The sequence below is a fragment of the Ahaetulla prasina genome, chromosome 4 (genome assembly GCF_028640845.1).
Source record: "Ahaetulla prasina isolate Xishuangbanna chromosome 4, ASM2864084v1, whole genome shotgun sequence".
Classification (NCBI taxonomy): domain Eukaryota; kingdom Metazoa; phylum Chordata; class Lepidosauria; order Squamata; family Colubridae; genus Ahaetulla; species Ahaetulla prasina.
Genome location: NC_080542.1, coordinates 107,521,605 through 107,809,962, shown reverse-complemented (window position 1 = coordinate 107,809,962; position 288,358 = coordinate 107,521,605). Strand labels below are relative to the sequence as shown.

Sequence of the window (288,358 nt, the reverse complement as noted above, 5' to 3'; positions counted from 1 at the left end):
GAAAAAAGAAAAACAGAAAATAAGAATTTTTTTCTTATTCTGAATTTTTAAAAAAATTGGACTCAAAAAGATGTAGTTATATATTTTAAAAGCCAACAATATATATTTTAATATAGTTTATATACCGCTCAAATTAAAAGATTATTATATCAATTGTTACATAGCTCAAATTCTAAAGGTGTAGAAAGGAATTGCAACAAATTTGAAACTAAATTCTAAATTGAGAAGGAAAAATGTTCATAAAGCAGACTTAAAAGTGATTTGTTATATTTTGGATTCATCTAAGAACAGTGAGGAATTTTTGCTTTGTTCTTTAGATGATGATATTTGCTAATGTCATAGGAAATGGGTTTGTCTTCATAGAGTTACATATAGGTTTTATTTTTTACTTATTGCAAAAGCTTTATGTTTTAAAAAAGAGAGCAAGGATTAGAATAAATTTAAATGAGAGACTAGAGTTAAAACATTTGAGGAGCATCAATTTAAAAATAATTGAGAATGTCAATTTTATTCTGCCACCATAGGCATGTTTATCACAGGAAAATGGGGGCAAGTGTATTTAAAATAAATTGCTACAGGAAATGAAATGAAACATTCTCCAGAAAGGCGGGACCTTTCTGGAGAATATCAGGAATGGGTTAATTCCTTCTGATCTGATAGGATTGAGTCTGCCAGATGATAAGCTCCTCCTCTTCCTCTTGCCTCTCAGCTTTCAGACTCAGTCTGATTGGACAGATGTATTTTCTCTGAGCTGTCCCATTGTGACTGCTTTTAGCTGATTGTTAATCTTGCCTGGCTCTCACTTTGCTTGTTGAGCATTAAATTTCCCAGCATGAAAGGCGAGCCAGCCTGATATCACTGAAGGCTGCTTGGCAGCAGGAACATCGGGGAGAGCTCCTGCTTTGCAGATTGAGCTTCTCCCTTTCCAGCGTGGGGGACGAACAGACCCAATTTCGCTGAAGGCCCCAGGTGGGCAGCTTCACAGAAGGCAACTGGGCTCTGGTCCGTCCCTCTCAGCTCCCAAGGTGTATGGCGTGATCCCAGAAACTGATGAAGGTCGCCATGCACCAATGTCTCTGCTGGCCAGCAGAGCTTCAGGGCAGCGCTCTCAAATTTGCTTGATTGCCTAGCCCTTTGATCAGAGGGTCTGGAAGCTTCCACCCCTACACCAAAGGACAAACGGTAGGCAGCGCTGCTCATGAGCAAGCCTCTGTGGTGCCAGATAGCCAGGAGTGGAACTAGAAGGCCTTTCTCGAAGAAGCAGCTGCATCAAACCATAAGACCAGTCCTCGCAGACATGACCAGGCCGTTTGGCCTAAGATTCCCTTTTGCCCCAGCTGGACAGGGCCCAATCCAAATAATATTGATAGATGTCTCTACAACCTGAGTGCAGATTTTACCAAATTGCTGCAAGTACTTACCGTTGACTTACTGGTGGTGGCTTGTTCACTCTTCTGATTTTAACAGGGCCTCTGGAGGAGATACCACACCAGGAAGATAAGAGGGCTGAACAATCACTGGTCAAAGCATACCAGTCAGCTGCCTGGGCCATTAAGGCCTCCACAGCAGCTTCATTCTTTAATAGGGTGCCCCTGCTTTGGCTTAAACAGCTACAGGACCGCTTGCCCCCATCTGACACCAGATCACAGCAGGACTTAAATAAAATCATGGCTGCCTTAGGATTTTCGGTGGACACCACCCTAAACACCTCCAGATTCGCTGCCAAGGCTATAGGAGCCACAGTCTCCTCCTGATGATTACTCTGGCTCTGCCATTGGCAAACAGATGCCTGCAACAAATGGAGGCTGGCCTCAGGTCCCTATTCAGGTGGCAATCTGTTCGGCCAGTCTCTGGAACCCCTTCTAAGTGGAAACCAGGGACAAACGGAAAGTCCTCCCAGGCCTATTCCATAGAACAAAAGCTAGGCCCCAGCCTTATTTTCATTCCTTTCGGGGGTCAGACAACGCCTTCATGGCACAGAGACCACAAAGGGCATTCCCCTTCCAGGCAAAGTAGGGCCCTGTACAGACAGGATGGCGCTTTTTGCCAGCCAGTGTGAGACTACTACCTCGGACGCCTAGGTCAGGGAGATGGTCAAGTTGAGCCTCTCTCTGGAGTTCCTCTCTACCCCCCCTGGATTTCTTTGCTCCTTGCCTCTTATCATTGGACAGGACAAAATGACTCCTGATGGAATTGGCCATAAAACACCTTTTAGATATTCAGGCTATTCAGCCAGTTCCTCAGGACCAATCTGGACGGGTTTTTTACTCCCGCTTGTTTGTGATTCAAAAATCCTTGGGAGAGTGGAAAGCAATTCTCAACCTCAAATCTTTGAACCACCACATCATTTACAGGTGGTTCAAGATGCAGTCTCTGCAGACCATTTTGGAGAGTGTCAGGGAAGGCAACCTCCTAACACGGAGGCATACCTCCATGTCCCCATCCTTCCAGCCCACAGGAAATACCTTTGTTGTTTTCACAGGGGGCAGCACTACCAATATTGCGCTCTTCCATTTGGCCTCTCGTCTACCTCCAGACTATTTACCAAAATTATGATAGCTATATCGGGCCACCTCCGGACCCTGCCGGTAAGGATACAGTTCTACCAGGATGATCCAGTCCAGTTTGGAACTCCTGACAAGGCAAGACTTAAATTCCACCCTTCAGGTTTTAAGAGACCATGGTTTCTCAGTCAACCTGTCCAAGATTCATCTTACTTCTATGACTCGCATTCAACATTTAGGGCCATCATAGATACAGTCAAGAGCAGAGTATACCTTTCCCAGGAGTGTCTTGTCAGCCTGAGGGATCTGGTGCAGCGGGTCAGGGTTCAGAGCCTGGTTTCTCTGCTCCTGCTCTCCCAGCTTCTGGGAAAGATGGTCTCCTACATAGACATTGTGATTGGGCATGCCTCCACTGCAGGGCTCTGCAGTGGTTCCTTATCTCATACCAATGAAAGCGCCAGAGCACCTCATACCTGAGGGTCCAGGTTTCTTTGGAAATCCTTCAATCCCTCACGTGATGCGTCTCTAGCCCTCTCCAGGAGCTGGGAGTTCAGAGAGCCCAACTGACTAATCCTGACAACAAATGCCAGTTTCACAGTTGGGAAGCCCACCTACAGTCTCAGATGGTCCAGGGCCAGTGGACCCAGGAGGACCTGAACCACAACATCAATTGGTTGGTGCTCCAGGCTATCCATCTAGCCCTCCAGGTATTTCAGGACACAAACATAGATTGAGACATTCTGATTCTGATGGACAATGTGGCTGCAAAGGCCCATGTAAACCCACTCCTGGCACTCATGGAGGGACCCACTGCCGGCACTCATGGAGGAAGCAGAACAGTTGAGCCTCTGGGCGGAGACACATCTGCGGTCCATTCGGGCTGCAAACATTTCAGGGGTGGCAAATGTGCAGGCGGACTGGCTCAGCCGGACTTCAGTCGACCACGGGGAGTGGTGCCTGCACCCGGTCATGTTTCAGGAACTGTCAGCTTGCTTTGGCACTCTGACAGTAGACCTGTTTGCTACCCAGACAAATCACCAGACAGCCACCATACAGGCATCATGCCGGCCTTCACAAAGTTTTACTATAGTCCAGGTGTTACTCTGCTTAGTAGTGCAATTTTATACTATTTCATATGGTTGTGTAATAATCCAGATTCAGAAGGGGGACTATACTTTGGGTTGAAGGATCAATTTGTATTTGACAGCAAATGGCCTTTGATTCAATTTCCTTCTCTATATATTTACTACTACTGAACATCCAAAATGGCCCGAAAATGGCTGAAAAATGACCCAAAAAATGAGCGGGGCCAGCCGATGTTGAGATTAGCCAGTTGGCAGAACAGGGAATAATTTTAACAACCAGTTTGCCTGAGCTGGTCTGAACCAGCTGAATCCCACCTCTGCTATCACCCTAGTATTTCTCTTATTTAAATATTAACAGGCTCTGTCTCCACTTAGCTTCCAAAATCAGATATTGGAACATTTAGTCGGCCTTCAGTCTATGTCTGATAAGTTAACACTTGTCCAATTGAAATGTTATAGTCCATCTGACATGTGGATAAATGCTAGAATAGCAAAAATGTTTTGTTGTACCTTCCATTTCAACTGTCCTTGCTAAGCATAATATATAACTGTAATATATACAACTGCTTATGTCTACTATTGGAATGAATAAGAAAGTCCATGCAGACAGGAAAATTATTAGACTTTAGAAGTAGAAATGGGTTGAACTGAGTGAGTTTTAGAAAAAACATAAGTATTACCTTATCTGGAAGTAATAAGTCAAGGTTTCTACTGTAAGTATTTAGAAATAGAAGTTTGGGATTGAAGAAGACACATTGCTGTGTGGTTCTTCAGGGAATATAGAGGTGGTGCTGCAGTCCCAGCTGGAAGTGCAGCATCTAATACAATGGGAACACGAAAGTCCATTGTTGTATTAACTGGGTGTTATGCTGTGATGCTATTTATAGTTTTCTATCAGTTTTTGTCAATGCCTGTCTTCAAAGCTGGTGGATAGCATAAGGCTCCCTAGTAGATTCTGTCAACTGCTGCAGATTCTAGTTTTCTTGGCTAGATGTCACAATGATGTAGGTTTTCTTAGAACATCTATGTAGCACTTGAGTAGTTGACCTCAAGATCTCTTCCCAAATTCTGGTACACTATAGAGCAACTGGAGAAGCACAAGGCGGTCTTTTCTGATGATATGTCCCATACATTTCATCTGGGCTCTAATGATCAGGGACACAATGCTGGTGGACTATGTATGATCCAAGATCAGATTGGAGACACATTCTTGTCAACAAATGCCAAGGATGTGGCATGTGATATCTCTTGTATTTTTGACATATCTGGATGTACAGAGTCCAGACCATACATCCATATAAGAGAGAATGGATAGCTACAGCTCTGTAGACTTTCAGTTTTGTATAGATATGAATTTGTGTTGATTGAGTAGTTTGCTACACAATCAAGGAGTAACTGAATCACTTCATGAATTTCTTTGGGCATCCATATCTTTAGATGATCCAGAGAGTGTTCTTTTTACAGTGTCAAATGCCTTTGTCAGGGCAATAAAGAAAGTGTAAAGAGACTTGTTCTATTCTATGGATGTCTGCTGTAGTCTGTTCTGACCAAAAACCACACTGTACCCTTGGGAGGTTTCTTTCGGAGACAATGATAAGTTAGTTCAGGAGAATGCAGGCAATTGTCTGGAATGGACAGCAGCAAGACACCTTTATACTTTTTGCTGTCTGAGTTGTTTTTCTTGTTTTTATAGACAGCCACAATGAGGGCCTCATGGAAGTAATCAAGCATCTCCTCTGTGGACCAAATGTCTTCTAAGATAACTTGAAACACTTGCAAGACATTTGAGTCTAATGCCTAGTAGATCTCAACTGGAATGCCATTCTATCCTATTACTTTATTTGAGCTCATCTACAATCTTTATTGTAGATCTAATATATCTTTATTGATCTCCTCAGTGGAGGGAGGGAGATCTAGGACATCTAAGAAGGGTAGCTGAGAAATCTGCTTTAAGTCATTATGATCAACTGGATGATCTATTAAGTTGAAAAAGTGTTTAGGCAGTGATTTTTCAGTGCTCCTCTCATTAGATGACAGTAAGGAGAAGCATCCTGATCTGGAAGGACCATGAATAGGCTTTATAGCACTGAAGAACTTTCTGATGGCATGCATGTCCGCATAGCATTTCACCTTCTCAGTCTTCCTCTACTACCATTAGTCTTATATTTTTCTGTCTGTTGTCTCTCTGTCTGTTCAGGTGTTTAAACTTGTCTTTCTTTGAAATGGATGATGGATCATTTTGCCAATGTGCATAGACCTTGTTCTTGGCTTAGAGGGCTACTGAAATTGTATTGTGGCTTTCATCAAACCAGTCTTGATGCACCCAAGTTTTCAATCCAAGTGCAATATTGTTGTAGTTTGTCTGATAACATCTTTAAGCAGCAACCACTTTTCAAAACAGGGTCCTACTAGAAATAAATTATCAAAGAATTTTTTTATCCACACAAATAAAAGAGCGTCAAGAACAGAATAAATTAGCTTGGGGTATTCAGTCAGGGTTCCCAAGTATTTGGAAATAGAAATAGTAAATGAATAAAGACATAATTACAATTTAGTTGACTACTAAAAACTGAATTGTAAATGACAGTGAAAGTACAGCCTTAGGCATGTGACTGTGCATTTTAAAGCGCTACATTTAACAGTAGTGCAAAAAGGTTTTTTTCCAGGATTTAAAAAGTTATTATCACCTTGGCTGTATATCTACCAGGATTTTTTTTCTTCTGTAACACTGCATACATTTTGAGATGTTGTTTCAAGATCTGACCTACTTAGAAAATAAACTTCTGTTAAAGCTAATATTTCTATTTTCAAATACCCTGAAAGTGTGTCATAGAAGAAACTATTTTGTTCATAAAATTTAAATGCACCTCACATTTAAAAAATATTTTTCAACTTCGTAATACAATATGCTTAATTTAAATTCCATATACATCTGTGTGTTCAACTCTACCATGATAGTCTTATCAACTGTAGCATTAATCAATGTAGACACATTAATTTTGTCATAACAAAAAAATGATAATGATTGAAGACTAATAAAATGATTATATCTGTCATTAATGAGAAACAATTTATTTTCTCCCCCACAACCCTCAGGAACAGAGTAGCTTGGTTAAGTTGTTAAAGCAAGTGTATCCAACCAGCAACCCACAGGCTGCATGTAGCCCTGGACAGTAATACAGTCCTACAAGATTTTAAATTTCCAATATTATTACATCATTTATATCATTAATTACATACATTTTTAAAATAAAATAGTGCTTTATATTATGTAATTTACTATGTAATCATAGTGGACTTGCATTCTACTTTAAAGTTAACAACGTCATAATAATATATTGCCTTGAACATGTACAATTTCAATATAAACATTTAATTAAGAATTGCCAGATATTGTTTTTTATTGTTGAATTTAGCCACAATAATGGTTTACATGTTTTAGTCATAAAACACCTTTACTCTGTTTATTATAAGCTTTTGGGAGACCGTTAGATGTAAATAAATAATGATTTAAAATTTAGTTAATTTTGTCTTCTCAAAATTCTCACCAGCAGAAACTCATTGAATTAGAATTGATCAATTTTAAAAATGTCTACTTTTCACTTTGTTAAAGCTGATATAAATATTCATGCTTTGTTTATGGTTTCCTCCTAAACTGATGTATCTCTCAACCTCAAGGAAAAACCAGCGTATACTTAGAAAGACTGGCTCATCTGGTCTATTTATAGAGTTCATTTTGTTTTGACAGTGTATTTACTTCAAAGTTTGAGGAAGTTTTTTGTGTGTGACTTAAAATCAGTGTTGACTTCTGATGAAAACTTCCTGCAGTTTTCTTGGCAAAATTTTCAGGAGTGTTTGCAATTGATTTTTTTCCCGCTAGGGCAGAGGAAAGAATGACTACCTAAGGTCACCCAGTTAGTTTTATACAGGATGAAACTCACAGTCTCCCAGTTTCTAGCCTGATGCTTTTAACCACCATACAACTGGATTTTTGTGGAAACTATTTTTTTTAATATTATGTATTTTTGCAATTTGACCACACTTAATATTGAAGAAAATATTTAAAAGAATATATAAAAATATCCAAAGATCATGGTAGTGGAGAATGAACCACTATTATTGGTAACATTAAATCTGGTTAATAATTATAAAATTCAATATATTTTTAGTATGGAATGTTTCAAAATCCTTTAAAATGCATTATTGGATCACCAATGTGCATACATGATGCTAATCTGGAAGTACATGTAAACAGCTGTCCTTCAACTATCTTTTTCAAATTTGTTGCTTCAAAACTCATATAAGGGCACTTTAACTTTAGTAGTCTGAATTTTTGAGGTTTTCATATAAACTTGGAAATATGTAGCTGCTTTAATTGTTATAATAATGATATTTTATATATTTTGTCATATTATAAGCTGTATTATTATAGTGATTCAAGTATTTCTCAGTATTGTATGCTCACAAGTCCATTGGATTGTTCTTTATTTCTAGAAAAAATGAAATTTTATGACGTTTTGGAAGCTAATCTTCCCCCATTCACTGTTTTTAAGAATATTGATCATTAGCTACAAGTATAGTTTCCCACAATTTATATTACTTTTCTTCAGTAAGTGGTAAGTGATAGGAAATCTCTAGATCGGGGTTCGCCAACCCAAAGCTGTGGAGCCACATGCAGGTCTTTGTGGCTCCCTGTCCCATCACTGGTTGGCCCCGCCCCTCATCACTTTTATTTTTTTGGATATTTTTGGAAATCTGGGCTGGTTAAGGAACAGTCACCAGCCGCGGCAGAAGCTTCCCTTCAGGCGACCCTCCTCCCTCCTCTTGTGATCCCCTAGTGCAGCGGTTCTCAACCTGTGGGTCGCGACCCCATTGGGGGTCGAATGACAATTTGCCAGGGGTAGCCTAAGACCATCAGAAATATGGGAAGTATACTTGCAAGTCGAAGAATCGCGCTCCAATGGTTGATTCCACAAGCCAGGATCTTCAAATCGCTAGCCGAATTCGGCTTCAGGCGTGATGAATTAAAAAAGAGAGAAATCTTTGCTCTGATGTCTCCCTCTCAAGCCAGCTGCAATCACTCCCAATCGCTAGCCTAATCTGGCTTCAGGCACGATAAACTTAATAGGGGAGGAGTCTCTGCTTTAATGCCTCCATCCTCAAGGCAATCGCAAGCAGTTCAGATCACTAGCCAATACGGCTTCAGGCGCGATAAATTCAAAACGAAAATAATTTTATGGTTGGAGTCGCCACATCGTGGGGAATTGTATTAAAGGGCTCGCAGCACTATAAAGGTTGAGAATCACTGCCCTAGTGGGCTGTGGCTGAGCTGGGAGTGTGCACACATGTGGGGGACCCTCAAGCGACTGCCAAAGCGCAGGAAAGGCGCGTGCAGGTCGGCCAGCCACTTGCTTAAAGAGGGTCTCCCCGTGCATGTGTACGCTCCTGGCTCAGCCACAGCCCACCAGAGGATCACAGGAGAAGGAGGGGGAGGAGGGTCACCGGAGAGTGCAGGAATGAAGCAGCCCTGTATCTGCCTTTGCACCACATATGTGCATAAGGCAGCCTTTGCTTCCTGCTGCTTCGGGCTGGAGTTCACTCCCTCCACACTCAGTCAAAGAGCTGCTAGGGGTGTGGGATGACACGGCAAGTTGATGGCCGGAGCCTCAGTGCAGGAGAAAAGCTGCATCCTGTTAAGATCCTCCTTAAGCGCACACGCCTTTGCTGTGCTTTGGTGCTCAGTTGCGGAGGGTCTCCCCATAAGTGTGCTTGCTCCTAGCTCAGCCACAGCTGGCCAAGGGATCATGAGAGGAGAAGAAGGGAGAAGGTGGAGGAGGGTCGCCCAAAGGAAAGCCTCCACCACTGCTGCCGATCTTTCCTCAGCCATCCCAGATTTCCAAAAAGAAGAAATAAAAAGAGTAGCGATGCAACCCAAGCTTGCTAGCTTGGCCCAGCCATGGCTTTCAGAGAGAGAGAGAGAGAGAGAGAGAGAGAGAGAGAGAGAGAGAGAGAACACATACATAATGATACACAGAGAGATGGGGAGATAGTGAGAGGGGGAGAGAGATACAGAGGGAAAGAAAGAGACATGGGGAGAGAGGAGAGGGGGAGAGATAGGGGAAGAGATGGGAAGATAGGAAGACGTACAGAGATACAGAAGGGGAGGGGGGAAAGAGAGGAGAAGATAGGGAGAGGGAGACATAGAGAATGGTTTCATGGCTGGGTAGGTGTGGCTAGGGGGGATCATGTGACTGGGTGGGAGTGAGTGACATCGAGTTGGCCACGTTTTGTGTCTCCCCATGTGGTTTTTTCCTGTGGGAAACAGGTCCAAATGGCTCTTTGAGTGTTTAAGGTTGCAGACCCCTGCTCTAGATAAAAGTCTTCGAAAGTAATAGAGGCTATTTTACTGTATTTCTTAAGTATTTTGGATTGTCTGTTTTTTGGAGTACCAAAATAAAATTTGAAATTTGAAATACAAATGTGAAGGGTTTGCATTTTTATCACTCTTGAAAATGTATCCCTTTCTGGCAAATTGGGACCCTGTTTATATTTTATCTTGACCCATCTAGTTTAAAAACTCTATTTTTTGCAATAAATCTAAATAAGTTTTATATGTATAGTCCATTGCTAGCTGCTATAAACATTTTATGTTATATTAGACAAAGCTGTAACAAATTGTGCACTAAAAATGCTTAGAAGAAGCAAGAATCCTGTTTCTGTATGGAAAATTGGTGATAAAGAGAGAATGACCTTATTTTTTGGAAGAAAATAGATTTAAGACCTTGCTTGCAGGGTTTTAAATTTTCTAAGGATTGAGTTACTATGTGTAATGCGTCTGTGTAAAGATTTTTTTTAAGAATTCATATTTGTTATAGAAGTATAATAATTATGTTATTGTATCTTTAAAAATAGAAGTATGTCTTTTAAAAACTGTTTAAAAATTTTCTGAAATCAAAACTGTTTCGTACCAGAAACTGGTAGTCTGATGCTTGTTCTATCTTCAAAATCATATATGTTTTTTGTAAATACGATTTACAACATTTAAAATCAGTACACAATTTAAAATGCACAATTCACCTTTTCCAAAGCTTAGAATCAAAGATAGTGCTAAAAGCGCATACAATAAAAATTATAAAATAGTAGCAAAAGTTATTATTTTCTAAAAATTATTTCACTCCAGAAGACAATGCATTCCTTAAAGGGAAGATTTTAAGCATGACTTGGAAGATAGGAAATTTCTGAAGTTAGGTCCAGCTCTTCCATATACAGTTAGTTCTTACTTACTACCATAGTTGAGCCCAAATTTTATGCGAGTAATTTGTTAAGTGAATTTTGCCCCGTTTTATTATTTTTCTTGCCACATTTGTTAAGTGAATCATTGCAGTTGTTAAATTAATAACATGGTTGGTAAATGAATCTGGGTTTTCTATTGACTTTTTTCACAAGACCCTGAAACACTGCAATCGTCATAAATATGAACCAATTGTCAACTATCCAAATGTAAATCGCATGACCATGAGAATGCTGCAACAGCCATATGTGTAAAAAGTTGTCATAAGTCACTATTTTCAGTGCCATTGTCACTTTGAACAGTGACTAAATGAACTGTTTTAAGTCGAGGACTATCTGTACTATCAAATTTCTCTGTGCCACTGTTGGGAGTTAGTCAAAGATATCTCTCTCATTTTCAGGAACAGATAAGTTCACATGGAATGATGTATTATTAGATCAAAGAAATAGAACTAGCTATTGGTGAATAAAAATATTTGACTATGAATGGTAGGGCTGTGTAGATCTCTTTGAATTTGAAGGGGGAAAACATCCACAGTTTTTCAAAGGGTTGATGCAATCCCCAAGGGGTTTAGGTCCTCTATATCTGTTAGTAGAATAGTTGATGAAAGATTTTCATAGATTTATTAAATAGTTTTTCTAGAAACAGGACAGAAAAATAGAAATTCACAAACCATATAGGCTAATTCACTAATAAAATATGTTCCAGACATTCAAACAAATGGTTCATTTTGAAAAACAACCTTTTCTTTAACGAAGAAAATAAAATATCAGCTTTCATTATATGATTTCTGTCAGAGTATAAATCACTCTCTTAGTCTAAGTTAATACCATTTTTAAATGAAAATAAACATGAAGAAGTCAGAACTAGGTTATTTTTGTCATTATCTCTGGCTTATGTAGATGATGTATGAAGAAAGATAAACACAGCTGGGGTTTGTTAATCTACATTAAGTCTGAATTGCTGAGAATAGCGAAAATATTTTTCAGAGCTTGAATGTGCTATAAATTTACAGTAGAACTTAGATGTCATCAAAATAATAAATTTCAGTGTACCTGATTGGCTTGTCCTATTAAAGACCAGTGGGAGGTTATTAGTTTAGTGCTTTGCTGTGTATCCTTTAAGAGCATACACATTGATCAAATATGTAAAATGTGTTGGAGTGCTCTTTATCATTTACATTGATGTGTGTGTGTTTGTGTAAATATGTGTGTAAATATATTTACAAAAAATATATCATTGCTATGACTGACTCCCCATATCTACATAATGATATGTATTTTGAGGTGAATTAAATATTTACCTCATCATTTACCAATGATATATGTAAGTGATCTGATAACGGCCACTTATAATTCTGACTATTTTCATGTGTGTTAATCTATTTTGTACAAATCTGTTAATGATGCTATGATCTCATCTTGGACAGCCATCTGTTCTAATTAGAACAAAAAAGGCTCAACAGCACAAATTTAGCATGAATTTAGGCATAAGAATAGCGCTCATGTTGATGGAGTGGAGTCTATTTTATAAAAGTTTATTTTTAATAAAATTGCTAAATTTTTAAAGCAACATATTGCTTTTGGTCTAATTAGAAATAACTAAGAGATCACTTTGGGATGTTTCAGTGGTGAGATTGGTGAACAGTGTGTGTCCTGTCTGCTGGGTGTGGGACTGGGAGAGATCTGAGGATATCTGAGATTGTATGAATTTGGTTGCAGGAATGTGTTGATTGTTATCTGGAATTTGAGTCCCTGAGTGTGGCTGCAGAAGTGGTCCCGTAATCAGGATATTGGTAAGGGTGTCATCAAAATTATTAAAATGGGGCTGTTGATTTTGATATTTTTTGGAGTAGAGCTACATAGAGCACACTACAACAAACTTCAGTTAATCAAACTATGTAGGAGTATAAAGATAAATACCAACAATTTTAAAAAATCAAGATTTGTATAATATATCCCATATTATGACATGGTAGTAACCTATCACACCTCAAATATACAGTATAAGCAGATTAAAATAGTAAAATTAGGATGTAATCATAACATACTCAGAAATATAACTGGTACTATGAATATAAATGTACAAAACACTATAATATTTGCCATCAACACTATCTGGGAACTGGGACATAGAAACAAGTTGCCCTTTTAGGATTTCATTTTTCTTCCAAAACAGGTTAAAACTCAATGTCACCAGTAAAATAAATCCAGATTTAGATTAAGTTAATCTTTCTAACCTGGAGTAAATATCTTCTTCCATGCAAGAAATTTTCTCTCTTCGTCTTCAGAGAGATGATTTTTCAAAAGGCAACTGGACTTTCTTTGGAAGCATTTATATTCCCCTGTAATCATCTGATTGCTAGTACTCTCTCCCAGAGTTGAGTCATGTGTGTCCTGATTCAGTGTCACCCATGCCCTACTGTGTTATCATTTCAGAGGTATTTCCTCTCTTAAACAAAGAAACAGAGTGACCATGGATGGGCAAAAAAGCAGTGAGAGTAGGAGTGATTCCTAACTTCTTGCCGGCTTCCCCATTGAATTTCTTTGTGGGAACCAAGGAGGAACTATCAGAAATCAAAATAGACTAGACTAGACTAGACTAGACTAGACTAGACTAGACTAGACTAGACTAGACTAGAATCTTTATTGTCACTTTAAATGTACAGTAATCAGCATACATTAAAATGAAATTTTGTTGCATTCAGCTGTCAATATACACATGTATATAACACAGGGAAACATCATCGTCTAGTTTAGATGTGTACATATACATGGTGAAAAAAAAGGATCCTGTAAATTTACAAGATGGATGGCATAAGGAACAAAACTGTCACAGAATCTAGTAGTCCTGCTATAGAGACTTTGAAACCTCATCCGAGACAGGAGCAACAGAAACAGACTGTGAAGTTGAGTGTGTGGGATCTCTAACAATGCTTTGAGCTCTAAGCACATAGTTCTTATAAGCAGTATCCTCAACAATGGGAAGCGAGCTTCCTATAATCTTCTCAGCTGTCCTTACCACTCTCTATATGGACCTTCTATCTGAGGCACTGCTACCACCAAACCAAACAGTAATGCAGTTTGTTAAAACATTTTCAATTGTGACTGTAAAAAGTAGTTAGAACAGAAAGAAAAAGATGTGCTGTCCTTATCCCACGCAGTAAATGCAAATGCTAACTTGTACGCTTTACAAAAGATAACGTATGAAGAGACTAAGACAGATCGTTAGTTATCTGCACCTCCAGATACTTAATACTATTGATGACCTCCACAGCTGCAGCCTTGATACAAAGTGTCTAAAATCAACAATGACCTCCTTTATTTTCTTAACATTCAAAACCAGGTTATTTTTATTGCACCACTCCACCAAAGCCTTCATCTCCTCCCTATAAGAATCTTCATTATCATGCTGGATAAGCCCCACCACTGCCATGTCACCTGTATCAATATGATTTGGCACAACAGTCATGGGTTATCAAAGTGAACAATAAGGGACTCAAGACAAAGCCTGTGGGGAACCCATACTCAAGGAGTTGGAATTGGAAACTTTTCTTACAACTCATATAAACAGGCCTATCAATAAGGAAATCAAATATCCAGTTACATAAAGAAGTATTAAAACTTTATAGGGTCAGTTTGTAAATATTAATGATAAGCACTGGGGATTCGTTGGAAACACTTGTCTAATCCACCATAGCTATCTTATATAGCAAATGTGGCAAACCCATTGCACTGCTTATTCCTTTCCCTTTTAGTGTTAAGCTGACTATGGGCCACACGGTTTATGGATTGTAATTTTAGTATAGTTAGATCATGTATCATTGGCAGACTGGATTTTATTATAAATTTTAGTTGTTATTTATTATTTTATACTATAATTTTTAACTATATTTACTGAGTGTTTTTATTTGTTCTGGTCTCTGGTCTGTTGTGTCTTGTCTGCTCTCACCGCAGCCGGGGTCTGCTTATCTGCTCCCGAACACGGAGGAATGTATGCCTCCCGGCCCCAGTCCTGGCTCCATGCCCAGACAAGCTGCAGAGGAGGGGGCACCTCCCGGTCCCAGCCCTGGCTAAATGCCCAAGCAGGCTGCAGAGGAGGGAGAATCTCCCGGCCCCAGCCCTGGCTCCATGCCCAGGCAAACGGAGCAGCTAGACCCCTCCCCCTCCTCCACAGCATGTGAGCCTGAGGAAAGTTTACTTCCAACAGCTGATTGGAGTGACCCTCGCATCAGAAGATTGGATAGGCGGAGGCAACAGAAGGAAGGAGGCAGGCCTTAATGAGTGCTGAGTCATGGAGCCACACCCCATGGCCTATATAAAGGATCTGCTTTCTGGCAGTCTCTGAGTCAGGCAAAGTTGAACTTATCTTGCTCAAGTCACTTACTGGTCTCCTGCCTGCTCTGAGGACTTTGCTAGGACTTTGGGCAGAGCTGCAGAGGCAAGCCTGATTCGGATTTCCTGACCCAGCCGTCAGCGGAGGAGTGGGACACGACATGGTCTATGACTGTAATAAACTGAATTGACTTGAATTGATAAGATTTAAAAAAAAGAATTATACAAATTATGCACTGGGGATTTTTTAATTCAGTTTCAGCTGGAATAGTATATGACTGATTGCTTTGTGATTGCTGTGTGAGAAATCTACTTCAGAAGTTGAATTTTATTTCTCACTGCAAAGTGAATTATTGTCTGTCTGTCACTATCTGTCTGTCTAATCTATCTCAGATTAAATGTTAAATAAAATAATTCATAAAGATTAAATGAAATAAAAAATGATAGTTACATATCGCCATCCCCTACCTTAAATTGCAGTCTGGAAAAGCTGTTTATTACCATGATGTGTATGTAAATATTTTTATGCAGTCATTAAAAAGTCTTGCTTTTTAATGCACAATTATAACAACTGGAAACAACTGGAATGGAACATTATCCATTCTGAACTAAGGCAAAAAAGAAAAAGAAAGAAAACATTTTACATTGTAAGTCCAGTTTCCTGAAGCTGAAAGATGCCAATACACATAAAGCACACCCTCTTTATTCAGTTACTCCAGTAAAGTTCATGGAGAACTAAATTTTCTGAATATCCTGTCCCATGCTTATCTAAGCCAAAGTCAGTTATTTTAACCTACTTTATTAATGACTTTACTCTTTTTTATGGGTAAAATATGCACTGAAAATATTCTTGGGTAGTGCTGTGAATGTTGAAGCAACATTTTAGATGGTTTATAGCTGTTTAATATTATTTTTTACGAAAGACTTCAATTTGTATATTTGTTTTTGAATCCTAGTACTGCCAAATGAATCTAATTTGGCATGATTAGTTGCTTAATTTTTCATTCGTTTTTGCTTTCTAGAAAAAATCATTTTATTATATATTATGTAAATGTAATTAATTATATATACATTATATTTCCCAATGTGGGTACTATGGATATATCTATAATTACAATGTATTTATAGTGATGAATAAAAATCAATATTTAAATTATCTACATGCTGATATAAGTAGTTTTTTAATATTGGTCCTACTGTGAAGTCTAAAACTTTACTTCATGTTTGCCTAGATTGAATAAAGAATTGATGATGTGATATCAGGTTACTCTTATCCTGAATCCTCAATAGTTAACTCCCAATTCTGGAAAAATTATTCTAGTTCAAGATCAGCCCTTGAATAAAGTCTTCTTCAAATGCCGTTATGGATCCATCTTCATACATGCTTAAATAGTACCTTTGAAGCACAAGAAAATCTTAGTTTTTAGAGGAAAAACCTATCTTTATATATTGTTTCATATACGGTAATGCTCCTCCTTCTCTCCTTCCGTCTCTCGCTCAGATTTGAACTATTCCATCTAGTGATAAGGTTGATATAGAGACTAAGTAGACAATTAATCTGAGTTATTCTTTGATTAATATTTAAAATTAACTAGAAACTGCCGTTTGAAATTTTGTGTAGCATGTGCTCTCAAGTTCTTGGTTCATTGGTTGACTATTATAATCACTGATTGGTCTCTGAGTCTGAGAAACTCATGCATCAGAAAGCTTGAAGCCAAGATCATATCATCTGTGGAATCAAGCTTTGGATTTAATATTTTTAATGTTAAAATAATGAATGTTTATTATAAATTGTTATATAAACAGATCTCCTAATGAAGATTTGATCTAATGGACTTTATTATATAGAGATTTTTCCTACATTTATGTGATAGATTTTTTCCTAGATTGATATTAGATGTGTACACAACTATCCTGGTATTAAGTTCCTGTTCCTATTGAATTTTCTTTCTTTTATATTTGCCCTGGAACATAAGAAGCAGGTGTGATAAAGAAGGAATAAGGTGAAGAATGGACAAATGATTTAAAATGTACATTCCATTTTTCCTGTCAAATTCAGTATGTATATATCCCTGACTAGTATCATCAAAAATATCCCTGATACATTTATCTATAAATATAGCCAAAAGGACCTTGAATGCCCCATATTACATCCAGCTCATTGAACTTTCAATAAAGTTTTTATTTATTCTCATACAAAGTTGCTTTCATGATGTGCCACTCTTACCACATTCAGTAACAAGCTTTAATTATTTGTGTTAAATCAATGGTTAATCTATTCGTTCAAAAATTCTATAATACACGTCTCTTCATTTGTCTGTAAATCAACATATGTCAATGAACTATCTGTTTCATATTCATACACATCTCAAAGATTTGGTGAAAAGCAAAAGTCTTGCCCAACAACAAGTGAACTGCGCTACCCATATTTTTCCTATTGCCATCTTTTGTATTTTCACTATTGGAATTATATTAAAAATTTTCCCAGGCATACTCAGTAAGCTAATTTCTTATATGCATATTCCTTCCCTCCTTCCCTCCCTCCCTGTTTACTATTGTTTACTATTTATTTGTCAGATTAAGTCCAAGAATAATGTGGAACAATTCAGCCAGAGGTCAGTTCTTTTTTTTCTTACATACAATAGGCAGAATCTTGCAGGAGGCCTGAACAGAGCTTCTGATGGGTGGATCTGTCCCTTCATTTTGAAGCTCCGTTTCAAAATGATTATTCAGCGAGGCCTCTGAAGGCCCGAATGGAGTGTCAGAGGGGTGGATCTGCCCCTCAGAAGCTTCATTTGTTGTTTGTAAGGGCAAACAACTTCTGTGGTGCTGCAAAATTTGTAGTTTCAGGATTTGTTCACAAACACTAAGGGGTGCTTATCACGTAACTTCAAATGTTCCTAAGGGAATGCTCGTAACCCAGGATTTACCTGTATATTAATGAGTTAACTGTAATATAGTTTATATAGCACAAATTCACTCATGTACAATTGATAAATGGGGGAACAATATATATATATATACAATGAAGCTTATTTGTTTGTGCTCAGTTTTCTCAAGTTTCAAGTTTTCACTAACAAAAAATTACAGCAAACATGATCACCAGCATTAGCAATAGTAATAGCACTTAGTTTTATATAAGTTTCATAGTGCTTTACAGCACTCTCTAAGTGGTTTCCAGGGTCAGCATATTGCCCCAACAATCTGGGTCCTCATTTTGCTGACCATGAAAGGATGGAGGGCTGAGTCAATTTCGAACCCACAAATTCCAGGCAGCGGGCAGAGTTAGCCTACATTCTCCATTGTAGTGGAGACAGCATTCAGGAATTCACTCCACATTTTTAGTGTTGATTGAGCTGCTAGAGGAAGATTGGTGCCATTGTTTGTTATTTATTATTTTTATTATACCATTTGTGAATGTTTGATTTGAGTTTGTGTGTCATCTGGAGTTGGTTAGTAAATATGTTGATTGTGGGGCTCATGTTGTGAGCTGAGCTTCATCTTATGATTTAGAGGCAACTACTGGCCCAAAGTCATCCAGTCAACTTTCATGCATAACCCAGGATTAGAATTCAGTCTCCTTATTTAGAATAGAATATAGAATAGAATATTTTTATTTATAGACCGCCCTTCTCCCGAAGGACTCAGGGCGGTGTACAGCCAAGAATAAAATACAGGAAAAAACAACAATACAAAACTAAGAACAACGTTGGCAGTAGACGGTCCCGTAGGTATCCCGGCCCTAAGCCATGAAGCGCTTTAAAGGTAGTAACTAACACCTTGAAGCGCACCCGGAAGGCAACAGGCAGCCAGTGCAGTCTGCGCAGGATAGGTGTTACATGGGAGCTCCGAACCGCTCCCTCAATAACCCGTGCAGCCGCATTCTGGACTAACTGGAGTCTCCGGGTGCTCTTCAAGGGGAGCCCCATGTAGAGAGCATTGCAATAGTCCAGGCGAGAGGTAACGAGAGTATGAGTGACCGTGAATAGGGCATCCGGTCCAGGAAGGGCCGCAACTGGTGGATCAGGCGAACCTGATAAAAAGCTCTCCTGGAGACGGCCATCAAATGGTCTTCGAAAGACAACCGCCCATCCAGGAGCACGCCCAAGTTGCGCACCCTTTCCATCGGGGCCAATGACTCGCCCCCAACAGACAGCCGCGGCTGCAGCTGACTGTACCGGGGTGCTGGCATCCACAGCCACTTCGTCTTGGAGGGATTAAGTTTGAGCCTGTTCCTCCCCATCCAGACCTGTACGGCTTCCAGACACCGGGACAGTACTTCAATAGTTTCGTTGGGGTGGCCTGGGGTGGAAAAGTACAGCTGCGTGTCATCAGCGTACAGTTGGTATCTCACCCCAAAACCACTGATGATCTCACCCAGTGGCTTCATGTAGATGTTGAGCAGGAGAGGCGAGAGAATCGATCCCTGCGACACCCCACACATGAGGTGCCTCGGAGTCAATGTCTGACCCCCTGTCAACACCGTCTTCGTCTGGTCAGAGAGGTAGGAGGAGAACCACCGATAAACGGTGCTTCCCACTCCCAACCCCTCTAACCGGCACAGCAAGATACCATGGTCGATGGTATTGAAAGCTGCTGAGAGGTCTAATAGGACCAGGGCAGAGGAGTAACCCTTATCCCTGGCCCTCCAGAGATCATCCACCAACGTGACCAAAGCCATCTCCGTACTGTACCCGGGCCGAAAGCCGGACTGGAATGGGTCCAGATAGACAGTTTCATCCAGGTACTGAGGTAGCTGACATGCCACCACACTCTCTACAACCTTCGCTGTAAAGCGAAGGTTGAAGACCGGACGATAATTTCCTAAAACAGCCGGGTCCAGGGAAGGCTTCTTGAGGAGAGGTCTCACCACCACCTCTTTCAAGGCAGCGGGAAAGACCCCCTCCTGCAAAGAAGCATTTATAATCCTCTGGAGCCAGCCTCGTGTCACCTCCTGCGTGGCCAGCACCAACCAGGAGGGGCACGGGTCCAGTAAACATGTGGTGGCATTCAGTCTTCCCAGCAACCTGTCCATGTCCTCGGGAGTCACAGGGTCAAAACCATCCCAAACACTTTCAACAAGACGGGTCTCAAAACTCTCGTCTGGATCTACCCAATTTTGATCCAATCCGTCCCGAAGCTGAACGATTTTATCATATAGATAACCGTTAAACTCCTCGGCACACCCTTGTAATGGGTCCCCCCGCCCCTCCTGTTGAAGGAGAGAGCGGGTCACCCAAAATAGGGCGGCCGGGCGGTTATCTGCCGACACAATGAAGGAGGAAACGTAAGAACGTTTCGCATCCCTCAATGCCACTAGGTAGGTCCTGATAAAGGACCTAACTAGTGTCCGGTCAGACTCAGAACGGCTGGATCTCCAGGCACTCTCTAGGTGTCTTCTCCGGCGTTTCATCTCCCTCAGCTCCTCAGAAAACCAAGGAGCTGATTGAGACCGACGCCGGGTCAGAGGCCGCAAACGCACGACATGGTCCAAAGCTCCAGCCGCGGCCTGTTCCCAGGCCGTGACTAGTTCTTCAGTCATGCCGTGGGCCAGGTTCTCGGGAAACGGCCCAAGTTCCGTCAGGAACCTCTCAGGGTCCAGCAAGCACCTGGGACGGAACCAACGTATTGGTTCCATCTCCCTGCGGCGGTGGGTAGTGGTTTGAAAGTCCAGACGAAGGAGAAAATGATCTGACCATGACAAAGTTTCAATAACTAAATCATTTAAAGTTAGATCATTCAGCCACTGGCCAGAGATAAAAACCAAGTCTAGGGTGCCACCCCCAATGTGAGTAGGGCCATCAATTAATTGAGTCAGGTCCATGGCTGTCATGGAAGCCATGAACTCCCGAGCGATCGAGGATGCTGCGCCAGTTGATGGCAAGTTGAAATCCCCCATGACCAACAGTCTAGGAGTTTCAACTGCCAACCCAGCCAGCAACTCCAACAGCTCGGGCAGGGCTGTTGTCACGCAGCAAGGAGCCAGGTACGTGATCAACAAGCCCACCTGAGTCCTACGACCCCACTTTCTAGCATGGAGCCTTAACCATTAAACCAAACTGGTTGTCATTTGTTTTTTTATATTGTTTCATTTACATATCTTCTTCACTTTTCCTTTCAAAAGAAAATCTAAGGTAGCTATCTGTAATCTCTGTGTATCAGGGCTACTACTATGTTCAAATAATAACACTGAGTTTAATTCTTATATTAATGTAATTAGTGTTACCTATTCTTTTTGACCAGATCAGATTTGAACATTGTACAATTTGTGTTTTGCAACATGTTCAGAGGTCTGACCCTTAATATTTATATTACAAAATTTACTAGCAAGATATCTCACATATTTAAGAGCATGTAGTATCTCTTTATGTTTCAGTGGTTTTGTTTCTAAATGCATAAATGTTCAAGCAGAAATTGCTTTATTTCTATTCAAATTTATTGTATGTAATCAGATAGGTCTACACAATGGTTAAATCTGAACCAGTTTACTACCAGTACGCTGGTTGCACATGGGCACTGTGTGCTGCGCATACACATGCACAGTGTGCACCACACACCAAATATGAGGTATGCATGCATGCAGTGCACAGCAAAAGGAGGTATGAGGTAAGTAGAACAGCAAGCACGGGGTGTATGTGTGTGATTAGCTGTGGCACACGATCTTTAAAAGCATTTTTTACAACCTATTCACCTGAATAGGTTGTAAAAAAAAGGCTTTAACAATCGTGCAGCTCAGCTGTGATCATCAGAACCTTTTTTTTACCTTTTAAAAGGATTTTTTAACAACCTATTTGCCTGAATAAGTTGTAAAAAATGCTTTTAAAAGATTAAGAAAAAGGCTCTGACGATCACAACTGAGCTGCGTGAGCATTTTTTTGCAACCTATTTGCCCGAATAGGTTGTTAAAAATGCTTTTAAAAGTAAAAAAAGGATCTGACAAATGGCAGCTCAGCTATGATCAGAGCCTTTTTTTACCTTTTAAAAGCATTTTTACAACTTATTCGCCCAAATAGGTTGTAAAAAAATGATTTTAAAAGTAAAAAGTAGGCTCTGACAATCGCGCACCACAGCTGTGATCATCAGAGCCTTTTTTTTTTTACTTTTTTAAAGCCTTTTTTACTACCAGTTCCGAAGATCTGGTAGTACAAAAATGCCTAAAAAGTTCTGATGATCAGGTGAGAACTGGTAATAAAAATGGTAAAAAAGTTTTTAAAAATGTTCTGACGATCGTGTGTTGCTCACCTGATCATCAGAACTTTTTTTTTTACATTTTTTACTACTGGTTCTGCGAACCAGTAGCCTTTTTTACAACTGGTTTGGGCGAACCAGACCGAAATGGGAGCATTTCACCCCTGGGTCTACATACACACAAAATTAGAACTACTTCATATGTTCAGTTCAGGGGTAAAATTCACTTACCTTCCCTACCAGTTTGCAAATGTGCACATGCCGCACATTTAACTTGCATCCATTCAATTGTTAATTATCCTGTAAAATTTTAGATGCATTTCCACAGTCTACTTATTAATGCTAACCCATCAGTTTAACCTTATAATAAAAATATAATATAACCAGATACTTTATTTATATATGGTTCAATCAAGTTTTTTTTCCTCTGGGAAATTTCATGTTAATTCTTCCTTTTAAAATAGTTTATTGCATTTTTAAAATTCTGATGTTATTTAAACTGAAAATTGTGGAGGTAAATGCTCCTATATTCAACACTGCCTTATCCAAATTGTTTTAATATATTCAAAAAACAAAGAGTAAAATTCTTTCTAGATTTCCTGGAAAGTTTGTTTAACATTGTGAAATCTCTCTATGAAACCAAAAGTATAATATGTGATAATGAAAAATGGAATGCCTTTATTCATGCACTGAATTTATTCAAGCATATTTACATACAGTATGAAACTGTTTGCTGCATTTACTTAGTGTAGAAGGTTAAAATTAATGAGCAAGCCTTATCTAATCAGCTTACTGAAATTCCAATAGCTGTTTCTTGCAGTTAATATGAATTAAAATAGATTTGTCTGTATTTTAGTGTTTCCATGTAATTGACAAGATAATCATATCTTTCAAGCTGCCTCCAGAATTTTGTCCCTCATTTAGACACAGGCATACATGTATGCATATTCATACAAAGAAACTATATATATCAAACTCTTTTTACAAATTAAAAATAATATTTCCAAACATATAGTGATTTCTTTTCAATAATAGATAATGGCTGCTTAACAAGGACCCATTTAATTTGTTTGACAGATTGGAAATCTGTCAGTTTGTATGAATGTATATGAGTAATCATGTACAGTTTTTCTCTCTCTACATAATCACAATGTTCAGGATTTCTTTATAGAATCATATTATCTCCTACATTAAAAAATATGGGATTATAAAAACAATGCAAGCTATTTCTGTTGCAGAAATTATTACTGCTTGTTATTGATATGTGCATGCATGTATACCATGTATAGATATGTGTATTCTAAAACTGTGTGATAGGACAAAATAACCTAATATTTATTCTTGGCAGAACTGCAGGGGTTCTTTTTGGGTAGAAGGAATGATTTATACCTGTTCTTTGTGATGAGACTACTGAATCTTAGTTTCATACTGTTTGCTTCTGAACTTTCTGAATTAGCTCTCGTATCCTGAAACAACCTAGCTTTGATTATACAGATGGTCTTTGACTTACAACCATTTGTTTAGTGACCATTTGAAATTACAACAGCATTTGCCAGTGATGAATCAAATAATTCATAATGATCAGTCAGGATTTATTAAGGGTAGGCAGATGAGATATAATGTGAGGCAAATCGTAAATTTACTTGAATATTTGGAACGAAACAACCAAGTCTCAGTGGCATTCCTTTTTTTGGATGCTGAAAAAGCTGTTGATAGATTGGATTGGCAGTTTTTGTTTAAAGTAATAGAAAAAATGCAATTTGGGGATTATTTTATCCATGCAATTAAAGCAATATATCAGAAGCAAACAGCACAAATAATAGTAAATGGTGGGTTAACAGAAACTTTTAAAATTGGGAAAGGGACAAGACAGGGATGTCCCTTGTCCCCATTACTTTTTATTTTAACTTTAGAAATTCTTCTGAATAAAATACGTGGTTCCGATCGAATAAAGGGAATTAGAGTTAAACATCAAGATTACAGATCAAGAGCTTTTGCAGAAGACTTGGTTGTTACTGTATCTCAACCAATATACTCAGCTACTGGTTTAAAAGATATAATTGGTCAGTATGGCAAAGTATCTGGATTTAAGGTGAATCAGCAAAAGACAAAGATGATAACTAAAAATATGAATATACAACAAAAAGAAGAGTTAGAAAGAACTACAGGTTTTGAAATTGTTAAAAAGGTTAAATATTTAGGAATATATATTACAGCTTCAAATGTTAAATTATACAAAAATAATTATGAGGTATTCTGGCAGAAGGTATGGAAAGAAATGGAGAGTTGGAAGAAGTTACAACTATCTTTGTTGGGAAGAATAGCGGCTATAAAAATGAATGTTTTGCCCAGGTTTTTTTTTTTTTATTGAAAGAGTTTTAAAAAACAAAAACATTTTTCCCCCTTTTTTCCCCCTCCCTTCCCCCCAAAAAACCAAAACCCTTCCCCCCTCCCCCGGCTTCCGGGTCAATCACAAGGTATTGTTATACATAAACCAAACATAGAATAAAATTTTCCTTCCAATCCAAATAACCACATCCAAAGCTTTTCATCTCCCAACCCCTCCCATTACATAAAATAACTTTCTAATTATTCAAAGGCAATCTGATATTTCTTAATCTGATATCTGTTTTGTAGATAATCAATCCATTTTTTCCATTCAATTAAATATCTTTCCTGTATTGTCTTTTAAAACGCTGAGATTTTAGCCATCTCAGCCAAATTAATAACTTTCAATATCCATTCTTCTATTGTAGGTATCTCTTCTTTCTTCCAGTATTGTCCAATCAACAGTCTTGCTGCTATTATTAAATTCAGAATCAATTTAGTCTCAATCCCTGTACAATCCGTTATAATTCCCAAAAGGAAAAATTGTGGCAGGAACTTTATCTTCTTCTTCAGTACATTTTGAATAATCCACCAAATTCTTATCCAAAAGACCTTAATTTTCTTGCAAGTCCACCAAATATGAAAATATGTAGCGTCATCACAATCACACCTCCAACATTTCGCTTGGATATTAGGATACATACATGATAATTTTTTGGGATCTAAGTGCCATCTATAAAACATCTTATAAAAAATTTCCCTTAAATTCTGTGCTTGTGTAAACTTAACATTTCTAACCCAAATTTTCTTCCATGTTTCCAACATTATTGGTTCCTGAATATTCTGTGCCCATTTTATCATACAATCCTTTACCAAATCCTTTTCCGAATCTATTTCAAGCAACACATTATACAATCTCTTTATATGCTCCTTGGCCTGATTTCTAATTTGTTTCATTAAATTTTCCTCCCTTTGCATTATACCAATTTTTTGATCTTCTTTCCATCTAGCACTTATTTGCCCATATTGAAACCAAGTATAATTCCTCCCTTCTTCATTTAATACCTGTAATGATTTTAATTGCAATCTACCTCCTTCAGCATACAAAAGTTCTTTATAAGTAATCATTTCCTGTTTCTGTTCTATATTTATATTCTCTATTGCATGCCTAGGGCTCGCCCATATAGGAATCTTGTATTCTAATTTATAGGAATATTTTTCCAGACCATAAAGAGCACTTCTCAACACATGATTCTTAAAAGCCCTATCCACTTTTTCATAAAATAAGTACGCATGCCATCCATATAACAAGTCATAACCTTCTATATTCAAAATTCTTTCCTCTGTTAAGTTAAACCAGTCACTTATTACTGAAAGGGCTACTGCTTCATAATATAATTTAAAGTTAGGCATTCTTAAACCACCTCTTTCCCGTGAGTCCTGTATTATTTTCATTTTAACTCGCCTTTTTACCCTGCCATATAAATTTATTAATCCCAATCTGCCAATCTTCCAAATTTTTATCCTTTTAATTATTGGTATCATCTGGAACAGAAACAAAAATCTAGGTAACACATTCATTTTAATAGCATAATCCTTCGCAATAGGGATAACTGCAATTTCTTCCAGCCACTCATATCATTCTGAACTTTTTGCCATAGCAAGTCATAATTATTCTTATAAAGTTTCTTGTTCGATGAGCTAATATAGACCCCTAAATATTTAACCTTTTTTACTACCTCAAATCCTGTCATTTCCTCTAGTTTTTGTTTCTGTTGTATAGACATATTTTTAATTATCACTTTTGTTTTATTCTGATTTATTTTAAATCCTGATACCTTTCCATATTTATCAATTACTTCCAACAAAAATCTACTTGAATTTATAGGATTTGTTAACGTAACCACTACATCATTCTGCAAAAGCTCTAACTTTATACTCATATTGTCTAATCTTAATTCCCTCTATTTTCATTAATTCTCGTATTTTATCTAATAATGGTTCCAGAGTCAAGACAAACAATAATGGTGATAAGGGACATCCCTGTCTCGTTCCTTTCGCAATCTTAATAACTTCTGTCAAGCTACCATTTACTATAATCTGTGCTGTTTGCTCTCCATAAATCGCTTTAATTATTCTAATAAAACAGTCTCCAAATTGCATTTTCTCTATTAATTTAAATAAAAAATCCCAATGCAATCGATCAAAGGCTTTCTCTGCATCCAAAAAAATAAGTGCCGCTGAAGTATTCTTCTTTTCCAAATATTCCAATATATTAATAATCTGTCTAACATTATTCCTCATCTGCCTCCCTTTTATAAAACCAGATTGATCAGTATGAATTCTTTGTTGTAAAACTAACATTAATCTATTTGCTATTATTTTACAAAATCTTATAATCATTATTTAAAAGTGAAATCAGCCTGTAGTTACCAGGTTTAGAGCAGTCTTGCTCCTCTTTTGGTATCAGTGAAATAAAAGATGTTTTCCATGACGGGGTATTCCACCCTAATTGTATCTGATTAAATAATTCTTTAAGTGGGCCTAATATTTCATCCTGTGTTTTTATAATAAGTTGCTGTAAGACCATCTGTACCAGGGTTTTCCCATTTTAATTGTTTAATTGCCTCCACTATTTCTCCAGTAGCTATCGGCCGATTCAGCTCCTCCTCTGTTCTAATGTTAGAATATTAACCTTATAATCTTTCAAATAATCATAAATGTCCCTATTCAATATTTTGTCTTTTGCATATAGTGCAGTATAAAATTCTGAGAATGCCTTTTTAATTTTATCCTGTTGGTATATCTCTTTACCTTTATATTCTATTTTTTGTATGACACGTGCTTTCTGTTTCTTCCTTAAATTATATGCCAACCATCTCCCAGGTTTATTTGCATTACAAAAGGTATTATGTTTAGCATATTGTATATTCGTTGCCACCTGGTCTGCCATTAACATATTAAATTGACTCTGTAATATTTTTATAGCCTCTTTAAGTTTGTGATCTTGTGGGTTTTGAATTAATAACTGTTGCTTCCTTTGAATTTCTTCTTCCAAATACCTATGCTGCCTTTGTTTATTATTCCTTTGCCTATTGTCCAAGTAAATCAATATCCCTCTAATAAACGCTTTGCTCGCCTCCCACACAGTTCCTATAGGTGTCCCTTTGTACATATTAAAATCAAAAAATTCTTTCAACTGTTTCTTACAATAAGTTACATTATCCTCATATCTAAACAGATTTTCATTCAACCTCCATGTTCTACCACCTTTTTTCCCTTGTAATAATTCCATCCATACTGGGCTATGGTCAGTTAAACACCTCGGAAATATCTTCATTTTCTTCACCCTAGAAAGCAAGTCATTAGAAATTAAAATAAAATCAATACGTGAAAAAGATTGATGCCTATCAGAAAAAAAAGTAAAATCTCTCTCATCTGGATTCCGTAACCTCCATATATCTCTAAACTCAAAGTCTTCCATCATTTCAAAAAAGGATTTTGGTAATTTTGCATGTATAGGTATCTTCTTGGAGGAGGTTCTCTTATCCTTCTTGTATCAATTACTCCATTCCAGTCTCCTAATAAAATAAACGAACTATAATCCCAGAGGGTCAACCTCTCATGTAACATTTTGTAAAACTTTTCTTGTTGCTGATTAGGTGCATAAATACCTATCAGCAAAGTCTTTTTTGCATCTATCACCAGTTCAATAGCAATAAATCTTCCTTGAATATCTGCCTCAATTAACTTAGCTGGTATATCCTTCCTGATATATACAACAATTCCATGCTTCTTTTCCAAAGCTGATGCAACAAAATGGTTACCCAATTTTGAATTAATTAAATATTTTTGGTCTGATAATTTTATATGTGTCTCTTGCAAACAAATCACATCATTTTAAATTGTTTCAAGTAGTGAAATATTTTCCTTCTTTTCTGAGCTGAATTCAAGCCATTAACATTCCATGACAAGATTCTATTTGCCATTATTGGCCTCCTGAAGCTTTGAAGCAGACAACGAAGCTCCTCCTCCGGTATCTTCCGTCTAGCTCCTCCCACAGCTTCTATACTGGGATCCTGACTTTACTTTGAGACTGTTGCTCTTCTTTACGCTTAAGGGTTCCTCTTGTCACCCTTTGCTCTTGTGGTTCCTCTAATACTGGCAGCAATAAAGGCTCTTGGATCACCACGCCTTCTTGAGTCTCTTGAAGTTTTTCTATCACTTCTATTTCGACTTTCAAAACTGTAGAAAGAAAATCCTTTGCCTTTAAAACAGTGTCAATTCTATATCTCCTTCCTTGATAGAATACTGTCAGTCCAACTGGCACCTCCCATCTGAATTGAATCTGATGTTTTTTAAGTTCTTGTGTAAAAAAAGCAAATTCCTTCCTGTCTCTTAACATATTTGAAGGAATCTCTTTCAACACCTTCAACTCCTGTTCTCCAATTTTTAAAGTTGTCTGATATGAAACTTGCAGAATCTGATTTCTCATAGTCCTTTTCACAAAATAAACCACAATGTCCCAAGGAAGCTTTCTCTGTCTTGCGATCCAGGAATTAACTCTATATATTTTATCAATTTGGTAAGCTACCTCTTGGGGGTCCACTTCAATAAATTCAGCCAATGCTTCTGATATAATTTTTCTTAAGTCTTCTCCTCGCTCTTCTTGCATACCACGAATTCTAAGAGCTCCTTCCATAAGTTTATATTGTAATATCACAACCTGATCTTCATTTTGATCCACTTTTTTCTGAACACCTTTCATTTTGTCTTCTAAATGCTTATTTGACTGAGAGATCTGTTGCATTTCCACTTCCAATCCTTCAATTTTTTTACTCAGTCCTTGAACTGCCATAAGAATATCTTCTCTTATTTTTGCATTAAAATTCTCCATCATCTCTTGTTTTGCCCAGGTTTTTATTTTTGTTTCAAATTATACTGGTGCTTAAGAATGATATTAAATTACAGGAATGGCAAAAGGGGATTAATAAATTTGTATGGATGGGCAAAAAACCAAGAATAAAATTAAAAATAATGCAGGATACAAGGGAAAGAGGGGGTCTTAAAATGCCTAACTTAAAATTGTATTATGAAGCAGTTGTCTTATCATTAATTACTGATTGGATTAATTTAACTGAGGAAAGAGTTTTGAATATAGAAGGTTGGCATGCCTATTTATTATATGATAAGAAAGTAGATAAAATATTTAAAAATAATATAATTAGAAATGCATTATTGAGGGTTTGGAGGAAATATCAATATAAATTAGATGGAAAGATTCCAATATGGGCAATCCCGAGACACATGATAGAAAATATTAATATATATCAAAAGATGGAGGTAGTTACCTATAAAGAACTTCTTTGTATGGAAAAGGGGGAATTACAATTAAAATCTAGAGAAAAGATGGGGGAAGAAGGGAAAAATTATACATGGTTCCAATATAGACAATTACAAGCTAGATGGAAATTAGATCAAAAAATAGGTGTTAGGCAAATTGAGGATAATTTGTTAAAACAAATGAGAGATCAAGGCCAACAGCATATTAAGAGGTTGTATAATGTATTAGTAGAAATAGACTCAGAGACTGAATTGGTTAAGGATTGTATGATTAAGTGGGCACAAAATTTTCAGCAACCAATAATGTTGGAAACTTGGGAAAGAATTTGGGTGAGGAATGTTAAATTTACACAAGCGCAAAATATGAGAGAAAATTTTTATAAGATGTTTTATAGATGGCATTTAGACCCCAAAAAATTGTCATGTATGTATCCTAATGTACAGGCTAAATGTTGGAGATGTGATTGTGAAGATGCCACTTATTACCATATATGGTGGACTTGTAAAAAAGTTAAAGCATTTTGGATTAAAGTATGGTGGATCATGTAGAATATTTTGAAAAAGATTAAGTTTACCCGCAGTTCTTTTACTAGGAATAATTATGGATTGTACAGCTATAGAGACTAAATTGATTTTGAACTTAATAACAGCCGCAAGACTTTTGATTGCTCAATATTGGAAGAAAAGAAGAATTACCTACAATTGAAGAATGGACACTAAAGTAACAAATCTGGCAGAAATGGCAAAAATCTCTGCTTACTTGAAAGACTATACACAAGAAAAATATATTTTAGAATGGAAAATGTGGATTGATTATATTCAAAATAAGTATCAGATAAAAAAATATCGAATAGCATATGAGTAAATTTAGGAAATATTTTGTATTAGATATATTTCTGAAGGAGAGGGGAATTGAGAGTGTGATTAAGTGTGGAGAGACTAGAGATTATAATTTAGGAATTATTTTAGATTATGATTGTTAATTTTGATACCCTGCATTTTGTTCTGGGAAGTCGGGGTGGGGTGGGGGTAAGGGGAGGGAATTGGGGGGTTGAGGCTAGAGATGGAGTGATGGTTAATGTACAGGGATTATTGAAGATGTATAAATATAATTAATGTAGGGTCGGGTCTGCCCAGTTATCATTTTAGAACGGTGGGGAGGGAGAAAAGAGAGAGTAGGAGGTAGGAAAGAGGAGAAGAGGAAGGAAGAGGGGTAGAAGAGGGAGAAGGAAGGTGTAGGGTGAGGGAGGAGAGGATGTAGATAAGAGAAGGAGAGGAAGGTCTGGAAAGTAAAAGAAGGTAGAAGAGGGAAGAGTGTTAAAAAGCGGGGTGGTGACTGGGCAAGCCCGACTAATTGTATATAACTGTACATTGAATGAGTTGTTTGACATGATTGTAAAAATAAAACTTTTTTATGAAAAAAAAAAGAAATTACAACAGCATTAAAAAGTGAATTATTATACTGTTTTTCACATAAGTTAAACAAAAACAGTCATATAAATAAAATTAAAAACAAATTAACCCCAAACCTAAAAACATGAAAAGTGCCAATCAGCAGCTCACAAACAAAACAGCCATCCTGAGACTCTCTGGCTTCACAGGTGACAGTAAATATTCTTGTATTTCTAAATAAAGAGTTGTATCCAATTCCTATCCCATAGTAGAATGGATCAGGGGTGTCAAACTGGCAGCCCGTGGCCCGGATGTGTCATGCACTGGCCAAGCTCACCCCACTCCGCAAATGGGAAAAAGATCACAAAGGTCATGTGATGGCAATGTGATGCTATGAATTTTATACCCGTGCATTAGATGGATACTGTCCATTTGTCTGTTTTAACAGTATGTGGAAAAAAATATTGAGAGGCTGGACAAAGACACATGTAAGAGACAGCCTAGCCCACAATTGGATAAAGGATAGAGCAAGTGGCTCAGAAGAGACCCTCAGTAGTTTACGTACTGGATTCTGTGTTTGGAGGGGGGGATTAGCAATGCTTGTAAGTGATACTGCTGACATTTAAGGGAAGTGAATGAAAGCGCTCCTTGTGCCCAGCTTACATCTTTGTTGCGCAACAGAAGCCCCTCTATTCTGGCTTTTCAAGATGGATTTGAAACCAACTGGTGTTTGTTGCCCAAGATATTACTGATTTCTGTAAAGCACTCCTGCAAGCAGTTGCTAAAAATAATTACAAATAATAAAATATTTGGAAAGTGGCACTAAATATTGTCTGAGGAAGAAAAGAAAAGGGTGTGTAATTAAAAAAAAAAAAAGTCAAAATCCTACAAACCAATAAAAGGTTTAATAACTACATCTAATTGAGGAGTTTAATTTCTACTGGTAATGCTTATAGCCCAAGCAAGTAATTTTGATGTGTAGGCAATTGAATTTACCAAGGTATATGCACCAAAATTCATAAAGATAAATTTTTATTGCTAGAAATTAATTTGAAGAAAGAAAGAATAAGAATATAAATTGAGGCTAAAAAATTGTATTAACATTTGGGGGGGGGGGTTATGGAAACAATTTATAATTGGACATAAATCTCAGTATAATTTGAAATGGCCAGTTTTATTAAATTGTTTTAATTTTAGCTTTGTGGTGCTTATATATGTATTGCTGTGCAAGTTTTTATGAATTACAGGTCATCAAATGAAGAATATTATCCGTTGAAAAAGCATTCTATGTACAGAATTAATATTATGGGGGTTCTTAACGGAAGGCAGAGGTGACAGAGGCAAAAATTCCAAAGAGTAAAAAGTCTACATATATAGATGGCATATTTTGAGCAATATCTAAGTGGTGCACCACCATTAGAGCAGTCAGTTTAAGACATTTTCTAAGACATTTAGACATTAGTTTCTGCTTTTTATATATTTTTACCAGCATCATCCAGAGCACATTTAATTCAGATACAGAACAGAATAGATTTTGTGCTGATTAAGATAATAGTCATTAACTTAATTTGTAGAGCAAGCACCACATTTTTTAAAAAAGTTTTGTACAGTATATTGATTTCTCACAAACTTCCTTTGCTATATGTTTATTTTTGTATTATACTCTATTGGAATTACATCGCCATCTACTGGCCACTGAATATTAGAAGCAACATTTTCTTTATGACATAGTCATAAAGTACGTAAGTAAAACAAATAATTTGCATTACAAATGCAATAAAGTAGAACATTTAATGACACTTCATACATATATACACTTTATATATTCAAATTAATTCAAAACTTGGCACTGTTGTAAGAATTCCCTGGATTATTTAAAAAGAAATACTAAATGATCATACTAGCAATAATGGTTGCTGTAGAAAAAAATTAAATCTTTAATTTAATTTATTTAGGGTTTATGAAAGACCTTAAAGAAAGCTTATGTTATCTTTCGCTTACTTTGTGGTTGATACCACATAATACTTTTTAAAAATATACGGAATAAATTTTCAAGCAAGAATGCACAACTTTTGATAAATTAAAAAGTTGCCTTAAGTGTCATTTTACACAGTGAAAGGAATCAGAATCAATCAGAATAGAGCAGGGAGGGACTTTGGATGTCTTCTAGTCCAGCGGTCATCAACTGGTGGTCCGTGGACCACAGGTGGTCCATGAGAAAATTTTGGTGGTTCGCAGAAAAATTATTTGCATTTTTTATATTGCACTAAATCAGGGGTCCTCAAACTACGGCCCCTGGGACACAATGAATGTGCAATGAATGTTTTTGTTGCAGAGAGTCTTTCCCTTCGGCCTCTGTTTGTGTGGGTTGGAGGGGGGCAGAAATTCCAACTTGGTTTCTGCTTCGGCTCCTGGTATGGATAAAGACTGGAAGGAAGTGCCTCTGGTGGCGAAGAGCCAGAGGACCTTGTTCCAATGGGGCTGCATCATGACCTGGAACTGGCTGACCATCTCAGTTCGCTGAGCCTCCAGGCGCCGGTACTTGGCCTTCGCACTCCCACAGGTTTTCCCTCTGCTTGGAAAGCCTATGCTAGTGGTCCTCAGTGAGGTACTTCTACTGAGCCTCCTTCTCAGTCAGATCCAATTTGAACAGAGCTGTTTTGCCAACTCTTTTTCGTGGTGGCTGCTTAGCTCCAACAACTGCTTACTGTTGGGGCACTAAGGAGCCCGGGGGTGGGGAGGGGAGAAGTGTCTGGGAGAGGAGGGGCAAGTAGAGGCTGGCAAGGCATCCTTAGATGTGAGTGACATCAAGTTGGCCACGCCCATCCAGTCACATGACCACCTAGCTGGTTATTAGGCAGATCATATTAGTGGTCCGCAGGATTTACAATTATGAATTTAGTGGTCCCTGAGGTCTGAAAGGTTGGTGACCCCTGTTCTAGTCCAACATCCTGTTCAAACAGGAGACCCTATACCATTTCAGACAGGTGGCAGTTCAGTTTCTTCTTAAAAGCTTGAGAAGCTTTTTTGGGGATGAAGCACCCACTACTTCTGACAGCAAGCTATTCCAGTGGTTAATTGTCCTCACTGTTAGGAAGTTTCTCTTTAATTCCAGGTTCCTTCTCTCCTTGATTAGTTTCCACCCATTTTTTCTTGTCCTTTATTTAATTTATATATAAATTTAATATAATTAAAAGTTAAAAGTAGTTCATAAGCAAGAAAGGCTGAATCCATTAATTTTAAACTTCTGTGTGTTTTTGAGAAGATAGATTTTGAAAAGATAATCTCAGCACGTTCATTTAAATCTTTGAATTTGCTGAGATTTGCTCTCAATTATGTAACAAGGATGGGGCTCTTCAGGAATGGTACATAGCCCAACACCTGCATGCAAACACTGTATACCCAGGAATCCAATCTTAAGCATCATCAGTATCAATTCATACATACCATGTAATTGGATTGAAAAGGATCCAAATAACCTACTTCTTCCAGCACTTTCTAAAAAGAGAAAGCTGGAAACAGGTTGAAAACTGTCTAATACCACTGAGTCCAGCAATGGCTTTTTTGAGAAGAGATGGATCATAGCCTCCTTAAACCCAAATGGGATTACACTCTCCTTCAAGGATGAATTCATTATTACTTGGACCAAAATTCATTATTTCTCTAACTAATATTAGAATATAGAATCCAGAAATTAAATATGTTACAAGACTCAAAGGAAATTGGAAGATTGGATCTCAAAATTATGGTCATTACAATTACAAAATAACAGAGTTGTAAGGGAACTCGGAAGTCTTCTAGTTGCCTGATATACTTTTAAAAAGTAAACAGAATAAATTTCAAGCAAGAATCCACAACTTTTGATAAACTAAAAAGATCCCTTAAGTGTCATTTTACATAGTGAAAATAATCAGAATCAATCAGAATAGAGCTGGAATGGACCTTGGAGGTCTTCTAGTCCAACCACCTGCTGAAACAGGAGCCCTATACCAGACAAGTGGCTATTCATCTCTTCTTAAAAGCCTCTAGTGACAGTTGAAGTTGAGGCAAGCATAGAAGTGCAGGAGGTATATGAAGTCCTTGCCTAATGATCACAACCAGGACTACCATAAAAGCTAAGACTAAGTGGTTCACTAACAACTGTTTCACTTAGGGCAGAACTTCCAGATCCAATTAGAATTGTTAAGTGATGACTACCTGTACTACTACTCAGAAATTCAAATGAATAAAGTAATGATATGTAAAGAATGTTTGGTTTATACTATGCCCATCCTATCAAAGAAAGAGTTGTGTAGTACATTCAAAAACAAATTGCAATTTTTTATAAGAGATATAGTTGAGGAGAGGGGGGTTAATTTCTCTGTTATTTTTTGGGGATACTGACTTTTGCTAAGTTTAGCCATTCGATGAAACATCTCTCTTGTTTTGCTTCCAGCTCTCAGTTTCAGATTTTGGAAACTGCATATATTATTACATTATGCAAAGCACTTTGGCAAAGATGTAAATTCAAGATTATGGAGGCGATACAGGTAGCCCTTGATTTACAACAGTTCATTTAGTGACTGTTCAAAATTATAAAGGCACTGAAAAAAGTTCTCTATGACTGTTTTTCACACTTACAACCATTGTAGTATCACCATGGTTACGTGATCAAAATTCAAATGCTTGGCAACTGATTCATATTTATGACAGTTGCAGTGTCCTGAGATCATGTGATCACCTTTTGTGACCTTCTGACAAGCTAAGTCAATGTGTAAGCCAAATTTACTTAACACTTAAGTGTTACTAACTTAGCAACTGAACTCATTCACTTAACAACTGTGGTAAGAAATGTCATAAAATGAGGCAAAACTCAATAACTGTCTCACTTAACAACAAAAATGTTAGGTTCAATTGTGGTCATAAGTCAAATTCTACCGGTATTTATATAATGCTAATGCAGAACAGACCGTCTATACAATGACCCTGAATTTGAGAAGTATATATATTGCTACTTGTAGATTGGATTCCAGAACCTTAAGTTTTGCTTAATATCAAATAGCCAGGGTACAGCTAGACCTTTCCTTTGCCATTTGAGTTAATTGTGAGAAGAGCATAGATCGTATATGCTGGCTCATTTGCATCTATATTTTATTTTTTGTAAATAGTAAATATGTAATGACTTCAAGATTATAATCAATGATTTAGATGGGAAAGATGGGCAATTCATCAACTTTGCAGACGACACCAAGCTGGCAGGAATAGCCAACACTCCAGAAAATAAGAAGAATTTTGATAGACTTGAATGTTGGGCCCTATCTAACAAAATGAAATTCAGTGGTGAAAAAAGTAAGGTTCTACATTTAGGCAAGAAAAAAAAAGGTATAGTATAAGTGATACCTGACTTAATAGTAGTAATTATGAGACTGCTCTTGTAGTCCTAGTGGACAATCATTTAAATATGAGCCAGCAGTGTGCTGCAGTTGCCAAAAACCCAATACAGTCAGGCTATATTAACAGGGATAGAATCAAGATCATGTGAAGTGTTAATACTACTTTATAATGCCACACTTGGAATAATGGATGTTGAGACTCTAGAAATGATTAGGGGACTGGATTCTAAAATATATAAAGAACGGTTGCTGGAATTGGATATGGGCATGTCTAGTTTAATGAAAAGAAGGACAAGGGTGACATGATAGCAGTATTCCAATATCTTAGTGGTTGTCACAAAAAAAGGAGTCAAGCTATTCTCCAAAGCACATGAAGGCAGGACAAGAAGTAATGGGTGGAAACTAATCAAGGAGATAAGAAACCTAAAACTAAGGAGAAATTTCCTGACAGTTTAACAATTAATCAGTGGAACAATTTACTTCCAAAAATTGTGAATGCTGGAAGTTTTTAAGAAGAGATTGGACAACCATTTGTCTGAAATGGTATAAGGTTTCCTGCCTGAGCAGGGGGTTAGACTAAAAGATCTCTAAGGTCCCTTCCAATTCTGTTATTCTTCACCATTTTTTGTAATTGTTTCTGTATTATTAACTTTTGAAGATAGTGTAAGAAACTCTATCTTTGATGAAATATAGTTTTCGGGGAACAGTCAGAGAAATATTTTGATCTCAACTGCAGGAGGTCTCTTATTACCACTCTTCATAGGCAATGGTTTTACATGCTGAGTAAAGGATTTTGAAAATTTCCAAATTAGAATATCTATTCTTATTTCCAGCAGTCTTTGATCTTACAGATATCAAATACTTCTTTTATCTTACTCTGTGATAAGTAATAAGAAGATTGTATGGTTAATACTAAAAAAGTTTATATATTTCTTTATTAATTTAATATATGAAATACCTCTAGAGGGAGATAAAGAATCATTGTTTAGTAATAATGTGTATATCTATATCAGTGTGTGAATAATACTTTAGAATGGTGAATGTCATTATGAAATACTTATATAAAAAGGTTGATTTAGCTGAAAGAACAAATTAATAATAGATGTGAGGTGCTCAGAAATCTGAATATATCTACACAGTATTACCTAACTTACGTTTTAATATAATTAATGAAAAATTAATTTTCTTTCAGATAGCTTTATTGCAGGAAATGTGGTTGTTTCAGGATACTTTGATTATCCAAGGCAGATGGACAGTTAAGAAATACAATAAACAAACAAACATATTTTTTAATTAATTGCAAGACAGTTCACAGAAATTAATACCTTATAATAAGAACCAGGAGTAGAAATTAATATATTCTTACAAGCCTTCATAAATAGAGAGTTCAGTTTTTGTCATATAGGCAAAATATTCCATCTATACATTCTGTCTGCTATGTAAACAGTATGTTTCCAGGCCCTTCTTCCCCTAAGAGACAATATTAACTGTGTATATAGTATATTTCCAGTAGTGGGATTCAAATAATTGAACAACCAGTTTTCTGCCCTAATAACCAGCTGGGTAGGCATGGCTGGATGGTCATGTGGCTGGGTGGGTGTGGGCAATTTGCTGTCACTCACATCGAGGGGTGCTTTTCCTTGCCTGGCCTCTTGTGACTGTGGAGATGCTGCAAAGGTTGTGTGAAAAACAGTAATAAATCACTTTTTTCAATGCCATTGTAACTTTGAACGGTCACTAAATGAACTGTTGTAAATTAAGGATTTCCTATACAAAAATACAAAAAGCTTCTTTGCTTGCAAAAAGCTGCTCTAAATATCAATCATTAGATTAAAAAGACCTGCAAGCCGGAGTTACAAATCAGTCAGGATGCTAGAGCACCTTGAGGAATTAAAATAATTAAAATGCAATGATAACTATCAGCAGCCAACTTTTGCTCATAAAGTGAAATCCTTTAGCAGAGAGGTCATTTAAGCTCTCCAGAAAGAGCACATCCAGGACAAACAATCCTTAGATCCATTTGCACTACTTAAAGATACCATCTGGTCTCATTCACCTCACAAGATATCCTAAGGAAATCATCCAGATTTAAGGAAAGATCACAAAGGCAGTAAAAAAAATCAGTGCCAAGCTTGCATCCTGCCTCTTGGAAGTACACCCCAAAAACACAAGCCTTGTCTGGGCCATTGCCAGAGCTCACACTCCAGGCAAGCTCAAGTATAAATACTTGAGATAAGCCTAACTACAAAGAAAGCAATTAGCGATAGAATGTAGCAAAAGAGCAAACACAGTTGCTTGTTAAACAAATTACAGAACAAATAGACACAGGAACTAGCCAGATTTCTCAACAGATTTTTCTATTTCTTTTTAGTAACAGAGATTAACCTTTTTCCTTCCAAACAAAGCTGAATAGGGAAAATTATCCCATCAATAAACACAGCATTAAACATCACCAAGCACATAATTAAACTTCACCAAAAACCAGTTTTAGACCAAAACTCAGAAAGGGTATATCACATTTGAATGTCAATCTTTCTAGCTGCCAAGAAACCTTGCTGAATGTCACTCATCTTGGTTCCTTGTCATTAAAAGCTTCTTTCCGGCAGCTCTGCTTCATTATTCAATTTTTTTCTCAAAGTGTTGATCCTTGCATCCTGGCTGGAAGAACTCCAACAGGGGAGTATTTCCTTCCAATAGCAGTGTAAAAAGCTTAAAACAACTCTTTCCCTTTAAGAAAGTCAAGCAAAGTACCAGCAAAAAAAAAAAAAAAATCCGGAGAAGCTTAGGCAACAACAGTAAGTCTAGGCGTACTGCCAAGAATGTAATAAGGGTTAACAGGCAGTTTCTGTAAGCAGGATAATAAATATTAGGCTAGAAACAGAACCAGAATGTTTCCTTCCTGACTTCCTTACAGGAGTAACCCTGTAAAGTGGGAAAAAACAAAAAGAGATTTCTTCCAACAACTGATTCTCCGAACTGCTTAGAAAGTTAAGAACAGGTTCTAGCAAATAGGTGTGAACTGGTAGAATCCCACCACTATATTTCTATAGCTTGGTGGTGTAGCTATAGTATAGTGGATTACCCTATACTATATGTCTAGGGTATACCGTTTTTGTCTGAAATGGTATAGGGTTTCCTGCTAGAGCAGGGGGTTGGACTAGAGGACCTCCAAGGTCCCTTCCAACTCTATTATTCTGAATGCAATATTGCAAACTAACTTGGCTCACTACCAGGAGTTCCATCCTGACTGGCTTAAGGTTGATCAGCCTCCCATCTTCGTAAGATTGGTAAAATGATGACCCAGATTGTTGGGAGCAGTATGCTGACTATAAACCACTTAGAGAGCCTGTAAAGCACTATGAAGCAGTATATAGGTCTAAGTGCTATTGCTGTTTCTCTCAATATAATGCATATTTGATGAAGTGAACTGTAATTCATAAATACTTGTGATGCATTTGTTACTATTAAGGGGCAGAAATTTAAAATAAAAATTACAGTGCCAGAGAAGCCAAGAATTTTAAATGCCAAAGTATACCTCCAAAGACAAAACTTGATTTGGTTTATCTGTGGATGGGCTTATTCATTAGTATATATGGTAAGTTTTTTTCTCAGTTTTTTTAAAAATACCACTATATCCTGTATATATTTGTGTACCATCCAAGACCATCCACAGCCTCAAATCTTTCACCAAAATAGCATGGAAAAGGTACTACCCGTAGATAAGACAATTATGAAAATTAAAACATAAACATTTTGAGGATTGACTTACTCAAAGGTGCATATTTTAATGTCATTACAAATTCAAGACTTCACTTATCTGAAGATAAGCTTATATACCAGTATACAGTATATGATAAATGAGCCAGTGACCTAACAGGACTTTAGGCAAGTATCTAAATGATTTTCTTAATGTGTGGCTTTAATATGCTGGCATTTGTATCAAATTTTATCTGCTTTGGTTCAGTAGAGAACAGAACGGATAATGCAGAATAGTGAAGCTGCATTATGTGCATAGAAAGTTTTTATTTTATATTTTTGTATTATAAATTATGTTAAGCCTATTTAAAATCACTGCATTTTTCCTGACATAAAATATAACCAATACTTTTCTTTATGTCCTAAATTTCATCAATAGATGTTCATAGAGAAAGGTGATCTCATAGACAAACTAGCTCTTTGCCATACAGGATGTTAGAAGTGATGCTCTTAAATTGCACCAAGGAAGAACTGGAACCCAGTGAAGCTCAACAATTTACTGTTGTAGCTCATGTAAGAAAGGTGTTACATGGACAAACCAAGGGGGACTATTATTTTACATGCTGCTGGATTCTGGATGGCTGAAGTTTCCAGGTGGCCTTCAAGGAAGGCTCCATGTGGAGTACATTGTAATAATTTAAATAATAAAAAGGTTACTTCAAAGTAATTTAAAATCTATTAAAATTATTACAATGCCCTCCACATAGGGCTTCCCTTGAAGACCACCTGAAAACTTCAACCACCCAGAATTCAGCAGCATGTAAAATAATAAGCCCCTAGATTTGCCCATGTAACACCTTTCTTATATGAGCTGCAACAGTGGGTTGTTGAGCTCCACTGGGTTCCAGTTCTTTCTTGGTGCAATTTTATGAGCATCACTTTTAATGTCCTATATGGCAAAAGGCTACCTTGTCTATGAGACCACTTTCTCTATGAAATCTATCTAGAATCTATTAATTCTACTATGTCAGACATTCTTTCCCCTAAATATTGTCATTGATGGGAGCCAGGAAGCATCCTTTTCCATAGCATAGCTGCCCTATGGAACACTCTGCTTCCTGAAAGTTCAGCAGAACTCAACCCTTTTAGCCTACCAAAAAGCTCTGAAAACCTGTGGTGGGATAAGACTGAATAACTGCACATTAAAAGTTTGATTTGATACCTGGTCTTTGTTATTTTTAATGTTTAAGCTGTTTAGTTTTAATATGTTTTGACTTTTGATTGGGATCTTCCAGAATTGGTGAGAGGATGGGTGGCTATACAAATGTTTTAAATATTTTTTAATAAATCACTAGAATTATTATCACTAGGCACAAATTTAATTAACAGTCCAAAAGTTTATTTAACCAAAGGCTTTCTTAAGTTTGTTTGAATTAAATATTTTAAAAAAGTATTGGAATATGATGGAGCGAATTTGGTATGCCCATCAAAATCATACCGTATTTCCCTGAAAATAAGACCTTGCCTTATATTATTTGGAACCCCAAAATAAGGGCTTGGGGATGCAGGAGGCAGCGAGCGTGGCCACCTCATGGCTGCTGTTGTGTTGCGCTACTATGGCAGCAGAACACAACCACTCATCAGCTGTTTGCTGGGGCAACCAAAGGTGGGAATCTCCCTGGTGTTCTTGGCACCTTCCTGCCTCCCATCCATCCATCCATCCATCCATCCATCCATCCATCCATCCATCCCCCTTGCCTGCAAATTCACACCCTGCTCCTGCCTCTCCACCAGCTGACTCCTGGCAGCCTCAGACACTCAAAGCCTGCACCTGCCCGGCTCCCTTTTCCACAGCACCCAGCTCTTTATCGAGGGGGGTAGCATGTGAGGCAGGGGAGAAGCGAGACGCATGGAGCATGACAGGACTCCTCTTGCTGTCTCTTCTCCCTCTCTTGCAGGCATGACAAGGCTTCCTGCCCCTTCCCAAATTGGATGCAATTTGGAGGTGGCAGGTGAGGAGGGGTGGGCCCACGGAGGCATGAGACATGTGCCTTATTGCCTTGCAGCTCTGTTGCGTGTCTTGCTATTGTCTGCAGGCAAACATTGTAGGGTAAAAACAAATTTCTCGCAAGTTTGAGAAATTTGATTGAACTTGCAAGTTTTTTTATCCTATAATGTGTTTGCTTGCAGAGAATGGCAAGACACACAATGGAGCTGCAAGGCAGGTAAGACAAATCTCACGTCTCCCCAGCTCCAACCCTCCACACCTGCCACTCCCAAATTACATCCAATTTGGGCAGGGGCAGGAAGCCCTGCCATGCCCAGCGAGAAGAGGAGATGGCAAGTGGAGCGAGTACTATCTCGCTCCATGCGTCTCACTTCTCCCCCACCCCCCCTCGATAAAGAGCCAGGCAGTGTGGAAAAGGGAGCTGGGCAGGTATGGACTTTGGCCACTGCCAGGAGTTGCCCAGTGGAGAGGCAGTAGCGGGGCGGGAGTTTTCAAGTGATTGCTTCCCTTTTGCCTTCTCTCCCAAAAGCTCTCCTCACATGCAGTCACTTCTGCAGCAGGAGATTCACGCCTTGCACCCTCCTTACCTCATGGTGATAGTCACAGCTGGCAATTCCGTCCACGGAACAGCTGCCTCATAGGTGCCACTCCGTCTGGTACCTCCAGCAAGCATGGCCATTTTTGCCATCGATTGTGGCCACTTCTGTAGCAGGAGGCCAAGCGATGCACCCTATGTGCTTCGCACTGGCCTTCCAAAGAGTACTGTAGTAGCAGCTATCCACAATTTTTTTACCCTTTTTTCATCCCCACCATACTGGGCCATGTGGTTCAGGACGAAATAAGGGTTAAAAAATTGTGAATAGCTGCTGCTATAGTACCCTTTGAAAGGCTGGTGCCAGGCACATGGGGCACATCGCTTGGCCTCTTGCTGCAGAAATGGCCAAAATCATTGGCAAAAATGGCTGCGCTTGCTGGAGGCACCAGCTGGAGCAGCATCCATGAGGCAGCTGTTCTGCAGACAGAATTGCCAGCTGTAACTGTCACCATTAGGTAAGGAGGGTGCAAAGTGTGTGGGGTGTGTTGCTTGGTTTCTAGCTTCTTTTGCTTCCACAATTGTCTGCAAAAGTGGCCATGCTTGCTGGAGGTGGCGGCCTGAGTGTCACCCACAAATCAGCTGTGAATGGTGACCTGAGCGGCTCAGCTGATCCAACTAAGGGGCCAAGAAGCCCTGAGGTGACCAGGGAAGGAAAGGGCTGCCTCCTTTGCTGGCCACGCCCACCCCATCACTAGGGCTTATTTTGGGGGGAGGGCATATATTTACACCCATCCCAAAAATCAGTCTTGGCCTTATTTTCGGGACCTGTCCTATTTTGGGGAAAACACGGTACTACTGATACTACTGAAAAATAATACTTTGTATTTTTCAAGATCCTAAAAGACATTTGTACCTGTTCTATTCAAATTAGATTATGATTACCTTTGGACATGAATGTTTGAATGAAAATTGTAGGCGGACTAAAAACTTCTTTTGTAAATTTACAGGCTTGAAGGAAATCTGTGTTTGTATTGAATAACTGAATTTTGAAAATTTTGTTATTTAATAAAATAAAATTCCGAAGTAAGAAAGCTGCCTGGCAGTTTTTCAGCATGACCATATATTTATGAAGACTCTAGTGTTATAATTTAAGAAGTACATCTGAAATGAGTAAGTTATGAAAGGTTCATCTCATGACCAAAATAAATGCACTATTCAATTACACATATTGGTAGGCTCTTCCTATGTCATATAAAGCTAAATAATTTTAAATGACTGATTTCTCCCCTCACTACTTGATTCTGAGATGTTTTATAAATTCTAGAATCTGTGCTGACTGATTCAAAAGCTACTGCTGTGAACTTTTATTCCCTGAATGCTTATGAATGCTTTATGAGGTTATGAAAGAAATTGATGACCTGTTTAGATATATTCCTGTGCAAGAAAAGGCAAAGAAAAATCTGAGCATAGCAGCAGCCCATTTTCCAAACTGCTTTTCCATGCAAGCATTATTAATAGAAGCATTATTATTGAGAAAGGAAATTATGCATAAACCAGTATTCTGATGTCGTACAGTTTGTAAATTCTGGACATTGTTGTTAATAAATATTAATTTCCATTAAAAAAATTAGGAATTACAAAAACTAGAAAGATTATTGTAATTTAATCCTTGGGAAAGAATAAAAATAGATTCCTATAAGCTACCATATCCTGAATAATAAAAGCAATCTTTTAATCATTAAATAGAATAGAATAGAATAGAATAGAATAGAATAGAATAGAATAGAATAGAATAGAATAGAATAGGTTTTTTATTGGCCAAGTGTGATTGGACACACAAGGAATTTGTCTTGGTGCATATGCTCTCAGTGTACATAAAAGAAAAGATACCTTCATCAAGGTACAACACTTCCAATTGCAAAATTTGCTATTAAAAATAAAGGTTATAGTTAATGCAGAAATATTTGTTATGATTTTATATACAGTAGTCCTCAACCTACCATAACAGTTAGGACCATAATTTTCTTCATAAATTGATGTGGCCATAAACAGAGTCATCATGTGACCAGACATGTTTTTACAACCAATTTTGTTTGGTTTGGGATAAAATCATAATCTTAAAATGATAAGCATATATTATAAAGTCAATGTTTACTGAATTAGTTACAGTAAAATGCTTTCTTTCCATAGAAAAGGATTTTCTTCTCTGTTCTTCTCAATTAAGTTATGAATCTCTAAGCAAATAATTCCTTCAACACTGTCAAACTATTGACTAAATCTGCACTTCTATTAATCTTCTCATCGTTCCCAGTACCCATTTCCTTCCACTTATGACTGTGTGACCGTAACTTTGTTGCATGTATACTGTAAAACATTCAGCAGATTATTGCCGCAGCTATTCAACAATCTTTGTCGGCAGGATTCTTGCCTCCCAGCAGGGAACCTTCTGTGCGGTCCTTCATAGCTGCCTCTTCTGATAGAGATTACCAAGATGACTCCTGGTCTACAGGGGCTCCAGATTCCCTGGTTCCCTCCCAAGGAAGTCGGCCATTACTCCTTGATGAAGTTGAGCCCCGGGGACCAGACCTTTCTGAGGTTGAAGGACTTCTCCCAGAGCAACCCGCTTTTACTGGCCTTTACTGAGCATAGGTCAGATCAGGTCCTTCAAAGGGTACATCAGGGGGCAGCCCAGGCGATTTGCTCAGCAACCACAGCATCATTTTTCAACAGGACTACATTATTGTGGTTGCGCCACTTGCAGGATAAATTGTCTCCTGAAAACACGAGGCTGCAGCAAGACTTGAGTAAGATCATCACTGCAGTCCAGTTTTCAGCAGATGCCACCCTCAACTCTGCCTGCTTTGCTTCTAAATCCCTAGCTTCTTTAGTGGCAGCTCGCCATTTGGTCTGGCTCAGACATTGGCAGGCAGATGCTAGGCACAAGTGGCATTTGGCGTCCGTTCCTTTATGGGCACTAAATTGTTTGAGGAATAGTTGGAGCCATTCCTGGTTGAAACCAAAGACAAATGGAGGGTTTTATCTACTGCATACCATAGGGGGGAGTCCTGTTTTCTACCGTATCCCCATTGTCCCCAGTTTCGGGGATCTGAAGGGAGTATTGGCTCTTCTTGCTTTCAGGGGACTTTCACTCTGAGACATAGGGGACTCCAAGATAGGTCTTCAAGAGGTAGACCTTTTTGAGTAAATGGCCCTTTCAAGGGGGAGGAGGCTGTTCAATCTGGCGCCGTCATTAGCTGCATTTCCGGTCCTCCCATTGGCAGCAGATTTAGTCCATATGTTTTTGCAGTGAAGAAGTTGTAAATTACAGGATAATTTTTTTTCTGAAACCAAATTGTTTGTTTGAAGGTAGGTTGTTTGTTTCTAGATGGAGGGTGATGGATTGGTTGATGATTGATTCCATTACTTTGCAGGTGACGCAGCATAAAGAAATTGGTCTGTAATTTTCAACTAGGCTGGGGTCTTCTTTTTTGAAGACAGGGATAACCATGGCTAGTGACCATAGTTTGGGAAGGGAGTTGGTCCTGAAAGATTTTTCAAAGATTATACTTAGGGGTTCTGCTATAATAGTGGAAGGCTTTTTTAAGAAGTATGCACATAGACCATCAGGTCCAATAGATAGAGATGGTTTCAGTTTGCAAAGGGCTTTTTCAACATTATCTTCTGTGAAATCTATTTGTGTTAGGTCGTTGTAATCATTGTTGGTACAACTGGGGAATGTTGGGTATGAGCCATTGCTGTTAACAAAGACTGAGCCGAAGAATGTGTTAAAGAGGTTTGCTTTAACTGTTTCATCGTTACATTCTTTACCGTTAGATCCTTTTAGGGGTGGGGTGGATCTCAAGTCTTTAAGTTTGTTATTCACAAAATTATAGAAAGCCCGATTGGATTTTGTGCGCAGAAGGTCTTCTTCTTGTTTGATGTGGTAATTGGTGCATTCCATCTTTATTTGGTTGTATATACTTTTGTAGTGGTTTCTGAAGTTGGTTACATAGCTAGTTTTGTTTTTTTGCCAAAGGGTTTTTTTTTTTGATTGGAGCTTTTTTATTGATATGGTTAATTTGTTTTTCCTGATTTTGTTGTATGTATACTGTAAAACATTCAGCAGATTATTGCCGCAGCTATTCAACAATCTTTGTCGGCAGGATTCTTGCCTCCCAGCAGGGAACCTTCTGTGCGGTCCTTCATAGCTGCCTCTTCTGATAGAGATTACCAAGATGACTCCTGGTCTACAGGGGCTCCAGATTCCCTGGTTCCCTCCCAAGGAAGTCGCCCATTACGCCTTGATGAAGTTGAGCCCCGGGGACCAGACCTTTCTGAGGTTGAAGGACTTCTCCCAGAGCAACCCGCTTTTACTGGCCTTTACTGAGCATAGGTCAGATCAGGTCCTTCAAAGGGTACATCAGGGGGCAGCCCAGGCGATTTGCTCAGCAACCACAGCATCGTTTTTCAACAGGACTACATTATTGTGGTTGCGCCACTTGCAGGATAAATTGTCTCCTGAAAACACGAGGCTGCAGCAAGACTTGAGTAAGATCATCACTGCAGTCCAGTTTTCAGCAGATGCCACCCTCAACTCTGCCTGCTTTGCTTCTAAATCCCTAGCTTCTTTAGTGGCAGCTCGCCATTTGGTCTGGCTCAGACATTGGCAGGCAGATGCTAGGCACAAGTGGCATTTGGCGTCCGTTCCTTTATGGGCACTAAATTGTTTGAGGAATAGTTGGAGCCATTCCTGGTTGAAACCAAAGACAAATGGAGGGTTTTATCTACTGCATACCATAGGGGGGAGTCCTGTTTTCTACCGTATCCCCATTGTCCCCAGTTTCGGGGATCTGAAGGGAGTATTGGCTCTTCTTGCTTTCAGGGGACTTTCACTCTGAGACATAGGGGACTGCAAGATAGGTCTTCAAGAGGTAGACCTTTTTGAGTAAATGGCCCTTTCAAGGGGGAGGAGGCTGTTCAATCTGGCGCCGTCATTAGCTGCATTTCCGGTCCTCCCATTGGCGGCAGATTTAGTCCATATGTTTTTGCAGTGAAGAAGTTGTAAATTACAGGATAAATTTTTTTTCTGAAACCAAATTGTTTATTAGAGAGTAGGTTGTTTGTTTCTAGGTGGAGGGTGATGTATTGGTTGATGATTGATTCCATTACTTTGCAGGTGATGCAGCATAAAGAAATTGGTCTGTAATTTTCAACTAGGCTGGGATCTCCTTTTTTGAAGACAGGGATGACTGTGGCTAGTGACCATAGTTTGGGAAGGGACCTGCTCCTGAAAGATTTTTCAAAGATTATGCTTAGGGTACTGCTATAATAATGGAAAGCTTTTTTAAGAAGTATGCACATAGATCATCAGGTCCAATAGATACAGATGGTTTCAATTTGCGAAGGGTCTTTTAAACATTATCTTCTGTGAAATCTATTTGTGTTAGGTCGTTGTAATCATGGTTGGTACGACTGGGGAATGTTGGGTATGAGCCATTGCTGTTAACAAAAACTGAGCTGAAGAATGTGTTAAAGAGGTTTGCTTTAACTGTTTCATCATTACATTCTTTACCGTTAGATCCTTTTAGGGGTGGGGTGGATCTCAAGTCTTTAAGTTTGTTATTCACAAAATTATAGAAAGCCCGATTGGATTTTGTGCGCAGAAGGTCTTCTTCTTGTTTGATGTGGTAATTGGTGCATTCCATCTTTATTTGGTTGTATATACTTTTGTAGTGGTTTCTGAAGTTGGTTACATAGCTAGTTTTGTTTTTTTGCCAGAGGGTTTTTTTTTTTTGATTGGAGCTTTTTTATTGATATGGTTAATTTGTTTTTCCTGATTTTGGTGGTGGTTTGCGGTACGTATAGTTTAATGACTCTATTGACTTCAAGTAGGAAAACTCTATAGTGGTCTTCAGCAGTGATACAGTTAGAGAATAGATTTTGCCAGTCAAGAGATGAGAGGTCGGTGTTTATAAGGTCATAGTTGGCTTTTTTGAAATTGTAGTTTGGAATACCATTATTATGGAGATTATTGTAAGGGCGTATATTGAGACAAAGGTCTATCAAGATGTGGTCACTGTTGGAAAAGAGTTCTTTTATTTGTAGTCCATAAACTGAGTTTGTGTTGTTGCAGAAGATGAGGTCAAGAAAGTTGTTGAGTCTTGTATTGTTAGTTACTAGTTGATCAAGACCTGTATTTGTAACAGCATTGTACAAGGTAGTATGGATGGGTTCAGTTGTATATTCGTTTGTTATCCAGTTAATAAGAGGTAGGTTGAGGTCACCCAGGAAGATGAGAGGATATGGGCAAGAGGCAGCCCATTTAGTAATGTGGTTAACTTGTTCGCATGTGCGATGTCATAGTCAGGGGCTCTGTAGCATAGCAAGAAGCGAAGTATGATGTTAAGGGACAGTTCGCGTACAATAGTTTCAGGAAGAACGAGTTTATGTGCAGCTTGAATATTTTTTAGATTCAGTGACTTTAAATTGTATTTATATTTATATTTATATTTATATTTACATTCAGTGACTTTATATTGCCGTGATAATGAGAGCATGTTAAGTTTTGAATTTGCTCAAACCAGGAAGCAGATAGTTTAAAATATAAGCTTCTGTCTGTCCCGGTACAGTCAGCTGAGTCCGCGGCTGACTGTCGGGAGCGAGTCATTGGCCCCGATGGAGAGGGTGCGCAACTTGGGCGTTCTCCTGGATGAACGGCTGTCTTTTGAAGACCACTTGACGGCCGTCTCCAGGAGAGCTTTCCACCAGGTTCGCCTGGTGCGCCAGTTGCGCCCCTTTCTAGACCGGGATGCCTTGTGCACAGTCACTCACGCCCTTGTGACGTCTCGTCTGGACTACTGCAATGCTCTCTACATGGGGCTCCCCTTGAGGGGCATCCAGAGGCTACAGTTAGTCCAGAATGCAGCTGCGCAGGTGATAGAGGGAGCCCCTCATGGCTCCCGAGTGACACCTATCCTGCGCAGGCTGCACTGGCTACCTGTGGCCTTCCGGGTGCGCTTCAAGGTGTTGGTGAACGTTTTTAAAGCGCTCCATGGCATAGGGCCGGGTTATTTACGGGACCGCCTGCTGCTACCGAATACCTCTCACCGACCCGTGCGCTCTCACAGAGAGGGACTCCTAAGGGTGCCGTCGGCGCAACAGTGTCGTCTGGCGACGCCCAGGGGAAGGGCCTTCTCTGTGGGGGCTCCCGCCCTCTGGAACGAACTCCCCCCAGGACTCCGTCAACTTCCGGACCTCCGAACCTTTCACCGCGAGCTTAAAATTCACTTATTCATCTGCGCTGGACTGGGTTAGTTTTTTAAGTCTATGGGTTTTTAATGGGTTTTTATCTTAAATTTTTAATTGTGGCCAATTTAATAAGTTTTTTAATTGTATTTTAATCGTATTTATAGTGTATTGTGTATTTTTTACCTGGCTGTGAACCGCCCTGAGTCCTTCGGGAGAAGGGCGGTATACAAATTTAAATAATAAATAAATAAATAAATAAATAACGAAAATGTCAATACTAGATCAAATTGTCATTTGACATAATAATATAAAATTGTTATAATTTAACACACAACAGTCTCTTTATATTTTTTCCTCCTTCATTTTATTATGGCCTTTTATGTGTTACAGAATCATTAAATAATAACATTCACAGACTTCAAAAGTTGGCAGACTGTCCTTACTTTGCCAGATTGTCTGGAAATGAACACATTGATTTTTATTTTATCAAAAAGATAAATCCAACTGGGCTTCAACGCTCCAATAATTTCAGGGTTAAGACTGGTGGATAGGAAATTGGGTTGATCAAGATATTATTTACTGGGGAAAATGCAGATTTATTCAAAAAAGAAGGTGGGGGTAATCTGTCTCAAGCAAAAGATTACAGTAATTTGCTTTATAATGAGACAAGGAATTGGCAGTCATGAAGATATCCTTATTACAAGGATCCCATTAAAGTGATTTGCTAAAAATTACACTCCCTAACATAAAACTGGACATGAAGGAGTCAGGCCAGCTATCTGAGTTTTAATTTTTAGATGATATTAAGGTTGCAAAAAAATTGATTAAAACTTTTGATCAAAAAGTTTTTTTGATTAAAAAACTTTTAATCAAAATATGGCACTGTTATTTAAATTATATCAATACAGTATAATTGCAGTTGTTTGTAAGACTAGCTGTCAGTCTTTACTAAATAATTCCCGTTAAAGCAGAATAGGAGACCTGGTGTTTTCTTTCTAATTTCTTTACCAACAGTGATCACAGGATTCAGTCATATGTTTTTTAGATGCACATTTGTGTATGTGGGGTGGGTGGGGTTTGTAGGTGTGTATTGAGAAGGACAACTAAAATGCAGCAATCAGCAGGATCCTGAGCTGCTATACAACTACCTTCCTAATAAAGATATACAGATAATCCTCTACTTACAACATTACATTTAGTGACTGTTCAAAGTTATAATGAAACTGAGAGACCGGAAGTGTCACAGGAGAAATCAGAAGCATCTTGGGAGAGACCGGAAGTGTCATGGTGTGACCAGCTTGAAAAATAGCAGGCTCCGATGAGCTCCATGAAAATACAGCCGGACAAACCGCTGTTGTGGGGGTGGGTCTTTGGACCGGAACCATCCTGTAGGGACAGTGAAGAATGAGAGGCGTCTTGGAAGATCAAGAGGAACAGGCAAGTTCCTTGAAAGGTCGGAGGTAGCTCTTTGGACTGGCAGTGGGGGTGGTGGCCATTGTAAAATGACCGCTCTGAAGCTGGGACAACCGGACTAAGTTGTTGTGTAGGAGCAGTGTTTGAACGGAGATGTTTAAATACATGCGTGAATCTCTGAAAGGTAATAAAAAGTCAGAAACGTAGTTGGAATACGCAGAGATATAGGAGAAGAGCATAAATGAGGAGTAAGTAAATAATATTGAAGGAAAAAGAATTGTAAGCAAAAAGTAGCTAGATGATTCATTGAGATTTACAGTGGCAAAAAAAGAGTCGACGGGGGGGAGGGGAATATCCCCCAAAAAAGAATCAATCAAAGGGTAAAGAGGGAAATAGTGGGAAGAGATTAGGAGAAAGCTTGGGGAGAATTACTTGAATAATATATTTAAAAATGTGAAGAAGGATTCAGAAGAAAAGATATAATAAATATAAAAAGAAAAGAAAAAGAAGAAGTTAAGAGAATGGGATAAAAAGAGAAAACTATGAAGAAGTGGAATTTTGGAGAGACCAAGAGAAAATGGTTAAAGAAGGGAAGATTAGTGGAAAGGAGGAAGAGAAATAAGGTAAATATTAGATTTAAAGGAACTGTATTATTATTAATTGTGGATGGTCAACTAAATTAAAGGATTTTAATGTAACACCTGAATATGATGTATATTGCTTATAGTAAAACAGAATAGGAGGTGAAATATGAAATGGCAATTTGATTTAATTTTGAAGACAATTTAAATCAAGAGACAAAGTTGAAATGTTAAAGAGTGGGATGGGGATTTTGAGAAATATATTCTGTAGTGGAGAAATAAGATAATTAATTGATGTTATTATAAATTATTAGGAATTAAGGGCAGATAGTGATACTGTTTATGTATTAAGAAGAAATTAAGTTAAGACAAAGATGTATGAAAAAATAATGTTATGGCTGAAATTGGAAACATGTAAAATGCACTTGGAAAAAAAAGAACACTATGGCAGAAGTTGAAATAACAGGATATGGTGAAAATGATTAATTTGTGATAAAGAACTATATAAAAGAGATGAATATGGAAAAAATGGGAAGATTGGAATAGGTTTAAAAGATTAATATATATAAAATGTATAAGATGTGACCTGGTCAACACTCTGTTCATAAAATATGTATGATGAATGAAAATTTTAAATAAAACTTGTTTTAAAAAAGTTATAAGGAAACTGAAAAATGTGATTTATGACTGTTTTTCACCCTAACAACTGTTGCAGCATCCCCATAGTTATGTGATCAAAATTCAGGTCTAGGCAACTGACTCATATTTATGACGGTTGCAATGTCCTGTATTATGTGATGCCTTTTTGTGACCTTCTGTCAATCAAAATCAATGGGAAAGCCAGATTCATTTAACAACTTTGTTACTAACTTAACAATCACACTGATTCACTTCATAAGTGAGGCAAGAAAGATCATAAAGGAAAGCAAAACTTATTTTACAAATCTCTTGCTTAGCAACAGAAATTTTGCCCTCAACTGTGGTTATAAATCAAGGATTACTGTATTGTGATGGGTTTTTCTCTGAATGTTTTTTTTCTCTGCATCCCCTGATCTCATGAAGGTCATTTTCAAATGCAGTCATTCCTTTTGGTAGCTCCTTTCTCCCTTCACACCCCATACCAAATTTGGTCAAGTACAAATCAAATAATTATGACAATACCTTGGAGTAATACATTTCTTCCACAGTTGACTAATCATCCAAACTAAGAGTTTTGCAAACATAATATTATGAATTGAATTATATAATTATAATGATACAAATTATATTTATATAATTTACATATATATATACACACACACATATAAAATGTTTTAAGTTTGTTTTTCTTATAAAGAAATACCTTAGAATAACTCTGCATCTTGACACAGAGAGCGAACCTCTCTGCATTCTTAAAATGTTGCCTTTGGAAATGCAGGATTTAACTTGTTTTTCTGTATAATGAATTTCATAAATATTTACTTTCAAATCATTAGGGTAGTTTCATATATAACAGAACTATCCTTGCTTCTAGTAACAATAGTATACTTGTATTTATATATGAAAAGTTATCCCTGGACCTATGAAACACAGATGTTCACTTGCTTTCTAAGCAATTGTTAAGCATAAGGTAGGGGGAGGATTTGAAAGAAATCAAAAGCATTTTGTCTCCAAAGATTGTTAATATATGCTATGTGGTTATCTTAAATTAAGTCAGAACAACTGGTATCATGTACATTGATTGGTAACAGATTTCTGGATTTCAGGTAAAATTACTTACCCAATTGTCTAAAAACGTCAAAGACAGAATATTTGAGATTCTTTGCATAATGTTTCCTGTCTCTGGGTTTAAATCCTTCCTTCAGTTAGAAAGTGAGGAACTGGTAAAGAATACCTAGAACACCTCTACCTTAGAGAAGGTAGTTTCAATATGAATTGCCTTTTCCTTAAGGCATTTCAAAATGCAGTGTATATATAACTCTGCACAACATTTTCTAGTCCCCAATGTTTTATACCTTTCTTAAATTCAGGGGAAAAGCTTTAATCTCAAAGATGTTACCTAAACTCAAGGATATTAGACAAGTAATTAAAGTGAGACCCTTATATCTGTTTTCCTTGTCTGGAATGAAAATTTGCATTTCTTTCTACACTATATTCCTGAAGTGAATGTATTGATATTTGCTAACCTGTTCAAGTCATGTTTATTGGAAATTGGAAAACATTTTTCTTTCATTTTCAGATATAATGTATTAGTAATTATTCCATCTATGCCATCTCATTGTTATGCACCAATTATAGAATAAGGTCATCTTAAATTTTACATATTCAAACTAAATGCTATTATAATGCACATATGTCATGCAGAATATGAAAGAAGATTACATTATCAAGGCTGGAAAAATGTTAGGTAAACTGAATCCAAAATAATAAAAAGTATAGATCTGTGTGGTTAAGGCAAGTATTCATGCACATTGTAATTAGAAAGTTGTTGGCAAGTAGGTAATTGGCCTATAGTTGTCGGTTGCTGCCCCTCTTTCTGGATCTTTCATTATCAGATAGATTTTGCCAAATGTTAGCCACTCATCATTCTCCGTATTGGAGAAGACAGCAGCCAAAATGGGTGATATTCCTCCGTTCAGATTGAGTCTGACAAAGTTGTTAGGTCCCGCCTCTGTTGCCGGGGGATCCAGCTTTTGACTCAGTCCATCAGACTGGACTGACACGTCGAGAGTTGTTCTTCATTCTAATGGCTATTTTCACCAATTGACTCCTATTCTGGTTTTTGACTTTGGACTGTTTTTTTCAAAGATTCTATTGGACTTGTGATTCATTCTTTAGGACTTGTGACTTGTACTCCATTTCTTGTGAGAAGTCCCCGCAAGCTGCAGCTTCGGCTCAGCCTGGGCTAGGGTCCCACGGCTGCCAGAAAAGCTCATTTTATTTTTTTTTCTGTATAAAGAGCCTTTCCTTTAATTTCTTGGTGCCATCGAGCTGTTGGGACCTGTTGATGGAGTCTAATGTTCCTGGGGCTGCCGCAGGCGGGCAGGTGGAGTTTCACACTCCCATGGCCAGGGGGAAGCTGCTTCAGCCCTTTTTTAAAGTTTGTCAGTTCCTTTGAGTGACAGTGGTAGAGCGGATTAGCTGCTTCCGCCTGGTGGCTTTTCACGGAGCTTGTTTGCACTCCCACTTGATCTTTGGACATTGCCCTTGCCTGGCAACACTTCCCTCCTTATTTAAGGGGCCAGTATTGTCCAAACTTGCCCAGCTAAGCTGGCGCGGTTTGCCTGGGAGCTTCACACTCCTTTGCCTCTTGTCGCAGCCCCCATTTTAAATGGCTGCCGCTTTTCGCGCCCTTTTTAATTCTGCAGCTGAGCCAATTTGACAGGAGTGCCGAGCTCTGACCCTTAGCAGGCGTTTTATTTGGCACCTTTTCCTGCAGTTTATCTGGATTACCAGCTTCCTTGTCCACTGTTGTGGCTGTGCCTTTTCTGGACCTTACTTATATTAAGGCTGATGTGGACTTTTTTGTGCCTGATGCTGCCTGCCTGCCCAAAGGAGCGCAGAGCTCCACCCTATTCAAGCATAAGGAAAGAAAATTTCCTTCTTGCTATTTAAGGCTGCCTCTGTTCAAGGCTTTACCTGAATCATATTTTATTAGCTATTAACAGGACTCCCTTACTTTCTTGACCAACTTCCATCATACAGAGAGGTTCTATACGAAGCATGCCCAAAGCCTTAAGTAAATCTTGGAGGGCTGGTGACCCGGACTTTCCTAGAAGGGATGAGAAATATGTGCAAGAGCGTGACCCATAGCATGCGCCAGCTGACCATGCACACAGCGTTTCTTCCACTGGTACACCACGGCCACATAAGTCTGGCTCAAGGGCTGTCAGCAGACGTGAAAAGCGGCCTGATCTCACCCTTCGCAAAATATGTGACAAGGCTGAAGCCAAGTCCTCTGCTCATGTTCATTCCACCAAGCAAGGTCACGCTCCAGCATGTCCCCCCAGCACCGTCTCTATTGATCAGATGTCATTGCAAGGTGACCCATTGCCTATATCTACTGCTAATCTCTGTGGTGGCACCTCAAATTTGCCTTTTGAGCAGCTGGCTTGAGGCGACAATCTGGTGGAACCAGAGGCAGCACGACAGGATCCTGTTCCAATGCCTCTTGGCGCTGACCAACCTGGGGGGGTTGGTACTCCCTTCTCTGGTGACCTACAGGCTATTATTGCCCAGGCCATTCAACGAGGGATTCAAGTGGGCCTTCGCCATTCCTCCAGAGCAGCCTCAACCACTCTGCAGTTTCTAGCTGCCTTCTTGACCAGGAGGAGGATGAATCTTGCTCCTATGATGATGCAGCTTCACCTGAATATTCTCTTATTTCCAAGCCTTCTGTGTTGGAGGAGATTGAGTGCCGTGAGTTGGAACTCTCCGACGATGAGGGACTGGCACCTGATCAGCCAGCGTTCACAGGACTTTTTCCACCTAATTTATTTAAATCCCTGCTCTTTAAAGCCATCAAGATAACTCAACTTCATGCACCAGCTGGCAATATCTCATCTACTCCATCACAGGGGCCCGCAGCCTCTCTTTTTTCTGAACCTGATTGGGCTGTAGACACTATTCTGGCACCTTGTTTGTTCGTGGAAGTAGTTAAGTAACAGTGGTCAACATCAACTGCAACTCTGCTCCCTTCATTGACAGATCGGCACCACTTCAATTTGGCTTCTGATTTGGCTTCCTTGTTGCAATCACCTGCGGTTGAAGCCCCCATCGTTGCCTCCTTCGAAAGTTCTGCTATCCCTAGACAGCCTGAGGAGGCTTTGCAGCCTGATGACAGGTGTATGGATCAGGTGTTACAAACAGCACACCAAGGGGCCACTTGGGCCATTCGATCTGCGGCGACTGCTTCTTTTTTCAATCGGGCCACATTACTCTGGCTCAAAGAGTTACAAGATAAATTACCACCTGACAATACCAGGATCTAAAAGAACCTCAACAAGGTCGTGGCAGCTGTACAATTCTCAGCGGATGCCACTTTACATTCTGTCAGATTTGCCACTCAGGCAATGTCATTTGAGGTTGCAGCACACCGCATTATCTGGTTACGTAAATGGCAGGTGGACGCCCACCATAAGTGGTATCTATGGTCTTTGGTGGAGACAAGTTGTTTGGTTATGGTCTAGAGCCACTGCTAATTGAAACCAAGGATAAAAGAAAGATTTTGCCTACAGCCCAGCATCAAGGGAAGTCCTGTTCCCTTCCCTTCTCCCATCATCCTTCCGTTTGGGGGTCAGACTGGGGGGCCGGGTCTTCCCGATTTCAGGGGTTGTATGGTTCCAGGCAATGGAACCATACAACCAGGATGGGTCTTTTTGTGGTAGACCGTATATGAGCAAATGGCCCTTTCAAGGGGGAGGAAGCCATTCTATCCAATGCTGCCGTTAACTGCCATGGTAGTTCTCCCATCGGCGCTGGATTGGCTCTTTATGCCATTGGGACGAAACTACATCTGACTGCTGGGTCAGGGATATGGTAAGATCTGGTCTATCCCTGGAATTTGTTTCACCACCCCCATAATTCTTCATTCACTGCCCAGTATCTCGCGACACAAATAAGAGGGTCCTCATGGATGCTGCGATAAACACCTTCTACTCATAAATGCGATTCAGGAGGTGCCAGAGGATTCAGAAGGGTTTTATTCCCTTCTACTTCTTGTTCCAAAATCCTTGGGAGGATAGAGATCTATTCTCGACCACAGATGTTTGAACCAATACATAGTCTATAGGAGGTTCAAAATGCAGTCTTTACAATCTATTCTAGATGGCGTCAGGAAGGGCGACTTCCTCACTTCAATAGATATTACTGAGGTGTATTTACAAGTTCCGATTCTTCCCGCTCGTAGGCAGTTTTTGCAGTTTTTCTATGCAAGGGTGCATTACGATATACGGCCTTGCCTTTTGGGCTGTCCTCGGTCCCGAGGTGTTCTACAAAACTTCTGGCTTCATTAGCGGCCTCTCTCTGGTCCCACACAATTCGTCTCCAGTGTTACCTGAATGACATCCACATTTTGTCAACCTCAGTTCAGGGGGCTCTTCGGGATTTGCAGGTAACCCTGCAATGTTTGGCAGATCATGGGTTCACTGTCAATAGAGAGAAGAGTCAATTGACTCTGGTGACTCGTATCCTTTATTTAGGGGCAGCGATTGACTCGGTTGAAGGCAGAGTATATCATTCCCAGGAGCGTTAGGATAGTTTGTGGGAACTTGTCTGCAAGGTACAACGGGAGCAAAAGGTTTCTCTATTCCTACTCTCCCAACTCCTGGGTAAGATGATTTCCACCATCTCCATCACCCCTTGGGCCCGACTGCATGCTAGGGACCTTCAATGGTTTCTTTTGCCATTCCAGAGGGCAGATAGAGGGTCTTCATCAGCCAAGATCCATATTCCCCAGGCCGTCCTCAGGTCTCTCAACTGGTGGCGATCGCCGGTGATGACCAAGGGGGTTCTTTTCCACACTCCTCAATGCTTGGTGGTAACAACAGATTCCAGTCTCTCCGGCTGGGGAGCCAACTTTGAGTCGGAATTGGCTCAGGGCATGTGGCCTGCCCAGGATCTACGAAACAATATCAATTGGCTAGAGCTTCGAGCTATGTCCCTAGCCCTCCGTCGCTTTCAGGGAGCAATCTTGGACAAGCACGTTCTAGTGCTCACAGACAACATTGCCACAAAGATGCACATAAACCACCAAGGGGGCACCAGATCCCAAACGTTGATGGGGGAGGCCATGAGATTGGGTCTTTGGGTGGAGCGCCATCTTCAGTCATTAGCAGCAGAACATATCTCCGGGACTGCCAATGTGCAGACGGACTGGTTAAGTCGCCAAATGGTCGATCCCTAGGAGTGGCACATAAATCCAACACTTTGCCAGGCCCTGACAACGGTGGACCTGTTTGTGACCCTGTCCAACGCTCAACTTCCACACTTTTACCCACGATTTCCATCTCCTTGAGCAGAGGGCGTTGATGCCATCCACAGCCCATGGCCAACAGGGCTTCTCTATGCCTTTCCACCCATTCCTCTTCTGGCGAAGGTGGTACGCAAGGTTGTGGATGAGCAGGCGGAGGTCATCCTTTTAGCACCTCATTGGCCATGGAGGTCTTGGTTCACCAGTCTTGTGTCATTGTCAGTAGTTCCCCCGGTGAATACCTCCAATCGTCGATTCCCTCAGTCAGGGGGCAATGGTCCACCCAGATCCCCACTGGATTCAACTGACCACCTGGCAGTTGAGCGGCACGCCTTGAAACAGGACAAGATCTCAACAGGAGCCATCCAGACTATTCAGGCTTCTCATAGACCTTCCACTCAATTGATTTATTCTGCCACTTGGCAGGCTTTTTTCTCTTGGAGCAGCCGTATTGGACTCCTCCCTCTTCAGGCTTTGGTGTCGCACATCATGAACTTCTTACAGGATGGTTTGGAACGCAGGCTTTCCCCTAATACTCTACAGAGGAAGGTGGCAGCGCTTGCTACTGTTTTACCTGCTAAGAATTTTCCTTCCTTGTCACAGGAGCCGGTCATTCAGCATTTTTTGAGAGAGGCCACTAACCTGTGCCCTCCTGTACTGCATTGGTACCCCACCTGGGATCTTTCCATCATCTTAAATTCGCTCACGGGACTGCCTTATGAGCCAATTGGGGGAGGCCAATTTACGCTTGTTGTCTTCCAAGATTGCCTTCTTGGTTGCGATCACGTCTGCTTGGAGAATTTCGGAACTGGTGGCTCTTTCTATATGGAACGACCTTTGCATGTTTCATGCGGACCATGTAGTCCTGCATCTAGATCCGTCCTTTGTGCCCAAGCTTAACACATCTTTTCACAGAATGCAGGAGGTGGTGTTATTTGATTTCTCCCCGCATCCAGCGCACCCGTCTGAACGTCGTTGGCACTCTTTGGATGTCCAATGGGCGCTGCGTATCTATCTGAAATGGACTGCTGACATTCGCAGGACGGAGTCGTTGTTTGTCTTCTTTATTCCCCTTTCATTAGGTGCCAAGGTGACGTCTTTGACCATTGGCAGATCGATACAGCAGACAATCGCTAAGGCCTATGATTTGCAGTCTCATCCAAAGCCCGACCATGTGATGGCTCATTCGACCCATAGTGCAGCGACTTCGGCAGCTTGGGCAACGCAGGCATCATTGCAGGAGATGTGCAGGGTGGCTACATGGACTAATCCTTCGTCCTTTGTCAGACATTACAAATTGGATAAGTTTGCTTCTTCGGAGCGGCCTTTGGTCGTAGGGTCCTGCAGCAAGTTGTTATTGGAGCGGGGGACATCAGATCAGCCAGGGGCCCACCCGTAGTGGGGACATGGGGGCTTTGGTATGTCCCATTCTGGCTGCTGTCTTCACCAATACAGAGAAGGGACGTTGGTAGTTACCTGAGACTCACCTTCTCATTGAGTGAAGACAGTAGCCAGTCCCACACTTCCTTTGTCTGATCTATCTACTTACCTTTTTTTCTCGATGTGTCGAGTCTGCTTCTTCGTCTTCGCCAAAAGCTGGGTCCCCCGGCAACAGAGGTAAGACCTAACAACTTTGTCAGACTCAGTCCACCAATCTAAATGGAGGAGTATCACCCATTTCACTCAATGAGAAGGTGCGTCTCAGGTAAGTACCAACGCCCCATTTCACTTTCTTGCAATAAGCAGTTTTTAATTTGCTTGGCAATTTAAGAATGATCCAAGATAACTTTTGGATGGCTATGGATCCACCTGGGAAAGGGAGTCTTGGAAATTCCAGTTCCCCTTGGGAGAAGTTAGAAAACCACTGTGCATATATCTTCCCTTCAGAACTTCATTTTATTAAGCATGCCTAGGTTTTAAATTCAATTTTTGAATCCTGTTTTTCTTTGCTTTTTATCTTTAAATTTGGCTGAATGCTGATTTATTTTAATCCCCTGCTGGACTCTGTCTGTTTTTTCACCTTTTGATTTAGCTTGTTGTTTTGAATAATTTTCATTTATCCATAAGGAAATACTTTGTGTCCTTTCATAGTGAAAATATTTTTAATTAATTTACATTTTTATTGGACATTCACTATAGATTTTGTATCTTTTCAATTTGCAAAAAGTTTGAAGTTTATCTTTCTTAATGTTTCTTTTAATTTTGGATCAAAATATCCTGAAAATCCTTTGTCTTTTTTCTTGTTCTGCTTTGAAGAACTGTCTATTCTCCTTAGAGACAGTGGGAGGGTTCAAGAATGGGATCTTGACATGTCCTTTCTGCCCAGAGACTGAGATTAAAAAAGCAGCCATGCCCACTTTGTGTCTGTTCTGATCCAGTTTTTGACTCAGTCTTGCCAAGGAGAGGCACTTTTATGGACAGATTGGCCATCGAAAACACCATTCTTGGACTCCTTCATTGAAATAAGGTTGTTGTTTTTTCTTGTGATTTGAAGGTTTAGAGCAAATGGAAGAAGCAGGAGCCTTTGCTCTGCGTTCCCACCACTGGAGCTCAGCTCTGTGCCAAACAGTCACGCTGGCTACTCTAGAGTTTCTGGCAATGCTGCTGACCTAGAAGTGATTAACCAGGAACTGTGTGGATTGTGCTGGCTAACCCAGTCTGTCTGGCACAGCCACCGACCCATGGGATCACTTCCAACGCGGCTCAGCTCTGTTTGACACCTTTGGCTCTGGCTTCAGATTCCAAGCCGTTTTTTGACAGCCTTCGGTGTCAGCTTTGAATTCAAGCTGCTAGTGTGTGTGCTGGCTAGTTCGGCTTCCGACAACAGCCACCACCACTCTCCAGCCGTGTCAGCGAGACTGATTGCCTTGGGCGTCCCTACCTTGCCTTAGGGCACACTCTGTCTCCCCTGTCAGAGCTAAGCTGTCAAAATGGCGGAACACTCATGCAGTGACAGGAATGGAGCTAATGGTTGCTCCACAGCTTCGCTGGAAGAGACCAACAAGGGAGCCAAATTGAGGTTGGCTTCTAAGGGTACAGCCAATAAGCTTAAAACTAAGGCTCTTAGGACCAGGAAAACTAGTGCTGAGGAGAAGGCCCCTAATAGGCAACTGAAAGCACTTGAAAAACAATTTTCAAAGGTTGCAAAGGAACATGGCAAACAACCAGCTTCTCCACTGACAGCTCCAAGCATTTTGCATGCTTTTCAAATGGAGTCATTGGTTGAGCCTCAGGGTGCAGTTCTGCTGGACTCACCACAAGAGGGAACAAGGAGCTATCTCCTTTTGCCTGCTTGCAGCTTGACAGCACAGAAAAAAAACCTAGATCCTTTTGCTTGCATAGCAACAGACAGGCACCTGGGATCTTCCCAAAAGGCAGCTCCTACTGCTTCGTTTACACCCACTGTGGTGGGGCTCCACCCAGGGGACAGTCAGGGGCCTGAGATTTCTCAGGACATGAGACTTATAATTTCTCAGCCCATTTCCAAAGGTATTGCTGCAGCAAACTTACCATACCACCCTGACTCCTTGGCACCGGAAGCGCCACCTTAATTTTCTCATTCTTCATTACCTTCAGTTCCCACGCCTGATTACCAGGGGCCAAGATCCCACAGCCCTTCTGTGGGCAGTCAGGATTCCTTCTGGGGCGATGAGGGGCGTGGGGAGCTAGAACTCTTGGAGAATGAGGACATGGTGCCGGATCCTTCGGCCTTTACTGGACTATTCCCTCCAGCCCTTTTTAAGCCTTTATTTCACAAGGCTAAATCCACTACCAAATTGGGAATGCAAGCAACTTCACTTGAGGCTCCTCAAGACCCGGCTGAGGGTCTCTTTCATGAGCCTAAGTCATCACAGGAGGCGATCCCTACTCCTAGCCTATTTCTGGATGTTATTCGGAATCAATGGGATCAACCTGGAGCTCTCTCCATCCTAAGTGGGAAAACAAGCATTTTTACAATGCTGGTCCTGACCTCACAGAACTTTTACAGCTGCCTACTGTGGATGGGCCTGTGCCAATCTAGCCTCATCATCATCCATTGTGTTAGGGGATTTGGCTGACAATCTTAGGGCTGAGGACAAAAGAGGCGAACTTATCCTCTGTAAAACATATCAAGCAGCAGCCTGGATGGTGAAGATGGTCATGGCCACTTCCTTTTTTAACCACATTTCCCTGCTCTGGCTTAACCAGTTGCAAGCAAAGGTGCTGCCACAGGAAGCACATCTGCACCAACATATCAACAAATTGGTATCTGCCACCCAATCACACTTGGCCAATAAAATTCTATTCTATAAATGCTGCAAAATTTGCATTCCAAGCCGTCTCCTTATCTGTCACCTCGAGGAGACTCTTATGGCTTTATAATTGGCAGGCAGATGTCAGATCAAAATGGAGGCTGGCCTCTGCTCCCTACAGAGGGACCATGCTTTTTGGGGAGGCATTAGACCCAATAGTGGTGGAGGATAAGGATCGGAGGAAGGTTATGCCAGGCATGCTCTCGGCTTACTTCCAAAGGCCTACATTCCAGCCCCCTGATATGGACTTCACCGCTCAGCAAAGAGGTTTTCCACAAAGGCCTGATTGCCATCCTGACAGACCAGTCTATCGGGACAGACCCAGGCAGTCTTTTCAGTCCAGGTGGCCCTTTTGAGGGGCAAGAAGTTGCCCTTTCCAGAGAACTAAGTGACAGTCCAACAAAACCTCCCATTGGTGGCTGCTTTGCTCTTTTTGCAGCCTGATGGGAGGAGACCACAATGGATAATTGGGTGCTCAACACAGTGAGGTTAGACCTCATAGTAGAGTTCCTCTCCACACCCCCGAATCACTTTCCTGTGTCCGCCCTGGTAACTGTGCAGTACCAGCAGCAGCTCATGGATCATGGCGCCACAAGGGGACCGGGCCTGCCTCAGCCCCTTCACAAGGGCCCCAATGATGCCCCCAGCCTTCTTAGGGCAAAGACAGCTCTGGGTGCTAGACTGCCCCTTTCAAAGCCCGTTGTCTGCTGAGGCCTTGCCTGCCACCAACTGAGGTGCCCCTGGACTCCTGGTGATGAGATGGGGTCCTTCAGGCACTTAGCTTGGCTGCCTGTTTAGTAGCTCCAGCCCCTCCCTCCGAGTGCCTTGTCAGAGCTGCCTTGGGTTTTTGCCTGCATGGACATCGCTTGCTTGGAAGGGCCATTGGGCCAGTTAGAGAAGCACCTCAGGAGAGCCCAGCCCAGGCAAGGAGTCCCAGGAATGAGGGAGAGGAGAGGCCAGCCAATGATGGGATCAACCGGTTTGCCAAACTGGCTGAATCCCACCTCTGCCAATAAGTGGTGGCTGGGCAGGGTGGGGCTAGCCAGCAATTTAACAACCCATTCAGCTGAAGTAGTACAAACTGGTGGAATCCCACCAATGATGTCATGGCTCTGTTTATATGACCTGCTGAAAGGTATCAAGAATTCACATTTGAAAAATTCAGTCAGTATCGAGATGAGAGAGGGTTAACAGAACAATATTGGATTTGTTTTGGATAAAACTCCCTTGTCTCATCATCCTTATCATCCAAATCCAAAATATATCATAAAGTGAAGCATTTCCTGTTTTATTTTTTGTTTATTTTGTTTTTCATTTCTCCTCCACTGATGCTGGGAGGAAAATAAACATGAGGACTACCATGGTTTGCTTTGTTTAACTGTCCAAAGGATGATAATAATAATAATAATTTTTAAAGAAAGCTCTACAAAAGAGTCTTATTTGTGAACATTGTTCCTCCTCATCTAAATAAAGTGGTTTTGCTTTTTATACTGCTTCATTAGATAACTATAAGGCGCACTGGACCATAGGATGTACATTAGCTTTGGAGGAGGAAAACAAACAAACAAATCTGCCTCTGCCTCCCAGCATCATCTGGTATTCATCTGGCTAGGTCCTTGCAGCAAACTGGTCAGCTTCAGCACTTTATCACAGCCCTAGCATGTGGCTTGTCATGGCTCCGCTTTGTTGCACCCACCACCAGTCAACTGAACTGAGCTGTTGCCACCTCCGGGGAGTACTGAAGCCTTTGCTGCCAAGTAGCTGATTGGTGGTTGGATCAGCCTCCTGGAATACCACCGATCAGTTGTTCTAGGCAGCAGGGATTGCTGCCGCCTATCGCTGCCGATTGCTGTCTTCACTGCCACTATTGCTGCCACCGCCATTCACTACCGCTGCCGATCACCAATCGCCACTGCCATCAATCACCACTGCTGCCACCGCCCTTCACCACCACCATTACACGGCGGTGATCGGCAGTGGCGGTGGCAATCCCCATTGCCAAAACAGCTGATAGGTGGTATTCTGAGAGGCCAATCCAACTGCCGATCACCTGTTCAGCAGCGAAGGTTCTAGCATTTCCCGGCAGCGTCAAATGGTGGCAGCAGTATAGGCACCAACCCCCATCCACCCCACCACAATATTCTATCTATAAGACGCACAGACGTTTCCACCCACTTTTCCCACTTTTTTGAGGTGGGAAAGTACATCTTGTAGTGCGAAAAATACAGTAATGTGTGCATTGGTGCCTACTATTTCTATTACTTTTTGATTTCTTGATCCTTTTTGAGATCCAAATATTTTATTAAATTCGTAACTCCCTAGATTCAATTTCCTTATTTAATAGGTTTGCTAGATTTGGCAAAATCTACAAAAATATAGATGACCAGTAGATGACCACACACAAAATTGAAATCTTCTGCATCTCTTAGCTGCCTACTAGTTATCCAGATTTTTGCATATACATATCATAGTCCTATTATTTAGATGAGTCTGTTAATAAGTAATCAGTATCTTCACTTCATTTAAATTATATTCTTATAATTAGAACGGGTAAGAGGAAATTGTGAGATTTAGCTGGAAAATCATGATTCAGATTCCTTTAGCTATTTAACAGTTGTAAAAGAGAAAATAAGAGAATCTCAAATCTTTGAGAATGAAGATTAAAGAAAATATGCAATTAACTTTCTTCTACTATAATAACCAGCCAGACTGCCTTCCTTCCTTCCTTCCTTCCTTCCTTCCTTCCTTCCTTCCTTCCTTCCTTCCTTCCTTCCTTCCTTCCTTCCTTCCTTCCTTCTTTCCTTCTTGGTTTTGTCATCTAAAATTAGGTTAACTGTATTTTGCCATATGTAGGAATACCCTTAAAACATATATACATGGATCTTCATTACATATTCTTCATTTAGGTTTAAAATTGCATGTTCCTAAGTAAACCCCTTGATCTATTCTATATAGTTAAAATTACACTTAAAGCAAACAATTCTCTTTCTAATATGCTATGTAATGTCAGCATTTTTGGAATGGGCTCCAATTCCAGATGATTTAACTAAAGGATCAGTTTTCAGTATCCATATATTTACTATAACCATGGAACTCTGGAATTTCTGTATGTCAGACAATGAGAAAGAAATTGCAGTAATATTTATCACTCTGGAAAGAGAAACATTCTGAGAAATTCCTGAAATACTATGTAATGGTTATAACTGCTGTTCTTATATGCATCCTTAGTTTATAGAATTCAGCAAGGGAGGTACCAGTACTAAAAGCAATAGAATACTGTAATTTTGATTTGGTGAAATGCATGCCTATTCCATTACACAACACCCTTGATATTTTAATAACATCCAATTTTAAAATATCAACATTCAACATTCATGCTTCAAAATTATAACACTGCTTATCAAGGCTTTATTACAGATATGCAAATAGAGGTGTGCATACTACATATTCACTGTTTTTTTCATTTGCAATAAATGTATAGTGACTTAGAGGCTATCTACATAATATACAACTATATTTATTTTTTATTTATTTATTTTATTAAATTTTTATACCGCCCTTCTCCCAAAGGACTCGGGGCGGTATATCATTAACTGATCTGTTTTTGTAAAAATACACTGAGCCATAAATTAGATCTCCTCAAACAAATTCAACAAGGTGCTGTGTGAATTAACAACCTATCTATATCCATTCCTTGAAGCTGTGAGTAAACATTTCAAATGATTTGATACATATTTCACCATTCATTCAGAAGCTCAAGACAGCTTATATGATTCCATTAATTGTATTTCTCGATAACAATCCTGTATAATAGGTCAGGCTAAAAGAGTTGATTGATCCAAAGTAAGTCTGGGGAGTGTTTGTATCTGACAGTGTTCTTGAATTTAGGATTTCTGAGTTCTGCTCCAAAACTTAGCTACTGTACCACAGCAAAATAAAGTGACTAATTTAAGGCCACCAAGATAGCCTACATATGAATAAAAAATTATGTTAGGCTAATGAAACATTTTATTGATATTTTACACAGGCCTAATATAAATTAAGAAAGCCAGTTTGGTATAATGGTTAAGGTACCAGGCCACAAACTGGAAGACTTTGTCCTACCTATGGCATAAAGCCACTTATGTGACTTTGAGCCAGTTTCTCTCTTAGCCCTAGAAAAAGGCAATAGCAAACCATCACTGAAATTCTTGACAACAAAATTGTAGGCATTTGTCCAGGAACCAAGATTGACTTAAGATATGTATGTGCACGCATACACAAACACACAGAAAACCTCCCCCTCAACATCCATGTTTCCAAACTAAATGACTTGGCTTTGTACAACCTACAGAACTGCAATCTGGCCAACTAGTATGTTATTGAAACTCAGCCAGATAATCCAGATTATTTAATTTCAATGGGGTGGTTAAATTGCCTAAAGAATGGCTGGCTGGCTGGCAGGTACATTTACTGGTCCAAAGACTATGGAGACTTTCAATTATCCAGGTCATGATTCCAGTTGCCTTTTGGAAAAAGCCCCTTTGAGATTCACTGCTTCAAAATTAACTAAAAGACAAATATAACATAAAAAGATAAATAAACACAACAAAAATACTTTTCAGAATTTGACTGCAGAGAAGTTTGGAGTTTTATTTCACCGAATTCAAGATACCAAGTATCAAGTCAATCTGTATTTAATCAGGCAAAGAGCCAGTGTCCTCCTTTAAACCCAGCTCAACTAAATTGAGCATCAGTATAAAGCACTTGCCTCCAGCCACAGCAGTATCAACTGTGCCATACTGACCAACAGTATGAAAACAGGCAGAACTTTTCGCATAGGGAGATTAAATCTTTTTTGTTGTTGTTGTTCCTTGTTTTGCTTTTGAGCTCACTATGGATGCTGTACTACTGTACTTATTTTATTTATTTATTTATTTATTTGTCACAACATCATACAAAAAGATTATGTAGTATATACACATATAAACATATATAGGAAGAAGAAAAGAAAAACAATAGGACAGGAACGGTAGGCACGTTTGTGCGCTTATGCACGCCCCTTATGGTCCTCTTAGGAATGGGGTGAGGTCAATAGTAGAAAGTTTTTGGTTAAAGCTATTAGGATTATGGGAAGAGACCACAGAGTCAGGTAAAGTATTCCAAGCACTGATGATTCTGTTGCAGAAGTCATATTTTCTGCAATCTAGATTAAAGCGGTTTACATTAAGTTTAAATCTATTGGTTGCCCTTGTATTATTGCAATTAAAGCTGAAGTAGTCTTTGACAGGAAGGACATTACAATAGATGATTCTGTGAGTTAAACTTAGGTCTTGTCGAAGGCGACGGAGTTCCAAGTTTTCTAAGCCTAGGATTTCAAGTCTGGTGGGATAAGGTATTTTGTTGTTTTCAGAGGAATGGAGAACTCTTCTTGTAAAATATTTCTGGACACGTTCAATTGTATTGATGTCAGAGATGTGGTGAGGGTTCCAAACAGGTGAGCTGTATTCTAGAATTGGTCTAGCAAATGTTTTATATGCTCTGGTTAGTAGTGTGGTGTTTTTGGAAAAGAAGCTACGCAAAATTAGGTTTACAACTCTTAGAGCTTTTTTTGCTATGTAGTTGCAGTGGGCTTTGGCACTTAGATCATTTGACATGAAAACTCCAAGGTCTTTAACGGGATGGGGGTCGTCTGTAAGGTAATGTCCATCTAGTATGTACTTAGTTTTAGAGTTCTTTTTTCCTATATGTAAGACTGAGCATATGTAAGACTTCACCAATTGCAAGCACACTAGGTATCTTTGCTCTATTATTTTTACACCATATTATTTTCTTCACAGGGCAAATGAATCACACAAAACAAGCTTCAAATTTCCCAAAGATAAAAATATCTTAAAGTATTTCAGTGTGAAAGCGGGAGGTAATAACCATAGGTTAGTAATTATCCTAGCAGGTCAAATAAAGCAGAACATTTCACTTGCTCAAGCATCTATAGAAGACATATCTAGTCCCAAATTGTTTAAAATAAAGTTTCTTTTCTGCCATCTCTTAATTCTTTCATTCAGTTTTGATTACAGTAATCTATCATGCTAAGGCCATTGAATAGTTTATAAATTTGGGTTCTTATATTTGAACAGTCTATGAATTTCCTACCCATTCTCTGTACATCTACTGGATGAGACCAATTCCAACAGTTTTGTTTTTAATGAAGAAGGGAGAAGAAAATTGATAAGCCAGTTCTGGAAGTCATGTTTTTTACTTCCTAAAAAACCAACCATCTGCTTGAATATGAAAGACTATATAGTATATTTGACAAACTCTATGAAAGAAATCAGAGACTAAGTTACCATCCAATACAGTAGTTAGCACTTTAATAACAAACTAAATTCAGCACATGAATCGCAAATACACTTCTGTGGGGAAAGGGAACATATTTTCATTTACATTCTGGCAATTATATATACAATTTCATCTTTCTCTTCATAAATTTAGATTTTCCTTTTGTTATTTTCTTTAAATGATTTCCTTCCTTCCTTTTTTGCAATGGCTAAAGGATCACTATAGATTGTAGTGAAATTAATCTATGCACTATCATCTCAAGGTTGGCATCTAAATTATGAAAGGAACCATGTATTTTTCTGGATTATAAAGCCCTAGTTTACTGTCTTTACATTTAATAGAGATTGTTAAAAACTTTACATTTGGTATAGACTAAGGTGCTCAACTAAGAGGGGTTCTTTTCTGACATACTATCTTTTTTTGCTCTGAGGAGTTGGCTTTATCCAATACTTTTTCAGAGCTGAAAATAACAATGAAATAAAAGTTACATCTGTTTACTACATCATTTAGATTAATATGTTTTGTTCTCTTTTTTTACTCTGTTCTTATATATTTTAATTGTCTGCCAGGTTGTCCCACCTGATTTTATTGTTTTTATATATTTTTTAATGTGGTGTTTGTTAAGAGATTTTGCTATTGTTTGTTATTTTTTTGTATTCATTTTGCATTTTGTTAATGGAAACAAGGAGTATAAATGACACAAATAATAATAAAGGAATCTATTCTATACACACTCCACAATACAATTTACTGGAAAACCATCTTGTGAATATCTGACTTACAGGAATGGGAACCAGTAGGACTACATACTTTGAATGGTATATATCTTTCCAGTGCATTGTTTCAGTTATGGGCTAGATGAAACATATAATTTTCTGTATTTCACAGGTATACAGTGATTATATACTGCTCACATTCAAACAGAGGACATGATAACATTCCAGTTTCTCTTGACATCACTCAGAAGTTTGTTTTGTTAATGACTTGTTAGCAATCATGGAAGAAACTAAACAAGTTTTATTTTTATATTAATATTCTTAGTCAAATGATATTTAGATAATTTTATGCAAGCTAAATATGCAATAAATAACCACATATTATATATTATATTATATTATATTATATTATATTATATTATATTATATTATATTATATTATATTATATTATATTATATTATATTATATTATTATATTATATTATTTCATATTATATTATATTATATTATATTATTATATTATATTATATTATATTATATTATATTATATTATATTATATTATATTATATTATATTATATTATATTATATTATATTATATTATATTATATTATATTATATTATATTATATTATATTATATTATATTATATTATATTATTTTCACCAGTTATTTTTAAATTACGTTAATCAACCCAGGAAAAGAATGAATGAAAAGGGGGCACTGTTAAGTGTACTTCTGTAGGAAGAAATATCCATCTGGTTCAATTCCAAGCTGGGAGAAAGGCACTAGAGACAAAATGGAGGGTGGACACTGGTTGGAAAGATGGTTTAATGATGAACAGAGCCACTAAGCACATGGTTTTGGGGCAGCTAACAAAATGGAGTTGAGAGTGAAGGGTTTTTATACCTTCTTTGGGCTTTGCTCTTGAACTTCCTGTTCCTGTGGAAAAACATGTATTCTATTGGCTGTTGTCAGACTTCCATGGGACCATGTGGGGGTCATAGCTAGCTCTATAGGTAAAGTAAATCCTAGGTGTTTGTCTGAGCTACGTTTGGTTGAAGTTTGAACTGCTCTGAAAGGGTTTTGGGCAATTCCTAATGGTTTAATGGCTTTGCCCTGTGTTGCATCTTGAGTTAGGGCTAATCCTACCATTCTGCCTTTGTTTCAAAATATCCTGTCTTGAATGGATTATCAAATCTGCATTTCTAAAAGGAGGCCTCTTCAGTTTGGTTTCTGAATAGGCTGGCCCAATCTTTCTTAATGGGCACAAAGTATCTGCTGGGGCTATTAAGAAAATGGGGGTTGCTTTCTGCCTCTAAAGAAACATGTTTCTCCATTTCTCCCTTTGGGAAATATAATATTCTGCCTTTTTAAATATTCCTTAAAACATTTAGTTCTTCTAGGAGGGGCTGGGTTCCCACACTTCTATTCCTCATACATAATAACATGTTCTATTAAACATGTTATGTCCTTAAAATTGCATGGTTCTATGCACCACTAGCTTCTTCTGCTATCTACTTTGAAATAGTGCTACATGACATAGTTATACATGTCAATAGTTTTTAGGTATTTTTTTTTACATTTCCTCTAATATGTACACCAATTTAGTTTTTTTATAAGAGAACTCTAAACAGAGCAATTATGTTTTTATTGGCATCACATATATTGAAGTTGGTTTGATTGGAAGATTTGTTTGGTTTTACTTTCATCCTTTTAAGAGGCCTGTGTTATATCTCAAAATTTGGAACATCTTAAGTGTTGCCACAAGTTTTGAATGCTCAGAAATATAGCCACAGAGATATGAAATAAAATTACAAGATATAAGAAGATGTGAGACTAAGTTATAAGTGAAACTTTTGATCCCAACAAAATGGTCCAGGAAGAAAATATAGAACTGATGCATGTAACATTCTTCATATTATACATTAATGACCTCTGTGACCATATTATAAGTAACTGTGTTCTCTTCGCTGATGATGTTAAACTATTTAACACTACCAACAATGCGGCTACCCTTCAAAAAAACCTTGACTTTGTGTCGGAATAGTCAAAAAATTGGCAACTTCAAATCTCAATCAGCAAATGCTCTGTCTTACACATTGGAAAAAAGAATCAGAACACTAAATACAAGCTTGATGGACATTACCTTGTAGATGACCCTCACCCAGTCAAAGACCTTGGAGTTTTCATATCAAACAATCTTAGTGCCAAAGTCCACTGCAACCACATTGCCAAAAAGGCTTTAAGAGTTGTAAACTTAATCTTGCGTAGCTTCTTCTCCAGAAAGATTACACTACTAACCAGAATGTCAAGGTTCCAGAAATACCTCTTCTGTGTAAAAGAAACTCAGAGACATTTCTTTTCCAGAGTTCTTTACTAGCATGAGGAGACTGGCACACGATGAGTGCAATTCCAAAACTGAAGTTCCGGATTCTTTTCCCCAGTTATACAAACCCCAAGAGTCCCACCCCTGACCCTTTGATGGTCACATGGTCCCACGTTCTCCCAGTCCATTCGAATATCTTCTTGCCACTCTTCCTGCAGATGTGAACCCCATCCGACCTTGGCCGTCTAAAGAATGTTACCATACCCTCAGCCCCTTCTTCCCTCAGGGAAAAATGTGCGTCTGAAACCTAAAGTCTAATATGGTTTCCAGGCCCTCTGATCACAACAAAATACCTTATGCCATCAGACTTGAAATCCTGGGTTTAGAAAATTTAGAACTCTGCAGCCTTCGGCATAACCTGAGTATAACTCATAAAATCATCTGCTACAATGTCCTTCCTGTTGAAGACTACTTCAGCTTCAATCACAACAATACACGAGCACACAATAGATTTAAACTTAATGTGAACAGTTCCAATCTTGATTGTAGAAAATATGACTTCAGTAACAGAGTTGTTAATGCCTGGAATGCACTACCTGACTTTGTGGTTTCTTCCCCAAATTCCCAAAGCTTTAACCAAAGACTATCTACTATTGACCTCACCCCATTCCTAAGAGGTCTGTAAGGGGTGTGCATAAGAGCACCAGCGTGCCTACCGTTCCTGTCCTAATGTTCCCTTTGATTGTATCCAATTCGTATGGTTATTTCATGCTTATACTTATATATACTGTTGTGTTTGACAAATAAATAAAGCGCATGCTACCATTGCTACAGATAAATTATGATGAAGGAGTTTAGTCAATCTTTTTGGAGTCATACATACTACCTGACTTTGTGGTTTCTTCCCAAATTCCCAAAGCTTTAACCAAAGACTATCTACTATTGACCTCACCCCATTCCTAAGAGGTCTGTAAGGGTGTGCATAAGAGCACCAGCGTGCCTACCGTTCCTGTCCTAATGTTCCTTTGATTGGAAGATTTGTTTGGTTTTACTTTCATCCTTTTAAGAGGCCTGTGTTATATCTCAAAATTTGGAACATCTTAAGTGTTGCCACAAGTTTTGAATGCTCAGAAATATAGCCACAGAGATATGAAATAAAATTACAAGATATAAGAAGATGTGAGACTAAGTTATAAGTGAAACTTTTGATCCCAACAAAATGGTCCAGGAAGAAAATATAGAACTGATGCATGTAACACTCTTCATATTATACATTAATGACCTCTGTGACCATATTATAAGTAACTGTGTTCTCTTTGCTGATGATGTTAAACTATTTAACACTACCAACAATGCGGCTACCCTTCAAAAAAACCTTGACTTTGTGTCGGAATAGTCAAAAAATTGGCAACTTCAAATCTCAATCAGCAAATGCTCTGTCTTACACATTGGAAAAAAGAATCAGAACACTAAATACAAGCTTGATGGACATTACCTTGTAGATGACCCTCACCCGGTCAAAGACCTTGGAGTTTTCATATCAAACAATCTTAGTGCCAAAGTCCACTGCAACCACATTGCCAAAAAGGCTTTAAGAGTTGTAAACTTAATCTTGCGTAGCTTCTTCTCCAGAAAGATTACACTACTAACCAGAATGTCAAGGTTCCAGAAATACCTCTTCTGTGTAAAAGAAACTCAGAGACATTTCTTTTCCAGAGTTCTTTACTAGCATGAGGAGACTGGCACACGATGAGTGCAATTCAAAACTGAAGTTCAGTTCTTTTCCCCAGTTATACAAACCCCAAGAGTCCCACCCCCCTGACCCCTTTGATGGTCACATGGTCCCACGTTCTCCCAGTCCATTCGAATATCTTCTTGCCACTCTTCCTGCAGATGTGAACCCCATCCGACCTTGACCGTCTAAAGAATGTTACCATACCCCTCAGCCCCCCTTCTTCCCCTCAGGGGAAAAAATGTGGCAGCGTCTGGAAACCTAAAGTCTAATATGGTTTCCAGGCCTGACACAGAGCATACAAAACATTTGCTAGACCAATTCTTGCTTGTCTGGAACCCACACCTCATTTTGGACATTAATACAATTGAGCGTGTCCAGAAATATTTTACAAGAAGAATTCTCCACTCCTCTGATCACAACAAAATACCTTATGCCATCAGACTTGAAATCCTGGGTTTAGAAAATTTAGAACTCTGCAGCCTTCGGCATAACCTGAGTATAACTCATAAAATCATCTGCTACAATGTCCTTCCTGTTGAAGACTACTTCAGCTTCAATCACAACAATACACGAGCACACAATAGATTTAAACTTAATGTGAACAGTTCCAATCTTGATTGTAGAAAATATGACTTCAGTAACAGAGTTGTTAATGCCTGGAATGCACTACCTGACTTTGTGGTTTCTTCCCCAAATTCCCAAAGCTTTAACCAAAGACTATCTACTATTGACCTCACCCCATTCCTAAGAGGTCTGTAAGGGGTGTGCATAAGAGCACCAGCGTGCCTACCGTTCCTGTCCTAATGTTCCCTTTGATTGTATCCAATTCGTATGGTTATTTCATGCTTATACTTATATATACTGTTGTGTTTGACAAATAAATAAAGCGCATGCTACCATTGCTACAGATAAATTATGATGAAGGAGTTTAGTCAATCTTTTTGGAGTCATACATACTACCTGACTCAACAGCAAACAATATAATTTGAGGACTTTTATGGAAATTGTAAATAAATGTAATGAAATCAAAATATAGAAAAACTTTGACTTTCAGTTGTATTAGATTTCAAAATAGAAACATTTAGGTATAGATGGTAATTTGTACTTTATGATGTTTTATTGTATGCATGTTGTTACATATTTTTTAACTTTATAAGCAGCCCGGAGTCACCTGAGATAGGCAGCAATCAAATCAAAATAAATAAATAAAGTAAGTAAGTAAGCAAGCTTTATTTTGCTTAACAGAAATTTGACTCCTAGTCTTCCCAATGAATGTGCCTGATAGTAATTTATCACTTTAGCATGTACTGCTCAGCTTTTATATATTATCTATTGTATCTTCAAGTTGTATTTGTTGTCCAATCACTGGACAAATCTCTGCAGTTTTCTTGGCAAGTTGCATAAAGTCATTTGCCATAGCCTACTTCCTAGGGCTGAGAAAGAGAAGGACTGGTTCGAGGCCACCCAATTGACTCTGTGCCTAAGATAGGATTAGAACTCATGGTCTTCCAGTTTCTAACCTGATGCATTATCAATCCACTATCACAGACATATTCTTGAAATAAGAAGACCTGCCAAAATAGGAAATCTTTGCATAAGAGGAATTATTACTTCAGGGAAAAAGACAATGTTACAATCTAAAATAAAACTTTTGTAGCAAATCTCAAGAATATAGATAATAGGACTTCCTGTGGCGCCACGTCGTTGATGGCGGGTTTTTTTTTAGACCGCCAGCCCTGCGATCTGTAGAGCCGCAAAAACAGCGCAAATCAGCTGTCTGGTGGCTCGGAAACCTCTCCCCCAGGCAAAGAGGGAGAGGTGAGCAACCGAGCTGAGGTAGAGCCCCCCAGAAAGCCCCAGGCATGATACTGGAGGCTTGAGGGCGAGGGCTCCCTCCCAAGCTCAGGGAAGCTCTGGATCCAGGACGCCTCTGCAGAACGCAGAGCAAAATGCCGCGTCCACAGCTGCTACCAATTTTAAACTTGGAATGGATTAATAAGCAGACAGAGCAAAATCAGGAATACTGGCAGTTGCAAGTATCAATTTTAACTCCCCAGTTATTTTATATAAATATTTTTTTGTTGGTTGGAATGATCTAAGAAGAAGGAAGGAAATGGTGTCTCCAGTGTAACAAGGCATGAAAACGAAAGTTAGAGGAAGTACTCGTTAAAGCTGTCAGCGCTGGAGTTACATGAAGAGGCTGAGCCAAAGGAATGATTTAAATGATTTGATTAATTTAATTACAGTGTTTAAGAGAAGATTTGAAGATTTTCTCCTCCTTTTGAAGAGTTTAAAGTTTAACAAAAATGGCTTTTAAGCAAACTAAGTTAAGTGCTTTTAAGGACGTTGAAGTTTTGCCAGTTCAAATATATAAGTTAAAAGAAGAAATGAAAGAATATCTAAAAGGTTTAATAGATCAAAAATTTAGTAAAATTGAAAAAGAAATATTGGAATTTAAAAACAAATTGGAAGTTCAGAATAAAGATATGACTGAAAGAGTGGGGGTAGCTCAATGTTTTTCAAAAAGTATGATCTGTTTGGAGGAAAGAATGGAAGAAACGGATCAACTTAATTTGAATTTGGAAAAGAAAATAGAAGAGGTTCAGAATAATCAAATTAACTTGAATCTGGGAAACAAAATAGGGAGAACTGAAAAAGCAATCTTGGAACTTAAAAATAAGGTGGAACCTTGGAATAATATGAGTGAAAGTGTGCTGGCAGCATTGCGATGTATTGGAGAAAATATGATTCAGTTGGATGAAAGAATAGAAGAAATTGATCAAGCTAATTTGAACTCGGAAATGAAAATAGAGGAAACCCAGAATAATCAACTTAACTTGATTCTGGAAAATAAAATAGAGGAAGTTCAGAGTAAAATGGATAGGGCGGATGAGGAATTTTTTATATTGCAATATAAATTGATGGAGTATGCTTTGAGAGTTAGAGGATTGAAGGAAAATAAGCAGGAGAACTTAAAAGAGATTTTTGTACAGACTTTTACAGGCATAAATGGAGAGCATCCAGTAGATTTTGAAGTTCACATCGAAAAAATTTATTGAGTTAACTCGTGGATTGCTAGACAAAGGCAGCTACCAAGAGATGTTGTGATTTATTTCACAAACAAGAAGATTAGGAATGGAATTCTACAAGCATTTTATAAAAATAAAATTCAAATATTAGGACAAGATGTATTAGTGATGAAAGAAATTCATTCTAAAATGTTAAGAAATAAAAAGGAGTTTGCCTTTTTGGTGGAAGAACTTAGGAAACATCAGATACAGTATAAATGGGATATTCCAGCTGGATTGACAGTGAATTATAAAGAAAGAAAGAAAGTACAGTTCTCAAAGCAATAGACTTTTACACTAATGTACTAGAGGCTGGAAATCCTTTATTGTTAAAAGTTAAGATGAGAATAGGAGATGAGAAGGCAAAAGGGTGGGAGAAGGAAGTAAAACAAATACAAGGTAAAGAGGGCCTGTAATTGCTGAAGAAGAAATAGTAGGAAAAATAGGCGAAGTAGAGGAACAACTGGGCTGGGTAACTACTAAAATGGTACAGAGAGGAAATAAAAAACGGCACTATGTCAAAAGAGTTTTTTCTTATGGGAAAGGATAAATTATAATTGAAACTGAATATAATATAAGAAGAAAGGTTAATTTATATATGGTTTTTGTAAGAATAGTTATTGGGAATTTGTAAAAAATTTATTTGTATTTGTTTGAATTTATAATGTGAGGTTATTGGTTTATATATGGTTGAATTGTTAATAATTGTATTATTTGATCTGGGAGAGTCCTGATAAAAATAGAAAGAAATATTTCATTAGGGAATGTATGAAAAATGGTTATAAAATACCTGGTAATTTATAGTGATGGAAATAGGGGAAATAATTAGGATTAAATATAAATGGTATTGTTTGAATTAATAATTTGAAGGTTTGATATAATGCGATGGAAGTATGGGGAGGAATCTGGATTAAAGTTAAATGGTATTGTTTGAATTTATAATTTAAATATTTGTGTGATTGTAGTATTGTAAATTACTTAGGATATTTGATTTGGGGTTAAATAAGGTAATGATAAAAATAGAATAAGAGATGGAGTATTAAGGATTGAAAAATGATATTATTTGTTAATAAGCGTGACAGAATTATAAATTTGGTGGATTACATAAAATATCATTTTGAAGAATAATGACTTAATTGACTTTAAATTTAATATTGGTAGTTGGACTTTTGTTACTGATATATTGGAAGATGCAGCACTGCTGATTGGACTAATTTTAATGGATTTAAGAAAGAAAACAGAAACTTCAATGTACTCAAAGAACCTACAAGAAAGATATACACAGGAATGAAAAATTGGACTGATTACATTTAAATCAAATTTTAGATTGAAGTCTTAAATAGTTTAAGAGTGATTGTAAGAATTGTACTGTATTAATGTACTTGTTTATAAGGGAAAGGGGAGTTAAGGTTTCAAAGGGAGAGATTATGGTTTATTGGTGTAATTTAGTTTATGACCGATAGATGCAATAACCTGTATTCTGCTCTGGGAAGTCCTGTGAGGGTGGGGGGAAGGGTGGAGGGGAGGGGGAAAGGGAGAGGGAGGAGGATGGGGGGGAATTAAGTGGTAAAAATTTTTGTAAAACTTTTTCAATTAAAAAAAAAGAATATAGCTAATAAAAACATGGTTTGGGAATCTGAGAATCCATTTGACTTAGCATTAAAGGGAGTGTGAGAATTCTACAAGATCATACCAGAACATCTACTTTCAGTTGAAACTAAAATGGATATGGGTCATATAGTAAAACAACGATCCCAGTAATCAACTCTGTAGATCATAAAGAACAAATATTGCTGAACTGAGAGTTTGCAAGAAGAAAGGGCCATAATTTCTACATAGCAATTTCCCCAAAGCATTCATGCTTTGAAATAAGCATGAACCATTAATATAATTAGTTTATTCAAAATGTATAAACCAGTGGGACCCTTAGGAAGCTCTGATGTCTGTCAATGCCCCAAATATGTGAGAATATAAAAAATCTGAAATGAAACACCCGTTTTTTTAAATGAAAATATATGTTAGATAAAGGATGAATATATTTCAATTTAAAAAAAATAGGGCACGAATGCAAGATATACTTAAGTACCTTTAAACATTGTTATGCTGCTGATTTAAATAGTTATTTTAAACCAGTATTTATTTTTATATTTAAATGTGTCTGCAAACTGTAAAATTTTTAATGTTTTTCCTCTTTTAATTAGAGGATATTGTAGCTTGCATCATTCTAACATGCTGTGCTGAATGCAATATAAAAGTAATAAAAGGAAGAATGATTCATTTCAAAATCAAAGTACAACTTCTTGTTGACGTTCTTTCTCTATTTGAGTACAATGCATTTTTGAAAAAAATAATAAAAAATCTCCCTGCCCTGCATCTAGATAGTAGCAAAATATCATTGCTTCATCCAGCCAACTCTGCAAAAAGCAGGAGAAACAGCAAACAAAAAATAGAATATCTAGGTTTGTTGTGTGAGGGTGAAGCAAAAACCACAGTATGAGTAGAAGCTTCCATGGTGTTATTTCTGAACTTACACAGGTCTATTTCCTTTATACTCCTTTGTCAATCCAGTTTAGTATCCACCAAAGAGAGAAGTCATTGGCTGGAATTAAAATACTGACTCTCTCCATCACATGCATAAACAGATTTAAAAATGTAAACATACATGCAGAGAGAGAGAGAGAGAGAGAGAGATGCATGCAGGTTTGGCAGTGGGACAAAGAATTGCTTCTGAGGGATTACATTGGAGACCTGCAGCTTTTTAAGACGGAGACCCGCCAGCTGGGTTTGCTGAAATATTTTTAAATGCATTCATGCAGGCTCCGATCATCAGGCCACGCTTGACCTATTTTTGGCTCAGACCAGCCATTGTTCTATTTCTGTTGCTTGAGGGCTCTGCTGTTGTTGATCTGTATGCAAATGAGCACTCACTAGCTCCAGACAATTTTGCCAAGGAGAGGAAGAGAGGCAGGCAGAAAGGCAAAGACAGAACAGGAGGAGGAAGAGGAAGCATTGGACTCAAGGATAATGACATGTGCCAGGGTTGAGAGTAATTGAAACTGAAATCCATAGGGAATACAATCCCTAGAAAATGCCTTCTAGTCTTTGAATTTCAGTGGCTTTGTTTTTCTTATTCGATTCCCAAGAATAAATTGAAAGAGAAATTTATCTTTCTGCCACCTGCTCTTTGAACGCAGAACACAACTAAGGTACATAAAATATTTTCTCCCATTTGCATACACAAATATATACATGCATACATATACATACATACATACAAATAAACACATGCACACAGAGAAAAAGTTTATTCTTCTGTAACAAGATAATTGTCAGAATTAGATTTCATCGTAATTGGAACCGGATTGATAACTTGGAAATCCATCTGTATGAAAGTAGTCCATTTATATTCATTTTGGCAAGTTGTACAGTGAATATTGTTTAAATCCCTCAGAAAGGTTCGTTTCCAACATCCCTGAACGATTGGTGATGAATCTTTCATGTAGCTGCACTGCAGACTGATTGGAATATGCTGCAGACAATTTATGAGAGTGAATTGTTTTTTCCTCAGATGGAGTTTCAAGACGTGATCAGCTCTTGGCTCAGCAAAGAATGCACAGCATGATCAACTCAGGTAGGAAATTCAGAGTAATTTATCTATAAAATATAGATATAAACATTAATAACGTTGCTGGGAGAGGGATTTGTCATCTCTTATGTTCAATTTCTTATTAGTTCTTTCCAATATTTTGTTCTAATTATTTGTGGGTTGAATGTCATATCATTTTGGGAGTGATTCTTGGGGTTGGGATTGGGGGACAATTTTTTTATTGTTGTTATTGCTATTGTTGCTGTTGTTTTGGGAAACCATTACAGGTTATAATAATAAACCTACCTAGCAGCTTGTCTGCTACAGGCTGAGCTACTCCAAACACACTTAACTATTCAAATCAATGAGTTCTTAAGGTAGCAGTTCTTAGCTGCAAATTTAAAATTTTGTTTTGCTGAAGAGGGTTATGTCCTTGTTGCAATTAGAAAGTCTGATAACATTTTCTTAGGGTTGATTTTACCAACGGACAGCAATACCAACTCAGATGATGCAATTTATTGATGTCCTGGGTGCATGTTCCCACTGTAATGTTGTTGCTGAAAAATTCATATGATTTCTGCTAATACGTTTTTTTGTATTCTATAGTGATGTTTTAGAAGATTATTCTTAAGTGCCTTGGTTTGCACTATATTTGAGTTCATTTCTAGTATTTCAAACATACTTGGGAAAATTGAATGGGAAAATTAGATAGCAATGAGTCACTGCAAGTGTTTAAAGAACAGGTGTTTTAAAAATGCAGTTAACAAATGGTTAAAGTTCCCCATTCCCACTCTGCCTGGCCAACTTTTATGGCCTCTTCAATTTATATGCTGCTTAGATATTTTGTAAAAATGATCAAGGTGATGTGATCCCTGAGGAATTATTTTATGTGTTTGCCAGTCATTTAAAATACAGATAAGTACAATACATGCTGTGGAGCTTCTAGGTACTTCCAAAATCATAATATTATTTTAATCCTAATTTCTCTAGTTTGTTCAGTTTAAATTCTCTCCACCTTCATTGAAATATTTGCTCATACCTGCAAGTAATTTATAAAGATTTTTGAGATTAAAAAATTGATTGTTAGCTTGTCTACTGTGATATTTATATTTCCAGTACACCTATTGAGCTTCACAGGATTTAAAATGTATGATATTTGCTATTCTGTTACTTTTCCTGGTTTATATAATAAAACATATAGAAAATTAAAATAGAACAGCAGGAAACAAGGTTTCTGAGGAATTGTGAATGTCTGTTACTCCTTCCCTTTTAATTTTGTTTTTGAGCGTGATTTAATTTTACACATTCTTAAAAAAAGAGAAATTTCATTAAAATTATAATAGACAAATAATGCCAGTTGAAGTTTTCTATTACTTTCTCCATACTAGAAAAAGTCATATTTTCCACTTATTTTTTTTTTGAGGGATTTTGATCTCTGAGTATGAGAAAAATATTAAAGTTAATCTGGTCCTACAATAATTCTTTTGGGAAAGGAGAAAGGAATGAGTATAAAAAATAACATATTACTACCGAGGTATATTAAATATACATCTGAACTTTTACTCTTCAAAAGTCTTGAAAAAATTGCAAATAGTAATTAACTCTAAAAATAACAATATATAAAAGTAAAGATTTCCCCATCCAGTCATGTCCGACTCTGGGCGCAGTGCTCATCTTTTTCTAGGCCAAGAGAGCTAACATTATATGAAGAAATTTTCTGTGGTCTTTATTAAGCTATTTTGGCCTTATGGAGAATTTCGTATTCTGTTAATCTATACTATGTATAGCCATAGACTATAGGAGTGAGCGTATTGAATTCAGCGGGTCAAATTTCTGATTAGAAGCACAGGCTTACACTGTAATTCCTGTACAGATGACAGAAGTAAGATTTTTGACAGGTGTGATTTTCTTAAATGCAAAAGATATGGCCAGCATTATCTGATTATATTCCATCTTAAAGATACACAACCTTAATAATTAAAGTATCAACAGATATAATCTACACAAGTATATCACTGTGGAGATTCTTGATCATCCAGGTCATGGTTGTTCAAAAGGTCCTTTTTCCAAAAGACAACTTAAATTTTGAAGAAACATTTTCAAAGGAAAAATTCAAGAAAGTCCAATTGCCTTTTTGAAAAAGCACTTTTGGGACATATAAAGCAGTGGTGGATTGCTACCGATTCACACCGGATTGGGCAAATTGGTAGCGGCAGCAGTGGGAGGCTCCATCCAACCGCCCGGACACTTCTATGTATGCACAAAAGCGCTGTGAGCATGAGCGAACTGGTAGCGATGGGATTTGGAACCTGCCCCTGATAGAGAGCTATAATAAATTTAAAACTTCAGGCAGCCATTTATATATCTTAAGAGTCAACACATATTTCTTTTTCCAAAACTTTAGGGAATAATCCATTATGAAAACTTTAACAGCCACAAATAAAATATTTTTAATGATTTATTAAACAGAAAAATGATAGAAGTTATCTGGTGGGTAACCGAAAGGAATTCAAGTAAAATAAAAAGATCTATAGTAGAGATCCTGGAAAGGCAATGGATTAGCAAAAGAGTAGTAGCATGAGATATTATTTGGACCTTTTTTTATAAGTTCTTTGATTCCATTATTATCACTGATATCATGTTTATAGTAAATAATTTAATGGGTTTGTAATTCAGATATATAACTATTCCTTCAGTCCCCAGCATGGTCATCAGCATGGCTAACAATATTTCCTATGGTCCAGCCTGACTATATGGACAATTTATATTTAGTTTACTCTGTTTTGAATTATTTTAATTAATAATTACATACTTAATTCTTAACCACAAATGTACTATTTTGGCTATACTATTATAGACTTGAGGTCATAATGACCGCTCACACAATTTTCTTAATCTATGAAAATAATTGGTGGGATATGTTTTTAAATTTACTTTGTATAGTTAACAGTTCCATTTATTGATCAAATTAACAAATTTTATAAATTGAGAAACAAATATAATAATAAATAATTATTTAATTAATCACTGCAATGTTTGCAGAGTTTTTTACAGCATTCAGTACATATTGGTTTTTTATATTGGTGAAACTCGAAAAACAGCTAATGGCTTAATTAGCTGATTAGAGTGGGACACTTTGAGCCTAGAATATTGATGATTCAGACATTGGGGAGGAAAGTGGGCCAGTCCTGGAGTCTGGGGAAGGCTCGGATGAGGGCTCTGCATCGGAGGAAGAGAGGGGGCCAGGACCATCTGGTAGTTATGTACTGTCTCTGGAGCCTCCGGAATCTGATATCAGTGAGGCAGAAGAACAGTCTGAGCCTGTTCCCAGTGTGCGCATGTGCAGAACTGCGAGAAGGCACGAACAATTAAGAAAAAAAAGGGTGACTCAGGATTCAGGCTCAGAGATGATTGGCCCCTCCCATAAGATATAAAAGAGGAGCAAACGGACATGAGCCTTTGCAGGAAGCAATTAGTTCATATAGTCAATTCAAGTTCTGAGAAGTTCGTTTGACTCTGAGCTCCATTTGGCCTTGCAAAACTAATTGACAATTAGGTCTCTGGCAGCATTTCAAGGGAGATAAAGGTGGGTTCTTATCAACATTTCCTGAAAGACTGTCAACTTGAGCAGACATCTGTTGGAATCTTCACAGACTGTTTGTGAATCATTAGGGGCTGTGAATTACCATAATTCACAGCTGTCTCAATAAAAGAGTTTTTTTTGGGACTGTGATTGTGATTTATACTTTCTCAAGAAGCCTAGGTCAGAACAATAGTTCTATTGTTTTCCTCTAGCCCATCCCTTCCCAGGGGCAATGGGTCACCTAGATCAGAACCTTTACCTGGCTATCTGTAGATGTGATAAGAATAGAAAAATAATTATCAGTTGCTACTCTAATTACCAATATAATTCTTAATATAGACCTTTCACTATGCTCAGTTGTATTTGCTGTTTGTTTTCCTCCAGTGATTCTCTAGATGTTGCTTCTGTCACTTTGTCTCCAAAAAAATTAAGGAGCTTTCTGGAAATGTAAACAAAAAATCCATAAAAGAATAGAATAGAATAGAATTTTATTGGCCAAGTGTGATTGGACACACAAGGAATTTGTCTTGGTGCATATGCTCTCAGTGTACATAAAAGAAAAGATACCTTCATCAAGGTACAACATTTACAACACAATTGATGGTCAATATATCAATATAAATCATAAGGATTGCCAGCAACAAGTTATAGTCATATAGTCATAAAAACAAGACTGTCCCCTTATTTGAAGTGCCAACTAAGGCCTGAGTTGAATCATGCATCAGAGCATTAGGGACAACTCCAAATGGCTCAGGAAGACAAACCTTGCAGCATTTGGAAAATACAGTACAGCCTTCTAGTATATCCACAGTCTGCTTCCATAACTTCTTTACCTGAGTGCTTGCATTCTACAGTGCACTAATGGTTAGCATCCCTGGATTACTATCACCTCCATCTCTCAGATGGAAATGGAGAAATCATTCCATCACTTGGCTGATGAATTGGCAGTACTGAATTAATGACAGAATTGTCATTAATTCAGTACTGCCAAATTATCAGCCAAGTGGTGGTACCTTAATCCAGTGCTTCACATCTGCTGTTCTGCCACTTATCCCCATCAACTCATCCCACAATCCAAAAGGCCAAGCAGCTCAGCCCATGCCTGAATTGAATGTTAGCTCCTGAGCAAATCATCCAGCTTGGTTACTTTGCTATTCCAGAAGCTCCATGCCTCACAAACATCTACCAGCACCAACTTCTGCTACACTGAATTGCTGCTCCAAAGTGAGTCCAAAGTCTACTCTAATCTGAGTCTACACAGATTTTATATCTTCCAAATATAAACATCAACATCAGTGAACAACTATCATGTTTCCCCGAAAATAAGACCTGTCTTATATTTTTTTGAATCTTGAAATAAGGGCTTGGCCTTATTTTCGGGGGGGGGGATCTTATTATTTTGGGGGTGCAGGAGGCAGCAAGCATGGCCACCTCATGGCTGCAGCTGTGTTGTGCTGCTATGGCAGCGCAGTACAACTGCTCATCAGCTGCTCCAACTGCTTGTCAGCTAGGGCAACCAAAGGTGGGAATCTCCCTGGCATTCTTGAGTACCAAGAATGTGACAGGTACTCACCTGTCTCACATCCATCCATCTCCCTCACCTCAAGTTTGATTGAACTCACAATGTTTTTTTTACCTTACATATTTGCCTACAGACAATGGCAAGACACATGACAGACCTGCAAGGCAGGTAAGATGGCTCCACGCCTGACTGCTGTCCTTCCCCGCCATCTCTTTTTCAAGGGGGGTGGCCAATAGGGCGGGGAGAAGCGAAAAATGTGGAGTATGACAGGGCTCCTCTTGCCATCTCTTCTCCCCCTCTTGCTGGGCATGGCAAGGCCTCCTGTCCCTGCCCAAATTGGATGCAATTTGGGGGTGGCAGGTGGGGAGAGGTGGGGCCGGGGAGACATGAGATGCACATCTTACCTGCCTTACAGATCTGTCATGTGTCTCGCCACTGTTTGCAGGCAAACACGCTGTAGGGTAAAACCAAACTTCCAAATATATCTTTATATCTTTATATCTTTTATATCTTCCAAATATAAACATCAACATCAGTGAACAACTATCATGGGCCGGGATAGCTCAGGCAATAGAGAAGCCTGTTATTAAAAAACACAGAGCCTGCAATTACTGCAGGTTCGAGCCCGGCCCAAGGTTGACTCAGCCTTCCACCCTTTATAAGGTAGGTAAAATGAGGACCCAGATTGTTGGGGGGGCAATAAGTTGACTTTGTAAAAAAATATACAAATAGAATGAGACTATTGCCTTATACATTGTAAGCCGCCCTGAGTCTTCGGAGAAGGGCGGGATATAAATGTAAACAAAAAAAAAAAAAGTACCCTACAACGTGTTTGCCTGCAGACAACGGCGAGACATATGACAGAGCTAGAAGGCAGGTAAGTTACATCCCGGATATACCTGGCCCCATACTCCCTTTACCTCCGTCCCAAATTGCATCCAATTTGGGCAGGTGCAGGAAACCCTGCCATGCCCGGCAAGAGGGGGAGAAGAGATGTTAAGAGGAGCAAGCCCTGTCTTGTTCCATGCGTCTCGCTTCTCCACCCCATCTGTCACTGCCCTTGATAAAGAGTCAGGCACTCTGGAAAAGGGAGCTGGCAGCCGTGGGGTTTGGGTGTCTGGAGCTACCAGGAGTTGCCCAGGGGAGAGGAGGGAGCAGGGTGGGAGTTTGCAAGCAATCGCTTCCCCTTTGCCTTCTCTCCCAAAAGTGCTCCTCGGGCGCAGCCACTTCTGCAGCAGAAGACTCGCGCCCTATGTCAGCCTTCCGAAGGGTAGCAGCAACTATCCACAATATTTTATCCCTTATTTCGTCCCAACCCACATAGCCCAGTATGGTCGGGATAAAATAAGGGTAAAAAAATTGTGCATAGCTGCTGCTGCAGCTGCTCCCTTTGGAAGGCCAGTGCTAGGCACATTGGGCACATTGCTTGGCCTCCTGTTGGAGAAGTGGCCGCAATTAATGGCAAAAGGGGCCGCGCTTGCTGGAGATGCCGGCCAGAGCAACATGACTCAGCTGTGAGTGGCTGCCTGAGTGGCTCAGCTGATCAGATTAAGGGGCCGAGAAGCCCTGAGGTGACCGGGGAAGGGAAGGGCTGCCTCCTATGTTGGCCACGCCCACCCCGTCACTAGGGCTTATTTTGGGGGGAGGGCGTATATTCGGAGAAACACTGTACTATGCCAGCAGAATCTGATTTCAGTGTCATTATAGAAACATTTTTTTAAAAAAAAAATGCTTATTTATCTTACTTTGCTTGTCTCTTCCCATGCAAACTTCACACATTCCTTTCAAATCTATCTGCTATTCTATTTGTCAATTTCTGTTTTCTTCCACATTTTTCTGCTAATTTAGCCTAGCTTATGTGTATTCTTTTTAGGAGATTACCAGCTGAGAATAGTTATTTTGGAATTCATTGGCAGAAGATCCACACTTTTTTAAAAATTACAAGCATCCAATTCTGATTTGAAATATTGTAGCTAACAGTGGGAGTTCTAGATTCAACACTTATTATTATAGTACCAAAACAGGGAATGGAGAAAACAATAAAAAAAAAAAACCCCATAAGAGTTAATTGCACCCAAAATTTCTTTCAGTTGTTAAGTGAGTTTTTATGATCCTTCCTGCCACAGTTGTTAAATGAATCGATGTAGTTGTTAAGTTAATAACATGGTTGTTAAGTGCATCTGGATTCTCCATTGACTTTGCTTATCCGAAGGTCATAAAAGGTGATCACATGACCGCAACACTGTAATTATCATAAATACACGCCAGTTGCCAAGTGTCCAAATTTTAATCACATGAACCGTGGGGATGCTGCAATGGTCATAAGTATGAAAAAAGATCATAAGTGACTTTTTTCAGAGGTATGGTACCTTTGAACCAGGGGTGAAATGCTACCAGTTCGGACAACCAGTAGCGGAGATTGGTGATGGTTCGCCATACCAGTAGCAATTGCTGGCTGGCCATGCCCCCAAACTGGTCCATGGCCTGCAGCCCTGCCATGCTTCCCTGATAATAAATGCCACAGCTTCTAATATATGTGGAAGTGGTTTTAGAGCTATGGCCAACTGACAGGCAGGCCAAATGGGAGCATGAAGCTCCATCATTAATACAAGTACCGGGTGGTGTAAAGTCTCTCAAAATGGCCGCCCAACAACCCTCGCAAAGAGCATAAAAGCGCTTAAATCAGGCTTTCCATTGGTCCCAGGAGCACGAATCTCCACTATCCGAATCTTGGCTGTCCTCGGGAGCGCTAGACTCCACCTCGGGTTCAACAGGCTGCAGGTTTCAACAGTATTTTTTTCAGAGCTGCAAGGTTAAGCTCTGTAGACAGCCGAGAGGATCCTTTCAAGCTCTAGCCGGCGGGTAATTCAAATTCTAGCAATGCTGGTATAGTACAGTCACTCACAGTAGAAGATCACATATAAAGACTAGAACAAATTCAGCAAATATATCCAGAATGGAGGAGAAAGCTCTCCACACAACCGTCTACTCTGAAGGACTGAGTCAAAAGCTGGAAGCCCCTAGCAACTAGGGTTGGACAGACTCAGTCCTTCAATCTGAACAGACGAGTACTTCCCATGCCTGGCTGCTGTCTCCACCATAGTGGAGAACATTGAATTTCATACAGGGCAATTTTATGGGAGTCTGATGAATTTGAGGATTATCAATTAAGTGAGATATAAAAAGGCAATACTGAAAGAAAATGATATAGAAGTACAAAAATAAATAAATAAATAAATAAATAAATGGAACAGCTAGATTTGTGCTAGAAAGATATAAGCTCATAGCTTTAAACTTCTATATGGCATGGAACCAGGTTATTTGAAGGATTGTCTTTTCTTTGGTGCGCTGCTTAGAGAATCCAAGCAGTGGGTTTAATCTCGTCTGATTGGCCAGAGACTGAGTTAAAATTTGTATAGATTCGCCTCCTTCCCTCTTGGAGTTCCAGCTTATTAACTCAGTCGGCCAAGAGAAACTTGATATCCACTGCTTGGACTTTCTAACTAGCTAAATTCAGCCTTTTTCCCCTCTTCATCTGCTTTTTGCAATTTAACCTTTCTTACTGCAGTTTTGGGGCATTCCTTGCTCTTGCAACACTCAGCTGAGGCTTCAAGCGGCAATTTTCCTTTCATCTAAAGGCTCACTGTCAACAGGAGATTGGAAGACTGCTCTCCGTGAGTTATTGTGGCTAGCCTGACATCCCAGGCATTGGCTTTTGATGGCATTGGCTTTTGGTGTTTTTGATTATATCAGCTGCCCCAGTTGCTTATCAAGGCCTCAGAGTGCAAGGGGCTCACAGCGTCGGCCCAGCGCATTGTAAAGCTGCCTGTTTTCTTTAATTTTGCGTGTTTGCTGTCACGCAACGGGCCAAGGTGTTGGCCCAGTGCCGTTTTACCCAACTGAGGATTTTTTTTCAGCCATTCTTTCGGGTCCGTGACAGGCCGTAGTGTTGGCCCAGTGCCATTTTATCCCAGCAAAGTTTACTCCAGCTGTTTCTGAGGCGTGAGAGGGGCCATGGTGTCGGCCCAGCGCCATTTTGATCCAGCCAATTTTCCTGAGCTGTTCCTTGGGGTGTGTGATAGGCCGTGGTGTTGGCCCAGTGCCATTTTTGTGAAGGACTCCTGTCAGATTGCTGCTGTTCCCAGAGTGAGAGGAGCTGCAATTTGGGCTCAGTGCCATTTTGCCTCAGGCCTCATTTATCTACCGCTGGGTTTTGGCACGTGAAAGGCTGTGGTATCAGCCTTGTGCAGTGACAAGGCCTCTTTTCTCTCAATTGGCCTGGTGCTTCAGATCCGTGGTTCTGCGCCCTTTGCCTGCTATGTGGCAACTTTCAAGGCAGCAAGAGCACATTTAAGCTGTGGTGTTGGCTTAGCACCAGTTATCCCCCTCAGCGGCTACAGGCCTGGCAGAGGCCTTTCTTCACATAACGGGCCATAGTGTCGGCTTGGCATTTATTCACCCTGAGGGCTGCTCCCTGTCCCAGGAAATGTCTGCATTGATTGCACAGACAATTGCTAAGAGTATTGACACTGCTCTCACTCAATGGGGGATTGTTGGACCACCATAAGTGGCTCCCCCCCTTTTGTGGCCCATTCCACCTTCAGGCCTGGTGGACAGAATAGACAGGTCTGAGACTTGCTTTCCTTTTCCCTCACAATATTCAGACATGTCATATGTCTGTGACAAGGAGATGACGGACTACAATCTTTCAGACAATGAGCAGGTTGTTTCTGAAAGACCCTCCACTATGGTTCTATTCCATCATGACCTTTTTCATTCCTTACTGTACAAAGCCAAAACTACAGCCTACATGGGATCATTCATTGGACAACAGGAAGGTTCTGCAGACCCTCCTGATCCCACTGTTCTCTCAGTGAACTGGTCACTGAACAAGAAGCAATCCGATCACCTCAGCTCTTTATGAATGTTACCAATGCCAATGGAACTAACCAGGATCTATTGCTGCTCCCAGTTGCATGGACCAGAAAATGTTCATGGTAGAGCATGACCTCAAAGAGCTGTTAAAGCTGCCTATCGTGAATGCTCTGTTGGCCAGTCTGGTTTCCCATAGCATACTTCCCTCTGATTCGATGGAGGGGTTAAGAGCAGAGGATTGCAGGGTGGAGCTTGCAGCCCCTCATGAGTCATTCGATCAGCCACAGCGGGATCCTTTTTCACCAGAACTTTGCTCATCTGGCTTTGTCAGATGCAAACAGGGTGCCACCAGATGAAGTCCGTCTAAACCACAACATCAATAAATTGATTGCTGCTGCCGAATTTTCTGCAGACGCCACACTCACATCCGCCAAATTCACCTCTAGGGCCTTAGCATCGAATATCACATCCTGGCGCCTTTTGTAGTTAAGGCATTGGCAAGCATATATGAAGTCCAAATGGCAACTAGCAGCAGCGCCTTTCAAAGGAGGCTTGCTCTTTGGGGAAGCCTTAGATCCTGTTCTAGTAGAACGTAAGGATAAAAAGAAGGTTCTTCCGCAGACATGCAGTTGGTCAGACAGGCGGTCTACCTTTTCTTTCCGTAGACAGTCCTTTAAGGTTCCACACCAGGCAGGGGTGAAATGCTCCCACTTTGGACCGAATTACCTGATCCAGTAGCGATGGTGGCGGGTCGTTGGGAAAACTGGTAGCAAAAATCCCTGCCCCCCCTCCATGCCTAGCTGAGCTGCGTGATCATTAGAGGGTTTTTTTTTAACTTTTAAAAGCATTTTTTCTTCTGCCAAAAAAATGCTTTTTAAAAGTAAAAAAAAAAAGCCTCTGATAATCGCGTGGCTGACCTGGGATCATCAGAACCCTTTCAAAGCATTTTTCTACAACCTCTTCGGCTGAAGAGGCTGTAAAAAAAAAAGCTTTCAAAGGGTTCTGATGAACAGGCAACTTGGTTGGGATCGTCAGAACCCTTTCAAAGCATTTTTTGTACAACCTCTTTGGCCAAAGACGCTGTAAAAATAAAGGTTTTTAAAGGGTTCTGATGATCAGGCAACTCAGTTGGGACCATGAGAACCCTTTCAAAGCATTTTTTCTATAACTCTTCAGCCAAAGAGGTCGTAAAAAATGCTTTTAAAAGTAAAAAAAAAGTTGGCCATGCCCACCCAGTCACATTACCCACCCCACAAGCCATGCCCACAGAACTGGTAGTAACAAATTTTACATTTCACCCCGGCACCAGGGGTTTCAGAATCCGAGCTATCCATTCAATCCATCTACGGATTGACCATTTGACAGACAGCCCTTTTGAGATCGCTTTTGGCAGTCACAGTCTAGATGCCCCTTTCGCGGGGATGGCCGTCGACCCTACCACCATCCTAAGTGACTGCCCTGAGGGAGGCCCCATCGGCATTCACCTCTCCCATTTCTTTCCCACCAATGCCTGGGCCTTACAACTATTTCCCTTGGCCTTACCTTAGAGTTCTCTTCCGAGCCTCCCCAACATTTAATTCAGTGCCCAGTGCCCAGAGACACCACCAAAAGGTCTCTGATGGAAGCCGAAATCCAACACCTTAGCCATTCAGGCCATAGAAACGGTACCTCTTCACCATCAGGGTTTTGGCTTCTATTTGATCCTTTTTTTGGTTCAAAAATAGTTGGGAGGAAGCAGAGCCATCCTCAACTTGAAGAAGCTCAATGTCACATAAAATACAGATGCTTCAAGATGCACTCCCTCCACACTATTCTGGGCTGTATTTGGCAGGGAGATCTTCTGACATTAATTGATCTGCAGGAAGCCTATCTCCACGTGCCCGTCAGACAGTCGCCCAGGAGATTCCATCGGTTCTGTTATGTGGGAGCCCACTTTCAGTACCAGACACTCCCCTTCGATTTGTCCTCCACCCTGAGGACATTCACAAAACTTCTCAATGTGGTGGCTGCCCATCTGTGAGCATAGCCCATCTGTATGTTGTGCTATCTAAACAACATATTGAACACGTCATCCCATCAATAAGCACTTCTGGACCTCCAACTGACAATCCGAATCCTTCAAGACCAGGAGTCCACTGTGAATTGGGAGAAAAGTCACCTTACACCCTCCACCTCCCTGGTTCATCTGGGTACATGAATCAACACTTCCAAGGAGTGTCTGTCCAGGATCCGTGCCACTGTGAGACAGGTCAGGTCCCGCCCAAGGGTTCCCTTGGTGCTTCTATCTCAGCAGCTGGGCAAAATGATCTCTTGCCTGGCAATTGTACCTTGGGCGAGGCTTCACTCCTGCCCCCTTCAGTGGCTTCTTTTACCCAACCTCAGCAACGCCACTTTACGAATCCGAGTGCCTCCGAAGATGTGCAGCTCACTGGACTGGTGGAGGTCTCCAGCCCTGGAGAAGAGCAGTTCCTTCCAGGAATGCCTCATTCTAACCATGGTTGCAAGCCTGTTTGGGTGGGGCGCCCATTTTCAATCCCATGTCACCCAGGGTTATTGGTCCCTGACAGACCTGCTCAATGACATCAGTTGGTTGGAGCTGAGAGTGCTTTATCTGGTGCTGTGACACTTCAAACACCAGCTGTTGGCCCACCATGTGTTGGTGCTGATGGATAATGTCACCTCCAAGGCGCACGTGAACCACTGTTGTGGTCTACCAGTAGCCTGCGTAACTGGCAACGGAGTCGGACAGCGATGAGGCTGAGGTGAGGCCAGGGTCATCAGGGAGTGAGGTGCGGACTCCAGAGCCTCCAGAGACTGATAGTAGTGAGGCAGAGAAACAGAAGGAGCCTGTTCCTAATGCACGCATGAGAAGAGCTGCCAGAAGGCAAGAGCAGCTCAAGCAAAAAGGACAATTCGGGAGTAGGGCCAAGAAATGATTGGCTCCTCCCATAAGGCTTAAAACAGACCAGTAATGGTGTTTGGGCTTTGGCAGAAAACAACATTGGTAGCTTCGTATTCTGCTTCATCTACGTCTTGCATTTATTTTTGCGACTTCTGAATGTTTGCCAAGAAAGGCCTTTGGCAGTTTGCCTAATTGGACCAAGATATGCGATAGGGCTGAGGAATTTGTGTTGGGAGGAATTTGTTTTAATTTGAGTTGAACGATGCTAGCAATGAAGTAATTCTCAGCTGTTTGAATAAAGTTTGTTTTTTCACGGACTGAGTTTCCTACTACCTACTTGGGCCTGGGTCACAACAACTGCCAGGGAGGGACACAGTCCAGGTTGCTGATGAAGGAGGCCGAAGCCCTGGGCCTGTGGGCAGAGAAGCACCTCTTATCGCTGCAAGCGAGTCACATATCTGGGGTTGCAAACACCGAAGCAGATTGGTTGAGCAGAACAACCATCGACCACGCAAAATGGCAGCTTCACCCACACTTCTTTCGTCAGATCATGGACAGATTTGGTCTCCCAGTAAAGGATCTCTTTGCAAATCCATCTAATGCACATCTTCCACGGTTCTACACCCAGTTCCAAACACCCGGGGCCGAAGGCACCGATGCTCTCAGATTTCCATGGCCTCTGGGCCTATTATATGCCTTCCCCCCAACCCCACTCATACTGAGGGTCATCAGGAAAGTCCTGGAGATGGGTGCAAAGGTATTTCTCATGGCACCTCACTGGCCCCGTCGATCCTGGTTCGTGGACCTCATGAATCTCTCCATCTCTCCACTATGGAGGATTCCTCCAGACCGGATCTCCTTGTGCCAGGAGGCCATTATACATCCAGAGCCACAATGGCTCCAATTGGCCATCCGACATTTGAACGGGAGATCCTACAGAAGGCCCATTTCTCTGTAAGTATAATCACCACCATTTTAGCATCTCGTCACCCATTGATGTCCTGCATCTACGATGCCACATGGGCTGCTTTCTGCCACTGGTGCTTCCGACAGAACATCACTCCAACATCAGCGACCATCCCACACATCCTGCAATTCCTTCAGGATGGATTAAATATTGGGTTAGCAGTCAACACTCTTCACAAACAAATTGCAGCACTGACAACTGTTCTTCTTGGGTTAGGAGGCGAATCCCCCGTACATCACCTGAGGGTGTGTAGTTTCCTGAAGGGTGCATCTAATCTACATCCTCTGCCAGTACACAGATATCTGTCTTGGGATCTTTCCCTTGTACTACAGGCTCTTACCTTGCCTCCATTCGAGCCCATGGACACTGCCAGCCTTAAGCAGTTGACTTTCATATTTCTTTGTAGCTATAACGTCCACTTAGAAGAGTTTCAGAATTAGTGGCCCTGTCGGTCCGCAAGGATCTGTGTACCTTTTATCTTGACAGAGTGGTTCTCCATCTGGACACAACGTTCATTCCAAAAATCAACTCCTGGTTCCACAGGGCCCAGGAGGTTATTCTTCCTGATTTTTGTTCATGACCCAAACACCGCAGGGAATGACAGTGGCATTCCCTAGACTCTGTGTAAATACATTGACTGGACAACTTCTTTACAACAGTTACAATCATTATTTGTCTCCTTCCAGCCTAGCTCCTTGGGCATTAGAGTGTCTTCTTCCACCATCAACTGTTGGATCAAGACCTGCATATCCATTGTCTATGATCAGAAGGCCAGGCATCAGCCATCTCAAATCATGCCCACTCGATGAGCGCGGCCACGTCAGCAACATGGGCCACTCAGGCCTCTATCCTTGAGATTTGTCGGCTACCTGGACTTCGCCCTCACCATTCATCTGCAACTATAGAATTGACAAGTTTGCCTCAGCCGAGGCTGCCTTTGGGCGGAGAGTGCTACAGCAAGTTCTTCCCACTGAAAGGACCCTGGACATCTACATCTCCTACCCTAAGGATACTTAGCTTGGGTATATTCCACTGCTTGGACTCTCTAAGCAGCGCTCCAGAGAAAGAATGTTATTCTTACCTGAACGTTCATTCTGGGTACGCTGCGTGAGAGTTCAAACCCCCTCTTTGTTTATTCCCTGGGTGAGGGTCCAGGGTATGGAGGCGATTTTCTTCTTCTACAGGTTTCATCCTCTCCAAATCCAGACCTCGTTAATAAATTGGAGCTCCAAGAGAGAAGGAGGCATATCTATGCAAATTTTAAATCAGTATCTGTACAATCAGACTAGATTAAACCCACTGCTTGGACTCTCACACAGCGCACACAGAACGAACGTACAGGTAAGTACAACATTCTTTCTCAGTCACATCTACTCAACCGACCAGAGCAGAGAATGTTAGGGGTCCTCTATCTTTAAGGAAGTACATCTAGAGGGATCAAGAAGAAGGACTTTCTCCATAGTGGCTTTCTTCATAGTCCTTATAAAATATTATTATTATTATTTTTTTAGTAAAAAAGTTTTATTTTTACAATCATGTCAAACAACTCATTCAATGTACAGTTATATACATTTAGTCGGGCCTGCCCAGTCACCACCCCCCTTTTTAACACTCTTCCCTCTTCTACCTTCTTTTACTTTCCAGACCTTCCTCTCCTTCTCTTATCTACATCCTCTCCTCCCTCCACCCTCACCTTCCTTCTCCCTCTTCTACCCCTCTTCCTTCCTCTTCTCCTCTTTCCTACCTCCTACTCTCTCTTTTCTCCCTCCCCACCGTTCTAAAATGGTAACTGGGCAGACCCGACCCTACATTAATTATATTTATACATCTTCAATAATCCCTGTACATTAACCATCACTCCATCTCTAGCCTCAACCCCCCCCTCCCTCCCCCCCCCCACCCCGACTTCCCAGAACAAAATGCAGGGTATCAAAACTAACAATCATAATCTAAAATAATTCCTAAATTATAATCTCTAGTCTCTCCACACTTAATCACACTCTCAATTCCCCTCTCCTTCAGAAATATATCTAATACAAAATATTTCCTAAATTTACTCATATGCTATTCGATATTTTTTTATCTGATACTTATTTTGAATATAATCAATCCACATTTTCCATTCTAAAATATATTTTTCTTGTGTATAGTCTTTCAAGTAAGCAGAGAATTATGCCATTTCTGCCACAATTGATACTTTAAGTGTCCATTCTTCAATTGTAGGTAATTCTTCTTTCTTCCAATATTGAGCAATCAAAAGTCTTGCGGCTGTTATTAAGTTCAAAATCAATTTAGTCTCTATAGCTGTACAATCCATAATTATTCCTAGTAAAAAGAACTGCAGGGTAAACTTAATCTTCTTTTCAAAATATTCTGCATGATCCACCATACTTTAATCCAAAATGCTTTAACTTTTTTACAAGTCCACCATATATGGTAATAAGTGGCATCTTCACAATCACATCTCCAACATTTAGCCTGTACATTAGGATACATACATGACAATTTTTGGGGTCTAAATGCCATCTATAAAACATCTTATAAAAATTTTCTCTCATATTTTGCGCTTGTGTAAATTTAACATTCCTCACCCAAATTCTTTCCCAAGTTTCCAACATTATTGGTTGCTGAAAATTTTGTGCCCACTTAATCATACAATCCTTAACCAATTCAGTCTCTGAGTCTATTTCTACTAATACATTATACAACCTCTTAATATGCTGTTGGCCTTGATCTCTCATTTGTTTTAACAAATTATCCTCAATTTGCTTAACACCTATTTTTTGATCTAATTTCCATCTAGCTTGTAATTGTCCATATTGGAACCATGTATAATTTTTCCCTTCTTCCCCCATCTTTTCTCTAGATTTTAATTGTAATTCCCCCTTTTCCATACAAAGAAGTTCTTTATAGGTAACTACCTCCATCTTTTGATATATATTTATATTTTCTATCATGTGTCTCGGGATTGCCCATATTGGAATCTTTCCATCTAATTTATATTGATATTTCCTCCAAACCCTCAATAATGCATTTCTAATTATATTATTTTTAAATATTTTATCTACTTTCTTATCATATAATAAATAGGCATGCCACCCATATAACAAACCATAACCTTCTATATTCAAAACTCTTTCCTCAGTTAAATTAATCCAATCAGTAATTAATGATAAGACAACTGCTTCATAATACAATTTTAAGTTAGGCATTTTAAGACCCCCTTTCCTTGTATCCTGCATTATTTTTAATTTTATTCTTGGTTTTTTGCCCATCCATACAAATTTATTAATCCCCTTTTGCCATTCCTGTAATTTAATATCATTCTTAAGCACCGGTATCATTTGAAACAAAAATAAAAACCTGGGCAAAACATTCATTTTTATAGCCGCTATTCTTCCCAACAAAGATAGTTGTAACTTCTTCCAACTCTCCATTTCTTTCCATACCTTCTGCCACAATACCTCATAATTATTTTTGTATAATTTAACATTTGAAGCTGTAATATATATTCCTAAATATTTAACCTTTTTAATAATTTCAAAACCTATAGTTCTTTCTAACTCTTCTTTTTGTTGTATATTTTTAGTTATCATCTTTGTCTTTTGCTGATTCACCTTAAATCCAGATACTTTGCCATACTGACCAATTATATCTTTTAAACCAGTAACTGAGTATATTGGTTGAGATACAGTAACAACCAGGTCATCTGCAAAAGCTCTTAATCTGTAATCTTGATGTTTAACTCTAATTCCCTTTATTCGATCGGAACCACGTATTTTATTCAGAAGAATTTCTAAAGTTAAAATAAAAAGTAATGGGGACAAGGGACATCCCTGTCTCGTCCCTTTCCCAATTTTAAAAGTTTCTGTTAACCCACCATTTACTATTATTTGTGCTGTTTGCTTCTGATATATTGCTTTAATTGCATGGATAAAATAATCCCCAAATTGCATTTTTTCTATTACTTTAAACAAAAACTGCCAATCCAATCTATCAAAAGCTTTTTCAGCATCCAAAAAAAGTAATGCTGCTGAGACTTGGTTGTTATGTTCCAAATATTCAAGTAAATTTACGATTTGCCTCACATTATATCTCATCTGCCTACCCTTAATAAATCCTGACTGATCATTATGAATTATTTGATTCATCACTGGCATTAATCTATTAGCAAGTATCTTGGTAAATATCTTGGAATCAGTATTTAAAAGTGATATAGGCCTATAATTCTCTGCTTTAATACCATCTCGGTCTTCCTTCGGTATTAATGAAATAAAGGCTGTCCTCCATGAAGGGGGAACATCTCCTCCCATTTGAATTTTATTAAATAACTCTTTAAGTGGTTCAACCATCTCATTTTGTAAATTTTTATAATAAACAGCTGTTAAACCATCTGTACCTGGTGCTTTACCGATTTTAAGTTGCTTAATTGCTAACAAAATTTCCCCTGAAGTAATTAATTGATTCAGTTCTTCTCTTTGGTTTTCTGTAAGCTCACAAATATTTTGTTGTTGTAAATATCTTTCTATCTCTGTATCATCAATCATATCCCTAGAATATAACTTACTATAATACTCTAAAAATGCTTTTTTAATCAAGTTCTTTTGATAAACTTCCTTACCCCTATATTCTTTTTTATCAATCGTTCGTGATTTCTGTTTTTTCCTTATTAAATAGGCAAGCCATCTTCCTGGCTTATTGGCATTATTAAATGTATTATGTTTTACATATTGTAAATTAATTGCTACTTGATCTGCCATCAACATGTTAAACTGACCTCTTAATATATTTATTGATTCTTTTATTTTACTATTTCCTGGGCTATTTATCAATAATTGTTCTTTCTTTTTAATTTCCTCTTCCAGTTCCTTTTTCTTTTTCTGCAATTTATATTTGTATTTAATATTCATTTGTATAAGATTTCCTCTCATATAGGCCTTGCTGGCATCCCAAATCATCTCTATAGATGTCTCTTTTTTCATATTCATGATAAAAAATTCTTTCATTTGCTTTTTACATTCATTTACATTTTGTTCATATTTAAACAAATTCTCATTCAACCTCCATGATCTCCTAGCCTCCTTTTCCCGATCAAATTCAATCCAAACCGGACTATGATCAGATAGAGTTCTTGAACAAATCTTAGTCTTCTTCACTCTAGAATACAAATCATTAGTAATCAAAATAAAATCAATCCTCGAAAATGATTGGTGCCTGTCAGAAAAGAAGGTAAAATCCCTCTCTTCTGTATTACGTTCTCTCCAAATATCTCTTAATTCCAAGTCTTCCATCATTTCAAAAAAAGCCTTTGGTAATTTTGCCCGGCTTGATATCTTCCTTAAACTTTTTTTGTCTTTTTGAGTATCCAACACACCATTCCAATCACCCATTAATATATATGATTTATAATCTCAAAATACTATTCTTTTATGTAAAAACTTGAAAAAAATTTCTTGTTGTTGATTTGGAGCATAAACTCCTATTAATAATGTCTTCTTTCCCTCCAACAAAAGTTCAATAGCAATGTATCTTCCTTCCTTATCCACCTCAATTAATTTTGCTGATATATCCTTCTTTATATATATAACTAAACCATTTTTTTTTCCAAAGAGGAGGCAACAAAATGTACTCCCAGTTTTGAATTTATCAAATATTTCTGGTCTAAAGATCTAATATGTGTTTCTTGTAAACAGGTAATGTCATTTTTAAATTGTTTCAAATAGTGAAATACTTTCCTTCTCTTCTGCGGTGAATTCAAACCATTAACATTCCAAGATAATAGTTTAATTGCCATTATCGGCCAAAGGAAACTTTTGGAACACTAGCCGCAGATCACATTTTGCTTTAGGCCTTGCTCCTCCCACTGTTTCCGTTGTAGTAGTTGCCAGTTGTTGTTGTGCCTTCATCTCTTGTTCCTTGCGTTTAGCAGCAGCTCTTGTCAGCCTTTGTTCTTTTGAGTCTGAACCCGTCGTAGGTATTTCCAACACTTGTAATAAATCTTCTTCCATCACAATCTGTTCTTGTACCTGCTTCACTTCTCTTTCCTTCACTTCAGTCTCCTTCTTCTAGCTTCCAATGGAGGAAGACTTCCAACTTTTAATGCCTCAACATAAAATTCTCTTGCTTTTCCAACTGTATTGAGACGATGTACTTTCCCTGCATAATATACTATTATACCAGTTGGAATATCCCATCTATATTCAATCTGACGTTTTTTAAGTTCATTCACCAGGAAGGCAAATTCCTTCCTAGCCCTTAACATTTTTGGTGGAATTTCCTTTAATATTAAAATATCTTGACCAGCAATCTGAATCTTCTCCCCCTTATATGAGGCTTGCAAAATCTGATTTCTCACTGTTCTATTTGTAAAATAAATAACAACATCCCTTGGCAACTTTTTTTGCCTTGCTATCCAAGAATTCACACGATATATTTTATCAATTTGATAAGCCACATCTGCTGGACGAGCTGCTAATATCTCAGCAAATACTTCAGAAAAAATTTCCCTTTAAATTCTCTTCTTTATTCTCTTTCAAACCACGGATTCTTAGAGCAAATTCCATATTTCTATATTGTATCAAAACTATTTCATCATCTGTTTTTTCCATTTTACTTTGAAATTCAGCCATTTTATTTTCTAATTTCTTTCTTCATAGTCCTTATAAAATATTATTTTTGTGGGAATAAGATTGGCCTCACTTTCACAAAGCCCTAAAGACTTGGTTTCGCCAAAGCACCTGGGGAACCCAGAATGGGATGGAGCCCATTAAGTGGCTTATTTGATTGGTTGGTTGTTGTTGCTGGTGTATGTATGTGTTATTTTATTTATTTCATATTAGGTTTTTATCTTTGTAAATGCTTGGAACCACTAAGAGTGAGTTGGGCAGCCTTATGAATTTTCTTAAATAAGTAAATAGCTTTTCACATACAAATTAATTTTCATTTTATCCAGAGTTTATTTATCCACTAAATAGGTAGCATCCTTCAGTCCCATCCAACACTAGAAATGCAGTGGAAAGTGCCTGATAATAACAGATATGAAATGAAGTTTTATAAATTATTTCTCTCTGTGGGCTGCCTCCAAACATAATAAAACAATTTTTCAATGTAAATATTACTATTCCAAAAAGTATCCAATGAAACAGAATAGGACTGAAGAATCATTGGCTCTTCAGATTATTTTTTAAAAAACAAAGCAAAATAAGAATGGAAACTTACAGTGTGGCGATATTAAATATTAAATAAATTATTAAAATTTAAATAAATGATATCCATAAGTCCAGTAGATTGACTTTAAAATCTTTTAACTTTCCAGTATATCAGCTACACTCAACCCATTCATCTGGGCTCCAAAGCCCTCCAATTTAATATGAAATAACTTTAAAAGCTGTTTAAATTTCTGGGAATAAGTTTTCTGACTCAGTGTATATTTAATTGTACAGTGACTTTTATAATAAAAGGATGATGTTTTAATCCATATCTGTAAATAAATCTTTTAGGAGAAAGCAGTGCTGAGTGTCTGCCTGTTTTATGTCATGCAAGTAGAGATACTACTTTGTATCAGTCACCAATACACAATAATACATTTTCCTATAATCAGTATTTTCTTAGTTGGTTAGTTATATCTATTTGTAAAATTTATTGGATACCCAACTTAGCACAAGGTAACTGGATGGTTTACAGTCTTAAATTATATACTTGTGTCAGATTAATAAATTAAAGATATGAAGTATCATATTCATATCATAATGTGATTCTTTTTTCTACTGTAAACCACATAAAGTATTGAATAACAGTAATTAAAATATATATGGCTTGAAAATGTGTAAATTGTGGTTAACATTTTATTTATTCACTTCAAAACTAGCATAACATAGTTTTCTAAGGATATATAGAAAGAGTTGTTATATGAAAAATAGCCTGCCATTGTTGGTATAATGCTTGGGTTAATTATTAATATTTTTGTTCATTTTAATTATAATTATGAGAGGGATATAAATGAGGGATATAAATGTGCATACTTTTTAAAGAAATATACAGTGTATTATCTGCATACAGGTTATACCAGTATGGATTGTACTCAATGATATGTTTAGTAACTTGCCATTTGACCATGAATAACTAGAAATTTAATAAAATTAAGTGAGTGAATTGAATAAAGATGCTCCATTTTTTTTTGGATTAGATAAAGAACAAGAATTCTTTCCTCTTACACAATCAGCATGAAATTTAGGAAGTTTTATTAATAGATAAATATAATTGTCATGTTGATTAGTAACTATTACTTAGTTATTTAGATGACTAAATATATTTCATAATTTTGCTACATTGATTTTTTTATTATTTCACTTTATTCCATTTTTCTAGAAGAAAAGTTTAGATGGATTAATAATAGAAATTATTCTGTTAGATACTAATCTAAAGCATCATTTTCTGTGGAGCAGGCTGACTCCCCTGGGTCAGTTATTCTTAGTGTAGTTTATTTTTATCTTATGGTGTTACAGGTCTAAGATTAGTCAGTTAGGCGTTATCATACCATCTGAGTTACCTCCTAATATAACTCTACACCGGAATGATTATTTATAGACTGAGCATTCTGTCATTTTTGAGTTATTTCTGGTAGTTTAAATAAAGAAGAATAAGTCAAGAAAAACCACAGATTCCTTCCTGCTGCCAAAACAACATGATAACTACTGGTAGACAGAGAATACTGTTTTAACCATGCATTAGTTGCAAATATGACAGCTCTTTATCTCCACGGTCTATTAAAAAGTACTAACTGTTGGTTTAGTTATCTCTCTAATGGACAGAGAGAAGAAGATCAAAATGAATCAAACTGTTAGAGCATATATTGGATAATGATAACAACCTGAGTAATCCAAGGAATACTTGGATAAATCCCTATCATTTCATTTCATTTTTGTACCTCTAGAATTCTTATTGCTAGTTTTTATTGAGTTTATAATGGAAGCCACCTTGAACCTTCCCAATTTGCAGATATATACTGTGTCTAATATATCCTAGAAAGCTTTATTATTAAATCGTTTGATGATACCATCCAACATCAGCATGTAAATTGCTTCAGCATCAGCCGAGCTAATGGACAATGCAGGTTTGTAAAATTATTATTTGAGAAAGAGACATCCTGAATTCAGTTTGATTGAATAGGAAGTTGAAACCCTTTTATTTTCTTTGTTATGTAAACAATTTCTTCAACTTTAGCCTTTCCTGTGGTGATTCCAATGTGACATCCAGATTATCCCCTTTTATATGCATTTCATTTCATTCATGGTCCACGTTGCCTAAGCAGTACTCCTTAGCTTATGTTCTTTAACAACTGAAGTTGCGACAACTCAAAAAGGATATTTTACCATCATAAAGTGCTTCCAGACATTGTAAAATGTTGCCACAGCTGCAATTACATGATTATAATCTGGGTATTTAGTAACCTATTCATACTTGTGACTGGTTGGCAAGCACCCTGCAGTCATGTGATTGCCATTTTCAGTCTTCTCTGCCAGCTTCCCCATAAAAGCAGTGGGGAAGCTGGCAGGAACACAAGCTGGTGCCACCTGCTGAAGAATTTTTCCTCCTCTCCGTACATGGTGTTGATGGGGACAGAAATCCTTTATTAGGCTGCAAAAAGAAAGCTTGGATCTCTAAGATCCCCATTTGTCTCTGCAGCCCAGTACACAAATTATTTCCAGACAGCTTTATTCCTTTGGTACTGTAATGTAATTTCTGTGAAACTATCTTGTACAGGAAATATACTATTTAGGGCTTTGATTGGAGTAATGTGGCCTTCTTCAAAAAAAAAAAAAAATTGAACAGGTTGTAAATAATAATTCTGACTGAAAAATTAGTATCAACAAGTTGTGTGTATTTAAGGTAATTTTTAATAATTTAGCCCTTCCTTCTTTATTACTGTCTGTACTATATTTTTGGGATAAGGATGGGATTTCATCTATCTTGGGCTAAACTTTATTTAGCACTCTTCATCCTTATTTAAAGCTAGGACAAATATATACCTTTATGCTTCTATGCTTACAAATAATCACTTCTTCCAAGAAACATCCGTTTTCCCTATAGAACAAATACTACCTAGCACCATCATATCTAATTTTGCACATATTTCCCTTCCTTAGTAAGCATTGTACCAAGGTTTCTATTTACTTTAGTGGTACTTTTGCATGCCTTTATTTCATTTTTTGTCAAACATGTACTTTTCAAAATTTGGTAACTGTTGCAGTAATAGGGGCGTGCATAAGAGCACTAGCATGCCTACCGTTCCTGTCCTAATGTTCCCTTTGGTTGTATTTAATTTGTATGGTTATTTCATGCTTATGCTTATATATATTGTTGCGTTTGACAAAATAAATAAAATAAATAAATAAATAAATAGCTACACATCTTTAGACAAACATAGGAATTTGAGAATATGAGAAGACGGAAATTAATAATTCATTCTATAGTATAGTTATAGCACATCTGAAACATTATTTGAATCATTTTGTAATTTCAGGTTATGTATTTCTGCATACATGAAACATCTTAATTAACATGGTTTACAATAAATGTAAAATTTTAATTGTGTGTATACAATATGTGTACAGTATGTGTTAGATATTCATTAAAAAGGAAAGGAAATAAAATATTTATTTGTTTTTATTGTTTATTTATTTGTTTATCTATTTAATCCTGTTTTATTACTTATATAAATAACTCATGGTGGCAAATACATAATACTCCTTTCTCATCCTATTTCACTCATAAGAACAATTTCTGTGAGGTAGATTGGGCGAAGAGAGAGTATCTGGCCTAAAAATACCCAACTGGCTTTCATGCCTAAAGTGGGACTAGAACACACAATCTTCTGGTTTCTACCCTGGTGCCTTAGCCACTGGATTGCATATCTTTAGAAGATCTAAAAATAGGCAATAGCACAAACTTATTGACACACCCGTATTTATATTAGTAATATAGGAAAAGATTAGACATTCAGTTGTATAGAAGACAACTTCCCTGTGAAGGAGAAAAGAATACATCAGCTATCACCATATTTTTCATATCTTTAGTCATGACATAATGACTGAGTTTTTTCTCCTTCACCGACTCATTAGGGACAACTGTCCTGTGAACAGGAGAGGAATAAGAAGACTCTAATCACCAATATTATAGCTCTAATTGATCTTATATTAGGTCCTTCAAAAGTTTTGCCACCACCACCAACAATAATAATAAAAACCCGCCTTACTTGGAACTGTCTATATTCTCAGATGTTACCTTAACAGCTCTTAGATCCTTGGTTAGGACTTGAATTGTTAAGTTTTTACCAGTTCCAGACTGTGAATTGAATTAAAGATTAAATGTTAAATCATCATCATCATCATCCAAAGAAAAATAATGAAAATGGAGCATTGGCTTACCTGATATGCCCCTTCTTGGATGGGGGGAAATGGCAGTCAGGCATGGAATTAGCCTACTGTCTGCCTGTAGGACCGAGTCTGCAAATTTTTGAAAGCCCCGCCTCTGTTTCTGCTCTCCAACTTTTCAGCGAGGATGCCAACGCAGACTGATGTGTCATGCTGAAATGAGAAAGAATTAGTGTCCACCCACCCGAGCAGCCCCAGGTCGACCCTTCGTACAGGGTGGGGCTGACTGCCATTTCCCTCTCTCCAAGAAGGGGCGTATCAGGTAAGCCAATGCCCCATTCTCTATGTCGGGGGAAATGGCAGTCAGGCATGGGACATACCAAAGCTCAATGTCCTATTGGGAGGGGGAAGATGACTTTCCACCACTGAGTCCACGTGCACCACCTGAAGGACCCGCCGTCCAAAGGGTGCGTCGGCCAACACATACAAATCCAGTTTATAGTGGCAGATGAATGGAGTCGGGGTGGACCAAGCCACCGCCCAACACACTTCATCCAGAGATGCTTGCATAGCCCAGGCCGCAATAGTAGCCGTGCTCCTGGTAGAATGGGTAGTGATAGGACAAGGCACCAACAGTGATTGCCATTCGTAAGCTGTGACAATGGTGGCTCTGACCCACCTGGCCAGGACCATCCTAGTAACGCGTGTACCCATGGAAGCAGGCTGGAAAGAGACAAATGGTCCTTCTGTCTTCCTGATGGCAGATGTCCAGACTATGTAAGTCTTCAGCGCGTGTCAAACATCGAGCGTGTGCCAGACGTGTTCCAGGTGGTGGGTCGGCCGTGGGCAGAAGTTGGGAAGTACAAGTTCTTGTGCTCTATGGAGCAGAGTGTTCGCCTTAGGGAGGAAGGTGGGGTCGAGGCGTAGAACCACTCTGTCCTTGTGGAACACACAGAGGTCCTGATGGATCGAGAGAGCCGAGAGCTCTGATACCCGGCGTGCCGAGGTTATGGCTACAAGAAAAGAAACTTTGAGTGATAGGAATCACAGCGAGGCCTCCTATAGGGGCTCGAATGGAGCCTTGGTTACAGTGGTCAGAACCTGATTCAAACTCCAGGTAGGAACCGATGAACTACTGGAGGTCAGAGGTTGGTGGCTCCCTGTAAAAAATCATGAATTAATGGGTCCCTGGAGAGCCGCAAGTCCAGTCTGAGGAGATGGCTGCTACTTGCCTCCGGAGAGTGTTGGGAGCGAGCCCAGAATCAAAGCCATCTTGGAGAAACTTCAATAAGCGTAATATGGACATTGAAGTAGCTTCCAGTTCGTGAGAGTTGCACCAGGAAACAAACTAGCGCCAGGTGGCCTCATAGATCCGATTAGTAGAATCCCGTCGGGCCACTTGGATCATTGAGATCCCAAAGGACCCATTTCAGGCACCTCCAGGAAGTAGAAGGAATCCTGTGGCAGTGGCTTATGACTGTCCCAACTGGCTTCCCTGCTGAGTTTCTGAGGAAGCTGGCAGGGAAAATTGCAAATGATGATGATCACATAATCACAAAGCCTTGGTAACCCATTGTAAGTTTGAATAGGTTGCCAAAGCCCAGATCAAAATTTCATGATCACAGGCAAAGGCCATAAGTTCTAGTAGGAGTTTGTAAGTTCCTTCGTTCAGTGCCATTGTAATTTCAAATGGTCACTAAATGAATGGTCATAAGTTGAGGATTACCTGTAAAAGAGTAAGACATCCTATTGGCATTCAGGTTTGCTGATTGGTTCCAACTTCTTCAATTATTTTTCAATCACTTCTGCTCTTTTCCTCTTTCTATATTTCCTTTCATCATGCTTCTGTTAACCTGAATATATTAAACCTTCTACCAGCATGTGGTTATTGATTCTCATTCATAAAATGAACTGGATGCCATAAGGCAGTCAATTATTGGTTACAAAGGTGCAGGCATTGGAAAATTATTGAAATGTAAGGAAGCCATTTAAAAATAGTGTTAATTAGTTATGCAATATTAAAAATGGTTTGTTTGAAACTTCAGTATTGTGTAGCATAGTTTTGCACATTTCGGAACAGTAGATATTAATACTTAAGCATAGCTTAAGAAGAAATTTAAAACAGCTAATAAAAATGAACCATGGATATGTCTAGAAGATCATGTTTGAGGAAAAAATAGTTTGTTCATTACAATGGAAAATATAGAAATAAGCTAAATAGAGGGCAAACATGAGATTTTGTTCAGGAAAATAAAGAGGCTCAGAAGATGCTTAATATGTTTAATTAGATGACAATTACTAGTAAAAAAAATAAAATTTTGAATAATGACGTATTTTTATATTTTAGACCCTAAAGGAACATTTATTACAAAATACATACATCTTCACTATATAATAAGTCAGAGAAAAGGAAGAAAAACAGATCCATTTGTACTTGATCCAAATTTATTAAAATAAATTTTGGCTATTTTGTGAATTGTTTATTAAAGTGATGTAACACCAAATAAAGGGATAAAAGTTAACAAATCATACTGATTGTAAATTCTGAGAATTGTTTTTTCAACATATTCATTAGGTTCATTGATCCTTGGAACATTTTATATTTTATATAGTTGAAGAAATGTAACTTATATTTTTCGATTAAAACAGATACAAAATTTGAAATAGTAAGAATAAGTTACAAATGTTTTAGGAATATTACCAACAAAAAGTAATACCATAGGATAATGATATAAAATGGTAGACAAAATCAAATTGAATAGCAGCTGAGAGTTTAAATTAAGCAAAACTAAGAATTAATTAAAGTGAACTATTTTTATTTTGTTTATTTATTTTGTTTTGTCACAACAGTATATATAAGCATAAGCATGAAAATAACTATATAATATATAAGCATATATATGAGCATAAGTATGTAATAACTACATTAATTGGATATAATGAAAGAAAACAATAGCACAGGAACGGTAGGCACGTTTGTGCTCATGCATACCCCTTATAGACCTTTTAGGAATAGGGTGAAGTCAATAGTAGAGAGTTTTTGGTTAAAGTTTTGGGGATTTTGAGAAGAGACCAAAGGGTCAGGTAGTATGTTCCAAGTATTAATAACTCTGTTACAGAAGTCATATTTTCTGCAATCAAGATTGAAACGGTTAACATTGAGTTTAAGTCTATTGTTTGCTCTTGTATTGTTATGATTGAAGCTGAAGTAGTCTTCAACAGGAAGGACATTGCAATAGATGATTCTATGAGTAAACACATGTCTTGTCGAAGGTGGCGGAGTTCTAAGTTTTCTAAATTCAAGATTTCAAGTCTGTTGCATAAGGTATTTTGTTGTATTCAGAGGAGTAGAGAACTCTTCTTGTAAAATATTTCTGCATATGTTCAATTGTATTGATGTCTGAAATGTGGTATGGGTTCCAGACAGGCGAGCTGTAATCAAGAATTGGTCTAGCAAATGTTTTATAAGCTCTGGTTAGCACTGTAATGTTTCTGAAGAAGAAGCTACGTAAGATTAGGTTTACAACTCTTAAAGTCTTTTTTGCGATGTAGTTGCAGTGGGCTTTGGCACTTAGATCATTGGATGTGAAAACTCCAAGGTCTGGTAAGCAAGAGAGTTAACAAAGGGAAATCAATCATTTTAGGTCAGTTTATTGTATGGAACATAAATAACTCTGAGAGCCAAACTGTAAATTCTAGTCCCACTTTAAGCATAAAGTCAGTTGGATGATCTTGGACTATTTGTTTCAGTTCCTAGGAAGGGGACAATGGCAAGCCGCTTCTGAAAAACCTTTTAAAGATCATTGCAGGGAAAAAAAAGGTCTAGTAGTGGATCTAACCAAAAGTATTTGTTTCACAATCTAGTGCTATACAGTGTTTAAAATTGTCACTTTGCAGCTGTTATTTAATGTCATACCTTTTTAAATCTAGAGGTAAGATTTAAGATTTAAGAGCACAAGCGTGCCTACCGTTCCTGTCCTATTGTTTCCTTTCATTATATCCAATTAATATAGTTATTACATACTTATGCTTATATATAGTATAGTTATTTCGTGCTTATGCTTATATATACTGTTGTGACTAAATAAATAAAAATAAAATAAATAAGTTAAATTGAGGGGTACTTGGTGCTTTCTGAGCTTAATTGTTCTCTTGTGCGCTGCTTAGAGAATCCAAGCAGTGGGTTTAATCTTGTCTGATTGGCCTGAGACTGAGTTAAAATTTGCATAAACACGCCTCCTTCCTCCCTGGAGCTCCAGTTTGTTAACTCAGCTGGCCAAGAGAGACTTATTTCTTTCTAGCTCCACTGCTTGGACTTTCTAATAGCATTTGAGTGTTGAGTGATAATTCAAAATTATCAGCTTCTGAGGATCTGTGGCTTCGAGGTGTTCACTGGCCTTGCACCGATCAGCTGAGTGACACGAATTCGAGCGGTGGCTCTTCGCACCCACACAGTCTGCAGAACATTGGATTTGAAAAAGGCCAGCTCTTTGTGAGTTTTTGCAACCGGATTGGCGCACTGGGAGCCATGGTGTCAGCTCTGCACTATTTTCCCAGAAGCTAATTGCGCAGAGAGCCATGGTGTCGGCTCAGTGCCTCCACCTTCAGCCCACATAACATTACAGAGGATTTTCTGGCACGCAAATTGCTTCAGCGTCTCCCTTTTTTGGCCTGAGCTAATTTGGCCTGCATAATATTACTGGGGATTTCTGGTGTGTGAAAGGCCGTAATGTCGCCTCAGCGCCTCCCCCTTTTTGGCCTATATTAATTTCTGGTGGCATTTCTGGTACGTGAAGGGCTGTTGTGTTGGCCCAGCACTCTCTTGACACCTGCAAAGTTTGCAGCAGGCCTGGTGTAGCAGAGCCATGGTGCCAGCTCTATGCCCATTGCTCATATTAGCAGTTATTCCAGCGGCAGCTTGGGCGTGATTTAAGCCATGATAGTCGGCTCAGCACTATTATTGGGGGTTGTGATTGTTTCACAAGTGATTTAGCATGCAACGAGCCATGGTGTCAGTTCGGCGCTTATTTCCCCTGTCAGGAGTGATAGGCCTACAGCCTCTATTTTGCACATGAAGAGCCTTGGTGTAGACTCTCTGCACTTTGTGCTTGGGCAAGGATCCGTGGTGTTGGATTCCTGGTTCCCCTACCTAGCTGTGTAGATTAGGTGCTTTTGGAGCTGTGGTGTCAGCTTTGCGCCATATTGTTTGCTCTCCATAATTTCATAGTACTTCCCTTAATTGCGCTTCTAAGCCATGGTGTCGGGCTTTGCATATTTGGGGTTTTTTCAGCCACCTTCTATCTGCTTCTCAAGGCTACACACAGTCTGCTGAGTTGCCTTGGTCCTTTCACAATCATCTTTGATTCCCTGAGGATCATTGCACAATTCAAGATGGTGGCTCGCAGTTGCTCTCCCTCTTGCACCTCCCCCTCATCCTCATTCAGGCATCACGCATCTGAGGCTTCATCTACCACTATAGGGAGGTCTCATTTCAGGGGCATACAGTCTAGGCCTCAACCATCTGGATCAGCTTCTTCTTCTGCTGCATCAGAGAAGGATGCTCAAAGGTGCCAATGCGCCTTGGAGAAGCAATTTAAAAAAGCCCAGAAAAGGGCAGAACAGGTTGAGACTTATGCAGCTCCAGAGTGTAGCAGGAAATTTTTGAACAAAAAGAGCAGATCTCACAACCTGAGCAACCTGGCTGGTCTCCTAAAGCAGCAACTGACATATAGCAGCAGCAGGAATTAACCCCTGCGCCTACCTTGGGTTCACACCTGCCAGAAGTGGGATCTCTACATCCCTGCAGGTCCTCCCATGCTTTGGCCAATTTATGCCTACTGTGGCGGGCTTCCACCAGGAAGAAGGTGCGGGCTCCTCTCTGTCACAGGAAATGTGTGACATGATAGCCCAGACCATTTCCAAAAGCATAGATGCTACCCTCATTCAACAGGGCATTTTGGGTCCATTACAAGCGATTGAGCCCCTATTACAGCACACTCCATCCTTAGGCCATACAGGCAGAAAGGACAGGTCAGAGTCTCATTCTCCAGGGTTGTTCTCCACATGGACCCCACATTTGTTCCGAAAATAAAGTCCTGGTTCCACAGGGCCTAGGAGCTTATTCTACCAGATTTTTGTCCATGACCCAGTTACCCCAGAGAAAGACAGTGGCATTCCCTAGATGTATGCAGGGCTTTGCACAAATACATCAACTGGATGACTTCCTTTCAATGAACAGAATCATTGTTTGTCTCCTTCCAATCTAGCTCTTTGGGTCCAAAGATGTCTCCTTCCATCATCAGCTGTTAGGTCAAGGCTTGCATATCCCTGGCCTACAATTAGAAGGCCAGGCCTTGGCCATCTCACATCACAGCTCACTTGATGAGAAACATGGCCACATTGGTGGCCTGGGCCACTCAGGCTTTGATCCTCGAGATTTGTTGGGCGGCTACCAGACTTTGCCCTCACCCTTCCACAATTACAGAATTGACAAATTTGCCTCTACTGAGGCATCCTTTGGGTGGCGGGTACTACAGCAGGTTCTTCCAAATGGAGGGACACTGGACATTTTGATTTCTCACCCTAGGGATACTTAGCTTGGATATATCCCACTGCTTGGACTCTCTAAGCAGCACACAAGAGAAAGAACGTTGTACTTATCTGAACATTCATTCTTTGTGCACTGTGTGAGAATCCAAACCCTCCCCTTTTTCTCATGGGGGTCCAGGGTCTGGGAGCGAGTGTGTTATTTCTTGTTGCAGGTTTCATCCTCTCCAGATCCAGACCTCGTTAACAAATTGGAGCTCCAAGGAGGAAGGAGGTGTGTTTATGCAAATTTTAACTCAGTCTCTGGCCAATCAGATGAGATTAAACCCACTGCTTGGAGTTTCACGCAGCACATACAGAACGAATGTTCAGGTAAATACAACATTCTTTTTCTTGCAGACATTTTGTTACTAAAACTAGGTAACATAATCAGTGCAGTTACCTAGTTTGGGTAATGAAATGTCTGCAAGAGAACAACCAGGCTCAGAGAGCACTAAAGACCCCGCATTTTGACTCTTAGCTACAAATATTCCCCTCTACCAGTAATTTAAATTATAAATGTTATATTTTATAATTTATATTATATTTTAAATATAATATAAAATTATATTTTATATTTTAAAATGACTACAGTGATCATTTAGATACTTATGTGAATGGGTTTCAATTTAAATGTCTGATAGTTTCTTGATTATCTACAATTATCTACAAATCCAATATTTACAATTATAGCAATTTTTATTTCCAAACCATATGAATATAAAAGAAAAATAGAGTTATAGAAGGGACCTTGGAAGTCTTCTAGTCCCATCCCCTGCTCAAGCAGGAGACCGCATACTATTCCAGACAAGTGACTGTCCAGTCTGTTCTTAAAAGCCTTCAGGGATAGAGCAGCCACCTTCTGAAGGCAAGCCATTCCTCTGGTTAATTGTTTTCACTGTTAGAACACTGTTTCTCCTTAGGTTTAAGGTTGCTTCTCTCCTTATTAGTTTCCATCATTTTTGGTTTGCTTTTTGGTGCTTTGGAAAATAGGCTGACACTCTTTTCTTTGTAGTAGCCCCTCAAATATTGGAACACTGCTCTCATGTCATCCTTAGTCCGTCTATTCTATTACACATAAATTTGTATAAAAGTTTCATTTATATAGATAATATAGCATTTCTGTAGTACAGGGATATTTCATTTTGAGTTTAAAAAATACGATATTCTAAATAAGTATATTTCCATATGATGTTCCTTAATATAGTTAAAACAAAATCACTGAAATTATAGGAAGAGAATTTCAGAATCCATTAGAAAGGCTGGGGGATAAAGTATGTGTATGGGGATTAAGAGATTTCTATTTATAGTCTATAAATGAAAAAGCTGATGGTTGGGGGAGAAAGCATAATCATATACTATAAATAACTTCAAGGTAATAACGTAAATGAAGGTTAGAATATTTGTTCTCAGGAGATAGGGAAAAATGCAAGTCTGGTCTAAAACTAGTCATTAAGCTCTTTATGTATGATGGGAAAACTAGTTGAAACCTACAGTGAGAAATGTCAAAATGCATTCTCCCCAGCACAGAATGCAGAACAGTTAAGCACCATTTGCAATGGGGATAGTGACAATGATTATGTTGCCTATGCACTAACATAACATAATAACAGAGTTGGAAGGGACCTTGGGGGTCTTCTAGTCCAATCCCCTGCCCAGGCAGGAAACCCTACACTATTTCAGACAAACAGCTATCCAACATTTTCTTAAAAATTTCCAGTGTTGGAGCATTCACAACTTCTGCAGACAAGTTATTCCACTTATTGATTGTTCTAACTGTCAGGAAATTTCTCCTTAGTTCTAAGTTGCTTCTCTCCTTGATTAGTTTCCACCCATTGCTTCAGGTGCTTTGGAGAATAGTTTGACTCCCTCTTCTTTGTGGCAACCCCTGAGATATTGGAACACTGCTATCATGTCTCCCCTAGTCCTTCTTTTCATTAAACTAGACATACCCAGTTCCTGCAACCGTTCTTTATATGTTTTAGCCTCCAGTCCCCTAATCATCTTTGTTGCTCTTCCCTGTACTCTTTCTAGAGTCTCAATATCTTTTTTACATCGTGGCTACCAAAACGGAACACAATATTCCAAGTGTGGCCTTACCAAGGCATTATAAAGTGATATTAACACTTCACGTGATCTTGATTCTATCCCTCTGTTTATGCAGCCCAGAACTGTGTTGGCTTTTTTGGCAGCTGCTGCACACTGCTGGCTCATATCTAAATGGTTGTCCACTAGGACTCCAAGATCCCTCTCACAGTTACTACTGTTGAGCAAGGTACCACATATACGGTACCTATGCATTTTGTTTTTTTTACCTAAATGTAGAACCTTACTTTTTTCACTGTTGAATTTCATTTTGTTAGTTAGCGCCTAATGTTCAAGTCTGTCAAGATCCTTCTGTAATTTGAGCCTATCTTCTGGAGTGTTGGCTATTCCTGCCAGCTTGATGTCATCTGCAAATTTGATGAGTTCCCCATCTATCCCCTCGTCCAAGTCATTGATGAAGATGTTGAAGAGTACTGGGCCTAAAACAGAGCCTTGGGGTATTCCACTGCATACTTCCCTCTATGTGGATGTAGTTCCATTGAGGACTACACGTTGAGTGCGGTTGGTCAGCCAGTTGCGAATCCATCTGGTGGTGGTGCTGTCTAACCCACATTTTTCTACTTTATCTAGTAGTAGGTTATGGTCTACTTTATCAAATGCTTTGCTGAAGTCCAAGTAAATTATATCGACAACATTCCTCTGGTCTACTAATTTTGTCACTTTGTCAAAGAATGCAATAAGATTAGTCTGGTATGATCTGTTTTTGACAAACTCATGTTGGCTTTTGGTTATTACTTTGTTTGCTTCTAGGTGTTCGGTGATTCGTTGCTTGATTATCTTTTCCAGAATCTTCCCCAGTATTGAGATCAGGCTGATAGGTCTGTAATTTCCTGGATCTGTTTTCTTTCCTTTTTTGAAGATGGGAACTACATCAGCTCTTTTCCAGTCCTCTGGCAGCTCCCCTGTGCTCCAGGATCTTTGAAAGATATAGTTCAGTGGTTCTGAGATCTCATTGTGTAGTTCCTTGAGAACCTTGGGGTGTAATGCATCTGGTCCTGGTGATTTGAACTCGTCTAGGGTAAACAGGTATTCACTTACCATTTTTTCCCTTTTTAATGACTGCTTGCCTTGCTTAGTGATGGATGTTCTGATCTCAGTTCTGGTCCTATGTTGAAGACTACCTATATCTTTTTCTTGAGATGCACCCAGAATCCTACTTATTTTTGTTTTAGATCTTCTGGAATAATACATTAATATTCCAAGAGTATAGATTATTTTCAGAAGTCTACTAGCTTCTCTTCTAGCTTGAAACTAAAAAACCTGTGGCTCTAACTTTTTAAGAAAGTTAAATATAAGCCAAATTGGTATGATATCATGTACACCGCAACTAAAAATAACACTAAAATCAATAAATGCCTTTATTACCATTATATTGTTTGAATAAATAATGCAAAATAAATATTTAATGTATTTAAGAAAAATATACAATGAAGATATATTTATTAATATAGAATCTTATATAAAGCTTTTTACTTATTTAAACATATCCAGGAATGGTTCTCTTTGTTAGTATTATATTACTACCACCACCACCACCACCTCCTCCTCCTCCTCCTCTTCTCTCCCCCTCTCTCTCCCGCTCCCGCTCCTCCTTTTATTACTTCAGGTGTTGAGAGAGATACAAAGTTCTGATTCTTGCACTTCTGGTTGCTTCAAACAATGTTATTTGATGCCTTTGTAGTGTACCTTTGATGTCATTTCTCCATCTTTTTCTGAGTCCCTTGTGTTCTTTGCCCTTCTTCTCTTTTTGTATATGCTTTATATAGTATGGAATCTCAAGACATCCTCTTCAGGTGAGAAAACCACTTAACTTAGTGTTTTGGTAGTTTAAGATTGGTTCTATTCAATTCTTTCTCTTATGATCTCATTTTTTATTTTATCCCTTCTGATCCCTCCAGCAGCTTTCCTCAAACATCTCATTTCTATGGTAACTAATTTTCATTTATTGTTGTTGTTAATTGCGAAGTTCTGATTATACAGTTTGAGCTATAAAGTTTGGCTTCATTATTGTGCATTTAAATAGATTTATCACAAAATAAAGACTATTTGTGTTGCTGTAAGACACCCTGAATGGGACATAAAATAGATAAAACTATAAAGTAGAAGATTTTAAGATATCATTTTTTCAGGTTAAAAATAGTGAAAAATAATAGCATTAGAAATAGCACTTAGACTTATATACCACTTTATAATGCTTTACAAACCTCTCTAAGTAGTTTACAGTGTCAGCATATTGCCCCAACAATCTGGGTCCTCATTTTGCCAACTTCTGAAACATAGAAGGCATCAACCTTGAGCAGATGACAGACAGACAGACAGACGGATGGACGGATGGATGGATGGATAGATGGATAGGCAGGCAGGCAGGCAGGCAGTCTGTAACATTATTAAAAGCAAACCAATTATTCTGGGTTTTTTAAAGCTTTTCTCAGCTGGCACTCTCCAGATTATATTGTGTGAACATCAGAATAACAGGGACCTTGGAAGTCTTCTAGTCCAACTCAAGCAGGAGACCTTATACCAGTGATGGCAAACCTTTTAGAGACTAAGTGCCCAAACTGCAACCCAAAACCCACTTATTTATTGCGAAGTGCCAACACGGCTATTTAACCTGAATAATGAGGTTTTAGTTTAGAAAAAACAACTCATACATGATTCACGTCTTTTCTCGGGGGGGGGGAGGCGGGGGGGACACAATAACAGACGTTTCAATGAATCAAACAACTTTTTACCGAAATGTAAAAGTTTGCATTTGGCATGCTTTTGATTAATGTGACTTTTGCTGTTGTATGCATGCTGATAATTTTTCTAACCTTGGATCATACTTTGTAAGTTTGAAAGAAACACATGAAGCATTCAGGTTATCTATTAGTCCAGGGGTGTCAAACTCTATTTCAATGAGGGCTACATCAGGAGTGTGGTTGACTTTGATGGTCGTGGTGGGCATGGCCGTAATGAGGATGGCCAGCTCCCACTGCTGCTGTGCTCACTCTCCTTTGCCAGGTTGCTCATGGTGTATGCGGGATGACAAAGTATGTGGGTCAGAGGGAGGCCCACTCCCTCTCCTTATGAGGAGACCTGGCTTTGTAACCAAAGCATCCTCAATGATAGAATGGGAGACCACCAGGAGAGGTCAGGAGGAAGCCATCGCAAAAGGCAGCAGGGCTGCTGGTGGTCAAGTCCTAAGGCAGGATTTCTCTCAGACCCTCACTCTCTCATTATAATCTTCCTTCCTTCCCTTCTTTTTCCTTCCCTCTTCATTCTTTCTTCTTTCTTCTTCCTTCCCCTCTTGCCTTCTTTTTCCTTTCTTGTTCTCTTCCCCTCTTCCCTTCTTTTACTTTGTCTTTCCTATCCCTTCTTGGATTCTCAAATACAAAAGGGGAAACATTTCTTGATGCCTCCTTGCCTTGTGATCAAATGCCACTTTTGCTAGTAGTTTGTGGCCACTTAAAAGACTGAGAATGAACTAGGCTCAGTTTATCCCATGCTTGTATTTCATGGGGGTATCCAATAAAGCAAAACTGTCAAAATGATGGCTTTGATAGTTGATCAGAACTCCTCTGTTTTTTATATGCAACAGAATTAGCATTTAAGAACAGAGGTAAGTTAGTTGCTTTTCTATTAATAAATTACATAATCATTAAAAGGATTGTCCTGTAGGGACCCTGTCATGGTCTAATTCAGCCTGGAAATATAGCAAAGGAAACTTTCTTTTTTTATTAAAGAGTTTTACAAAGTATTTTTTCAATACATCCCACTCCACTCCCCCCACCCATCTTCGCACACACACACCCGGACTTCCCAGAGCAAAATTCAGGGTATAAGATCTAACAATCATAAGCTAAAATACACTAATTATCCATAAATTCCCATCCCTCCCCTATAACCTCAACTCTCCTTCTCCATAATAAAGGGGGGGGGGGAAAGGAAATGTTCATTCATAAAATATTTGATATTTCTTCATCCAATAATAGTTCTAATTGTAGTCAGTCCATCTTATTCATTCCAGTATATTTTCTTGTGGGTATTCATTCAGGTACACTAAAATTTCCACCGCTTCCAACAGTTTAGTACTTTTAGCATCCATACCCAATAGCATCAATTACTAAATAAACATTATCTTCTTCTAGATTTTTTTTTATATATAATCAACCAAACTTTAACATTTTATAAAAAAATTTCCCTTAACTTTTTAACTTATATACAATTAACATTTAACCCAATTTTGCCTCTCGCATATTTCCATATCAATGAGTTACCAAATATTTTATAACCATTTTGTCATACAAGCCTTAACCAATTCCATTTCTTTTTTTTAATTTTATCCCAACACTTTATATGACCCAACATCAGTTTTTGTCCAACTAAATCCACCATATATAATAAAATAACATCAATATAATATATCTCCTACATTTAAATTACAGATTAAAACATATACACCCCAATTTAATTTCCAAATACCATCTATCAAGCATTTTATATAAGAAATTTTTTTCCTGAGTTTTATACTTATCTAATTAACTACTTACTAAAGCCAATTATAAATTATCCTTTCTACTTTTTATATCCAAAAATTTTGCTTGTGATTTACCTTTTCCCATAAAAAGAAGCTCTTTTCGTTTGAAATTGTTGCTTCTTTACTCCTTGTTCTTTACGTTTAGTAATTACAGTCATAATTATCATTCTTTGCTCTTCCCCTGCTGCTTTCAACCTTTCTTCCTTAGTCACAGCCTCTACTTTAGATTGTATTTGCTTTGCTACCTTCTCACACTTTTTAACCACATCCACTTCTCTTCCCATTTTAACTTCTAGCAGTGGTGGAGTTCCAGCCTTCAATATGTTAGTATAAAAATCTCTTGCTTTAAACACCGTATTAAGTCGATATTTCTCTCCTGCATAATTTACTGTTAGTCCAGCCGGAACGTCCCATCTAAACCGTATCTGACAATTTCTAAATTCGTTCACCAAAAAAGCAAACTCTTTTCTATTTCTTAAAATTTTTGAGGGAATTTCTTTTAACACTAATACCTCTTGTCCTAATATTTGAGTTTTATTTTTATAAGAAGCTTGTAGAATCTCAGTCCTAATCTTCCTAGTTGTAAAATAAATCACTACATCTCTTGGTAACTGTCTTTCTCTTGCAACCCATGAATTAACACGATAGATTTTTTCAATTTGCGTTTTAAGATCTACAGGTTTCTGTTCAATCATCTGTGCAAAAACCTCTGCAAAGACATCTCTTAAATTCTCTCTCACTCTCAATGCAGATTCCATTACTCTATATTGCAACAAAACTCGTTCTTCATTTGCAGTCTCTACCTTAGTCTGAAGCTCCTCTATTTTATTTTTTAAGTCCAAATTAACTTGATTAACTTCTTCAACTCTTTCATGCAGCTGATTTGTGTATTCAAGAAAATGTTTAAATGCTGCCACCGTATCTTCTTTTATTTCTTCGTCCTGAGCTTCAAGCTTCAAGAGTATCTTTAACTTTCATTATTTTCTCTTCAATTTCTTTGAACTTTTGGTCTATAGCAAAAATTTGAGCCTTTAGAAATTCCTTCAATTCTTCTTGTAATTTATATATTTGAGCTAACGAGGCACCAGTTTCCTTAAAAACAGCAGGCTTTAATTGCACAGAAGCCATCTAACTTAAACTTTATACTTTGCAACAAAGTCAAATCTGTTCATAAACTCCTTATTTGGGTTGGGTAAATCAATTCTGCAGTCCTTCAATTTTTCTCTTTAACATTTCTTCACATAAGTATAAAATCCAGGAAGTTTAAACAGAGTTAAGGGCGCTAACGATGCTAACGAGGACTTCCTTAACTTTCGTTTTCCTGCCCTATTAAGCAGAGGCGCCATTTCCTTTCTTTTCAAGTTCCGTTCAAAGATTGAGTTGAGGTCTGGTGCTTACATCAGCCTGTCCTCCTGCCTTTGCTCTGTCTGCTTAAAGTAACTTAAGATTGATCTTCATCTTGATAGCAGAGATGGTTGTGACATTTTGTTCTGCATTAATAAATTAATGCAGAGGATCCCAGATCCGGAGCTTTTGCCAGGCTTAAATAGGGAGCTCTCACTCTTTTGCCCCTAGAATTTTTTCTGGGGCTCTCGGGGAATTCTACCTCTGCCTGGCAGCTTACCTTTCCCTCTTCTCTTGAGGGAAAGGTTTCCAAGCCGTCAGACAGCTGATGAGCGCTGTCTGAACAACTTTAACGAGATCACGGGGCTGACGGTCCGAAAGGACTGTCTCCAATGCCTGCGGCGCCACCGGAAGTCAGAAGGAAACTATTTTTCATCACTTGCTTTGTCCTGTTTTTCCCACTGGAAATAGATGTTTGCAACGCATAAGGAGGGGATACTTTTCTAAGAGCTCACAATTCAAGAATACCAAGAGCGAATGTGCGATGTCTGCTTTAGTCGGGGTACTCAAGCTGCTGGCAATGGTGGTAGCGGGGAGAGCCAACTGAGCATCTGTTTTTCTCCTCATCCTCCCCACTCAAGCAGCGACAGAGAGACTCTGTCCCGCAGAGCCTCTCATTTCTCCCTCGGCGTGGTGAATTCCAACTTCAGTCGGGGCATTCAAGCTGCTGGAAGTGGCAGCCACCTAAGCACCATGATTGCCCCCTCCCCAATCAGCCAGCCAGCCCCACCTGACCTGCTCCCTGATGGCTGGTGCAAAACCTCTCATTCTTCTCAATTTTGTCATTGTCCTCCTTCCCAAACGGCAGCAGGCTCCATGGGACAGAGTCTTATTCTTGCCGCAATGCAGCAAACTCCAGCGGGCTGGATGTGAGTGTGAAGGGCCTGGCCCTGCAGTGCTTCCTTGCTCAGTTGAAGGCTTTGTTCAGCTTTCAAGCAGTAAACTGACACATGCAAGTGAGCAGTGCACCAGGGCCATGGACACCTCAAAGAGCCATTTGGACCCGTTTCCCACAGAAAAGAAAACACTGGAAGCCACAAAACCTGGGTGGGCATGGCCAACCCTACAATACTCACTCCTACCCAGTCACATAATCTCCTCAGCCACACCTACCCAGCCATGCCTACTGATATTTTCTTTTCTCTGGAAAAGAAGTATCTCTCCCCCCACATCTACCTCTCTCATTTCTTTTTCATCTCTTTCTCCCTCTCTCTCTTCTCTCTCTCCTCTCTCTTCCTCTCTTATCTCTCTCTCTCTCTCCCTCCCTCTCTCTCTCTCTCTCTCTCTCATCTCGGGGTGGAGAGGTCAAGTCAAGAGCACTGGGCTGGGCCAGCTGCAGCTAACGCTGCTGCTCTCACCACCTCCATGGCCTGCTCACTGCTCTTGCAGCACCCTGCCCAGCACACTTAAATTTACTGTGTTCACAATGGGGGAGACGGCGTCCTATCCTCCTCCTGGAGCCTGTTGCAATGTGGAACATCGACTGCAGCTGGGCAGGGCCAGTGTCTCAGGGCGGAGAGAAAGTTATGTGTCTCCCTGAGCGACTGAAGTGCGCGCAGTGCCAAGAAGGGCAGAAGATGAGGCAAGTACAGGGGCACTTCTCTCCCACTCTGGAATATGGAGCAAGTTTCCATTTGCTACCATCCACCACCATCGCCCTTACCTTCTCAGGCAAGAAGGGTCAGAATGGGAGGGCAAGGGGCAGAGCCAGCCAGTGGGAGCCATAGTAGGGGGATGAAAGAGCTGCATGCAGCTCCAGAACCTTGGCTTGCCAATACCCGAACTAGATATACCCAGTTCCTGCACCTGTTCTTCATATGTTTAGCCTTCATTCCCCTAATCATCTTTTTTGATCTTCTCTGATCTCTTTCTAGAGTCTCAACATCTTTTTTATATCATAGCAACCAAACTGGATACAATATTCCAAGTGTGGTCTTATCAAGGCATTATAAAATGGTGTCAACATTTCACGTCATCTTGATTCCATACCTCTGTTAATGCAGTCAAAAACTACCTTAGCTTTTTTTGCAGCTGCAGCACACTGGTGGCTTATATTTAAATGATTGTTCACTAGGACTCCAAGATCCCTCTCACAGTAACTACTGTTGAGCCAGTACCATCTATTCTATGCTTGTGCATTTGGTTTTTCTTGCCTAAATGTAGAATTCTACTTTCTCCAGCACACTGCTTGGAGAATCCAAGCATGGGTAATTCCTCATCTATTTGCCAGAGACTGAGTGTAGATTTTTTTCTTTGTTGACCATGCCACCTCTGCTTGGCTGAGCCTCAGTTTGTTCACTCAGTCTAGCTAGAGAGATGTGTTTAGGATTGCTCTGGCAATTAGATCATGTCAGATTACTCACAGCTTGGATATTTCACAGCTTGGAAAGATTGCAGGTTTGATGTCAGTGAGAGCTGCGGACTTTGTAATTGGTTGAAGAGGCAACAGCTGTTTTACTCTTGGCTTGATTCCGGCCAACTCCTCTGCTGCTGGCAGTGTGTGGGTCATCCCTGGTGTTTCAGGTTGACTGCCACCACCCAGGACTTCAAGGGCAACGTGCCAGAGTTTTGTCCCTTCCAGGGGACTTCTGGACATTGAACTTTGCTGCCGAGGGATAAGCTGGTTTCCCAGTCCACTGGCACAACCACCACTATTACAACTCCATTCTCTAAGACCTGTTCACCACCCTGAGTCCTTCGGGAGAAGGGCGGTATACAAATTAAATTATTATTATTATTATTATTATTATTATTATTATTATTATTATTATTATTATTATTATTATTATTATTCTCGACAGCAGCTCCGGAGTCACTGCCCGGTACGTTGCAGTAAACTCCAAGGACAAGGTAACATTTTGTGGCGCTGTGAGAGCTAAATTAGATCTTGGCTTGGTTTTTGGAGAACCGCAGAAGCATGGAGAATGGTTTCTTGCTCTCACACCATTTTGTCTTAATGGCCTAACCGCAGAGGCGCTGTGAGAGATATTTGTACTCTCGCGCCATGAACAATTAGATTCAATGAGCTGAAGTGGCACAGAGGAACGGTGTCGGTTCTTGTGCTGGAATTGGGGGCAATCTGCAAAGCGGCACTTAGGAGGTACAGTTTTAGTCCCGCGCCATTGACATCTGATTTACAACTTGCATGACCACTGGGATGGTGACCATTGCTCTAGCGCCAAACTCTAACTGCAGAGAACTGCAGAGTCACTGACTGGACAGTATGCTGACTTCGTGCCAGAACTCATTGCTAAAGACCTGAGATCGGGTGAACTGGGGGAGCACTTGGAGCACAAAAGAACCTTTACACTTGCGCCCCTCCCTTCCCTATTGGCAGACATCTCCATCAATTTCAATGTCAATGGGAATTATCTATTACCAGTGCTTGGGTCCTCCAAACAGTGAGGCTCGGCCTCACCTTGGAATTCTGCTCCAGCCCTCCCAACCACTTTATTCAATGTCCAGTTTCCCCAAATCCAAGGAAAAGATTGATGGACGCAGAGATTCAGCATCTGTTGGAAATTTGTGCCATCGAACCAGTGCCATAGATAAATTTGTGCCATCGAACCATAGAACAACAGTGGACCAGTTTTTATTCCATTCTCTTCCTGGTGCCAAAAAGTTCCGGGGGGCTGGAGGGGAATCTTGGATCTCAATTAATTGAACAAGTTTATTGTGTACCACCTTTTCAAAATGCCGTCCCTCAGGTTGATCTTGGGCTGCATATGAGAGGGGAATTTGTTGACTTCGGTTGATCTCAAAGATGCCTACCTTCACGTCCCAATTCAGCCGTCTCATTGAAGGTTCCTGCGATTCATATATGCCAGTCGGCATTTTCAATATCAACCATGCCTTTTGGCCTGTCATCGGCCCCCAGGACCTTCACAAAATCGTTAGCGATGGTGGCTGTGTCTCTCAGACAGGTCTCTGTCAGAGTACTGTGTTATGTGGATGCCATACTAATTCTGTCGTCCTCATAGACACAAGCCACAGTAGACCTGAATACTGTTGTCCAGACTCTACAGCAACACAGTTTTTTCTTAAACCTGGGGAAGAATCACTTGAGTCCCACTACTCATACTTCACCTGGGAGTAGTGATAGACTCTGTCAGCGGCCAAGTCTTCCTGTCTCAGGATCAACTCAGCATCAGAAGTCTTGTGATACAGATCATTTCCCTCAGGTCAGTTCCTCTGATCCTCTTGTCTCAGTTACTCAGGAAGATGATCTCGTGTATTGCAATCATTCCCTGGGCATGCCTACATGCCTGACCCTTGCAGTGGTTCTTGCTCCCATACCAGAAAAAGGGTTGCAGCAACTCCAGGTCCGTTAGTCCTTCCACTGGTGGATTTCTGTGGCAATAAGGAGGGGATGTGTATTCCAGGAGTCCCATCACATCAACTTACAACAGATGTGAGCCTCTTTGTCTGGGGTGCCCATCTTCTCTCCCAATAGCCCAAGCCCAATGGTCTCCAGCAAATCTAAAAAACAATATCAACTGGTTAGAGCTGCAAGAAGTCCACCTCATCCTATGCCACTTCCAGTCTGCCGTGGCAGACCAACATGCGTTAATATTAACAGACAGTGTGACCACAAAATCGCTTGTAAACCGCGAAGGGGGTGATTTCGGTCGAAATCACTCATGGACAAGGCAGAGAAGATCTGAGTTCGGCTCTTCCTCAGGGTGGAGCACATCTCCAGCTCAATCAACATCCAAGCAGATTGGTTGAGCAGGATTCAGATAGACCAGTCAGAGTGGTGTCTCCTTCCATTTCTCTTCCATGAACTATTGGAGCGGTTTGGACAGCTGTTTGCACACCCAAAGAATACACAGCTTTGCCCGATTCCCTTGTCCAGGAGCAACACTCTCTGCTGTCCCTGGCCTCAGGGATTGCTCTATGCCTTCCCGCCCCTCCCACTCATCCCAAGGGTGATTCAAAAGGTGTTAGCAGAAGGAGCAGAGGTCCTGTTGGTCATGCCTCATTGGCCAAGGGGACCATAGTACGCAGATTTAGTAAGCCTGTCTGTATTCTGTCCCTGAAGGATTCCACGAGACAGGATCTCTCTCAATCGGGGTCATACTACACCCAGAGCCTCAGTGGCTCCAGTTGACCATCTGGCACTTGAGATGATCCTCCTGAGGAAAGACAATCTCTCAGGGAGGGTGGTACAAACTATACAGGCTTCTAGATGCACATCAATGAGCCGGATTTACAATGCCACCTGGCGGTCATTCTGCCTTTGGAGTTCCAAGGGGCACATCGACCGAACTTTGGCATCAGTATCTGAGGTTCTGGAATTCTTACAAGAAGGTTTGGACCAGGGGTTGTCCCCAAACACCCTGTGTTGGCTGGTTGCTGCCTTGACTACAGTACTAACTGGTGACAATGAACATCCTCTCACCCATCATCCAAGAGTTCAAAGTTTTCTTAAAGGGGCGTCTAACCTAAGGCCACTGGTGGTGCATCGTTATCCCACATGAGACTTTACTGTAGTTCTTCAAGCTCTCACATCTTTGCCATTTGAACTGTTGAGTTCCATCAGTCTCTAGTTCCTGGTCCTTAAGGTCATCTTTCTGGTGGCGATAACTACTGCCAGAAGGATTTCAGAGATTGCGGCCCTGTCAGTGCAAGGGGGACTCTGTATCTTCCATCCAAACAGAGTAGTCCTGTAGATGGATCCCTCCTTTCTGCCCAAGGTAAACTCCTGGTATTATCGCATCCAGGAGCTTGTTCTGCCAGACTCCTGTCCTGATCCTAAACATCCATTGGAAGAAAAATGGCATACCTTGGCTGTTAGGAGGGCCCTCCGCATGGACAGCACCTTTCAGATGATCAGAAGCTGTTTGTTTCATTCCACCCACCTTCGATAGGCAGGAAGGTATTCCCCTCCACCGTAGGTCGCTGGCTGAAGGCTTGCATTGCAAAAGCATATGCTCTTAAGGCTAAACCTTTACCAGGTCAGATTTTGGCCAACTCGATGAGAAGCACAGCTACCACCGCTGCCTGGATCACTCAAGCCTCCATTAGTGACATTACAGGATGGCCACTTGAACTTCCTTATCACCCTTTATCTGAGGCATCTTTTGGACGGCGAGTGCTGCAGAGAGTCTGCTTTACTTCTGATACCCAGGATCAGTCAGCCTCCCACCCATAATCTTCTAGCTTAGGTATGTCCCATGCTTGGATTCTCTAAACAGTGCGCTGGAGAATGGAGGTTGACTTACCTGAATGTCCCTTCTCGGCGCGCTGCTGGAGAACCCAACCCACCCTTTTGGCTTCCTGATATGGGTGGCTCTCCAGCATCTTCTTGGACACACTGAATGACTATGCCTTCGTGAACAAACTGAGGCTCAGCCCAGCAGAGGAGGTGTGGTCAACAAAGAAAAAAAATCTACACTCAGTCTCTAGCAAATAGACAAGGAATTACCCATGCTTGGATGCTCCAGCAGGATGCCAAGAAGGGACATTCAGGTAAGTCACCACCCATTTTCCCCATTGAATTTCATTTTGTTAGATAGGCCCCAGTGTTCAAGTCTGTCAAGATCCTTCTGAATCTTAAGCCTGTCTTCTGGATTGTTGCCTATTCCTGCCAGTTTAGTGTCATCTGCAAATTTGATGAATTCCCTTCTATCTTCTTGTCTAAATCATGGATGAAGATATTGAAGACCACTATACCCCTTATACTAATTCAAATAATGACATTGCTTGTTTGAGAGGAGTGGCTTTCTTCCCATCTTTGTAGTTTCTATTCATCCCAACAGCAGTTGAGCTTCTCTGAAACCTCCACGTGAACTCTGTCAATAACTTTTGTGTATAATCTCTAGCATATTGGAATATTAGTGTAGCCTGTAGAATTCAATATGTACATCACTCCTTACAATATAGAGAACTGTGGAAGGCAAATTCAAGCCAGGCCTGTTCTCTATATCTGCTTCCCTGGTTCTAAATTTCTTGAAAGCACTATTAAATCTCTTTATAAATATCTCTGATCAACCAATATCAGATATACTGCTGATACATGAACACATACTGTATTGTTATTTGCATGTGAGAGAAGTTGATATTGAACGTGTACTCTATCATTTATATAATTAAAATGGGAAATAGGAATATGATAATCATCCTGTACTTACACTGTATTCTTTAAACTACAAACTTCCATTTGGAGCTATTTCCTCAAATGCATTGTTATGTACATGAAGGAGAAAAGGCAAGCAGCCACATTGCCATCTTTCAAGGAGGATCCTACTCTGTGAACTTTATTAACTAGGCTATTGAGAGAATTACTTTTTGAATATTCTGAACTGATTGCTGGCAAGTAATTTTTAGGACTTGAGAATGAGGACATATTTACCCACATTTAACTACATAACATGTGGTTTTTCATTGGAATAGCCAAGCAATTCAGGATGTGACACTGATGTGGCTGTAAAAACTCACATCAGCAGGAGGCATTTTTGCAGACTTGTTTTTGAATACCAGCTAGCTGGCAGAAGAATGGCAATTTAGTATTTAATGTTCTCAAATAAATTTGAAGGTTAAATCTGCCCTATTTTTATCTTGCATTCATCAGAAGCTAGCTATAGTAGAGAAATTCTGATTCTTTATTAGGAAAAGTAACATTAAAAAAATGAGGATTGTAGGAAGTTGTTCTGTTGCTGGATTAAAATATCTGTTAAAAAACAACAAATAACCTAAGATATATTTAGGTATTGTTAACATTGTTTTATGGTTTTGTCATAACTTTGTAATTTTGTTTCACAATAATTCAGTCCCCTGCCAAGGTGAACATCAATATAAAACTGCTTTTAATCTAAAGCCACATTTCTAAGTGACAGAATACTGAACATTACAAGTGTTTGAAAGTATAATTTGGTCTAGGTTTGTTAAGAGTTAGAAGTATATTGTTATTTGTGCTTGCCTTTTGGACTTTTGGAGTATAAAAGCTTTGCCCATTAAAGTATCATATAATTGATTGCATTTTTTAAAATTTCTGTTGCATATAGAAATATTTAGAAGAAATATGATAATAAAGAACTAAATAATAAATTGCCACCTCCAACTTCCTCACACACCTCAATAGCCTACACCCCAAAATACAGTTCACCATGGAAACAGAAGTTAACAACCAACTTCCCTTCCTAGATGTCTTAGTCTACAGGAAACCCAATGGCTCCCTAGGACACACCATCTACCAGAAGAAAACACACACAAACCGCTATTTGCACGCACTCTCACACCACCACCCAGCACAAAGCAACTCCGTAGCCAAGACACTCATCTCCAGAACAAAACGCTTAGCTGACGAACAACACCTAAAAACCGAATTACGCACTCTCACTAACATACTAACATCCAATGGATTCCAGAGAAATAAGATTACCAAAGTAATCCAAAAAGAACCCCCCACTAAAATCCAAGACAGAGAACAAGAAAACGGCACAGCCCTCCTCCCATATATAAAAGGTACCACAGACAGAATCAGCAAGATCCTCCACAAACACAACATCAAGACAGCATTCTGCACAAACCGAAAAATATCCACCATCCTAGGAAATCCCAAAGACAAAATTGAGTTAGAAAATCAAGGAGTATATGAAATCCCATGCACCGCCTGCCCCACCACATACATTGGACAAACCAACAGAAGAATAAGTGCATGCATTGAAGAACACAAGAACTCAGTCAAAAAAGAGGAACCAACCTCTTCCCTGGTCCAACACCTTAAAGCCACAGGACACGATATTTACTTTAAAAAGACCAGAACTATCGCCAAAACTGAACATTTTAACAACAGAATAATCAGAGAAGCCATCAAGATAGAAAAACGGCCACACAGCATGAAGAACGAGATGATACCTCCCGCCTACCAGCCATTTGGAAACCCGCCCTTATTGACAAACAAGTCCCTAACACGAGGAATGACACCAGATCCACACTCACGAGGTCCACACAGGATGTCACCACCACACATCCACCCAAACCCACACTGATCATGAAGCACGACCAAGGACCAGAAGCCAGACCGCAGCTGCAACATTAGCCATTTCAAACCCCTCCAATCCATACATGCAGCAGACTGACACCCACTATGAAGATGTAGCAGGACCACGAACACGAAGCCAAACAAAAGCAATGCAGCTCACCAGCTCAAATCCCCCTGCAACTCAGACTAATCTGAGCACAACCAAGCCCCCACCCAAACAGGACACACCTCCAGCCAATCAGAGCACAAAAAACCCCATCCAATCAGAACACAGCCAAACTCCCACCCAATCAGTTCAAACCGCCACTAGCAGTTAAAAAGGAAGAAACGGCTACAATCACACATTGCTCCCAGAAGCACGAAGCTGAAGCCTGAAGATGACGAATGAGACTTCATCGAAACGTTGCCAAGACACTTCCAATTTTACGCGGGAGAAAACCCGAATAACCAAAGACACACACACACACACACACACACACACACACATATGTATATGTATATGTATATGTATATATATACAAGCTGGCAGGGTTATATATATGGCAGCTATTTAATTCAACTCATCAATATCAAAACCAGTAGAAAAATACTTAAAAATTATGTAAGCAGTAACAAGAAATAATTATATGGGTCTTCCTCTAGTTGTTTAATTGTTAAATGCTTACCATAAAAGCCAAAATTTAATTATTCTCCAGAACGCCATAATACTAAGGCACATTCATTCCTCAGGGAGTAGTTACTCCAAAAATAAGGAATCTGTGCATCCAATCCAAGCATCTTGAGGAGGGGGCAGATCAGTACCTCTCTCAAGGCAGCTGTAAATATTCCTCCTGCAATTAAATGTTGACTGTAGTCTTGATCCATTTTCTCATGTGCTGCCTTAATTAGTCAGAAGGGACAAGGATCAAGTTCTCAATTGGTAGTGCTTACATTTATTTTTTATTTATTTATTTATCACAACAGTATATATAAGCATAAGCATGAAATAACTATACAATATATAAGCATAAATATAATCGTAAGTATGTAATAACTATATGAAATTGGATACAATAAAAGGGAACATTAGGACAGGAATGGTAGGCACGTTGGTGCTCTTATGCACGCCCCTTACAGAGTTCTTAGGAATGGGGTGAGGTCAATAGTAGATAGTTTTTGGTTAAAGCTTTGAGGATTTTGGGAAGAGACCACAGAGTCAGGTAGTGCATTCCAGGCATTAACAACTCTCTTACTGAAGTCATATTTTCTGCAATCAAAATTGGAGCAGTTCACATTAAGCTTAAATCTATTGTGTGCTCATGTATTGCTGTGATTGAAACTGAAGTTGTCTTCAACAGGAAGGATGTTATAACAGATGATTCTATGAGTTAAATTCAGGCTATGTCGAAGGCAGCGGAGTTCTAAATTTTCTAGACCCAGGATTTCAAGTCTGGTACCATAAGGTATTTTGTTGTAATCAGAGGAGTGGAGAACTCTTCTTGTAAAATATTTCTGGACACGCTCAATTGTATTAATGTCCGAAATGAGGTATGGGTTCCAGACAGGTGAGCTATATTCAAGAATTGGTCTAGCAAATGTTTTATATGCTCTGGTTAGTAGTGTAGTGTAGTGTTTCTGGAGAAGAAGCTACGCAAGATTAAGTTTACAACTCTTAAAGCCTTTTTTGCGATGTAGTTGCAGTGAGCTTCGGCACTTAAGTCATTTGATATGAAAACTCCAAGGTCTTTAACGGGGTGGGGATCATTTACAAGGTAATGTCCATCGAGCTTCTATTTAGTGTTCGGATTCTTTTTTCCAATGTGTAAGACAGAGCATTTGCTGGTTGAGATTTGGATTGCCAAGTTTTTGACCATTCCGACACAAAATCAGGGTCTTTTTGAAGGGTAGCTGTATTTATTTATTTATTTATTTATTTATTTATTTATTTATTTATTTATTTATTTAAATTTTTATACTGCCCTTCTCCTGAAGGACTCAGGGCGGTGTACAGCCAAAGATAAAAAACAGCAAGTATACAAAGTTAAAATATCAATTTAAAATACCTATTCAATAGTGGCCGAATTAAAACCGTCAGATTGACCTAACCTAAAATACCCCATATAAAATTACAAAGGATTAAAAATTTAAAATTTAAAAAATCAGTCCAGTCCCGCTTGAATAAATAAGTGAGTTTTTAATTCCCGGCGAAAGGTCCGAAGCTCAGATATTTGGCGCAAACCGGGGGGAAGGTCGTTCCAGAGAGTAGGTGCTCCAACAGAGAAGGCCCTTCCCCTGGGGGCCACCAGCCGGCATTGCTTGGCGGACGGCACCCTGAGGAGACCCTCTCTGTGAGAGCGTATGGGTCGATGGGAGGCATAAGGTAACAGCAGGCGGTCCCGTAAGTACCCGGGCCCTAAGCCATGGAGCGCTTTGACCAAAACCTTGACGCGCACTCGAAAGACCACAGGTAGCCAGTGCAGACTGCGCAGGAGCGGTGTTACCTGGGAGCAATGAGGAGCTCCCTCGATCACCCGTGCATTCTGCATTCTGGACTAACTGGAGTCTCCGAGTGCACTTCAGGGGTAGCCCCATGTAGAGAGCATTGCAATAATCCAGGCGGGAAGTGACGAGAGCATGAGTGACCGTGCATAAGGCATCCCGGTCCAGAAAGGGATGCAACTGGCGGACCAGGCGAACCTGGTAAAAGGGTCTCCTGGAGACAGCTGCCAAATGATCTTCAAACGACAGCCGCCCATCCAGGAGAACGCCCAAGTTGCATACCTTCTCTGTTGGGGCCAGTGACTCGCCCCCAACAGACAGCTGCGGTTGCAGCTGACTGTACCGGGGTGCCGGCATCCACAGCCACTCCGTCTTGGATGGATTGAGTCTGAGTCTGTTTCTCACCATCCAGACCCGTACGGCCTCCAGGCAATGAGACAGCAGTTCAACAGCTTCGTTGGGGTGGCCCGGGATGGAAAAGTACAGCTGAGTGTCATCAGCGTATAGCTGATAACTCACTCCGAAGCCACTGATGACCTCGCATAACGGCTTCATGTAGATGTTGAACAGGAGAGGCGAGAGAATCAACCCCTGAGGCACCCCACAAGTAAGGCGCCTCGCGGTCGATCTCTGCCTCCCTGTCAACACCGTCTGCAACCGGTCAGAGAGATAGGAGGAGAACCACCGATAAACGGTGCCTCCCACTCCCAAACTCTCCAACCGGCGCAGCAGGATACCATGGTCGATGGTATCAAAAGCCGATGAAAGATCCAACAGGACCAGGGCAGAGAAACAACCCCTATCCCTGGCCCTCCAGAGGTCATCCACCAACGCGACCAAAGCTGTCTCCATGCTGTACCCGGACCGGAAGCTGGACTGGAACGGGTCTAGATAGACGGCTTCATCCAGGTACTGGGGAAGCTGCCATGCCACCACACTTTCTACAACCTTTGCCACAAAGCGAAGGTTGGAGACTGGACGGTAGTTACCCAAAATAGCTGGGTCCAGGGAAGGCTTCTTGAGGAGGGGTCTCACCACCACCTCTTTCAAGGCAGCGGGGAAAACCCCTTCCAACAAAGAAGCATTTATAATTCCCCGGAGCCAGCCTCGTGTCACCTCCTGAGTGGCAGCACCAGCCAGAAGGGACACGGGTCCAGTAAACATATAGTGGCATGTAACCTCCCCAGCAGCCTGTCCACGTCCTTGGGAGCCACAGAATCAAACTCATCCCAAACAACATCAACAAGACGTGTCTCAGTCATCCCATCCGGATCATCACAATCTTGGTCCAAACTATCCCGAAGCTGAGCGATTTTATCGTATAGATAACCACTAAACTCCTCAGCACGTCCCTGCAAGGGGTCATCCCGTCCCCCCTGGTGTAGAAGGGAACGGGTCATCCGAAACAGGGCAGCTGGGCGGTTATCTGCTGACGCAATGAGGGTGGAAACATAGGAACGTTTCGCAATCCTCATTGCCACTAGGTAGGCTTTTGAAAAAGACCTAACTAGTGTCCGATCAGCCTCGGAACGGCTGGACCTCCAGGTACTCTCTAGGCGTCTTCTCCGGCGTTTCATCTCTCTCAACTCCTCAGAGAACCAAGGAGCCAATTGAGATCTACGCCGGGTCAGAGGCCGCAAAGGCACGACACGGTCCAAAGCCCCAGCCGCAGCCTGTTCCCAGGCTGCAACTAGTTCTTCAGTCGTGCCGTGGGCAAGATCATCAGGAAACGGCCCAAGCTCCGTCAGGAACCTCTCGGGGTCCATCAGGCGCCTGGGATGGAACCAACGCATTGGTTCTGTCTCCCTGTGGTGGTGAGCGGCGGTCTGAAAGTCTAGGCGGAGGAGAAAATGATCTGTCCATGACACCGGTGTCGTCACTAAATCCCCTAATACCAGATCATTAAACCACTGTCCAGAGATATAAATCAAGTCCAGTGTGAACCCCCCCGTGTGTGTAGGGCCATCAGTTACTTGGATCAGGTCCAAGGCCGTCATGGAAGCCTGGAACTCCTGAACCACCGTCGATGACAGCCCGCCAATGGCAGATTGAAATCCCCCATGACCAAAAGTCTGGGGATCTCAATCGCCACCTCAAGCACCTCAAGCAGCTCAGGCAGGGCTGTAGTCACGTAGCAAGCACCTCAAGCAGCTCAGGCAGGGCTGTAGTCACGTAGCAAGGAGCCAGGTACGCGATCAACAGACCCATCTGATTCTTATGGCCCCACTTCACAAGAAGGGATTCACAACCGGCTATCTGAGGCACAGTGAACTCTCTCGGCTCAAGACTCTCTCTCATCACAACTGCCACCCCGCCACCCCTACCCTGGGCCCTCGGCTGATGGAATGCTCGGAAACCCGGCGGGCACAGTTCAACCAGGGCCACACCCCCTTCTGCGCCCAGCCAGGTCTCCGTAATGCCCATGAAGTCCGCAGACTCCCCCCGAATATAGTCACAAATCAGGGGGGGCTTGTTAACCACGGACCGGGCATTGCACAACATCAGCCGAAGGCCCGGGCCCTGAGGATCTTGACCTTCCAGGGAACGGGTAAGAACTGAGGGACCGGAGCACGTTATTGCTTTTAAGCAGCGAGTCTGTGCTCCCGAAAAATGATACGGCCCCTTGCTTCCGCCATATCTGCCCCTCCCACTTACCGTACAGATGGAACCAACATCTACGCCTGAAATGAACCCCTCACCCCCTCCCTCGGACCAGATAAAACGCCATGGACAACTCCCGGGACTGGACTTACCCTCCCCGACGGGTTTCCCCCCCCGTCGCTTCCCTCCCCCCTTTAAAAAACCCTCATTAAAAAACCTATCTACAAAACCCCAAAGATTCTTCTTTCTTGCATGCCACCTCTCCGGGTCCCAAGACCCCTCGTTAAGGCAGGCCCTCGATAACACAGGGGGCCATTCCTGCGAGGCGGGGGAACCTCGCAGTCGGAGAAGGTCAGCCGATGAATATTTCATGCAAGAGATTAAATAACAGTGGGAAAAGGTAATTCCCTAGCCGTTTGATGGTACGGACAAGTCAGGACAATCACAATACCAAGGCCTAAAGGCCGGTAGGGGCAATAGTCAAGATGGAATTCGGCTGATGGATTCTGCCATTTAATGCCGCCCCTAATGGGTGCAGCAAAAGTTTTTGCCCACTGATGTCACCCATGGTCCGGTCCGGTCCGTCCAAAATTGATGCTGTATTGTTGGTAGTGTTAAATAGTTTAACATCGTCCGTGAAGAGAACACAATTACTTATAACATGGTCACAGAGATCATTAATGTATAATATGAAGAGTGTTGGTCCAAGAACGCTGCCTTGGGGAACAACGCTATTGACAGGAACAGGACTTGATAGGGCACCGTCTATTTTGACCACTTGTTGTCTGTTTGACAGGGACGCTGTTATCCAATTGTGGAGGGGTCCGGAGATGCCGTAGGATTTTAGTTTTAGGAGAAGTTTGTGATGTACCACTGAGTCAAAAGCTTTACAGAAGTCTATATAAATTGTATCTATTGCTTTGCCCGATCAAGATTTGTAGTCCATATATTTTTGCAGTGCAAAAGTTGTAAATTACAGGATAATAAACCAAATTGTTTATTAGAGAGTAGGTTGTTTGTTTTTAGGTGGAGGATAATGGATTGGTTGATGATTGATTCCCTTACTTTGCAGGTGACTCAGCATAAAGAGATTGGTCTGTAATTTTCAACTAGGCTGGGGTCTCCTTTTTTGAAGACAGGGATGACTGTGGCTAGTGACCAAAGTTTGGGAAAGGAGCTGGTCATGAAAACTTTTTCAAAGATTATGCTTAGAGGTTCTGCTATATTAGTGGAAAGCTTTTTTAAGAAGTATCCACATAGGTCATCAGGTCCAATAGATAGAGATGGTTTCAGTTTGCAAACGGCCTTTTCAGCGTTATCTTCTGTGAAATCTATTTGTGTTAGGTCATTGTACTCATTACTGGTACGACTGGGGAATGTTGGGTATGAGCCATTGCTGTTTAACAAAGACTGAGGCGAAGAATATGTTAAAGAGGTTAGCTTTAACTGTTTCATCATTATATTCTTTGCTGTTAGATCTTTTTAGTGGTGGGATGGATTTCGAGTCTTTAAATTTGTTGTTCACAAAATTATAAAAAGTACAATTGGATTTTGTGCTCACAAGATCTTCTTCTTGTTTGGTGTGGTAATTGGTGCATTCAATTTTTATTTGGTTGCGTATATTTTTGTAGCAGTTTCTGAAGTTGGCTACATAGCCAGTTTTGTTCCTTCTTCAAAGGGATTTTTTTTTTTCGGATTGGAGCATTTTTATTGATATGGGTAATTTGTTTTTTCTGATTTTTGTAGTGGTTTGTGGTATGTATAGTTTAATGACTCTATTGACTTCAAGTAAGAAAACTCTATAGTGGTCTTCAGCAGTGATACAGATTGAGAATATATTTTGCCTGTCAAGAGATGAGAGATAGGTGTTTATAAGGTCATAGTTGGCTTTTTTGAAATTGTAGTTTGGAATACCATTATTATTATGAAGATTTTTCTAAGGGCATATATTGAGACAAAAGTCTATCATGCTGTGGTCACTGTTGGAAAAGGGTTCTTTTATTTATAGTCCATAAATTGAGTTTGCATTGTTGCAGAAAATGAGGTCAAGGCAGTTGTTGAGTTTGTATTGTTAGTTACTAGTTGATCAAGACCTAGATTTGTAATAGCATTGTACAGGGTAGTATGGATGGGTTCAGTTGTACATTTGTTTGTTATCCAGTTAATAAGAGGTAGATTGAGGTCACCCAGGAAGATGAGAGGATATGGGCAAGAGGTAGCCCATGTTAGTAGTGTGGTTAACATGTTTGCATGTTCGATGTCATAGTCAGGGGCTCTGTAGCATAGCAAGGAGTGAAGTGTGATGTTAAGGGACAGTTCGCATACAATAGTTTCAGGAAGAGCGAGTTTATGTGCAACTTGAATATTTTTTAGATTCAGTGACTTTTTGTAAAAGATACCCACTTCACCTCTTCTTCGGGTTTCACGATGTGACCGAAAAACATGATACTCTTTGTCTGAAATAATGGAGTCAGGGAGGCATGAGTTCAGCCATGTTTTGCATGCAAATATAATGTCAAATGTACTAGTATTTAACAAGAGGAGAAATTCAGGCAATTTGTTTACAATGTTCTTGCATTTATCAATTTGCATTTAAGATCTGCAGTGTTTGGTGTAGAGGAAATAAGGGGCATGCGTACCTAGTTTTGGATGACAGTTGGTTGGAGGTTCTGAATGACAGGTGGTTGGAAGTTTTGTACGACGGATGGTTGGAGATTGGTTGAACGACGGGTGGTTGGAGGTTCTGTACGATGGATGGTTGGATGTTTTGAGTGATGGGGGATTGGATGTTTGCCAGTTGACTGTAGGTTTTTCTTTTTATGCAATCAGCACGGTAGTCAATGTAAAGGTTTGTTTCACCTTCATCTTGTTGTCATTTGAGTTCTGTGCGGAGTTCACGGGAGCGAACTTTTTGAAGAAATGATAGATCAGGCCTTGCTCTAAGTTTGTTGAGCATGGGGGTGTTTCTGGCAATTGAGTTTATAGCATGAATGAATTTTCGTTTGCTGGTCTCATTTATGCAGATGACTCTATAGAATTTAGGCGCCACTGAGCCAACACTGTTTTTGTATTCAGGTCCATCTCTTGAGATTTCAATTTTCCATCAATGGAGAAGGTGGGTGAAATGTAATTTTTAATGATGTTTCAAACTTTAGTGATATCTGATTCACTGGTATTATCTAATCCAAATAATATAGCATTTTGATGTTTTTGTTCTCTCTCGATGGTATCTTTTACTAGTATGGCTACGTTGTTTGGTTGGTTTGCAGATATTTGTGGTTTAGGTTGTGGATTAGGTAATGTTTGTTGGACTGGGAAAAGATTTTGATCTGCTGAGTTTTCATTAATTTTTGCTGTAATTTTTTTTTTCAAGATTTGTGAGACGTGGTTCTAAACATGCTAGTATTCTTTTTTCTAAGTTTGCCTCAAAGAAGTCAATGATAGTTTGTTGCAACTTTATAGTTGTTTCCGTGGCATGGACTCTATCAGACATGGCAATTAGGTAATTTAATTTTGGAAAACAAGATGGACATAAATGGACAAATGTAGGATCTGATTGTAGGTGAGGTGACGGTGAAGGTGGTGGGGGAAAGGGGAATTTAAACCGGGCGGTCCCACTTACCTCCGCTTCCCAGATGTTATTAGTGCTTTTCTTTCCTTTCCTTTTCTTAAAAGCTGCTTGGTTAAAAATATTCCCTTTTGCAAGCAGCTTCAGGCAATACCGCGGCTTTCTCTCAACTCGGCTGAGGAGCGGCTAGTCTCTGCTCTCCAAGCCGCAGGCACCAAAACTTCCCAGGTGATATTGCAAGACATTGCTTCTGTCATTTCCACAGTTCCTGCCCATCTAGCTTCCAGCTCTGAGCAAATACAATTATTTTTATTCATAAAAGGACTGGCCAAATGATTGTCCCATTCACTTGATAGATCTTCCTGCATATCTTAGTAAAATTAGAAGACCTCTAAACAGATGCAATGGGATGAAAATTCTGTAGATGACATATGGGTTGAAAATTTATAATACTGCAACAAGAAATTGTAAAGAGAAAGATGTGTGAGCAGGATTAGGATCTCAAATTGATAGAAACATGAAATAATTGTTTACTCTGAATGGAATTTAAATCTCCAGCGTCATAATTCAAGTCCTGACCTTCTTCTATGGCAACCCATTTGAAGAGCTCTACTATAGCTTCTCTTAATCTTTTTTCTCTCAGGACTTAAATGTTTCCAATTGCTTCAATTTCTGATCATAATACTTAGCTTCTATTTGTATAAGCCTAATTGTCCTGAACTTAGTCCACGTTGTTTGAAACCTTTCTAACCCGTACTGACAGAATCAGATATAATATCTGATATAATTGAGGTCTAAGGGACACAAAAATAAGATCATATAATTAATTCCAACAGTTTAAAAATTGTGGGTTTTTTAATTCAGCCTTGAAAATAGAAAGGCAGTGACATGTAAAACTTAGATCTGTTTGATAATGGAATCAATTACCAACAGATCAGTGGTGGGTTTCAAATTTTTTTACTACCGGTTCTGTGGGTGTGGCTTGATGGGTGTGGCATGGCTTTGTGGGCGTGGCTTTGTGGGCGTGGCAGGTGAAGGATACTGTAAAATCTCCATTCCCTCCCCAATCCAGGGGAAAGTTACTGCAAAATCCCCATTTCCTCCCAATAAACTGGGACTTGGAAGGCAGAGAATAGATGGGGGCAGGGCCAGTCAGAATTTTTACTACCGGTTCTCTGAACTACTCAAACTTTCTGCTACCGCTTCTCCAGAACTGGTCAGAACCTGCTGAAACCCACCTCTTCAACAGATGTAATGTACTATTACTTTCTAGTTGAAGCAAAGTCTGGACAGGTATTTGTTTGGATCTGTATATAGACTAAGGACTTTGATGCAATATTCTAAATGTGCACTTCCAATTCCATGTTGCTATAACTTCAATGACAGGTTACCCATACCTACCCATGCAACTTTTCGTGGGCATATCAGAATCTTTGGCATTGTCCCACTGGATAGGAAAACATTGTCTCTGTCCTACAGACCTATCTGAGACTTTAAAATTAAAATATAATTTCATGTGGATCTTCAAAATAAAATGATAGATTAATAATTCAGAAAATAGATGCACAGGTTTTCATCCACTTAGAAGCATTTATTTAGAAGCACTTGCATAGCCTTGTGCAGCATATTAGTTACATTTGGTTTGTTTGAGATTGGCTTAGTATGCGAGGACCTAGATATTGTAGTTTGTATACTGTGACTAAGTGTCTTATGAAAACTTAGCCAGTTAAAGTGTGTTCTTTAAATCATAGTTTTAAATAAAATCGGCCTTAGATGAGAAAAATTACTACATCCAGAGGAAGTTGTAAAATAGGCTGGAGAAGAAAACTTTGATGTGAATATGCTTATATTCTGCAACTATTACTACTTATTACTGTTAAAAGTTGTACTATCCAATATCTTGCACTGGATCATTTCTAAAATAGTTGGACAATCATCAAGACATTTTATAGTTCAGGACTTTTTATCTTAGGAATATGTAGCATGTGGCCACTGTATGTGTGTATGAGCAGTATTTTTCTAGCTGAGTCTTCCTTGTGATATTCTTTGTTATGTGTACTTCCCTTTTTACATATTTGCATTGTATTTAGTCTCTTAGGGCTGTAGATATATTTTTCTGCTTTTTTATATGAGGAATATTTTATACTCTGCCACTGTAGATAATCTCAAGAGAGCACAGTTTTTGCTCAGTTCTATTGCTCCTGGTGAGGCCTATTATGTAACAGGAGAGATATAAGAAAATTCATTGCTCTACTATAAACATGACAAGCCTCTATTACCTTCATTGCAATTAATGCTAAAAATAGAAGGCATCTATGATAAGACTGTGACTTGAAGGGAATAAACCATTGTACAAAGAACAAAGATTTATCTAAAGAATTGGCAAAGTCATCTTTCACTGAGCAATTATTTACCGATTGCTCTTTCTGTGTGATTTGGGTGAAATATTCATGCCTTTGCTCTCTTCACTCCAAGCACTATTGATTTCTTTTTAAATGCTGCTATATTTAGGCTGGAGAAATGGAATGTAGCTTACTGCAGTAGAAATGAATAGCAGAACAGGGATTATGCTACCTGCTTTTCTTTTGATTTGGAAAAAATATTTATAATTAAAGATAATTTTTGTAATTTAAGGATTTACAATTCTGTGATAAATTGTAGAAAAAAAGTCAGAGATTTTATATTGCCATTGAAGCTAATATAGTTACCTTGGAAAATAAAATGCATTGACCTTTACAATTGCACTTTCAGAAAAAAAAACACTAAGGGTAATACAAGCCATCATATTTTATATATTGCTAGAAAGTACCGTAGTAAGGTGTTTAGTATCTTTCATGATTCATATCTATCTATACTCTCAATATAAGATATCATGCATTAAAGAATAGATATGCAAAACTAAATAATAAGCTCACATTGTTGCTGCAAATATGTTTTTTAAAAATCAGAAGATGTAGCTATGCAAATCCATTTGTGTTTCATTGTTATTTCTTTGAACTAAGGGAGAGCTGAAAGTGAACAAATACAATGTTGTCTTTAAAAAAACCAAACTGCATATTGGTCCAAATATATGTTTTCTGTAATAAGTATCAGGAAATGAAGCAAATCTGTAGTATATATTTGTTTGAGGACCTCTTTGATATACTTGTATATTGTGCCCTCTTCTGGATGAGATGTAAACTAATCTATTTTGCAGCATGGGTATTCTTCTGATAAGGCTGTTGTTCCCCTCCATCCACCATTAAAAATCTTTACATAGAACTTTCAATCATATAATTGAATTAACATATTTTATACAGATATGTATATAGATATCAAACCAATATCTTAAAAAAGCTAGAGGTGTCAATAATGCTACAATGTAACAATAGCTGCATATTTTACATGACATTATTAAGTTATATTTTGCTATAAATATAATGAGTTTAAATGGACTACAGAGGATGGTAGAGGACAGGAAGGCCTGGAGGAAGGTTGTCCATGGGGTCGCAATGGGTCGGACACGACTTCGCAACAAACAACAACAACATTTTGCTATAAAGTACAGCATGGTAACCAATATACGGCCATCCTACTAAGCAGTAATTGGTAATCCCAAAGGTATACAATTACAAAAGGATACTGCTAATAGCTATATCTGACACCATGGCCATCTCTAATAAGAAGAACCATTAGTTCATCAAATCTTCTAAATATTTCATAATTTCTTGTCTTTCTATAAATGGGACAAATTTTTAAAAAAACTTTTAGAGCTATGGCCTTTCTGTTGGAATGCCCAAAAGTAGCAAATTAGTTTGGCAGGAATGTCAGTATAGTTGAGTAAAGGAAATGAAGATTTATATTTCATTTGTTCGGTTTTTACCCTCTGGCCCTGGTATTTCTATCCAACAAGAAAGAACTGCTGTAAATCCATACAGTATAAGGAATTAGATGTCCTAGTGGTCTAAGATAGATTCATATATTCATGAATCTCTACAAGGGATGAAGGGTAAATGATAAATACAATAATACAAGATAAATGATACCTTAATTAATACAAGATAAATGACATGCTGAATTCATAACATGACAAACATGAAAATTATGTAATTTACAAATTCATATCAGAAATGTGTTAAAAACACAGATACATTTACATTCCTATGAATGTCATTGGGGATTCATTAAACATGCTTTGTGAATGTCCTCAGCTTTACAAGTACTGTATTTATAAAGTATACTTTTGTACCATATATAAACTGCCTCTTATAGTTTCATTATTAGTCATAATATTTAAATAACAAAGTTTTTATCTAGTTCTGCAAAATATTACATAAAAACATATGAATTGCTTCCTAAATTGCTTCCTAAATCTTTTTTTCTGATATTTACCAATTAATCAATTACCAATTTCATAACGAATATTGCAAACAAAAATGTAATGCATAAGCAGAAGAATATAATATTAAATGAATGAAACAATTTCCAGGGAGTGATGGTGGATACTTTCATATTTAATATTCTATTTTCTTTAACAACCTTCTCTAAATTTAAAACCAAAACAAAACCTATAAATTTTTTAATCAGAAGATTCAGATTGTAGAACGAAATGTGGTTCACATATAAACTATCCTCTCTCCCTTGATATTTGATATTGAAATCTGGATTGCCTCATATTATGAAAAGTACGGTATTTAATTTATGATAACAAGCATCAAATGACATGATTTATAAGCATCACTTAAAATCAGCAGCAGTTATTTTTTTTTCTTTCCATAGCATATTAATTATAAATTAGTTTAACGAAGGTAGAAGAGCTTTGGAGTTTTAACTAAAATCTGTGACAACAAATTCTATCAAAATTTACTTCGGAAAGTTAAAAGACTCTGTTGATGATAATTTCCAGTCTTACAGTATTATCAAGAGGCCAGAGAAGACAACAACTATTTAAGTAGAGAGGAAACAAAATCTTCATTTCATATATGCATAAAATTTAAATCTATTTCCCTACTTTTTTTATATATATATTAGTGGATGTGAAATCAGAAATTCCTCTTGGATTAGAACAAGTCAGACCGTTAGATTTGCGAACTGATATCAGAATGATGGCACCCATGATGGATCCCTTGATGCAGGAAAAGCAGTTACAACAGGAATTAATCCTGATTCAACATCAGCAGCAGATTCAGAAACAGCTTTTGATAGCAGAATTTCAGAAACAGCATGAGAACCTGACACGACAGCACCAAGCACAGATCCAAGAGCACATAAAGGTAGTAATTTTTTTCCCTCTTCATTGTGTATCTGAAGAGGGGAGGGGTTGTTTACTGTAAAAATTGAATAGCAGTAGAGTTATTTCTCTTGTACATCAACATGGTATGTGATGAACATTTATATTAGTTCCTCACTCTGCCATATCTATCTGCCTCTCACTTAAATGCAGATATACATATAAGAATAGCTATTTGCAATTACCGCAAAACAAACTGTCGGAAGACAAAGTCAGCAAATTTGAGAGTACTTTCGGAAGATACTGATCTGCTTAAAAAGTACTATATACTGTTATGTCTCTCTCAGAAGAACTTATAAATGGAATCAGATGGCCAGTTAAAATATAAGGACTGGTTCTTTGAACAGCACTTTCCAAAATTCAGCACAATTTTTAAAGAGCTTAGATTTTGAATTAAATTTTGAGATCCTATTTTTCTAAATATCAGAATTATTTAGTATTATTCAGCTATCAGATTACCTTTATCTATATGCTTTTATGTTTGAAAATGTTTGCTGTATTTGGAATAAATGATTATTATACAATCATTGATCATTAAAATGAATATAATAAATGTAATTTTTTTGGTGCTAAATAATTTAATATGATGTGGTTTTAGTTTATGCATTCTAAGAAACTTGATTAGTCTTATTTATTTATTTTTAATTCCACGCTTCTGTTTGGTTGTCATAATGTATCAGGATTAAGTTTGGATATGAAAACTATCCTTTACTTATAATGTAATGAACAAATTGAATGCTGGCAATATAGCAAATGAGAAAAAAAGCAGCACAATAAGGTTTCTCGGGTTAAAGATCTTGTTTGAAAACTAGCCCACCAGGAAAGTGAGTTTATCATAGATATACAATTTTTACAAGAGATTCAATTTTTAAGAGAGATTCAGTCAGAAACTGGAAACCCCTTAATAAAAAAGAAAATTATGGCTGTCACCTGTCTGAATTTATTTTTTGTTATGACTGATACCTTTTATATAAAAAATATCATTCTAAAATCTGTTAAATAACTGACTATAAACAAGAATACTATCTAGCCATAATTTTTCTTGATATAAGTGGAATGAGTTAGCTATTACTAGGGAATTATAATATCTAGATTACCACTAGATGGTATCAAACAAATTCAGGAAGAGTAATTCTTTGCTACCATCTAGTAGTAATTGAAATTGTTTTAGTTCAGATGGAACTAAACCTTAACTGTTGATAACTTAGTTTCTTTATTTTCAAGAGAATTATTTTTATCTGGAATAGAACATTTATTTAATTTATTATAAATAGTTTGATTTACATTTGTAAAGATCACATTTTCCAATTAATTGGAACACAATAACTATTTTGTTTTTGCATTTCATGAACTTTGTTGTTCAGTTTTTGGATCCAAATACAAAAACGTAGACATAAATTTCATATAGAAATAGATTAGATACATTTATTGCAAAAAGGAAAGCAGAAATTAGAATAGCGTGTTCAAAAATTTTGCACTTATTTCATGTGATCTTTTAATGAAAATATTTACAAATCAATGCCAAAATGGAGTAGAATAGAATTGTATTTTCTAACATTTTAAATATTATAGCACAGATTTCTCCAAATGTATGGATCAGCTTCCAGAATTGTAGCTTTCGCTATTCTAGCTTGTGAATTCTAAGAGCTACTTTTTTATATTCACACAGTTTGTGAAGCCCTTATTATGACCAAGGCTACCATAAAAACTTCACATTCTCATGACTTTGTCTTTTTTACAAGTTACAAAAGGAACTCTTAGCCATTAAGCATCAACAGGAACTTCTTGAAAAAGAACAGAAACTTGAACAACAGAGGCAAGAACAGGAATTGGAGAGACATCGCAGGGAGCAGTGCCCGCCAATCAAAAGCCGAGAAAGAAGCCGAGAAAGTAAGATCTGTTCAATCAGGCTAAAAGAGGATATCTAAGTTTTGTATACTTCTCCCATCAACCTTCATTATCCCCCTTTATAAAGATATGGCCTGACAATAAAATTGTATACAGACTAAATATATAATTCTCTAAAAATATAGAATAATCTTATTCTATATTTTAGCTTTATTTTATTGTATTTCCATTATAACGTGCACATAAATAGGGAGGTATATTCTGCACAGATTAGAGAGGACATGAAATATTCCTTCTATTGTTTCAGTTCCATAATTTAGTTCTTTTGGCTTTTAATAACACAGCTCTGTTTTTCTGTGGTTTTAAGGCAAATAAAGTCTAAAAGAAAGACATTACTGGAATATGATACTCACTAGGGGGAGATAGATGCATATAAGTCTGCTCACAAAGGGAATGGAAGTAAAGGCCAAATATTTCAGTATTTCAAAATGCTACTTATAGAAGGAAACAAATTATAACATCAGATACCTTCATTTTCCCTCTGGAATTTCTCATTGATATTGCATTGTGTGCCAATATCAAGGAAACATTGATAATTTTATTGTAATCTTTCTATATGCTTTCATTTCAGAGGAGAATTGTATAAATTTAGCAGTAGCATAATATTAAATGATGGATTTTGAAAGAAGATTCTTCTTCTGTGCTACTTCACTTATAACAATAAAACACATATTTCAGAGTATGCCCTCTTTGTTTATATTAAACTTATAATAACATATACTTCATACTTTCATTTGTTGTGACTATAGCAGTATTGGTTAGCCTAATGCATGCTTATTGCTCTTTAATATAAAGAATTAGACCTTGAAAGTAATGATATATGAAACCATTCTTTGGTCTTTATTAGGGATTTGGTTCATAATCAGTATATTACATACAGTATTTCCACAAAAAATATTAGTTATGAATATTGCACAATTCATCAGTTGCAAACTAAAACTGATTAAAATCATACCTTTATAGACATTACAGAAAAACTATTAGAACATAGTGTGGAGTTTTATTCTAGAGTAATCAACATCTTGCTATAGAGTTTAAAACAAGGGTGGGAAATATTTATTATGTAGATACCATGTTTTTAAAAATATTTTTTTAGCCTCTCAGAGTGCTTCCAGTGATATCATTTGTGGGGGGCGGGACATTAAAATTTTGCATATTTTTTACACGGTGGGAATTGAATGTGGAAATAGATGCAGTTTGCCTCACATTTGGAAATAGGTGGTGATAAGGCCAAATATTGTCTTCTTGCAATAGGTTGCTCCTCTAATTTAAGTAAGTTGAAGAGATCTGTTATGGTTAAAAAGAAAAAGGCAATAGCAGCATAAAACAATTCCAGTTGAAAATGCTTGAAACCTTTAATGTTAGAAAATATCTGCTTTCACCTGTGTTCAGATCACAAAACCAAGAGGGAGCCAATATCTAATGTTGTTTATTTGTTAGATTAATATATCTTCTTCAGGGGTGTTCAGGATGGAATATATTGTACTTTTTCTTCAGTTTTTCCCTACAACCCTAAAACTGATCTAAAATTAGCCATTGGGGTACCATAGTTGAAATCAGATTTGAATTTGGAATTCCTTATTAGTCCATTTCCATTAATTATTACACACATTGGTTTTATTTCCCTTTATTGTATTACTTGGTTTCAGTGAAGCTAAAAGATATGCTATACAATTTGATAGCAATGTGCTATCAAAGATATGCTATACAACGTGTTTCTTTTTATTATTTTATTTTGTTCTGCCATAGTAATTGCTCATATTAATTGCTCACAATTGCTCATATTATATTTTTATTAGATACTTATTTGGACCACAATCAAAATTAGAAAGCTGCATTGGAATGCATGGGCATATATGAATGGAATTATGAAAAAAATGTTGTATGTTTTAGGAGCAGTGGCCAGTACTGAAGTGAAGCAGAAACTTCAAGAGTTCCTGCTGAGTAAATCAGCGGCAAAAGACTCACTATCTAGTGGAAAGAATCATTCCAGTAGCCGGCGCCCCAAGCTCTGGCACATGTATGTTTATTCTTTTGCATCTTAAGCTCTTCTTAGTATCAAATAAAAAGACTATTCTTCATCAGGATAAAATGAATTTAACCATATGTTATTCAGTATAGATGAGAGAGGATGTACTGCATGTCCCTTACTTTTCCTCTATGTCACTTAAAGCAGCCTTTTTTTAAAAAAAAGTAAGTTCAGATAGGTCCTATGAATACAGTACTTTTGATATAAAAGTCAACTACCAGTAATATTGATTTCTTTTAACTCTCTATTATAGCATGAAATAAATTATCTGTTTACATAAATAGTAATATGTGGGGCAAGAGCCAATCTCAAAATACCCATTTATCATGTTTCCCTGAAAATAAGACCGAGTTTATTTATTAATATTTATTTTGGTCCAATATTTATTTTTGGTCCAAAATCCATTAGGGCTTATTTTCAAGGGATGTCTTATTTTTTCATCACAAGGCCCAGCCATCCCATGCATGCACAGGAGTAAATGAGCATGCAGGGGGCAACAGTGTCTGGCCGCAGTCCACTGGCCTCTTTGGCCAGGGCACTCTGTGAAGCATCTCAGGTTTCATTTGGTGGGAGAGGAAGGCTTTGGAAACTGCCTTTTTATTCATCATCAATATTGTAATCCATACCTTTATTTTTCAAAAACATGATTAGCCTCCTTGAATTCCAATGGGAAGGCGCAGTATGAATTTCTGCACATCAGCACCCTCACAATGCTTCCTCACTCAGGGCGCAGTATGCTTTATGGTGCATTCAACTTCACGGCTCACTCTTCATCTGTGGCAGACTGCAGTTCCCATAATCTTCAGAAAGCCTGGGTGATGGAATCCTTAGGCCAGGCTCCTTGTAGCTGAAGCAATCCGACTTCTCATGGAGTAGGCAGGCTCTAAACCAGGCCTTATTTTTGGAGTAGTGCTTATATTAGTCGCATGCTAAAATCATTGTAGGGCTTATCTTCTGGGTGGGTGTTATTTTCAGGGAAACACAGTAGCGAAAAGCTGCCACTCCCTTTAGAGAGTCTTATCCTGCTGCTAAAATTTAAAACATTTATAGATGTCTTCCCTTTTCATGCAATCTTTGATTTTAAAAAGTCAAAACAATAAAATTAAAATCAGATAACAGGAACTTTCTTTTTCCAGAGGACATATCTCCAGACTTATATCTTCTAAATTATTGGAAGAGTACAAATGTTAGGTCTCCGGACATTTTGAAGATATGATGCAGTAAAATCATTTCTAATTTGTAGATTCATAAGTAATACTAATCAACTACTAAGTATATTAACTACTTTTCTCTAGGGCTTCCCATCATACCTCACTGGATCAAGCTTCTCCTCCCCTTTGTGGAACATCTTCATATAAATACACATTGCCGGGGGCACAAGATGCCAAAGATGACTTTCCACTCCGCAAAACTGGTGAGCATATTAAAATGATTTTAAATGACAATTTAATTCTGTAACCAAATGAAACTTGATCTAATAATAATATGTAATACTTTATTTGAATTTAGCTAAAACATATATCTTAAATGGGAATGTTATTTTCCATTTTCACAACAGCTGCTAATTATGATTATATGGGTAGAGGATGTGGTGGTGGTGGTGGTGGTGGTGCTGGTAGTGGTAGTGAAGGAGGAGGAGGATGGTGATTATATTTTATCCTAACTTTTTAAATAGTTTGATCAGGTCAAGGCAGCAAAAAAGTTTAAGATTCCACCTTCCTCCTATTTTCCCCACAAAAAATAACTCTGTGAGGTGGGCTGAGAAAGCATGAATGGCATAAAGTTTCCAGTTGGCTTTCATGCCTAAGAGGTTTAGAATTCTTGTCCATTACTACCCCTCGCTCTGCATGATTTTTTTGAAAATACTATAGCCACTAATCGATTGAAAAATGTATTACTGTTGAAAAATATTGGTGCTTAAGATTTAGAGCGGTTTTGCAATAGTATGTATGAATGAATCTGAATAATTAAATGTGTTATATTAAAAACCTACTATATTTTAAATTAATAGTTTCAAGGATAGATTGAATTATAGAAAGCATGAAGCCCCTATATGGTTCAAAATGATGGAAGAAATGTTTTGAACAGCACCTCTCTGCTATTAATTAAAGCAATGTTTCAGCATAAACTTGAAAAAAGTATGTTTTGGTTTTCAGAACTCAACTCATTAAAGCAATTCCTAAAGTATGGGGATCTTTTTTCAAACTGATGTGTAAGCCTGAAAAAAGAAGTAGCTACTTTAATGAAAAGCAGAGAGGTGCCATTCTTATGTGCAAGGTCCAAAGAATTTAAAAATTATTTGTGAAAGAGGTATCATGTTCGTGGATATTTCAATTGTCTAAAAAATATTTTTTCTGATAGATTTATAAATTGTTCAGTTAATAAGCTTAATGTCAGGACTAAATAGCTGTTTTGAAATTCTTTTTAAACTCTCCTTTTAACAATACTTTATATATACAAAAATATAAAGAATTAAAAGGATTTTCTAAAAACTACTTTTTATTAGCTTTTCCCTTGTTCTAATATGGTGATCCTTTAAAATGTTAGGGGTGTGTGTGTGTGTGTGTGTGTGTGTGTGTGCGCGCGCGCGCGCGCGCACGCACTTGCATAATTTGCTTTCCCATTTTAAAAAATTCCTTTGAAAGGCATTATCAATATTTAAGAGGTATAACACTGTTGATTGGTAAAGTTAAACATTTTCAAACATTTTAACAGTATTGTTCTGTATTGCAGCTGTTAATACTCTTACATCTCCATGGGGGTTTCAAAATATTCTTTAATTCAATTCTCATTGTCTATATATGAGCTACAGCATAATTAAAAACAGATGTTTTCTATACATTATTCCAAATATTTGGGCACACTGCACGTCAGCTGCAGAGAGAATACACAACTATGAGATTCTTTTTAAAAACCCAGGGGTGAGAGAAAAGAAGAATGAACTCATTTCATTTTGGCTACTTCTATAATAAATGCAGTTGTGTGCGGAATGTTAACATAATAACTATTTTTGAAAGAAAATAATGTTTTTTTCCATCACAAATTTATCATTTGGTTGCCATTCTATGTAGATTTTGTTTAAGTAATAGATACTAATACTAAATTGGAAGGTGACTAATTTCAGCCCTCAGGAACATAGTCACATTCAGCTTCTAATAAGTACTTGACAGTTTTAGAGGAAAAACAACTGGAATTGGGATGACACAAGTGAAATGACCCTAAACTGATCAGGGTGGCTACAGGGCATCCCTTAGGCAAAGGGGACATTCTGGAGCCTACTGCATCCTCATGGGACCATTCCTGACAAAGCTGTCCCATGAAACATTCAGAGAGTAAGGAGGAAAGAGAGAAGCAGGTTCTTTTTTGGCAAATGTTTGACCTTTGTCACAAAAGTGGTTTTTTCGTCCTTATCCTTTTCTTTGAGCTATGAATGGTGAGTGTCACTGGTTTCTGATTTAACCAATCAGTGTAGGCTTTTCATCTAATTTTGAAGAAGCTGCTTCATCAGCACTGGGCTTTGTTTTGTCTGAGAAAACAAGGAATCTCTGTTCTTACCTCTAAGTATGCATTTCAAATTACATGATTACAAATTCAAAGCATAATGTATGAGTTGGAATGTCTATTATTTAAAAAGTTTGGCTATTGATTCTCTTCTTTGCTTTGTACGGTTGGCAATTGTAACCAAGAAGGCAAAATTGATGGTTTGCAAATGTTGCCTACATTTTTTTTTTTTTTTTATTGAAAGAGTTTTAAAAAAAACAAAAACATTTTCCCCTTTTTCCCCTCCTCCCAAAAAACAAAACAACACACCCCCCTCCCTCCCCCACCCCCGGCTTCCCGGGTCAATCACAAGGTAAAGTCCAATCCAAATAACCACATCCAAAGCTTTTCGTCTCCCAACCCCCTCCCCATTACATAAAATAACTTTCTAATTATTCAAAGGCAATCTGATATTTCTTAATCTGATATCTGTTTTGTAGATAATCAATCCATTTTTCCATTCAATTAAATATCTTTCCTGCGTATTGTCTTTTAAAACGCTGAGATTTTAGCCATCTCAGCCAAATTAATAACTTTCAATATCCATTCTTCTATTGTAGGTATCTCTTCTTTCTTCCAGTATTGTCCAATCAACAGTCTTGCTGCTGTTATTAAGTTCAAAATCAGTTTAGTCTCAATCCCTGTACAATCCATTATAATTCCCAAAAGGAAAAATTGTGGCAGGAACTTTATCTTCTTCTTCAGTACATTTTGAATAATCCACCAAATTCTTATCCAAAAGACCTTAATTTTCTTGCAAGTCCACCAAATATGAAAATATGTAGCATCATCACAATCACACCTCCAACATTTCGCTTGGATATTAGGATACATACATGATAATTTTTTGGGATCTAAATGCCATCTATAAAACATCTTATAAAAATTTTCCCTTAAATTCTGTGCTTGTGTAAACTTAACATTTCTAACCCAAATTTTCTCCCATGTTTCCAACATTATTGGTTCCTGAATATTCTGTGCCCATTTTATCATACAATCCTTTACCAAATCCTTTTACGAATCTATTTCAAGCAACACATTATACAATCTCTTTATATGCTCCTGGGTCTGATTTCTAATTTGCTTTATTAAATTTTCCTCCTTTTGCATTATACCAATTTTTTGATCTTCTTTCCATCTAGCACTTATTTGCCCATATTGAAACCAAGTATAATTCCTCCCTTCTTCATTTAATACCTGTAATGATTTTAATTGCAATCTACCTCCTTCAGCATACAAAAGTTCTTTATATGTAATCATTTCCTGTTTCTGTTCTATATTTATATTCTCTATTGCATGTCTAGGGCTCGCCCATATAGGAATCTTATAATCTAATTTATAGGAATATTTATTCCAGACCATAAAGAGCACTTCTCAACACATGATTCTTAAAAGCCCTATCCACTTTTTTCCATAAAATAAGTACGCATGCCATCCATATAACAAGTCATAACCTTCTATATTCAAAATTCTTTCCTCTGTTAAGTTAAACCAGTCACTTATTACTGAAAGGGTTACTGCTTCATAATATAGTTTAAAATTAGGCATTCTTAAACCACCTCTTTCCCGTGAATCCTGTATTATTTTCATTTTAACCTCGCCTTTTTACCCTGCCATATAAATTTATTAATCCCACTCTGCCAATCTTCCAAATTTTTATCCTTTTTAATTATAGGTATCATCTGGAACAGAAACAAAAATCTAGGTAACACATTCATTTTAATAGCATAATCCTTCCCAATAGGGATAACTGCAATTTCTTCCAGCCATTCATATCATTCTGAACTTTTGCCATAGCAAGTCATAATTATTCTTATAAAGTTTCTTGTTCGATGAGCTAATATAGACCCTAAATATTTAACCTTTTTACTACCTCAAATCCTGTCATTTCCTCTAGTTTTTGTTTCTGTTGTATAGACATATTTTTAATTATCACTTTTGTTTTTTCTGATTTATTTTAAATCCTGATACCTTTCCATATTTATCAATTACTTCCAACAAAAATCTACTTGAATTTATAGGATTCATTAACGTAACCACTACATCATCTGCAAAAGCTCTAACTTTGTACTCATATTGTCTAATCTTAATTCCCTCTATTTTCATTAATTCTCGTATTTTATCTAATAATGGTTCCAGAGTCAAAACAAACAATAATGGTGATAAGGGACATCCCTGTCTTGTTCCTTCGCAATCTTAATAACTTCTGTCAAACTACCATTTACTATAATCTGTGCTGTTTGCTCTCCATAAATCGCTTTAATTATTCTAATAAAACAGTCTCCAAATTGCATTTTCTCTATTAATTTAAATAAAAAATCCCAATGCAATCGATCAAAGGCTTTCTCTGCATCCAAAAAAATAAGTGCTGCTGAAGTATTCTTCTTTTCCAAATATTCCAATATATTAATAATCTGTCTAACATTATTCCTCATCTGCCTCCCTTTTATAAAACCAGATTGATCAGTATGAATTCTTTGTTGTAAAACTAACATTAATCTATTTGCTATTATTTTTACAAAAATCTTATAATCATTATTTAAAAGTGAAATCGGCCTATAGTTACCAGGTTTAGAGCAGTCTTGCTCCTCTTCGGTATCAGTGAAATAAAAGATGTTTTCCATGACGGGGTATTCCCACTCCTAATTGTATCTGATTAAATAATTCTTTAAGTGGGCCTAATATTTCATCCTGTGTTTTTATAATAAGTTGCTGTAAGACCATCTGTACCAGGGTTTTCCCATTTTAATTGTTTAATTGCCTCCACTATTTCTCCAGTAGCTATCGGCCGGTTCAGCTCCTCCTCTGTTCTAATGTTAGAATATTCACCTTATAATCTTTCAAATAATCATAAATGTCCCTATCCAATATTTTGTCTTTTGCATATAGTGCAGTATAAAATTCTGAGAATGCCTTTTAATTTTATCCTGTTGATATCTCTTTACCTTTATATTCTATTTTTTGTATGACACGTGCTTTCTGTTTCTTCCTTAAATTATATGCCAACCATCTCCCAGGTTTATTTGCATTACAAAAGGTATTATGTTTAGCATATTGTATATTCGTTGCCACCTGGTCTGCCATTAACATATTAAATTGACTCTGTAATATTTTTATAGCCTCTTTAAGTTTATGATCTTGTGGGTTTTGAATTAATAACTGTTGCTTCCTTTGAATGTCTTCTTCCAAATATCTCGCTGCCTTTGTTTATTATTCCTTTGCCTGTTGTCCAAATAAATCAATATCCTCTAATAAACGCTTTGCTCGCTTCCCACACAGTTCCTATAGGTGTCCCTTTGTACATATTAAAATCAAGAAATTCTTTTAACTGTTTCTTACAATAAGTTACATTATCCTCATATCTAAACAGATTTTCATTCAACCTCCATGTTCTACCACCTTTTTTCCCTTGTAATAATTCCATCCATACTGGGCTATGGTCAGTTAAACACCTCGAAATATCTTCGTTTTCTTCACCCTAGAAAGCAAGTCATTAGAAATTAAAATAAAATCAATGCGTGAAAAGATTGATGCCTATCAGAAAAAAGTAAAATCTCTCTCATCTGGATTCCGTAACCTCCATATATCTCTAAACTCAAAGTCTTCCATCATTTCAAAAAGGATTTTGGTAATTTTGCATGTATAGGTATCTTCTTGGAGGAGGTTCTCTTATCCTTCTTGTATCAATTACTCCATTCCAGTCTCCTAATAAAATAAACGAACTATAATCCCAGAGGGTCAACCTCTCATGTAACATTTTGTAAAACTTTTCTTGTTGCTGATTAGGTGCATAAATACCTATCAACAAAGTCTTTTGCATCTATCACCAGTTCAATAGCAATAAATCTTCCTTGAATATCTGCCTCAATTAGCTTAGCTGGTATATCCTTCCTGATATATACAACAATTCCATGCTTCTTTTCCAAAGCTGATGCAACAAAATGGTTACCCAATTTTGAGTTAATTAAATATTTTTGGTCTGATAATTTTATATGTGTCTCTTGCAAACAAATCACATCATTTTTAATTGTTTCAAGTAGTGAAATATTTTCCTTCTTTTCTGAGCTGAATTCAAGCCATTAACATTCCATGACAAGATTCTATTTGCCATTACTGGCCTCCTGAAGCTTTGAAGCAGACAACGGAAGCTCCTCCTCCGGTATCTTCCGTCTAGCTCCTCCCACAGCTTCCATAATGGGATCCTGACTTTTACTTTGAGACTGTTGCTCTTCTTTACGCTTAAGGGCTCCTCTTGTCACCCTTTGCTCTTGTGGTTCCTCTAATACTGGCAGCAATAAAGGCTCTTGGGTCACCACGCCTTCTTGAGTCTCTTGAAGTTTTTCTATCACTTCTATTTCGACTTTCAAAACTGTGGAAAGAAAATCCTTTGCCTTTAAAACAGTGTCAATTCTATATCTCCTTCCTTGATAGAATAGTGTCAGTCCAACTGGCACCTCCCATCTGAATTGAATCTGATGTTTTTTAAGTTCTTGTGTAAAAAAAGCAAATTCCTTCCTGTCTCTTAACATCTTTGAAGGAATCTCTTTCAACACCTTCAACTCCTGTTCTCCAATTTTTAAAGTTGTCTGATATGAAACTTGCAGAATTTGATTTCTCATAGTCCTTTTCACAAAATAAACCACAATGTCCCGAGGAAGCTTTCTCTGTCTTGCAATCCAAGAATTAACTCTATATATTTTATCAATTTGGTAAGCTACCTCTTGGGGGTCCGCTTCAATAAATTCAGCCAATGCTTCTGATATAATTTTTCTTAAGTCTTCTCCACGCTCTTCTTGCATACCACGAATTCTAAGAGCTCCTTCCATAAGTTTATATTGTAATATCACAACCTGATCTTCATTTTGATCCACTTTTTTCTGAACACCTTTCATTTCATCTTCTAAATGCTTATTTGACTGAGAGATCTGTTGCATTTCCACTTCCAATCCTTCAATTTTTCTACTCAGTCCTTGAACTGCCATAAGAATATCTTCTCTTATTTTTGCATTAAAATTCTCCATCATCTCTTTTTGCCTATCTTCAGAAAGTTTTAATTGTTCTTTCAATATTTCCTCAAGACTTGGTTCAGATCCCCTTCTTCCAGAAGGCTTTAAAGGTTTAGCTGCCATTCTGTCTTCAAAAGAATCAGGAATTCAAACTTAATAACTCTCCTTCCCTCCTTTCAGTATAAAAAAACTCCGTTTGTAACAATCCACAAGTAACGCTGCTTCATCGTACTAAAAAATTTTTACTTTCACTTTTAGACGCCATTTTAAAAGTCAATTAATCAAAGACAAAGAAAGGTTTCAAATTTCAAAAAGGGAGTCGGTACTTGCCGTGCTGATTCTACATCAAAGTTCGAACGCTTGTGAAATTCCCGTCTGCTTGGAATATCAATCAATTTAATCAATGTTGCCTACATTTGAACTGTCTGTACAGATAGAAAAAGAAATTCTGTTATATAACTAAATTGAAAGATAGGGAATCAACCTGGGGAAATAAGTTGTCTCCCAACTATTTCTAAATAACCTGAAGCTTAGTTGGAGTAAATAGATTCTGTGAATACAGGAAAATTCGTTAGGTATCAGGTGACTCCATCTTGGAAAGTTAATGAGGGCAGACAGTAGTGAAATTGCAGAATATATTAAGGTGTAGAGGAAGAGATGAATCACTGGACAAAACAGGTTAATGAAATTCAAATTGTCCCCAAATATGACATCAGATTTTTGAAAAATTCTTTTTTCAAAATTTTAATATTGCATCAAAGTCAGTCTTCAGCTTTAGAATAGTATGTGAATTCTGCTGCTTTATCATTTATAAAAGTTCACTTATTGAAGTTTTATAAATTGATTACTGATTATTAACTTTATAAACTTTTATTTTATAAGTCAGTAATACAAATAAATTAGGGCAACTGTCTCCAATTTGGAACTCTCCAGTAATGCTGCCAGACAGTTTGATGAGTTCTATATGCACAACTGGAGTGATTCAGGTAGATAACACAATGAGGGACAAACTGCAATTTAAAATTGATATTAAAATGATAAGATATATTGAAAGTGACATAGTGACATTAACAGACTTTTCTTTGTTCAAACACCTTGTGAAATATTTCAGAACTGAGAATCAAATGCATAAATTTCCATAGGGTCCTTCTGCATGAATGAAGCCAAAGTCTGTCTACAATTGCAACTACCTTAGTTCAGTGCTTGTACAATATTTAGTTGTTTTTTTCATATCAAGCAGACCCTCATTTATTGATCATATCTCTCACCTTATGAAAAAAATCCTCAAAATATTAGGCTTCACACAATTGTGAATTTGCTGGATATTTAAACATTTTCTTCCTTTTCAGGAAGCTGCAGTCTGACAGTCTGATAAAGTAATGGGATAGATCAGAAGTGGGTTTCAGCAGGTTCTGACCAGTCCTGGCGAACCGGTAGCAGAAATGTTGAGTAGTTCAGAGAACCAGTAGTAAAAATTCTGAATGGCTCCCCCCACCCCCATCTATTATCTGCCATCCAAGTCCCAGCTGACCAGGAGGAAATGGGGATTTCGCAATAACCTTTCCCTGGAGTGGGGTGGGAATGGAGATTTTACAGTATCCTTCCCCTGCCCTGCCCACTAAGTCATGCCCACTAGGCCATGCCAACCAGGCCACGCCCACAGAATAGTAGTAAAAAAAATTGAAACCCACCACTGGGAGAGATCCATAGTAACAGAAATGGGTAAGGAGGGAATCTTGTAGAGCCCCGCAAGAATAAAGCAGATCTTCTTTGCTACTGTAAGAAATTGTACATGGAATGGCATTTCTGGTCTACACAGCACAAACTCTCATCTTAGATGAGATCACAAAGCTCTCAGTTATGGCTATTTATCAAGACTTCTAAAGCAGACTGTGTCGGTTATTGATAAAGGATCTTTTCCAAGCTATGGAAAAGTTTATATTAAATATGTGCTCAGACTCAGTATGTTGGAGTGTTTTTGAATAATGGCACTAGTTTTATAGTCTTTCTTGATTTTCTCATGGGAAAGTAATATAAATGAGAGTGATTTCTCCCAGTTGACTTTCAGTGTTAGCAATGCAAATCATGCTGAAATTGTACATAATTCTCTTCCAAAGGAAAGGAAATAGCTTTTCAATAGTTTTCCTCAGTGTCCTATTGACTTATGGTGGTATACAATTAAGTCTGTAAAATTACTCTACCAGATGGAAGTTTATGTTGTGCATGAAGCTAATTAAGTCAAACTTATTTAATAATTCAGATTAAAAAATCCAAATCATAAAGTAATTTTATCTTAATTAAATTCTGTAGGGAGAGAAAAACAGATTAACATTGTCACTTTTGTCTTAATATTTATAGATGTCCCATTTGTTTCAAGTAGTTCAAATTATACATACATGGTTCTTCCAGTATTATTCCCATAGCAATCCTATAAGATAGACTAGGTTGAATAATAGTTAGTTACTTAATGTCACCAGGATCCTTCATGGTTGAAGAGAGTTTTAAATCATGATTTCCTAAAATAATTCTGCAAATAGCACATTATTTAATTATTTAACACATTATAAGAAAGACAATTTATTTATTCATTTATTTGTAGATATTTTTCTCTAATCTTTTCTGTATACCTAAACTGGGAGTAGAGATGCTCAAGAAGAGAAAATCACAACCATAGCATATTTTGATGGACAAGCCTAATGCAATAGATTCCCAGGAAGGAAGGAAGGAACACATTCCAAAGAGGACAAGACAAGATTAGGCATAGTCTGACGCTGGAGCATGTAAAGAGGAAGAGCTTTAGAAGAATCATTCTCTAGAGTGTCCCAGGGTATATCTGTTAGGTGAGGAAAGTATAGGCTTAATCTGGCAAGATTCTGTCTATATGATGTAAGCAAATAAAGAATTGAGTTTTTTATGTTGCTCTTGGGCTATGCCTAAAAAATTCTGGTTTTCCCTAAAAATGGTAAGGGTACCTTCACCCACTTGACTTATCTATTTATAACCCTTAGAACGGTGTGAAACTCAAGGCCCACTGGCTGGATGTGGCCCACAGCGTGTTTAGATCTGGCCCACAGGACCACCTTGGAAACAGCAAAGGACCGGCCCACAGTGCCTATGCTAGCGAAAACAGAGCTCGGGAAGGCTGCTTGTAGCCCTCCAAGCTCCATTTTCACTGGCAGAGGCTTGCAGGAGATCGTCGCAGCTTAAAACGGAGCTCTGGACCCTGTTTTCTCTGGCAGAGTGCTTGGGCCACCACAAGTGCCCCTTGACATGAGTGATGTTGAGCTGGTCACCCCCCCCCCATCACACCCATCCCAGCTCCCCAACGTCAAACGCAACTCTGATGCAGCGCTCAATGAAATCAAGTTTGACAGCCCTGCCTTAGAAGGATACTCCTCAAAGTGAAAGGAGCTTTCCGTCAACAAAATAATACTCATGCATGCTCTCTTTTTTTTTCCAAGCCAAAGGTCAGGCTTATCCTTTAAATTACAAGTTGGTGAATGAATTCCCCAAAATAAGCAGAGTTGGATCAAATCTGTGGGTTGGACTAAAACAATTTTATAATACCACTCTTAGAATTGCTTTTCACTTGTAGAGGCAAGCAATATGTCATAATGACAATGCAACTATCTGTGACACATGTTAGAGTAGAGAGTTTAATGTTCCTATAAGGCAGATAACAATTTGATGTTTTGATGAACTCATCGAGTTCAGAGCAATTTTGTAAGAACAGGATTATTTCTTAAAGTTAAATTAATAAATTGCTAAAATGTCAATTAAATAATAGGCAATATTAATGATTAAAATAATTGATAAAAGCAAAGGTTAAAAGATGTATTTTAAGGGCTGTTTTAAAAGCTGATAAATGAACTGCAACTCTAAAATATCCAGGATTGAGTTTCAAAGTCTAGAAAGCACAGTGCTTTTGAATAATTGTGAAACAACTTCATGAACATTTAAATGCTGTTAGGTATTGAAATTCATGCAGCAAGAGACATTCGCTGACATAACCTAGATCTTTGCAGAGTAAATAATGACCAGCACTTTGTTTTTTGCCTAAGCAAAAAATTAAATATGTTCTTAAGACAAATCTGATTGCTGACTTTCATACTAACTGGAGTTTCTTGTCTGCATAAAAAAGCAATCCTATGTAAAGTACATTAAGTATATAAGGAGTATAAGCAAATCCATCACAATTTCAAGGTTATATTTATTTGTTTACCTATCTTACCGAGACTCAAAACAATTTACTTATTTTTATTTTTTTATTATTGCAATTGAAAAAAAAAAGTATTTATTACTATCACAAAAGATTTAGAACCAGAAATAATAAGCAAATTCAACTGCCCCCTCATTGCCCCCCCCAACAAAGAATGGTAAAAGAATAGTATATGTTGCCTTTCTAAAAGGTAGGAGCATGAGGTGTCTCCAAATATTAGATGGCAAACTTTCCACAGGACTAGGACAGGGTTGGAAAATGCTTGCTTCTTCTCTTCCATATTTCTAGCTTCCTGAAGATGGGAATGTGGAGCAACTCCTGAGTAGGCCACACTAGATGGGAAAATTCTGTTCAGACCAGATGGTACTGGAGGAAATGTGAAAATGTTTTATATGTGAAAAATAGCACTCGAATTTGACCTGGAAAAAGTACCCAACACAATGCCAACAAGAGTGAGGTAAACCAACTAAATGGCTTTAACCCATTACCAGTTGGTTACTGTATTCTGTACTGAAGATGACTTTGAATTTTCCAAGTCATCTTTCAAAACAGTCCCAATTTTCCTTAAGAAACTCACATATTTTAGATTTTTATGTTCTGGAGTCAAACTATCTTTTTTAGGAAAGGAGGTGGTTTTACAACTACAGAGAGTTCTAGAGAGGATGAATTATTTACTCCCATATTAGTTGAGATTCACAACTGGCTATGGTTGCTCGGCTGGATTATCTCTGGCAAGGCTGAAATGGAGAAGTGTGACTGTCCTGGTTTTGTTGAACTTTTGGCCATGGTAACTGGACCTCTTTCAGGTTTGGAAATGTGGGACACTGTTTAACAGTTATCATTCTTTCTGAGTAGTCAACAGCAAACAGTATGTATCTGAGAAAACAACATGTGTCTGGGAAGAGGTCACATGTTCAGATTTTCTATTATAAGGATGCCCTGCCATTCAACATTTATATGAAGCTACTGGATTAGGCCGTTCATTGATACAGAGCGAGGTAACATCAGTATGCTGAAGATAGCTAGCTCCATACCGACACTGAACACTAATTGGCTGGAATAGTTGTAAATCCAAAGGCCTTATCAATCTGAATATGTTCCATCTGTAGGTTATGTGGAGAGTCAAGGAGATCATCTTGAGGAAAAGGTAGTGTTTGGAAGAGATTCAGGTAGGATCCTCCTGATTCACTGAGATATAAACTGGTGTAGAATGTGCGGGTAGTAAATGATGCTGGATATTTAGCAAATGTAATACCACTACTAAGTGAGCTGCAATGGCTACCAGTATGTTTCTGGGTGCAATTCAAGGTGCTGGTTATCATCTTCAAAGCCCTACATGGCTTGGGACTACATTACCCAAGGAACCATATTTTTCCAAGTGTTTCTATCCATCCAATTTGATCCAGAAGATTGGGCATGCCGCAGATCCTGTCATCCATCGAGTTGATTGGCAGGAACTAGAAGATGGACCTTCTCTGCCATAGATCCTACTTTGTGGAATATCCTTCCATTGGAGATTAGAATGGTCCCAACCCTGTTGGCCTTTCATAAGACTTTAAAAATTTGTCTATGTATCTGGCCTAAAATGTGTTAGGACTCGATTTCTACTTATATCCCAATTAATACTTCTTATTTCTCAGAACTTAAGGAATGTTTTAGCTTATTTTCTTATATAATAATTCTTCCTTTCTTTCTTCCTTCCTGATTCTCTACATGTTAAAGTTCTGCTCCTATATGGAGCTGATTCACAATCTTGAGTTTCTCTTGGACTCAAACTTCTGCTTGAACAGTAGGTGAAGGCCACGACAAGGACAGCCTTCACACAATTACAGCTAGGCTAGCACTTTTGTCCTTTCCTGAATTAGAATGCATTGCACATAATCATTATATTTATTTTTATTTCTTTGAATTATATAGCTGTCTATCTCACATATGTGACTCTGAGCAGAGTATAATAAAATAGATAAAAACAAACAAAACACATAATACAAAATGAAAACACATGAAAGCTGAACTTAAAATAATTATCAACAAAGTCAGAAAATGGACTTACACTTTTGCATCTCCAGACCTAGGCACAAATCCAAGTTTTTAGCACCTTGTGAAAGGCCAGCAGGGTCAGGGCTAGACTAATCTGGGAATGATGTTCCACATATGAGTGCCACTCTTGTTTTTGTTACTTTAACATTGGAGGTTTGCATCTTCCTTGAAGACTATTGAAGGAGGTTTACTCTTCTACAGCATATAGCCATCTGGATAGTTATGCATGCCTCTAAATTTACTCAATCTAATCCAAAAGCTGCATTGTTTGCCAATTAGCTTTGGGGCAAATTCAGAGTATAGTTATCATTTTTAAAGTTCCCCATGGTTTAGGACCTCAATGTCTTTAAGAGTACCTTCTCTGTCTGCCTTCACTAAATCTGCCAATTCAGTAAATGGGGAGAAGGCTTGCTGCAGGTCCCATCTTTAAAGTAATTCTACCCACAAAGATGTTTAATCAAACCTTCTCAGTCGTGGTCTCCATCTCTGAATCAGCTTGCCTTTGCAAAACCGAACCAACTCTTTCCACAAGACTATTAGAACATGGTTGTTTAATAGGCCAATAGGGGATGTAAGACAGAATCTGTCCTTAATGGAGGATATTGTTGGAATGGGTGGGTTAAATTTATGATTATAATGTTATGATGTTTAAAAAAATTTTTCTGAGGATTATACAGTATATAGTATAATCCTGTAGGAATGGAATATATAGAGCCTGTAGGAATGGAGTATCACTGATAGAAATAAATAAATAAATAAATATGTATATTTATTTTTAAAAACAACAACAAACATATATATTAGGTTTATTCTGTTTTTCGTTTTTCAATTGTGATAGTTGCCATGAACAATATATTATTTAAGTATACTTTCTCACTTAAAAAATAATAAAACAACATCAGTGTATTTTACAGGGCATTTGGGAAATGAGTAAAGTAAAACAAATCGTTTTGAACAATATTTATATCAGAGTTTGACTTTCCAGATTTTAAATTCCATTTTCCTTCAGCCCTATCTACGTGGCAAATGTGAAAGATGAAGGAAATTTCAAGTAATATTAAAAACACCACATCAACCACATTTGTGTATATAAACATGTAGAATGCATAAATCAATCTCTACTATTTATGATTTAAAGAGATGATTAGGCGTTCAAGAAGCCAACATTTTTGCAAAAGAACAAGCTAATCATGACTTGTTTGCATTTTGTTGGTGGTTATTCTTTTAAAATTGGTATTTGTAGGTTTATTAAAGCTTCAGCAGAAAACAGTAACAAACCAGAAATAAGATGAGTAAATACAAACTAAGTGAATTATACTTCGTTGCATTAAGCCATATATGTAAACATAAACCATGGTTTCAAACATTGGTTCAGACATTTATATGTGAACCTACTATTATTTAATAATTTGTATAACTTTGTTCAATGACCATGAGTTAAGTTGGAAGTTGTAGGCAAACTTTGCAAACCTGGGAAGGCAGCAGGTCCAAAAAGGAAGCTTGCAAGTTTGTAGTCTGTAATGATAGATTTTTGTGATCTTATTCTCAGCTTCCGAACCTAATTTGAAAGTTCGCTCCAAGTTAAAACAAAAAGTAACAGAAAGAAGAAGCAGCCCTTTACTCAGAAGGAAGGATGGAACAATGGCCTGCTCATTGAAGAAAAGATTAATTGAGATGACAGGTAATGAACTAGAATTTCCATGTCTAATTATTATTATAGTTTATTACATAGTCAGAAAAGATATCCAGACTGGATTTGGCATTTTTATCTACCTATGAAGTCCTTCCCAAGGGCTTGGGATAGGCAGATGTTGACATTTGACATTTGATGGATTAAAAACATTTGATGGATTAAAAACATTTGATGGAATATGTTACAAGTAAAGTTGTCTTTTGCAATTGATTATGGTGATTTTGTCAATCCAATGGTGTTCATGTAGTGCTCCAGTTGTTTTGCGATTTCACCGAAAGGTAGTAATATTGATACTACCTTTCCTTTCTTTTTGCCATAGTCATTCTATTTCAGTTTGCAGCTCTTTGTATTTTGTTATCTTCTCCAGTTCTTTCTATTCTGCTTTCTCCAGGTATTACCACATTCACTATCCAGACTTTTTTGTTTTTCTTATTGACAGTTAAGTCTGGGGTGTTATGTGGCAGTTAACTAACTTTAATTAATATTAGTTCTTATTGTATTATTTCTGCCACTGGTTTCTTTTAATTAGAGGATCGCTATTTGGAAGATGCCTTTAAAATCAGATGTGCACTTTTGAAAAATGATTCAGAAAAATATATTCACAAGAAATGGTTTATATCTTATGTAAAAATGAACCACAGAACTCCAATTATAAATGTTAAAAATGGGCAAACTTTTCCAAGATTCCCTGCAAAGTTTGAAGAAGATTGTGCTAAAGTCACTTTAATTAACTGTTTATTTTTAAAAATAGCATCTTTATTTTGTAGTTTGTATAGAAACCTGAAAAAGATCATAACAGTTCCTTTAATGAATAGCAGAGAGGTACCATGTTTGTGCTTGCATGAGATCTGAAACAATTCTCAATAATTTCAGTCACAGCCTTAGTAAATAGTAAATAGCTAATTTAAAGGAACCAAATGATATTGTATGTCTTTTGGTCATTAGCATCAAGATTATTTTTGAAGACTGTACTTATGAACCATCTGTTTATTTATAAAAAAGGACATTTGATGTTTGCATGATCAATAGTATATCAAGAACTTTAATAGACACTTTAATCTATTCTTCAACAGTGGTATATTGTTTTGCCTCACCATGCAATCTTAAAAAAGCAGACCTTTTTATAGCAAAACAAAGTATGATAAAATCATTAATATACTATATTAAGATTTTGAAGATTCCTGTTTTTCCCTTAAAATTCACTGACTGAACTGCAAATGAGGTATTGTTTTTTATTAGTTGCTCATATAAAGGCCAGTTCACAACTGAGTCCTCCAGGGGTTTATCCAAACAGCCTAGGAATGGCAGCAGGCCTCATGAATTGATGACATGTTATCTTGACCTTTGGGAGTCCAGTATCTCTATCATGCTGGTCTCTTACAGAGGCAGCAGAGAATTCAGCCAAAGGTACTTCCTTTTCCTTTACTCATTAGGAACTTTTTTTAGTATTTTGCCTACCACTGAGAAACTTGCCCATCTTGGAAGGAGGAAAATATTGCTCAAGTAATAAATTGTAGTTTTTTGTGTATTGGAAACATTATGAAGTAAAGAAAAATTATGACTTGAATAAAAGAATACAGTATATTGTGTGGGCAACTTATTTTCTGTTGTAGCTTAAATTTTCTGATGACCAATCATACTTAGATTTATTTCTTTTACCAACATTTCAGAATCATCAGTTGGTAGCAGTTCTCCAGGATCAGGCCCAAGTTCACCATGTAATGGTCCTACAAGAAATACAGAGAATGAAACATCAGTATTGCCTTTGAATTCCTCAGCCGAGGTAAGAAAATAATGGTTTTATGTATCTGGTATTTGGATAACTGCACTAACCTTAAGACACCAAAAACTACAAGTCCAAAATGCAGTGCTTAAGTAGTTACGGATACCAGGTGATTTATCATCTAACATCCATCTGTTGAGAACTACACAGATTATAATTTTGTTCCTGGATGAAATTCAGGGAGATGATTGTCACCTTTAAAGTTCTTTGTGGTTCTTCCAGTGCACTCTGCCTATCCTTTTATATCTGAAAATAAAATTCTCTCTGGGTTGCTACCCTTAGCCAGTGTCATCTTCAGAGATCTCAGGTTTGGATGTTTTCAACTGGGCTCCTACCCCTCTTTGGAACAGCATTCCTTCCAATTTCACAGTGGCTGCACTGTAACTGTACAGGTGGTCCTCGACTTATTACCACAATTGAGGCCAGTTTTGTTGTTACGTGAGACATTTCTTAAATGAGTTTTGTTTCATTTTCTTGTCACAGTTGTTAAATGAAACATCACAGTTAAATTAATAACAAAGTTGTTAAATGAATCTGGCTTCCCCATTGACTTTGCTTCTCAGAAGATCAAAAATTGATCACATGACCACAGGATATTGCAACTGTCAATAATATGAACTAGCTGCCAAGAATCTGAATTTTGATGGGGATGCTGCAACAGCCGTGTGAAAATGGTCCTAAGTCACTTTTTTAGTGCTGTTGTAACTTTAAACGGTCACTAAATAAAGTTTTAAGTCGAGGATTACCTGAATTTGTAATTACATAAATTTGTAATTTGCCATTAAGATCTGGTTTTTTTTCAATGGATCAAACTTTGGATCTGAAGGGTTGTTTATGTCTCTTCTTGGGGAGTGATTGTATATATAAGTTATTGTTTCGTGGGACTTAGGAAAACTAAATTATTCAATCCTTATGTTTTAATTTTTAATCTTATTATTGTTTTGGAGGTTTAAGTATCACAAAGTCAAACATAATTGGAGGAACATGTATGTACGTGTGGATAGATGAATCCAGCCTTTTGCTGGATATCTGTGGACTTCTTGTCCAATATTTAGATGTAGGTAAATGGTCTTATTTAAATCAGTTAAGGAAATCACTAGCATGATTTTCCATAACAAAAAGAGTGATAAATGCTTATTGGATATTCAAGCACAGGAGAACAACTATAACTCACTATGATTGCCATCTTCTGGTTTTGATGCTGCTAACTGCTCCAAAGCTGTCCTATAGATTAAGGGCAGATACATGTATAAAAATTAACATATAAAACAGAGGTGTCAAACTTGATTTCATTGAGGGCCACATTAGGGTTGTGTTTGACATCGGAGGATTGGGGAGGGGAGTGTGGTCAGGTGTGGGAGATCATAGTGGCTGTGGCCAGGGTTGGGCATAGCCATGGTGGGCATTTGACACAGGCTCTTTCCCTTCTCTTCTTTCTTTCCACAGTTCTATACTATAACCATTTTCCTATCTCTTCTACCAGATATTACTGGCAAATATTTATTACTTATTCTTCATACTCTCACTAAACTTTTTATTTCTGAATTTATATCCTATTGTTTAATAGTAATTTGCTTTTCCAGGCAGAAAAGCTATTTATACTGTTGTATTTTTATTATTCAACCAATAATAAAAATATAATAGCATAAATAACATGCCATTACAAGATCTAACAGCAGAGGTAAGTTTCCAGGATAGTAAATTGAAATAGCTGTCAATTTTAAATTGTTGATTGTAGATTAAATGGACCTATAGTATGTAAAATCTGGCATTAAACTTTAATATTAACATACGATGTTGCTTGTTTTCTATGCAGTCAGGCACTTACTTGACGCCACATAATTGTAATCCAGTTCAATCCAGTTCTCCTGCAGCACTCTGCTGGCTGAAAATGAGCCACACGGAGGCCCCATGCAGCCTGTTTTTGGCCTCCCCAGCTTCCTGGAGCACTCTGCCTGCCAAAAACGGAGGTCCCATGTGGCCCATTGGTGCCTGGCAGAGTGCTGCTGGAGGCCAGGGAGGCCAAAAATGAGCCACAAGGGGGCTGCACGCGCCCCCAGAAGCCTGTTTTGGCCAGTATGGCACTGCAAGCCGGTCCTTTGATATTTCCAGGCTGGCCGCGTGGGCCAGATTTAAGCACCCTTGAGTTTGACACCCCTGATCTAAAATATTGCGATGCAAAAGAGGTCTGCCTTTAATGATTAAGGCCATATCTGGAATACTGCATCCAGTTTTGGTTACCACATTACAAAAAAGATGTTGATACTTTGGGAGAAATGCAAAGAAGAGCAATTAAAATGATTAAAGGCCTTGAGACTCAAACTTATGAAGAAAGTTTGCAGGATTGTTTGGCTAGTCTAGAGAAAAGAAAGACTAGTGAGGACATGATAGCACTATTTCACAGTATTGGGAGGCTGTCACAAAGAAGAGAGGATCAATTTATTTTCCAAAGCACCAGAGGACTGGACAAGAAACAATGGAGGGAAACTAATTGGCTTTAAGGTGTTGGATCAGGGAAGAAGTTGGTTCCTCTTTTTTGATTGAGTTCTTGTGTTCTTCAATGCGTGCACAATTGTGCACGCATTGAAGAACACTCATTCGTGCTATCTGCACGCACTCTCACACCACCACCCAGCACAGATCAATTCCATAGCCAAGACACTCATCTCCAGAACAAAACGCTTAGCTGACGAACAACACCTAAAAACTGAACTACACACTCTCAGTAACGTACTAACATCCAATGGATTCCAAAGAAATAAGATTACCAAGCTAATCCAAAAAGAACCCCCCACTAAAATCCAAGACAGAGAACAAGAAAATGGCACAGCCCTCCTCCCATATATAAAAGGCACCACAGACAGAATCATCAAGATCCTCCAGAAACACAACATCAAGACAGCATTCTGCACAATATCCACCATCCTAAGAAACCCCATAGACAAAATTGAGTTAGAAAATCAAGGAGTAGGTAAAAGGAAGAAACAGCTGCGATCACACATTGCTCCCAGAAACACGAAGCTGAAGCCTGAAGATGACGAATGAGACTTCGTCGAAACATCGCCAAGACACTTCCAATTTTACACGGGAGAAAACCCGAACAACCAAAGACCTACATACAAACACCTGTGAAAACCTCAGGAAAATATATATATATATATATATATATATATATATATATATATATATATATATATATATATATATATATATATATATATATATATATATATATATATATATATATATATATATATATAGGTCTTTGGTTGTTCGGTTTTCTCCCGTAAAATTGAAGTGTCTTGGCGACGTTCGACAAGTCTCATTCGTCATCTTCAGGCTTCAGCTGCTGGGAGCAATGTGTGATCGCAGCTGTTTCTTCCTTTTAACTGCTAGTGGGGGTTTGAACTGATTGGGTGGGAGCTTGGCTGTGCTCTGATTGGATGGGGGGTTTTCTGTGCTCTGATTGGCTGGGGGTGTGTCCTGTGTTGGTGGGGGCTTGGTTGTGCTCAGTCTAATCTGTGCTGCAGGAGGATTTGAGCTGGTGAGCTGCACTGCTGCTGTTTGGCTTCGTGTTCGTGGTCGTGCTACATCTTCGTAGTGGGTGTCAGTCTGCTGCATGTATGGATTGGAGGGGTTTGAAGTGGCTAATGTTGCAGCTGCGGTCTGGCTTCTGGTCCTTGGTCGTGCTTCCTGATCAGTGTGGGTTTGGGTGTGCTTTCTGGGTGGATGTGTGGTGGTGACATCCTGTGTGAAATCCCATGCACCGCCTGCCCCACCACATACATTGGACAAACCAACAGAAGAATAAGTGCACGCATTGAAGAACACAAGAACTCATTCAAAAAAGAGGAACCAACTTCTTCCCTGGTCCAACACTTTAAAGTCACAGGACACGATATTGACTTTAAAAAGACCAGAACTATCGCCAAAACTGAACACTTTAACAACAGAATAATCAGAGAAGCCATCGAGATAGAAAAACGCCCACACAGCATGAACAAACGAGATGATACCTCCCGCCTACCAGCCATTTGGAAACCTGCCCTTATTGACAAACGTGTCCCTAACACGAGGAATGACACCAGACCCACACTCACGAGGTCCACACAGGATGTCACCACCACACATCCACCCAGAAAGCACACCCAAACCCACACTGATCAGGAAGCACGACCAAGGACCAGAAGCCAGACCGCAGCTGCAACATTAGCCACTTCAAACCCCTCCAATCCATACATGCAGCAGACTGACACCCACTACGAAGATGTAGCACGACCACGAACACGAAGCCAAACAGCAGCAGTGCAGCTCACCAGCTCAAATCCTGCAGCACAGATTAGACTGAGCACAACCAAGCCCCCACCAACACAGGACACACCCCAGCCAATCAGAGCACAGAAAACCCCCATCCAATCAGAGCACAGCCAAGCTCCCACCCAATCAGTTCAAACCCCACTAGCAGTTAAAAGGAAGAAACAGCTGCGATCACACATTGCTCCCAGAAACACGAAGCTGAAGCCTGAAGATGACGAATGAGACTTCGAAACGTCGCCAAGACACTTCCAATTTTACACGGGAGAAAACCCGAACAACCAAAGACCTATATACAAACACCCGTGAAAACCTCAGAAAACAAATATATACTATATATATATATATATATATATATATATATATATATATATATATATATATATATATATATATATATATATATATATATATATATATATATATGTCTTTGGTTGTTCGGGTTTTCTCCGTGTAAAATTGGAAGTGTCTTGGCGACGTTTGAAGTCTCATTCGTCATCTTCAGGCTTCAGCTTCGTGCTTCTGGGAGCAATGTGATCGCAGCTGTTTCTTCCTTTTAACTGCTAGTGGGGTTTGAACTGATTGGGTGGGAGCTTGGCTGTGCTCTGATTGGCTGGGGGTTTTCTGTGCTCTGATTGGCTGGGGTGTGTCCTGTGTTGGTGGGGGCTTGGTTGTGCTCAGTCTAGTCTGTGCTGCAGGATTTGAGCTGGTGAGCTGCATAGCTGTTGTTTGGCTTTGTGGTCGTGCTACACCTTCATAGTGGGTGTCAGTCTGCTGCATGAATGGATTGGAGGGTTTGAAATGGCTAATGTTGCAGCTGCGGTCTGGCTTCTGGTCCTTGGTCGTGCTTCATGATCAGTGTGGGTTTGGGTCTGCTTTCTGGGTGGATGTGCGGTGGTGACATCCTGTGTGGACCTTGTGAGTGTGGGTCTGGTGTCATTCCTCGTGTTGGGACTCGTTTGTCAATAAGGCGGGTTTCCAAATGGCTGGTAGGCGGAGGTGTCATCTTGTTTGTTCATGCTGTGTGGCGTTTTCTATCTCAATGGCTTCTCTGATTATTCTGTTGTTAAAGTGTTCAGTTTTGGCGATAGTTCTGGTCTTTTAAAGTCAATATCATGTCCTGTGACTTTAAAGTGTTGGACCAGGGAAGAAGTTGGTTCCTCTTTTGAATGAGTTCTTGTGTTCTTCAATGCGTGCACTTATTCTTCTGTTGGTTTGTCAATATATGTGGTGGGGCAGGCGGTGCATGGATTTCATATACTCCTTGATTTTCTAACTCAATTTTGTCTTTGGGGTTTCTTAGGATGGTGGATATTTTCTGTTTGTGCAGAATGCTGTCTTGATGTTGTGTTTGTGGAGGATCTTGCTGATTCTGTCTGTGGTGCCTTTTATATATGGGAGGAGGGCTGTGCCGTTTTCTTGTTCTCTGTCTTGGATTTTAGTGGGGGTTCTTTTGGATTAGCTTGGTAATCTTATTTCTTTGGAATCCATTGGATGTTAGTACGTTAGTGAGAGTGTCTAGTTCGGGTTTTAGGTGTTGTTCATCAGCTAAGCATTTTGTTCTGGAGATGAGTGTCTTGGCTACGGAGTTGATCTGTGCTGGGTGGTGGTGTGAGAGTGCGTGCAGATAGCGGTTTGTGTGTGTTTTCTTCTGGTAGATGGTGTGTCCTAGGGAGCCATTGGGTTTCTGTAGACTAAGACATCCAGGAAGGAAGTTGGTTATTAACTTCTGTTTCCATGGTGAACTGTATTTTGGGGTGTAGGCTATTGAGGTGTGTGAGGAAGTTTTCAAGTTTTCTTTCCCGTGTGGCCAGATTATGAAGGTGTCGTCTACATATCTGAGCCAGAGTTTGGGTTGTGATCAGATTTTCTAGAGCTTGGGTTTCAAAGTGTTCCATGTAGAGATTGGCAATGACAGGTGAGAGGGTGATCCCATGGGTGCTCCTTCTATTTGTTTGTATTTTGTCCATTATAGATGAAGTATGTGTTGGATAGGCAGTGGTTGGTCAGATCTAGGATGTGCTTGGGGGTTATATTTGTTTTGGATAGCTGTCAAGGCTTCTTTGATTGGCACTTGGGTGAAGAGGGATATGACATCAAAGCTCACGAGTAGGTCGCTGGGCTGTAAGTTTTGTTTCTTTATGATCTCTATGAACTGGAATGAGTTTTTTACGTGTGAGGTGATGGATTCTGCATAGGGCTGTAGTTGTTTGGCGAGAAATTTGGCTAGGTTTTGTAGAGGTGAGCCTATGGAGCTGACTATGGGTCTGAGTGGGGTTCCTTCTTTGTGTATCTTGGGGAGGCCATAGAGCTTAGGGCATCTGGATGATTTCTCTCTGGGAATGATTCTTTGTTGGATTTCTTCGCTGATGGGGGAGGCTTTTATTTTGGATCTAGTGGTTTTTTCTAGGTAGGTGGTGGGGTCTGTGTTTAGGGGCTTGTATGCAGCTTGTATGCAACTTCGTCGAAACGTCGCCAAGACACTTCCAATTTTACACGGGAGAAAACCCGAACAACCAAAGACCTATATACAAACACCCATGAAAACCTCAGAAAACATATATATATATATATATATATATTTTCCTGAGGTTTTCACAGGTGTATATATATATATAGCAATATATATATAGCAACAAGCCACCCAAAAGCAACTTACCCAAAGAGGAACAGACAGCACTACTTAACCTGAAAAAAGACACCAGCATAATAATCCTACCAGCAGACAAGGGGAACGCCATGGTGGTTATGAACACATCTGACTACCAAACCAAATTAACCAACCTACTCCAAGACCCTGCATACAAGCCCCTAAAAACAGACCCACCACCTACCTAGAAAAAACCACTAGATCCAAAATAAAACCCTCCCCCATCAGCGAAGAAATCCAACAAAGAATCATTCCCAGAGAGAAATCATCCAGATGCCCTAAGCTCTACGGCCTCCCCAAGATACACAAAGAAGGAACCCCACTCAGACCCATAGTCAGCTCCATAGGCTCACCTCTACAAAACCTAGCCAAATTTCTCGCCAAACAACTACAGCCCTATGCAGAATCCATCACCTCACACGTAAAAAACTCATTCCAGTTCATAGAGATCATAAAGAAACAAAACTTACAGCCCAGCGACCTACTCGTGAGCTTTGGTGTCATATCCCTCTTCACCCAAGTGTCAATCAAAGAAGCCTTGACAGCTATCCAAAACAAATATAACCCCCCCAAGCACATTCTAGATCTGACCAACCACTGCCTATCCAACACATACTTCATCTATAACGGACAAAAATACAAACAAATAGAAGGAGCACCCATGGGATCACCCCTCTCACCTATCATTGCCAACCTCTACATGGAACACCCAAGCACTAGAAAAATCTGATCACAAACCCAAACTCTGGTTCAGATACGGAGACGACACCTTCATAATCTGGCCACATGGGAAAGAAAAACTTGACAACTTCCTCACACACCTCAATAGCCTACACCCCAAAATACAGTTCACCATGGAAACAGAGTTAACAACCAACTTCCCTTCCTAGATGTCTTAGTCTACAAGAAACCCAATGGCTCCCTAGGACACACCATCTACCAGAAGAAAACACACACAAACCGCTATCTGCATGCACTCTCACACCACCACCCAGCACAGATCAACTCTGTAGCCAAGACACTTAACTCTAGAACAAAACGCTTAGCTGATGAACAATACCTAAAAACTGAACTACACACTCTCACAAATGTACTAACATCCAATGGATTCCAGAGAAATACGATTACCAAACTAATCCAAAAAGAACCCCCCACTAAAATCCAAGACAGAGAACAAGAAAACGGCACAGCCCTCCCCCCATATATAAAAGGCACCACAGACAGAATCAGCAAGATCCTCCACAAACATAACATCAAGACAGCATTCTGCACAAACAGAAAAATATCCACCATCCTAAGAAACCCCAAAGACAAAACTGAGTTAGAAAATCAAGGAGTATATGAAATCCCATGCACCGCCTGCCCCACCACATACATCGGACAAACCAACAGAAGAATAAGTGCACGCATTGAAGAACACAAGAACTCAGTCAAAAAAGAGGAACCAACTTCTTCCCTGGTCCAACACCTTAAAGCCACAGGACACGATATTGACTTTAAAAAGACCAGAACTATCGCCAAAACTGAACACTTTAACAACAGAATAATCAGAGAAGCCATCGAGATAGAAAAACGTCCACACCGCATGAACAAACGAGATGATACCTCCCGCCTACCAGCCATTTGGAAACCCGCCCTTATTGACAAACGAGTTCCTAACACGAGGAATGACACCAGACCCACACTCACGAGGTCCACACAGAATGTCACCACCACACATCCACCCAGAAAGCAGACCCAAACCCACACTGATCAGGAAGCACGACCAAGGACCAGAAGCCAGACCGCAGCTGCAACATTAGCCATTTCAAACCCCTCCAATCCATACATACAGCAGACAGACGCCCACTATGAAGATGTAGCACGACCACAAACACGAAGCCAAACAACAGCAATGCAGCTCACCAGCTCAAATCCCCCTGCAACTCAGACTAATCTGAGCACAACCAAGCCCCCACCAACACAGGACATATCCCCAGCCAATCAGAGCACAAAAAAACCCCATTCAATCAGAGCACAGCCAAGCTCCCACCCAATCAGTTCAAACCCCCACTAGTAGTTAAAAAGGAAAGAAACAGCTGCAATCACACATTGCTCCCAGAAACACAAAGCTGAAGCCTGAAGATGACGAATGAGACTTCGTCGAAACGTCGCCAAGACACTTCCAATTTTACGCGGGAGAAAACCCGAATAACCAAAGACCTACATATATATATAAATTAAATGATATGCTAACAACAAGGCGATCTAGTGTTTTATGTACACTGACAGCATCTGCACCAAGACAAATTCCTTGTGTGTCCAATCACACTTGGCCAATTAAAAAAAATTAAAAATTCTATTCTAGTGACATTTCCCATTGCTCTGAAAAACGGATGGGGATTACCAAACTTTTCCATGAATGAAAGAAAAGGGCCTAAGCCCCGTTAGTATGAAGATATTTTTTGTTTTGATGAAACACTTCCTTATATGCAGAAGATGGTAAAATAAATGTCTGACATTTCAGTTAAAAAGAATAGGATGATTGGCAAGAATTGGGAAGCTGACATATTTTTGTTAACTTTCGGGCAAATTATTTACAATAGTGATTGTATTAATTATAATTGTATTTAGCTGCATTCTGGACTTAATTCAAAAAACTATTTCCCTGCAAAATCTACTATTTAGCATGTAATTTGCATATACTTGCATTATGTTGATTTCTACTAAATTCAATAAAATGAAATGGAAAAACATTTGCAAGATTGCAACCTATGAAATCTTTTGATAAAAAAAAACAGCATAAGGGAAAGTAATTTGTCAGATAGAAAGCTAAAGGGATAATTCTTCAGGTCATTGGCAGGACAATAACCTCTGAAGCTGCAAAGCCCAGTTCAGTCTCCAACAGTGACTTTTTCTAATAACGAATTAATTGTATGTGTGAACTCTGATCCAAGGGCAGGCGTGTGACCTCTTCACACTGATAAGTAGCTTCTCTTTGGCCCAGAACAATCCCCTTTCCTAAAAGGTTACATTGATAGCTACCATGTGGTGTTTTTGAGTCATAAAGCTCTGCATAAGATTCCAGGAAGTTAAAAATATAGAATCTCAAAATACACTAATTCATACAGCAGTACTTTCAACACAGAAAGTTTATTTCGGATAAGAAAATAATATTGCATGATCTGTTAATTTTTGAGCAGTAATGCCTTCTAGAAAGATTCTGCTATACATTTCATATTAAGCAATTTAAATGGGAGAGACTTTCTCAACTCTTAATGAAGAAATAGGTTCTCATAATCTAATTTTAAATGTCTTTTAAAACATATTGGAGTGGGGAAAACTTGTTTGCAGCCTTTAAAAAGAATGTTTTGGGTGAATATTAAAACAAACAAATTTACTATTATATGGTATTTATTCTGCTGTTGAAATGTTAATTAGGGAACAAGGCCATCATTTAATAGTTAAAACATATGGTGTATATGCCGAAGATCTGTGTTACCTGTAGGCTAAAAAGGATTTTGATGTAAAATACTACATACCTGCTAAGTAAGAAGTAAGAGGTAAGAGAATAATAACCTACATTCAGCAAGGTATCTGCTTTAGTATAAATATTTTTTGTGTTCCATTGTTGTTTTAAATATATATTGATTGTATGGAAATATTTTCTATCTGCTTATTCATATATTGTATTATATAGGTTTCAGGTTTACAGTATTTTAAACAAAATGAAATTAGGTTTTTTAAAGCATTTATTTATTTCAAGTGGAACTATTGATTTCAACTGACTATCAAAAATATGCATATTAGAAAATAAGTTGGAGGAACATAATTGCTTATAACAATAGAAATAGGTCTCACAGTTCTAGTTTAGGTGCATGCATCCACAGCATTAACTTATTTCATTGCAGGAATGCCTATAATTAGCAAATTAAATTCTTACCGCACCCCAGTGTTTTACTATTATAATTTATACAATTTTGTAGTGTTATATGTTATATAATTTCTAAAGACCAGAATTATACTTATTTAAATATGAAGCTATTTACCATAATTAAAATATTCTATCTGTATATAATTGTACTCAGAACTCTCCGGCAACTTGGGAATGTTCTGTAGAGAAGGTGTACAAAATATCTGTATCCTAACCATACTCTTCAATGGCCTCAGTAATTGAGAAGAAACTGGTCTGAGAGTGTTTATCCATTAGACCGTTAAGGAACAAACTGGTTACTTTAAATCTTGCTAGCACAAGAGAATTCCCTTGGATTTTGGTGCCTGTTTAACATTGCCTACCATTTCAGCTCCCCAAAGATAAAATGCTTCAGTATTTAAATGCAACTACAGAAACAACCAATTTTATTCAAGTGAAGTGTGTTTGCTGTAGCTTATTATGTGTGTTGTTTTTAAATTAAGAACTACATAAGAATTTCATATTAGATTTCTTTCTTAAATGGCAATTCCTCGAAGAGCAGGAAGATAGTATGTAGATCAAGAAAACTTTTCTTTTTAAAGGTCTTCACCCTAGGCCACATATGCTCTGTATAAACATCCAATCATCGTCTATGGTCAAAACTGGTGTGAGAATCTGATTGGCAATATAAATCATATCAGATGGGAATGAAAGAAAGTTCTATATACCAAGTCATATAATTGCCCATTTTATTATAATTTTTGTTGAGAAACAGTAGTATTTCAGGATTCCTGTCATGAATATTACCATGCTCTAAATAGGCATGCTAGGGATTGAACTTGGGATATTTTGAATCAGTATGTGCTTTACCATGGAGCCACAGCCCTTGCCTAAAGATGCATGTAATAATTAATCTGAATTCTTCCCTGAATAGAATATTCTCATTGGGTCTGACATTTTGTGGCTTTTTCTGATCTCTCTTATTCAAAAAAACAAAATGTATGGCTCCTTACCATTCACAAGTTGTGTGACATTTCCTGGACCAACTGACCGCAGAGGACAACCATTCATTCCACTGGATATTGCTATGCTACTCTTTACACCATTTCAGAATAGCTATTATGAAACATTACTGGCAGAAAACTATGATTTCTTTTGAATTAAACACATACCAATAGGATAGTACCAAGTGTATTTTAATGATAAAAATGATTTTTAATGATATACTTTAATGACACATGCAAGCTTTAAAGATTAGTTTTAAATATCATTAATCATATATTTCTAAATCTTGGTATTTAAAAATATATTAAATAATATAGGTAAAAGTATATATACACATTGTTGTGAAATATAAAGAAATATAGATTAAAATTATTCATTACACAATGTACTGAGTAAATAACAGTTCATAAGCTAATGTACCATTTGCACATTTCCAACATCTATAAAATATAAACAGCATTTCAACAGAACTGTTATTGTCATGCCCCAGCATATAATTTGTTTATATATTGTTGTTGTTTCTATTTTATTTTCATGTACACATGACTAAAAATATTTTACACTGCTGCATGTTTTCAGTACAATTTTAATAGATGACTTATATAGACAATTTCTTTATGATGTCAATGATACGTTTAGTCTCCAAACAAACTCTATAGGGAGGTTATGTTTTGGAATAACATCCTGTGTTTTTGTGCTGTTCAATTCTTTACTGATGGTCTGAGGTTGCATTGTATTAACTCTAGGTATTTTCCAACGTTAATTGATATCCCAGGTTTGTCCAGAGGAAAATCTACAGCTCTACACAACATGCTTGACAAGTTATTATATTTATTTTAGTCAAAGCTTGAGTGCACAGGATCCCTCATAGAGGTGGTCTATTATTGGAGTGCCATATGCTTTTTGTTTGGGAAGAAAGCAGTCCCTGTGTCATACTGTTACAGAGGGTATTCTTTTTCAAGGATGTTGTTCCCTTGAGGACCATATCATGCCAGAGTTCCATAGTCCAGTAAGACCTTTTGCAGCTCTTATTGTGTAAAAAAAATCTGGGAAGGAGGGAAGAGTTAAACAATAACAACAAAAAAAGGTAATTCTAGAAGATATAGTAGACCACATGTTGAAGAACATGAATTTCAGAGAAGGAAAGGGCAAAATTAACATTTTTATTAAGAACTTGCAATAACTGTCAGAAAAGCATTCCCAGAAAAGCAAGTTTCATGCTTTATCTGATGTAGAGTGACTAAGTACTTAGAAACTGTTTAGATATAGTAAGTATCGTGGTAAATCATGAAAGGGCATGTTATATAATCTCAGATATATAGGAAGAAAAATAGTAATACTTTATCTAATTTCAATATTTGGATGATATCCGAAATTAAGGATTCCATTATATGGAATGAATTGGAACCGAATAACCAATGCACAATATATAAGCTTAGATAAATAGTGTTACCATTATAGATGAAGAAGGAAAAGTGGCAATTCCCAGCTAATGTCAGGACTGCAGTATTTATTATCCCCCAGCCACATTCAGCACACCAGGTGCCAACAAAATACTTGGCAATTCTGCTAGGTTTTGCTGTTCCATGCAAGCAGAATGAACAAAAAGTAATGTGAAGATTAACCTATTAAGCTATCACAGTCCAGATATACTGGCAGTTAACTCAGAATTTCAAGTAGGCTGTGGATTAATTCTTTGTTCTATGTTCCAATGGCTTGAAATTATTACCCATAATTGTGAAATTGTGTCCTAAGAATTGTGACACAAAGTTTTTCATTATCAGGATTTCAATGGAATACCACTAGCGTGAAAGAGAAACCATTTCTTCTTCTTTGTCCAACAAGAGCCAAACACAATCTTCTCTTTTAAAAAATTTCCACAGGTTCCACAACACTGCATTTTCATCAATGAAGAATCAATGAACCTTTTGAATCTCTATGCATCTCCTTCTTTACCTAACATCACTTTAGGACTTCCGGCAGTACAACCACCACTCACAGTAAGTGACTGGGTTAGGAATACTTTTGCCAAATTTAGTTGAGATGTGTTAGAATACTTTCAAGTTCTTATTTCAAGGCAGAGTTAAAATAATACAGAATGATTTCAAATAAAAAAATTATATACTGTTGAAATGAGAGTCTTTATTTTACATTTTCCTTCAATAATTTTGTTGTTATTTCAAAGTAAAGAAACAAATTATCATAGATCTATTAATTTTCAATTTATGTTTATGCCAAGACAATTTAATTTTTTTGACTCCCATTTTCTGTATATATCTATTTATCATTTAACTTTGTCTGACAAGGAGTAAATTTGGGAAATCAATAGAGATATGAAATGCTAAATAATAAGAAGGCCTGAAGATGCCTCCTTTACCTGCCATATCTCTATATTAAACATTATCTTGTACCATGGGAATAATAAAACAGTTTTAAATATGTAATTTGGAAGTTGTCTTTTTTAATATTTTCTTCATTTGGTCTCTAGGTATCATCATCATTTGTAGAAAAACAAAAGAATGAAATGCAGTCAAGCAAGCAAGGAGTAGCCATGTCTAGTCAGCCCAGGGGGACTATCAGTTCACTTTCAAGTCCTCAGCCCATTGTTCCAGAGGGAAAACCAAACTATAGCCATCAGGCTATCTTGCAACATTTGCTGTTGAAGGAGAAAATGAGGCAGCAAAAACTTCTGCCCATAGGTAATTATGAATGAATTATTGGAAAAAGACTTTATTTTTAATAAAAAATGCAATTGTAGAGAAAAATAGGAAGTTGCCTTGAACTAACCCAACGTCTACTATATAAACAATCTTCAGTTCAGAGTTCACCTGTAAACCCCAAATTGCTTTTATGTTGCCCCTAAAATACAGTCTGACCCAAATGCCCTAATTTCTTGCTAAATGTGTATTTTCCCCGATTTTAGGCACAAAATAGAATACAATTATCATTGAATCATACAATGTTTAAAATATAAAACAACATGAATCCAAATTACTCTCCCAAAAACCCAGTTCCAGTAAATCCAAGACTAGTCCATTGCAATCATAAATAGCAAAAAATATTTTCCCAAGCCAAAGAACTGTCTCCAGATAATTTCTAATATATATTAATTGTCAGGATCAGCAGTCTGGTTATTCAAACCTTTTAGAAGAGATACAAAGGACAGAAGTATGAAGTGTTTACATTTTATTTACCAGGATTCTGCTTTCATCAAACTCATTAATTTATATATTCTGTTTTTAAAAAAATATCAGTGTAATCACTGTGTAATCATTTCTAATTAATTTGAGCATTAAAACCAAGTGTGTATATGTGCAGTCTCTATGATAAATTGCAGATATTAAATTCAGTTTGATGCTTGAGTAAATTGTCTCTTCAGTTTGCAAGAAAAATGTACATTGGTAATTCAAAAATCACACATGCCAAATTCTATATTTAATTAGTTCAATTTTATGAAAAATGATAATTATAGTCTTACATTTCATTGGCTTTTCTTTTGATGAGAGGTATGTTGCTGTCCTGCAGGTACAGGGTCTCTTCATCCACAGTCACCATTGGCAACCAATGAAAGTGTCTCACCTGGCCTAAGAGCTGCACATAAGTTACCTCGACACAGGCCACTAAACAGAACCCAGTCTGCTCCCCTCCCTCAGAGCACCTTGGCTCAACTTGTCATTCAACAACAGCATCAGCAGTTTCTGGAGAAACAGAAACAGTACCAGCAGCAAATTCACATGAACAAAGTAAGTTTTTATTTGAGTGCAGTACATAACAAAGTGCAGTAATACACATATATTCAAGACAAAAATGGCTAGATATAAGTTCAATTTACAGTAGAGGTACTTTTACACAATTTTTTAAAAATCATTGCAAAGTATCAGAATTTTCTTTGAATGTGATTATTCAACAGTATTTTTGGCTTAATGATATAAAAATATTACATCTTTTCTGCAACCACCCTTTTCTGTCTGCAAGTGCTTTTGAAAGCAGAGCAGAACTCAATTAACCATCACTTTCTATTTCATCTAAACAAGAAAAGTACAATTGTAAGTATTGAAACAAGCCAGGATTTCAAATAACATTAATAGGAGAATTCTGCTTTATATTCATGCATGCAAGTAGGGAGAATGGAAACAGCAGCATAAAATCCAAGGCTCATTTACAGTTCCATTTATTAAGTTGAAATTTGATAGTTCATACATAGCTTATATATTTTCTAAACAGGCCATTATGCATAATGTTACACAACAGAAACAGTTATTTTAATTTACAACAACATGGCATAAAACTAGAAATTAATAAGTCGTCCCATTCTAAAATGTAGAAACTCATTGGCACTTCATTTAGGCCTATATAATTTCTGTTACAATTAAAAAGATTAAAAAGTAGTTAATGATCAGAATATAGTTATTCATTGTCATCACTTATCTATTGTATGATCATTTTATATTTTTGAATGATAGAATATTTTGTAATGTATTTTATACATCTACTTCATGATTTTAACACATCATATGTTTATTCTTATAGCAGTTTATTTAGATATCTTCTAAGATTCCTGAGTACAAATCATTTTTCGCTCTTTTTGGGATAGTAGATATAATCATATGAGAAAAATAATTTCAAAATATGTTACATTCATCTCACTAGGTAATTTTTTCCCCCTTGAGCTGCTGATCATCTTATGTTATCTTCCATTCCTATTATTCTATGTTCTTAAAATTCCCAATCAAATTAGAAACACAACCTGAATTTTAACTATATAGTTTATACAGTGGTTTGATTATTAAATCTCATTTTAATTAGGAAAAATGAAGACTAGAGAACTTCAAAGTTTAGATCTGATCCTTGCATGTTAACCTCTCTAAACTTGGATGTTTTGATTACACAACTTCAACTCTACTGGGCTTTTCATTTACTATGTGTTCCATATGTTTAATCAAGATGGCATAGGTATATCTTGAAGCTCCTAGGTTTTCAATATATTTTGCCATCATGCAGTTGCTTGGAGAAAAGCAAATTTTTATTACTGTTTGAAAGACAGAATCTCTCTGATATTTTTCTCAAGGAATACAGCATAATGATTAGCTGCATTTCATGTTTTTTCCATAAAAATTGTTTTCAATTGATACTGATTTCTTATGTTTTCAGGCATGTTATTATTTCTGTTATATTAATCAATTAAGATACTTTACAGTTTTCTTATCAAAAAATTGAGGGAGAATGACTTAACTAGAATGCTTCTATACCTAAACGAAGACTAGAATATGAATCTTCCCAGCCTTAATCCAGTACTTTAACCACTATATCACACAGACATGCATAGCCATATACAGCCATGTAGAAATGCAACATGGTCTGCCAAATGCAAAATAATATCTCCTAGTTTTTATAGTTCTAAGCAGGAAGCTAAGGTAGATCTAACAATGAAGCCTACTCTTTTCTATTAATAAAAACTGGGAAAACAATATTATTATAGATTTCCCCCAGTAAGAATATTTTTGTATTTTTAATGTTAAAAAAATATTTGAATCAATTATATTTCTCTTATAATCAGTTCCAGATATAAACCAACTTAGTGATTAGAATGATAACTACAAAAACTAACAAAGACTCAAAATACAGATTTCTCTGGAATATTTCTACTATTAAAAAAAAGAAACAAGTAAATTGGAGCCGCAATTTAGCAATATTTCAATTTAGTGAAAGAAATAAAAAACCCAGATAGTTTCTTCTGTCATTTGTCAGAAACCGAGGTTTTGATGTAGGAAACAGTATCCCTTCTCATTGGAGGTTTATACCTATGGGATGCAATACAGTGACCTTCTCAAAACATTTTAGCTGAGATGCAAATTTTGACATCTCATCTAGAAGTCAGCAGAGAGTCTTGCCCTCACTTTCTGAAAAATGAATGTGTGGAAACCTGAACTCGGCTTCCTATTTAAAGATACTTTGCTGTTGCCAGATTTAATATAATTATATCAAGATGACAGCTTGTTTCCTTCTTGAGTCCTTTGATCATAATTTTTAGAACTCAATTCTGCCCAATAAAAGAACAGGATTCTGGCAGTTCCAGTTAAACAAATTGTCACAGGTATCAAAAGGCTGACAATGCAACAGAACTTTTATTGTTTCAAGTATCTCTGATGTAAAAGATGCCATTCCTACGCATACCATGCACACTAGACTATTTTCAGTCATCTTAAATATTAAAAATAAAATATGCCATATTTACTTTCCCCAGGAGCCAACTATTTTCCCCAAATAAATTTTCAAGCAGTCATTACTATAGTGCTTTACTACTTTAGTACTTAGCATTAAGGGGCATACTGCCTCTGATTTAGGGCATAAAATATAGTCAGGATGACTAATAGATATTAGTTGTTATTTTGTTATTTTGCCATTTAAAAAAATTGATAGCCATCTGTATAGCTTATGATTGAAACTAGATGTTCTGCAAAGATACATTTCTTTTTCATTTGCTAAAAGCCATACCATTCAGCCTAGTAGCATCTATAAACTTTCACTATTTTTGTCAGGATGATGAAAGCATTAACTTATCGTAACTCAAGCCCCAGCCCTTTCTATGCATCAGGACGTTTAGGAAAAAAGTGAAATATTCGTAGCACTCTAACTCACTTTGGCCCTCTTGCAGATAATTCTGATTCAGATTCACCTTCTCATATTGTGAGAAAAAGAAAAAAAGTACTGTAACATTCTATCCAATTCTTCCATATCATTACCCAATTTAAATCCTTTTATAAACTTTCTATCTATTATTTTTAAACTACAAATTTCCACTGTTGTAAATTTCAAGTTGTATGCATCCTTGAATTGACAGAACTGAGGATGGTTCTGTAGATTTGAATGAAAGATCTCCAGCTCTCTTCCCATCTTCCCATTTTTTTCTTTGTCTTTCCCCTTTCCCTTTCTCCTTTCCTGTCCCTTCTTAGATGCTCAAATGCAAAAGGGGAAACATTTCTCCTTTTGTTTTGTTCTGCTTTTAGTTTGTTTTGCTAACCCTCAGGCAAAGAAAAAAGAGCTGGGGGGCACATGCAGCCCCCCCCCGACTTTCGTTTTCACCGGCAAAGGCACCGCAGGCCAGATCTAAGCACTCCATGGGCTGGATCTGATCCACAGATCTTGAGTTTGACACCTCTGGTTTAGATGGACATGCAAATTCCTTGTAATTTTTGGGATACAAAAAAATTAAAATGAATTTGTTCAGATATTACTAATTGGAATCTGATGTTTTTGCATTTTAATAATTTGCAAACACTGGTTAAAGAAGAAAAAATATATAAATTTTAATCTAGTCATTAATTTAAATAGACCAAACATTCTTTATTAAAGAACTATCTTTCTAGATCAGGGGACTATAAGCAAATAACTTGTACATTAGGATTTCTTTATATTATCCTTATATTATATTCAGACTTTCAAATAAACGATTATTCAATTTCAGATTAAAAGACCAATTTTCTACTCACATAAAATAGGTAGTGAAACTTCTTTTTGAAGATTAAACTTCAGTATGTACAATTCTGTATTTTAACCCTATATTCATTTCAAAGGCAGCGTCTACTTCTTTTCAATTAAAAATATTAAAATAATTCTGATTAAGATGATGAATAAGATTCTAAATTCCTTAAATCTGGCTTGATTGCAGATATCTGTTCTATTTCTTCATATGTTTCTTTTCCCAAGGGTACTTTTTCTGGAGGCAACTGGACTTCCTTGTTTGTTTTTGGTTTTTTTTAAAAAAACATTTTGCTTCTCATCCAAGTAGCTTTTTCAGCTCTGGCTGGATGGTGAGGAATGGAAGGATTTATATTCCTTGCAGACAGCTGGTCATTTGCATCCTTTTAGAGGGTCGTTGAAGCACTTGGAGATTCCTCTAAAGGTTCTCCTTTGTGACCCTCTAAAAGGATGCAGACCAGATGTCTGCAAGGAAAATAAATCCTTCCATTCCCTACCATCCAGTCAGAGCTGAAGAAGCTTCTTGGATGAGAAGTGAAACATCTTCAAAGAAAAACAAGAAAATCCAGTTGCCTCCTGAAAAAGCACCTTTGGGACAATCATGACCTGGATGACTGAGAATCTCTATGGACTTTCACATGTTTCTTGTTAAAAAATATTCAAAACAGATAATAGAAATAAATTTCATATACCGTATATACTCGAATATAAGCCGATCCGAGTATAAGCCGAGGTCCCCAATTTTACCCCAAAAAACTGGGGTAAACTGGGGACTCGAGTATAAGCCGAGGGAGGGAAATGAGGCAGCTACCGGTCAGGGAAAGCCTCCCTCCCTCAGCCGAGAAGGCTGGCGGCTCCCCCGCCCCGCCCTCTCACTGCACCGGCAGGGCTTCCCCGCGCTAATGCAAAAGCCCGCCAAGTTTGCACCATCCGGTATAATGTGAAAAAAAGAAGGAAAAAAAAAACCTCGAGTATAAGCCGTATATACTCGAGTATAAGCCGAGGGGACGTTTTTCAGCACAAAAAACGTGCTGAAAAACTCGGCTTATACTCGAGTATATACGGTAATTTTAAATTATTATAGGTGTGTGGAAGATTATAAATTATAATATATCTAGAACTATTTGACTGATTTTATAAAATAATATAACATTCCTATTACAAGGCTATGAATAAAGATCAAGAAGCAAAGTGTAAATTTAAGTAGGTAGGGTGAATACAAAGATGTTTTCAAAATGTAGAAATATGTAGACAGGAGAATGTGTTTATTTGATTTTGTGTCTCTGTGTGTGTGTGTGTGTGTGTGTATTGTGCTAAATTGTTTGTGAGTGGCATTTTCAACTCACAATCCCTAAACATAAACCAGATCCCTTCAGCTTGCCTCTTCTGTGAAAACATATATTTTCAATTATATTTTTGTCAGGGAACATTCCACAACATAACTATTTCAAAGTTAATTATATTGAAACCTTTACATTTGAATTATTAATTGAAGCTACAAGATAATAGATGAAAAAGTTTTGATTCTTGTTCCAAATTTTGGACAGGCTGTGTATTGAACAGTCTGTATTATTGTTAAAAAGTGTTAAGAGCTAATGCCTAATTTCTGCAACTAGAAAAATGTGTATTTAATTATTAGAATAGATATTACCAAGACTGTGAATGCTTCAGAAATGATTGAAAAAGAGTGCTTCAGGCTCTACATGATAATGAGTACAGGACTTTCACATTATTTATTGATGTTGCCTGACAATTTCAGCTTAACAAAGATTCCCAAAAAAAGTTGGGCAGCTTTAATAAATGGTATTACAAGTGTGTTTGCAGAAGGTGCAAATTCCTTAATCTAAATCATTTTTGAAGATCTTTATTGTCTGCTGATAGAATGTATCATTCTGAATTTTCTCACTTTAATGTTAAGATAGTGTTTATCTCTACTTAGCTACATATGTACTAGAATACACAACACAAATATTAAACAAACAATAAAACAAATAAAATAAAACAAAACAAATTCCAATCCTGCTTTTTATAATTTTGTGAACAACAAACTTAATGACTCGAGATCCATCCCACCACTAAAAGAATCTAACGGCAAAGAAAATAATGATGAAACAGTTAAAGCAAACCTCTTCAAACATTCTTCAGCTCAGTCTTTGTTAACAGTAATGACTCATACCCGACATTCCCCAACCGCACCAACAATGACCTAACACATAGATTTCACTGAAGAAAATGTTGAAAAAGCTCTTCGCAAACTGAAACCATCCCTATCTATAGGACGTCATGAACTTAGTACATACTTCTTAAAAAAGCTTTCCACTAATATAGCAGAACCCCTAAGTATAATCTTTGGAAAAGCCTTCACGACCAGTTCCCTTCCCAAACTTTGATCACTAGCCACGGTCATCCCTGTCTTCAGAAAAGGAGACCCCAGCTTAGTTGAAAATTATAGACCAATCTCTCTATGCTGCGTCACCTGTAAAGTTATGGAATCTATCATCAATCAATCCATTATCCACCACCTAGAAACAAACAATCTACTCTCTAATAAACAATTTAGTTTCAGAAAAAAATTATCATGTAACTTCTTCACTGCAAAAACATATGGACTACAAATCTTGATCAAGGCAAAACAATAGATACAATTTACATAGACTTCTGTAAAGCTTTTGACTCAGTGGTACATGACAAACTTCTCCTAAAACTAAAATCCTACGGCATCTCCGGACCCCTCCACAATTGGATAACAGCATTCCTATCAAACAGACAACAAGTGGTCAAAATAGGCAGTACCCTATCAAATCCTGTTCCTGTCAATAGCAGTGTTCCCCAAGCCAGTGTTCTTGGACCAACACTCTTCATATTATACATTAATGATTTCTGTGATCATATTAAAAGTAATTGTGTTCTTTGCACTGACGATGCCAAACTATTTAACACTACCAACAATACAGCTACCCTTCAAAAAGACCTTGACTTTGTGTCAGAATGGTCAAAAACTTGGCAACTCCAAATCTCAACCAGCAAATGCTCTGTCTTACACATTGGAAAAAAGAATCTAAACACTAAATACAAACTCGATGGACATTACCTTACAGATGACCCCCACCCTGTTAAAGACCTTGGAGTTTTCATATCCAATGATCTAAGTGCCAAAGCCCACTGCAACTATATCGCAAAAAAAGGCTTTAAGAGTTGTAAACCTAATCTTACGTAGCTTCTTCTCCAGAAACACTACACTACCAACCAGAGCATATAAAACATTTGCTAGACCAATTCTTGAATACAGCTCGCCTGTCTGGAACCCATACCACATTTCAGTCATCAATACAATTGAACGTGTCCAGAAATATTTTACAAGAAGAGTTCTCCACTCTTCTGAATACAACAAAATACCTTATGCCACCAGACTTGAAATCTTGGGTTTAGAAAATTTAGAACTTCGCCACCTTCGACAGGACCTCATAGAATCATCTATTGCAATGTCCTTCCTGTTAAAGACTACTTCAGCTTCAATCACAACAATACAAGAGCAAACAATAGATTTAAGCTTAATATTAACCGCTTCAATCTTGATTGCAGAAAATATGACTTCTGTAACAGAGTTATTAATACTTGGAACACACTACCTGACTCTGTGGTCTCTACTCAAAATCTCCAAAGCTTTAACCAAAAACTGTCTACTATTGACCTCACCCCATTCGTAAGAGGTCTTTAAGGGGCGTGCATAAGAGCACAAACGTGCCTACCGTTCCTGTCCTATTGTTTCCTTTCATTATATCCAATTAATATAGTTATTACATACTTACGCTTATATATATATATGCTTATATATTATATAGTTATTTTCATGCTTATGCTTATATATACTGTTGTGACAAAATAAAAAAATAAATAAAACGTAGCTTAACAGTTGGCCTTGTATGGTGATTAATAGGATTTTTTTCCCCTTGGGCATCTGTTAAGAAAAATCTTTGTATGTTGTTTGAAGCTGTTCTGTATACTGTATTGAGTAAGATTTAAATAATAAGCATTGTATAGCCTCTATCTGTATATTTGAGATAACATGCATGAAGACAAGTATAAACTTTACATTGCCAATCCTGCTTCAAATGATAATCAAGATTTCTAAAACCTTTTGGAGGGTCATGATTTTTTTCCTCCTACTGAGTATCTAGGAATATACATGCTAAAATTTCTATGCTTTATTCTCAATTGTCAAACATATCTTAAAATTATGTAATCAGATAGCATTTGGGGTATTATGCAGTAGGAGCTTAGGCCGATAACCTGACATATCCTGTCACCTGCCCTGTGCCACTATTGGTCATATCGGGCAACTTAAAAACATGTGGACTTCCATGCTGGTTGAGAATTCCACACATCTCGTTGGAGTTTCCAAGATTAAGAAACACTGCATAAGATCAGAGATCGACCGCGAGGCGCCTTACTTGTGGGGTGCCTCAGGGGTCGATTCTCTCGCCTCTCCTGTTCAACATCTATATGAAGCCACTGGGTGAGGTCATCGGTGGCTTTAGGGTGAGTTACCAGCTGTACGCTGACGACACGCAGCTGTACTTTTCCACCCTGGGCCACCCCAATGAAGCTCTCTAAGTACTGTCCTGGTGCCTGGAAGCAGTACAGGTCTGGATGGGGAGAAACAGGCTCAAGCTCAATCCTTCCAAGACGGAGTGGCTGTGGATGCCGGCACCCCGGTACAGTCAGCTGCAACCGCAGCTGACTGTTGGGGGCGAGTCATTGGCCCCAATGGAAAGGGTGCGCAACTTGGGTGTTCTCCTGGATGGATGGCTGTTGTTTGAAGATCACCTGGCGGCCGTCTCCAGGAGAGCTTTTTACCAGGTGCGCTTGGTCCGCCAGTTGTGCCCCTTCCTTGACCGGGATGCCTTATGCACGGTCACTCACACACTTGTTACCTCCCATTTGGATTATTGCAATGCTCTCTACATGGGGCTCCCCTTGAAGTGCACCCGGAGGCTTCAGTTAGTTCAGAATGCAGCTGCGCGGGTGATTGAGGGAGCCACATGTTGCTCCCACATAACACCGCTCCTGCGCAGACTGCACTGGCTACCTGTGGTCTTTCAGGTGTGCTTTAAGGTTTTGGTTACCACCTTCAAAGCGCTCCATGGCTTAGGGCCCAGGTACCCATACGCTCACACAGAGAGGGTCTTCTCAGGGTGCCGTCAGCCAAGCAATGTTGGCTGGCGGCCCCCAGGGGAAGGGCCTTCTCTGTTGGAACTCCTACCCTTTGGAACGAACTTCCCTCTGGCTTGCGTCAATTACCTGACCTTTCGCCGTGAGCTGAAAACGCATTTATTTATTCAAGCGGGACTGGCTTAAATTTTTTAATTCTAAATAATTTTAATTGGGGTTATTATTTATGAATTTTAAGGGTTTTAAATTTGATTGTTTTAAATTTCGGCCATTTATGGAATATGTTTATTTTAAGTTTTTGTTTTAATTGTATATTGTTTTGTTTTATAATTTGGCTGCACACTGCCCTGAGTCCTTCGGGAGAAGGGCGGTATAAAAATCTAAATAAATAAATAAAAGTTTCTCAGTACTTTACAGCTGCTAGAAAAGAAATAAATGCATCCCTGATTCCTGCCCACTTCTATAAAATTAGGTTGATCTCCAGTTGCTTTCCTACCACAGCCATATGGGTTCCTCCCCCTGAATGTCTGACTGGGAGTTAGAGACATCTTGTGACAATTGCATGGAAAGGAAGTAGTCAGTTACATTTGGTGAAGCTAAAATGTTATTTTTGTTAAAACAAAACAAAACAAAACAATGAAGGATATTTCAGCGGAAAAATGATCTAAATTTTTTCAGTGATGCACAACATATTCTTGGGGAAATATTACTGTTGGGTCGATGAAACAGACATCAGTGCCTACTTTCTCCGTATGTGAGTGTATTGTATGTGCACATGTTCTGAAAATTCGCTTGCATATATAAATCTATTTTTATGTAGGTTTACAAAAAAAGTTTGGAATTTATTTCATGTATCAGTGCTACAGTTGTTGTAAATGTTCTCTTTATGTGAACTATGCCAGATGTCACATGAGGGTTGCAACATCTGCCTTATCAGGGCTGCAAGAATAGCACTATAATGCATCACAGAAGAAGAAAAAAAATCCTGCTTTGAACTTTGAAAGCATGCAGAAGGAGTACAGTGAGGAAATAAATATGTTTCCTAACTGTGCTGTAATCTGGATCTCATTCTCTCTTGGATTCTCTTTAAGGGTAACCCACCTGATGCCGAGCAACTGGCATATGAAATGTTTTACAGATGGTCCAGCATCAGTGACTCATGTAGCTGTAGATGATAATCAGTCACACAGATGTTTTAGCTTGAATTTTTCAACTGACCAGTCAGCAGCAACCATTTCTGGCTGCTCAGGAACAGATGTTACAAATGTCTGAATATCTTGTCCATTCTGAAGATAAGCAGCTACTTCCTTTATATACCTGATCCATTGCAGTAGTTTTGGAAGCAATTGGAGAATGTGTGTTTCCTTGTACAGCTTCTATCTTGAGTTTTATCATCACACTAGAAGAGATCAATATGCTGCTATTCCTTGCTCTTACCCAAATGTGCTATTGGTTTTCAGAAGCAAATCTGGGATCCCAATTGAAATTATTACCAGTCTTTTAATTTTCTTCTTGCATTTTCTTCACTTATTCAATCATATATAATTGCAATTAGTAAATGTAAATACCCACAGCCCAAGACTGTCAACTTTGCAAAGAGCTCACTTATAATGATTAAAAGAATTTTTAAAAAGCCAATGTCAGTTTTTTATCATTTAAGAAATGACAGTGATGCAATATGAAAACTATGGGAGTATTCTGATAACTTTATGATAAAATTAACGGAACATTTATATAAATATTGTTAACTAGTAGGAAGTTAGCCAAGTATAAATAGAAAAATAATTATTTGTTTTCTCCTTCAGAGTTGTTACAAAAGGTGTTTAAGTTTATCTATCAAACACACACTAATTAATACTTTTTCATTATTCCCTAATATTGTCTCTACACATTTGTCTGTAAAGACAGAAGACTGAAAAACTATACAATGTATTTTAAAGCTACTATATTTATTATAAACCATCCAATAAATATAGTACATTTAAAATAAAATAAATATTTAGAATTTGAAAACTCAACTACTAAGCTTATTTTACTCTAAATCATAGTTGGACTACGACCAAGCAAAACAAATCTTGTGACAAAGGGTAGAGGACATCAAGAAGCAAGTGGACTTAGGAAAAGCTCTGTTGTTTCTGGCTCCAGATTCTATTAAATATGTTGTTACTCCTACCAGTTATCTTAGTTGGAGATGGTAAACCACCGGAAAGCATTTTCGCTTGCACAGTGCCATGTGCTCCCATCAGCCGTCCTGAAATCTTCAAATTTAATCTTATAGCTAAGGTATTTCTTACTTGGGATGGAACACCACGTATTACGAAAAATGCTATATTGCTATATTGCCAACCTGCCCATATGTCTCTGCGCATGTGCAGAAGTGTCGCACATGCCCATGAGCAAACCGGTAGCAAATAAAATTGAAACCCACTACTGAGATACGTGTGTGTGTGTATTCACTTGACAAATTCCATTTAGTTTTGCTGTTTATGAACTTGGTTTAACAATTATATGGATATAATTGTGTATATATTGTAATAGATTTTTCACATATAAATTTTTGTACAGTTTTTTCTAGTAAATATTTTTTTCAATGCAACAATTACAAAATGTGTATTTTGCTGTAATATAAATGTTTCAGTTTTATTGTCCACTGCAAATTAAGTCCTTTATATTTGAGAGATCTAAAATGGTTTATTCTTACAAAATTATTGTGCTACAAATTGCTCATTTAATTCCGTTGTAAAAAATCGAGCCAAGTGGCTTTTCATCTTTATATTTCTCTGTTTACTCCTTTCAACCAATTCCTGTTCTGTATTTCAGATGCTTTCTAAGTCCATAGAACAATTAAAACAACCTGGCAGTTTGGAAGAAGCTGAAGAAGAACTTCAAGGAGAGCATTTAATGCAGGAAGAAGGAGCTGCCCCTGTTGGTGTCAGCATTAGAGATGACAGCAGTAGCATTTCTTTGCACAACTTGGGACAACCTTTTGGAGCTGTGAAGGTGAAAGAGGAACCAAAGGACAGTGATGACGATATTCAAAATCAGCAAATGGAATCTGGGGAGCAGTCTGCTTTTATGCAACAGGTAATAGGCACAGATTTAGCTCCAGATTTTATCATTAAAGTGATTATTTGATTACAATGATGTTAACATTTAAAAATTCCTGATAAAGAGAATGTTTCTTATTTTTTTCATCCTCAGAATCCCAAAGAGTTATGCAATTTAACATTCAGCATAATTAAGAACACTGATGTGCCCATACTTTAAGTATAGTGAAAAGGTGCTTATTAAATTAAAGAATTCTTGCTGTTGTACATACATCTTTTAGTAATTAATAGAAGTCATATTAGTTATAGTGGATTCTGCCTCATTAGATCTAGCGGAAAGGAACTCATTGTATAAATTTTCTGTGGAGATCAGTGACTACTGACCAAATCTGAGATTTGTGCTTTTTATACTCACTCTTGCCTATCTTTAAATCATTTTTGATATTGCCTAATGTACAATTTATTCATTTTGTATATGTACAATAGTAGTCCTATACACTGTTAAAGGAAGAGAAATCTTTCCTTTGTTACATAGATACTGGTCCAAATACCAGTGATCTGAGCTTTGTATATAATATGAGGGAACCAATGTAGAAAACTAATACAAGAAAACTGAATGTACTTTTTAAAATGAATTTTTTTCTTTCCATTTTCATTAACTTTATGTGATTTTTTTTTTAAAAAGCATTCTTTTCTCTATTCCATTTGAAGGTATTTGTAGCAAGGAACCTAACTTTTAAGTTATTAGATCATTTCTTGTTAGTTGACTTGTTCTCAAATGACAGCACAGCACACACTGTAGCAGAAAAGTTTATATGCTAATGACAGTGTCAGTATGTTTTGCATCCACTTCATTCTTTGTTTAAAAGGCAACAACCATTCATTACACAGAACATCAGTCCCTGAAAAAAACTAGAGACATTCTGCAAAGCATAAATGCTTCTGTGATTATTTAGATTCCTAGTTAAATGTGAATTGTAAAATATGATAAAACAGCAATATCACTGGTATTTTTTTTCTTAAGAACTATGAATAAAAGTACATGATGTTTAAATACAAACACTAATATGCCAAGATTCCGCCCCCAAAGACATGTATGTAATTGTGCCTCCAAAAGGATTGTGATCCTTTCAAATGCTGTATCATTGAGATAATTTTATATGCAGTACAAACAGTTGCTGACTTAACTATGTCAGTCACTTCTTTTTTCCTGAAGAATAATAATGGTGTGGAGGTAGACAGAAGTGCCTTGTGGAAACAGGAAGTCCAAGTAATTCATGCACTTGGAATGTAAGAACAGAGCAAAGAGAAGCAGAGGCTAGTGTTTTATTCTGTTTTGTAAAGGGCACTCTGTAAGTTGATTTATGTTAAGAGAAAATAGCACGGTGAATAGGGAAATTGTTAAGGAAGTTTTCCAGTGAAACATTTCCTTTTCTATTTCCTTTTGATATGTTTACTCTGTTGTAGTTTACTTCTGTTTAGCTAAAGATTCATTGTATTAACATCCTCTTATGTATAGTTCAGGATTGACCTGGAGTGAATTTTGAATTTTATGTTATATTGTTTATATCTTAAGGTATTTTAAGATTCAGTATACTTTTTAACAAGGGTATTTTGCCAAATGAAGAATGTTCTTCCAATATAAGCTGGTAGTATTTACATTTTAACCTTATTTTTTAAAAAAACCATTATAAAATTTTGCAATGTGTACAGACTAACATTTTTCATGTGAGTGTGTGTATATAAATGTATATGCCTATACACATAAGATAGAGTAGACAAGCAAATACAATGTGTTTATAATTGATTATTTTCTTACAGTGGACAAAATTCATAGCATAATGTTTATGTGCATCCAGGTTATTTCTTGTCACAAATGTAGATATTTACCTACTTCATCATATGTAAGCACAGCAAAAAAGGCAGAAGTACTATGGTGTACATGAGTTTCTTTCACAGGGGAAATACCTGGATAAGAAAATAGTAATCTGTGAAACAATTCTAAATTCTAAACTATATACCTATACCACAACTGTTGCCTTTTTCAGTAACATATATTGGTTTATTGTTTTCTTTAGACTTTGGATTGTTTATTTGGTGCTATTTCCCCCACTTCTCAATATGTGTATCTGGCTTCCCACAAGCAGTTTCATTTACTAAATCTAAAACAGAAAACTCCAGCATTCAGGTGGAGGTCCTCCATCATTCAACTCCACCATTCAACTTCTTAAATATGTGCTACAGGAGGAGGAGAGGATAGAAGCTGTTAATTCATTGTTGAACTTTGGGAACAGATTTTTTTTCCAGTAGAGACCAGCTACAGTATTTCCATCAATATTATGTACAGACAGACCATTATGAAATTTTAGAATATAATACATCTTTGGAAGCTATTCTTTCTTGAACAGAAATCCTCAAGTAGGCATATAATATGTATAATGTTATATGTTAATAGCATAAAGAAGGCATATAAAGTATGTCCTGATCCTACATATTTTTGTTTCTTTCTTAGAGCCTTTTAGCTCAGAGAGGCAGAAAAACTGCATTTTTGAACTACAGTATATTTTATTTGGATAAGAACCTAAACATAGATTTTCTATAAAATGTTTCAAAAATACATGTAACTAGAAAGAAAGAAAGAAAGGTATTTTTATAATGCAGTTGAGAAAACTTATCCCATTCTAGCCAACAAATTTCTGTGCCATTTATTTTTTTCAGAAATTACCTGAAACCAGTGAAAAGGGAAAACTGAGTTTAAGAAATTTTATTTTTTATTGCCACCTTTAAAATCTATTGTACTTATTATAATTTACACTTTTGGTGATTTCTTGTTCGTGTTGTAAAATATTTTGTTTGTATGTTCCTTATTTTGCCTAATACAAATTTATATATTCTTTCACAAATAAAGATTTTTTTCTAAAATGATTTCCTTTCACCTACTTGACTTTGTGTAAATTTGATTAATTCTTAAAGCTAGTTCTCTTTATTTGATATTGGCAATATGTTTGCTTATTACTGTTCAAACAATGAATTTAGAACAATGATTTTATTTCCTAGTTTAAATTACACAAAGTCTCTTTGTTATGTGATCCCACATTAACCATTGCACATTGTAAAACATATGGAAAAATTATCTATGCATGTTCATTTTATCCTCATCACATTTGTCTTAATTTGTGAATCAACCATTTTAATCATCTTGAAAAATGTAGTAAAAATAAATACCAGTTTTCCCAAATTTTGATTCCAGTCATTCAAAGTTTTGACCCATGGATATGGTTTGACTCCAAATGTTTTAAAAATTAGAATAGAGTAGAGTAGAGTAGAGTAGAGTAGAGTAGAGTAGAGTAGAGTAGAGTAGAGTAGAGTAGAGTAGAGTAGAGTAAAATAGAATAGAATAGAATAGAATAGAATAGAATAGAATAGAATAGAATAGAATAGAATAGAATTTTTTATTGGCCAAGTGTGATTGGACACACAAAGAATTTGTCTTGGTGCATATGCTCTCAGTGTACATAAAAGAAAAGATAATCAAGAATTCTAAGGTACAACACTTAATAGGGTACAAATAACAAATAACACTTAATAGAGTGCAAATAAGCAACCAGGAACCAATCAATATCAATATAAATTGTAAGGATACAAGCAACAAAATTACAGTCATACAGTCTTAAGTGGAATGAGATGGATGATGGAAACAATGAGAAGATTATTAATAGTGCAGATTTAGTAAATAGTTTAAGAGTGTTTTAAAAATTAATATAGAAGTTATTTATTTGCTCATGAAATATTACAGAATTGATGGTAATCCTGAGGAATTTGCAGTTAAGAAATACAAGATGACCATATTAAGCTTATTTTAAAAAATCACACATTAACGACTAGCACCTCCAGTATAGGACAAATTGGTAATATTTCAAATTTATTCAAACCAATAGGAATAGTTAGGCATGGCCATGTCTTATTTACCCAGATAATTACACTACAATGAAACACATTCCTTTGCATATTGTCACATAAGATCAACTTCTTCCAAGTAATTTGTAGAACAACATTTGGGGGATTACATGTTTTCTGAAGTGATGTCAACTATTAAACAAAATCTAGTTATCCTCTTCCTAAGGGGAAGCGCTCAGATATCAAGTTGGGCAGGACTGTATATTTTTTAATAAAAAGCTGAATATGCTACAGTGAAAACATAATAACTCATGCTCAGCAGTCACCTCTCATCTGCTGAAATAGACTAATGAAATTTAGGCAGTAATGAATATAGCAGCCTCTAAGGTGCCACACGTTTCCTCGTGTTTTCCCTTCAGAAAATTTAATACAGCTATCTTTCTGGAAACTCTTTCTTTAATAAAAATATTAAAGAAATCTTGTGCTGAGTGTATACACATTATAAAAAAAATAAAACTGTAATTTTCTAGTTCAAACTTTATACCTTAATTATTTTCGTTTGGAAAAACTTTTGGATACAGCATTCACTATAACGTATCCATTTGTATCATCAATAGATAGGGAGGTGCGGTGTTGCAATATGGAAATGCTGTGTTTCAAGTTTGAACCATTGCAGAAGTGTTTCAAATTTGAAACAGTTCTGCTTCAGATACAAAATAGATGTCTTGATCCTGAATTAGGGCCATTTTTGCATCAACAAACTTCTGGAACAGTTGGAACAATTCATTTTGAGCTCAAAACATTTCAGACACAAAGCATTTAACACCCGTATCAATCTGAATTCACTTTTTGTAATTTGTTGTTCCACATCCTATCAATTATTAAATATTTATGTATGAATGACATTTCATTCCATAAAATATTAGAATTCAAAAGAAAAACAAACAACTTATGTCTCTCCTCTCAAGGAGTTAAAATGGCTACCAGCATAGTTTCTTCAAAAGCTTTTCCTAATATGTATTCATTTGTGCATATGTACAATTAACATTTCCACTGAGACTGCCAATGGAATGAAATAGTTAATGTATATATACATGCAGACACAATACATGTATTCATCACCTATCAAAGTTGGAACTAGAATTTCCATTGCAAAGTAAGGCAGTTAAATGAATCATATCTACTTTCATGGTCTTTTTTGTCTAGTTATTAAATGAATCATAGCAGTTGGTTAAGTGCATCATCTAGTCATTAAACAAATTGGGTTTCCCCAATAGACTTTGCTTGTTGGAATCTATCTGGGAAAATCACAAATGGTAATCACATGACCTTGGGATGTTGTAACTGTCATAAATACATGCCAGATGCTAAGCATTCAAATTTTGATTATGTGATCTTGGGATGTTGCAACAATCGTAAGTGCAAAGATTGGTCATATGTCACTTTTTCCAATGCCGTCATAACTTTGAACGGTTGCTAAATGAACTACCTGTATGGGCTGCCTTCAAATTAGGTGCATCCAATGTTCTAGGGAAGTGTTTCTTGGCAGCTTTAAAGATGTGTAGATTTCAGCTTCGAGAATTCCGTAGCTAGAATGCTATATGGAGAATTCTGGAATGTGAAGTCCATACATATCTTAATGTTTCCAAGTTTGAGAAACACTATTCTAGAGGATATAGTTACTTTAATAACTCAAGCAAGAGTGTTTCACTTAGGCCAATGCATTTTATGAAGCAGTCCCTTCCAAGTATCGTACCACCTTATAAAATTTAGTGATTACACAATATATTTTCAGCACACTGATATATTTTATATATATATATATATATATATATATATATATATATATATATATATATATATATATATATATATATATATATATATATACTTTAAGGAATCTTAAAATTTTAACATTTTCATTAACTATCCAAATTTTTAAAATTCAAGCAAACATTAACAGTAGCAGAGTTGGAAGGGACCTTGGAGGTCATCTAATCCAACCTTCTGCTCACACAGGCGACTGATACTAGGGATTTGAACTGCCAAAATGCCAACCTTTCTGATCAACAAGCTCAGCATCTTAGTCACTGAACCACCTAGCCAGGCATTCTGGGTTTTGTTTTGATTTTTCCCTGCCTGTATACTCTGTTCACACACACGCACACACCTCCATTTTCTATTATTGGTATACCATACGTACAAAGGAAGACCACAATTAGAAGTAACTTTGAGCATTTCAAGTATGAATAAAATTGAGAATTGGAATATTACGGGGACAGATGCAGTGTCACATCCTAAAAGTCAATAATTTTAAAAAGTGTTTCATGCTACATTTCAAGACATTATTAAGCCATGCATATTGTGAAAATATATTACACTAAATTTTATAGCAGTTTTGATTTTGTACATTCAACAATTTTAATCTGCAATTGTGGCAGTCCTTTCCTGTCTTTCATGTATCTTGGACTTCATTACCATAACTTCCAGTCATCAAAGGCTGGATGTTAACAAGATTGAGAAAAATTGTTTGATAAACTACAGTTGTTTAAAATAAAATGAAATAGCTATTTCTGTAAGGTAGCATGAAAATTCTAGCTGCTACTACAATTGCTGCATAATTCTTGGTGCTTCAGGAAACGTAAAGGACTTTAATAATTTCTTCTAAAATATGTTTGTTGCATTGAATAAAATCAAATGCAATTCTTTTGCATGTTGTTACTTTGTTTATCTTCATTTCAGCCTTTGGCTGAAATTGTAGTTGCATTCAACTCACTGATGGAGTCTTTATTATCCTCATGTAACTAAATTTCAGTCAACTTCCTCAATTTTGTAATTGAAATCCAACTATGCTGAATGAAAAAAACTCACTTTTCTGTAACTAGATTTCACGTTCCCTGTTCAAAATACATGATATAATTATAACTTTTCATTCCCTGTTTTATCTTCACTGACATTCCAAGTACCTTGGAATGTAAAATATAATTCTTATTTTTCTCGGGAACCAACTTTTTTGTGTTCAAGTGTTAATACTTCAGATAAACATTATCAGTATTAATTAACTTTAGTTATTAATTAACTAATTCCATCCTTTATAAGGTAGGTAAAATGAGGACCCAGATTGTTGGGGGGGCAATAAGTTGACTTTGTAAATATACAAATAGAATGAGACTATTGCTTTATACACTGTAAGCCGCCCTGAGTCTTCGGAGAAGGGCGGGATATAAATGTAAATAAATAAAAAAATTAATTAACTCTTCATTGCAGTTACAACCAGATTTCTTGCTTCCCATATGCAAGGAAAATCAATGATGGCAAACCTTCCATCTCTATACTCCATTCTCCCTATCTTTTAACCGTCATAGTTCTCTAGAGAATAAAATACATTTCTCTTTCCTGTAATGAAATTTGCTGCTGCATTATACTGATTTTTTTGTATCATCCTTGTGCTCCTTTTGTCACATCAGAGGCAGAATTTTTATTACATAGAGCCTGGATCCAAGCAAAGTGGCATGTATTCAGAAATTGCAGTAATGCAACTGGAGTTTTTAATGCTGAATCTTATAGGTCTGTGTTTTGGCTTTATAGATCCAGATGTCCATTCAGCTGTGGAACTAAAGCAGTGGAGTCAGCAGTGCCTGTAATTTTATCTAGGACGTTCTATCAGTCTTAAGGTTGAAAAGGGTGCTTTGAGCTGCTTAGTGCTGGATGCTGCAACCCCACCTTCAACCATTAAATCTCAGTATTTTAAATAAAGTGGTGTGGAAACTAATTGCATTTTTAAAAAAATAAACTGATATCTTCAGCATTGAAGCAACCAAGATACAGAATTGTTTTAATGCTGTTTTCATTCTGTATATGCTAGTTTCGACTCTATCTTCAGCCTTTCAAATTATTAGGATTCACCATTTATAATAAATGTAGTTGGAAAACTACTAAAATAGTTAAGGCTGTCCTGTACTTGAAGGTCAAAGGTGCTTCCTTCACCCAGGAATACAAACATAATCCTTGTTCACAACTCCTGAAAATTTATCTGGAATTATGTATCAACCCTTTATGTCTGTCCTGGATCCAAGGAAAAAGGCACACTTAATTTAAGCTATTACAAAAGGGTTGTGTTTGAACAGCCACACATAGCAAAACAGCTTTTCTAATGGTAGAACTAATATCTAATAGTTCTATTATTAGTCGTCATGAAAATATATAATCTGAACAAAATGGTGGTGGTGGTGGAATTACTAATACATGTGGAAGAAAATAGCAATAATAATGCTGAAGTAATTATTTAGACAAAATTCAGGAAATATTTTCTATATGCCGATACATATTCCATGGATTATATGAGTAAGCATATGGGATAGACACGTGTATGGAATAAGAATTCTGTGAAAATACAAGATTAGGATATTAACCATGTGCCATCTTCATAATATACATAGCCAAAAGTTCTACAGAGGACAGAAACAACTCATATTGTTTGGCAAGTTTTCTTCCATTTACATAGCTGCTGGGAGCAAACATTCTGAATATTAAGAAAGGAAATGAAAGGACATTTCAGAGAATAGAAAAGGTTTTGGCCTCAAACTTGGCATAGGTAGAGGGCACACATTCAGGGCACATATAGAGTACTTTCCAGATATAATGGGACAATGCCATTCCACAGACTACTAATTTTATTATTTCACCCATTCTTCTGTATCAAACAACTCTGTCTTATATGAATATTACAAATTTCATTTATATAGTGGCAATGTAAAATGGAACCAACCACGGATGTAACAGCACCACCCATAATTCTCCAGAAATCATATAAAGCTTAAATAGAAATTTGTGTAGCTTTCATTTTTAAAATGTAAAGCTTTCTTCACTGTGTTTTAAGGCACAAATCTGAAAGATTTCAATGAAATTCAAGAGTGAAAATGGTTCCTTTGAAATTTCACTGAAACCAAGAAGTCTTAATCCCATGTGAACTGCATACATGGGATTAAAGAAAGAAGATGGCAACCGGCATGGAGCACAGTCAGTAACCACTCCTCAGTTGCGATCTTGTGGGGGGAAATCTGCAGGTTGAGGATTCTGCAAAAGAGCATAATATTCGCCCAAACAGCTCTTAAATAAAATTAAATGAAAACATCGGGGAAGCGGAGATCAGAGAAGCTACAAACGGGAGCATCTGATAACAAAGTCCCCCTTCCCCCACCGCCTCCATTACTGCCATCCCTGCTGCAACCTTCCAGGCAGCGAAAAAATCATAAATAAAGCTTTGCAGGTTAGGTTTGTGGACTTAAAAAGCCTGCTGAAAGAACTGTGTGAACTCAGAGAGACCTAACCTAAATCTCCAGACCCTTCCCCCACCGCCTCCACCACCACCGTTGCCGAATTGGGTTTGTGGACTTAAAAACCCTGCCTGCCGAGTGAGCTACAAACTCTCCAGACCCTGAAAACAAGGTCCCCCTTTGTTTTCTCCAGACCTGAGAGCTACAGATAGTTTCCAAACCTCCATTGCCGTTGCTGCCGCTACTCTCCAGACCACAAAAACTTTGCAGAAGGACCAAGCGTGCTCAATGCCACTGTGTGTGTGAGAGAGAAAGATTTGAGATCTAAGGAGAGTGTTGTGACTCGTCCTCCCTCCTCTCCTCAGCCGGGGCCCTCCCGTCTCCAACCAGGCCTTTTATCACACTCTGAGTCTGATAATGAAGATGAACAGCCTGTCATGCCTCCAGCCCCTGGCCCTGGCCCATGCCCGGAGAGGATTCCAGGAGTGAAAGGACAAGCCCGATAAACCTCACTCATACAGCGTGTGTTCCTTTGGCTCAGCCTTCAAAGCAGGAAGCCAGCCAGGTGCTGGAGTTACTCGGCCCCACTCCCTCTGACCCCTCCATTTCCCAGACGCTGACAGCAGATCCAGCTGAAGACAATTCAGATTGGGAGGACCCTCACTTCTGGAGATCTGAGAGGCGACGCCAGCAGGAGGGGTGTGGCAGGCCTGGATAAATGCTGAGTCATGGAGCCACACCCCATAGCCTATATAAAGGACCTGCTTTTGGCATTCCAACCTTGAGTCAAGCAAAGTCTTATCTAGTTTGCTGATATCGGACTCTATCGCTGAAGTCACAACTTGGACTCCTGCCTGCCCTGATAAACCTTGAAGGAACTTGGCAAGCTGCAAAGGCTTCGTTGCCAAGTTTGTTACGGACTTCCTTGACTCGTTCGTCGGAGTGGGAGTGGGACATGACAGAGAGATAGAGAGAGAATATAGAGAAACTCACAAGGAGAGCTTTGTGGAAGATGGAGCGTGCTCGGTTGGGCTGTGGGAGAGAGAGTATGAGATTTGTGATCTGAGGAGAGAGAGAGAGAGAGTATAGATAAATCTAAGGCGATTAGAAATATAAATTAGATAAATCTAAGGAGATTAAAAAGTATCTAAGGAGAGAGAGAGTGAGAGTGAGATTTGTGATCTAAGGAGAGAGAGAGAGAGAGAAAGTATGGATAATTAGACGAATATCCAATAATCTATTAGTTAATTATTAACTACTCAATAGATAATAAAAATAGATGAATATCAAATAATCAAATTAGTTAATTATTAACAACTCAATAGTAAAGTAAACAGACATTATTTACTGTTCTATATATGTTCTATATTTTATATTAACTAATGTAATTACTTTCTAATTATTATTTTACTATTACTATTTCACTATTTTATCTACTATTTTTTATTTGCTATATCACTATTGATATCGGCTAATTAATTTCGTAAATACTTAAGGAACATCAACTATGCCAGGCAAAAACTCCCAACAGATCTGCCAGACACCCCCAAACAAAAATTATTACTACAAACAATGACCCAAATGACTCCGGAATATGCTATAAATGTAACACATACATAAATGATTGTGATGAATCCAAGAAATGCTGTTTATGTACCAAGTATGCCCACCACGCCTGCCTGAAAATAAACAAACCGATAGCCAACTTCCTACAATCAGATCTTACATTTATCCATATATGTCTATCCTGTTTTCCAAAATTCAACTACTTAATTACCATGTCTGATAAAGTCCATACCTTGGAAATAACTATAAAGTCACAACACTCTATCATTGACTCCATTGATACAAGCTTAGAAAAAAGAATACTAACATGTATTGAACCACGTTTCTCAAATCTGGGGAAATAAATTACAGCACAAAAAACTGAAAACTCTACAGATCAAAATCTTTTCCCAATCCAACAAACATTACCTAATACACAACCTAAACCACAAATATCTGCAAACCAACCAAACAACGTAGCCATAATAAAAGATACCATCGAGAAAGAACAAAAATGTCAAAATGCTATACTATTTGGATTAGAAAACACCAGTGATCCAGATATCACTAAGGTTCGTAACATCATAGGAAATTGTAATCCACCAACCATCTCTCCTGATAAAATAATTGCAGTCTCCAGAGATGGACCGGAATACAAAAACAGTGATGGATCAATGGCACCTAGATTCTGTAGAGTCATCTGCATAAATGAGACCAGCAAACGAAAGTTCATTTATACTATAAACTCAATCGCCAGAACCAACCCTATCCACAGCAAACTTAGAGCACAGTCTGATTTATCTTTTCTACAAAGGATATGTTTCCGTGAACTCCGCACAGAACTCAAACAACGGCAAGACAAAGGCAAATCCAACCTATACATTGACTACCGTGCTGACTGCATGAAAAGAAAAACCTACAATCAAGTACTTACCATCCAACCCCCCATCACTTAAAACATCCAACCAGCCATTGTACAGAACTTTCAACCAGCCATCATCCAAAACTCAATGTACAATCAAGTACCCATCATCCAACCCCCCATCACCCAAAGCATCCAATCATCTGTACAGAACTTTCAACCAACCATCATCCAAAACTAGGTACGCATGCCCCTAATTTCCTCTACACCAACCACTGCAGAACTTAAATGCAAACTAATAAATGCAAGAAGCATTGTAAACAAAATACCTGAATTTCTCCTTTTGTTAAATACTGGTGCATTCGACATTATATTTGTATGCGAAACATGGCTGAACTCATCCCTCCCTGACCCCATTATTTCAGACAAAGAATATCATGTTTTCAGGTCCGATCATGAAACCCGCAGAGGAGGTGGAGAGACTATCCTTTACAAAAAAAATCACTGAATCTAAAAATTATTTAAGTTGTACATAAACGTGCTCTTCCTGAAACTATTGTATGTGAACTGGCCCTTAACATCACACTTCACTTCTTGCCATGCTACAAAGCCCCCAACTACGACATCGCACATGCGAACATGTTAACCACGCTACTAAAAAGCTGCCTCTTGCCCTTATCCTGTCATCTTCCTGGTTACCTAAACCTATCTCTTATTAACTGGATAACAAATGAATGTACAACCGAACCCATCCATACTACCCTGTACAATGCTGTTACAAATCTAGGTCTTGATCAACTAATAACTAACAATACGAGACTCAACAGCTGCCTTGACCTCATCTTCTGCAACAACTCAAACTCAATTTATGGATTACAAATAAAAGAACCCTTTTCCAACAGTGACAACAGCATGATAGACTTTTGTCTCAATATACGCCCTTACAATAATCTCCACAATAACGGCATTTCAAAGTATAATTTCAAAAAAGTCAACTATGATCTTATAAATACTGACCTCTCATCTCTTGACTGGCAAATTCTATTCTCTAACTGTATCACTGCTGAAGACCACTATAGTGTTTTCCTACTTGAAATCAATAGAGTTATTAAACTATACGTACCACAAACCACCACCAAAATCAGGAAAAACACATTACCCATATCAATAAAAAAGCTCCAATCAAAAAAAAAAATCTGTCTGGCGAAAAAACAAAACTGGCTATGTAGCCAACTTCAGAAACCGCTACAAAAATATATGCAACCAAATAAAGATGGAATGCACCAATTACCACATCAAACAAAAAGACCTTCTGCACATAAAATCCAATCGGGCTTTCTATAATTTTGTGAATAACAAACTTAAAAACTTGAGATCCATCCCACCCCTAAAAGGATCTAACAGTAAAGAATGTAATGATGAAACAGTTAAAGCAAACCTCATTCTTCAGCTCAGTCTTTGTTAACAGTAATGGCTCATACCCAACATTCCCCAGTCGTACCAACAATGACTACAACAACCTAACACAAATAGATTTCACAGAAGATAATGTTGAAAAGGCTCTTCGCAAACTGAAACCATCTCTATCTATTGGACCTGATGGCCTATGTGCATACTTCGTAAAAAAAACTTTCCACTAATGTAGCAGAACCCCTAAGCATAACCTTTGAAAAATCTTTCAGGACCAGCTCTCTTCCCAAACTTTGGTCATTAGCCATGGTCATCCCTGTCTTCAAAAAAGGAGACCCCAGCTTAGTTGAAAATTACAGACCAATTTCTTTATGCTGCATCACTGCAAAGTAATGGAATCAATCATCAACCAATCCATCACCCTCCACCTAGAAACAAACAACCTACTCTCTAATAAACAATTTGGTTTCAGAAAAAAATTATCCTGTAATTTACAACTTCTTCACTGCAAAAACATATGGACTACAAATCTTGATCAGGGCAAAGCAGTAGATGCAATTTACATAGACTTCTGTAAAGCTTTTGACTCAGTGGTACGTGACAAACTTCTTCTAAAACTAAAATCCTAGGGAATCTCCAGTCCCCTCCATAATTGGATAACAGCGTTCCTGTCAAACAGACAACAAGTGGTCAAAATAGGCAGTGCCCTATCAAATCCTGTTTCTGTCAATAGCGGCATTCCCCAAGCCAGTGTTCTTGGACCAGCACTCTTCATATTATACATTAATGATTTCTGTGACCATATTAAAAGTAATTGTGTTTATTGCGCTGACGATGTCAAACTATTTAACACTACCAACAATACAGCTACCCTTCAAAAAGACACTGACTTTGTGTCGGAATGGTCAAAAACTTGGCAACTCCAAATCTCAACCAGCAAATGCTCTGTCTTACACATTGGAAAAAAGAATCAGAACACTAAATATAAGCTTGATGGACATTACTTTGTAGATGACCCTCATCCCATTAAATAATAATAATAATGATGATGATGATGATGATGATGATGATGATGATGATGATGATGATGATGATGATGATGATGAAGACCTTGGAGCTTTCATATCAAATGATTTAAGTGACAAAGCCCACTGCAACTACATCGCAAAAAAGGCTCTAAGAGTTGTAAACTTAATCTTGCGTAGTTTCTTCTCCAGAAATATTACACTATTAACCAGAGCATACAAAATATTTGCAAGACCAATTCTTGAATACAGCTCGCCTGTCTGGAACCCACATTTCAGACATTAATGCAATTGAGCGTGTCCAGAAATATTTTACAAGAAGACGTCTCCACTCCTCTGAATACAACAAAATATCTTATGCTTAAAATCCTGGGCTTAGAAAATTTAGAACTTCGCCTCCTTCGGCATGACCTGAGCATAACTCATAAAATCATCTGCTACAATGTCCTTCCTGTTGAAGACTACGTCAGCTTCAATCGCAACAATACACGAGCACACAATAGATTTAAGCTTAATGTGAACTGCTCCAATCTTGCAGAAAATATGACTTCAGTAAGAGAGTTGTTAATGCCTAGAATGCACTACCTGACTCTGTAGTCTCTTCCCAAAATCCCCAAGGCTTTAACCAAAGATTATCTACTATTGACCTCATCCCATTCCTAAGAGGTATGTAAGGGATATGCATAAGAGTACCAAAGTGCCTATCGTCCCCTTGATTGTATCCAACTCGTATAATTATTTCATGCTTATACTTATATATATGCTTATATGTCGTATAGTTATTTCATGCTTATGCTTATATATACTGTTGTGACAAAATAAATAAATAAAAAAAATAAAAAAAATCATTGAATAGCTGACTTAAACAGGTTTCTGAGCTAAAAGTGCCCAGTACACAGTTCATGTATCACTGGCATAGCCAACAGTATTTATTTTTAGAATAAAAATAAATATTGCCAACATTTTCGCCTGCAGAAGTTGTGAATGCTCCAACACTGGAAATTTTTAAGAAAATGTTGGATAACCATCTGACTGAGATGGTGTAGGGTTCCTGCCTAGGCAGGGGGTTGGACTAGAAGGCCTCCAAGGTCCCTTCCAACTCTATTGTTATGTTATGTTATGTTATGTTATGTTATGTTATGTTATGTTATGTTATGTTATGTTATGTTATGTTATGTTATGTTATGTTATGTTATGTTATGTTATGTTATGTTATTTGTTGCTGAATGATGTGAAAGTACTCTGTAAGTGTTTCAATAAAAGAGTTACTGGGCAGGTAAATGTTATAGAGAGAGAAGCCAATTTTTAATCCAAAATGTATTCCTGTTTATATTAAAACTTTACTTATTTGAAAAATGTACTTCCCACTGTATTATTCTTTTAAACATTGCTTTACCACTGTGATCAACAAGGATAAAGAGTGCCTTACAAATAGAAATTTTGGCTGATGCACCTTCAAAACTTACCAGTGATCTAATCTGGCACGCTTGTGTTATTCAGCTATATTATTTACCAGCTCACATGCGAATTGGGTTTTAAAAAATATTTTACTGCCAAGCAAATGCAACAGTGACAAATTATTTCAGCCTGCTGTTGGCAGTGTCACTGGAAATACCCAAAAGTGCTGATAAATATATTATATGACTGAGGGCCAACCTACACATCAGGAATCTGTATAGTATGGTCCTTCTGAAAAGCTACTGCCTAAGATTACAATTGAGTCTTTGTGTAATGGAGTGATAGCACAAACTTTTGTGTAGATAACTAATCAGTTAAGAAGAAAGTGTGTGTACTCAACCACGTTAATTCTAGTCACAGGATTTGTCAATTTCCCCCCATAGCATTTGAAATTCTACAGTTCTAGAAATCTTGAATTTCTTTTTATGGATAGCTACAGTGATTCCTGTATTAGATCTACATTGTTTCTAATTTGGGAACTGGGAGACATCTTAGAAAGAAGAAAAAAGATCCAGCTAAAAAAAAGGCTACTTCTTATTTATTTTGGATACTGAAAATAGCATAATATTCATATGTTTCACCCACAATACCTAGAGGTATAAGTGTAAACTGAGATGAGAATCTAGACCAGCGGTTCTCAACCTGTGGGTCGCGACCCCGTTGGGGGTCAAATGACAATTTGCCAGGGGTCGCTTTAGACCATTGGAAATATGGGAAGTATACTTATGAGTCGAAGAATCACGCTCCAATGGTTGACTTCATAAGCCAGCTGCAGGCTCTTCAAATCGCTAGCCGAAGTCGGCTTCAGGCGCAATGAATTAAAAAAGAGAGAAATCTTTGCTCTGATGTCTCCCTCTCAAGCCAGCTGCAATCACTCCCAATCACTAGCCTAATCTGGCTTCAGGCGTGATAAACTTAATAGGGTAAGAGTCTCCGCTTTAATGCCTCCATCCTAAAGGCAATCGCAAGCAGTTCAGATCGCTAGCCAATACGGCTTCAGGTGCGATAAATTCAAAACGCAAATAATTTTACGGTTGGGGTTGCTACATCGTGGGGAATTGTATTAAAGGGGTCGCAGCACTATAAAGGTTGAAAACCACTGATCTAGAGTATGGATGAGAAAGTAATATGAACAGTACATACCATATTTTTCAGACTATAAAATGCACTGGATCTAGACACATCTAGATTTAGAGGAAGAAAACAATTTAAAAAATAGTTTCTGGCCTCCATGCATTCCACTTTTGCCCTCCCCAGCCCCCAGAAGTACTCCTGAACCCTCCATGCATCCTGTTTTTACCAAAAATGCACCTGTTTTTTGTCATTATTGGTGAAAACAGAACGTGCAGAGCACTGCAGAGTCCTTCTGGATGTCAGAGTTCAAAGTAACACCCCCAACTGGGGGCCGGGGATGGCAAAAACGCGACATGTGGAGGGTTCAGGAAGCAAAAACAGACTTGATTTTGGTGAAAATGTGTTCATTTTTGGCAAAAACGGGACGTGAGCACTGCAGAGTACTTCTTGGGGCCAGTGTGAGTGAAAATGTGATGCACAGAGGGTTCAGGAGACCAAAAATAGGCCCAAAAACGGGACATGCGGAGCACTGCCGAATGCTTCTGGGGGCAGGGAGGGTAAAAAGATGATGTGCGAAGTGTTCAGCAAGCCAAAATCAGGTCTGTATTCGATCTATAAGACACACCAAAATTTTCACCCACTTTGGGAGGGGAATGTATCTTACACTCTGAAAAATACAGTATTATTCCAATTTATATGCATATAACAAAAATACAGTATCTTATTCCAATTTATATGCATATGTGTTATTAAAAATAAGGACTAGTTTTAGCAATGGATTCATCAGATGCTACATCCTGATGTCCAAGAAAAGAGATTGGCAACCCCCAGGCTGCCCAATGGTATTTGAAAGCACATCCTAGATGCCTCACAGTTCAAAAAGAAATAATAAACACTTTAAAGAATCATTCTGATCACATAAATTCACACATTTAGAGAAATTTCAGCATGAACTTTTGGCATTCTTATACAAGACATCAGGAGATCGCTAGCATCATGTGGGGATGAAATGCTTATGAAATTTGGATGAATGTGAGATGACCTACAACCAGCATACGAGATTGTACAGTTGTGTTCATAGGCTGACAAAGTTTCTGAATGTCCTTAGACAAAGATAAGTCACAGAAAAAGCAGATTTGTCTTGCATGGTATCTAAGCACATATATGATTACTTAGAATAAATCTTTCATTAAAAGCATATCATCTTTAAAGTGTACTGTCACAATGTTCATGTTCAATTGCCTGATCAAATGTGATATAAAAAACTTGAGAATTGTTCAAAAGAAGATTTGACAATTAGTTAGGAAGGGTTTTGTCACAGGACAGAATGTTCATTTTTGTTCTACCACTCTTTTTTTTCATTGTCTCTCAGTGACAACTATTTTTCTTTATACATTAAAATCCCTGGGTTATTTAATGGATGTTGTACTTGGATGAAAACTTTCAATTGAACCAGTGGTGGGTTGCTCCCGGTTCTGTCCGGTTTATAGAACCAGTAGTAAAATTGGCGAGAGGCTCCGCTCACCCACCTGGACATCATAAATAACGATCTATGCATGCACAGAAGGTTTTGTGCATGCACAGAAGTGCACATACCCATGCGAGCGATGCAAGCGCGCATGCACAGCCCCGTTGCGAATGGTTAGTAAAGGTAAGTAGAACTTGATCATTTTAAATAATAAAGTATAAGTTCAATGGACTGCCCTTATATGGGAGGCCTAAACCAACTGAGTTGCATATTATTTTTGCATATGTAGATCTAGTAGGTTAGTCTTTTAATATGTGGACTAACCACAGAGGATTAGATTCTTTGCATGTATCTCTGAATTTCCAACAATTACAAGAGCATGTTTGTAGTCTTCAACTTCTGCTTATCGCTTCTGTTTATTATCTCATTGGTCATTGCAAGAAAAAGACTACTAATTTAGCTAGGCCTCAGTTTTGATCCCACCCAGTTCTCCTTCTAGTCTTGAAGAAGAAATGTACATTCTCTTCAATCTCATACTTATATTGACAGTAATCAGCTATATTTCTGAAGCAAATGTTAATAATCCCAACATTCAAACTTTTTGATAAACTCTGTTCATTGCATAACAATCTGACTTTGTACCCCCTCCACCCCAAACAACAAATCCATGTCTGATACTCATAACACAATGATAGAGAAATTATGAAGAAATTCTATTGTTCATATAGTAACTTTCGCACTTTTGTGAGCATCTTACATTTTTAAAATGATTTTACTTTTCCTAGTCTAATTTAGTATAAAAGTTTTACTGTTACAGTTTGTGTGTGGCCAGGCAATGGCATATGGAAAACATGTTTCCTGCTATTTAATTTAATTACTCCAATCATGTGCCAGCCCCAGGCATGTCATTCTGGACCTGTGAGGCTCTTTGTCTGTCAAAGAGATGGACAATATCTTGGCTTTGTTTAGTTGCTCTGCAGGCTGTGGATAAAAAACACTGAAATACCGACTGTTTGTTTAACCAAAGTTTGCATTTTTTGCCATTTGGCTTTGATTTCTTTTTGTTTTCCAGCAAGGAAAGGAAAGGACAGGACATTTTGGCCTTGCTGAGCTAAAAGGGAAACATAAGGATAAGAAGATGAACTGTCACATTTCTGAGGTTTGCTGTATGAAAATGTGTTCTGGTTAGAAATGAGCTTTGTTAGCAGAAATTAAAGACATGAATCACGGTTTATTTTAGACTTCCCTGCTAGCGTGGCACAAATGGAACAAAAACATAAAAAAAAGAGAGGGAGAGAGAAGGGGGATCTATGATAATTGTTTCCTTATAATGAACTAAGTTTTGAATATTTTTTGGTGGTTTGGGTATTTGTGGCATCATCTTTAATGGGCAAAATAATAAAGAGAGAGAGAGAAAGATTCTGCTTTGAAATAATCTGCAGGCATAGAGGAAAGTGCCTATCTTTTTTGATTGATTGATTGATTGATTGATTGATTGATTGATAGTAGCTCTTCCAAGTTTTATAATGATTTCCATGGGGACTGAACCTGGAACCATTTGCATCACTTATTATTGAGCATTTCCTTTCACCTAATGAAGGAAATCGGACCTTACTGAAAAGTTTAATATTAAAACAACTTGCATGTATATGTGTGCAGGAGTAAAGCAGAACTGAAAGTTCTGAACTTTTATTTTTACTCACCTATGGAGTAGGTGCAAAGAAGACTCCTATGCAAAAATTCTTGTGTATAGTATTTTCTATCAAGGCTAGAAAAAAGCTTGCTATAAAAATATAAGCAAAACTATTGAAAGAAATGAATGTTAGACATGCTTGTAATTTCTGTTAATTCCAATATTTATTTTTTATTTATTTATTTTGTCACACAGTATATATAAGCATGAAATAACTATACAATATATAAGCATATATATAAGCATGAGTATGTAATAACTATATTAATTGGATATAACGAAAGGAAACAATAGGACAGGAATGGTAAGCACGCTTGTGCTCTTATGCCCGCCCCTTACAGACCTCTTAGAAATGGGGTGAGGTATGTTGGAATTCAGTTTTCTTTGAACTTTATTTAATTTCTCCATTCAGTTGGAGGTATATGATAAAGTGCATATTGAATGATTATCATTATTTCATCTTGCTTAGATATGTTATATGTAATGTTATATAACATCTACCAGAATTACTTATTAATAGGTGGTAGGCAAAGCTGTCTATAGAATCCAACAATTTTGCCACAATGACAGACTAAGCATCACAAGATTGGAATGCAAGCAATGGCCTTTATATACCTTATATACGACCACAATGGAACCCAACATTTTTGTTGTTAAATGAAACATTTGTTAAGTGAGTTTTGCTCTATTTTATGACCTTTGCCCTCACAGTTATTAAGTGACTCACTGCAATTGATAAGTTAGTAACCCAGTTAAGTGAATCTGATTTCTCCATTGACTTTGCTTGTCAGAAGGTCACAAAAGGGGATCACATGACCTTGGACACAGCAATAGTCATAAATATGGACCAATTGCCAAGCATCTGAATGTTGATCACATGATTATGGGGTTGCTGCAAAGTTTATAACTGAAAAACGTTTTCAGTGCCGCTGTAACTTTGAATGGTCACCAAAGGAATTGTTATAAATCGAGGCCTATATGTAATATGATATTGAATGTGCATAGCACTGTATAATATGACAATTTTTGTTATTTAATCTCCCTTGAGTCTCTTTCATGTGTCAGTAGATGGGGAAAGGCTCATGTTCTAGGTAATTATAGAGGGCTATCAGTCAAGAAATGCCTTAATTTGGAAGCTGGATGTATTGCTCTATATGACTCTTTTAAGTCCATATTATTCTAAACTCCTGAACGATAGGATTTGTAAAACATTGGGAAAGGAAATTAGGTATAGTATATTGTCTAATGTGCCATCTCCTTCATCTAATTTAAAAAGCAAGGTGTTCAAGTGTAAATCAGTACAAGTAGTCTTTGACTTGCAACAGTTCATTTAGTGACCATTTAAAGTGATTTATGACTATTTTTTACATTTATGACCTTTGCAACATCCCCATGGTCATGTGATCATAATTCAGATGCTTGGCAACTGACTAATATTTATGACAGTCCCAGGGTCATGTGATCCCCTTTTGCGACCTTCTGACCAGCAAAGTCAATGGGGAAGCCAGATTCACTTAACAACCATGTTCCTAATTTAACACTGCAGTGATTCACTTAATAACTATGTCAAGAAAGGTTGTAAAATGGAGCAAAACTCATTTGATAAATGTCTCACAACATACATTTTGTATTTAATTGTGCTCATAAATTGAGAAGTACCTATAGTGAGATGGGAATATCAGTTAAATAAATAAATTTCAACTCTTTGGCAAGACCAATCTGAAAAGGAAGGAAGGAAGGAAGGAAGGAAGGAAGGAAGGAAGGAATTAACTAGAGGGAGGGAGAGAAGGTGCTTTTGCCTAATTTTGGTTCTGTTCATTTACAGAAACAAAAGCAAAAATATCCTATTATTTACTTACTCCCAAACACTCTGAAACAGACATGGGCAGCTATGGCCCCTTAAGAACCTGTGGACTTCAGCTCCCAGAATTCCTGAGCCAGTATGACTGAATGGCTGGCTGAGGAATTCTGGGAGTTGAAGTCCACAGCCCGTAAAGGGGCCACTGTTGCCCACCCCTGCTCTGAAAGATGTACCTTCACTACCCAAAATAGAATTGGAATTGAAAAGGGCAAAGAAGCATGGAATAGTCAAGGGACTTACCAAGCTTGCCATAATTAAGTGTTGAAGAGTCCAACCATTTAGTAAGCTTAATAAAGCTGCAATTAGCCCATCACACTCTTTGATGAGAACAGAATTATCAGCCATAGTATCAGTAATCAGTTACATGAGGAAGAAATATATTACTGGTAGTCCTCAATTTACAGCAGTTTATTTAGTCACCATTCAAAGTTACAATGGCACTAAGAAAAGTGACATGATTGTTTTCACACTTTTACAACCATTGCAAAATCCCCATGGTCACATAATCAAAATTCAGATGCTTGGCAACTGACTCATATTTATGACAGTTGTAGTGTCCCAGAGTCATGTGATCCCCTTTTGTAACCTTCTGACAAGCAAAGTCAATGGGGAAACCAGATTCATTTAACAACTATGTTACTAACTTAACAACTGCAGTGATTCACTTAACAATTGTGTCAAGAATGGTTGTAAAGTGGGGCAAAATTCACTTAACAACTTCACTTAGCAACATAAATTTTGGGCTCAATTATGGTTGTAAGTTGAGGATACAATGTTGAAGAATGGTGTGCAAAGAAATCATTGGTGATGTACATGTAACATTTGCTCTCCTGCATCCAAATAACTGACACATAGAGTCTAAGTGTTGTAAATCCATTGCACCAACTATTCTATAAGAAAAATATTTATGAATATTATGTCTACTGCTGAAAGTCTGTGGAAGCTATTTGTGCTGAAAGATCTATACTTTAAAATGATCTATAACTGAAACTTCATTTGAAGTTCACAGTTCCCCACCTTCTTTGTGGTTCACCAGTTTTTAGAAAGGTTGATGAAAATATGTTAAAATAATAAGAAAGGCCTGGACTCTCTCAGCAATAACTTTTGAGAAATTGCCACACAAGTGTTTTTTTAAAAATGTTTCCATAAAATAGAAACAAACAATTGTACGAAATTTCCTATGATTCTAATTTAGGCTGATAAGCAATACCTAAAGCAGCCTTCATTTGACATTTGGATATCAAATTACTTTAATGGTAAACTAATGCATCAATAACTTTATGGAATGTAAGCAAAGAGGTGGAACTGTTGTGTTAGGTGCCACAAAACATCACTAATAGAGTTCATTGGCAGCGGTGCCAAAATATTTTGGAAATGACAAATGCTTTTTCCATCACACCTGTTTTTTTTTTTAATGGAAATACTCATTTGTCACTGAAGGTCAAAGGCCATGTGAGGTTCCCTGTGAAATAAGAACAGATTCTAAACCGGAAACTTCTTTTATTCAGGCCCTATTAAAACAAATACAGTATAAAGAGATTGGACATGTAAATGTGCCTCTGCTTCCTTGGTGACCTTAATTATTTGTTTGATTTTTAACCCTTTGTTATTTTGGTCAACTCAGGGCAGAAAATTTATTTATTTGATTTCTATAGCTGTCAATTCTCAACACATAACTCTGGGCAACATACTGTACATCACAGAGGATGAAAACAATAAAAAACAATTAAAACATTAAAATAATACAAAAGTAAATGTATTTGATAACAAGTAGCATCATAATTATGGATATTACTATGGCCAAGAAATGGGACCCATAGCCCATTTGGTGACCAGACTGGCTACACAACCGAGACTTCATCACCTTACAAAATGGCCAGCAAAGTCACAGTTAACCTGATCTCTGCAGGGAGAATGCTAGAGGGCAGGGGCTATAGCAGAGAAGGCACATTTCGTTACACTAGTTGACATTCCTTGGTTGATGGAACCTAAAACATGCCAGCTTGCTCAACATATATAATGCTCCTGCTTCCTATTTTCCTAATAATAATAATCTTATGAGATAGGTTGAATGACTGGCCTATCCAGTCAGCAAGTAGCTTTAATGGTTAAAGAAATTAGATTTTTAAGCTTCTATTTGAGTACCTTAACTACTAGACCAAATTGGATCTCTAACCTTCAATGTCTCGTGAAGACATTGAACATAGTGTTGATCAACTACAGAAAAAGAAAGAAGATCATTATATTTTGCCTCATTCTTTAGTTTAGAGAAAGAACTATTGGCTCCCCAGATATTGTACCTGTATATCATCCATCCTTGGAACCATAGACTAGAAGAACAATTTTAATATTCTACTTATTTATAATCTCTGCTTGGAATGGACATTTTCCACCTATGTTAAGTGTTTTACTATTTTCATCAATTTTCTCTATGCTTTTTCTAGTTTCTCATTTTTTTCTTTGTATGGTAGTCCAAATATTCCACTTGTGCTTCGACCAATGGTACATCTGTCCACTATCAAACTATTACTTCCTATGATCTCAACATTATGTCTCTGTTGATACAACCTGAGATTGCATAAACAAATTTGGCAGAACTACACACTATTGATTCAAACTAACAACCGGTCAACTGATTTTTCCTTTTAAAGCGCACAATCTTCAATTTCTCAACCATAAACTGCATTTTATTGATAGGGTCCAATGCTGAAGCTAAAATCCATTTGAATCTCAAGTCTTGAGCTTCTCTTCTAAGGTGTTAGTGATTTCCCTCCATATTTGTGTATTCCTCCAATCTGATAAGATTCCCTTCCATCATTTCTTTAAGTCATTTATAAAAATACTGAGTAACATTGGGGTCAAGGCAGAGCCCTTAAGTACCCCACTGAATACCCCTCTCCAGGCCTGCATATAACTTGGCTCTTAAGCAACCCACCTAATAATAAATAAGCTCTGCAATAATAAAATTCTACAGTCTGATACATGTACTTAAGTTCTTCTGTTTCCATAGGATTTCAATATATATAACCAAGAGCACACATGCAGCCCCAGAAAACAAAACAATTGGATTTTATAGATTGAAGAATAAAGTGTAGACTGGATGAGATAAATAGCATGAAATAAAATCCTGGAAGGTTTAAAAGAAAACAATAAAATGGTAAAAGAAGTTGATTTTTAGGATATACACCTAAATACATTCTTCTAATAACTGATGGCTTTGTTGAAATCACTGAAATATCTGAGTTTATGTACTGAAGGTAGCAAGCAGGATCCAAGATTTATTGCTTTTACTAAGCATAACAGTATGAGAGTATTTGGCTGCCTGATGAGTTGCATTGAAATGAGGGCGCCTTTGGTTTGATAGGTGGTGTATTTGTTCTGTGGCTCGAATTCACTCAAGGAAAGATTTTTGATGCGCTAGCCAATGATAACTGTCTGGGAAAATGGATAAATCCAAACCTCCAAGTTTTGGATAGAGGACAAAATGAAATACTTGGATATGGAGAAGTGGAGCTTTGGGGAAGCCAAATTCTATGGGGATGTGAGGCAGTTCTGTCCAAAAAAACCCTCATGTGGTTTATCACCTTTAAAAAAGAATCACAGAAGGCCAAATCATGGCAATTTCAAGTAGGGAGTGGTATTCTTTCTTTAGAGGGAAGGTTGCCTAAAATGGAGGAAACCATGATTTTGGACCACATTTCTAAGTATTCCAAAAAGAGATTCTTACTACCGGTTTGGCTTCCCTTTTGAGATGGTTGCTTACTTTTAAATCCTTTCAACAAGACCTCACTCCATTTGGACAACCAGCATGAATCACTCTGGAGGAAATTAACACAGTATTTTCCCAAGTGCCCAATCTGGTTTGGATTTTCTTTTTTCTTTTACTTTTTGCATCTGAAACATAAACAGACACACACACACACACACATAAAGAGTTTCATAAGCTTACAGGCTATGGCTGCAATTCAGCTTAATACAGCTGTGGGGTTACCTTGAATAAAAAAATGCTTGTAATTCTTAGAAAGAAAAGAGGTGCCTGCTCTGACCCAGAACAGCATCTTTGAACTTTGACTGGGACTCGTGGTTTGCCCAGGAGAACAAAGCTATGCATTTACCATCTTATCCTAGTAAATCACTGGCTTAATGGGCCTTTCTGACTTTTCAAGTGTGGTGCTAGAATCTGTAATGCTTCTGTATTTCTACTCTTTTGAGATCTTTGAAAAATGTATTTAACTAGTAAATATTTTATTTAGTTGGAGAATATTTAAACAATTACAAGGTGTAAAATTTTATAGATCTCTTTTGAAGGGAAATTTAGAGAAATGTTCCCTTCCTGGATTAGAGGACACTGATAGCTATTTTTTCTCCCAAAATATCTGGGGTTTTTTTCTTAGCATAAATTAGTATAAAGTAAATATAATGCTTAAACAGAAAGGAGAGTAGAAGAGATTATACATTTTATTATGAATGTTTGCCTGCTATGTAATTTTAATTTTATAATAACTTATGCTTATTATAATGTAAGAACAATGCTCATAAATCCGAATTGCCATGCCTCGGTAGATGGATAAAAAAATCAATAAACACGTTTAAAAATCAAGGTATGGAAATGCAATTAGTGCAATATTTACTTTTTGTTCCAGTTCCACATTCATGAAGTCTCCATATGATCATGTCATGCTTAAAGGAAATCTATAATGGTTTTACTCACCTACTGCTGACACTACCTACATGCTTGTACACATGTGAGTCACGTCTTAGACAATCTAGCATAAACTGCAAAAGCTCTGTACCATGAAATGAAAACACACCTGTCTTAACTTAGGACTCACTTATGCAGCCCATATTATTAGAGTGGTAAGACAAAATCTGCACACTTTACTTAAGAAATAGATAGTTGGAAGAATGCAAATATTTTTAGACAAGTTCATTCTTAAATATAATCTTGTTTTTCATTCTGCATTGTCTCCAGAACTGTTAAAAGTACTCTAATATTCTATGTAGCAGAGACTAGACAGTTAAATATTTTTGCATGAAATTAAAAACCGATTTAATGGGACTTATTTGATGGGAATACAGATTTCTAAATAATCTATATTCCATTGCTTTTTCTTGTATTTCAATCACTTTAAAAGTGATTTCAAGACTTTAAAATCTTACTGAGTAGGTGAAGTTAGCAGCATAATATAAGGTTATGTTATTTTTTCCATGGTCTATTAATATCTTGTTACTGTGAGCCTGTGCTGGTTGGTGGTTTCTAGACTGTGGTATTTGGCTTCGAGGTAAATGGAGAGAAAAAAACCAAGACCACCTTCAATATGAATATTTACCTCCAACTGCTACTTAACATAAATTACATTGGTTATTTTCATGCTTATATTTCAACAGAAGCTAAGTGTTTGATGTCATCCCAGCTAAAACTGCATTCAAATCTTCAGCAAACTGTATTGCACTAATTGATACCATCATTATTTTCAACAAACCTATGCCCTTTTTCAAAAGCTAGACAACATATAGAGTACAGATTGTAGAATATTAATTAAGACCATATCAAATTGCAGGCAAGGTCTCGAAAGATCTGTTCAATGAAACAAAAGGAATAACTGAAGAGATTTTGTGTCAAATGAGCCCCATATGGATATTACCTCTAAGCACTCAGTATCATTTTCATACTGGGTTGCCTTAATATGAAGTATATCTAAAAGCAGGAAGATTTAGATAATGTGTATGTGGTAGGAAAATTTTGCATGATTAGTCAAATTAGAAGATGAGGGCCAATTCCGATAAGACAATAGAATTTCCTCTGTATTGTTTCACACTTCACAGTAAACATACTGAAATGATTTCTTTAATTCTGTGTAAGACTATAACCCACTGTTTTTTTGCACATACGAAAGAAAGAGTTCCAGGTTCAAGGAGGTATAATTTTGGAGTCTCTCTCAGATTCCTTACTTCAATCTCAGGACTATAGCTTGTTTTTCATCAGTGCTGTGATTCAAAGGAATGAAGGAGAGTTGTCATACAGAATTGTAAATGGGATCCAAGGCCCTTCCTGCCTTCAATTACTTATTATGGAAAAAGTTAGGATTTACCCCCAATTGCCTTATCTTGCATATGTTCCTATTAAGAACTGCAATGGAACACACGATTCTTAAGCCACCACAAGATCAAGCTCTTTGGCATTTTAAGACATTAAAAGCAGTATCTATAAAGAAGCACAAGATTTAATTAAGTTAATGCAGTTAAATAAGTCTAATGTATTCAGAATATCTGGCTTTATTCAGCAATCTGATTTCTGCAAAACCTATAGGTATAATTTCCAATGCTACCTTGTACAGTTGCAGTTTCCCACAAAGAAAGTGCTGCACTAGTTGACTCTGGAAGTAATTACTAAATAAATGACTCTGTAAATTCATAAAGAGGAAAACAATACCTCAGGCTGAAATTTTACCCATCAATATTCCTTCCATTTTTCTGATGTTTCTTTCCATCCAGATATTTACAATCAGCAAGATTTCAAGATCCACTACATTAATAATTGTAAATTATTGTATATGAGAGATATAACTTATGAAAGGTATAATAGTAATTATTAACGATGTTGTAACTAGTCATTAACTTGGCATGGAGAGAAGGAAGAATTCTGAAGAATTCACAGCCACTGACAAGAAAGCAAGCCGTAAACCTAGTAACTTGACAGTCCTAACTCTCAAAGTAAACAGAATCAGCCTAATGATTGATTAATTGATTGATTGATTTATAATACCAGTCTAATTAGAGTTTCAAATATATATATTGTGAGGTGACTCACAAACAATTAAAAATAATATCAAAATGATACAAAAACTGTAACAATAATTAAAACCATACAACAATGCCCCATTGTTCCTGTAATTCAACACATTTGAAACTACTCAGAAAACTGATAAACTAGCTGGGCCAATTGTTCCCTTTTCCAGAGCACCTATGCCACAGCATCTCCAAATTCGAAGCTGAAAGCTAGATAAGAGTCTCTGGACAATATTTTTTATCCTGAAACTAAACCATTCATTTCCATAACTTGTCCAAAGCAAAAATGAGTAGCACTTATTCAAATCAAAGATATCTCAAAATACATTAAAAACATAAACACAGAGAACTTTTTTAAGAAAAATGATCAATTATTTTCCTAAACTCGTATGACTTAACTGCAGCTCTAAGGGCAGTTGCAGACAATGATCTTTCCTTGTTAAAAACATCATTACTGTCTCAAGCCCAGCAAAAATAAAAAGTATTCAATGAAATCTGACACACAGTTGATATTTTTCACACCTCAGACTGAAAACTGGAATCCAGCTAAAAGGTAAATCAAATGATTTTATTTGTAAAATGCTACTTGAAGAACTAGAAAATTTCTGAAAAAATTCACCACCACCCTCAGGCCCAAATTATATCAGGCCCTTCATTGCAACGGCAACAATGAGAAATATTGAGCAGATGTAAAGGTTCTGTGCATCTTTCATTGCTGAGCTAAAAGCATTGGAAATGGTTTGGCTGCTTTGAACACCATATGATTTGTGATCACTGCAATTACGCCAGACATCAATACAGATGATCCACCCTGCCTATTTTTCCACACAAACTAGTTGGATTGTATAAATTAAATTCCTGGAGCTGTTTTTTTTTTAAAAATTAAGCCTATTTTAAAGAAGGAAATGTGACTCCACCATTTCTTGTGTATCTTTTATCTATTACTCAAAGAAATTCAGAGAGCTTTTTGAATGTTATCATGCAAATAGTAAGAATAGGAAATTATTTTTAACTGTTTATACATAAAAAACATTAGTTATGTTAGTAAAAATGCCTTTTTTCATATTCATGAGTTGTTTGCTGCTTCCATTACATTTTTTTCATAAAATCTTAGTTCTGAAATCTGGTATAAATCTTGTTAAGAACAGAAAAACAACTTTGTAGTAAAGTAGGAGGTAGGTAAGGATGAAATCCAAATTTTTTTACCGTTCCATGTGCTTTGCAATAAAGTAGATAGCTAAGTGATCTTTCTAAATATTTTATTCTTATTTTTATCATTACTATTAAAGCTTGGCAAATGTATGCATAAAAAATGGAACATACATTAAAGTATATTTAAATCCTAAATTCTTCCTGGCAAATGTTGCATCATGAAATATATGTCTAGGTTACGCGTTTAAATCAATGTTTCAGGCATCTTCAAAGACAGGTTAGAAAAGTCAAGATGGTTTTCATTATCCCATTGCCTTTTCTTTTTAAATGGTATAATGATGCATATAAAAAGGTGTGGGGCTTTGATCATGCCATTGCAGCTACCATCTTGACTTTCTTGTCTTCCCCTGAAAGCTGCCCTGAAGTTAAATATGCTTCTTTTCTTCAGTTATATACAACATTCTAAATCAAGCTTTCTCAGTCTCAGCAACTTTAAAATGTATACACTTTCAGATACAGGAATTCTTCAGCCAGCATGTTGAAATCTATTCTTCTTAAAATTGCCGAGATTAAGAAACATTGATCTGGATTCATGATTAAGCTTGTGGTTAAAGTTATCTGTACTATGCTCATACCTTTGAGGGATATATTTGCACCTATATAGTATATATTCAGTGTGTGTGTGTGTGTGTGTGTGTGTGTGTGTGTGTGTGTGTGTGTGCGCACACACACACATATATACATACACATACATACATACACACACACAAGTGTAGAAATATATTAGTATGCATAATTTATATTGAAATGTTTATTTACCATTTTATGCATTGGAGTTTGAAAATTCCAAAGTTCTTAATTTAAAGGAAATTATTAAAATGGTGTAAGGGACAGAATTACTACTTTAGATTCATACATTACTCTACCATTTTTCTCTCCCTAACATTATAGCCGATATTGTACATAAATTTGGGTGATTATTACTCATGTCTTCACTGTTCATCAGGATTGGAAATCTATTTTTAAAACAAAATAATTCAAATCCTTCAACACCTACAACTGAGACTTTGGAAAAAGTGCAACTAAGATGATTAAAGGCCTGGAGACTAAAACATATGAAGAACAGTTGCAAGATTTGGGTTTGGGTAGTTTAGAGAAAAGAAAGACTAGGGAGGACATGATAGCAGTATTCCAGTATTTGAGTGATTGCTACAAAGAAGAGATAGTCAAGTTATTTTCCAAATGCACCAGAAGGCAGGACAAGAAATGATGGAAACTAATCAAGGAGAGAAGCAACCTGGAATTAAGGAAAAACTTTCTAAATTAACCAGTGGAACAGCTTGACTTCAGAAGTTGTGGGTGCTTCATCACCGGAGGTTTTGAAGAAGAAAATTTCCTGCTTGAGCAAGAGATTGGACTAGAAGACCCTCAAGGTCCTTTCCAACTCTATTATGATTGAATTTTACTCCAGTAATATGGTTTTGCTAGTAACATCTGTATAATGAAGCTACAAAAGTTCAGTACAGTTTATATTGGTGGTTGTCCAGCCTTAGAGAAAACAAATAAGATAAAGAATATAAGATAAGAATAGAGCAATACATATAAAATGAAATGTTAAATGTATAAATTGAACATAGCTACCACAGGTGAAACTTTCTCATTTTAGATTGATCACTGTGATCTGTTAATCTTATGATTAACAAAAAGGCTTCAGTGCAAAGATCATAAGAGGCAGGCAGGCAGGCAGGCAGCTATAAAGCAATACATGAGAGGGTTAACAGACATCATTGTTACTAAACTAGGAAAAAAAATAATCAAGTCAAACTGTTCCTTGTGAGATTCTTAAATTTTGCTGACTGTTCATCAAAACTTGACATTATAATAAAAGAGGACAGTGATGACCTAAAAGAAAATTGAGATTAAAAAAAGTTCACTATTGCAAATGAACATGAATTCTATTTGTGTTGCAGATTTTAATAAGGTTGATAGTAGAGAAACACCTGGTTAAGTTAATACTGTTAAGAACTAAAACAGCTTACAAGAGAACAAAAAAAAAATTAGTTGTGAGCACTTTTTTTTAAAAGGGTGATTAAAAAAGGATAATGCTGAGTTCAGTCCATCTGCTTGCTATGCATGTATGATAAATTGGGTTATTTTACAGAGATGTAAATTGATCAATCTGAGCTTGGAACTAATGCTGCAGAAACTTACTCAGATAAATCTTTCTTCTGAAGAGAGGATTTTAGTATCCATCTGACACAACACTAATGTAGTGTTGATGTAATAATCAGGGTTTTTTTTTGTTTTTGTTTTTTGTGGTTTCTGAATGGGCAAGTCAGGGCACAGCATCCTGTATGTCCAGCAGGTGTTGCTATAAGAGCAGGCAGAGTCTTTTTCCAAGAGAATAAAATTCAGTCATAGCCTGGGACTCCACAGTCCACTATAAATGCAAGCATCTCACTTGGCAATGGAAGAGACTACTGCTGTGCTACTGGAGTGACCCCACTACTCAGGCATGCCGTGCTAAAAAACTTGTGGCAGACAAAAATAAAAAAGAATTGAACTGATCCAAAGGAAGTGTTTTTGTGTGTCTGAGAGACAGAAGCCAATGCTGGCCTTTTCCAACTGGCCTTAAAAAAAAAAAAGGCAAGTTCAGAAATTGTAGTAGCCATAAAGAGAAAGGGATGCTTTCCTCTAAGTACTCCAGACAAAATTAAAGTGTCATTAAATTGTTCTTAAATGCAAATTTACAGAATGAAAATCAGGCAATGTGAAGGTACCAGCCAACAAAAGCAAGAGCAGCTGGAAAGCCAGTGACCAATTACAAGTTCAGCATCCAAGCAAAACATCTTGAATTGCTGGTAGTGCAATAAATTACAGTTTGCACTTTCTTTTTTTGCAAGTGAAAACAGCACTACATCAGGCACAAGAAAGGCAGATGAAATGATGACCTTTTTCTTCAGCCCACCTTAGTTTTCAACAGAGGATCTGGATGTCTTAAGTAGGAGAGTTACATTCCTGGGCCAAGAAGTGAGTAGCTTCTTCAGCTTTAGTGAAATGAAGTTTTGTTTGCCAGGGATAATAGATAAAAGCCAAAGAGCCTGGAAGACAATCAGTTCCAGTGGCTGTTAATTCTTGACCTTCCTATGATAAATTGGCTCTCTTTAATGAGATAAAAGTTCAAGAGTGGGAGGTGGCCCCAAGGTGTTCAAAGGGCAAGAAATGGCCAACTGCTGGATTATTTCAGTCCTTCATTGGGCCATTTCAGAGTTTGAACATGGAACCTGTTTGTATTAATACAGTCCCAAAGGTAAATGATAAAGAAAATACTAATTCCTTGGCTTTTTTAATATAGGAAGGAAGGGAGGGAGGGAGGGAGGGAGGGAAGGAATGAAGGAAGGAGGGAAGTTTTTTATCCATTTTTTTTGGCAGTTATTTGTTCTTAGATTGTATTCTGGACTATATCTGTTGGGAATGCCTGCCTTGATCTTGACACAAACAGTGAAGATTTCAGACAGGAGAAGATATAAGATAATGGAATATCCTGAGGAGACTTCTTAGGGCTTACTGTAAATACAATGTTATCTTCAAAGGAAAAAATGTCTTGAAGTGACAAATGGCAGTTATGTCATCGGTGTATTTTCTACAGCTATTTATATTCATTTGGCCATATTTTTCTTAGTGCTCCAACACTGGAAGCTTTTAAGAAGAGATTGGACAACCATTTGTCTGACATGGCATAGGGTTTTCTACTTGAGCAGCGAGTTGGATTAGAAGACTTCCAAGGTTCCTTCCAATTTTGGTATTCTGTTATTTTTCTGCTACTGTTGTAATTATGATTAAAATAATAGGGAAGTTGGATATGATAACATTTTATGTCATAGCAACATATAGGGACAGATACAGAATTAATAGATCAATAACCAATATTCATATCATTTTCACTAAAAGATATTATCTCCTCTAAATGATTGTTACAAAGTTCAGTAAAAAAATAAAATAGATTATCATGTTGCATTTATAAATTGTTTAGTAGAGAATTCTGGCACTGGCAGTGATTATATAAAACCTTTATATAGAAAGTGGTAAAATGTTCATTTTACTACAGTGCCATTGTAACTTTGAATGGTCATTAAAATAACTATATATTGCATTATCATATCCACAATAAAGTATTATATAATGGTAAGTGAAAAATTAACATGAGAGAAAAAATATTTCAGAAGAATATAGGGAGGCTAGCAAAGCTAAATTTAAAACAATAGATAATTATAGAAGAAAAAGAAAAGAAAAGAAAAAAAAAGAAAAAAAAGATGAAATAAAGATTATGAGCAAAACGGAAAAGAAGTCTAGAAAGATAACTGATCACAATGTGTAAAGATCTATTCTAAAAATCATGGAAACTCTTTTTCACAGACAGATGTTAATTTCAGTCTTGAAATATGTTTCAGTGTGGCAAAGAAAAGCTTGAACATATTAATTAGACTAACATTTATTCTAGAAGTGACCTCCAAGGAATAAGCAATTAGGCTCCCCACAATCACTGCTACCAGATTGTGCCTGGACCCAAGTAAAGCAGCATTTTCTAAGAAATGAAAGGGGCAGAGGTTTCAATTGTTTCTATTCTATTTGTAGCACAGTATCTTACAACGAACACTGCCTGCCCTAATGATAATTACTGTATTCTGACAAAACAGTGTCAAGGAGGTAAGTTTATATCATGTAGTAAATAGTACAAGGAACTCAAAGAACCCTTAGAGCTATCTGCTTCTTTATGTTTTATATTTTGGATGAGAACTTTTTCAGTACAATTCAGAGATCATTCAGAAAGGATATGAATGTTAATCAGTTAAAGGTTCAATTTAAACAAATTAAATCTATCAGAACACATTTCATAGTACTTATCAGAATCTCATCTCAGATACTTTTGCTGTCATTATTGTTGTTATTTCCACACTGAGAGAACATGTGAAACATTTAATGAAAATAAACTTGAAACTTAATGAGCCAAAATAAAAGAGTGCAAATATATAGCCGAATAACAGAGTTGAAAGGGACATTGGAGGTCTTCTAGTCCAATTTCTGCTCAAGCAGAAGACCTTATACCATTCTGGAAAAGAGGCTGTCCAATATCTTCTTAAAAACCTCCATTAATGGATCCATCTGTTGAACTACTGAAGTTCGCAGATGACACAATAGTGATCGGTCTCATTTGAGACAATGATGAATCCGCATACAGACGGGAGGTTGAACAACTAGCCTCATGCTGCAACCGGAACAATTTGTAACTGAACACACTTAAAACTGTAGAAATGGTGATAGACTTTAGGTGAAACCCTTCCATACTTCCACCTCTCACAATACTAGACAGCACAGTATCAACAGTAGAAACCTTCAAATTTCTAGGTTCTACCATATCACAAGATCTAAAATGGACAACTAACATCAAAAACATCCTCAAAAAAAGACAACAAAGAATTTTCTTTCTGTGCCAACTCAGAAAGCTCAAACTGCCCAAGGAGCTTCTGATCCAGTTCTACAGAGGAATTATTGAGTCTGTCATCTGCACCTCTATAACTGTTTCATTTGTTTCTTCAACCCAACAAGACAGACACAGACTTCAGAGGATAATTAGAACTGCAGAAAAAACTTGCTACCAACCTGCCTTCCGTTGAGATCCTGTATACTGCATGAATCAAAAAGAGGGCTGTGAAAATATTTACAGATCTCTCACATCCTGGACATAAACTATTTCAACTCTTACCCTCAGAACGACGCTATAGAGCACTGCACATCAGAACAACTAGATACAAGAACAGTTTTTTCCCCGAATGCCATCACTCTGCTAAACAAATAATTTCCTCAACACTATCAAACTATTTACTAAATCTGCACTATTAATCTTCTCATCGTTCCCATCACCCATCTCCTTCCACTTATGACTGTTTGACTGTAAGTTTGTTGCTGGTATCCTTATGATTTATACTGATATTGTTTCCTGATTGCTTATTTGTACCCTATGACTATCATTAAGTGTTGCGAGTATTGTACCTTGATGAAGGTATCTTTTCTGTACACTGAGAGCATATGCACCAAGACAAATTCCTTGTGTGTCCAATCACACTTAGACAATAAAAAAATTCTATTCTATTCTATTCTATTCTATTCTATTCTATTCTATTCTATTCTATTCTATTCTATTCTATTCTATTCTATCCAAACTTCTAGAGGCAAGCCATTTCACTGATTAAATGTTCCCATTGGAAATATTTTCTTAGTTCTAGGTTGGATCTCTCCTTGATAAATTTCTGTTTGATACTTCTGTTACTTCTTGTCCTGCTTCAAGTGCTTTGGAAAATAGATTGAGCTCCTCTTCTCTGTGACAGTCCTTCAAACATTGGAAGATTGCTATCATGTTACCCCTAGTCGTTTTCTTCATTAACCTAGGCAGGGCCAGTTGCTTCAAATGTTCTTTACATATTTTAGCTTCCAGATCCCAATCATCTTTGTTGTTCTTCTCTGCACTCTTTCTAGAGTCTCAACAACTTTTTTTTTTATCTTGTACTGGATGCAATATTTCAAGTGTGATCTTACCAAGACAGTGTAAAGTGGCACTTCACACTGATCTTGATATTATCCCTCTGTTTATACAATCTAGGGTTGCATTTTTTTGCAGCTTTTTTTTGCAGCCTCAGCATAGTGCTGGCACGTATTTAAGTAAATGTCTACTAGGATTCCTAAATCCCTCGCAGTTACTTTTGCTGAGCCAGGTACCATATACTCTATACCTGTGCACTTGGTTTTTCTTGCCTAAGTGTAAAACCTTACTTTTCTCACCACTGAATTGCATTTTGTTGAATAGAGCCCAGTATTCAAGTCTGTCAAGTTTTTCTGGATCTTGAGCCTATCTTCTAAAGTACTAGACCTAAGACAGAACCTTGAAGTACTCACTATATACCTCCCCTCATATAGATTAGTTTCATTGAAAACTACACATTGTGCGCGCTTGGTTAGGCAGCCACCAAATCCTGGTGATGATGCTACCTTTTCCACATTTTTCTATTAACCAATAAGTATGTTGTGGTATACTTTGTCAAATGTCTTACTGAATCCAAGTATACTATGTCCTCAGCATTTTGCTGATTCATTAATTTAGTTCCTTTGTCAAAGAACGCAATAGACTTCTAGTACTAGCTTTGCTTGTTTCTATCGGTATCTGTTTGCAGCTCTGCTGCTTGATTATCTTTTCCAGGAACTTCCCAGGTATTGATGTAAGGCTGACTGGTTTGTAGTTTCCTGGGTCCATTCCTCCCCCTCACCCCCCCTTTTTTTGGAGATGGGAACCATATCAGCTATTTTTTAGTCCTTTCTATGTAAGTATGTAAAAGGACTTTTATCAACTAAGTGTAACTCAAAAATAAATGGTTAATAGCTCTTTACTGCAAAGCAGTGGGATTTAGTATTGTATATGTCTACAAGTCTGAACACATCAATAATAATTAAATTATAGCCTTGAAACAGGCTGTTTTCTAAAGATATTGGTTTGTTTCAGCCACAAGAGGGAGCAATAGTAGGAACGATGGGTAATTATATAAACATGCATATCTTAACTAATCGTACAGGACACTTTAACTACCATGGTTTAATGTGAATATATTTAATTATATCTGAATATGGAATAACATTCCAATTTCTACAGAGCAGGATTGAAACCTTCAAATAATTATTGTTTTACTTTCTGATTCTGAATGGAAATAATAGCCACTCTAAATTCAAAAATGTACACCTTGAGAAACAGCTAATTATATTCAATTGCACTGCTTGCTTGGAAACAATTTTGCTTTGTCCACTTCTCAGCACTCTTGAGTCACTCAAGGACATTACAGGGAGAATATAGCAATCATATCAGAATGAAACAAAGTGAAGAATATATGAAAAACATTCTGAAATATTTTCTTCCTTTATAGAAAGAAAAATCTAAAAACTGTTTTCAGACAAAAATAGTTCAAGAAACTAGCTTAGTTCAAATCAGTTTCAATGTTTTACTTTTCTCCCTTAAAATCAGACTGTGTTTATTTTCAAACAATACATATGTTTGAAAGTTTGCTGAGTTTTGACATAACCTGATATGTGCTTAAACAGATGAATTTTCATTTTTTTTAAAAAAAGGATTCATATTGAAGAATGATCAGTCATGTGGCAACTTAGGAGAAACATTATACCAGTATAATAATTTTGCTTTTAAAATATGCTTTGACAAGACAATTTGGAAATTGGGAATAATGTGGATGCTAATAATACAAAAATAGACTGAGTAACTTAATGAATGAAATGCAACTAATTTTTAAAATTATTTTCTAACAAAAATTTTTTTCCCAAATCACTTGTAATATTACAATAAACGTTTGCATCACAGTATGTTTGCATTTATTATTCCCCCCCAAGTTTAATATTTATTTAGATTCAGACTGAAGCATATAAGAGTGGCTTGTTTAGGATCTGAAGATCTGACAGCCAGATTATTATGGAAAATATGGAACTCATAGTCAGAAAAAGCATTTAGAATATTCACTCTCTTCTATGAGATATTTGATTATTTTTTGTGTGAGTTCTTTGTCAATGTTGTAAGTTAGAGTCCCTTTGGAAGAACTAAATGAAAGTATGCTGAGCTTGTGTATTATTGGCATCCATAGAATCATGGGAAGTGGGTTCACTATTTTTAATCCACCACATTTCTTTTGTGTATGTGATTTGACCTTTCTTGGTTAAGGACTCTCTTGATATGGCTGTCCAGTTAATGTTTATTGGAAATTAGGCTTCCTTGTCCTCCAGCATTTATTCACTGAGTTTATGATATTCAGACTTCCGTATATCCTTAGATGGGCATCCTTATGCTACTTCGGTTTTTTACCCAAGAAAAACATTTTCTTATCTCTATTTCTTTTCCACTGTATTAATCAAGAACACTGATTCAATTACAAAACACAAAACAACATAACCATTTGCAGGGGCATCTGCATGGAGTTGAAAAAGTAAAAGGTAGTGGAAGCAGGAATTGAAAAGCAATGAAGTCAAAGAACCAGTGAACAGAAGAAAAAGAATCTGTTCAGGCAAGATACAAAGGAGAATTCCTTTTTTAGTTAAGGATGATTTTGCTTTTGAAAGGAACCATAATAACTTTTGAATGGTAAATTAAGAAGAAAGAGGCAGAGAAAGGATGGATTTTGGGTTCTTGATTGAATCTCATTAGATATTAAAAACAGTGGACTTATGAGCTGGAATTCTTAACATTTATTCTATATTTTCAATGTATATATTTCTAAACTAAATCAAAGATTACAACTGTCATAAATTTCTAGTGAGCTACTTACAAAAGGAATAAAATTGGAAGATGCTGAACTTTTGGAATTATTAAGAGAATGGTGATTAAGAAATGAAGAATATAATAATAAGATTATTTAACTTGAACTTAAACATTACCTTAATAATCACCTTGAAAAATATAACAGAAATTACTCTTATAATATTAATGGTTATAGTAATAGAATCATCATCATCAGCAATAATCATTTAATCTTTAAATTTTAGGCTTAGTTTATGAGCCAGAAAAACACTTCCCTAGGCTTTATTAGTTCTTATTCTTTTTTACAGTGTCATTTTTCTAGGAAATTGTAGGAAATCATTAAGCATTCAGTTCTGGCCAGATTATACTTTCCTGCTATGCTTCATTATTGATTTATTTTTTTTCTAGGCAGAATGCTAGCTCACAGAACAACTAGATGGTTTACAACAAAATGAATTCACATTTGGAACAAAGGTACAACAATCCAACCAAAGTCACAACTATAAATTTAGTAGCTTTCGTAATCATTCCCTTCAGTATTTAGTACCCTGCTTTGAAAGGTTTTTATTTAATACTTTTTTGAAACAGTAGTAAGAGGGGAGATATTCTAATCTTGGGAGTAATCTTTGTAGTGTCTGAGTGAAACCTACTGGAAAACTCTCAATCCTTTAATATTTTTTGTCTCTGTGGTAGGAATGCCCAGCATCTATACTAGGGTTGATCTTATTAGAAGTTCTGATTTTATCTGGAGGAAGTGATACTGCAGATTCTGGTCTGTAAAATTTATTAAATGAATAATCCATGAAAAGACACCTTTTACTCTTATGATCTAGTTGAAGTAGATCTTCAACTAAATCTTTTTATGTATACATACATATACAATTACAGAGAGAGAGGGAGGGAGGGAGGGAGGGAGGGAGGGAGAGAGAGAGAGAGAGAGAGAGAGAGAGAGAGAGAGAGAGAGAGAACATATAATAACACAAAACATATATATGTATGAAAAATGTAGCAGGCCAGTATTTTCTTCTTGCTGTCAGAATAGCTATAGTAACAAGACAGGATTTTTTAAAAACCCCAATGTTTAGAGTATTTTATAAAAATTCCTTTGTCTCAATATGCTTAAACATGCATGGCTTCAGAAAATTAAATTACTTTTTTTTATCTGTTTGGGATCAGTCTTGTTTCCTCTTTCTCTTTGTGTTTACTTTCCTGCAGTAGCTTGCATCAAAATGTTTTCTGGAATGCCAGGGCTAAATCAGTTATGCTTAACTCAATATCTAATACAAATAGCTCCTGGGAAGCTTGAGCTACACAATCATAAAAGGATCGTTCTCTTTCAATAGCTCGCCACACTTTGGTGATATAGTATTTCTCTAATCACCAATCTTTATGTGCCTTCCTGACCTTGCCTCTCTCTGCCCAAAATCCGAGGTGGGTATCAAAGGTCTGTGTCATCGGAAGAGTGAATGGCTTTCATTTTCTCCCTTCTTGAAACTTCCGGTTCCTGGCATCTGCAAAGAATTATTCCAATGAGGAGTTTGGCTGCCTCGCGGCTAGTGGCCTGTAGTGGCCTGTTTGATGGATGCAGCTTTTGCCAAAAAGGTTCTTGTGGTCAGCAAGTAGACGGACGCTGCTGTGTTTAGCAGACAACTGCTCTGCTTACTTAAGCAATTCTTTTCAGGATCTTCACCATCCCAATGGCATAGCAGAATTTGGGATGATGCTTGGGATGATAGAAGTCTCTTTGTTTTTCATCAGAATCTGTCTCTCTCTTTTATCAACAGGACAGCCAGTGAGATCTCAAAAAGCTAAATTCAAGCTTTTGTCATTTTAGTAATCAGCTAAACACCAGCCCCATGCCAATGGAAGCATTTTTCTAAGCTTTGCTAGAAAAGAGATTGAAGTTCAAAAAGTCAGGTAATAAGGAACTAGTGTGTTAATTACAATTTTTTAAAGAAAATAATTTCTTAGAAACTTTTCTAGTATATCAGAAAATAAAACCAAACAAATAGGTGTGTGTGGGGTGGTGGTGGTGGTAAAACTGTATTTCACATTATGTGATTTGCAATATACACACACACAACAAAGTATGTTAACCCTGTTTATTGGAGTTATATCTATTCAATGCTAAAAGAGAACTCTCAAAGATAAACAAATGCTTGACAATCTGCTTACTAAGTTTACTTGTAAATGTGTTTTGAGCCATTTGTTTCCTATACTACATGTACATAAAAAAGGTTGGAGTTTCAACTATATGATTGAGTCTGCCATACTTACATTTTTAACTCTAACCCTGAAGAAGCATTATATTCATTCAGATTAGAGGAGTAGCGAGCCAGAAGAGGCATTCTTAGCAAGTAATTAATACGATTTAGCATCTCCACTCTTCTGAACTATACTGGAAGCCTGGATACTGGAATAATTTCATTACAAATAATCAGGTACTTTTATAGATAAAATAATTTTATCCAGATACTCCTATTCCACAACAAGAAAAAGCATGTTTTTTCTAAGAAGTGTGCATAAGCGCACCAGCATGCCTATCGTCCCTGTCTTAATGTTTTCTTTTATTATTTGTGTTTTACATGTGTTTATAATTATATTTATACTTGAATCTGTCATAAAATACATGCTTGATGAAAATAAATAAATAAATAAATAAAATAAAATAAAAATAAATAAATGTTATAATGACTACTATTGATAAAATGAAGCAGGAAGAAGTCCAAACTCTAATCTCTATTTGCGATTTTTCTAGAGAATGAAGAAGAATACACTTTGCCTGACATGGTTATTACTAGGCTGATAAAACAATTTTTATAGATTATTCTGTAGCTACATCGAGATTGTGGAACTTGTTAGTGACAGTGACAAGCATTGGACTGTTTGAAAAGTGATCTGCTGTCAAGCTCTCATATATGTAAATATCATTATCTGCCCACTCTAGTAATGTGTTTATATGCCCTATGGATATGCCAGACTTAAGTACAATAGGCAAAGGACCAGAGTAACTTGGTTTGTTAGCACAATGTAACTGATTTCATTTGTAGCAGATAAAACCATATTCAGTGGCACCTGAAACTTTAAAAAAGTTGTATTCATGAATTACCTCAGATAAATCAGGTAGGAGACCGGACTAGATGTACTATTTTATTGTAAGATCGCTATAATAAAATCTTGCAAATCTGAAAATAAAAAACTTCCTACTTTTACTTTTACTTTTACTTTTAACGACTTGATCCATTAGGGCAGTGGTTCTCAACCTGTGGGTTGGGACCCCACTGGGGGTTGAATGATGATTTGCTAGGGGTCGCCTAAGACCATCGGAAATATGGGAAGTATACTTGCGAGTCGAAGAATCACGCCCCAATGGTTGACTCCACAAGCCAGCTGCAGGCTCTTCAAATCGCTAGCCGAATTCGGCTTCAGGTGCGATGAATTAAAAAAGAGAGAAATCTTTGCTCTGATGTCTCCCTCTCAAGCCAGCTGCAATCACTCCAATCGCTAGCCTAATCTGGCTTCAGGCGCGATAAACTTAATAGGGGAGGAGTCTCCGCTTTAATGCCTTCGTCCTCAAGGCAATTGCAAGCAGTTCAGATCGCTAGCCAATACGGCTTCAGGCGCAATAAATTCAAAACGAAAATAATTTTACGGTTGGGGTCGCCACATCGTGGGGAATTGTATTAAAGGGATCACCACATCATGGGGAATTGTATTAAAGGGGTCGCACTATAAAATTGAGAACCACTGCATTAGGGTTTCTTTCTCTGACCATTAAGCTCCAGGGGGCTCCTGCCTGTTTTGCTTGATTAGTTCCTAAGCAGCATCCCTTCCTTCCCAAAGTCTTCCACACATTCCATTACAAAAACTGAACTCTATGCATATCAGGTCTATGGGAAATAATCTTCCCTTGAGAGCTATATTATCAAATCAAATTGCTTCTACTCCATTTGGTAGAATTTATGCAATCTGTTGTTACAATTTCTCGTGCCTGAATTTTGAGTATGTGAAGTATAAATAATTTTGGTAACTTCTCTTAGAATAAATTATCTCTTTTTCTCAGTTTTCATCTCTTATAAACAAATTCTTAAAACCTTGTTGTTTAATCCTGATCAGCAAAAGTCCATTAAGAGATTCCAATATATCTATTTTAATCTTGATAAAATCAATCAATCAATTTTATATTCCTTCCTTTTATTTTTAACAATCTTGATCATTAATCCATTATAGAGTGTTTCATGACATGATTCCTTTTCATTTTTTTCTTTGTCCCTTATCACAAAATTTGTCAAGTCTTTTTTGTAAATCCAATATAGGAAAGTTATCCAAGTCATTCTTTTGATTTATTGTTATATACCTTTTGATTATTAAGACATCATTTATATACATACTTATATACTGTCATTTAAAAATCATTTTTCAGATCACTTTCAGTCTTGTCTGATAAAAGTTGTTCATTTTTCATAAAATATTTTAAAATCAGTCTATCTATAATTGCCAATATTAATGTCAAGGACTACTCTTCAAAAATATGTTGAATATAGCTCAATTGTTTTGTTCCATTCTGCATTAGTACATTTAGGTGTTCTTCTTTAATTGAAATCTTTAATTTCTTCTGGCTAATATAGTATCCTAACTTCTGTCCTGTTCCATCATATTTTTCTGTTCAAAACAACAGCCACAGGAAGGACTCTTAGAATTAATTTTAAAATCTTCAAATCCATGTGGACCTTTATTTATAACTTTCTGGAATCAACAATATGATCACTCTTTTTGCTGTTTATTCAGAAAAAAGAGTTTTAAATAAGTCCTTTAATTTATCTTTAAAATTTGCTGAGGATTGGAAGACACTCATCCAGTATTATAAAACTTCTTGTTCCAAGTAGTTCTTAGTTAGCTGAAAAGCAGTTCAAATGATTAAAATGATTCCAAAAGGAAGTATTCTGGTTCCATAAAGGCACTTACTTAGATTTGGGTTAAGTGGCACTCCCTTTTTTCCTGAGCTCTAAACCTGGATTTTGCTGAATTGTGGTCTTGTCATGAAAAGAACTATCTGCAGCATTCTGGGTGATCTCAGTTCCTTTCCTTGTCTGAAGAGGAATTGCAAAGAGCAGATCCACTCACTGACTCTCTCTCAAAGGAACTGTATTCAGTTTACCATTTCTTCTTAATATCAGCAGAATTCTCAAATGATTCGAAATGTTTCTTGAATCTTGGTGCTTACAAATAAGAAGAAAAATCAAGTTCATCCTTGGCTGCTCAGGAACTCTGACTGGTAACAGCTGCATGTATATCATTTGAGGGTCATCATTCTGAATGTTAATCTTCCAAAAGAATTCATTCTGTCTCCTCAAAACAGCAAGCTTCCTTCAAAGTTTCCAAGTTTCAGTGATCATCTTGGAATTTTTCCTTTGTGGTAAACCACTAAACTGTGTTGGAACATCTACTAGTAACTAGGAAGTTAAAGATCCTCTCGTGTAGGATGCACTAATCTGACCATTTCAGTTTTGCAACATTTCTTATACTTACTGTCCTGACGCAGTTTAGTTTGGCTCTCTTCTATATGAGTTTTCAAATTCAACAACATTTGAATTTGGAATAGTCTTATGAATGTTCATGCACATTTATTTTAATATATACATTTTTATATTTAAGCTTCCAAGCATATGTATTTTTTGCAAACATTTCCTTTCATTTAGAGGATTTTACTCTTCCCTAATATATGTATTTTTATATAGCTTTACTCAATACAACATACCCATTTTCATTTACATTTTTAAATTAATAAACTACATTGAGAAATTCTGAAACATGGAACTTTTAATATATTTTATCATTGTTGCTTTCTTTTTAAATCTTAACTTCTTTTTTTTTTACAATTCAGCTTGATACACATCATAAACTGACAACATGGGAATTGGGTACTAGAATTTCCTAATTCACTGTGTTCAAATTCTCCACCTATTTTCCCCAAATTGCAAAATTACTGTTGTACATACTGAACAGTATGATAAAATGTAAACATTTCTTTTCAAGCAGGTTGCTACTAAAATCATAGTATTAAGACCATTGACCCAATTTCCTAAAGATGAGAAAAATATACATTTAGACAATTTATTTAGGTGCGTCACCTTTGCTTAAAAATTATTAATGAAGGTAGTTCCTCTACCTCACCTTGATTCCTGAGATTTAATTTAAACCATGCTTCTTTGAAAATACATTTTACTTTTGAAAACAATGGAAAATAAATTTGCCACATTGTGTATGTGAATATTGTTTAAAGCTTTTCCAGTTATTTTTTAAATCCCCCTTAACCACCCTTTTAAAGACAACTTTCACTTTGTTGATGTCCCTCTTAATTGATCTGCCTCCTAAAACCTTTGAGGAGTCTTGTGGATGCTCTCTCTGGAACTCATCAGTACTTGTTGTTGTTAGTTGCGAATTCATGTTCAACCCATCACGACCCCATGGACAACGTTCCTCCAGGCCTTCCTGTCCTCTACCATTCTCTGGAGTCCATTTAAACTCACGCCTGCTGCTTCAGTGACTCCATCCAGCCACCTCATTCTCTGTCACCCCTTTCTTCTTTTGCCCTCAATCTTTCCCAGCATTAGACTCTTCTCCAGTGAGTCCTTCCTTCTCATTAGGTGGCCAAAGTATTTCAGTTTCATCTTCAGGATCTAACCTTCAGCAGTCAGGGATGATCTCCTCTAGGACTGACTTGCTTGTTCATCTTGCAGTTCATGGGACTTTCAGGAGTCTTCTCCAGTACAAAGTCCTCAATTCTTTGGCACTCAGCCTTTCTTATGGTCCAGCTTTCACAGCCATACACTGTAACTGGGAAAACCATAGCCTTGACTATACACACTTTTGTTTTCAGGGTGATGTCTCTGCTTTTTAGTACGCTGTCTAGATTTGCAATAGCTTTCTCCCGAGGAACAAGCGTCTTTTAATTTCTTGGCTGCAGTTTCCATCTGCGGTGATCTTGGAGCCCAGGAAAATAAAATCTGTCACTACCTCCATTTCTTCCCCAATTGCCAGGAATTGAGAGGGCCGGATGCCATGATTTTAGTTTTCTTAATGTTGAGTTTCAACCCACCTTTTGCACTCTTCTTCTTCACTCGCATCAAGAGGCTCTTTAGTTTATCTTCGTTTTCTGCCATTAGAGTGGTATCATCTGCATATCTGAGGTTGTTGATATTTCTCCTAGCAATCTTAATTCCAACTTTTGATTTATCTAGCCCTGCCTTTCTCATGATGTGCATATAAGTTAAATAGGCAGGGTGATAGTATACAGCCTTGCCAGACTCCTTTCCCAATTTTGAACCAATCAGTGGTTCCGTGTCTGGTTCTCACTGTTGCTTCATGACCCGCATACAGGTTTCTCAAGAAACAAATAAGATGGTCTGGTACGCCCATCTCTTTAAGAACTTGCCACTTTTTTTTGAAGCAAAAGTAGATGTTTTTCTGGAACTCCCTAATTTTCTCCATGATTCAGCATATATTGGCAATTTGATCTCTAGTTCCTCTGCCTCTTCGAAATCCTGCCTGTACTTTTGATAGTTCTCCATATACTGCTGGAGCCTAGCATGTAGGATTTTAAGGATATCCTTACTAGCATGTGAAATGAATGCAATGGTGCAATAGTTTAAACATTCTTTGGCATTGCCAAATCAATACTACTACTAATAATACTAATAATATTATCAATTAATATTAATACCATTATATTATATTAATATTAGTAATCATCATCATCATCATCAATACTACTTTATGCCAAAGTCAAAAGAACTGTGGGAATGTTGTGTGAATTCATGCCATCAATTTTCCTATAAGAAATACACGATGTAAATGTACTATAGATTTACAGAATGGAAGGTTTACCAGCAAAAGATGCATATATTAGAAAAGCATTTTTACTTATATTTACAAAAAATCACAAAGCTCTTTTTGAAGATCTTTCCTTGATTCAACCTTTCCTTGATTCAACCTTTGAAGGAATAAATAACAAAGGTAATCAACTCAGTGAGTCCATGCTGTTTTCACATGAGAATGCAAAAAAATAATGTCTTGATTAATCTCACAGGACTAAGGCCTCTGAGCAATCTGCCTGATCTTCTTTACTTTCCTTAATTTAAATAGGCAAAAGTCTGGGGACTGCAATCAGGAGTGCTGGTGATCCTCAAAGGACGAAAGTCAATCAGGTTTCAATCTCAAGGGAAAAAGTACAGATTTCAAAATAACTAATAATCACTTGCTTCAAAATTGACAGTCTCTTCTTTCCAAGGAAAATAATGGGTGTGGAATGTTGCAAGTGCACCAGACAGTTGAAGAAGAAAAATGGCCATTGGATAAATATTTGAAAAACAGTAAAGAAGATCAAGACCAAATCTTAAGAACAAATGCATACAAAGCCCATATTGAGAAGATAACAACAGACAGCAAATGCTGCCTTTGCAAATAAGATGAAGAAACAATAGACCACCCAATTAGCTGCTGCAAGATCATACAGATTGACCACAAACAATGGCATGACAATGTAGCAACAAGAGCGTGAGAGGTCCTTAGTGCTCTCTGAGCCTGGTTATTTTCTTGAAGATGTTTGTTACCCAAACTAGGTAACATCATCAGTGCTAGTTAGGACTGGGATTTGCAGTTTGTATTCTAGTGGCATACCTTATCAGCAATGATGGGGATAGTCTTGGGGGTTCTTTGATTGGGCTCTTTTCTATTAGCTTATTTGGCAGTTTCTTGATGGGAGTATTATTTACTCTTGATTGTTGGTCTGATATTCATCTTGGAATTAATCTATACTGGTGGGGAGGAGTTTTGGTCTTTTTTTCTCTTTTTGACTTATTGATTGTCTCTTTTGCACAATATGTAGATACTGTTTGTCCTTGTGTCTATAGATGCCTAATATTTTAAAGTGCCAGGTTTCTAGAAACTTCCTAACGTTTTGGGATTTATAATAATAATAGTAAAAGACCTTGGAGTTAAAGTTAAATAATAGTTAAAATATTTAAAATATTTAAATAAATAAATAAATAAATAAATAAATAAATAAATAATAAATAAATAATAGTTAAAATAGTTAAAATATTTAAAAAAATAGTTAAAGACCTTGGAATTTTCATGTCAAATGATCTAAGTGCCAAAGCCCACTGCAACTATATAGGAAAAAAAACTCTAAGAGTTGTAAACCTAATCTTGCGTAGCTTCTTTTCCAAAAACACCACACTACTAACCAGAGCATATAAAAAATTTGCTAGACCAATTCTAGAATACAGCTCGCCTGTTTGGAACCCTCACCACATCTCTGACATCAATACAATTGAACGTGTCCAGAAATATTTTACAAGAAGAGTTCTCCATTCCTCTGAAAACAATAAAATACCTTATCCCACCAGACTTGAAATCCTAGGCTTAGAAAACTTGGAACTCTGTCGCCTTCGACAAGACCTAAGTTTAACTCACAGAATCATCTATTGTAATGTCCTTCCTGTCAAAGACTACTTCAGCTTTAATTGCAATAATACTAGACCAACTAATAGATTTAAACTTAATGTCAACCGCTTTAATCTAGATTGCAGAAAATATGATTTCTGTAACAGAATCATCAGTGCTTGGAATACTTTACCTGACTCTGTGGTCTCTTCCCATAATCCTAAAAACTTTAACCAAAAACTTTCTACTATTGATCTCACCCCATTCCTAAGAGGACCATAAGGGGCGTGCATAAGCGCACAAACGTGCTACCATTCCTGTCCTATTGTTTTTCTTTTCTTCTTCCTATATATATATATATGCTTATACCTCCTATATTCACTCATATATGTGTTTATATACTATATAATCTTTTTGTATGATACCTACATATATTGTTGTGACAAAATAAATAAATAAATAAATAAATAAATAAATAAATAAATAAATAAATAAATAAATAAATAACAGAGTTGGAAGGGACCTTGGAGGTCTTCTAGTCCAACCTCCTGGCAGGAAACCCTACACTATTTCAGACAAATGGTTATACAACATTTTCTTAAAAAATTGGAGCATTCACAACTTCTGCAGGCAAGTTGTACTTATTAATTGTTCTAACTGTCAGGAAATTTCTCCTTAGTTCCAAGTTGCTTCTCTCCTTGATTAGTTTCCACCCATTGCTTCTTGTTCTACCTTCAGGTGCTTTGGAGAATAGTTTCCTCTTCTTCTTTGTGGAAACCCGTGAGATATCGGAACAATGCTATCATGTCTCCCCTAGTCCTTCTTTTTATTAAGCTAAACATACCCAGTTCCTGCAATTCATATGTTCTTCATATGTTTTAGCCTCCAGTTCCCTAATCATTTTTGTTGCTCTTCTCTGCACTCTTTCTAGAGTCTCAACATCTTTTTTACATCGTGGCGACCAAAACTGAATGCAATATTCCAAGTGTGGCCTTACCAAGGCATTATAAAGTGGTATTAACACATCATGTGTTCTTGATTCTATCCCTCTGTTTATGAAGCCCAGAACTGTGTTGGCTTTTTTGGCAGCTGCTGCACACTGCTGGCTCATATCTAAATGGTTGTCCACTAGGACTCCAAGATTCCTCTCACAGTTACAGATTTGGCTTGGTCTAGATGATCACAGTTTTGCAACTGACTTTCCAATTCCAGTGTATTGGAATATCTGCAAGAAATACAATTTGCTTGCAAGAAAAAACTGGTGAGACCATAAAATAGACAAAGTTGTAGAAAATGAAGAAGTTAAAGTGCTCCAGGATTTAAATATTCAGATAGAGAAGCTATCTGCTACATAATACCCTAGACTTAATAATTGTTAAGCTTGGATAGTGGATATTGCAGTAACTGGAAATAGGAGAATTCCACATTAAATTAATTATTTGGTAGTAACTAGATTAATACATTTTATTAAAACGCATAAGCAGTTGTGAGATGCAGCTGTGTTCATTAGCTGCACAGAATGGCTAGAGACAGAATTTAAATTAGGGTGAGGCGAAGAGAAATCTGGTTGAATGCACATAGATCAAAAGATTTCAAGCAATTTCAGAAATTCTTAATAAACATAATAGGCTTTTAACACATTTTAATTGTGTTTTTTTTAAGTTTTATTTCCATTTTCCAACAACATATTCAATGTACAGTCTCTTATTCAACATTAATCATTAACTTTCATTTGTTACTTATTCAGGCCTGCTCAGCTACCACTTCCTTCCTTAACACAACCTTTCCTCTTCCCTTCTCTACCTTCTTCTACTTTCTCCATCCTTCCTCTCCTTCACTTTTCTACTTCCTCTCCTCCTTCCCCACTCCTCTCTTCTTCCACTCTTTCTAACCCTCTCTCTTTCCCCTTTCTTCTTCCTCTCCTTTTCCTCTCTTCTACCTCTCTCTTTTTCTACCTACTTTCTTCCTTCGCTCTCTCTACTCCTCTCTCCCTTTCCATTCCCTTCTGAAATGGCAGCTGAGCAGCCCCAATTTCATTTCAAATTATTTCTATTTTTTAATTACATATCTTCAATCATTCCTGTACATTAATAATCCTTCATCTTCCACCACCCCCTCTCTTCCCCCCCCCCCAGACTTCCCAGAACAAAGTACAGGGTATAAAATTAACAATCATAAATTAAAATACAACATAAGTCATAATCCATAGTCACTCCTCACCCTTTGTACCCTCAACTCCTCTCCCAATTAAACATATAAACTAGTATAATACAATTCCTAAATTTACTTGTAAGCTATTTGGTACTTTTTAGTCTGCTACTTATTTTGAATATAATCAATCCACATTCTCCATTCCGATACATATTTCTCTTGTGTATAGTCTTTCAAATATGCAGAGATTTTAGCCATCTCTGCCAAATTTGATACTTTAAGTGTCCATTCTTCAATTGTAGGCAAATCTTCTTTCTTCCAATATTGTGCAATCAAAAGTCTTGTGGCTGTTATTAAATTTAAAATCAGTTTTGTCTCTATCACTGTACAGCCCGTGATTATTCCCAGTAGAAACAACTGTGGAGTAAACTGAATCTTCTTTTTCAAAATATTCTGCATAATCCACCATACTTTAATCCAAAATGCTTTAACTTTTTTACAAGTCCACCATGTATGATAATAAGTTGCTTCATCACAGTCACATCTCCAACATTTAGCTTGTATATTCGAATACATACATGCCAACTTTTTAGGATCCAAATGCCATCTATAAAACATCTTATAAAAATTTTCTCTCAAGCTTTGTGCTTGTGTAAATTTAACATTCCTCACCCAAATTTTTTCCCATGTTTCCAACATTATAGGTTGTTGTATATTTTGTGCCCATTTTATCATACAATCCTTAATTAATTCCGTTTCTGAATCTATTTCTACCAATACATTATACAACCTCTTAATATGCTGTTGTCCTTGATCGCTGATTTGTTTTACCAAATTATTCTCATTTTGCCTAATACCCATTTTCTGGTCTATTTTCCATCTAGCTTGCAACTGCCCATACTGAAACCGTGTATAGCTTATCCCTTCTTTCCCCATTTTATCTCTAGATTTTAATTGTAATTCCCCCTTTTCCATAAAGAGAAGTTCTTTATAAGTAATCACCTCCATTTTTTGATATATATTTATATTCTTATCATATGTCTAGGGATTGTCCATATTGGTATCTTACCATCTAATTTATATTGATATTTCTTCCACACCCTCAACAATGCATTTCTGACTATATTACTTTTAAATGTCTTATCAACTTTCTTATCATATAATAAATAAGCATGCCATCCATATAACAACTCATAACTTTCTATATTCAAAATTCTTTCTTCTGTTAAGTTAAACCAGTCACTAATTAATGAAAGAACAACTGCTTCATAATACAATTTCAAATTAGGCATTTTTAAACCCCCTCTTTCACGTATATCTTGCATTATTTTTAACTTTATTCTTAGTTTTTTACCCATCCAAATAAAATTTCTAATCCCTTTTTGCCATTCTTGCAAATTTGCATCCTTTTTAGGTATTGGTATCATTTGAAACAAAAATAAAAACCTAGGCAAAACATTCATCTTTATGGCTGCTATTTTTCCCAACAAAGATAATTGTATCTTTTAAAAACACATTTTAATTGTTAATTGATTAAGTAGACATGTAATTTATATCTGCATAATGAATTTGTTTCCCTCCCTCATATATGTAGACCAAGCATGTCTAAAGTCCAGCCCGGGGCCAATTGTGGCCCGTGTTCAAATTTTGAACGGCCTGCAGCCTCTTCTCCCCAGCAGCTCAGCCTGTCACTCATCCCCGCCGGCTGGTGTTTCCCTTCACCACACAGTGGTTCCCACAGCTGCCCCTGCTGCCTCCTGCTCCACAGCCATCCTGCTCTACAGAGCATCTCAGCCATATTTTTCACCAGAAGATGGCAGTAGACCTGAGTCAGCATTCTCACCACATGACCCTTGTGAGCTTGTGTGCCTGTTTCTAAAGTGGTGACTGTAATTTAAAAAAATGAAAGTTGACGGACTTCCGGTCTGGCTTCGCTGTGTTGAAAAGCAGTCTTTTTTAGACTGCTAACTCCGTAGTCTGTAGAGTTGTCAGGACACCGTAAATCAATTGTTTGACAGCTTGTAAAGCTCCCCCTTGGGCAAAGAGGGAGAGATGAGCATTCAGGTTGAAGTTGAGACACCCAAAAAAGCCACAGAAAAAGTTTCTGGAGGCTTGAGGGGAGTGCTCCTTCCATAGCCTGAAAAGCTCCAGACTCGGAGGGCATCTGCCTTTTGGCAGAAAAAAACGTAGTGTCCAGTCTCCATGGCAGAAATTGATTTGTGATGGATTGTAACGCGGACACAGCAGAAACTGGAGTTCTAGCATTTGTTTGTAAGAAGATTGCAAGCCCCTAATAGAGGATACATTTGTTGCGAAGATAGGAGAGAAGAATGCAAATGGCGTTTTGTGGAATGTGTGTATTGGAAATGAAAGTTAAGGAAATGCTTATTAACAGCTAATGTGGAACTAGGAGATATAAAAGAAAAGACTGACTAAATGGAAGAAGTGAGAATTTTATGATTTATATTTTTTCTTCTTCTTTGGGATTATAGTGATTTAGAAGAAAAGTTTTTTGAATTTTTCTTTTTTAACCTCTTTTTGTCCGTTGTTAGGTTATATTTTAAAAAATGGCTTTTAAGCAAATAGTACCAAAAGCCACTAAAAACTTTGAAATTTCTTCAGTTCAGATTCGAAAATTAAAAGATGAATTAAGAATTTTTTTACAGGAGTTTTTGAAGATTCGTTTTTCAGAAATAGATCAAAAATTTGATGAAATAGAGAAAGAGATGTTGGATTTTAAGGAAGTGGTGGAAGAGCAGAAGAGGGAAATGAAAATGGTAAAGGATGCAATTTTGCAAATATTAAGCTCTTTTATTCAGATGGAAGATAATTTTGAAGAAATCAATAAAGCTAATTTAGAGTTGCAAAGGAAAATAGAGGAAATTCAAAAGAATCAAAACAATTGGAACTTAAATAATAAGATGGAAGATATACAGGCAAAGGTAGATAGGGCAGATGAAGAAAGAGTAATATTACAATATAGATTAATGGAATATGCTATAAGGATGAGGGGGGTTGAGGGAAGGTAGGAAGGAAAATTTAAAAGAGATTTTTAAGCAAGCCTTTGCTCAGATAAAGGGATAAATGATAAATGATACATGGATTGGTTATTAATGTACAGTAATGATTGAAGATATGAAATTAAAATTTTAAATGATATTGGGGCTGCCCGATTGCTATTTCAGAAAGAAAGGGAGAGAGGAGTAGAAGGAGGGAAGAAAGTAGGTAGGAAAGAGTTGAGAAGGAGGAGGGGAATAAGAAGGTTAGATAGGGTGGAAGAAGGGAGGAGTGGAGAAGGAGAAGTGGAAGTAGTAAAGTGAACGAGATGAAGGATGGGAAAGTAGTAGAGGGTAGAGGGAGGTTGTGAAGAAAGGAAGTGGCAGTCGGGCAAGCCCGAATCAGCAATAAATAAAAATTAATGATTAATGATGGATAATAGTTTGTACATAAATATGATGTTGGAAAATGGAAATAATTTTTAATAATAATAACAATAACAATAAAAACAACAACAACAACAACAACAACAACAACAACAATAATAATAATAATAATAATAATAATAATAATAATAATAATAATAATAAACTAAAAAAAATAATAGAAAATAAAATAAAAAAAAGGAAAGTTGACAGCGAGGGCCGCCACTTGCAGGACAAGTGGAAATTGGAGTATTTTTTCACTGAAATATGAAACAACTGTGTCTGCCTAATTTGCCAAGAGACTGGCTGTTTTCAAGGAATTCAATATCAAGAGGCACTACCAGACGAAACATGCTAACTACAACGAGCTAACTGGGAATGAACGCAGCGAAAAATGGAAGGAACTGGACGCTGCTTTAATGGTACAGCAGCACTTTTTCACAAGAGCCTGTGAGTCAAATGAAAATGCCACAACGGCAAGCTGCAAGGTGGTAATGTAGATTGCCATGCACTTCAAACCTTTTACTGAAGGTGAATTTATTAAAGACTGCGTGATGAAAATGTTAGAGAAAATTTGTCCTGAAAAGAAGAAAGAGTTTGCCAATGTTTGCCTGGCTCTTAACACTGTAGTACAGAGTATTGAAGACATTTCATCTGATATTAAAAGAGAGTTAGAGACAAAAGGAGTGGAGTTTGACTTTTTTTCGTTAGTCTGCAATGAGAGCATGGATGCATCTGACATCGCTCAGTTATTGATTTTTTTGAGAGGAGTGGACAATGACATGAACATGAGTGAAAAGCTACTTGACCTCCAGATCCTTAACAAGAGCAATAGATTTATTTGTTTCGATTTGTTCCGGTGTCGATGACATGAAATTACCATGGAATAAAGTCACTGGGATTATTATGGATGGCGCACCTTCCATGGCTGGTGTGCAAAGTGGATTATCAATCTTAGTCTGTAACAAAGTCAGGAAAGAAGGAGGCAAAGCTATAAAACTCCACTGTATTATTCACCAACAAGTTCTCTGTGCCAAACATCTGAAATATGTTCATGTTATGAAAACGGTGATGAAGGCTATTAATTATATTTGTTCCAAAGCCCTGTGCCACTGCCAGTTTCAACAGTTTCTACTCAACATCCAGGCTGAATACGGAGATGTTGTGTATCACAAGGAGGTAAAATGGCTCAATTGGGGGTCTGTACTGCAACCCTTCTACTCTCTTAGGGAGGAAATCGGACAATTGGCAAAAAAGAGACAACTGATCCAGAGCTATCTGATCCTGTTTGGCTGGCTGATTTTGGATTTTTAGTTGACATAACATGACATCTAAATGTGCTGAACATGAGTCTTCAGGGGCAAAATTCAGTGGTAAGCCAACTGCATTCACATATCAAAGCCTTTGGGACCAAGCTGCTACTTTTCCAAAGGCACCTGTCACAAACGAAGCCCAGTACCACACATTTCCCATCGCTGCAGGAAATAATGACCAGTTTTCCACAGAACAATACGAGTGCGCAAATAAGGAGATATGAAACAGACATCTCATCTCTGGCTGAGGAGTTTCAACAGCGCTTTTGGGATTTTGCAGCTATTGAAAAGGAGATCATGCTTTTTTCCTTTCCTTTCTCATGGGCCCTGATGATGCTCCAGACCATCTGCAGCTGGAGCTCATGGAGTTGCAGTGTGATGCCAAGTGTCGCAGTAGGCACCAACAGCTCCCTCTTGTCAGATTTTACCATCAACTGGATAAAGACAGGTTCCAAGAGATTCAAACATTTGCTAAGAAAATACTGAGCTTGTTTTGTTTGACATACTTGTGCAAGAAGACATTCTCAGTTATGAATATTAACAAGAACCATGTGAGGATGAGACTAACTGACTTTCACCTGCATGACATCTTGCGCATCAAAACCACTGTTTTTGAGCCAGACCTGGCCTATATAATGCAGTCAAGATCTCAGTATCACCATTCATATTAGTGCAGTTAAGTTATTTGTTTAGTCTTTCATAAAATAGTTCATTTGCATTTAATGTTAATGGTTTAAAGAATGTCAGGCTGAATGGTTAGCCCCTACACATTTTCATCTCACCAAATCTGGCCCTCCTTGCAAAAAGTTTGGACACCTCAATGTAGACTATCATGTAACAGCATAGCTCTCTTCTACAATAATTCATAGGACATAATTTATCACTTATCAATACAAAAATAAAGAATCACATAATGCTTTCTTAGGCTAAGCTAGTTACCAAGGTTGCCTGAGCATCGTTTTGCATGGCTTTCATGTTCCGTATGGCTTTCCAGCCATATACTTTAATATTCCACAAAACTTCAACAGCGTGTTATGTATCTATGTATCTTTTGTGTGTGTAAAAAAAATCCCTTCTAACCCTCCATCTCAGGTCCTCTATCAGAGACCTATATATAATAATATATCTTGAATATTATAAGATATAATTTTATATACACATCATTCATACTAAAAATTCATTAGTTACATAGTTGAATTCTAGAAATAGAGTAAGGTGTTTGTTTTTTAAAAAAAAGATGTAATGGAACTTTCAGTTTAATACTAATACTTCTTTTTCTAAAGCAACCATATTAGATTATTGTTTAGCATTTAAAGGTTTGGTGCTTGTGAACTTTTTTCTTAAATTTTAAACCCTGGATAATTTAGTTTGTCACTCATCCCAAATAAGAACTCTTGGGGACAACTGTAATATTTCACTGAGTAAACACAGGGCCAAGATAATTAGGAATAAAGAGGTGAGCTTCAAGAAGCGTTGTCTGTATAATCTCACTTGGTGAAAGTGATGGTGGCAGGTAGGAAATCTGTATAATACCAAGCTTGTCAAAAGCCAAGGCCAGCTAAATAGAACAATTAGAATCTACATTTTCTATGATCTGAGATTTAAGTGTCAGGCTCTCTCATCATGGATAGTTTAAACTGATTTTTTAACCATTTATTGTAATAATGGTATGATCCAAGATTCCTTCCTACAAACAGAGATGCAAGTTATTCTGAAGATTTGCTTTTGAAATAATTCTGATAAAATAAGCTGTAGTGAAGGACTCATTTTTTAAAATGTTTTACCCAAACATATATATTATCTAGTAAATGTGATCCTCCTTTTCCTCCTCTTCTATGTAAATTTAACTGGACTTACTTTCACCTAAACAGGAGTTTAACCTAAATATGACTGTGCATGGACTTCTATATGCAATATAGTGTATTCGCACATCGAATGAAAGTGATTTTGCAAAGCACACTTCTATTGTGGTAAATTTTAAAGAAGGGCATGTCTACATCTTAAGCAGCTTTGGTTGCGTGGTAAAACTAGCTTGACTCTAAATGAATTTAAGAAATTACAATCAAGATTAAGACTTTTGAAAAGCATTTACAAAGTGCAGGTACTCCATGACTTACAACTGCAACTGAGCCCAAAATTTCTGTTGTTAAGTGAGATAGTTGTTAATTAGTTTTGCTTCATTTTATGACCTTTCTTGTCATAGTTATTGAGTGAATCACTGTAGTTGTTAAGATACTAACATGGTTGTTAAGTGAATCTGGCTTCCCCACTGACTTTCCTTATCAGAAGGTCACAAAAAGTGACCCTGGGAAACTATAACTGTCATAAATATGAGTTAGTTTCCAAATAGCTGAATTTTGATCACATAACCATGGGGATGCTGCAATGGTTGTAAATGTGCATTTTTTTCAGTGCTATTGTGATTTTAAATGTTCACTGAATGAACTGTTGTAAATCAATGACTACCTGTTTTAAATCTGGGATCCAGGATATTGTATCCTCCCATTTTGCTTTCTGTCTTATGGGTATCAACCAGTGGTGAAATGCACTTACCTTCGCTACCGGTTCGGAAATGTGAGCACCCATGCTCCTGTGTCCACTTGCGCTTGTGTGCACCTCTTCTACACATGCGCAGAAGGTATGTAATGACATCCCGGTGGGTGGGTGGGTGTAATGATATCCCGCCGCTGGCGCTACTGGTTCATGTGAGCTGGATAGATCTGATTGGATTTCACTTCTGACCAAACTCACTCATATTCTCATAGCCATATGTATACTTACACATAAAAATTTAAAACATTAGAATGCACTTAAGTCTAAATATAGGCATAACAGCTAATTTTAAAATAAAAATTTCTTTCTTTCTCCTAAATTGGTTTGTAATGTCTTCTACAGCTAACTTCAACAGTAGTTTTAGGATTGCATACTTACAATACTCATGTAGGATACAAAATATAGAAAGCTTTGAAACTCAGCAGAAAGTTCGTTTAAATGACTGGTTTCGTCTTATGTAGTTATTTTTCAGTGAGGTTTTAAAATAAAAGGATGCCATGCACTCTTTGGTAACTTCAAAAATTTGTTTGTCTGTCTGTCTGTCTGTTTTGTGCTATTGAGCCACTGCTGACTATTAGAAACTGCCTGGATTAGTCCCTGGAGTATTTTTGAAGTGGTTTGCCATTGCTTGTTTCCTAGTGAGGTACTGGTCCAAGGTCATCTAGCTGCCTTTGTACATGAGGCACGAGTAGAAGTCACCATCTCCCAGTTTGTAGTTTGGCACCTTATCTCTCATTTCAATTTTCAAGTTTGTCTTCTAGTCAACAGTTTTAATCTCCAGTTGCTTGGAGTAAAAAGCAGTAGATTTTGTTTTTCTCAATAATGAGAAGAATGATGAAATAAGTGCCATTGGGCTTTTTTAAAAAAAGAAAGAAAATAAAGTGCTATCAGGCAAAATAGAAATCAGTGCTTTAAAGTAACAAAAGCATGAAAATTGTTATTTTGAATGTAAAGAAGGGAAATGTACTAGAAGTTAGTTTTTGTGGTCGATGACGATTAAGTATACAAGCAAAATCACCTGTTCTTACCATCCAAAATTGGTTGCTGATCTGTACTGGTCATGAGACAATTTGACAGTGCAGACAAATGCTAAGTCAATTTCACACATAAATATCACATTCCACTAAGAAATCACACAAATGCTGTGAAACCCAACGACAATTCACCACCCTTACACATGGCTCAATTGCAAAATGTGACTTAAGTAATATATTCAGCAAGGAAATGATGTTGTGCTGTTGCCTTGTGTTGGGTTTGATTCTCAGCTGCACGATTGTTATTTATACTTCCCAGTCACTGAATAATAAAATTTCGGGGACAAATTCAGTTTCTACTTCAAAGGAAAGTTAAGAAAATTTCTCTATAAAAAATGTTAATTTTACTTTTAATGTTAACTACTCCCTTAGGATTGCATTTATCTCCCACATCTGAATCTTCACTTCCCTCCCGCCCCCAGGCCTTACTAAAGCCAGAATATCCATTAACTTTTATCAGGACTTTTCTGTACAATGACTTCATTCCATTGGTCCCAGTTACAATGACTGCTTCAAAATGTATTCTGGTTCTCTTGGTCCAAAAGTCATTTGGAGATACTGAAAACTGGAAACCGCACTTTTCCTGGGCAGTCTGTAATATAGGATGTTCTAACACAGCCCTAATTTTATTTTCCACATTCTGATTGTCTATTTCTACCTATGTCAGCAACTACAGATATCCCCATTTCCCCCTTGCTCAACCCCAAATTAAGTGACTCTGGCAATGAGAGATCTCACATTAAATTCATTGAAACCTGTTCCAGAGATTCCACTTCTGAAATGGGGAATGCATTAATCTCCCTAGGATCCAAAATTACTTTAGCTGTGTTTCAAATTTGATTTAATAGCTTGCCTTATTCATCAAGATACCTTTAAAGTCCTTTGGGATTCGCTTCAATTTGGTTTCTACTTTTATAAAATATTTTAAGGTTGATTAGCCTAGTGTTTCTGTTTAAAAATAACTGCAGGCTTTAGCAAACTAAAGATGTTGGCAAGTCTAATAAGGATCAAAGATGATTCCAAGGTGATAGAAACTCAGCTCTTTATTACACCAGACTCATATAACAAAAAAGAGGCGGGGCTTTTATCTCACAGTTGCACCTGCCATTTTGAGATTGTTATGTGTTTTTTTTGACATCTCTTTTTCTCATGGATAATCCAGTTTTAGATGCAAATGTGCCCCATTTTCTAAAACACATTTTTTAGACCACTGTAATCTTTGCAGAGCAAACATGGGTACATAATAGTTTCTGGGTAGTATGATAGGTCTTTAGATAAAGGAAACCAAAATGGAAAGTGGAATCTGAAAGGTGCTTCCAGATAATGGCCCTAATGTTAAAACCATTTCACTTGGCCTATCAAGATAATTGACTCATAAAACAAAAATGTGTTTTGCTACAATTCAATTAGTAATTGTTTCCAATTATCCATCAAACATTTCCATTTTTGCAGCAAAAGGCCAATGAGAGTGCAGCCAGAACATACTGTGTGATAAAATGGGAAAAAGTGAATAACTGCTGCCTACCATATCTTTCTGCCTACCATAATATCTGCCTACTATAACTGTATTAAAATGAATATATTTCCAAAACATTGGAATTAGATCTACAGAATATATTTCCAATATATCTATCAATTAAATCTATAGACTTTAAAGCCTATAAAGCTGGATATTCTCTGTTAGTTCTATTCCATGTTTAATATGATTCTGTTATCCATAAGTTTGTCCTGTTTTCAGATGTATGCCATTAATATGATTCATGGATTGTAAGATATGGTAGGCAGAAGTTATTGGCCTTTTGCTATAAAAAGGATAGAAGTGTTTGAAGGATGACTTCCTATAAACTTGCCTGATTAGTATAGATGGAAAGCCATACTTTCTTCCAGACAGCTCTGACTGGCTGTTTTGAGGAATAGTTTGTATCATGTGCTTCTAATCACATGGCTCTCCTAGATCTAAATATGTTCCATTTTCATCTGTCTATTGTTTAAAGACTCTGATTGTATGGAAGTTATCTGAAGTAATGCCAAAATGTCTGCTCATGTAGAATTGCCATATATGCCATTAATGACATAGTCATAACAATTAGCAGACCATTTTACTCAATCTTTCTTTCTTTTTTTTTTACTTTTAGGAAACAATTTTTTCTTGTAAAACCTTTTAATACAGAACAGTTTATCCATCCAATCTCCATCAGTTAGTTATTATTAGAATTAAAGCTTGGTGCCGGGAGCCAGAAGTGTAAAATCCACCTTTGATCCAGTTGGCAGCTTCCTCAGAATATCTGCAAGAAGTAATTATAGATAATGTAGAAATTGTGTCCACACACAAGGAAAGGAGTTTATATTTATTTATTTATTTATTTATTTATTTATTTATTTATTTATTTATTTATTTATTTATTTATGTATGTATGTATTTATTTATTTATTTATTTATTTATTTGTCAAACACAACAATATATATTAGTATAAGCATGAAATAATCTCACAAATTGAATACAACCAAAGGAACATTAGGACAGGAACGCTAGGCACTCTGGTGCTCTTATGCACGCCCCTTACAGACCTCTTAGGAATGGGGTGAGGTCAACAGTAGACAGTCTTTGGTTAAAGTTTTGGGGATTTTGAGATGAGACATGGAGTCAGGTAGTGCATTTCAGGTAACAGTAACAACTCTGTTACTGAAGTCATATTTTCTACAATCAAGATTGGAGGAAGACTTCCGGTGGCTCCGTGTGCGTTGGAGATGGTCCTTTTGGACCGCCGCCCCCGTGATTCTGTTTTGTTTTTTTTTATTCAAATCTGCTTTTAATTTCTCTCTCTTTTTAAAAAAAATATTTTTATTACTTTTTTCTAACATTACAAACAGAAAAGAAAATACATTATTCCACCCTTGTGCTATACATAAAAAAAGGAAGATTTGGATATGTTCTCATGATTGCCAAAATCCACGTTCTCGAGGTACAGGTACCGAGGCGTCCAATGTTCCAAGCGCATAGTCCACGAATGGTTTCCAAATCTTCCAGAAAATATCTTCTTTATACACACCACTTCTAATTTTAATATCACATGTCATTTTATCATTTAAAGCTAATTTCCACATTTCAGAATTCCACTTTTCTATTCTAAAAATCACATCTAGTTTCCAATATTTAGCTATTATAATTCTACCTATTATAATCATAATTCTAATCAATTCTTTTTCATATTTTGTTAATTCTATTTCCTTAATTACCAACAATAATATAGTTTCCTTTATAAGGTAGGTAAAATGAGGACCCAGATTGTTGGGGGGGCAATAAGTTGACTTTGTAAATATACAAATAGAATGAGACTATTGCCTTATACACTGTAAGCCGCCCTGAGTCTTCGGAGAAGGGCGGGGTATAAATGTAAACAAAAAAAACAAAAAAAAAGTTTCCACTCTCAATGTTATTACTTTCCCCATCATTTCAAATATCATTTTCTCCAATTGTTGCCAAAACTTTTTAACCTTATCACATTTATACCACATATGTTCATAAGTCCCCAATTCCATATCACATCTCCAACATTTTTTACTAATTTTTTTATCCATTTGCGACAATCTTACTGGAGTCAAATACCATTTCCAAACAACTTTGTAATTATGCTCTTTAATCCTTATAGATAAAGTCCTCATAATTCTACTCTTCCAATTCACATTCCAATCTGACTCTGGTATTTCAATATTAAGATCTTTTTCCCAATTTGTCCTCATCATTCTTTGTAGTTTTTCATCAGAGTTTATAATCTTATAAACCCTGCTAACGAGTCCCTTTAGCCCAATTTCATCTTTCATAATCCGAGATACTAAATATTCAAATTCAGTTTCACATCTATTTCTCGAATAGTTTTCCCTTAATTTTTTTGTCCATTTTTCTATCTGTATTTTTTCAAACCAGCTTAACTCTAATTTTCAATAATTTCTTTATTCCTCCTTTCATTTTCTAAAACTTTTAACCAATCTCTAATAGTTTCTATATTTTCATCTTTAATCACTTCATTACGCCTTATATTATTTTTAATCGCCAATTTCCAATTGTCTTCCCCCAAAAGATTATATCCGGAATTAAAATTTAAACAAATTAATTCCAGATTTTACTTAAATCGTATAACCTATAACTTCTAATTACACATTTTGAGTTTGCTTTATCTAAAAACCACTTTGATCCAAATTTCTCTATATCCCTTAACTCTAAATCTCTCCAATGATTATCTTCACCTTTAAGTATTTTTACCACTATCCGGATACCATATGCACAGTAATAATTAAATAATTTGGGGATTCCTAATCCACCTTTCTTTTGATTTTGATACCACATTTTCTTCACTAATCTAGGTCTTTTCCCACCATTGCAAAATTTGTCCAATTTTTTCTGATATCCTTCAATATCTTTCTCTGTCAAATTTAATGGTAGCATCTCGAATAAAAAATTAAACTTGGGCAGCAACATCATCTTACACATTGCAATTCTACCAAACCAAGACAACTTTAACATTTTATATTTATCTATCTTCTTCTCAATTTCATTCATCACCACATCATAATTAAGTTTTTTCAATTCTTTAACCTTGAGTGAAAGCACTATACCCAAATATTTCAATGTATTTTTAATCCTTATCCCAAATTGCTCTTGCATATTCTCGCGCTCATTACCATTACTATCCATCAATAATTCTGATTTTGACCAATTTACTTTCAGACCTGTCATTTCCTCAAATTCTTTCAAATGCTTATATATCTTTTTCAGGTCTTTCTCTATATTTTTCAAAATAATTAAAGTATCATCCGCATACAAATTTATCTTATATCCCTTATATCCTTCTAATTCTTCATCTTTTTCTATCATTTTTGTCAAGATTTCCATAGCCAATAAAAATAATGTTGGGGACAAGGGACATCCTTGTCTCGTACCCGCTTCTAATTTTATCTCTTCAGTTAATATTCCATTCACCTTCACTCTTGCACTACTTTTTTGATACAATTTTGAAATAACATGTATAAACTTGTTACCAAAGCCTAAAGCCTCCACAATTACTTTAATAGCTTCCCATTGTACAGAATCAAAAGCTTTAAAAATATCCAATGATACTATACCAATTTTATCACCATTATGTTCAGCTACATCTATAATATTTAATACTCTTCTAACAATATCACTCATATATCTGCCCTTCACAAAACCTACTTGGTTGTAACTTATATATCTATCTATAAATCTACTTAATCTATTACTTATAATAGCAGTAAATATCTTTGCATCCTGATTAATTAAAGAAATGGGCTGATAGGACTCAATCCTTTCTAAATCTTTATCTGGCTTAGGAATTAGGGATATCACCGTTCTATTCCATGACGAAGAACTTCTCCACCATGTAATATTCCATTAAATAATTTCTGCAATCTTGGTATTATTAATTCTTTAAATTCTTTATAAAACTCAGCAGGTAATCCATCCTCACTGGAGCTTTCCCTAATTTTATTTTTTGTATAACTCCATTAATCTCATCTTGTGTTATATCTTCTTCCATCAATTCTTTATATGTTTGATCAATTTTCACCACATATTTTTCTAAATAACTTTGCAATTTTCCCCGATTAACTGGTTTCTTTGAATATAGATTCTGAAAAAAGTTTCTAACCATTTCACATTTCTCTAATTTTTTGTAACATCTTATACCTTTATCATCTATCAAAGCTCCAATTTCTCTCTTCTCTTTTTTATTTTTCGCTATCTTTGCCAATAACTTAGAGTTTCTGTTACTAAATTCAAAAAAATTCCTATTTAAATATCTCAAATTTCTTTTTACCAACTCTGTATCCTCTTCTATCATTTTATTTCTTAACATATTAAGCTCCTCAAGGATTTTTTTTTCTTTAATAAGCAAAAATTGATTTTCCAATTCTTTAATCTGATTTTTATCCCTTTCCATTTTAATTTTATAATTTTTATATTTCCTACTTGATAATTTAATACTCTCCCCTCTAAACACCGCTTTCATCGCATCCCAAACAATTTCAAATTTAACCTCCCCATTATCATTTAGTCTCCAACTTTCCTCCAATTTTTTAAGTATCCATTTTTTATCCTTTTCATTTTTATACAGTTTCTCCTCATATCTCCAATAACTTCTTTTTTTCTCAAAATTAAAATCTAAATCCACCATAACTTCTGCATGATCAGAATCTATTATAATTCCCACCTCTACCTTATCCACATTGTTCTGCAAATCTTTAGAAAGAAAATATAATCAATTCTGGAATATGTATTATATATCTTAGAGAAAAAGTATATACTCTTTCAGTTCCTTTAACCTCTCTCACACATCCACTACACCGTTTGAGCATCCACGTATTTAAAATCTCAAATTTCTTTTACCAACTCTGTATCTTCTTCTATCATTTTATTTCTTAACATATTAAGCTCCTCAAGGATTTTTTTTCTTTAATAAGCAAAATTGATTTTCCAATTCTTTAATCTGATTTTTATCTCTTTCCATTTTAATTTTATAATTTTATATTTCCTACTTGATAATTTAATACTCTCCCCTCTAAACACCGCTTTCATCGCATCCCAAACAATTTCAAATTTAACCTCCCCATTATCATTTAGTCTCCAACTTTCCTCCAATTTTTTAAGTATCCATTTTTTATCCTTTTCATTTTTATACAGTTTCTCCTCATATCTCCAATAACTTCTTTTTTTCTCAAAATTAAAATCTAAATCCACCATAACTTCTGCATGATCAGAATCTTTAAAAATTCCCACCTCTACCTTATCCACATTGTTCAGCAAATCTTTAGAGAGAAAAATATAATCAATTCTGGAATATGTATTATATATCTTAGAGAAAAAAGTATATACTCTTTCAGTTCCTTTAACCTCTCTCCACACATCCACTACACCGTTTCGGAGCATCCACGTATTTAAAATCCCCATTTTATTTGCTCCTCCACAACGAGTGGGGTTAGTACTATCTATTTTATCTCTGATTAAATTAAAATCCCCAGCCACAATTACTTTCCCTACACTTTCATTCTCCAAAATTTTTGTTATTTTTTCAAGAAATTCTCTTTGTTTCTCATTCGGTAAATATAAATTAACAAGTGTCACTTTTTCCTCATTAAGATTTCCCACAATTATTACATATCTTCCATCCTCATCCAAAATTACCTGATGTTTTTCAAAATACACCCTATCTGATATCAATGTTGCAACTCCTCTGGCTTTTGAAGTTCCAAATGCTTTTTCATATAGTTGCATACCTTTTATATACATTCTATTTGAATCTTCAGATTTCTGATGGGTTTCTTATAAAAATAAAATATCTGGTAAATCTCTTTTAATCTTAAATTCCAATCTTCTTTTAATCTGATTCCCTGTACCCTTCACATTCCATGACATTATTTTTATGACTCCCATTTAAACTGTAAATTTTTCAATCCTATCCCCACCTCTTCCTTTCTGTGCCCAAAACCCAACATTAAACTCCCATATAACAAACATTTAACATAAAAAAACAATAAAAAAAAAACAAAAAAAGACATGGCCATGACCGTGGTGGGGTGAGGACCTTTCCTTCACTTCATAGGGCATATTAATGAAGATTTATGAAGATTTACGTGTTTGTAATGCACCGTTATGGACTAAAGTTAATATAATCGTGGAGTGAAAGTGTTAACAGCCCAGCAGACTGAATTTAAAACCGGTAGGTCATCTGAAACTGTTTGAATTATGGAGTTTTTACAGCGTGGGGGTGACGAGCCGGTCGGCAGACACGATTGAGTTTGGTATAAATTGCTGTCTCTTGCTTTTGCTTTTACAAACATCGTGTTCTGTGTTTTACTGCTGAGGCCAAGGTGTGAATATTAAAGACTGAATTTGCTAATGAGAAGAGTTTAATTGAAGATTAAATTGATCTTTTGTGTGGGAAAACTTGACCGGAGCAGCAGGATTTTACTGGGCGTTGCCTTCCAACGGACTATTTTTTTTTTTAAAGAGGAAATTAACAGCTTGTTTATGCACATTTATGATCACAGATAACAAAAGGAAAGAATTTTTCTCCGAAGTTTAAGTTGGAATGAAGCAGTAAATTTTTTCTTTTCCTTTGCTGACGTGGAGAAAAAATGGTGCTGATTATTGTTTGAAAGCTGTGAAGTTATCTGTGTTCTCTGTGGAGTGACTATGAATTACAAGCTGTTGAGAAATAAATTTTCGAGTGCAAAATAAGCCGCTTCGGCTTCAATTAAAAAATTGCTGTCCCTTGATCTTCATTAAGACCCTCTGCAAAAGTGATTTGAAATACTAGTTTGAAAACTTTTTAAAATGACTCAACAACCTTCAGAAATGTAGCAAGTTGCTGCGGCTTTAAACAAAATTTGGGAAAAAATAGCAGGATTATTGGAGCATATGGATAATTTGACATTGGAAATAAAAAAATGAAACAAGAAATGAATGAAAATTTTGCACAGCAAACAGTGGAAATGACAATTATTAAAGATGAACTTGAGCAGATTCATGTACATGATGCAAACGTGGATCGGCAAATTGGTGAAATATTTTACAAAAATGAGCAGCAAGACAAGAGAATTTGTCTCCTGGAAGAAGAAATGAGGAAATACAATTTGGTTATTCGAGGAATTCAAGAAGAAAAGGTAGATAATTTGAAACAGCAGGTTTTAAAATGGATTAATGATCTTGACACGCAAATTACGTTTACAATAACAGATCTGGCAAGTGTTTTTAGAATTGGATATAGAAGGCAAAATGGTTCCAACAGGAATGTGCTTGTCAGGTTTGCAAATCTTAGTGATAAGCTGGAAGTTATGGCCAAGGTGAGAGAGATGGGAGATGCTTTGAAGTTTGAAGGGAAGACTATTCAAGTCTTCCCGGATATATCAAGAGAAGAAAGGGCATGGAGATTTTTTTTAAAACCAATTACAAAGGTTTTGAGAGATAACGGAATTAAATATAATTGGAGGCCACCACAACAATTGAAATTTTTTTATAAAGGAAGGATGCATACAATTACCTCGGATATAGATGCAATACTATATTTACAGGAGCTTGGACTGATCAAGGAGGAGGATTTAATGGAGATAAAAGATCAAATGCTTAAGACAGGTGGAATACATGTGGAAACATCAACTCCAGAAGAAGAAAAAGGGGCTATTGGGGGGCAAGACCCTAAAGGGTTAAAGAGGAAAGAAATCTCACCTGTGTTGGTCGAACAGAAGAAAAGTCGTGAGGATACAGCAGGAGAAGAAGCAGATAAGAGTCTTGGAAAATACGAAGCTGAATGCGGGAGAGAGCTACCACTTTTTTTTTTCTTGAGTGACGAATTTAAATAGACAGCCCGAAAGAAGTGACCCGGACATTGGCACGTCCCCTCTCCCCCATTCTCTTTATAGAGGCGAAACTGATGAGGATGTGGGGAAAAAGATTGCTTGTTTTTTATTGTTTGCCCCGTGATTCTGTTAAAGCCGCTCAGACAGCATAAATCAGCTGTCTGGCGGCTTGAAAACCTTTCCCTCAGGAGAAGAGGGAAAGGTGAGCAGCTGGGTGGGGGTAGAGCTCCCCAAGAGCTCTAGGAATAGCTCCAGGAACTCAAAGGGTGAGAGCTCCCTGTTTAAACCTGGCAAATGCTCCAGATCTGGGAAGCTTCTGCATTTTTGCAGAACAAAGCGCTCACGACCATCTCTGCTATCAAGATAAGATATTCTAATTATTTTAAGCAGACGGAGCAGAGGCAAGAGGCAGGGTGGATGTATACCTTAGACCTCATCTCGATCTTCAAAAGGTATTTGAGAAGAAGGAAAATGGCGGATTTGATTAATGAGGCATGAAAACGAAACTTAAGGAAGTCTTTGTTAACATCATTAGCACCTTGTTAACTTTGCTTAAATTTGATGGATTTTATACTTAAGTGAAGAAATCTTAAAGAGAAAAGCCGAAGGTTTATAGAACTGATTTACTCATTTCAAATAAGTTGCTTGAAAAGATTTGACTTTGTTGCAATTTACAAAGTTAAAGCAAGATGGCTTCTAAACAAATACAGCCTGCTGATTCTAAGGGAGCTGCCTCACTAGTTCAAATACACAAACTACAAGAGGAGTTGAAAGAATTTCTGAAGGCTCAAATTTCTCCTCGAGACAAAAAACTTAAGGAAATTGAGGAGAAATTATTGGAAATTAAAAATTCTGCTACAGTTGAGAATGAAGATTTACAAGAAGAAGTGAGGTCAGCCTTTATGACTATGATTGAATTTATAAAAAAGCTGGATGGAAAAGTGCATGAGATTGATCAAATTAACTTGAATTTAAAAAGTCAAATAGAGGAGCTTCGGAACAAGGTGGACAAATTAGATGAAGAACGGGTTTTATTACAATATAAAACAATGGAATCTGCACTGAGGGTGAGAGGTTTAAAAGAAAATAAGCGAGGGAATCTAAAAAAGATATTTGCAGAAGCCTTCTCACTGGTGATTGGACTTACATCAGTGGATCTTGAAAATCAAATTGAGAAAATTTACCGTGTTAATTCATGGGTGGCAAGGCAGAGACAGCTGCCAAGGGATATAGTGATTTATTTTACATCTAGAAAGATTAGGAGTGAAATTTTGCAAGCTTCTATAAAAGTAAAATTTAAATATTGGGTCAAGAGGTTTTGGTGTTGAAAGAAATTCCTTCCAAAATATTGAGTGACAGAAAAGAATATGCTTTTTTGGTAAAGGAGCTTAGAAACCACCAGGTATGGTATAGATGGAATGTGCCAGCCAGACTAACAGTAAATTATATGGGAGGGAAGTATTGTCTTAACACAGTTACCAAAGCAAGAGATTTTTATGTTGAGGTATTATGTTGAGGTATTGAAGGCTGGAAATTTACCAGATTTAGAAGTTAAGGTGGGAGGAGAAGTGGAAATGGCTAAAAAAAGGGAGAAGGAAGTAAAGCAAACACAATTTGAAATTGGGGCTGTAACTTTGGGAGAAGAAATACAGAAAATAGCAGGGGAGGAGCAAAGGATGGTAATCTTTAAAAAAGAACAAGGAGTAAAGAAGCAACATTGTCAGATGAAAAGTGTTTCCTTTATGGGAAAAGGTAAACTGTAAGTAAAAATTTCTGAACATAAAAGAAATAGAGAGGATAATGCACATTTGTCTGAGTCTGTAAGTCAAATGTGGGTGCGTTATATTTATGCTGTTATTATTATATATGGTGGATTTATCTATTTTGGATAAAAATTGAAAGTAAGAAAGGATAATTTACATTATTTTTTATATAAAATGTTTTATAGATGGTATTTGGAAATTAAGTATTTGGTTTAATTTTCAAGTAAAATGTGGGTGATATATTTTATCGACGTTATTTTATTAATGGTGGATTTAGTTACTTTAGATAAAAATTGATGTTGGGTTTAAAGTGTTGGGGGGGAAATTAAAATAAAAATTAAAACAGAAAGGGAGTTGCTTAAGGTTAAAATGTTAAAATCGTTATAAAATATTTGTAATTTATTGTGAGGATGTTAGTGTAATATTGGAAGATGGATTATATGTTTGTTATCAAAAATTAGAGGTTAAAAATATTGAACTTGTTGGAAACTTCAATGTACCAGACTGAAAACCCACAAGAAAATATACCAGAATGAGGAAGATGGACTGACTATATTTAGAACAATTATTGGATGAAGAAACATCAAATATTTTATGAATGAACATTTCCTTCTTCTTTTTTTCTTTTTTTTTATGGAGAAGAAGAGTTGAGGTTTTAGGGGAGGGATGGGAATTTATGGATAATTAGGGTATTCTAGCTTATGATTGTTAGATCGTATACCTTGTATTCTGCTCTGGGAAGGTCTGGGGTGGGTGGGGGGAGGGGGTTGATGGTGGGTGGAGGAGGGGAGGGGTGGGATGTAATGGGGAAAATTTTTATTGTAAAACTTTTTTAATAAAAAAAAAAGATTGGAGCGGTTCACTTTAAGTTTAAATCTATTGTGCGCTTGTGTATTGTGGTTGAAGCTGAAGTAGTCTTCGACAGGAAGGACATTGTAGCAGATGATTTTATGAGTTATACTCAGGTCATGCCAAAGTGGCGGAGTTCTAAATTTTCTAAATCCAGAATTTCAAGTCTGGTGGCATAAGGTGTTCTGTTGTGATCAGAGGAGTAGAGGACTCTTCTTGTAAAATATTTCTGGACACGCTCAATTATATTAATGTCCGAAATGAAGTGTGGGTTCCAGACAGACAAGCTGTAATCCATTTAGACTTCCCCCTTTGCCCTTTTCCCCCTTCCTTCCTTCCTTCCTTCCTTCCTTCCTTCCTTCCTTCCTTCCTTCCTTCCTTCCTTCCTTCCCCTACAACTGAAAAGAATTGCCTTGCATGTTAGAATACAGAACACATTTTGTAGTGAGTTTGATCCAGGGGTTTTGTTGATTTTTGTGGGCATTCTGGCATACATTAAAAATGAAATTCTGTTGCCTGCTCTCAAAAGTGTACACATAGGTAACACCCACATAGATATGCTATATAGCTAAATTGATGTCAAGGTTTGCTTTTATTCTGTTTAACAGATCAAATACATCACATTTCTTAGTTTCTGTCCACTCCAATGGCTTTCTTAAAGATGTATGGATTCTCTGGTTTTCAGATACTTTTCTTTTCAAAACTCTACTACCTATCTTAGCATCTTATTTCTTTTGGATATTTTTTTTTAATCACATAGGGATTCAAAACCTATCCCAGAGATTACAAAAGATGTTCAGTAGCTGGTGTGGGCAGGTGTGAGCATTTTTGTTGGATAGTTTTATGGAGTAGGTCTTAAAGTTGGACTTCAGGTTTGTTTACTTGAACACTGAACTAATAAATATAATTTCTTGATCCATTTCGTCTAGTATTCATTGTGATCTCCTGTCATATTTTTTTTACCATGTTTCTCTCTTGAAAACAACAGGCCCTAGAGCAACAGCACTTACAACAATTGAAAGTGTACCAGGCTCAGACAGCTACAATTGGCATGGCGCCGGTAGATGAGCACCAGCCTAGCGCCAGTACACAGACTTCCCTGACAACTTGTGTATTACCTCACCCAACCGTGGATCAGTCTATTGAACAAACCTCCATGACGGGTAAGAAAGCTAAAGATTCCCATAATAGGCAGAATAGATTAAATCAGATCAACTGATTTAAATACCAAGAATGCCTTTTTTACTCATTCTTTTTTACCCTCAGCCCTATGTATTATGCTGATAATGATAATATTTGTAAAGTAATGCTGTTGAGAAACTCGTATAGCCAAGAAACAGGTGCATTTTGGATGTCCTCCAGCCTTTTGTACTTTTATTTCTGTATAGCCCATGTTATATTTTGGTTTTTTTCCCATCCCTCCTCCTGTTGAGACCATCACCAGGTTGATATGAAAGCCTTACAAAAAGCCTGATTGCAATATATATTTCTGAGATCTGCCTTTAGGAATGTCACAATGTATGCCAAAAGTGTTGTTTTCCAATATAGTAAACGCATTCAAAATTATGCGATCAATTTCTGAAACTTTACGTTTCCTTTCAGCAAAGAATGATTGACATGTGTGTTGCATTGCATATAAATGTACTCTATTTGCTGAGCACAGAATGAAGTCTTTTGGTTGCAAGTCAGTGTGGGTTGCTCCTGGTTCACTCCAGTTCTGGAGAGCCGTAGTAAAAATCTGCTGGCGTTTGGAGAACTGGTAGTAATGGCTGGCTGGCCACGTCCCGGTTCCCTGATCATCAGAGGTTTGGTTTTTTTACTTTTAAAAGCATCTTTTTTTCAGCCAAAAAAAAGGCTTTTAAAAGTAAAAAAACACCCTCTGATGATCGTGCGGCTGAACTGGGATCATCAGAACCTTTTAAAAGTGTTTTTTTTTAACAACCTCTTTGGCGAAAGAGGTTGTTAAAACAAAAGGTTTTAAAATGCTCCTCTGGCGATCCCAGCTGAGTTAAATCTTTTTGGCTGCTATTAGGCAACTTCAGCTGGGATCCTCAGAGGAGCCTTTTAAAATCTTTTTTTCCTCTGGCCCACCCAATTCCCCCTCCTCACTTTTTTAATTAAGTAAGCTCCTTTTGGGCTCGCTTTCCTTCAGCTTCTGCAATCAGTTGCATCAGCTGCAACTGAATTGCCTGCCTGCAATCCATGTCCTCAGCCTATGTATTATGCTGATAATGATAATATTTGTAAAGTAATGCTGTTGAGAAACTCAGATAGCCAAGAAACAGGTGCATTTTGGATGTCCTCCAGCCTTTTGTACTTTTATTTCTGTATAGCCCATGTTATATTTTGGTTTTTTCCCATCCTCCTCCTGTTGAGACCATCACCAGGTTGATATGAAAGCCTTACAAAAAGCCTGATTGCAATATATATTTCTGAGATCTGCCTTTAGGAATGTCACAATGTATGCCAAAAGTGTTGTTTTCCAATATAGTAAACGCATTCAAAATTATGCGATCAATTTCTGAAACTTTACGTTTCCTTTCAGCAAAGAATGATTGACATGTGTGTTGCATTGCATATAAATGTACTCTATTTGCTGAGCACAGAATGAAGTCTTTTGGTTGCAAGTCAGTGTGGGTTGCTCCTGGTTCACTCCAGTTCTGGAGAGCCGTAGTAAAAATCTGCTGGCGTTTGGAGAACTGGTAGTAATGGCTGGCTGGCCACGTCCCGGTTCCCTGATCATCAGAGGTTTGGTTTTTTTACTTTTAAAAGCATCTTTTTTTCAGCCAAAAAAAAGGCTTTTAAAAGTAAAAAAACACCCTCTGATGATCGTGCGGCTGAACTGGGATCATCAGAACCTTTTAAAAGTGTTTTTTTTTAACAACCTCTTTGGCGAAAGAGGTTGTTAAAACAAAAGGTTTTAAAATGCTCCTCTGGCGATCCCAGCTGAGTTAAATCTTTTTGGCTGCTATTAGGCAACTTCAGCTGGGATCCTCAGAGGAGCCTTTTAAAATCTTTTTTTCCTCTGGCCCACCCAATTCCCCCTCCTCACTTTTTTAATTAAGTAAGCTCCTTTTGGGCTCGCTTTCCTTCAGCTTCTGCAATCAGTTGCATCAGCTGCAACTGAATTGCCTGCCTGCAATCCATGTCCTCAGCGCCTATGCTGGCTGAGGAACTCTGGGAGTTGAAGTCCACAAACCTTAAAGTTACTAAGGTTGGAGATCCCTGATCTAAAAAATATAAATAAAATAAAATAATAAAATATTTGTGCAGCTTTCTGAGATTTGGTGTGTTTCTGTAGTGTTTCACTCTAACTACACAAACACACAGAATCTCACAAAGCTGTATGTGGCATTTTTTGTGTGTGTGTGTCAGTTGTGTTGTGTTGTGTGTTTGTAAAGTATGAAAGTTGGTTTTTGAGATTTTTGTGGCTGTGTGAAGTTCATTTGGGTGAAGGACAGCTGCTTTTACATTGTGTGGGAGTCTGTGATGTTGTGGTGTGGTGTGTGTGTGTAAAGTGTGAAAGTTGGTTTTTGAGCTTTTTGTGGCTGTGTGAAGTTCCTGCTTGTTGCAGGGGCCATTTTGGGTGAAGTGTAGCTGCTTTTACATTGTGTGTGAGTTTGTTGTGTTGTGTTGTGTTGTGTGTGTGTGTCCCTTCACAAGGACTTGGAGGCAGCTCCTCTGAGGAAAAGAAGAGGCGGCAAACCTCTGGCTGTCCCCCGGGAGAAATTGCCCTGTCTCTGTAGCATTGGTCATGTGACTGAGTGGACGTGGCCAACTTGATGTCATTCACAAGGTGCCGCACCATCTTGTCCTGAGTGACTTCAAGTTGGCCACGTCCACTCAGTCACATGACTACCAAACCACGCCCACCAAATAAGCCACGCCCACAGAACTGGAAGTAAAAGAATTTGAAACCCACCCCTGCTGCAAATGTTGAATTTTTCTTTGAGGATTCTTTAGCTTTATTATCAGGAAATATAAACAGTCCAATGGCTCTTAAGACAGTCAATAAATATTAGCTGTAGTGTAGAAATTCAAATTCAGATCAGAGTCATAGAACCTCATTTCAAAAATAAATGAATAAGCTGATTGAACCACTAGATTGTATCCAAAACTGCTAAATTGTTTTGGAAGATTGAATTTCTGTGCACATGCAAAAATGGTTTATTCAAATATATTGGGAAGACAAAATTTGACAAAATTTCTGAAATGAAGTAGAAATGCAAATTAAATTGAATCACAAGTTTAAATTGGACTTATTTAAATTGAAATATTTGTGTTGTATATTGCATGATTTACACAACCATTTTATTTGTTTAACTATCATAGGATGCATAATATTAGAGTTACAGAGTATAAACAGAGTATAAAGTTACAGAGTATACAGAGTATAAACTGACCATTTTTTGCCCATGATGCTTTTCTTCATTTTTTAAAATGGCAATTGAAAATCCAGGAGAAGGAAGAAATGTGGTATTATTCAGATCTACAATGGATCTATTTTATAAATAAATATAAATAAAAATTGCCACCAATTATAATTCTTAAGAATAATGAAAATATATATTAAAATAAATGTGTCATTCAACCTAGAGACTAATTTTTACTCTGAACTACATAGACTCACACTTACAATTTACATCACAACAATTAGATCAAAATCTGATTGATTTTTTTTCCAGAACGAGCCAGTTACAATCTTGGCCTTTCTGATTTCAGAGGGGAATTTTGCATTGGCTTGAAAAGAGACAACATTCCAACCAGAATCATTATCTTCCACTAACATTCCATAGCAGCAAGCAATTGAAAACAGTTGTCTCTTCCTTCACTTCTTTTTTTTTCCTGGGGGTGTGTGTGTAGTATTGGCTGGATTGTGTTAGGGAATCCTACATTCTATTTTTAGTAGGAAGCTCTGTTGCTGTATTGTGGTACGGTAGCACACGTGCTGTGTGACCCACAGCTGCAAAAGTGAATTATTTGCACATCCTAAATCAATTTAGATGTTTGAAGTGTATGAAAAAAGGACATTCAGATTTCATTTTAGACTAAGGAATGCTCTTCAACAGACATACAGTTTGGAATGTGAGAACATTTTACTACTTAAAAGTTTGCATGGAATGTTTCTGACAGATCTTGAATTTTGAATTATTCATGCACTCATTCAGAAGTTGCAAGCCTATGCAAACTTCATTTTGGAATAAGACCCATGAAACTTTTTCTGGACACAATTGAAGTTGCACTCAGAGTAACATGAGCAAATATAATGTTTTAATAATTTGCTTTAAGTCTGAGGAAATTAATAAATCCATTAGCATAGTTAAAGAAAATAGGGGAAGTGATTTTAAAAGTGGCCCAAGACTTTGATTAAAACATGGTACCTGGTGCTAACTTTGGGCAGTTACCAGAATCCAAAGATTTGGCAAAGTACCTCACCAGATTCCTGCACTTCTAATGAGGACCAGGTGTCTTGCAGCTACCATGTACATTTACTACAGGTCCAAGAATGATGCCAAGTTAATGTTACTTTGAGACATCAGGATAAATAAATGGTGGTTCAAGCCGTAGTACTTCAAGAAAGCCCAGGTGGATAATATGTCATAAAAGAAAAACAACCAAAGGGAATTGTTCACAGAGCCCCCATAGAAGCCAGCATTGGATTATTGTTAAAAATGAAATATTTGGAAATATGTAAAGACTACCACAAGAGAAGTTTTGATTCTGATGGAGATGCAAATTTTTTTTTTTGCAACAACAAAGAAACAGTATGCTGTGTTACTGCTATTTGCCAGTTAGTTCTCCACCTCTGGAATTTCTAGGTCTCCATTCAAGCACTAATGGGATCTGACCATGTTTAGATTTTTTTCAAGATCAGCCAAAGTACCGCCACCTGCTGTGGCTCCAAATATTTAAACTGCTCAATGAAAAAGGAGAACCTGGCACTGAAAAAAAGCTTATTAGTCCAGCCAAAATAGTATCATTAACAAAGCATTTCTACTTTTGCCAGGTGAAATTTATATTTCCCATGTATTACAAGCCCTTGGGGTATGATTTATTCTGTTATGTCAAGGATTAAGTTATTCTGAAGTCCTTGTTTAGTTACTACTTCATTTAGTGACCATTCAGAGTTATGGCAGTGATGAAAAGTAACTTTGTGACTCACATTTACGAACTTCACAGATCTGTAAAACAAAGAAAAGTCAGATTATAAATTCAGTTGGATTTCACTTAATGCCACTTCACATAACTCATTGCTGATCCCAATCCCTAAATAAAGCTACCTGTCATTTCATTCATTTTCTTTGCCTATATACTTTATGAACCTAAATATCAGCACTACAATGTAAATGTAGAATAAAAGTACACTTATCATGAAGAGCACCCGGAGGCTCCAGTTAGTCCAGAATGCGGCTGCGCAGGTGATAGAGGGAGCCCCTCGTGGCTCCCATGTGACACCACTCCTGCGCAGACTGCACTGGCTACCTGTGGCCTTTCGGGTGCGCTTCAAGGTTTTGGTAACTATCTTCAAAGCGCTCCATGGCTTAGGGCCGGGTTACCTACGGGACCGTCTGCTGCCACCGATTGCCTCCCACCGGCCCGTGCGCTCTCACAGGGAGGGACTCCTTAGAGTGCCGTCCGCCAGGCAGTGCCAACTGGCAACACCCAGGGGAAGGGCTTTCTCTGTGGGGGCTACCACCCTCTGGAATGAACTTCCCCCGGGATTCTGTCAACTTCCCAGCCTTCGAACCTTTCGCTGCGAGCTTAAGACACAAATATTTATTTGCGCAGGACTGGGCTAGAATCTTAATTTTAAATTTAGTTTTTAATGGGGTTTTATTATTTTAATTATAATTTTAAATTCGGCTGTATTTAATAAGTTTTTTAATTAGTGTTTTATCTTATATTTATATTTGTGTTTTTTAATAGGCTGTAAACCGCCCTGAGTCCCTCAGGAGATAGGGCGGTATAAAAATGTGATTAAATAAATAAATAAATAAATAAAATAAAAAGACAATCCCATCTCTGCAAAACAGCCTTTGTGAGATTTGGCATCTTCTGATCATCCCAACCACACATCCAACTCTTCTTCAATGAGCATCCTAGTTGTTGTACTTTCCAGAGTAAAATTGTTGGTAAATTGGTCCTATTATGTTTGTTTTGTAGGTGTTGCATATGACACACTAATGTTGAAGCACCAGTGTTTGTGTGGCAATTATGCCAACCACCCTGAGCATGCTGGAAGAATACAAAGCATTTGGTCAAGGTTGCAAGAATGTGGGCTGTTAAACAAGTGTGAGGTAATGGCTACACAAATATATTAAATATGGTAGTTTTAATATGATTTCTGTTCCTTATGTAAGTACCAGCTGGATGACCTCAGGAATATTCCTTGCACATCAGGATAAGTTATGTTATAGAACCTAAAATATGCATTATATAAAGGGTTCTAAGAGTTTATTATTATTTTTAATGATCACATAGATATAAATGCACACCAAAAATCCCTCAAGATGTTTGATTTGATTTTGGACAATCAAAATCCTGCTTCCTTTTTATATGTAGACACAAATAAAATTGTAATCTCACACAGAGGAATATTAATAGTTCAAGTTACCTTTCATAAACAGATTGATGGGAAATCTAAATGGTTTTCTGGAAATAGGTGGTGTAGCACACAAAAATGGACACAGCATGTGGAAAATCTAAATTTCACTTTTTTAAGCTTTGAATTCTATTAAAGTAACTATATATAGTTAATATATGATTACTTAGAGTGCATTTAATAATTTTCTTCTTCAGTCACAACCAAATTAAAATTCAAGTCTTTTTGAGATTGCAAGAAATCCTGAGATTTCAAATGTGGTACCTGAGTTTAAACAATCCCAAAGTGAAATCCAAGCACTTCAGACCATATGGATGTATTAGCATCCAAAGGACTTTATTAAGCCTTAAAATGAGCAACTCTGTGGATCAATACAAAGGAGTATTTGTGGCGCATAAACAATTAGCTCATATAACATGATCCCCTAATATAGGCACACAGCAATACATACACAACATAAAATTTGTGGCCCAATTAAATATGTTGTGCAAACAGGCCATTGTGAGTCTTAAGTGATATACTTGATTTTTAGTTTTTTGTTTTTTTAAAAAAATAGATTATTAAAATTTTTACAATAGATTAATTTTATCTTCTGTTTGTAATTTATTCCAAGCAAGGAAATACTGTTTAGTTTCAACATATAGTAGCTATGTTGGACCCAATATTTCTATAATGGATGAAATAATTGTCTAAGCAGATCCTAACATGATTATTGTCTTCTCACTTAGAATTAATTAAAGAATATAAGAACCTTAAAGCATCTTATGTTTATATGTTCATTGAATTCAGTGTTGATCCTGCAGCTGCCTGGATAAGTTTTCTTGGCAAGATTTTCAGAAATGGTTTGCCATTGTCTTCTTCCTAAGTTGAGAAAGAGTGACTGCCCTAGGTCCCCCAGCTGGCTTCATGTGTGATTAGAACTTGTGGTCTCCAGGCTGATTTCTTAACTGTACCAAATTGGCTTGTTAAATGATCTTAAAAATGTTGCTTTCATCATAGCACAATTTTTGCAGATCAAAAATACTTTGATGCTGTTTTGACTCAATCATTCTACTATTATAATGATATTATCCCCATAGGAAATTTTACTGGCTCCAATGTAATAGTGGGATAGATCCTGAATAAGTAAGCCAATATTTAGAATACTGAACTCCTTACAGTTCAATTTCTATAAGTTATTTTTATTTGTAAAAGTTAAAATTATTGTATTCCTAGACACCTGTTTGGTAAGGCCTTTTTATATTTTTATTCCATCTGCCAGAGTCCAGAGTAAGTGACTGAGGGCCACTGTTAAAGTCACAAGTTGTTCTAAACTTAGATGTTAGTAGAAATGTTTTTATTAATATTAATGTGTCAACAGCCAACAGTTTCATTTAGGAAATAGAATTGCTTGACAGATACAAAAAGAAGTAAAGAAATAATGAAATCTCTATAGTACCCAGGGGTATAACAGCTAAAAATGTTTGTAGCTCATATATATTGTAGTTCATATATATATATGAAAAGTGGTACAAAAAAACATTTTAATGTTAGAGTTAAATAGGAGAGAAAAGGAATAAATTAAATGTTTCTGCTTTGCTTGTTTGTAACCCCATACCCATTTTAGCCCTTTCCTCATCTTCTGTCCTTTTTATAGGAGAGATACAGTGAAATTTATGGTATTCTGAACTTCTGCATTAATAGATACTCTGCTATATGATTAATAAATGCCCTCTTAAACTTTTAAATTAGCTTTTCTGTGAAATGTGCAACTTGCAATGGAAAGGAAAAGGATCTTCCACAGTCGTAACCACCTGGGGTTTCTTCATTTATATGCTATGCAGTCATCTACAACACATTCCAGGAAAAACATTTATATAACACCACATCCCTTTTCCCTTCCCTCAAGAAAATGTAAATATGTTTTAGGCAAATGAAATAATGTTATCAATCACCTGATATATAAATAACAAGGTGTTTTTATAAAAAATAATCCCTGGAGAAAGTTATTAAATATATTGTCCAAAATATCAGAATGTTGTTGATTTTATGCAACTATGTCTCAGTGTTTCTTGGCTGTAAATTCAGTTGCAGGATTAGGAACGATGAAGAAATTGAAGATCAGAATCCTGTGTAATTATATCTTTTGTTAGCCTATATTAGTTTGATATGAATTCCACCATATGAATTCCATTGATGTTTATCAGCCTTTTGAAACTGAGCATTGTAATACTATAAGACAATAAAACAGAGGATTAAAATTGCACCTCCAAACCCCAAATTAGTTCTAGATGCAATTCAGTGTTCCAGTTATCTACTCTAAAGGCTTAGTGCCAAATGTACTATAACCTATGATTTATGCTTCATCTGGTAAATTTAAATGAGTCGTGTTTTAGGTCTCTTAAATCAAACAGTTGCTTCTAGTGGCCCTCAGGAAACATGCCTTCTCAGTAGCAGTGCCTTTCTTCTGGAAGGTTATTCCTTCTCCCAAGTTATATGCAAACCCTGGTGATATGTAAATCTTTAAAAAGTTAGCTAATTTTCATACGAGAGGTAAATCTGGAATTCCGTCAACTGTGTGTATGGCAGGGGCTGGGGGTAGTGGTGTTAAATGAATGTTGGTGTCACTTCACTTTTTCTCTTTCTTTTTCTGTTTTTAATACTAAGTCTCTCAATTATTCTTGACCTGAGCAGCCTTAAAATTTAACAAACAAACAAACAAACAATGAATAACAGTATCCCCAATCCTCATTGCATAATTTTTTAAAATGGGATAGAATAATTGTTGAATACGTAGGGATAAATCATTTTAGCTCTATAATTTATTTATAATTAAATAAATCATTTAATTAATTAAATTAAACACAGTCCACTTTTTGTCCTGTTCTTTGACCAGGCACCGCTCACTTTTGGGAATGTGGCTTTTGTCATGCCACTCAAAGGTACAATGTAGCCCTAAACACAAACACAGTTACACTCCTGTTGTACAAAACTTTGTGAAGGTTCTTTATTTTAAGTGATAGTAGTTCTATGAAAGAATCTATGTATCCTTGGAGAATGCTCCTCTTTAGAAGATTTGCATGAGATAGTGTTAATATCAGGACAAGGCAATAGTTATTTACTGCTGTGATCAGCATAAAAAAAATAAGTTTTTTTAAAAAAAGCAGACATATGAAATTAAAGCAGAGAAAAACTATATTTAATCAGAAAAACTGGGATTAAAACATATTATATTTTTTTTTCAGTAGAAGATGCAGAAAAGAGCAGTATTTTCTTGCTCAGTAGCCATTTATTTTGGTCTGCCAGTTTTACCAACAAACTCTGTTCGATCTCTGAAGATGGTAAAGTGCAGGAATGCTGTTGAGAATAAGGATGCATCTCAAAGTCTTCTGCAAAGTCTCAATGACTCCAAAGGCATTTTGGGCTCATACTTTGAACAATCTTCCATGTAATGGTTCTAACATCATGTTTTGAACAATGCTGTTCATTTCTTCTTTAAAACCACTGTGGTTAAATATCTCCCCATCCACCTTTTGGGCAACTTACTTTCTCACTTAGTTGCTATTTTTCCTCATATCCATTCTTGAATGACTATCTTGGCACTTAACTCTATTCTCATTTCTTTGTGATTCATGACCAGTGGGGATTGTTTTGTTTTGTTTCATGCTTGCCAAAAAATTTCTTCTCTGTTCTTTTTTTCCTTTTCTTTTTACTGTGCTTCAATCTGATGGAAAATAAATCACTTTTGATTCTTTTTTCCCCTAAAGCAGAGAAGAAGTTATGGTAGGATTCTCATGAATGGGGTGCGGGGTTCTTTTGCTTACCTTAATTATAGAGAAGCCAAGGGTTGTGTCATGCCTTCCCTTGTATCATCATATTTCCAGTGATCGGCAGTTTCCATGGTTTCACATTATTTAATTACAGGTAATTCCTAAGGAAAACTTCTTTTGGGCTCTTCCAGAATAAAAAGTTTTAGGACCAAAGTAGCAATGAAAACAAAAATGTGATACAAACTAATTCTCTACCATTTCACAACACAATCAGCTCAAAGTATTTCCCAAAGAATTTGAAAGAAATTCAGAAGTATCCTACTAACAAATAATTGTATGGAAATTTGTGTCTCTGCTAAATTAAATTCTACCTGACTAATTCTCAAAATTAAAGAGAAATAAAAGGTCAGGTTTTGGAATTTTGTACTCTGTGCTATATTATAAAATATAGTCTTATCTTTTTTCAAAACAAATATTCTATTAATCCCAAATAGAATTTTAAAAAGTACTGAAGTTTGGCTGACAATCACACACACACACACACACACACACACACGTGTCAGATCCATAGGTGTTCACTGGCAAAGGTTGGAAGGCTTTTGTCTTTTTTCCTTTCTTGCCATCTTGTTCTGGATCACTTTCCTCTCACTCCTGTGAAATCATTTATTGTATGGATTATGTCACATTTACTGTAGCCTTCATAAAGGGTTAAATGGAGGAGGGGAAAATGAAAAAAAGATAGGGGCTTTATTTCTGTCATACAAAGTGTTATGTTATTTTAACATGACATCAGGCCATTTATTTAAGAGAGAAAGAAAAAAATCATGTTTTTGCTTTCTTGTATCATATTAAATATCAGTGTCACATTCCTATATGATGCAATTATTACTGCCCATGATTAATCCTATTCAATGTTATTTTGGATTTCCTTTCTTTCCCCTCCCCTGTATATTATCAGTGGAATATTATAGAGCTCTGCTGCTCTCTTTCAGCGGATTCGAGGTCGAAAAGCCAGTTTGGAAGAAATACAGCTGGTTCACTCCGAACATCATTCACTGCTCTATGGCACCAGTCCCCTGAACAGACAGAAGCTGGACCCCAGGAAAATCCTAGGTCTGTAAAGGGCTCTATTCTACTGAGAACAGCACATTCCAGCCTCGTCATTAGTCATAGCTGGTGTCAGTTTAAAATACTTGGCAAGCGATGTAACACCCCCCCCCTCAAATCCAAAACAAAACACTTTTTCCAGATGCAATTCATTGTGAAAGGGAATGTTGCAGAGAGAGCCAGTATAGATTAGGGAAAGGCACTGGCTCAAAATCAGCCATAGAGATCTCATTCTGCTTTTATGATCATCTGGTTACTAACCTTTGGGGTATAAACAATTATATTTTGGTCAGTAAGTCAGAAAAGGAATGGACACATGACCCATATCCTTACGGGATAGTTTTCAGTCTCTTTTACTTGAACAGTCGTAGAAGGCAGAAGAACTTCAAGGGGAAAGACAGATATCTTAAAGTCATGAGTACCATCTGGGTTCCACTACACACAGCTTGAGTCCCTGCTGTGTTGTACTGACACTTTTGAAATATAAATTTATATAAATCAAGAACTTTTGCTGGCTGAAGCAGGGTTCAGATGATGCCTTCACCTATGTAGTGATCAACATTTGGAAAAGTCTTGCTTAATCATTCAGATGGTAACAGTTGTAATAATGAATGCACATCCCTTTTGAGAAAGATGCTTCAATAAATTCAGTGGGATTTAGTCCCTGATAAATATGCTTTGAAGAAAGGGTCAATTCCTGTCTTTGTTCTCCTTCCTATGTGGCTTTGCTGGAATCAGGCCATTCCACAGTGTATTTGGTAGGGCAGGTCCTAGATTTCTGTCCAATATTGCATGGACTGTACTTATGGCGAAAATGGAAAACATTTTCTCAAAGATCTTAACATGGTAGGATAAAGATACAGGGTGTATTGAACTGGAACATTTTTCATTATAATGTGATCCTACAAAATCTGCCATGATTTAAAGACAGATTAATCTGCTGAGGCGAACAAACAATTGGCAAATAATGGACTGTTTATTTGTGTTTATTTTAATGTATTTAAAGCATTTTATTGACCTTTTCAGGCAAAATTGCTGAATTTTAGTATATTTTGCAGCTTTGCCTGAAGCATATATTTATAGTCATATTCAATTCTTGAGATTGTGGGGCCAACAAAAGGTACAAGAAGGCAGATAGAGCAGAAAGTATCACAGCTTCTGGTGTCTTACTGGGTTCTGCAGTGATGGGTGATGTAATGTGTGCACATAATGTGTAATAAAATCATAATCAATTTGTTGCTCCCCCAGAAACACTGCCAAGAGCTGTAATTGTTTATAGCGCACATTCTCTTTAAAATGATTTAGTCTTTGTTATTGGACGACGGAAAAGATTTAATCTCTGTAAAAAATTTTGCTAAGGTTAAATTACATTTATAAAATTATATGGGAATCCATTTTATATTTTTTCCTTGCCTCTTTTCTGCAAGTTCTGCAAGTTCTGTTTTTTTCAGAATCACCCAAGTGTTGATCCATTGGTTGCAACAGGATTGACTGATTGGCTTGTCACTTGAACCTGAGGCCTAAGGCATGAAACTCAGTCTCCTGTTTTCTAGCCTGGTGCTTTAACCACTAAGACAAACTGGCTCTCACAATCCATTTACTATGGGCTTTTAAAATTATAAATGGGAAGGAAAGCTGTTCTTCCTTCTTCTCCTTCTCCTTCTTCCACAATCACATGCTGTATTTATAGAACATTAAGTTAAAGCAGTAAGAGGAAAACTTATTGTAATTTTGGTGAATGTACAATAATATATTTCAGAAAGAAAGAATGTACAATAATATATTTTAGAAACTTTTTCAGAAAGAAAAACTCTGGCCATAAATAGATGCCAGTCCAAAGAATAAAGAAAAAAATGTCTGGATAGGCAAATCCAAAATAGATTGATTTTTATGTAGGAGAAAGAAGGCCTAGATACCTATCATCTAGAGTTCATATCTGTAGACTGAATCTTAGCACAATACAACAACAACAACAATAACAAGTGAGAATTGTCTTGTGAGCAATGAAAACTAGGAATGGATCTAATGAAGTCACTAGCTTGCTCATGTAAGTGTAGCTGTTTCATTAAAAAATAAATAAATGCTCTCTTCCTAATAGGAAACCATCAATTTTTCCATAGGGACTTGTGACCCTGTTTGGGTTTGACACTATGCAATGGATTTGAGAGATTTGCTTTCTTGGATGCTGCAGGAATCTGAATCAGGAGGCATATGCTTGCTGTAGATAGTGTTTTCTAGAATCATAATTGTACTTGACAAAGAGGCCAGATTTGATGTGTTTATATGTGCAATGCTTGTGCAATTGTGTGTGGCATATGTATATGTCTATGTTTTAAGAAAGGTTTTGTAAAACATATACTGGACTTTATCTTTCACTAGCAGTTAAAACTTCCACTTAATGCTACAGTGGAACAATGTCATAATTCCAAATTATTATTTTGTGCAATGACTGGTAGTCATAACCAGGGGTCAAATGCTCCTGGATCGGACCGGCTCATGCGATCTGGTAGCGATGGCGGCTGCTGGTTCAGAGGACCGGTAGCAAAAATCCCTGGTCCCACCCCCCCCACCTCTGCTGAGCCCCATCATCAGCAGAGGTTTTTTTTTTTTTTACTTTTAAAAGAAGGTTTTGCTTCAGCTGAAACATGCCTTTAAAAGTAAAAAAAAGCCTTTGAGGATCCCGCCCCTCAGCTGAGATTGGCAGAGCCTTTAAACTTTAAAAAAAAAATTAAAGCCTACTCTGGGAATCTCACCTGAGTTCCTCATCAGCAGAACCTACAGAAAACATGTAGAAAACCTCCTTTTAAGAGAGTCTAAGACACTTACCTGATTACTGATCGACCTCATGGCTTTTTTCCCAGCCGGAAAGCCCCAGTTTCATTTTCAGCACCAGACAGAACTAATCTAACTTAGCTAATCTATTTCACCACTGAATGATTAATGCTGCCTGGCTTTGCTGGCTGAGGAACTCTGGGAATTGAAGTCCACAAACCTTAATAATAAAATAAAATATTTGTGCAGCTTTCTGAGATTTGGTGTGTTTCTGTAGTGTTTCACTCTAACTACACAAACACACAAAATCTCAGAAAGCTGTATGTGGTATTTTGTGTGTGTGTGTGTGTCAGTTGTGTTGTGTTGTGTGTGTGTAAAGTGTGAAAGTTGGTTTTTGAGCTTTTTGTGATTATATGAAGTGTGAAGTGCAGCTGCTTTTACATTGTGTGTGAGTCAGTTGTGTTGTGTTGTGTGTGTGTATAGTGTGAAAGTTGGTTTTTGGTACCTCTTATTGTTTTTTTATACTTTGTTTATTATTTTTATTATTTATTGTTATTGGCCACGCCCACCAAGCCATCTGACCACCAAGCCTCGCCCATCAATTAAGCCACGCCCACAGAACTGGTAGGGAAAATTTTTAGATTTCACCCCTGGTCATAACCTTATTGTAACCAGAAAAAAGAGGGGGAAGCTTTATAACAAAAGAAAAGGTGAAACAAAAAATCAACAATTTCATATTCCAACCAGCCGTTAAAAACAAAATGCAATAATGTGACAACAGACAGGACCAACATCCTTCTAAAGTTGATTCAGTTTTATTAAACAATAGATTTGCGGATTTCCCCACCCCCCTTTTCCTGAGCAAAGATAACAAAGTTAGTAAGGGAAGGAAGAAACTTCAGTTTTCACTACCCTGAAAAATTTACCATTTTTACTATTTATGCATTCATTACATAGTAGTACTGTGTGTCACATTGTAAATCATCAGAGCTTGACAATACAGATCATTCTTTTTACAATTGACAATATAGATCATTCTTTTAATAAGGGCAATTCAGAATATGTGCTCAGTTCTTAGTTTCCATTCTTTTTCTGTTGCTCCTTTTGTTACTATACTATTCTAAAAATCAGCAGAGATAGCAAAATGCATATATGCTAGAATTATATATCAGCCCCTCTCATCCTATTAGTTCAGGCTTCATGCTAAATAAAATTGACATACTTAGAATCTGCACAATATGTGTGATTATATCATAACTCTAAGGCTTTCTTAACTTTTTATTCTTACCTGAATAACTATCTGAAATTTTGGTAATGAAAACCACTAAAAGACCTCCAAACTGTTCTGGTTTCTATTAGCTTGCAGGCAAGGACACTGTCAGATACAAACACTAGAATACAGAAGTATCATCAGAATAGCTGAGTTTTTAAATACTGCATTTTCCAAAGCCAACCACAGAAATAACTAGATAATCAGAGTTTATGCAAGATTGGGTTTTCCTGAACTAAGGTAAAATAACTGGGATTTTCCATGGTACTATTTGTTTTGCAACTTTTCTAAATATTTTTCTTTTTGATTGGTATAATCAAAACATATTTGTAAACCCATCACCTTGCAGCCCCCCTCCTTGTAATGATTCCAGGGCAGGATGGGCAAGCCAAGGCTCAGATATTGAATATAGCAGTGATTTTCAAATTTTGCAACTTTACTGTTAATGCTTAATGTTACTGGGAAATGCTGAAGTCCACACATCTTAAACTTACAAAGTTTGACATTTAGTGTCCAGCACCTAAAATGGGGACTTTTACCATATTTGCTAAAAATCACTATCATAATTTTTGCACTTTAAATTGGGAAAGACAAAAGACATAGTGTAAATTTGCTTCTAAATGTTGTCCAGTCTCTGTCCACTACAACAAACACTTTTGCTAATTCATTAAGTTATTTCGTTCTCCCAAATGAATAATCATAAGAAAAATATCATGCATTCAACAATATTAATAAAAAGCACACTCAAATTAATAATTATAATAATATTTAAAAAATGATAGGAATAACTGAAAAGCTAGGCAGAAAAGACTAGAAATACTGACTTTGTTTTACAAAAATTTTCTTCCTTCCTATCAAACCCAAACTCCAAAAAATACACAAACCATATAAAGCAAATGGGTTTAGTATGCTATGGATTTGGTCAGTAATATATACATGTGTAACTCATACTGATTAATCAGAGCAATAACTGATTGTGGCAGCAACAGGATACTTTCAGTGCATATGTAATATATTCATGTTCCATGCTCTGCATGAAAGTTGCATCTCTAGTAACAAAATCATTGCAATTAACTCTTACAACATTCTGTGAGCTGTTCAATATACATTTTTTTTTTTACATTTATATCCCGCCCTTCTCCGAAGTCTCAGGGCGGCTTACAGTGTATAAGGCAATAGTCTCATTCTATTTGTATATTTACAAAGTCAACTTATTGCCCCCCCAACAATCTGGGTCCTCATTTTACCTACCTTTTAAAGGATGGAAGGCTGAATCAACCTTGGACCTGAAGCATTTTGTTTTTGTACCTGTACTAGTCTCAACTGAAGATCATAAGAAGTGTTTTGCATTATTTAAAAGAACAATGCATTGGTTTATCCAGATAGAGTGAGAAGATCGTGATTTCAGAGATCATATAAATAATTAATATAAATTCATCAAATTCTTGTAGTAAAAGGTTAGCCACAGATAATTCCTTTTTATCTTCTAACTACCATGGAAATTCAGAAGTAGCAATAATAAGCCAAATAAAGTTATTAATATAAGCTTCAGTTCAATAAACTATCATGAGTATTGATTTGAAAATTCTGAAGAAGGTTAAAAATAGTTTCTTCAAAACCGAGTTAACCCAAAAATAATGACATGAAAAACTTGGTTTATTCCCAAATTGATTTACCTACTATTTTAAAGAAGGGATCATCCTTAATGAGATTGTATGGGTAAAACAATCAAAAGTGTATCTCAGAGAGTAGATTAACGATATAGATGGAGACATAGATGGTAGATTTCATGACTATATGGAAAGGGTATTAATGAAATGACATTAGGAATATAAATATTATTAAACATAATTTATTATTCACATATAAATCATATTATCTCCCCATCCCAACTCCTTGCTACATTTAGAGAGTTTGATTTAAATTAGCACTGATAGATTCCTGGAATTATTAGGAATATACTATTTTTTTTTCTTTACTGAAGGGCTGATTTGTGCAAAACTATGAAGCTTAAGATACATACAGTTCCAAAATGTCTGCTTTATCCATTCCAGATATTACATGTTTTACAGATATAAAAACACATGTGTCATGGTTGATGTCTATCTATAATCTACAGAAGGTGTGTTAAACTTGCATTATCATGGCAGCATCACATGATGTATCACAAGTTTTCCACCCTTCATTAAACTGGGCATGGGCTTGGCCAGTGCATGATGCATCCAACCCGCCGGCCGCAAATTTGACAGCCTTGATCTACAGGAAACTGTTACATGGTTGCAGTTGAGGCCAAAGCTTTTGGTTTGCTTTGGTTTGATGATCACCAAGGTACTTCCCCAACTTCACATAAGTGCTGTACCTAGTCAAACCAGGAAAAAGGGCTTTGGGTCATAATTGTCAATGAAAATGCTGATTTGGTGTGTAGTAGCTGTGAAAAGGGCAAATTCAATGCCTGGAATCATTAGAAAAGGAACTGGAAATAAAACTGCTCACATTGTAATGGTTTTAATTGAATCAATGGCTACATCTGACATATATGAACAATTTTAATTGCCATGTTTGGAAAAAGATAGAAAATATCAGAAAAAATGTAGAAGAGTGGTTTGTAGTACTTGGTTTGTAATCAAAATGAGTCCAAATGTTTGAATACTGAATTGGGGGGAGGAGCTACAACTTCGGGGATTCTGAAAAAAAAAAAGGCAAATGAAGGTCAAAATAACTACAGTGTATAAAATCATGTCATCTGCTTGTATTGAACTACAACTCCATTATTTCTAGCAGGTATGGATCTTGGTGGAATTGTAGTCCAACGTATCTGGAGAGGACAAGATCAGTGACATCTGTTCTGGAAGCTTTGTACATTGCTTAACCAGTCCCCAAAAAATTATCCTAGCTTAATTTAATTTCTTTGATTAATTTTTAAGAAATATTATTACTATTTGATTAATTACTAAAATATTGTAGTACTGTACTGTGTACTGTAGTAGTACATTTTGGAAAAAAGGATATATTTTCATATTTATTTTTATTTCTTATTTTTAATACAGGCAGTGCACCGCACAAACCTTTTTCGTTGCTGCCCTGTGGGGGTCTTGGTGTAAGTAGCTTTTGCTTCTGTTTTCTAATTAAGTGTGTGTGTGCGTGTGTGTGTGTGTAAGTGATGATTGAATATAACACACACACATATATGGATATAAGTATACATTTAATGATTGAACATAACTAATTTCTGAATGGTCGCACATATAGTTATATTACTAAAGATGAGCGTTAGTAATATAACTATATGTGCGACCATTCAGAAATTAGTTCCTATGTAACATACTTTGCAAACAAGTTAATAAATAAACTAAAAAACCACGTGAATTATATGGTCTCTGAGGAGAAATATAAAGGAAGGAAAGAGATTGCATCAAAAATCAATTCTGAATAACATTATCAAAACTATCTAAATAATGGTATAAAAATCCAATGGCAACAGCAAAATACATACTGTATGAGATAAGTCTTACATGTATAGCAAAATTCTTCTGAGGAAATTGTTGCTTTTTTTAAACAAATATTGGACATTGCTTTATGTAATATCAGGTTCTATGTTGAGAGGTCTGTGACTTTGGAATCATTTATAACTTGGAAGTGAATCTGCCCTCAAATTCCTTGGATACACCTCAAAAAATTGATAACCGTCTACCTCTTTTATGGCTCAGAGGAGGCAACACGAATCACATCAAAATTGGCAGCCAATATGAATTTTGACATGCTGTAAAAAGCATAAAAGGGCTTAAGGCATTTGTTTAGTTGAGGAATGGGCTCTCCAGCTGTGTCAGAGCTAAGTTTGGGTTTTGGGCCTGGTACCCGAGGGATTGTGCTGCAGACAAAAGAGAATTCCACATTTATCTTATAAAATAAGGCAGCTGTCCAATTCAAAGTTTGTTAAAAAAAATAAAGGAAGAAAAACAAGCGGGAACAGAAAGGTCACTGCACAGTGTCAGGTCTTTAAAATTCCCCAGCACAGAGGCTGTGCTGGGGAAAAGTGAATGTAACACCTTGTAGGAATCCAGGTATGTTATATAAAAGTGTTAAATTAGTATTAACTTTGTTTTCTTTGGTTGGTTTGGTTATTCTTGGCACAAACAAAGATGATATTGGAATACCTGTATATAACTCTGAAGAGTGTATTACTGAAAGGCAGAATTAAATTCATTTCAAAAAAGACTATGCAGCATCCCTTACAGGTGATACCTAGGAGCCAGAAAACCAAATCTATTTTGTATAGTTTAATTACATGTAATTAACATTAACTAAGTAGGATACCTATGAACGTAATGAATGTCAGCAACAACTGTCAGTGTTTTCAACACCCCTTAAGAAGACTGCCATTTTTGAAGAAAAGGAGATAACAATACTAACTTTGTATTTTTATATGCTTCCTTTTATAATTTTTGCCATTTTTATTTTATTGCAAATTTTTCACTGGCTTTTATAGCTTTTCTTACAAAAATGGGTCCAATAACCACTCCTCAGCCTGAAAGAACTTCACAACCAGGATGGTCCTCCAGTTCATCGTTTGGATAGTTCTTCACATGTCTCTAAGGGATATTCTCAATCATCCAAGTCATGGTTGTCCTAGAGGTGTTTTTCAAAAGGCAACTCGATTTTCTTGGGTTTTTTTACTTGAAAATGTTTCACTTCTCATCCAAGAAGCTTCTTCAGTTCCTCACATGTCATGAATGGGTTAGGGTTCACAATACAATTGTTACTAGAGGAACATGTTGCCATTCGTGGTGAATAATTATTTTACTCCATGACTTGCTATGGAAACAAGATTATTTACTATTTCTGCTCATTATATATTTCATTTTTGAGCAGGCAGATAAAACAGTGATTGGGGGCAGTCTGCAACATTGTGGGGAGGAAAGACTGTGAAAACAGGATTAATTGTGATGGCTAAAGGCAGGGATGCCAGACCTCCTTAATGAACAAAAAAATAGATTACTTTGTTTGATAATAAAAATGTAATGTCAAAAAATCTCCACTATCGAAAATATCTTCCCTGCCATGTATCTGATTTATCTTTCTATATGAAATTTAAAGACAAACCTCCTGCAAGAAAAACTTTAGTCTTGAAAATAAAAATGGAAGAAAGAGTAAGTATCTAATTCATATTAGTTGCCTTTAATCTTCCAATCATAGATATCCTAAATTGGCTGCACATACTTTGCACATCAGTCTTCGGAGACCACGATTACCCCATCTCTAATAATCTGATACACTGTAAAAAATATCTGTTAGGCTAGAAATTATCATTGTTCCTCTTTTTGCTGTTCCTCCATTCATGTACTATTTCATGATATGATTTTGCTACAATGAAAAACATGGAGTATTCAATTTTCATCAGACAGATAATCCAACAGTAGGCAGATACTGTGGGACAAAGATTGTGTCTCCAAATAAGTGAAGAAAGTTTTAAACTTCTCCAAGGCAATTAAGAAGGTTTGCATTCTAAGTAAGGGATTCTGGCAGGACAGTGAAGTTAATATTGCTGTAAATCATTCTCTTTGGTTTGTAAGAATCTTCCTAATCCCCAGGATCTTCTGAACCGTTTTGAAAAGTATCAGCAACCTTTCAGACTCAGACAATGGTTTTGGTGTCCTCTCATTTTTCTTATTTGATTACAACCATAATCCCACAGACAGCATGAAGAATCTTCCTCCCTCCCTCCCTCCCTCCCTCCCTCTCTGTCTAATCTATTACTGAAACTTTCATTCCCATAACCTTCAACTGGGTGCAGCAGAGCATTGTAAGACAACAATTTTTGAACCAAAGTATCTCAAATGGACTTAAGTTATAGGATGTGTCTAAAATCCGGGACCTTGATTGCCAGTGGAATTCAATTTTTTCAAATTATAAAGTTTTGACAAACTTTATAAAACATTTTATGATCTAAAATTATCAGAAAAAAAGTTTATAAATAATACAAGATGTTATAAAACATTTCCTGTCCTGATTCTGTATCAACATTGTTAAGTTCGGGCAATAACGAGGCAGGAGACCAGTGACATGCAACAGCTCTTTAGTTTATTGCGACCCCAGCGGCCAACACCGGCAAAACCCCCTCTTTAAATACTCTTTTGGTTGAGGCTTCAACCAATCAGCAACGTACAAGTTTCCTGCTTAAATTTCCCTCCCAAAGTTCAAATACATTACACCCCTTCCCTCCCAGAATGCATTGTAACTCTATCTACATAATATTTACATGTTATTACTCTACGTAGTCGCACAGATAGATAGGGTGTCTCCTAACTCTTTCTGACCTGCGCAGTTCATTCTCTGGGAGAGAACCGAGCTGGTCAGAGGGACTGTTTGTTCCTCCCAGCTCCTCCTCTAGGCCATCCGGCCCTGGATTATTTTCTGAGCTGTCCCTGCCATCTTCAGGAGGAACCGGTTGGCGTCGCTGGACTTCATCGGACTCAGATAAGTCCTCTGCTCGCCTCAGGTTTGAGTCAGCTGTAGATTCAAACATTTGGTAGTCAGGGTCTGGTTGTTTGTTTTCTACTTTACTTGGTATTCGTTTTCTTAACTGGTCTATGTGGCGTTTCCATACCTGGCCGTCTTCCATGTCTACTATATAGGATTTGGGTCCAGTTATGCCCAGAATCTCCCCCTTCAACCATGTGGGGCCCTCGCTATAGTTGTGTGCCCATACTGGGTCACCCACTGCCATCTCTCTGGTCTTCCCTGGATTTCCCTTGTACCCGTCCGGCGTATAAGTTGGGTTTAGCCGGTCTAGTGGGCACCTAGTTTCCTGCCCATTAAGAGTTCCGCTGGGCTGCGGCCGGTGGTCGCACTAGGTGTCCTATGCTGTACGGCCAGGAAAGTGTCTATTTTTGTTTGCCAATCACCAGGACTTATCCTAGATAGTGCTTCCTTGGCGCTCCGAACGAAACATTCTGCAAGTCCGTTCGTCGCCGGGTGGAACGGCGCCGAGAGGACATGTCTGATGCCCTCTCCCGCCAAGTACCCCTCAAACTGGTTTGCCGTGAATTGCGGTCCGTTGTCAGAGACTAGGGTGTCGGGCAGGCCGTGTGTCACGAAGAGATGCCTTAGGATGGTGATTACCGCTTCGGCTGTTGTGCTTTTCATAAGTATGATTTCTAGCCATTTCGAGTAGGCATCTACTACAATTAAAAAGGTCTGCCCATGAAACGGCCCCGCGAAATCTATGTGGATCCTGGACCAAGGCCCCTGGGGTTTCTCCCACTCTCTAACTGGGGCT

At 37.3% G+C, this 288,358-nt stretch overlaps 1 protein-coding gene across 1 annotated transcript; it reads left to right on the top strand.

Moving 5' to 3' along the window:
- The first annotated feature begins 80,719 nt into the window (after positions 1-80,719).
- On the top strand, positions 80,720-196,597 carry LOC131197192 (histone deacetylase 9-like). The gene is made up of 13 exons (XM_058180935.1): positions 80,720-80,929; positions 81,292-81,354; positions 143,788-144,029; positions 145,789-145,936; positions 147,848-147,974; positions 149,279-149,397; positions 161,858-161,917; positions 164,338-164,469; positions 166,152-166,264; positions 180,009-180,125; positions 180,614-180,824; positions 181,651-181,868; positions 193,597-196,597. The coding sequence occupies exons 2-13, from the start codon at positions 81,333-81,335 to the stop codon at positions 193,909-193,911; spliced, it is 1,824 nt and encodes a 607-aa protein (XP_058036918.1). The 5' UTR covers positions 80,720-80,929; positions 81,292-81,332; the 3' UTR covers positions 193,912-196,597.
- Positions 196,598-288,358: the final 91,761 nt, after the last annotated feature.

Bases quoted from the DNA above. Each gene is read 5' to 3' on its own strand.
- LOC131197192 (XM_058180935.1), top strand. From the start codon at position 81,333: ATGCACAGCATGATCAACTCAG. The intron at 161,918-164,337 runs GTAGGATCCTCC...TCTTATTCTCAG, and splicing joins AGTGTTTGGAAGAGATTCAG to CTTCCGAACCTAATTTGAAA. The intron at 164,470-166,151 runs GTAATGAACTAG...CCAACATTTCAG, and splicing joins AAGATTAATTGAGATGACAG to AATCATCAGTTGGTAGCAGT.